General features: G+C 42.5%; 6 protein-coding genes, 4 non-coding genes and 1 pseudogene across 12 annotated transcripts; 4 read left to right on the top strand and 7 right to left on the bottom strand.

Annotated features, from left to right (window-relative positions):
• Positions 1–23,425: 23,425 nt before the first annotated feature.
• On the top strand, positions 23,426–31,959 carry PCARE (photoreceptor cilium actin regulator). Its single transcript, XM_005903866.2, is given in 4 exon segments — positions 23,426–24,134; positions 24,137–25,198; positions 25,201–27,169; positions 31,782–31,959. Coding segments are annotated over 4 exon segments (3,918 nt in total).
• Positions 31,960–45,173: 13,214 nt separating this feature from the next.
• Positions 45,174–90,350, bottom strand: TOGARAM2 (TOG array regulator of axonemal microtubules 2). The gene is given in 22 exon segments (XM_070380195.1): positions 45,174–45,574; positions 50,777–50,863; positions 59,100–59,316; positions 60,190–60,382; positions 61,892–61,986; positions 62,377–62,494; positions 66,628–66,786; positions 68,893–69,128; positions 69,897–70,002; positions 70,871–71,024; positions 72,942–73,106; positions 73,332–73,482; positions 78,467–78,588; positions 78,591–78,632; positions 80,930–80,976; positions 86,685–86,872; positions 87,573–87,726; positions 87,728–87,782; positions 88,436–88,717; positions 89,401–89,514; positions 89,691–89,844; positions 90,339–90,350. Coding segments are annotated over 22 exon segments (3,189 nt in total). The 3' UTR covers positions 45,174–45,236.
• TRNAS-GGA (transfer RNA serine (anticodon GGA)) lies at positions 54,496–54,568 on the top strand. The gene has a single exon. It is a non-coding gene; the product is annotated as a tRNA-Ser (tRNA).
• Positions 90,351–129,911: 39,561 nt separating the features above from the next.
• WDR43 (WD repeat domain 43) lies at positions 129,912–167,766 on the bottom strand. The gene is made up of 18 exons (XM_005903856.3): positions 167,503–167,766; positions 158,335–158,472; positions 155,156–155,277; positions 149,623–149,743; positions 148,702–148,841; positions 147,372–147,474; positions 146,779–146,843; positions 144,110–144,281; positions 142,460–142,546; positions 141,424–141,555; positions 139,991–140,125; positions 137,512–137,598; positions 136,895–136,926; positions 134,555–134,618; positions 132,391–132,504; positions 131,810–131,879; positions 130,433–130,482; positions 129,912–130,331 (listed from the first exon to the last, which is right to left on the bottom strand). Exons 1-18 carry the CDS (start codon positions 167,725–167,727, stop codon positions 130,140–130,142), a joined length of 2,049 nt encoding a protein of 682 aa, XP_005903918.2. The 5' UTR covers positions 167,728–167,766; the 3' UTR covers positions 129,912–130,139.
• Positions 141,152–141,227, bottom strand: LOC138990049 (small nucleolar RNA SNORD53/SNORD92). Its single transcript, XR_011466223.1, has one exon. It is a non-coding gene; the product is annotated as a small nucleolar RNA SNORD53/SNORD92 (small nucleolar RNA).
• On the bottom strand, positions 141,898–141,975 carry LOC138990048 (small nucleolar RNA SNORD53/SNORD92). Its single transcript, XR_011466222.1, has one exon. It is a non-coding gene; the product is annotated as a small nucleolar RNA SNORD53/SNORD92 (small nucleolar RNA).
• Positions 149,126–149,210, bottom strand: LOC138990050 (small nucleolar RNA SNORD53/SNORD92). Its single transcript, XR_011466224.1, has one exon. It is a non-coding gene; the product is annotated as a small nucleolar RNA SNORD53/SNORD92 (small nucleolar RNA).
• LOC138989879 (large ribosomal subunit protein uL15-like) lies at positions 150,478–151,552 on the top strand (annotated as a pseudogene).
• Positions 167,767–177,980: 10,214 nt separating the features above from the next.
• TRMT61B (tRNA methyltransferase 61B) lies at positions 177,981–193,996 on the top strand. Its single transcript, XM_005903868.3, has 7 exons — positions 177,981–178,709; positions 181,285–181,387; positions 184,720–184,910; positions 188,920–189,011; positions 189,516–189,742; positions 190,450–190,527; positions 190,612–193,996. The coding sequence occupies exons 1-7, from the start codon at positions 177,996–177,998 to the stop codon at positions 190,653–190,655; spliced, it is 1,449 nt and encodes a 482-aa protein (XP_005903930.2). The 5' UTR covers positions 177,981–177,995; the 3' UTR covers positions 190,656–193,996.
• SPDYA (speedy/RINGO cell cycle regulator family member A) lies at positions 190,912–227,394 on the bottom strand. Its single transcript, XM_070379306.1, has 7 exons — positions 225,107–227,394; positions 223,156–223,214; positions 221,036–221,121; positions 214,211–214,382; positions 205,586–205,883; positions 205,230–205,232; positions 190,912–191,000 (listed from the first exon to the last, which is right to left on the bottom strand). The coding sequence occupies exons 1-7, from the start codon at positions 225,339–225,341 to the stop codon at positions 190,912–190,914; spliced, it is 942 nt and encodes a 313-aa protein (XP_070235407.1). The 5' UTR covers positions 225,342–227,394.
• A 10,152-nt stretch (positions 227,395–237,546) lies between these two features.
• On the bottom strand, positions 237,547–273,955 carry PPP1CB (protein phosphatase 1 catalytic subunit beta). 3 transcript variants are annotated; one of them, XM_070379304.1, is made up of 9 exons: positions 273,937–273,955; positions 273,436–273,575; positions 254,579–254,710; positions 252,516–252,746; positions 250,444–250,548; positions 248,972–249,043; positions 244,202–244,353; positions 241,466–241,600; positions 237,547–239,343 (listed from the first exon to the last, which is right to left on the bottom strand). In XM_070379304.1, the coding sequence occupies exons 2-9, from the start codon at positions 273,485–273,487 to the stop codon at positions 239,239–239,241; spliced, it is 984 nt and encodes a 327-aa protein (XP_070235405.1). In that variant the 5' UTR covers positions 273,488–273,575; positions 273,937–273,955; the 3' UTR covers positions 237,547–239,238. The 3 variants fall into 3 exon arrangements, with proteins under 3 accessions (XP_070235405.1, XP_070235404.1, XP_070235403.1); XM_070379303.1 differs by lacking the exon at positions 273,937–273,955 and adding an exon at positions 273,814–273,930; XM_070379302.1 differs by lacking the exon at positions 273,937–273,955 and adding an exon at positions 273,727–273,866.
• Between the last annotated feature and the right edge of the window lie 1,781 nt (positions 273,956–275,736).

Here is a 275,736-nt window from a genome sequence, read left to right as displayed (position 1 = left end):
GCTGCTATCCATGGGACTGCAAAAGAGTCAGACACGACTGAGCAATTAAACACACACACACACACACATTTAACAAAGAGGTAGTTAAACATAGAATATCAGAACAGCATATAAAATCAACAGAATCAACTATTAGAAGTTATAGGCCAGGGTAACAAACAAGGTTGCCAAATACAAGATCAGTTTCTAAAAATCAGACGTTTCTACTTCAGCAGTAAGCACCCAGGAAATATACTAGACCATAAGAGACCATTCACAATATCAATAAAACTAAAGCATAATATTGAGAATTAACCTAGCAACTTACAAGATCTTTATGGAGAAAATTTTTAAGTTCTATTTAAGGACATAAAAGAAGATTGAATAAATGAAGACATACTAGGGATAGGATGACTTTACAGTGTAAAAAATGTCCATTTAATCTTTAAATTCAATGTTATACCAACCAATATTCCAACAGGAACTCAAATTTTAAGAAACCTCAATAAAGTTCAATAAAGAAAACTTCAATAAAGAAAAATCAAATGTTAAATAAATCAAATCAATTTTGAAATTTGAGAGAAATCCTACCCTGGCAGATAGTATGTCATTACTACATAGGGATGAAAATAGCATGCTACTTGTACAGGAACAAACTGAATAGCCACACAAAATAGAACACTCAGAAGCAGACCCTGGCACCTCAATATATGTAAATATGGGACTGCAAATTAACAAGAAAAGTTGCAAATTATTTAGAAGGTGGTTTGGGGAAAATGAGCTTAATTTAAGAAGGAAAAAATAGAGTTGAATGCCCCATGTCTACCATATTCAGAGTGAACTCCAGATTAATTAAAGATCTACATTTGAAAAGTAGGTAGAAAGTAGGAGAGATGTGGAAGAAAATCTTTATGTATGTGGGGTAGGGATTTACTTCATAAAACAAGATTGCAAAAGCACAAACCTTCAAACTAAAGACTAGGAGATTTGGCTGTATCCCCGTGGTTTTTCTTCAGTGAAGAATGCCATGGAAAAAGTTAACAGCTGACAAATTGGAAGAAAACAGATATTCAAAAGCAGCAAGGGATTCATATCTAAAATATGTAAGTAACTTTTGCAAATCAATAAAAAGACATCAAAGAACCCAACATAATAATAAAAAGGGGGTAGGAATAGGCGAAGTCACAGAAGGAGAAGCTAGAATGGCAAACATTCATAGAAGAGACGCTCAAACTCACTAGTAATGAGAGAATGGAAAGACAGATGGTGTGATATTGCTGATAGCCACTGGTTTGCTGGTATATATAGGAGTTGAAGGAGAGTCCTAATTTGTAGTGTTTGCTAATTTCCAAGGTACAAATACTCTCACCCGTGATGATTTCAAGCTTCCAAGCTTCCAGTGTGAAGCCACTGAAAAGTAATTGGGAAGAAGTGTGCTCCATCAGTTCTCATGGGTCAACTCCAACATGTCACTGCTTTACCCATCAGCCTGGCAAAATTCAAAAAGATACTCTCCAGCGCTCGCAAAGATATGGGGAAATGGGAAGCTTCAAGCACTGTTGATGGGAATTTAAACTGCTAAATACATTCTGTAGAACAATCTGGTAATATTTAGTGAAAAATTATCAGCATTCTTTATGACTCAGCAGCCACCTTTGTAGATACACCTCAGAGAAACCCTTACAAGGGTCCTGTAGGAATCTTTTTCATGTGGTTTCCATGAAGCCAATTTCTCATTTACTAGGTAATCTTATCCAGTCCATGGCTCTAAATACCGTCTCTATTTTCATGATTCCAAAACGTCTGCCTCCAGCCCTGAATTTCAGACATGTATTCAACTGCCTACTCGGCTTCTAATCTAGAATATGCTTTAGATTAATAGACATCTGTTCATTAATAGGCATCTCAAATATAACATGTTCAAAATAGAACCCTTCCCTATAACCTTCCCATGTCAGTAAATAGCAACTCTCCTCTGCTGTAGGCTCATAAAATCATCCTTCCTTCCTTCATATTTTTGGATTCTACAAAGTAAAGTCCCCCTTGTCATTCTTTAAAAAAAAGTTCATAACATAATTTATTAATGAAGAAATTCATCAACACCACTGAAATCCTTACAAATCGATAGCCACCAGAGATCCCAGGAACTTCCTACTGATGCTTCGTTTGGGCTTGCCTTTCCCTGATCTACCTCTTTTTCTTTCTCAGGACTTCAACTGGGGACTGCCTGCTGAAGATCTCATAAGCCTTATTAATCTATGGGTCTCATTCCTGGTTGCACTTTCAAATCACCTGGATATCTTTCACAAAATACATAAACACTAAAGACCCTCAGATATTCTAGTTCAACTGATCTCGTTTAGATTCAGGCTATTCTATAAGTGTTTTCTCTCTTTTGTTAGCCTGCTTTCCAAGAAGACAATATCAAATGAATTCTTCAAAACCACCTTGTTCCCGTGTGGGACACCGCTTCTGGGGCCCTCCAGTTGGTGCCACTCACAAACATCACGTGACACAACCACTTTTAAATTTTCTTTAGAGTCAAGCATAAAAAAAGAAGGGAACAAAAGGAATTTGTCATAGCATCAGGATCAAAACTGCTACAGTTGTACAAGAGCTAAGTTATTCATACTGGTCACCCAAATTTTTGGAATTTCCTGGTAGCTCAGATGGTAAAGAATCTGCCTACAATGCAGGAAATGTGAGTTCAATCCCTAGGTTAGGATGATACCCTGGAGAAGGGAATAGCAACCCACTCCAGTATTCTTGCCTGGAGAATTCCATGGACAGAGGAGCCTGGCAGGCTGCAGTCCATGGGGTTGCAGAGAGTTGGACACGACTGAGCAACTAACACACACACTCAAATTTTTGGCCACCAAGACACCTCTAGAAACATCTCTAGCACACCAAGACACCTCCAGAAACATCTCTAGCACACAAAAACAGCATCAGGCCAGTTTCAACTAGGAAGTTAGTTCCAATACGCACCCCACCCCCCCACCAAACATACACATTGAAACTGACTCTAATCAAGTTTATAGATATATCTATCATTCTATAGAAAATGTGAGGCATAAAGGAAAATCACAAACTTTGAAAGGATTCATTCAGCCAAATCCAAACTGTGGGAACTTCTCCAGGTTGAAGAACCACTTCCAAAAAATAGCTAAGAGGAATTGGTATAAATTAAAAGAGACATAAGAGCCATCTCTACAACCTAAAATATCACACCCTGTCTGGATCTGGATTCAAACAAAGAAATACAAAAAAACTCTGGAGACAAGGGAAATTTAGTTCAAATTAGATATTAAATGATATCAAGTAATTTTGCTAATTTTGTTAGGTATAATATTAACATGATTTTGTCTTTATTTAAAAAATTCTTATCTGATAGAGATTCATACTAAAGTACATTTAAGATAAAATATTTAATATCTGGGATTTGCTTTAAAATGCTTCATTTTAAAATAAAAAAGTGTATGGTGGTAGGGATAGATGAGAAGAGAATGAAAACGCATTGATAATTATTACAGCCAAATAATAGGAAAATTATTCTTTCTCCTTCTATGTAAGTTTGCAATTTTTTTCCCAATAAAAAGTTTTAAAAGAAGAAGCTTGAGGAGGGCAGAAGTTTTCGTCTATTTCTGTTACTGCTGTAGCTTCAGTACCTACAACAGTATCTGGCACATAGTAAAAATTTAATAAAATATTTGTTGATTGAATGGGCCTGGCTCTTTAAGATTTCTCAGTAAAGATAGATCATTGTATGCAAGGAATTTAGAAATCTCAGAAGTTGCCTTTGTATCACATGCATGCACATACTCTGAGCGGGGAGGCATTCATACATCAGCAAAGCTACATGAAGTTGTCTTTCCAGCGGCCATTTACAAAACCAATACAGTTTCACCCTTGTTCACTGTAAATCATCAGCTGCTTTAACAACATCTTGATTAGGGGTTGAGAATGTCAGACCCACTGGAGCTTCCTGAGTGTGGGTAGAAAGCAGCTTGCACCTTGTCAACAATGGATCGAATGACTCACCTAACAAAGAAAGCCACTGACAGGCCAATTAGCTGGTACTGAGTCATGGGGAAGTCTCCTTTGTGACAGAAACAGCACTGATAATAAAATCGGTTCTAACATTCCATATCTAACTGTATTTACAACAGCAGGGAACAGTTCAAGTAAAAATGAATGTGAACTGCTTTTTCAGATTCACACAGGGTTCAACCCAAGAGGAATAAGTTATAGTCTATCTTTTCAAAGCCCGTCAAAATTTTTCATGCAGAATCTTTATCATTATCAAGATAATCACAACCATAATGCACTACTGAATGACAGTTATAAAGGCAACCAAACTGCATATTGATTCATTAAACCACCAGAAAAGTACACTGAGTGCCTCCTACCTTAAGGGCAGCTGTGGTGTAAGATTCACTTGTTTCCTAGTAAAGGAGGGAGAGTGAGCAACCTGGGTTGGAAGCCCAGAATCATCAACCCTTACCTCTGAAACCCCAGCAAATCACTTAACTTCTCTGAGCCTTAATTTTCTCCTTTGTCAAATGACATAAAGAGGGCTTGCCTCCCTGTGATGCCTTGGGCACAAGATCAGATCAGATCAGTCACTCAGTTGTGTCCGACTCTTTGTGACGCCATGAATCGCAGCACGCCAGGCCTCCCTGTCCATCACCAACTCCTGGAGTTCACTGAGACTCACGACCATTGAGTCAGTGATGCCATCCAGCCATCTCATCCTCTGTCGTCCCCTTCTCCTCCTGCCCCCAATCCCTCTCAGCATCAGAGTCTTTTCCAATGAGTCAACTCTTCACATGAGGTGGCCAAAGTACTGGAGTTTCAGCTTTAGCATCATTCCTTCCAATGAAATCCCAGGGCTGATCTCCTTCAGAATGGACTGGTTGGATCTCCTTGCAGTCCAAGGGACTCTCAAGAGTCTTCTCCAACACCACAGTTCAAAAGCATCAATTCTTCGGCGCTCAGCCTTCTTCACAGTCCAACTCTCAACAAATAGCTGGTTGAACACCACAGTGTGTGGCTGGAGTGTGTGTGTGTGGCTATAAGACATGAGCAGGTGAAAAGAACATCAACCACCTGCCAAAGAAACAGTGTCAGTAACTAGGGATTTCCCAAGAGGAAGAGCACACTGCAGGATGAGATGATCTGGAAAAGCTTCAAGGAGGGTATTTATTTATTTTGAAGCTATATATATATATTTTTAATCTATATTTATTTATTTTGAAGTTATATATATATATATATTTATCCTTGAAGCTGTACATATATTTTTAAAATTTTTGTTGGAGTACAGTTAATTTACAATGTTGTATTAGTTTCAGGTGTTCAGCAAAGTGAATCAGTTATGTGTATACACATATCCACTCTTTTTAAGATCCTTTTACCATATAGATCATTATGGAGTATTGAGTAGAATTCCCTGGGCTGTGCAGTAGGTCCTTATTAGTTATCTATGTTATATATAGCAGTGTTATATGTCAATCCCAATCTCCTGATTTATCCCTCCTCCCACCTTACCTCCTGGTAACCATAAGTCTGTTTTCTACATCAGTGACTCTATTTCGGTATTTTGTAGATAAGTTCATTTGTACCCTTTTAAAATTTCTTTTTCCTTTTTGACCACACTTCATGGCATGAACTTCCCCAACCAGGGATTAAACCCATGCCCCTTATAGTGGAAGTGTAGAATCTTAACCGCTGGACCACCATTAAAGTCCTGTAGCCTTTTTTTTTAGATTCCACATATAAGTGGTATCATATGATATTTGTCTTTCTCTGCCTGACTTACTTTACAAGGAAGAGATATATTTTGAAGTAAGTTGAGAGAACAATGAGATCCAGCAATATAAATGAGGAACTAGCATTTACCGAGTGCTTAGTATATGCTGTGCATTGTTCTAGGCACTGACATGAATTATTGTATCCCTGAAGGAGAAATATTTTAGTTTCACTTTCTAGTTGGAGAAATCAGGGCATAGAGTAGTTAGATAACTTTCCCAAGATCGTGTAGTTAGTAGCAGAACCAGCATTTGAACCCAGAGAGTCTAGTGCAAGAGAGTAAATATCTAATGATACTTCACAAGAGAAAGACTTGGAGGCAGAAAAACTAAATTCTCGTTTGTTTGGAAGACAGTAAAGAGTCTAGGTGGAGAAGAGTCTATGGTGCCTACTGGTTGGAGATGAGCTAGAAAGGCAAGGTGGTTGTTTTTGAATGTCACACTAACAGACTGAGAGCCTATCCTGTTAGGATGAGGAAAAGACACCTGAGTTTCTGATGAGGGAAAGATGAAAGAATCTGTCAGCGCTCTTCAAAATGGAAACTGCACCTAAGCTTTATGCCCCATATCTGGTATACTCTCTTAATACAAAGCCTGAAACAAAAGTTCATTTTAAAACTCAAGCATTTTGAAGTGAAATTTAGCACCTAAAAATAGCTACCTTGAGAGTCTTAGCCTTTATCAGTTCAATTTCAAACTTTTTTTAAATAGCAAATGATTTTTATAAATTATTTCTTTACACACAGCTTAGTTTTTATATTTAACACATGCTCAATAATGATCTGCATTCAAAATGAGGTTGAGACAAGTTTTACAGATGCCCCTAGGGGATGGAAACCTACTATTTCTGCCTTTTCCATCATACCTCATAACCACTTTGCAGTATAACAAGAAGACCTGCATATCATCATTTTAACCACTTGGTTATTACATAATAATGTAATAATATATTAATCTTTTGGATATGTGCCTATTGCACAAAAGCACTATCTCAGCAAAAAAAATAAACCACCAGCCACTCGGCTTCCCTGGATGCTGTCCATCCGGCAAGGTGCTGATGTGCTTGCTCCCACCATATGGCATTTCACTCCTCTTGGCGCCTTGGTTTCTGTTTCTCCAGCCTCACCCATGTCCTAACTCAGAATCCAAATAAGGAAGTCTCTCCAAGTTCAGCTTGTCATGTGAGGCACCACACAGCTAATAAGGAGCTGCATTTTCACCAGTTTAGAGGCACTGCTGCTATTGATAGTAACAAAAGACTAGCATCTTTGCAAGCAAGGATGGACCTGCGTGCCTCTGTTGCAAAGGCTACTGGCCATGCACAAATCTCAGTGGCATCTGAGACTGAGCATCTCCAAGCACACTGCTCCAGTCTTCAGCTCCTGCCATCCAAAGAGGCCCAAGAAAAGAGATATGACAAGTGAGGGGAGCTCCTGGTTCTCCTTTGACAAGCACGTGCTAAATAATTCTAAGTATCATAAATGCCATTAGATACTACCCCGAATTAGGGACATTATAGCCTAACTTAGGCAAAAAATTAAAATTCACAAAAAAGGGCGGGGGGAAGGAGGATAGGATTCTAGGCTTTGAAGTTAGATATAGGGTTTCCCTGGAACCAAGAGGGCTCCCGGGATATGGCACTTTCTGTTTTAAAGCCAGAACAGTACCAGGGATACCAGAACAAGTTGGTCACTCCACAGACAAATGAAAGTTGAAGTTTAATTAGTTTTGGGATCTTGAACAAACAAAATAACCTCTCAAAGACTCAGCTTCCTCATTTGTAAAATGGATATCAGAGTAGTACCTACTATATCACATATTTCTTCTAAGAATTCAATAAGCTATTGTATAAAAAGAACTAAGCACAATGTCTAGTATTTAATAATTGACCAACAAGTATTAATTCTGTATATACAATCAATAATACAAGATAGCTTGTAATGAAAGGCTGAATTAGTTGTTTGTAGAACTAAAAAAAAAAAAATGAGATCTGAGATAACTGGATTGGGGAATTTCCTGGCGATTCAGTGGTTGAGATTGTCATGCTTTCACTGCCAAGGGCCTGGGTTCAATCCCTGGTCAGGGAACTAGGATCCCATAGGTCACACAGAACAGCCCCACAAAAAAGATAATTGGATCAGGTAACAAGAAGTTTCCATAGTGGTAGAGTGAGCAGATAAAAATAGGTTGCCCAATTCAATTTGAAATTCAGATTAACAAGGAATTTTTTCAGTGTAAATATGTACTATACTTTTAAAAAATTGTTTGTTATTTATCTGAAATTCAAATTTAACTGGATATCTGGATATTTTATTTGCTTGAAATGGCAACCCTAGATAGAGGAAGTAGAATTCAAATGTTCTTTAGAGGAAGAAGGAAGGGGAAATGCCAGATAGAGGGATACACATGAGTAGCAGTGGACTGAAGACAGGAGCAATGCATGGGTCTTGTAAGTTTTTGGAGAAAACACCTTGGATCCAAGTTAAAGAGCCTAGATTTGATGCAGAATATATGGGAGAGTTAGAGGTAAGGTGCTGGAGTCTGGGGATAAGGTGAGAATCAAGATGAAGAGATGCTTCAGAGAAAGAATGAATAAGACTTTATGAAGGAAAAGAATGGATTCAATATTTTGAACCTGAGTCACTATGAGAGGGACTATGCAGCCAAGGAGATGAAGTATGTGGCCACCTTTATAGTCTGGTAGGTAGTCTGAACTCACCTGGTGGTAACAGGAATAGAGGAGTGGGAAGAGTTGGATGCAGAGAGACATTATGAAGGAAGACAACATCTGTGGAGAAATTATTGACTAAAATTCTGAATGTGAATGTGTACTTTCACTGTGAAAAAAAATTTTTTAATCCCTGCAGGGTCATTATTGGTGACCTGAATAAGCGGCCTCTTGAGGTCATGTATGGAAGTGATAGTTGGACTGTGAAGAAAGCTGAGCGCCAAAGAATTGATGCTTTTGAACTGTGGTGTTGGAGAAGACTCTTGAGAGTCCCTTGGACTGCAAGGAGATCCAACCAGTCCATTCTGAAGGAGATCAGCCCTGGGATTTCATTGGAAGGAATGATGCTTAAAGCTGAAACTCCAGTACTTTGGCCACCTCATGCGAAGAGTTGACTCATTGGAAAAGACTCCGATGCTGGGATGGATTGGGGGCAGGAGGAGAAGGGGACGACAGAGAATGAGATGGCTGGATGGCATCACCGACTCGATGGATGTGAGTCTGGGTGAACTCCGGGAGTTGGTGATGGACAGGGAGACCTGGCGTGCTGCGATTCAGACACGACTGAGCAACTGAACTGAACTGAGGTAAGTTAACTCAGACCAAAGAAGAAAAAAAAAAACAACTGTATTTAATGTCCTATCTGCTCTTCTCTTAGTAGTAAGAAGAGATTAAAGCTATGGGTTTCATGCTTTTCCCTCCTGGCTTTCCCCAGTCTTCAGAGACCCCCACAGAGGTCTCTGCCTGCCAGAAATGACAGAGACCTTCAAAGAGACTGAGTTCAATGCAGCCAGACAGTGGGGCTAGGGAACTCAGGGCAACTTCCCAGGGGGCCTTGTGTCACTATTTTTGACCTCTCAAGCAAGTTACTTTCTTCCTGATGTGTGTACATGAAATTCTACTCTTGTACCAAATGAAAAAGCTGCAGACCCTTTTGGTAGCTTTTCCCCAGACAGTGTTTCTCTTTAGAAACATTCTGTGGAATGAGCCTGTAATTCTGACTCAGGAAAGCAAAGGGTTCAAAATACCTGCCCTGAGGTATATGTGAAAATCAAATCCCAATGATCCTAAAAGAACCCCTAAAACCCACAAATTCTGGCAAGACTTTGGAATATCTGGAAATCTCATTCATTTCTGGTGGGACTGAAAAATGGTACAACCACTTTGAAACACAGTTTGGTAGCTTCTTACGAAGCTAAGTATAGTGTTACCAAATGATACAGCCATCTCACTCCAAGGTACACACTCAAGTGATTTGAAAACATACATCCATACAGAACATGCACATAAATGTTTATAGCAGCTTTATTTATAAAAAATTGGAAACAACTGAGACATCCTTCAATAAGTGAATGGATAAACAAATTGTGGTACAATGGAATATTATTCAGCAATAAAATGTAGTGAGCTATCAAGCCACACAAAGACTTGGGGGAATCTTAAATATATATTGTTAACTGAAAAAAGCTAGTCTGAAAAAGTGACATATATGATTTCAACTATATGACATACTGTAAAAGGCAAAACTGGAGACAGTAAAAATATCATTGGTTGCCAGAGGCTGGGGAAGGAGGGAGGAAAGGACAAATAGATGAGGCATGGGGATTTTTAAGAGCAGTGAAATTATTTTTTATGATATTATAATGGTGAAGACACAACATTATGCATTTGTCAAAACTCATAGACTGTACAACACAAAGAATTAACTCTAATGTAAACTATGGACTTTAATTAAAAATAATACATTAATATTGGCTTGTCAGTTATAAAAAGGGAATAAAGGGTAGATTTTGAAGCTTTTTTACTACTCCTTTCAGGTTTTTAGCACTGAACTGACATTTTGACTTTTTGATGCAATTATAAAAGAGGGTGCATTTCTGTAAAACATGTCTAAATTGCCTCATAGTATATGTCCAATCACTGAAACCCCTGTTAATTTGTCTAAAATAATAGTATGCGGGGTTGCCCAGTGATTAGGACTCCACGCTTCCATTGCAGGGGGCACGGGCTCAACCCCTGCTCTGGGAATTAGGACAGAGGAATCTGTCATGCTACCATCCATGAGGTTGCAAAGAGTTGGGCTACCATCCATGAGGTCGCAAAGAGTTGGAGATGACCTAGCAACTGAACAACAAAGCCACGAGGTGTGGCCAAAAATAAATAAATTAATTTAAATTAGAAAATTAAATAACAGTGTGCTTTGTCCAGGACACTCACCTGTGCCTTACCAGAAATGAGATTTCAAGAGAGGCCCAGGTGGGCACAAGATTCATTTCATGATGAAACTTACCCAAATCATGTCACGGTCTTCTCAACATCACCCAGAAAAAAAATTTTCAATTTCTCATGGGGCTTCCTCAACAAGAGCACAAATTGTTTAGAGTGCTGGTTGGGAGTGTATGGAAATAGGTGTTTTCATAATGGGCTCCCCTGGGCCCATATGCAGATTCCAATTGGAGAAAGCCTGGGTGGTGGTGGCAGGCTTCGATTTGCCTCCCTGGGGTGGAGTCTTCCTTTGAGTACTGCCAGCCTGCTTCCCTACAGGCAGCACATACACAATAATGACATTGCCTGTGGTGCTACGGATACCAGATTTAAAGGGCCAGAGGCCATCAGCCAGGGCCCTTAACCTACCACTGAAGGTCCAGCAGCAATGGCAGAGGAGGGGGAATGGCCCGGCCCTTCACTTCATAGCAAGGAAGAGGGCTAGGAAGCAGAGGAGACTCTCCCAAAGCGAGATGGGAGAATCGATACCCTGACTCATTCTTCTCCCTCTCTCCAAGTTCCTGCCAATATCCCTCAGAAGCAGGAACCCTAAGGCCCTGTCCCACCCACCCCCAAACCCCCCAATCTGCCCTCAGCACTGAGTCTTGGCAATGGTTCTACAAGATATACTCAAGAAGATATTCACAGCAACCTGCAATTGCATACTTTCTGCTTTTAGAATCATAGGGTTATAATCTGGACTGAATCTCTTCAGAACTTCAACAAATGTACTTGTTCCACCAACAAGCATTAGCTCTGCTTTCTAATATAAAGGGAACATTTTGAACAGAAATTTGAAAGGATTTCATCATGATTTCTGATGACGAGACATTGTGTGGACCTTCTGCACTGTGGCCGCAGATGCGGTAATATCTTGGAAGTGCAGCCCATAATGATTCTGTGATCTATTCTTGAGACTTTACTGACACCTGGCTGCCTGGAATGATTGGAGCCAGTACAAATTTCACCGTCACTGACTGGAGTGTGCAAAAACGTAATTTTCTCTATTCTCCTATAATTGAGTGTAATCTCTGCCTTGAGTCTCCATTCTGCCTCAAAGCAGAGAACATTTAATCTAGTTACTCTCAGATAAATTCGTTTGAATTCAGTCATTCCGTAGTCAATTCAAGTTTATAATTCAGTCAAAATTAAGCTGAAAATGTCCTCTCTTATCCTTGCTGCCCCCTTCTCTTCCCTGATCTCAGCTCCCTTGGCACCTGCTTCTTACTCTTAGTCTGTGCTGTCTGGCTCTGGCTGCAGCAGATGACTCGAGCTCCTTTGGATAGTTTGTGGGACACCAGGGGACTCCCATTTAATCCTCTCAATTAAAAGGCTTCCCAGGTGGTGCTAGTGGTAAAGAACCTGCCTGCCAATGCAGGAGACATAAGAGAGGCAGGTTCAGTCCCTGGGTCGGGAAGATCCCCTGGAGCAGGGCATGGCAACCTACTCCAGTATTCTTGCCTGGAGAATCCCATGGACAGAGGAGCCTGGCAAGCTACAGTCCATAGGGTCGCACGGAGTCAGACACAACTGAAGTGACTTCACACGCATGCACATCAAGAGGACAGCTCTATCCTCACCTGGTTTTCATACCTCATCCTGGGCCAACCCCCTGGGCTGTCTCTTTCTCAGCTCAGTTTGCTCCACATGGAAGCCTTTGGGATATTGTGGGTGTCCTCCTTTGCCACTCTGACTTGCGGGAGATGGGAATGAGCAAGTCTCCATCCTCTTGCACCTCACATGTCTCACACCACACACCATTCCTACTCTGGCACAATGAGGTGACCTGATTTTAAGCACTTCTGTCCAAGGCTTTCTGGCTTGCTCTCTCTCCAACCTCAGTCTGTGGTTCAGGGAGGGGATGCAAGCACCTCTTCTCTCAGCACCCTCCAGATGACGCCGTGAGATGCATGGCGGAAATCTGATGAGTGTAAGGGAAGAGAAGAGCACATCCGTTGACATGCCACATTCCACTCTGCCACAGTATAGTCTGGTTTGTTTCCATTCACTATTTTATCTTGTAAGATACAACTAACAGTATTAGATTACTTTTATTTTATGATTGAAACTGTCCAAGAAGAAATTTCTAAATGAGATTGTTTTTAACATATTTTGGGGAAACAGCTGTTTGTTGAAATGCCTGTTTATGGTTACCCCAGCATCCCAGCACCCCAAGTCCCCTTCTCCTCACATCTGACTGCTTATTTAAATATGTAGATTACTGAAGCATGGTGATCAAATTAGTATCCTCGCTTAACAGTCACACTTTTTATCCTCATGAACTTCAAAGCTCGTCTTTCACTAAGTGCTCACATACACATATTCCAAGTCATCCCATTTGTTTGCCAGTTATTTGTGTAGCTCCCAAATAACTTAGTATCATACGTCAGCCAGTTCACTTCCATTTCGAGAATTCCTCAAAATATTAAAGCCAGTCCCAGAAATCTCCATGAGAGGCCATAAGTTACAGTTATCCATCTTGAAATGTGTCCACTGTTAGCTGTTTCAGAAATAAAGCTCGATCTAGTCAAGCCACATCCTCCCATTTCATGGGAACTCAACTTAAAAAAAAAAAAAATGCTTCCTAAAAAGAAAAGAATCTGCCTGCCAATGCAGGGGGCCTGAGTTTGATCCCTGATCTTGAAAGATTTCACATGTCATGGAGCAACTGAAGCCCACACGCCATAACTACTGGAGCCCACGCACTACAGCTACTGAAGCTCACCCCACAACAAGAGAAGCCGCCGCGGTGGGAAGCAGACGCTCCTCAATGCAGCCGCAGCTGGAGGAAGCCACACCCAGCAACGCAGACCTAGTGCAGCCAGCAACACGGAAACAATAATAATAAGCAACAAAAAATAAACAAGTAAAAAAATGAGCAATAATAAAAGAAAAAGAACACTATAATAATAACTCCCTGAATATAAATTTGTCCAGGTATTTTACAAAGTATAAAGTTGGCATTTCTAAACATGACAACAGAGATAGAAATTATAAAGAAAGACTGATAGAATTGATCATGTGAAATGAAAACGTCTGTGTCCCTCCAAAATACCATAAACAAAATTAAAAGGAAAAGAGAAAACTTTTTAAAAACTTACTGGCAGTGTGACAACTTATATGATCAGTCAAAATGTTAATATGGCCAACAAAATATATAATTTTTAAAATATACCAACTTTTTAATAAACTCATAAATGCAAATGAAAATGAGATGCCATTTTTCCTCTTTAAATTCAGGAGATATTTTTTTAAAGGATAATATCCAGTGTTGGAAAATTTACAGTAAAGTAGACACATAGTCACACTGCTGCCGAGAATGTTAACTGGTAAAATGTTTCTGAAGAATAACTTCACAATTTATACCAAAAACCTTAAAAATATTTATATCCACGGGGAGTGTAACTCCCTTCTCCCTAAGGGACTGCTCAGAATATTTCCAAAGAGTAGAGAGAATTTGAGGGAATAACTACAACTGAGCAACCTGATGCGCTCTGCATCGGTCAGGTCAACACCAACATCATGGTCGTCAGCATCAAGGTCAACATCAACAGCCATAAGTCATGTTGCCAGTACATATCCTTGATACGATGCAATAAAAAAGGCACATTACCTCTATGATTTTCCTTTCAAAACCCCCCAGCCCCTGTCTAACCATGAGAAAAACATTAGACAGAACTCAACTGAGGGACAGCCTACAAGGTGACCAGGACTTAACTGGCAAGATCGCTAAACACAAGGCAAGTCTGAGAAACTGTTAGAGTCAAGAGGAGCCTAAGAAGCTGTGATAACTAAATGTGATATGGTGCTCTGAATGCGGTCCTGAAAAAGGACATCAGGTAAGAACTAAGGAAATCTGAATAAAGTGTGGATTTTAGTTATAATCATGTGTCAATGTTGGTTCCTTAATTAATAACAACTGTATCACACTAATGTAAGAGACTAACAATAGGGAAAACTGAGTGCTGGGGGAGGGGCATATACAGGAACTCTCTGCTCAGTTTCCAAGTAAACTTAAAACTGTTCTAAAAACTAAAGTCAATTTTTTAAAATTTATGTTCTTTGGCTAAGCAATTCCACATTTCAGAATTTAGTCTGAGAAAATAATCACAAATGTGAGCATGGATTTATCTACAAGGACATTTCAAGAATACTTCGATAGAAATAACCTATCAATGGTAAGAGTCCGGCAAAAGAAGCTATCATTTCTCTGCTCAATGGAATATTGTGTAGCCATTAAAAGTGCTGTAAAGAATACCTGATTATATGAGTATAAATTCATGATACAGTAAGAGATAAGCTAGGTGCCAAATGGTAAGTACAGCAGAATCTGCCTTTATTGAAAAGGATAGATAGATAGATAGATAATCATTTTTATTTCCCTTTGAGCTTATCTGTATTTTCTAAATGCTTACATTTGCATATACTGCTCTTTTGTTGTGGTAAAATGCACATAAAACAACATTTGTCATTTTGACCTCTTCAGGCATTCAGTACCTTCACAATGTTAATGCAACCATCACTAAGTTCTAGTTCCAGAATCTTCTCATCACCACAAAAGGAAACCTTTTACCCCTTAAGTAGTCACTCCCATTCTCCCCTCACCCCAGCCCCTGACAACCATTAATCTGCTTTCTCTTTCTATGGATTTGCCTATTCTGGATATTTCACGTAAATGGAATCAGATATGACCTTTTGTATCTAGCTTCTTTCACATAGCATGTTTTCAAGGTTTAACATGTTACAATGTTATCAACACTTCACTCTTTCTATGACTGAATAATATTCCATTGGGTGACTATACCACATTTTGCTTATTCCTTCGTCAGTCGATGGACATTTCTATTGTCTCCACCTTTATCTATAGTGTTATAGTGAATAGTGCTGCTATGAATATTCATATACAAGTTTCTATAATAAATAAAAATATACCATTCTTAAAAAATAATATCTCTCTAGTCTCATCAGGCTGCCATATCAATATACGATAGATGGGGTGGCCTTAGTAACAAATTTATTTTCCCACAGTTCTGGAGACTAGAAGTCCAAGATCCAAAGTTTCAGCTGATTCAGTTTTTAAATATCAAGTATTTTAATTATCACCTGCGTTATTTGTTCTCCAATTATCCTTAGATAATTAACCTCCCTTAAACATTACTGTAAATACTTGGCTGTTTGGAGGGAGGCTGTTTTTGTCTTAATAATTCTAAATTTATAAAAGCAATGCATTCAAAAAGTTGTGAATGAACAGGAATGAAATTTCCCAGGTTAGGTTATATGCAGTGGCTGGCGTTTCATCCCCCAGTCAGCACAGACAAGCCATTCTTATGGATGTAAAATGTTAAAGAGAGAGAGAACTGAATCTGCTGTCTGCTCTTCAGTCCAAGGGCAATTGCTCAGAAAATATTACAGTATTTAAATATAAGGATAAATGCACAGAGTAGGCTACGATGTTACAAAAACTCTCTCTACTTGCTTTTTGAATCCTGAGAAATTGTGAGACTGGCTCCTCACCCACATTCCACCATGAATTCACGTCATCACCCAATGTCTTTCCCCAAATGTGCCAAATACACAAAACCAAAAATAACAAGAGTAAAGAGTCTATTTTGAGAAGTTTGTACAACTAGCAACCAAGATCTTTCCAAGGCCCAGGGTACATATGTTTTAAAGTAAATATACAAGTAAACAACTAGTGTCTTCAAGTCAAGAAATTAGATTCTGCTATTTCCCTACTGGGAATTAACGTGGTCCCACAGCTGATCTGCTTGTTAACACAATTTTTCTAAGGGTCCTTCTAATAACATGTGAGCAGTGATCTGACAGTTAGGAAGAATCTTGATTAATTCCTCCTCCATGTGCTGTATTCTGACTTCAAAGCCAGGAGCCCTTCCCCTGCACCATCCCTGTATTATAGGAGGAGAGACTGAGATCTGGAAGTCAAAGGCAATAAGCTAGGGATTTTTCTTGGGCTTGAGAAGTGGAAGAAAGCTCAGAAGTGAAGAAAGGAAGGGATCCATTCACCCAGTGAATCAAGGACTTTTCAGTACAGAGTATCCTTTACAACCATCTCAGGCACCAACTCCCAGAGATATTAGGCTTAATTTAATCTTTCCTCTCTTCCTGGTGTGGGGTCTTGTCTAATGATAATGCTAAACTCTATTTTGCGTATGTTCAGTTTCTCAACCTGCTCCTCCCGAAGCATGAGCTACATGTAGTATAATTAATGAAGACATGTGAAGTGTTTGCAACAGAGCCTGAAACATTCATGACAATAAATATCATCATCATCATCTCAAAGTCACTAAGATTGTTCACCTCTTAGTTTAATTTGTGTGCATGAATTGTCTTCACATTAAATAGTAAAATCTTCTGATTTAAAAAATACTATGATAACTAACTACTGCATTAAGAAGTTGGAAGAGCATGAAAGTATTGTATAATCTGATTGATGTTTGTACTATCTGAGCTGAAATCAGATCAAAAAGTCTGGACCAATTGAGGGGGCTTTTATATTACAGGGTTTAAGATTGGGAATATCCTAATGACCACTCGTAAGGAAGGGATGGCAATCAGACTTCTACATCATTGCTCTGAAGGAAAATACTTTGTTTTCTGTTAAGGCCAAACTATTACAGAACCACAGTCTTAACAACAAGGTTGTTAGAGTCAGAAGGGACCTTGGTGTTAGAGTCAGAACAGACCTTGGAAATCATCTGTGAAATGACTCAAGGATTGTGACAGCCCAGAGCTGGGCACAGGTGGCTAAGTCCCAACACATCTTTACTAAATCCCTTCACAAGGTATTTTACAGGAAAACCCATATGTTAAGCAGAGAAAAGTGGAAGTGGTCAGTTAAAGCTGAAGTGTCCCTCAGACCACTCAATGGCTCCTGAGGGCACTTTGAAAATCATCAACACACTTCCACCTGCTGATTTTGAGCTTTCACAGCAGACAGCCTGAAACAGTGGGAATACCCAGAGCCTGAGAGTCGGCCAGACCTGAGGTTGAAGTCCAGCTTCACCGCTTCATTAAGATGTTTGTCTCTGCCTCAGACACTAGCTTTTCACACAAATCCTATATATTTGGTCACTTGTTTTTTTTTTTATCCACTTATGCCATGGGGTAGGTATGTGGGGTTACATCTATATGCATTTCTATGAAGGATTTCACACTGAGAAACATCTGCCTCAGGAAAGGAAAATTAGCAAATTCATGACCTGTGCTTTCTTTTATACATATAGACTCTTGGCTATTTACCTTTTTGTTAAAGTAAGAGGTTGTTGCCTTCACTATACACATCTCTGTCTTTCCCTCAAGTGTGGTAAAACACTGCTGCTGCTGCTGCTAAGTCGCTTCAGTCGTGTCCGACTCTGTGCGACCCCATAGACGGCAGCCCACCAGGCTTCCCCATCCCTGGGATTCTCCAGGCAAGAACACTGGAGTGCGTTGCCATTTCCTTCTCCAATGCATGAAAGTGAAAAGTGAAAGTGAAAGTGAAAAGTGAAAGTGAAGTCGCTCAGTCGTGTCCGACTCTTAGCCACCCCACGGACTGCGGCCCACCAGGCTCCTCCATCCATGGGAAAACACTATAACATGGAAAATGTCTATAATATGTTTAAGTTAATGCAGATAATACAATGGCCTAATGATTAGCCCCTATGTAAAATATAAGCACAAAAAAAGAGAAGGAAATAAAAATTAAAATTAAAAGGTATGTAAAATACAAGCTTTTTGCTGAAATCAACATGTCTTACTTTAAAATATCACTGGAAACAGAAGTTTACTTTACCAGTTAGAGACTTTAATTGATAGTTAATATGAAGCCATTTGTGCTCCCTGGTGGCTCAGCAGTAAAAAATCCACCTGCAATGCAGGAGATATGAGTTCGATCCCTGGGTGGGGAAGATTCCCTGGAGGAGGGAATGGCAGCCCACTCCAGTATCCTTACCTGGAATATCCCATGGACAGAAGAGCCAGTTCAAAGAGTTGCAAAGACTTAGACACAACATGAAGCAACTTCACACACACGCGCATGAAGCCGTTTACCATATTCGGTTTCCTGGCCCCAGCCACCACTCTGGCTGGCAAGAGCCCTGGGAGGTGAGCCAGCTGAGGGCCAGAGAACCAGCCATCTGGGCTGAGTGCAGAGGTGGCAGAGCTTGGGACTTCCTGTGGGTCTAGGATTCACACTAAGGGTCATTTGAAAGTCTCTACCCGGAGACAGACTTTAAACCAGCGACCACCAGCCAAGCCGTCAATCCAAAGGGCCTTATAAGAGACAGAGACAATTTGGAAGGGCAACCTGGAGAACTTCTTTGGGCTGCAGAACAAATCCAGAGTTGCTTCTCACTACTTTGCTTAGGTTAGGGTTGTTTCTAACCCTAACCCTGTAGCCTTCCCTCTGGTGGGACCCGTCTGGTTTCTTTTCACTCAGCATACCAATTTTTAAGCTTATGTTGTTACATATTCAATAGTTTGTTCCTTTTATTGTTGGCAAGTATTCCAACGCCAAATTTATGTATTTCCCTATTAACAGACAGTTGGATAGTTTCCAATTTGAGGCTATTATGAATAAAGCTAGTAGGAATATTCTTGTACCAGTCTCTTTTGTGGACCTTGGCATTCAACACTCTTGAGTAAATCCTTAGGAATAGAAATGATGGGTCAGGAGATGGGTGTATGCTTAACTGCTTTCCAAAGAAATTGGGTCATTTTACATTCCCACTCAAAGCAATTCTTCTCCCTTTTTTTAATTTGAAGCAACACAAGTTTGAAAAGGAAGAAAAACAAAAGTGAGTCTTAATGAAAAATGAGAGGCAGTGAAGAAAGTGCTTCCTAAATTATTTGGAATAGTCAAGAAAACCTGTCTATAAGGCACAAAGCTGTTTGACAGCTGATCCTCCAGGAAAATACTTTTATTTTGATCATTGGTTTGGAAATAATTTTAGCCACTTAGATCAAAAGTTTTCACAAAGATGATTCAAGCAAAAGCCCAAGAGGAGAAGAACTTACATAAAGAACCCTTCAGATGAGCGTGGCACTGTGTTAAATGCAAGCGAGAGAACTCTTCCCACTTGGCATGCTTGTTTACTGGGCCAGCCGAGGCTCTGACAAATGAAACAACGTTTTGATGCCTAACACAGTTCGCCCCCAGGCAGTGAGTCAGCTTTGTGTTTCCCACGAGCTTTGCTTCAAATAAACAGATCGGAGAACTTTATTAATTATGCACTCTGGGGCATAGGGCTGTGATAGACACCAGGTTCTGCACACAGCCTGGTAGCCAGTCTTGAGCTTGCTCCCGGCAGAAAAGGGATCCCTAAGTCCTAAAACCTACAGTTATTTTTGTTGGTTGTACAGCACTCAGTAAGAGAAAATGAAAGCAATAAAGGCAGAATGTAACTCCATTCTCAGTAACTTTAGGAGGTGCTCCATGCAATCTTTTTTTTCTATTAGGAAAATTAAACATTGTCAATCAGCTGAATATCCCCAAATCTGAAGCCTGTCTCTCTCCTACAGTTGGTGGGAATTATTGTGCTTCCCTGGTGGCTCAGACGGTAAAGCGTCTGTCTGCAATGCAGGAGACCCGGATTTGATCCCTGGGTGGGGAAGATCCCCTGGAGAAGGAAATGGCAGCCCACTCCAGTATTCTTGCCTGAAAAATCCCGTGGATGGCGGAGCCTCATAGGCTACTGTCCATGGGGTCGCAAAGAGTCAGACACGACTGAGAGACTTCACTTACTTTCAATTGTGTGCTTAAAAACAGAAAAATGGCACAAGGAGGTCTCAGAGAAGTCCTGGGGCAGCAGTGTTGCTGCTCAGCAGTCCTGAGCAAAGGGGTTGCACAGACGCAGAGCGGCAGAAACCTGATCTGGGCCTCCAAGCCTCAGTAGGCAGTTATTTCCAGACAACTCCCGAAAGGACTGGGGCTTGGTCCTGGGCAAACTAGTGAATTTTCTCATGACTTTTATTATTATAAGTGGCTGAGATGCCGGGGGAGAGGAATAAGGAATTCTTTTCTTTTCTTTTGAGTACCTATCACTTGCAAGGCACTGTGCCAAGCACTTGCTGCTGCTGCTGCTAAGTCACTTCACTTACCTCGCATTAATTAACTTAATCCCCACAACAGCTCCAGGTGGTAGGTGCCACTATCTCCATTTCAGAGATGAGTTTTGCCCCAGGGAAGTTAAATAACTTGTGGAAATTCCCCCATCTTAAAGGAGAAGAGTCAATATTTAAACCCAAGTCTTCCTACTCCAAATGTCTGCTCTACACTTTATGGACGGCAAGTGAAGTGAAAGTCGCTCAACTCTTTCCAGCTCTTTGTGACCCCATGGACTATACAGTCCATGGAATTTTCCAGGCCAGAATACTGGAATGGGTAGGCTTTTCCTTCTCTAGGGGATCTTCCCAACCCAGGGATCAAACCCAGGTCTCCTGCATTGCAGGTGGATTCTTTACCAGCTGAGCCACAAGTGAAACCCTATGGGCAGCAAAGACAGTTTTAAAGAAGTTTTTAAATGGGCAGCTGCTACCTTAGCTATGGGCAAGAGCACCAGGTTCAGATTGAGAAGCTGGGGTTGAAAGGAAAACACATTTTTCCCTTAAGTTCTATTCATAACTGCTCTCCACTGCCCCACTTTAGCTTCTTTTCCTATCAGTTCAGCTCAGTTCAGTCTCTCAGTTGTGTCTGACTCTTTGCAACCCCATGGACTGCAGCACGCCAGGCTTCCTTGTCTATCACCAATTCCCGGAGCTTACTCAAACTCATGTCCATCAAGTCAGGGATGTCATCCAACCATCTCATCCTCTGTCATCCCCGTCTCCACTCCCCCCACCCCCACCTTCAATCTTTCCCAGCATCAGATTCTTTTCCAGTGAGTCATTTCTTCACATCTGGTGGCCAAAGTATTGGGGTTTCAGCTTTAGCATGAGTTCTTCCAATGAATATTCAGGACTGATTTCCTTTAGGATTGACTGGTTGGATCTCCTTGCAGTCCAAGGGACTCTCAAGAGTCTTCTCCAGCACCACAGTTCAAAATCACCAATTCTTTGGCACTCAGCTTTCTTTATAGTCCAACTCTCACATCCATACATGACTACTGAAAAAACCATAGCTTTGACTAGATGGACCTTTGTTGGCAAAGTAATGTCTCTGCTTTTTAATATGCTGTCTAGGTTGGTCATAGCTTTCCTTCCAAGGAGCAAGCGTCTTCTAATTTCATCTGCCATGATTTTAGAGCCCAAGAAAATGAAGTCTCTCACTGTTTGCATTGTTTCTCCATCTATTTGCCATGAAGTGATGGGACTGGATGCCATGACCTTAGTTTCTGAATGTTGAGTTTTAAGCCAACTTTTTTACTCTCCTCTTTCACATCAAGAGACTCTTTAGTTCTTCTTCACTTTCTGCCATAAGGGTGGTATCATCTGTATATCTAAGGTTATTGATATTTCTCCTGGCAATCTTGATTCCAGCTTGTGCTTCCTCCAGCCCAGCATTTCTCATGATGTTCTCTGCATATAAATTAAATAAGCATGGTGACAATATACAGCCTTGGTGTACTCCTTCCCCAATTTGGAACTAGTCTGTTGTTCCATGTACAGTTCTAACTGTTGCTTCTTGACCTGCATAGAGATTTCTCAGGAGGCAGATCAGGTGGTCTGGTATTCCCATCTCTTTAAGAATTTTCCACAGTTTGTTTGTTCTCTTTTCCTATGAGAAAGGTTTAATAAAAACTGTTTTCCTGTGAGAGCATTGCCTCCCTGAGCAGCTATAGTCCACAGTAACTGGCCTTGAGCCGGTGGTGAGTTTTTCTGCTTTCCCCTCCAGGCCTCCAAGCAATCTACCTTCCTTTTCTAGTGTAAAGGAAAGCCACCTGACCTTCTTTATTCCCCGTCTTATTTAGAGATGTTCACCAGCACTATAAAGTCGTGGTCTATTTTATAAGCCACACAAACAGCAATGCATCACTTCAGTTCCCATCTATTGTGTGTTTTGGGGTCCTCTGGGTAGTAACAGGTTGGAGCCTGCTGTGCCCTTATTAAACTGTGAAGGTCACTTCTCTTTAAGGATCTGTCATCAGTGAGCCCTTTACTTCCTCTCCACAAATGTGTCTCTTCCAGAGCCTTTTGCAATTATGGCTCGTTTCTCTAGGTTTCATATGGCAGGCATCTGAGCAGAATTCAAAGCATAAGCACGTGCAAAAATAATCCGCTTCTCAAGATAGTAAATGCTGAGAAGTTCTATATTAGAACACACTGTGAGTGCTGACTGGCTGGGGCATGATTAACCTAATAGGCTTAAAGTTCCACTTGCCATGCACATCTGTTAGGACACGAGCAACACTCAGAGGCCCATAATCCACGAGACTGAAGTCCTTTAGAATTGCCCTGTTGCTTACTAGCAGCAGAGGGCTCAAACCTTAGAACATCACCAGGAGAGCAGCATTACTACCTCTGCAAGATGGGGCCAAGGAAGTGAAGAGAGCTGGTTGCAAGTTTAGGACATTGCATCGGACTTCAAAGGGTTCTGACCTGCAGATTGCCTGGATGGACTAGTAAGACTGCCTTCTGTTTCTATTTTGAATATGATTCTCTGAAAACTGTGAGGGTTGCAGGTGGGAGATGACGACAGGCTGACATCATGGGATGCACACCTTCCCACAGTGATCTTGTTAACAGTGTTGCCAAGAGTGGCATCCAGTTTTTTAAAAAGCCCAAAGCAATTCTGCCAGCACATCAGAGGGCCAGTGAAAGAGGCTCCCTCCCTTTGCTGGTTCAAAGTTCCACCTGCTATGACCCTGGAGGGGGCTCATCACAGGGACAACGGGCAGAAGAGGAACAGCCTAGTCCCAGGTGGACCCAGACCGTGGCTGACAGTCTCTGTCAGCTCACCAGGGATCCCACTGCAGGCAAAGCAAAAGATATGGAGAGACTGATCCCAGAAACCAAAACCTCCCCATCCCAGCTGAACAAATCACAAAGCTGCATGGCTACGGACATTCCATTCAAGAGACAGAGCTCCCATGGGTCACAAGGGGCAGCCTTTTCCGGGGAAGAGAGTGAAGAAAGTATTACCCAGGAGACTTCCAAATGGGCAAAGAGACCAAAGTGTCACAGGTCAAGCAAACAGGGCCATTACCGCCAAACCATCCTTCCTGCCCACGAGTCTGAAGACAAGGTGGACTTCCCCGACCCCCTGGTGAAGGCCCACCAGCGCACTTACACCTATCTGCATGCCTGCCTCTCCAAATATGAAGCAGTTCTGAGCATCACCCATCGGGCCACCCAGACCCAGGAGCTGCTGCAGCCCATGGTCAGCTTCCTGATGCTGTGTTTTGATGAGGTCAACCAGCTCTTGGGGAGATCTCCAAGGATGGAGACAAGCTCCTCCAGGAGGTTCGGAAGGATCTGGCTTGGCCGTTGAAGAAAGGAGAGCCCCAGGAGCAGCCAGATCTCCTGCAGCAGCTTCTGCAGTACACAGTCAGCAAGCTGCAGGAGCTCAGCAGCACAGTGGCCTTGCTCACCAGCAGCCTCCTGGAGGGCTCCGGCAGCTACCTCAACGCTGCTGCAGCCCACCTGGGGAACAAGCTGAGCACAAAGAGGGGCGCGGATGAACACCTCCTCAGGGCTCTGGGGCACCTGGAGAGCTTGGCGAGCAGCCACAGCGACCCTGAAGCATGGGATCTACCCCTGTGCTCTGAGGACAGTGGCATCGGTGCAGACAATGAGTCCGTGCAGCTAGCAGACAAGCTGGGCAAGCAAGCCAGCTGGGACTTAGTGCCGGAGGCTGCAGAGTGGAGGCCAGCGATTTCACCCACAGTGGAGGCCAGGCTGTCAGGACACACCTGGCAGCAAAGTCCATTCCGGATGGGTTTAGACGGACCCCAGGACTGCCCACTCTCAAGGCCTCTCACAGCTAAGGTTCATCCAGCAGTGCAGGGTGGATCAGGGAGCCCCTGGTCCTCTGTTGCAGGCCCAGAAAATACTGCCTCCAGGCCTTGGGGGCTAGGCCAAAGTGCTCCGTGTGGTCCCCCTGGGATGGGGACTTCCGGTGAAGCACACCTTTCTAAAGGCTCCAGGTGCATGGACGCTCCATCCTTCAGTGAAGGTGAGGACAGCAGCTCAGAGGAGGAGGAGGACGAAGGGAGCTGCACGAGCCCATGCACCTGGCGGAAAAACGCTTCCCATCCAAGGCCACGGTCTTCACCTGCCAGTGCTGAAAGCCCATTTCAGCCACACCCCCGGAGACTCAGGAGCCCCCAGGCCCGGGAGATGGTTCTGAAGATGAAGGAAGCGATCAGTGAAAAGATCAAGTTTGTTCCTGTGCCCTCTGAGCACCAGGACTGGATGGAGGAAGAGGAGAGGACCACGGTGCCCCCAAGACCCAGCACGGCCAGCGGCAGCAGGAGGGCCCCTCGAGGCAGAGGAGGTCCCAGTCCGAGGGGTGTCTGAAGAGCCACACAGAAGATACCACCCTCCAGGAGCTGCGGAGGGTCCAGAGGGACCTCAGCCAGAGGCTGGAGGTGTTTTACAGCCTGGGTGCCCGATGGCAGGGGCAGAGCCAAGAGCCAGTCACGCAGCCCAGAGCTGCAACGCTGAGGCCTGACAACCGCTGCTGGGTGGTTCCAAGCAGTGCCATCAGCAAGCTAAAGTCATCCTTCACCAAGAACTTCAGCATTTTGCCAAGTCAGGACAAGAGCATCCTGCAGAAGTGCTGCTCCCGCCCTGAGGGAGAACAGCCTGGGCAGGGAAAAGCTGAGGGGCTCCCAAGCATCATCCCACCAGGCGAGAGGGCCCATGAGGCTCCAGCAGTCAGGGACCAGACCATCAGGAGCTGTCCCACCAGAACATCAGTCAAGAAACTCATTGAAACCTTCAGTCCCACCGAGAGTCTAAGGACACTGGGGGATTCCCAGGACTTGGGGCCAAGCCCCTGCCCCAAGAAGTGGGGGGTCCCCAGCATGTCTCCCAGATTCCCCATTTACAGAGGGCTGGCCCCATTGTATCCAAAGCCTCGGATTTCTCCAGCAGTGGGTGGAGAATCTCTCAGGATGGGCCCAGGCTGGAGGCCCTTAGCTCCTACCTTTCCCCCTCTGCTCACAGCTGAAGCAACCAAGAGTGAGGACCTCAACTGGGAAACAGAGGAGAACCCAGAGGATCTCCCTCCACCGCCTCTGGAAATTCTGATGGACCAATCATTCACTTCTCTGGAACCCCCAGAGAGCAACAAGCCGGCAGAGAGCCCCCTTGAAGGGACCCACGTGCCAGGGCTGGGAGGGACTGGCTCTGCCCGGAGAACGTGGGCTTCCCCAAGACTAAGGGTCTCCATGAGCCCCACTGACTTGCTGCCCAGCAAGAGCACCGCCACCCTCACCAGGGCCCGCAGCACAGAACCAGGGAACAGCAAGGGCAGCTGCAATACCGGAAAGCTCGCCTTGGACTTCAACCACCCACCAGCAGCTAGCGGAAACCCAGAGGTGCAGAGCAGCAGGGCGCAGAGTCAGGTACGGGCAGACCGGGCCTCAGGCCTCTCCAAGCCTCCCCGGAAGGTCATCCACTGGCTCCATTCCAGCCACACGTCTGGGCAGAACAGGATCTCAGAACCCAGCCTGACCAGGCCAATGCGGGGACCACATTCTCCTGAGGCCCCAAGGCAGACCCAAGGCCGAAGCCCTGTGCTAGTCAGGAAGGCCTCTCCCACAAGGGCACACTGGACGCCCAGAGTGGACAAGAGGCACTCGGGCCTGCCCTCCACTCACAGATCTGCCCAGCCAAGTGCACCCTGTGTACATGGGTCCCCTAGCCCACCCCTCAGCCCTCCAGTGAGTCCCAGGGGGCTAAGCCCCCCAACAGTGAAGAAGCGAGCTTCCCCTCCCCTCCAGCACAAGCTGCCCAGCCCTCCCTCAGCAAGCCCACTCGCTCAGCACAAGATCTCCAGTCCCCCTCCCCAGCGCACAGAAGCCGGTTCCCTGGCCTCTGGCCCCTCCCCCTCTCCCCCAGCATCTCCCAGTCAGGGGCCCAAGGAAACACAAGATTCTGAAGACAGTCGGGCAGCCACAGCATCCGGAAACACACGTTCCATTTTCTGCCCAGCCACCTCCTCTCTGTTTGAAGCTAAACTACCATTCTCAACAGTACATCCACTCACCCCATCATCACTGCCCCCTGAAGCTGGGGGGCCTCTTGAGACCCCCACAGGAGGCTGGAGGGGCAGCTCAGGGCCACGAATGAGGACGGATTCACAGCGAGGGACAACTCTGTGTGCCCTGAACCCTCAACCTTTCATCCGAAGGACAGCCTCTGACCCCCGGCCGGGCGTCCGCCTTCACCTGCCTGTCCCGGGCGCCACCAGCAGTGCTTGTGAATCCCAGCATGGCCAGAGCAGGTAAGGAGAGTCCTGTGGTTTGGGGAACAGAGCTGAGGGGCCCTTAGGATCATCTGGGTCAGTAGTTTTCAAACTGTGCTCCAAGAGAAGAACAAGATGGAAAGGGGGTATCAAGATATCTGGTCTCCCAGTGCCCCAACCTGAAGCAACAATTTTTCCTCTGTTACACGTTTCAGGTCCCCATGAAAGATTTCATTGCAAGAGGCTCTGCTGTAATACAAATAAAGTTTAAAACAACCACGTTGGTCCAGCCACATATGCCCCTCATTTCACATGTGGGGAGATTGAGATGAAGCGACTTGGCCCCCAAAGTTGAGTCCTGTTACCTGTCCGGAGCCAGCAGCTTGATTCCTGTCCTTTCTGGTTTACACCAGTAGACCAGCTTCTTAGCGGGAGGTGCTTTGGGTCCCAGGACTTTCTTTAAACTCTTTAAAACCGAGACCCTCAAGGGGCCTTTGTGCATTGCATCTATCGCTTTTTACTGCATTACAATTGAGAGATGTCTAGAGTGTTTATTAATTTTTAAAATGCCCCATTCTACGTTAACATAAATAATATAACGAAAAGTAACTATTTTTTTCGCAACAAAAAAAATTGAGTGAGCAGAGTGACACTGTCTTTAGTTTTGTAAACCTCTTTAGTGTGTGGGCTTCACAGAAAGAGAGCTGGGTTCTCAGACCTTCATCTGCAGGCAATCTGTTGTGATGTCACACATCCTGTAGTCTGGAAAACTCCACTCTGCATTCATGAAAGAATGAGTGGAAAAGGCACATAACATCTTAATATTGTTATGGACACAGTTTTGACAACTTAGACACAACACCTTCCTTGAAAAGTTCTGGGAGGCAGCCAGGGGACACACTTTAAGAACGGCTGATCCTGGAGGTATTGAGTATAAAAGTTTGGCTTCCTCTTACTCCTGAGGACGCCCAATCCTGCCTCCTTCTCTGTCTCCCCTTTCAGAGTGCGTAGAGGAAGAACAAGACTTTCCATGAGCACTGAGCTCGAGAACGCAGGCAGAAGGGCCCCCCTGCCTGCCCTGGGCTGGCTGAGTTCCGAGTTAGCATTTCTCATGAAGGGCGGCTGCTGGGCATGTCCTTGGCCCAGCCACACAGACAGGCCTGGGCAGGCGGCTGTGAGAGGACATGACTCAAAGTATAGCCACTGCCTGGCCGTTGAAAGGACTCATATGGTGATGTGGTTATTTTACAGGATATACAGGGACATGTATCTTTTCTTGAATTGTGGCATGGGGAGAAACGTGTACATCTGAGGTCAGTTAAAGAGGGACTTTTATCAATGTGTCTTGATATCAGATCAGACAAAGCTCAGCCTGCACCAGTCCTTGCTATCTTTTCAGTGCCCACAGTTGTGTAAATCAGAAGTTAATTTCTGCCAGAGTGATACGTGTTACAGACTTCACAGTCTGTCGAGGCATATATGGTAATTTTTCACAAAGTACTCGGCAGTCAATTTTAAATAAAGATATTATCTCGGGAAAGTTGTGCGTGATTATAGTTATATAAACTTTCCCAGCCACTTGAAAGAAATGAAATATTGATTATTTTTGCACGAATCTTAATCTGACGTTGCTCTTTTCTTAAATCTAAAATGAGCTTCCTACAACACAGTACCTTTCATCTGAGAACCTCTATAAATGTTAATGCATTATTCCTCACACTTGCTACTTACTCAGTGATTAGATTTCTAAAATTGTGCCCTTCAGGAGAAGAGCTTGAGAGAACAGGCACAATAAAATGGCATTAATTAAAAACACTAACATTTTAAAACAGCAGGAGCAATAATAAAGTAACATAAAATTGTTCAAGGAGAAAATACTGCCATTCTCTCAGGCTTCTCCTCAGAATAGGGCAGCCTAAAATGTTGTTTTAGGTCCTGAATTTCAATATGCGGAGAGATGGGGTGGGGTGCGGGAGTGATTGTAGCTTGAAAGAGGGAGGAAGAGGAAGATGCATAAACAGGAGCCTTCCCAAGGTCACGTGGAAGGTCACAGAGTGGCTCACACCCATTGCTGTCTCCTGGTCAGACCACACCTCCAAGCTCTTCCAACCTGTGCGACTGTGAGCATGTGATGGAAGCAGTGGGAAAACACTCCTTCCCCAGACACCCTCCACACTCCCCACCCAACCTTTGTAAAGTTGGCATCTGGGAGCAAAAGCCAACCAGCTCTAAGAGCAGGGCGTTTGCAGCTCTGTAGCAGACAAGCATTTTTTCTGCCCTCCTGTGTATGGGAAACAATGCCAGGGAACTGAGCCTGATTTCCCCAAGATCATGCAACAAGTCAGTGCCAGAAAGCCAGGAACTGCTCAGAACAGGCTGTTTCCCCAAGTGGGGACTTGCAGGAGCAGCCCCACCCATAGTATCTTGCAGCCATGGCAGGCTTGCAGGACGCACTGGCCTGCATCTGGTATTGATCTCCCATCTGTCATTCTGTGCTAGGCATGAGCCCCTTTTTTAGAAAACATGATGGTGTTGATATCTTCCCCATCTCGGGGCCCGGGGATTGGGCACAGTCCTTGGAGGCTTCCCAGGAAGCTCAGTTACTAAGCCTCAACTGTTATTTAAGTATTGAATCCTCTGGTGGAGGCAGCTGTCTCTCTCCAGGTCTCAGTGTGTCCAGACTTGCTACCCTAAATGCAAACACAGTGTTTTACTCTCTGCCAGGATAGGACTAGCCAGGCAGGGGCTCTCAGCAGCCATGTTTGCTGGATCCAGAGACCTGGGCAGCCTGCTTCCCTATCAGGTCTGGGAACAGGTGGAGCCACAGCCATACAGCAACTGAAAATATTGACCTCCTGGCCTGAACCTCATGAAGATGTAGGACCTGGCTGGGGATGGAGAAGACACAATGCTAGAACCAAATCCTGTGTCAGACCTCAGTGTCAGCATCCACGGATGCTGGGCACCACAGCCTGTCCCCTGGGCCTGCCCCTCCTGTTCCTGGTAGCCGCTCCCATCCACGGGCAGCAAAGGGTCATGCCTCCCCCCCTCCAAAGGGGCACAGGGAAGACAAACAGTAAGGTGGGAGCTGTTACCCGCACACCACTGGGTCCTGCAGGAACTCATGATGGGGCCAGAGGCTGCCATAGATAAGACTGGCTCTAAGGATCAGAGTGGGTTCCTCACTGCCTGAAAATTATGTATGTCAGCCAATGCCAGTGCCCACCCCACTCACGCCCATTCCTGCCACCCTGATCTGGTCAGGGTCCAAACTCAAACTTGTCCTCTGCTGGTTGGATATCCCACGTAAGTCTAAGGATGCAGAGCCGAGCACACTCCTAATACAGTCAGGAAGGTCCTGCTGTGGGCAGAGAGAAGGGCTTCTGGTCTGTGCACATGGAGAGCTGGGTCTCGTCCTGGCCCTGGGGTAGTGGATGGAGAGGCTCGGAGCCTCAGGTGCCATATGACAGAGTGGTCCTTCAGGTCCCTTGCGGGCGTGAATTTCTGGTCATGCTACGAAAGAGCACCAGTGACAGCTGACTACTTATTGAGTGCCTGTGGTGTGCTGGGTGGTGTGTGGAGAGTTTTCCATGCTTCATCCAATACTGAAACCTCTGAGTGTCCTGTGAGATGAGTATCATTATTACCTCGTTTTGACGAAAAAGGAAACTGAGAATCAAGGCGATTAATCAACACTCTCCAGGTCACACAGTTAGTAAGTGGAAGGGCCAGGGCGGGAACCTAAACCGACGACTCCACCTTCCATGCAGTTGTTACAGGACTAGCCTGGCTGCCCGTGGCCAGGGTGGCTCTCTGAGCTGGCTCCCCATCTGGCCTAGGCTTGCTCCATGCTTGGGACCACCCTCCATTCTGTGCTGCCAGAGCACACTGGGTGGCACTCTTTGTTCAGAGCCCCTTCACTGTGGCACTCAGCAGCTGGGAAGCTCTGTCTTATTCAAAGGCCAGGTCTGGGCCAAGCAGTTTTCATTTTATCCTGTTCAGGAAAAGGGTGGCAGCAGAGCAAAGCTGGGTTGTTTTTGCATTTGTTTTATTTTGGTTTTTGCTGTTATCGTTGGTGTTGCTTTTATTTTTAATTCAACTAGCTAAGCCTAGCCCTTTATGGAATAAGAAGTGGTGGTTCAGATGGTAGAGAATGTGCCTGTGATGTGGGAGATCTGGGTTTGATTCCTGGGTCAGGAAGATCCCCCGGAGGAGGGCATGGAAACCCACTCCAGTATTCTAAACTGGAGAATCCCATGGGCAGAGGAGCCTGGCAGGTTATAGTCTGTGGGTCGCAGAGTCAGACACGACTGAGCAACTAACACTTTAAAACAAAACAAAATAAAAGCCCGAGTTCTTGAGGGATCTGTTTTGTCCAGAGCTGCAGGATCTGATTGTGCCAGGAAAAAACAAGACTCAGCCCGTCCTCCGAAACGCCAGGAGCGTGGCTCCCATGGTGCCCCACCAGAGGAGACACCCACAAGGACAGCACCAGCAGGCAAAGCTGATACAGAAAGGCAGAGGCCTGGCACAAGGGCCCACCAGGTCTGTGGGTGACACAGACAGGAGGGTTAGAGAGAGACAGAATGGAGAGGGCGGGGCCAGAAGCAACGAGGAGGGTTTGACTGGCACCTATGCTTTCTCTCTGCAGCGGCAGCGAGGAGAGCCCCAAGGACACAGAGCCATGGAAAAGCCCCTGTGGCCTAGAACTGAAGGGCAACGGCAGGGGTGTGCCATCCCCAGAGCTCTGTGTGCTGGGCCACGGGCTGCAGCGACAGGCCAGTGTGGGCCATGCCCAGGATAAGTCCCAGCAGAAGGAAGTGACCTGACGGGCTGCCAACTGAGTGACACTGATGTCAGTCACCCCAGAAAGCAAGGGTGACAGCCAAGCGTTAGCCCCAGAGAGGGTAGGCCAACCAGACTCCTGCTGAGATGCAGGAAAGGCCTGGAAGGGGCACTGCCCGAGGGGTCTGCAAATTCTGAACAACTACTGTGCAGCCCTGGGTCCTGGTTTGCCTCGAGGGTCAAAGATCAACTATCAACATGGACTCCACAATTATACTCTTTAATTCTTCAAGTGTTGGCCTTAATTTCGCAGGAAAATGTATTTCCAGCATGCTTGATGAGCCAGGTGTCCATGAAACCATCTAATTCTCTAAACAATGAAGGGAGCAGACAGCATTCTCCTAGTTTTGCAGCAAGAAAACCAAAGTACCCCCACGCCTACTCACCCTCCAAGTGTCTTGTCTGAACTCACCCAGCTAGGAAGAGCAGGAAAAATTGCACAGGTGTGCCTGGCACTAGAATCTATTATCTTTCATTACTTTTTTTTAAACATTCCATTGCCCTTGACTATCACATCATTCCCTTTGCCTAAAGCATGCACTTACTTGTACAAACAGAAAGCTTTTTTAAGGTTAAAAAGTGGCACGGCATCCAAATATCCATTATGAGCTCTGCTGAGAAGCTGATTGCTCCAGACATAAGAAGCCTGAGGTGAGATTAAGACACACAGCTCCACCTACCCTCCTTCTTCTGCTTCCCAAGCTCAACTCCAAAGCCCTGAAAGCAAAGCATCCAGCCCATTGGTGCAGTCTTGTTGCCTTTCCAGCTAAGCGTGTCTCAGATGCTCTGTCCTACACACCCACATGCTTCTCAGACTGAGTGGGTACAACCAAGCCTCCCAAACAAGGCAGCCTTTTCTCTGTGCCCCATGAGGACTGAAGCACAGAAGGACATGTGGGTAAGGGGTGCAAATGCACACACACACACACACACAACCAATCTCCCGCAGGGGTTTCTCAGCCAACTTTATTCCCAGTCATCTGCAGACCTTCTGCTGGAGTTGAAATTAAAGTGAAGAGCCATCGTTCATGCCAAAACCCTGCTTCTGCCAATTGAGCTAGATATTTGCGGCAGCTTTTGGAATTTTTCCACTGGAGGCTGTGGCATGCTTTCTATTTAGAAAAAAAATTGCAGTAATTGGGTGATTCAGTGCCAGTGCAGTGGGTTGTCAAAAGACAAGAATTCTCACCCACAGGGTACAGCAAAGGGTCAATCCTCCACCTTTGCTGCAAAGCTGATTTTTTAAGTTTGGAAAATATTAAAGTCTTCAAGCTCTGTGTTGTTGCAGTGGATCATGACTCAAGAACGTGTTAAACTGGGTCCTGAGAATTCAGCTACCTCCCCCATGGACAGGCTGAAGCTCTAAATAAGGGAATCCCTCCTTTACCTGTTCAGATACTCAGACAGAGGTGACAGGGATCATCTCTTCCAAGGCATCCAAGAAAGTGTTGATGAGACTACCACGAGGGGCCACAACTTGCCCCTCTGTTGGGAAATGCCTGTGAACGCCCACCGTGAGATCGTGTTTGCCGTGTATCTGCTCTAATCCTCAGAGCAGAACTCAGGCCACTGTGGGGTGGAGTCACACCCCAGGCAGGAGGGTGGATCCTGGGAACTGCCTAGGCTGCAGGAAACCCTGGAAGTTTAAAGCCACCCAAGCAGGCAGGCCCTGGGTAAGTGTGTGAGAGCAGCCAGCTTCAGGGAACTTGTTTGAGGTAGGGATAAAACTTGTTCAGGACATCTCCCTGCATGGTTAGGCTGGCAGCATGCTGCCGAGGGTTGGGCCCCTATCATAGGCAAGCTTTCAGGAGGCAAGCAGTGTGGAGCCATCCAGCCTAGTGGTAAGAACTGGTCAGAAGGGGTCCTGCCCTGTCCGAGGTTTCGAGGCTGGCTTCCCGGAGGTCTAAAGAAACAACGTAGAACCCCAGCTGCCAGGAGATGAGACAGGGACCCAGCTGATGAAACTGGATACTACGTGGGGACATAAACCCAGCAATGACAAGTCTAGTGATAGGATGAGAATGGGAAGCAAGATCTGAAAGAATGGAAAGTGAGGCTGATTTCCAGCCCAGGCCCTGCCACCCTCCCCCAAAAGGCCTTATCTTAGAGATTTTTGGCTGGTTTGAGTGTGGAGGGGTGGGAGGTGGGCTGAATGTACCCAGCTGCAGTGATATGAGGAAAAAGTGGGCAGCTAGGAGCCAGGGAGCATATTGTGTAATGGAGGAGGCTCAGTATCTGATAGAATGCCCTGAAAAGGTCTGGAATGAACCACTGCTGCCTTCATGAGGGTGCCTGGCAGGTGGTTCTGTAAGAGGAGAGCCCCACCCCCATGAAAGCTAGGCTGGTAAAATAGCAGCCAACACCCACTCCTCCTGTCTGTCCTGCAGGCAGCAGTAGAGGGATCCAGGGCACCCAGGATTCCTGCCATCAGAAGTGAAGCAGCTGATGAGTTTTCCTCCCCCTACCTCCACTGAGCACCTGCTGTGCCAGGACAGGGCCAGGCTACCACCATATATTCTCATATGTCATATAATGAGAGACCCAGAAACCTCTAGGCCCAGGCAGCAGGGGCAATGAGCTAGTATAGCCATCAAGATGCCCAAGGACCCAAAGGCTTCAAGAATCCTGTCATCTTCCAGGAGAGTGGCAAAGGGGAGGGGTTGCTGAGGCCAAAGAGCTAGGGGTCAGTAAAGGTCTAAGATGAAGCAGTGCCAAGCTGGCCCAGGGGCAGATGAGCCAAAGATGTGTTTGGCTATCCCAACCCAACTATCCCAACTACGAGTTTCCCTTGTGGCTCAGAATCCTGGTAAAGAATCCTCCTACAATGTGGGAGACCCTGGTTCAACCCATGGTTAGGGAGGATCCCCTAGAGAAGGGAACAGCTACCCACTCCAGTATTCTGGCTGGAGAATTCCATGGACTGTATAGTCCATGCAGTCGCCAAGAGTCAGATACAACTGAGCGACTTTCACTTACCTTCCACTCACTCATCCCAACTACTGCATTCAGCCCAAATTACATTCTGAATTAAACTCTGTAAAAATAAATTAAATCCACCCCATTGAACCACTTGTGTGAAAATCCATTGTTTCACCTTTCTTGTGGCCAGGCCTTTCCTCAAACCTGTGTCTTTGGCTCTGCCTTGGAAAAAACTCACTGTTGGTGGCCGTGTGGGGCAAGCCCAGCTCTAGAGCTTCTCAGATGGGTCACTCTTACCCGCCTTCCCCCTGTGCCTAAGACCTGCATCCGTGTTGGGGCCAACCCACTTCCTGTGCTCTAGGGGAAGGGAGAGCAGAGATTTTTTGTTTTGTTTTGTCTTTTTTAATTAATTAAGCCAATGGACCCAACCTGTTAAAGACTTATGAGTCTGTTCTTTTTCTTCATAGTTAGAAACCAAGAAGGAATATTGAGTATAAAGGCAAAGCAAGTCCACATAGATTCATTTAAGGGGTGCATATCATACCCAGATTCTTCTTGGGGCCAACTCCTTTTCTTCTTGGAGGATGGGACGGCCATCCTCCATGCCCATGGGGACCCCAGAGCTGTGGAGAGGGAGGTGTTCAGCCCCCTCTTTATCCAACTCGTTAGTAATATAGCAAAGAGTGCTGCCCCAAGGGAGAACCACAGTTTCCTAGTTCTGCCAAAAGGATTCATGGAGTAAAAAAGGTAAATATAATATTTAAGTGGAATAGTGATAGCTTTTTGCAAATATAAAAACAATCTTCAGAATGAAATATAACTTCCTTCCATAGCTTGGGTCTGTGTGGTTCTTTACTATAAGCATGATCTATATTCCTTCCTCGCATCATATACCCAGTCCAGAACCTAAAATAACCCACGTTGATAGGAAATTCAGGGCAGACACAGACCAAAGAGACTTTACTTTCATTGTGAAGAGCTTACGTTTGACAAGACTTGCCTCATAAACCCTACAAGGTGAATGAAAGGGATTTTGAGAAATATACTCTTCTTTCCTAAAATAACCCAGTATTTTTGTATGTATCAGGGGAGCTGGTGCCACGAATTATTAACTGTCAACATGCTTGTCAATTAATCATCTGATTGACTGTATATAGGCTGCCAACACCCACTCTTATCTGCCAAAGCAAACTTATCAAAGGTAATATATTTTTAAGTAGCCCTACATCAAAGTCTGTTGAACTGCCATAAAGTAAATGTGTTTCAAGCCTATATTAACAGAACATGTTATACTGCACTATGGGTTCCTCCTTGTACTACCAGAAGTTTAAATAAAGTTCCATCAATCCATTCAGACAGTTTTATGAAATGTAATTAAAGATGCATTGCACACGCAAAGGAGCAAACAGTTAATTCACTCGGGACTCTAATTCAGTTTTATGGAGGACCCTGGATGCTGCTGGCTTGATTACACTCATGGACTTCAGAAGGTAACTTTACCATAGTCTGAGGGCCTTGCATCAGGTGACTGAAGAAGTTGACCACCCTGGTAGTCTGGGTTCCAAATGCTGTAATTTCAGACATCCTTGAAGTCTGGCACCCAAGGCAACGGTCTGACCGGAAAGCAACAATTCTAAGGACTGAGGTAATGCCCCTAGACAAACCAGACGGGCCTGAAGCGACGGACGCAGAACAGAACGGAAGCAGAAGGAGAAAGAAGGGAGGATGTGGTGAATGTGATCCTTGCCCTGGGAGCCAAACTCTCCCGCCCCTCCTGGTTGGGCTGGAGACCTGACACCTCCGTTGACTCGCCCTGTGACCTGGCTTTACAGGCTCATTTCTTCATCTACCAGGCAGTAATAACAATGCTAACCAACTAATCCTGCCATCTGTAAGACATGAGCAAACCTGCCTTTTCTAAACCATCTTTGGAGCCATCTGGGGGGACTGAAGTCATAATCCCTCTGTCATCTTTGTTTTTGGTGTTCAGTTCTGCTGTCTCCGCATGCTAAGATTCTGATTAAGAAAAGAACTCAGGACCATTTCCCCCTCCTAGATCTGTGCTTTGATCCTTAGAGAGAGATAAAAACAGCTGTCAAACTCCACTAGAATTGACTTCCTTCTTTGAAGAATTCCGTGTCTTTCAAAGTGAAAAGACTTTAAAACATTTTGCTGGCAATCGCAACTACATATGTCAAACATACCAAACAGGGGAAAAGCAAATTAAGCTTCTGAATCTTCCATTTATTCCCACATTGAGTTGTAAGTGATCTGTCAGTCAGCTGGTAGGAATGACTGGCATGTCTTCAGAATAGCAGGTTTTACTGGGATAAGACTAGAGTTAATCATAATTATTTTTTTGTAACACTCTACTTTTTCAAAATACAATTATCTACATTGTTTCATTAGATCTTTGGGGGAAAAAATCCTAGGAGATGAACAAAGTCAGTATTTTTTCACTGCCTTTTACAAATGGAGTAAAAGAGAGGCTGAGAGATGTCAGATGTTTTCCTCCAAAGACACATTGTCAGCCTGTGGCAAAGAAAGTCCCCTATTCTCTGGCCAGAGAGAATTGCAACATTGCAACAATGTTCAGATTATTCTGGGGAACAGTCTAGGAAAACCACAAACTTCTCTGGAAGAAATTCTGTTTTCTCCAACTTTTACAGAAAGGAAATTATGTTTCATATCCAGCCAAGTCTAGCTATAGCGCTAGCCATTCCTATTAAACTAACTTAGATGGAAACTCAAAATTTCCAAGAAAATTTTAAAAAATAATAATCCCCTCTACGCACCTCAACCACATAAAACTCTCCCTGGCATTAAGGGAAAAAAAGCATTTTCAAAAAATATTTGTTGCTCATTGCCATGACCCCCAGAGTGGGCTTCCAGGTGAAGCCTTCTGGCAGGAGCAGACAAAGCCTTACTCTGGAGACACCTCTTCTACTTTATTGTCAGTGTCCCAGAGCAGTAAAAAACTGCTGGATGAGACAAAAAGGAAATACAGCCCCTGAGAAACAAATTGCCTTCATGAAAATTATTTATCTGGCTTTTTTTTTTTTTTTTCTCCTTTGGAAGGGGAAAGGATTGGCTATGTTTACAAAACCTGGTGATATGTTAAAGCTTTGGTTCAGTTAACAGCTTCTGACAACAGCCCACAGAGGTGCTGAATCACTTTCTGGATGTAAAAATTCTCAAGGAGAACCCAAGGTGACGCTAATAATAGCCGTCAACCCACAGAGAGGTAATTATACAGCTGTGATTAAAGCAAAACAAAACCTTCAAATGTTATAACTTTTTTCACTGGAACACCAGGTGGTAGGATACAGAGAAACCATAATGCCCTCTGAGTAAGCCCCAGTGACGATACAGACCAAACTGGGCCCCCTGAATGGTCCCTGACTCAGAAATGCCCACCTGATGAGCGATCTGTACACACAGTGATGCTGCCCTGCCAGCCTGTGCGGGGACTCCTGAAGCCCTGCTGAGAACAGGCAGTCAGGACGCTGCTTCTGCAACCTGTCTGATCCTGGGCAGATCAGACTCCCAGGTCCCTCAATCCAGGGACAGGTCTATAGCTGAGAATAAAAATCTGATTTTTAACAAGCACCTTGCTTCCTGTCTTCCTCCCTTCTCCAGTCTCCATGCCTCTTCCCAAACAAAGGTTTCATCAACTGCATTTGAGAAATACTGACTTAGGGATGCTCATTCCCAAGTGTGGACTAGTCTGGGACCCTAACAACCACTCAGAGCACTGAAGCTGTGGCTCAGGTGCTTCAGAGTGTGTAAGGATAACCGAGGTTTCTGATTCAGTTGGCCTGGAGTATGACCCAAGGGTCCCCCCTTTAACAAGCATTAGAGATACTGCTGTTGCCAGCAGGCCATGGTCCACATGGTGTCTACACCTTCCCCAGGCCAACAGCCTCCAATAATGATGGCATACCTGAAACCTTCCCCTTTTCCCAATCTTCTGCCTGCCCTTGAACCTCTGCCAAAGCACAAGATCTTGCCAAAACACTGCCTGGCTATAGCAAGCTCTGAATAAAGAGTCTTTGTACTTCTCATTTGGTTGGTCTTCATTGATTTCCACACATCCTATCCCACACGCACAAGATTGATAAGGGAAGATCAGAGAGGTTGACAAGTGGCTCCAAGGCCACGCACCGGAAGCAACAGTGCCTGAACTTGAGTCTAGCCTGACTCCAGTACCTGGCCTCCATCAGTCTCGATCCCCAGCCAGGACACCCCAGGGCTGCCAGGTGGGGATAGCTGACAGGCCAGACGCCCACAGGGCCAAAGCCATTGCTGCTTTCTACTCCTCTGATTTTACTGTGATTTCAGAATTTGGTCACCCATTAGAATCACTTGAGAAAAGAGAAGACAGAAAAGAAATGGGAAAAGAAACTGTGAGATACACACACACACACACACACACACACACACCCCGGAATACCATTTAGTCATGAGAAAGAAGGAAACCCTGCCATCTGCAACAACTTGAATGAAACTTCAGGGCATTATGCAAAGTGAAATGTCAGATAGAGAAAGATAAATACTCCATGATTTCACTTACATGTGGAACCAAAAAAGGTGAATTCAAAAAACAGACAGTAGAATGGTGGTTACCAGGGGCTGAGGAGGTAGGGGGCAGGGGCAGGGGGCTGTGCTATGGGGAGATATTAATCAAATTGTATAAATTTCTAGTTACAAGGCTAATAAATTCTGGGAATCTAACATACAACATGGCTATTATTGCTAATTATTCTGTGTTATATAGATGACTGTTACCAAGAGAGTAAATATTAAATGTTCTCAACACACAAAAACAGTAGTGATTATGTGACCGGATGGAGGTTTTAGTTAATGCTATGGTGGTAATCATTTTGCAATATATAAATGTATCAAACAATACGTTGTGAAACCAAGACTAGTCATCAGTTAGACCCATTAAATTATAACTTGCTTAATAAATAATAACTGTAACCTGGCTTTACGGACTAAGCTCACTTCAATTGTTTTTACAAAAACTTGTGTGTCTTCCAAGCATTATGTATTATTGTTTGCCCAAGCTGTTTTTCAGGAACTTGGAGTCAGCTGTTGCCCAGCTCAAGCCAGTTAAGACTGGTTGGGACCACCCATCCTCCAAATGGGCATGTGTAAATGTCATGACCTCTTGATGTCACAGGGCCAAAAACTACACTCTCAGAACATGCTAAGGCCATCGTCTTTTGAACATGTGTCCCACTCCAGTATTCCTGCCTGGAAAATCCCATAGACGGAAGAGCCTGGTAGGCTGCAGTCCATGGGGTCGCTCAAGAGTCGGACACGACTGAGCGACTTCACTTTCATTTTTCACTTTCATGCATTGGAGAAGGAAATGGCAACCCACTCCAGTGTTCTTGCCTGGAGAATCCCAGGGGCAGGAGAGCCTGGTGGGCTGCCGTCTCAGGGGTGGCACAGAGTTGGACACGACTGAAGCGACTTAGCAGCAGCAGCAGCAGCCCATGAAGAAGCATGTAGCTTAGCTGAACCGGCACAGAGCAACAGTCTTGTATCTCCAGTCTCCAATCACCCTTCCCCACACTCCCCATGCCTCAGACCATCACCACCCCCACCACCCTCCCACCCACCCCTCTCACTTCTGTATCCTGCAAACATGTATACCTGGGGCAGATTCATTTCAATATTTGGCAAAACCAATACAATATTGTAAAGTTTAAAAATAAAATAAAATTTTAAAAAAATAAAAATTTTTAAAAATAAAAGTTCAAAAAATAAATAAATAAATAAATAAAAACAGAAAAAGCAGCTGCCTTGGCCCTACCCCATATGGATTGAATCAAAACCCCCAGGGGCGGGCCCAAACCTCAGCATTTTTTCAGATCTCACTGGATGATTCTGAAGTGTAATCAGAATGGAGAAACATTTCTTCACTCAGGAGACGAGAAATGAAGCAGGGAAGAGAGAATAAGAGAAGTGGAGCCTGTAAGAAAATGTCAAAAACTCCCAAGCAAGGAAGACAAGCCTTTGTTCCTTGATTCTGACACTGGAGAAAGAGAAAGTAAGACAGACAGAGAGAGAAAAGCTCTTCCATTGCTCAAGGCTGTGTTCCCACCCCAAGGGCATCTTGTAAGCAGAGCTCCTGGCTGCACACAACCAAGCAAAGAATGGAGTGGGCTCTGCTCAAACCCGCCGTGTTTTCAGGACAGTCTTCATTCCCAATAAGCCTCATTCTTCCAGGCACTCCTGACAGGCCCAGGTTACAAATAAACTGTCTTCCCTTTGCTTTAAAAGTAATGATTCAGGAACTTTTTTTTTTTAATTGGATTATAGTTGCTCTACCACGTTTCGCCAGCCTCCGCTGTGCAATGAAGTGAGTCAGCTGTATATGTACATAGGCCCCTCCCTCTTGGATCTCCCTCCCACCCTGCTCCATCCCATCTCACCAGGTCATCACAGAGCTGGGCTCCCTGTGCTGTCCAACAGGTTCCCACTAGCTGGGTGCTTTACACATGGCAGTACACCAATCACAATCTCCTGGCTTATTTCCACCCCACTGCCCCACCCTGTGTCCACACATCCATTCCCTACATCCGTCTCTTTATTCTTGCAAATAGGATCATCTCTACCATTTTCCTAGGTTCCACATAATTTCCTGAGGCACCCAGAAGCATCTAGCCCCTCCCCACTGATTTGTGCCAGGAGTGTCACCCGCAGAGCCCAGCTGCCCAGAGACTAGATTAAATCCTAAGATAGTGAAGGAAAAAAAAAAAACCACACATAAAGATTTATTCTTTGCTTTTCAGATGTTTTCAGTTAAACACCCAACTATGAGGATGGGTACAAAGTATAGGAGATGGAAAGCTTCCGGTTTGAAGACAGAAGGCAGAACAAGTGCAGGAAGACAGGGCAATGTTTCTGAGTTTAACTTCTGCCTTCAAAATCCCTCAGCTCCTACAGTTCTATCGGGCTTCCCAGGTGGCGCTAGTGGTAAGGAACCCACCTGCCAATGCTGGAGACTTAATAGGCTCGGGTTCCATCCCTGGGTCAGGAAGGTCTTCTTGAGGAGGGCAGGGCAACCTACTCCAGTATTCTTGCCTGGGAAATCCCATGAGCAGAGGAGCCTGGCAGGCTAGGGCTACAGTTCATGGGGTCACAAAGAGTCGGACACAACTGAAGCAACCTAGCACGCATGTTTATAGTTATAAAAAAAATCTGAAATGTTCTGACAGGCTCTAGGAACTTTTTTTTTCTTAAAAAAAATTTTAGCTCCTCAACCAGGGATTGAATCCTCACCCCGTGCATGGGAAGGTGAAGTCTTAACCACTGGATGCCAAGGAAGTCCCTAAGGCTCTAGGATCTGGACCAGCAGAAAAAGTCAGTCTCCCAACCAAACCGAAAAAGCCTACTTAGAGTCCAAGCAGACTCAATTAATTAAATTGTGTAAAATCAGCCTCTTGGGTATCTTTCATGGGTTCACCAGCTAGCAGGTCTTTAACCTCAGGCAATCAGAATCAACTGGAAAAGGCAATGGCACCCCACTCCAGTACTGTTGCCTGGAAAATCCCATGGACAGAGGAGCCTGGTAGGCTGCAGTCCATGGGGTCGCTAAGAGTCGGACATGACTGAGTGACTTCACTTTCACTTTTCACTTTCATGTATTGGAGAAGGAAATGGCAACCCACTCCAGTGTTCTTGCCTGGAGAATCCCAGGGATGGGGGAGCCTGGTGGGCTGCCATCTGTGAGGTCGCACAGAGTCGGACACGACTGAAGCGACTTAGCAGCAGCAGCAGCAGCAGTCAGAATCAACAAAGGGCGAGGTGGTGCAGGGGGAAGCCCCAGCAAAGGTCACAAGGAGGTGAGAAGCCGCTCAGGCTGGGACTGGAATTACCCACACACTTAAGCCGCCTATTAAAAGCCCAAGTCCCAGGATGACTGCACCATGGCTAGCCTCACCCCAGGGCATTTATGCCAAGGGGAGGGGAGAGCCTAGTTATGCAGTGGCAACACCACATAATGAAAAAGAGGCTTCCCCAGATGGGGGCATCCAGGGGTTTGGAAATAATTGAGTTGGTTCAAAGCTTCCCAGCCTGCTCTGGGCTATACTCTCAGGAGGGGCTCAGAACACTGAAGTGGACCTGATGCTGAACCTGGGGGTGGGTGACAGTGGAGAGGGGTCCACTGGTGGGCCTGCCAGAAAACTTGCTGGTCTGAAGCTGGGCCTCGGGGACTTGCCTTCAGATCTGCCCCAGAGGTGCTATGGCTCCTTGGTTGGCACTGGGATGTTGCCCCTTCAGCCTTCACTGTACCATGTGTTAGAGGTTATGATCTGAGCTCTAATTCTTCCTGGTCATACTGTCGTCAACCTGTCACTGGCCCTAGGCAAGACAGAGCCACGCTCACTGTGTCCAGAACCCCAGCCTGAGGCATTGTTCCCCTCTCACTGCCAGGACCCCGTCTCCCATTCTCTCATCGCTCCATCAGTGGCTCCACCTTTGTGTTCTGGGCCAGCCCACACCCAACACACCTCTCCAACTCCATGATCTGACCCAGCCAGATTAACCTGTGTGGTTTCAGAGCTCCCACAAGACATCTGCACATCTGGAGCTTTATTCTTCATCCAGTCCTTTAAGTTTCAAGGGTGAGGGCTCCTCTGGTGGCTCAGTGGTAAAGAATCTACCTGCCAATGCAGGAGACATGGATTTGATCCCTGATCCAGGAAGATCCCACATATTGAATGACAACTAAACCCGTGTGCCACCTACTGAGCCTGTGCTCTAGAGCCCAAGAGCCACAACTACTGCACCCGCGTGCCACAACTACTGAAGCCCGCGTGCCCTAGGGTCCGTACTCCACAACGGGAGAAGCCACTGCAATGAGAAGCCCCTGCAGCACAACTGGAGGGCACCCCTGCTCGCCGCAACTAGAGAAAACCCTGTGCAGCAACAAAGCCCAAGCACAGCCAAAAATAAATAAGTGAATAGAGTTTAAAAAAAGTTTCAAGTGTGAAACATAAGCTAGTCCTCTTCAGAAACTAGCCAGAAAGTCACCTTCCAGAGAAGGCTTTTAGTAATGCCAATGTCAGTATCAAACTCTCCTTGCCTTTAGATCCTTTAAAAGGTTCCCACAAATAAAATAAAATAAAATAAAAGGTTCCCACAGGACCAGCAGATGCCGCACTGAAGATATTATAAAGCAGGAGCAGGATGCTCCCAGAGATGCTTGCGTTCACCCCACATCAGGCTTATGACGCTGGATTTGAGTGACCAGCTCAGGGTCTCTGGGTGCAGCAGGGCTTCTCCAGCTTTTCACAGACAGGAGCTATGCTGCAACATGGTCTGCCACATGAGGGGTCTGTGCCACACTTTTTCTCCCTAGTTCTTTGTCTCGGTAGCATCAGCAACTGGTTTTACTATTGCCATGTTTTGTTTTCTTTCTTGGATTCTTTGTGTGTCAGTCAGTTCAGTCACTCAGTCATGTTCAACTCTTTGCGACCCCATGGACAGCAAGCACGCCAGGCTTCCCCATCCATCACCAACTCCCAGAGCTTGCTCAAAATCATGTCCATCGAGTCGGTGATGCCATCCAACCATCTCATCTTCTGTTGTCCCCTTCTCCTCCTGCCTTCAATCTTTCCCAGCATCAGGTACACATCCTTTATGTGTACAATACTATATTTTGACTTCTCTATACATTACAATGAATTTACCACCAAAGGTTTTCATCACCTTACGATTAATCCTCTTACCCCTTTTTGCCCATCCCCGCTACAACCCTTCTTCTATGGTAACTAGTACTCCGTTTTCTGTAACTATTTGCTTCTGTTTAGTTTGTTCGTTTGTTTGTTTTGCTTTTGTTCTTTCATATTCCACAGATGAGTGAAATCTTAAGGTATTTGTCTTTCTCCACTTGATTTATTTCACTTATCGTAATACCTCCAAGTTTCACCCATGTTGTTGCAGGATTTCATCTTTTTTATGGTTTAGTATTACAGTGTGTGTGTGTGTGTGTGTGTGTGTGTGTGCAGGTGCACACATATGTTACACGTGTGGGCAGCGCGTGTGCTGCATCATCTTTATCCATTCACCCAAAATTGGGCACTTAGGGTGTTTCCATATCGCGTTCTGTTTTCTTTGGCACAAACCTAACTATTGAAAAATTCTCTGAGGTAAGAAAAAAATACAAGATAATAAAACCTTAGAAAAATAAGCAATTCTTTTATTTCTACTTCAAAATATATTATATACATCTGGAACTCTAAGGGAAAATAGACCAGGAGATTATTCCATCATAAAAAATAAAATAAGATAAAAATAACAGTCGCCCATCCCAGATCCACCTTTAACCCAGAAGAAAGGGGCCTGAGCTGCCAGTTGTCCGGCTGTTGGATGCCTTCCCCCTGTCGATGACCTCGGGGCTTCCTCACAGGGATTCTGTGTCTAAGAGCTCCTGGAGCATTTTGAGGACTTGCTTTGGCTGGCCGGCAGCCAAGTCCTGCAGCCGGGAGCCCATCTGCTCCTGAAGGCTCCTGCACAGCCGGCAGACGGCCCTGCGGACATTCCCGCTGTGCCCGGGCAGGACGCCGTTCCCCATCATGCTGTTCAGGAAGTACCAGAGGACTGGAAGGACGTGGCGCTCCACAGCCTGAGGCTTTCGGGGGTAAACCGAGGCCACCATCACTGTCATACAGAAAAGAGGGACAGTTACTTGAATCAGGCACTCTCTCCCTCTCTCACCGCCTTCTCTTGGAAGGGGACACCAACTCTGTCCTCCAAAAGGCAGGCAACCCAGGGGGCCGACTGCCTGGGTCATTAGACACATGACCTAGGGCTCACAACTTGCTTTAGGACCCATGGAAATATTTTAAATTCTTTTAAAATCAGAAGGAAAAAAAAGTATGAAGTTGTCTAACCTGCTCTATATTTGAGTTCATATCAACCAATCATAAAATATAATTTTAAACTTTGGGTTTGTTGGTTTATGGAGGAGGGGGTATGCAAAGGCAAAAGTGCTCAGAGCCTGTGACAGAGTAATTGGTCCCTGAAGCCCAGGGCAAAGGGAAGACGCAGGCACATCTGGACTGCAATCCTCTCTGTTATTTACTAGCCGTGTGAGCTTGAGAAAGCCACCCAACCTGTCTGAGCCTATCCCCTAACCTGTAAAGTGAGGAAAAGAATTCTGAACCAAAGTCTTGAGATTGTTAGATAATAGATGCAGGTGAAGTGCCTGTGCGGGTATGCACATGACGGAGAAGCTAGCCCTAGAAGTGCTTTAATCTGCATTACCACCTAGGAGAACTCACACAGAGAAAACTTGTTCTAGGAAGAAAGATCAGGATTCTCTCAAATGAAGCATTCTGGAAAATAAAACTGCCAGCAGGAGATAAGACCATCATGGCCTCCCTGGTGTCTCAATGCCAAATCTCATGACAAGCCCAGTAGTAACTCAGGAGGCACAAACGTGCTTTGTAAACCATCAAGCTCTGCATGGATCCTCATTCAGAGTCGTTCATTCCAATGATGAACCCTCCAAATCTGGTTACCCCAGGCCCCCTGCCTTCTCTAAACCCTGGAAAACTCAGAGACAGGCTAAAACCTGCCAGCAAGCCCTCCATCACACAGAAAGTGCCAGGGCTGCCCCCAATGTCAAGGCCATGTCAAGGGGTACCCCACGCCGCTTCAGACAGGTTGCTAGAGCCCTCAGCTTTGGTCGCATCAACTAAAGTGCGTTCGTGCTAACAATGCTTGCTTGACAATCAGCACACTCTGCGTGTCATTCTGCCAAAGGATAAGTGTTGGTGAAGGCAAAGACTGCTGAGAGAAGCACTTGATTTATTTATGGGCAAAGAAACTGGAAGCTTTCCTGAGCTGAGACACACCCTGGAAACTAGCACTGCCTGAGCCTGAGCCCGGGGCTCAGAGGTTTCTATCGTGACTCCATTTCACTCTCACCTGAGAGGCAGGACAGTCGTCTGTTTCACAGAGAAGGAAACCAACACTCAGGGGTCAAGGAGATGGCCCAAGACCCCACAGCTAACAAGGGCAGAAGGCAGAAGCCAAGCCTGCCTTGACTCCCAAGCCCACCCTCTTCCCACTGCTCGCTGCCCCAGATTTCTAGGAGTACCACATTTCAGGGGCTGGTCTGGAGTTTTATTTTTTAGAGAGACCCCCAATTTGTCCTTCCTTCATCAACTCAACTTCATCCAATCCCCCAGGATACTTTGCAGCATGTGCCCCTGTGATTTCAGAGCCAGCCTGGGACAGTGGTGAACCAGCGAGAATGGCCTGGCCCCCCTCAGCTCAGCCTGAGGCCTTCCCTGTGCCATCTTCCATGGAATGTGTATCTTGACTTTCTGGCCATACCCTCAGGGTTCCTGTACCCCACACTGCGGGCCTCTTGGGGCATGCCCAGTAACACAGTTCAGTTCAGTCGCTCAGTCGTGTCCAATTCTTTGCGACCCCATGGACTGCAAGCACACCAGGCCTCCCTGTCCATCACCAACTCCCGGAGTTTACTCAAACTCATGCCCATTGAGTCGGTGATGCCATCCAACCATCTCATCCTCTGTCATCCCCTTCTCCTCCTCAATCTCCTCCTCCTGCCTTCAATCTTTCCCAGCATCAGGGTCTTTTCCAATGAGTCCGCTCTTCACATCAAGTGGCCAAAGTATTGGAGTTTCAGCTTCAACATCAGTCCTTCCAATGAACATTCAGGACTGATTTCCTTTAGGATTGACTGGTTGGATCTCCTTGCAGTCCAAGGGACTCTCAAGAGTCTTCTCCAACACCACAGTTCAAAAGCATCAATTCTTTGGCACTCAGCTTTCTTTATAGTCCAACTCTCACATCCATACATGACTACTGAAAAAAACATAGCCTTGACTATACGGACCTTTGTTGGCAAAGTAATGTCTGTTTTTTAATATGCTATCTAGGTTGGTCATAACTTTTCTTCCAAGGAGGAAGCATCTTTTTATTTCATGGCTGCAATCACCATCTGCAGTGATTTTGGAGCCCAAAAAAATAAAGTCTAACACTGTTTCCACTGTTTATCCAACTGTTTGCCATGAAGTGATGGGACCGGATGCCATGATCTTAGTTTTCTGAATGTTGGGCTTTAAGCCAACTTTTTCACTCTCCTCTTTCACTTTCATCAAGAGGCTCTTTAGTTCTTCGCTTTCTGCCATAAGGGTGGTGTCATCTGCATATCTGAGGTTATTGATATTTCTCCCAGCAATCTTGATTCCAGCTTGTGTTTCTTCCAGTCCAGCGTTTCTCATGATGTACTCTGCATAGAAGTTAAATAAGCACTGTGACAATATACAGCCTTAACCTACTCCTTTTCTATTTGGAACCAGTCTGTTGTTCCATGTCCAGTTCTAACTGTTGCTTCCTGACCTGTATACAGGTTTCTCAAGAAGCAGGTCAAGTGGTCTGGTATTTCCATCTCTTGAAGAATCTTCCACAGTTTATTGTGATCCACACAGTCAAAGGCTTTGGCATAGTCGATAAAACAGAAATAGATGTTTTTCTGGAACTCTCTTCCTTTTTCCATGATCCAGCGGATGTTGGCAATTTGAGCTCTACCTTTTCTAAAACCAGCTTGAACATCTGGAAGTTCATGGTTCACATATTGTTGAAGCCTGGCTTGGAGAATTTTGAGCATTACTTTGCTAGCGTGTGAGATGAGTGCAATTGTGTGGTAGTTTGAGCATTCTTTGGCATTGCCTTTCTTAGGGATTGAACGAAAACTGACTCTGGAAAATTCCAAAGTCAAAGAGGTCCTCATTCCTGGGAAGGCAGGACTGCACCAAAGGAGCCAACTCAGCCACATTGACGTCATAACATGGGAACCAAGAAGTGAGAGTTATGTTACCTGTGCTGGAAACAGGCTGAGAAGGAAGGGCACAGTTAACCATGAAGCCACCTGGTCAGGCCCAAGGGTGGTGGGAGGGTAGGAGGAGCAAAGGGAGATGCGCAGAGCAAGGGGAGGTGGGAGGAATGCAAGTGGTGGAGGAGGAACAAGGGAGGGGAGGGGCAAGGGGAGGGAAAGGGGTAAGGGACTGGGTCGGGGGGAGCAAGGGGGAGGAGTCAGGGGCAGCCAGAGGGAAGGGAAAGAAAACGAATCATCCGATTAACCCTCCATACTAGACAGCATATTAAACAACAGAGACATTGCTTTGCCAATAGAGGTCCATATAGTCAAAGCTATGGTTTTTCCAGTAGTCACATATGGATGTGAGAGTCGGACCATAAAGAAGGCTGAGTGCTGAAGAACTGATGCTTTTGAAGTGTCATGCTGGAGAAGGCTCTTGAGAGTCCCTTGGACAGCAAGAAGGTCAAACCAGTCAAGCCTAAAGGCAATCAACCCTGAATATTCATTGGAAGGACTACTGCTAAAGCTGAAGCTCCAATACTTTGGCCCCCTGATATGAAGAACTGACTCTTTGGAGAAGACCCTTATGCTGGGAAAGATTGAAGGCAGAAGGAGAAGGGAGTGACAGAGGACAAGATGGTTGGATGGCATCACTGACTCAATGAACACGAGCAAACTCCAGGAAATGGCGAAGGACAGGGAAGCCTGGCATGCTGCAGTCCATGGGGTCGCAAAGAGTCAGACCCAACTGAGCTACTGAACAACAACAAATAACTCAAAGGTTTCCTAAATCTCCACTGAATCTCTCCTGTGAACATGGAGGTGAAAACTATCCCAGGCAGCTGAGCCCAGGCTCCCTGACCCCACCAAAGGGTAAAGGGCTCACCTCCCCCTAATCTGTCACACCTCAGCCACTCCTCCCCCCAAGACGCCTCTCCCCTGGACTCTCCCCTCTGGCAGTGAGACATCTACACCCTGGCCCCAGAAAGCTCAGTTCCACTCTCAGTCCACATTCACCTGCCTGAGGGGAGCTGGGTGTCCCCCCAGCTGACAGTCCCAGCATCATGAGGAAAATGCCATTAAAGTCGAGCTTAAAAGGCAGCTAAAGTAATTAACAGAAGATTTACTCCCGTGTTAAGCTGTGCTATTATTAGTCCATGCCTTGTGACAATTGAAGTTTTCTTCCCTGTTCCTGGCTGACACAGAGTTAATAGAAGAACTACGTAGAAACTCTTGTTTTTGAGCTCAATTGGAAATAGATGGATAATATTTACAGTAAATGGATATCCACTCACCTCTGGGGCCCATAAAGTACCTATACAATCAGAGAATGCTGATTTTGAGTAACAGGAAAGGGTTCATCGTCTGATACCCAAGGTGCTACATGACCCCATTCTCACTTCAGGGCACCCCAACCTGGCCCTGAAGCTGCATCGTAGCCCCCAGCCCAATCTCACTCAGGCCATCTGTTCAGAGCAGGCCTGGCACCTGGACCGGAAGTAAGGGGCCACTCCAGGGGCCCTGGGAGGATTGAACCAGGGTGCAGAGGTAAGACCAGGAGCAAGAGATGAGGGTGGGCAGAGGAGCGGGAATGATGCCCTCAGGCAGGCAACACATACTGAGCACCTCTGGAATTATTTTTTAAGAGCAGATTATTGAAAGTCCCCTCGTGGTCCAGGAACTAAGACTCCATACTCCCAAGGCAGGGGGCCCAGGTTCAATCTCTGGTCAGGGAACTAGATCCTACATGCCACAACTATAGATCCCGCATGCAGCAACTAAAAAAGAAAAAATCCTGCCGGTCACAGGAAGATCGAAGATCCTTCATGCCGCAGCTAAGACCTAACATAGCTAAATAAATAAATAATACATTTTTTTAAACAAGCAGCTTATCACATTTTTTAAATGGTCTATAGGATTATTTGATGGTTTTTTTTGTCTAAGTGGGTGGCTCAACTACATGCCAGGAGAGAAGAAGAGAGATGGGCTGGAAGGCTGGGACTCACTGGCCAGACGTTCCGTGACATCAAGCATAGCACGGCCACTCAGGAAGCGCACCCGCCCAGCAAACACTTGTAGAAGGCCAAGGTTGTCTGGAAGAGAAGGAGAGTGTCAGCAGTCATGATGCCGTGGCCTGAGCAGAGGCACCAGTTGTTCAGGGCAAGGTACCCGCCGCACCTTCATAGGGAAGAGCCCCTTTGGGAAGCTGGATTAATTTTTTCAGGTTACAATGGTGCCTGGAAAAATAGTGAATGTACATGGAGTGTTTGAGGAACAGTGAGTGGCCTATGACAGCTAGACTGGCACCCACATTGGCCCCATTTACTCCCAGAAGATCTGGTTCATATTGTCTATATTTCTTCAAAACTGCTGTGAGCTTTAGAGAAAAATAAGTAGATAGATATAGATGACTGATGATAGATGCATGATTGGTAAATGAGAGAGAAAGCAACATAGCTAAATAATTGAGAGGTAGATCAGTATTATAGATGATAGATATAGATAATAGGTAGATGATAGACAAAGCATATGATAGATATAGATGATATTAAGAGAAAACAGATAGATGAATGATATAGAGAGAAAGATGGATGAATGGATACAGATGTGGATATAGAGATATAGTTTTAGTGGAAACTGAGGCACTGAGCCATAATCATAACTAGGATCAGAATTCAGAAAACATGTATCTCCTCAAAGCCTGAACTTGGGCTCTAACCAATAGAACATACCCACAGCTGGCTGGTCAATTATTTCCACACTGAACATTTACTGATATCCACTACGTAACAGGCATGGAGCTAAGAACTAAATGAAACCTGGTCCTCCTCCTGCTCCTCTTTTCCTTCAAGAGACTCCTTTGACAAAGAGACGGACACTCAATCATGAACTCTTACAGAGAGGGGGAGGCTCCATGCTCATGTAAGCAGGAGCCTGAGGGTTCTGGAGCTACGGTGACCAACATGTCTCCATCTGCCCAGGACCTTCCCCATTTTAGCACTGAAAGCCCTGCATCCCTGGGAAACCATGATGGTCGGTCACCCTATCTGGAGCAGAAGCCCTGGCTGGTTCTGGTAGGATCAGAGGAGGGAATGTGCAGGTTGGGGATGGTGAGGGGCACAAGTGATCTCTCGGTAGTTTATAACCTTCCTGCACCCCTATACTCAGCAGCCCAGTCTTACCCATGGGTGAAGCCTGGGGCCGGAGCTCTTCTCCCTTTTAAAGGAGTGTTTATTAGAGATGGACCACTAATGATAAAGCCCCAGAAAATGGGCTGGGGGATGTTCTGGGGATAAAGAGACTCACTGATCTTCTTTGATTGTACTTCTAAAGTAAACTCCAGCCAGATCCCACAGCTACTGATTTCAGAAGCTGCTCCCTCTTCCCCATTCTAGCTGACACCTCCTGGTTTCCCAAACTACTACACTTGAAGTCCTGTATCCTTCACCAAAGATCTGCAAGATGAAGCCAGTGGCCCTTTACCTGAGAAAGGGGTGCTAACCCAGACAATACACAAGGCAGGAATGGACTCCTTTTACTCCTGGATTGCCCCTTCAAGATCTGAGGAGGTGCCCAGCACACATAGCTCTCAGTATCTGCAATCACTGCAGGCACAGCAGAATTCCATGGGAGGTGAGCAAGGACCAAAATGCATTTTTCAGGGATGTGGCTCTGGGAGGTGAGGTGCACCCAGCAAGGGTGTCCTGTTTCAGGAGCTGACCATCTCAAGGCCAGATTTCTCTGCAGGAGACAGAGATGAGCAACCTGCCTAAGGAAGTTTTTCCAGGCGTGTTCCACCTTCTCTGAGTTCCTTCCATGCCTCAGCACCGAGCCTCAGCATCCCCAGAGATGGGCAATCAAAGCTTTGTTTTTCCCTTCAGGCAGCCATTCTAGCTAAGAGCTAACTTATGCTTCCCTTGCTTCCCTGCTGAGACCTGTAAGAAACACAGAGGGGAAAATGTATACATGTACATCCTGTGCATCTCTGCAACTTGCAAAAGTTCCAGAGTAAAATAATTTGTTCGGAAAGATAAAAGAGATACCAGGTTCTAGAATATTTCAGTTAGCAAGAAGTGGTCTCAGGGTGTCCTGGTAAAGCTATAAATGTGTAAGAATAGATTTTTATATCAACATCACCTGCATTATTGTTTCCAGGTGCTTCTGGTTGTCACCCCACCCATGGCTAATGATAGCCATGAGCTCACCTCTGTGAACAAGGACTTCTTCCCCTTGCTCTCCCCCATCAACACTCAGTTCAGAACATTCTCTGGGTGCCGCTAGACCTCCCCACCCCTGGCCACTGATATGACCTGCCAGAGCCCAAGAGAAGTGGAGATCTTGGGGAATACTTGAAAATGCACAGCCAGGGGACATCTGTGCCAGCCCATGCTCCCATGGTGCCTGACACACAACAGATGCCCAATAAATGCTTATGGACAGCAAGGCAATGCTAAAGCAGACACACTAAGTTGGCCTAAACTGGTCTATGCACCCCAGATAACACCCCAAGTAGTTGCCTTTCTGCCTCTGACTACTTCCATAGTGACAGCTCACCGTTTGTGTCACTCCTAGGTTTACTGGGAGTCAGTAAAGGACAGTGGCTAAGGGGGTACACTGGGTCCAGATCGCCTGGGTCTGAACCCTGGCCCTTCCATGTTTCACTGTGAGATGTTGGACAAGTCACCCTCTCTAAACCTCAGTTTACCCATCTATAAAATGGGGATAATATTAGTACTTTCCACATAGAGCTGCTTAGGATACTGCCTTGAGAAGACAGTTACTATGCAAATATAAGTTATTGTTGCTACTATTACTATGATTACCCTAAAATACTCTGAAAGCCCAGCAACCTTCATGAACCTCAGCAACCTTAATTGAATCCTCTTCAATTAAGAGGCTGGAATCTAACTTTCAAAAACTTAAAAATCCATGCTCAATTAGACTAACACAGAGTTTTCATAGGCTCCTTTTACATACCATAAGAAGCCACACTGGCCTTGGTGCTGTCCACACAAAAGGGAAAGCAAAGCCTTCAGTATAGAGAAGTTAGCCATGGGCTGGCAAGCCAGTCATCTCGGCCTCCCTGAGCCTACAATGAGCCTCCCCTCTCTACAGTGGGCTGAGGTCTAGCAGGCCTCACACCTGTCTCATTCAACGTGATTCCAAGGCTACCAGGCCATGTCATTCCCAGGCTACTGGGAAGCCAGAGAAGAGCTTTTAAGAAAGCATGAAAAAAAAACAAACATGGTATCATAAACAGTGGTAGCAAAGACACTGGAGTCAAACTGGGCTCCCAACAATAAGCACAAGACTCAGTAAGTTATGACTCCCAGGTGACTCAGTGGTAAAGAATCTGCCTGCCAAACAGGAGATGCGGGTTCAGTCCCTGGGTTGAGAAGATCCCCTGAGAAGGAAATGACAACCCTCTCCAGCTTTCTTGCCTGGAGAATTCCATGGACAGAGGAGCTTGGGGGGCTACAGTCCATGGACTTGCAGAGTCAGACACAATTTAGTGACTAAATCACCACCACCACCTGTAAGTTATATCACACACCTGAATTCTCTGTGGCCACCAAATCTAGGTCTGTTCATTGCAGGGAAACTGGGAATAAGCCACCAAAACAGAAAAATACAAGCTATGACATAGCATGTGATGGAGCTGTTGAAAGTGACTCAAGTGCATAATTATGTGTAAATACTCATGCTCTGCTTTTTAAAAGGGGCTTCCCTGGTGGCTCAGAGGTTAAAGCGTCTGCCTGGAATGCAGGAGACCCAGGTTCGATCCCTGGGTCAGGAAGATAACAGGATGCAAATTTCAATGTGTAATATTATCATGACACTGTACACAAATATACACAGAAAAAAATACCTAACATGAAAAATGCTGACTGTCAGCAATGGTTTCTTTAAGGAGTCCAGACTGTAAGTTATTTTCCTTCCAAATGCTTCCATTTTTCTTTTGCTCAGTAATTAATAAGTATGACTTTTACAGAGGTGGAAAGTAAACTTTATATTTTTAATAAAGCTAACTAGAAAGACTACTTAACAGCATGGGAAATTGAGTGGTGTTAAGTGAAAGGAGGAGAAGGCAATGGCACCCCACTCCAGTACTCCTGCCTAGAAAATCCCATGGACGGAGGAGCCTGGTAGGCTGCAGTCCATGGGGTCGCTGAGGGTCGGACACGACTGAGCGACTTCACTTTCACTTTTCACTTTCATGCATTGGAGAAGGAAATGGCAACCCACTCCAGTGTTCTTGCCTGGAGAATCCCAGGGACGGGGGAGCCTGGTGGGCTGCCATCTGTGGGATCACACAGAGTCGGACACGACTGAAGTGACTTAGCAGCAGCAAGTGAAAGGAGCAAAGTCAAAATTGTATTTACATTATTATTAATATTATGAAATTTGTATACATGCAGACAAAAAAACTGAAGATAAGAGAGACATTTTTAAGCAGTGGATATATCAGAGGGACACCTTGGATGAATTTTATGTTTCATTAACAATACAATGTTGGTCAGATGATTTGTATAAAGTAATGAATTTAAAGTCAGAGCAAAAGAGCAAAAGTAGATCTGATGCTGCCCATTTCTGAGCTTATCTGCTCCCTGCAGCAATAGCCAGAACTGCACTAAATAGTTTCTTTGGCGCTCAGTCTGACCAGGTGAGCTGTCAGCAGCCTAACGTTTTAATTAATGAAGTTTCTTCTGTAACTGTCCCAGTAACAGAGCCCAAAGAAAGAGCCAGCCAGTCTTTGCTCAGGAACCTCCTTGATCCCCGAAATAACTCTCCTGAAATCAGAAGGTCTTGGTGCTGAGTAGAAGAGATGACACCCCAGGCTCAGGCCCGGAGACGCCCTCAGGCAGGCAGTGACCAAGGGCAGAGGACAGGGAACAAGGCTCCCGACATGTCTCCTTTTTCACATGGGCAGAAATCCCACCTGCTGTGTCAGCCAGCACACCAGTGGCCCACTCACCCCGGGGAAAAGCGAGGGACTGGGAGAGATATGGTATCTGATTGTTCTTGCCTGGAGAATGCCAGGGACGGGGGAGCCTGGGGGCTGCCGTCTATGGGGTCGCACAGAGTCGGACACGACTGAAGCGACTTAGCAGCAGCAGCAGCAGCAGCCCAGACTATATCACCCGATTCTAGAAACAAGAGGTCACCTATAAACAAGAGGTCACCTAAAAAGACCAATCTCCCAGTTTGGCTGTGTCAACTGGACTTTATGCCAGAAGACAGCCTGCCCCGTTTGTGTTTTTGACCCCCTTGAGCCCCATTGAGTGGGAAACAAACAGTAATGTGCTGTGACTTTCCACACAATTATCTCATAGCATTTCATAGCTTCTCTCCAGCCTGGAGCCCAGAGTCCCTCATGGGGCATGAAGAGGCCAGCTTGGGAGAAAGCTCCTTCTGCTCAAAGGACCCCATGCCACTACAGGAGGGGTCTGTGAGGGCTAAGGGTCAACTAGAGCTGCCGGGCTCAGCCTGGGTGATTCGGGAAAGAGGGTGTATGCCCCTCCTCTCCTGTCACACCTGCCGCAGTCTCTACATCCACCACCCAGTCCCCCGGGACACTGGGAAGTTTTGTTTCTTGTATCCATTATTTCCTCTGCAGGGCAGGCCTAGACCATTCCAGGCAGAAGAGGACTATTCTTTGGCAAAGCTTAGCAACTGAATCCTACCAGTTCTGACCTTCATGGATTGAGAAGTAGGCTCATGACTTCACAGTTAAGAACACTTCCAAAACCAAGCATTACTGGTTAGGCTGGAAGGGCATGGCTCAAATGACCAGGAGCCAAGACCCTGGGCTTGACACTTTGGGAGCCACAGGAGCCTTGTGCCAGGCGTCAGTGGGCTCCATCCATCCCTTTGAAGCCAACTCCATTCCATTCCAGCTTAGCACCCACCTAAAGATTAGACAGGAGGACGGGGCCGCTTCCCCTGCCTCCATTCTCCTTGCACCAAATCGTCCGGCTGATGGACAGAGGGAGCACTATCAGCCATCCCCAAGGGGACCCTGTTCCAGGAGGAAAGGAGAACCTTAGACATCTTCCTAGATGCTGTAACCTGCCTCAAGGTGGGTCAGATCATGAAAGCAGGCCATCCCTAGGCTCCCTTTTCTGGGTGTCCAGCCCAGGTAGGTACAGCAGGGCCCCAGGTAGAGGAGACATGAGCCTTGTGACTGTGTGAGACATCAGATTGTGTAGCTCAAAGTTCAGGTGCTCCGGTGTGCTCAGGGAGGCCAGCTCAATTGCAGAAAAGGGGAAACTAAAATCCCTGGACTGGGAAGAGTTAAAAGCTCCTCTCCCCAGACAAGGGTGCTCAGCCTCTTCAAATAGCTAAAGCCTATTTTGCTTGGTGCTGGTTTTCCCAATAAATCTAGGGCCCACAGTGATTTACCAAGAGCCTTGGTTATTGGCAACAGCAATCTCACTTACCCAGAGCAGTGCAGAGAACAAGCTGTAATTTAGAGCTGGATTTATTTTGTTTGTTCTACAGCAACAAACTCAGCAAATCATAAATTCCCTCTGAGATGAAGAGAGGAAATTGACAATATTTATGATCTCAAGAGGCGGAGAAGGGCCTGACCAGGCCTTTAATTTGTAACTGAAACTTCTCCTGGAGGCTCCAGCCAAGGACACAGCTGGTGTCCCAGCCCCAGGGAGCTGGGCTCAGGCCAGGGTGCGGGATGGGGAGGAGGGGTGGGTGTGTCAGGCGGCGTTTCCAGCCGCACCATGGGGATGGATGCTCTGTGCATTCCAGAGGCAGGACATGGCTCTGTGCTCATCGGAACATATGGCAACAGAGCCAATAGTGGTTCTCAGATCAAACATTTCCTTACATCAAGGCAAGACTAGTTTGTGAAAGACTACTGGTCTGGACATGAGTCTATCATTTACTACGTTCTCACATACCTGAGGTTTTGAACTTGCACTTCAGTCTGTGTACTAGATACACCAGATATGACCATCTAATCATCTAGCAAAGGAATGGATAACAGAAGGTCATATACACACTGCTGTATTCAAAATGGATATCCAACAACAAAATGGATAACCGCAGGGAACTCTACTCAATGTTATGTGCCAGTGTGGATGGGAAGGAGGCTTGAGGGAGAAGGGATACACGTGTATGTATGGCTGAATCCCTTCACTGCTCACCTGAAACTACCACAACCTTGCTAATCAGCTATGCATGCGTGCTTGCTAAGTCATTTCAGTCACATCCAACTCTGTAGCTCGCCAGGCTCCTCTGTCCATGGATTCTCCAGGCAAGAATACTGGAGTGGGTTGCCATGCCCTCCTTCAGAGGATCTTCCCAACCCAGGGATCAGACCCACATCTCATGTTTCCTGCACTGGCAGGCAGGTTATTTACCACTAGCACCACCTGTGAAGCCTGGTTAATCTGCTTTATTCCAAAAAAAAAAAAAAATTAACAATATAATGTCTGAAAAAAAAAATAAATAGATGCACCAAAATTCCCACTTAATGTTCCAGAACCAAGATGTGATCCTGCAAAGCTCATAAGGGACAGAGGAGCTGCCGTCTTTCCTCATGTCTCTCCCTTGGCTTCTGCCTTTTTGTTCTTTTCATTCTTCCCCCATCCCTCACTCCACTGTCACTCTCCACTCCTCACCCCAAATCACTGCAAAGGCAATTCTCATTCATTCCATGCTCAAAAAGTCAAAGGGATCCCAACCTGACTCCTATATCAGACAGTCAAGGTGGTCACCTTTGTCCTTTCCAACAGGCTTGCCCTCCTGTCTCACCAGCATCCTGCCTGGTTCCCATACAGACCACATCCCCTACTACTATCTCTACAACTAAAAAAAACTTGACAGCTCTTCTAACTCCTTCTCAGTGATCCTGATCTGTTTTTCCATCAGTGCCCCAGTGGCTCACTTGCTTGGCACTATATGACCCAGGGCGAGTTATTTCCATCATGTGTACCACGAGGAGGCAAGACTAGGTTGTCTCCACTTCTACCAGATGGACATGACATGGAAAAGCCTACAAATAAAGAACCTGGGAGACCCTGGGCTGCCCACCCATGCCCTATGCAGCCTCAGGAAATATTGGGTTGGCCATAAAGGTAATTTGGGGTTTTCCATAAGACCCCAAATGAAACTTATGGGGTTACAGGAAATCCCAAATGAACTTTTCGGCCAGTTCAGTGTTTGACCTGAGAGCCAATCAATGCCTTTTCACTGCTCTGCTGATTCCAAAGGAGGGAAGGTGGAAATGTCCATCCTAAGCTTAACAGAGGGGCCAGGGAGGGAGCCAGCCACCTACCAGAGCCCAGCAGGGGCTCAGAGTAGGCTCACCTAGACTCTCAACCATTGCATCCAGCGCCGTCGCCGCAGCCGCGTAAATTCCTGCGTTCTTGGAGTTGAGGTTGTCTGCTACAGCAATAATGATGGAGAGCAGCATGGGCTGTAAGCTTTCTCTCAGGAGGGGGATCATCTTGGCGAGGGACTCCAGCGCCCACTGATTCACCTTCTTGTTGGAATCCTGAAGCCTCGGGGTGAAAGCATCAAAGACCTATTGAGGGAACAGAAACCAAGAGCCCATGGGAACCCAGGCTGGGCAGGAGTCCTACAGCCCAACCAGCTGCCCTCGGCAGGGATTCCTCCTCCCTGCTGGGGACCATCCAGCCTATGTCAGAGCATTCCCAGTGATGAAGAGCTCACCTCTCAAAGGGGGAGGCAACAAGAGGGGAAGGACTGTATACTGAGTACTCGTTGGGAGCAAATGGCATAGAGTATCTTGTTAGGTACTCTGCACTCGCTCATAGAGTAATCTTAATGACCCATGAAGCACAGGTTCTCATCCTCAGTTTACCATTAAAATACAAAACAAAACCTGAGGCTGAGAGAGGTTAAATGATTTGCCCAGATCACACAGCTAGTAAGAAACTTCAAGCTTATGTCTTAACTACTCTACTATGTGCCTTGAGTGTCAGCAGCCTCACTCCGGGAAGAAGCAGGCATCTACCCTCATTTCCAGACTGTGAAACCTGTGCTTTCTCTGAACCCACCCATCCAGCCATCCTGGCCCAGTTGCCTGATCAACCACATGTTCTACCCCCAAACCTCATGTGCATAGCAGGGTTGGGGCAGCCCTTAGCCATGGCAACCTCCATCTCCACCCTCCTCCCTATAAATCTGCTGGGAGGATGAAAAATAGCCAGCACGTCTCTGAGTGGTCCCAAGGTGCCCAACAGGAAGCAATGCCCTTGTCCTCTTGGCCACTTCCAGATAATCTTATGTCACCATGGAAACTGAAAAGCAAGTGTTTGTCAGGCTCCCTTTACCCTGGAGGGTCTGGCACAATGTCCAACCCTCTCCCGAGTTTTCCAGATTGAAGTTGCAGACACTGGGGGGAGAGACAGGACAGGTGTGGGGTGACACTCACCTGGACCAGGTTGGCAGTGATGAGCTCTGGCTTGGCCCTGCAGTGCTCAACGAGCTGCCCCACACCTTCCATCCGAGACTGGTACTCCTTGGCCTCCAGCAGCCGCGTCAGCTCCCGTAGCTGTTCCACCATCTCCAAGCCACCCCGCATGGAGGAGCGCAGCCCCACCAGCCGTGGGCCATTAGAGCAGAGCCTGCGTGGAACAAGCATCTGACCTGGGCAGCCCCAGGGAATGAATATACATCGTGTGCCGTGCACAGCCCCCAAAGACAGATGGGGCTGAAACCAGAGTTTGACCTGCAGCTTAGTCCACTCGAGCCTCCCCTCCACCCACTGCTTGGGGTCACAGGCCTCAGAAACTCTCGAAGTGCCTTTTCCTCAGGAGGGTGCCAATTGGGTGCCTAGGGTTCTGTCCTCTTATCAGTGGGCAGAGCTCTTTCTTCTTGCTTTTTTTTTTTCCTTCCTCTTTTCAGAAGGTAAGTTAGGAATGGGGTGAGGGAGATTGGAGTGAGGGTTGAAATCCATGGAATGACAACAGACACACTTTGTTGGGGAAGGTCTTGCCAGGAGCCTGCATCCTGACCCCTGGTTGTCTAGGCTCTGCTCATATCCTCTGGGAAGAGGGAAATGTTAAGAAGCCCTGTTGTCCTAACATTTGTCTTAACATCACAGGCCCATCATATTCCCCTGGTCTGTTCCAGCCAACAAGAGAGCTGCTTCACACAGAACTCCTATCCCCCAGCCCCAGTGCTCACCTGGGTCTCTGAGTTCTGCCCTACACCTGAGTCCCACCCAGCAGAGGCCAACATCATCCATTCTGACAGTCATCTCTAATCCCCAGGCTCCTTGCCTAACTGTGTGCCAAGAGCTCTGCTGGACACTGTGGGCGATGAGATGAGAGGTGTGGTCTTTGCCCAAGGAGCTCATGGACCAATGGGAGGTGAAGGACTGAAGGCCGGGGCAACCTGTCCACCTAGGGGACATGGGGCAGAGGGGCAGAGAGAGCTTCTGGGGGAAGGTCACGGTGGGGTCACGTCTTATAGAATAAATAGGCACGTTCCAGGTGCAGATGACACAGCATAGGCAGAGGCACAGGAAAGAGAGAACTCGGAGGGCCGGGGAGCTGCGGTCTGGCTGAGAGCAGGGAGTTAATCTAGAAGACGTGGAGGGGGCTTCCCCCAGGGGTCCAGCTAAAGAGTCCAGATGTTCTCCCACAGAAGGAGTTTAGTTTTAAGTGCAGGAGTGACTTTCAGATTCCTGTTGGGTGTCTACCTCCTCCTGATGCCCACTCTCTCACCCCTGGGCCTATTCCTTCTCACCTGCCTTGACTCTACCTCTGCCTCTAAATTAGTCCCAGGATGGCCCCTCTGATGGCAAAAGGTGCTCTAAGTGGATGGAGAAACCCTGAGTTCACATGGAGCCTGACCACATCCCCCTTAAACAGCAGCTACATGGCTGAGACTTCAGGAACCCATCTCTACCAGCAGATGCTCCCTAGCCCACAATTTGCCCTCCCTGAGATGTGGGTGGGGGAACTCTCCCCATAAACTCACCCATGAGTCCTGCCGACCAAGTAGGGCTCAGTTGCAGCCCAAATGCATACCCCTCTCCCCACCCAGGGCCACTGCAGGCCCCAGGCCAAGCAGAATGTCATGGTCAGCAGTCTTGGATGCGAGCCCCAGGGAGACAAGAGCTACTGTACCCGTCCTGGCCAGGAAGCCCATTCTCATACACCACCAGACTTCTTGACAGCTTGCGGTCTTTGGCGGATGGAAGCTCATCACCATCTTCTATTCCCTTGAGAAATACATACACACACAACATGAGCTGAAAGGGGCGGCCCTCTGGGGAACTGCCAGATGCTCCAGTCTAGACCGAAACAAGAGGAATAACCCCTTCCACCCAGGAGAGCTTGGGAGGGCCCTGGGGAGCCTTTCAGGGGTCAAGATCCCCACTTAGAAGATGAAGGCAAGAAAACCTAGGCAGGCACAAGGGACACAGGCATCGTGAAGCAGAACCAGGTTTGAGCACCGGGAAGGAAATTCTACCCATCAGGCGTCATGGATAAAATGAAAGCCTCTAGAGCACATGACCCCTCCCCTTGACCCGAGTGAGGGTTGCAGGCTGCCAGGCTCAGCCCTGATGCCCACCCCAGACCAGCTCACACCTCACCGCCTGCCAACTCACCCGCTGTTTAATAGCTGTCATGACCTTCTGCAAGTCATGCGATGGAAGGGACTGCTTCAGAAATGCATCAAACTTTGTGTTTGACATCAAGATATTCACCATCTTCCGGCCGTAAAACCTGCCATTGGAGAAAGATCAGGATGAAACAACAGCCACAGGAATGCAATACAAATTTGCTTTACAGTTCTGCATAATTTTTATAATTATAGTAAGAGAATTTTTAATACTTTTTCTATTGTGACAGTAATCCCAACTCAGAATAAACACTGACCATAATCCCACTACCAGGAGAAAACCACTATTAAATTTTTATATTATTTTATTATATATTACATATATATTTTTAGTTGATATCAGAATGTATATACAACTTTTACCCAGCTTTTTTTACTTTATCATTAGTCATCTCCCCATGTCATCCTTTTTAATGGCTAAGTAATATTCTGTTGGATGGCTACACCAAAGAGTAATAACTTTTTTTCTAGCATGAGACATTTAGAAGTCTGAGAAAGGGTGTGGTGGGGCAATCTAGGAAGGAGGGGTCAGCTCTACCTGATGAATAGTGGTGGTAGGGGGGGACCCCATAAGACAGTCTACTGGACCTGCAAGAGTGCAGTTGGAGAATAGCATGCAGAGACCAGACCCAGGAAGAGAACAGGATAGAGAAGAAGGAAGGTAAGACCCAGTTTAGGGAGATGTGAAGGAACTGGGCTTGAAGCTGAGGAATGACCAGATTTGCACTAAAATCAAAATGTTTCAGGACTTCCCTGGTGGTTCGGTGGAAAGGAAACCAGGAAAGGAAACCACCTGCCAATGCCAGGGACACGGGTTCGATCTCTGGTCCAGGAAGATCCCACAGGCCGAGGGCAACTGAGCCAGTGCACCACAACTCCTGAGCCGGCGCTGTAGGGCCTGAGAGCTGCAACTGCTAAGCTTGTGTGTCTGCTGCAACTACTGAAGCCCGTGTGCCTAGAGCCCGTGCTCCGCAACAAGAGAAGCCACTGCAGTGAGAAGCCTGCATGTCACAATGAAGAGGAAGCCTCTCTCCTTACAACTAGAGAAAGTCCACACAAAGTAACGAAGACTCAGCACAACCAAAAATAAATACATAAACAATTTTTTTTTAATGTTTCAGGCAGCAGTGTGGAGAATGGATCTTCCAGGACCAGGCTGGGGTCCAGGAGACCTATTAGGAGGCCACTATAATAATCCAGGCAAGAGATGCTAAGGCCTGACATAGGCAGGAGGGTGGGGTTAAGTAAGGATGATCAGATTCAAGAGATGCTAAAGAAGATGAAATTGAACGGTTTGGCAGCTGATTGGAGGTGGAGCCTGAAGCATCCAGAATTATCATATTCACTCAATCTAAAACTTCATTAATTGTAAAAATGCACAATTAATTTATTTCCAAAAGAAAAACAGAAAAAGAAGACACAGGCAATTTCCACTGCCTTCAGTGACACGGCCCCACATGTGAAAGCCATCCATCCTTCTACATGCTATCTCAGAAACAGAAATAACACTTCTTGTGGGGACTGCCTTCCTTCCTTAGGTCAGGTAAAGTACCTAATGGTTGCTTTGTAAGAAACTGTGGAATCTGGGTCGTTCCTTCAATGATGAATGTTTGCATTAATATCGAATTTATGCCCCAACACTCTGTTTCCATGCCTTTTCTCATATACAATAACTCTTCATTTCAATGCCAAAAACAGTGTAATATTTCTAGACATTTTAAACAACGATTCAACTCAACAATTCTCCACAGGGACTTCTTAAATAAATATAAAAGGCTAACCAGCAAACAAAGTCTCATAATGTAGTTCCTACAACACAGACAGTAATTCAAAGGTTTATATGATGAGCAACGAGCATCAAGTTTGCAATTGTGTAGATAGTAAAACCAAAGTCTTAATTGCTGCCTGGCCAACAACAACTGTGAGATGGCTAGGATTCTAAGATATTAAAATGTGGAGGGAAAAATGAAGTATAACTTCCCCATTTTTAATCTCAGATGACTCAGTAAATAATAGTGACTTTTAATAAGAGAGGGAACACAGCAAGAGAAGCAGCCTTCAGGAGAAGGCAGTGAATTCATTTAGGATGACAGTGGGACATCCCAGTGATGGGTCCTGGGGAGGCATCAGAGAGATGGACGGATGCTCAGAGAAGGAGCTGCCTGGAGGCAGACACAGGGGAGCATCAGAGTTTCACTGTGACTGGAGCCACAGGAAGTAATGGTGTCGCTCAAAGAAAGCTGCAAGGCAGGGGTGAGGACTGAAGACACTCCTGAAGCCATGGGCATCTGGGTGAGGGGGGAGATGGGGGAGAAAGACACAGAGGAAGGAGGAGAACCAGGGAGTGTGGCACCATGGAAACCAGAAGCATAGGGTTCAAAGAAAGAAAATGAAGTGCAGTCAATGCCATCCAGTGTGAGAGAGAGGTCGGCAAGGGGTTTAGATCTGGAGAGGTATTAGATCTCAACGTCCCTTCCCCCACCCATGATGAAGAACAAACCAATCAAACCTTCTATTCAATACTTCCCTGACAATATTCCTCCCTTCAGTAGATGGCCCTTTCAGTCACCCCACAGTTCATCTGAAAACCTAAGTGTCATCTCTGACTCCTTTTTGAAATCCTCACCACCAACCTGCGATCAGCTCTGCCTTCAAAATACACCCCAATCCACCCTCTCCCTCTTCTGCAGCCTCCAACATGACTTGCCCAGATTCTGGGGTAGCCATCCACCCAGCATCCCACCTGCATCCTGGCTCCTCTCCCCAACTATCAATCCTCCAGTGGTCAGAGAGACTTTTTTCAAAAAAAGTAAAAGACTAGCAAAGATATCAAAAAGCACCCAAATGCATTAGCAATCAGGGAGGAAGGAAAGAAGCAGTAGTGAGCTAGCACTTCTATCCACTAGACGGGTAAAAATGTGAAATCCAGAAATTGCAAGCTTGTGAGGATGTAGGCACCTCAGGGGCAGGGGAGGAGGGGCCTCCCTGGTAGCTCAGACAATAAAGAATCTGTCTGCCATGTAGGAGACCTGGGTTCAAACCCTGGGTTAGGAAGATTCCCTGGAGAAGGGAAGGGCAACTCACTCCAGTATTCTTGCCTGGAGAATTCCATGGACAGAGGAGCCTGGAGGGCTGCAGTGCATGGGGTTGCAGTCCTGAGGCGCAGTCCTGTGGGAGTGCATGGGGAGGGTGCATGCGTGCAATGCCGCCTTCCCGGCTACACCCTGGGACAGCCCATGTGAACGCACCACCTGGCACACAACACAGAACACAGTCTGGACTTGTCCTCTGGAGCTGAACCAGGAGTGGTGGGGGCTTCAGACATAACACGTCACGAACTGAGAAGTATGATAGATGACCCCAACTCCAGCTTTTAAAGACTTCTACCAAAACCCCAACCCCTGACCCATGAGGCCCTCCCCGGCCTGGCCTTGCTTCCTCCCCACCACTGCCCACCATTCCCCTCGTTCACTGTGCTCCACGAAGCCTCGCCTTCTCATCATTCAACACCCAGCTTAGCCCATCCCAGGGGATGTACCACCTGCCTTTGCTGGGACTCTTGCACCCCAAATCCTCAAAGAGCTGGGCCCTACTAGCCAATCAGTTCTCAACTCAAATGTCGGTCTTTAGTGAGATATCTCTTGACTCTCAACCTAAAGTAGTCCCTACCTAGTTCTCCATTACATTTTTGTTTTGCCCCTTATTTGTGTCTAAAATTGTCATAATTATTTACTTGTTTATTATGCAACTAGGAGGTAAGATCCAAGACAACGGGGGTCTAATTTTTCCTGTTCACACCTGTGCTCATAGTAATGAACAGAATGCACATCGCATATCTCTTGAAAAAAATGAATGAATGGATAGCTTTATAGGGAATGGAGCCTACTTCGTGGGCATTTACCGGGACAGAAACTAGAGCAAGACTGCAGTGGCTAGAGGGGGAGTGAAAGGTGAGGGATGGGAGGCAGATGGTAGGGTTGCAATGGCTAGAGAGGGAGTTAAAGGTGAGAGATTGGAGGTAGAGGGTAGTGGCCATTCCCTGAGCGGGCCTGGCTCTGGCTGTGGTGGTGTGGAGAGGTGGGATGACAGCTGTAAGGAAAGGACACAACTTTGTCCATCACTGTCCCTCCCCGTGGCCCTGGGGAAGCTGAGCTGCATGAGCAAGACCCTCGGGGTGGCTGACGGCCTTGTCTGCCCTGGGCTGGCCGGGTCAGCCGTCCCCGGGGCCCTGCATTACCTGGTGTCCTGGTTGGAGTCCTGGGCCAGTCTCACCAGGTTGTGCACCAGCATGTCTGTGCTGTCTCTGGTGCCTGAGAGGAGCTTCTCGGCGCCTATCTGCTCCAGGACGACCGACAGGTGCTCGGCAGTGCACTTCCGGACTAAGGGGTTTCGGTGGCTGAAAGGAAACACAGTCATGGGCAAGGGCTCAGCCAAGGAATGGGGTTTTGGGTGGCGGTCGGGGGCATCCCCAGACTGGCACACATGGACCTACAGTTGTGCCTCCATGTTTCATGCGACAGGGGGCTCCCAATTTTGTCCCTCCAGGGCTCAGGGGAATCTTCAAGGAAGAGCGGTCCCTTCCTGACAATGGAACTGAAGCCACGTGACGTCCCCAGGCCCACCGTGTGCCCACCACCCCTGTGCCCTCCTGAGCTCATGTGCTGCCCTTGCCTAAATTCACTTCTCACCTTTTCTCTACCTAGGATACCCTACTTCTGCCTTCTGAGCCCCCAGACAAAACTAGTACTTTCTGGGGGAGAAGGGCACTGTCCTTTGTCCCCTGGTAAATACAGGGGTACCCCATGGTTCCCAAGGATCAGACACTAAGTCTTCCTCTCAACTGAATCCCCTGTTCCCCTCTGGCATGGTGACCCTTCAGCACTTCGTGGGCATTTACTGTGTGTTCACTGAGCTGAATTGAAACAGGAGGTGGGATAGGAGATCGATGGGTGATTTCTAGGGGAACCTGAAATCTTACAGGAGGAACCCATTGGGATGTCACCTCTTGTGCATTCAATGTGTCCACAGTCCATTGCATTAGGTGACACTGGCCCCTTCCTCCCCACTGGGGACCATTCCAGTAGAACACAAAGGGAGACTTCCCTACTCCATGTGGCCCAGGGACCAGCGCATTAGCATACAAGTCAGAATCTGCACTTTAGCAATATCCTGCTGCTAAGTCGCTTCAGTCGTGTCTGACTCTGTGCGACCCTGTAGACGGCAGCCTACCAGGCTCCTCCACCCATGGGATTTTCCAGGCAAGAATACTGGAGTGGGTTGCCATTTCCTTCTCCAATGCATGAAAGTGAAGTCGCTCAGTCGTGTCCGACTCTTCGTGATCCCATGGACTGCAGCCTACCAGGCTCCTCTGCCCATGGGATTTTCCAGGCAAGAGTACTGGAGTGGGGTGCCATTGCCTTCTCCAAGCAATATCCTAGGGAGTTCCAATGCACAGCCTTGTTCCAGGCTCCCATGGTTCTTCCTGACAAGAACCAATTGGCTCGGTTTACCATGAGCACACCCTCCCTGACAGGCTCTGCACTAGACACCTTTGAACCAGGGTCTCCTCAACTCCACAAGCTAATTTCGTCATCATCTTGCAGGCAAGGAAGCAGAGGCATGGGGAGGAATCCAGAAAAAAAATACAATTGCTTTCTCCCTAGTTAGAAACAACCACAATCAGCACTCAATCAATGTCAGGTGAGACAGGCGCTTCCCCTACCCCTCTTTCATGAATCAATTCCTGTACTCTTCCTAACAATTTTATTATTATCCCTGGTCTCCTTTTACAGATGAGGAAATAGAAGCTTGGGGGAAGTTTAGTAACAATCCAGGCTGAGAACTTAGGTAATGTGGTTCAGGAGTCTGTGGGCAAAGGCCTTCTAGCTATGACAGCTCACCCTGGGTTCTACCCAATAGGCCACCCGGGATAACGGTCAGTGACTATCTTGTTGGGGCTGAGAGTTGTGTCACCCTGTGGGAGAAAGGGCTTGGGGGAATGCTTCTGGTTTTGCTGTTGGTGTTGGTTTTTGAAAAGAGCAGATCTGGCTGCAGAAGGGCTCTGACAGCAGCCTGTCCCCTCCTCCTCGCCAGAAGGCCAAGTGGGGCCAGCTAGAGCAGATTTTGTGCCTTGCTCTGCTCACGGCCCAGATTTCATCAGAAAGAAGTATCCCTCCCCTGGGTAGAGTGAGACTCAGGCCAAAGGCTGCCTCTGCCGTCCCATCTCTGGGGACAGTACCACGGCTACTTCAAGCTCCCCAGTGTTGAGCACAGAGTAGCACCCGTCCCTTCCCAGCTGGTGCCTGGGACAGCTACAAGCTGCCCTCATTATCCCCAGCCTGGCCCAGGAGAGGCTGGAGAGAGGTCCACCGGGGAGGAGGGGTCTTTCTCCCCAAGGGAAATGCTTGAGGCACCTGCACCATCTCCCTGCTCTGCCCCTACCCAGCGCCTCTCCCCTTTGCCTCACCTCCCCAGGCTGCCCCCCGCTCAGGTCCCCACGTACTAGATGCCCACGGAGGTGAGGGCCACCAGGGAGCGGGCAGGGGTCACGTGCTCCACCATGGCCCCCAGGGACCGGTTGGCTGCCCTTTGGATGAACCCGCTGGTGTTTGCCATCTTCTGGAGCAGGCAGCGGGTGATCTCCTCGGCCTCCTGGTCCATGTTTTTCTTCAAGGCCCGGAAGAGGTCTCCCAGCGTGCTGATGGCCAGGCGGGACACCTTGGAGCGGAGGTTGGTGACCTTGGAGAGAGATGGGCGGGGATCTGCAGGACTGCTGGGCCCTGCCAAGGGCTCCAACACATAGGAAGGAGGAACCCTGCACCAGCCCTCCTGTGGCCCACACCCTCACGCAGGCCTAGGCCTCGCCAGACTGGAAATGGAAACCCTGCAGTAGCTCTGGGCAAAGTAGTCTCATTTTTAAAAAACATCATTACTTTTGTTATCATCATAATTATCAATCCTCCTATTATCATTATCATCTGGAATTTGTACAACACTTAGTCTTGAAAGCACTTCTACAATTAATGTTTAATTTGATCTTCACAAGGCCCCCCAACGGGGACAGTCTACTCCCAAGGACAGGGGGCATTGCCTCTGCTTGTGATAAGATACATCTTATTGCCCATCTGGGCCCGCCCTTAGGGCAAGCCAGCCCTAGCCTCACAGGAGAAAGGATTTGGGAAATGTTACAACTGCTCACAAGTTGGAGATCTAGCCCAGAACACTCCATCCCTCCTCAGGTATTCTAAGTACAGAGGACAACGCAGGGCTGTGACAGATCTCAATACCCAGAGATTAGAAATAAGGAAACTCCGGGCCTCAATTTTCCAGTCTAAGAAATGGGTGTCTAGCTCCCACCTCTGTGGCTGAGAGCAGAGAAATAAGCAGGGATGCCCTGGGAGCCACGGACCCCTCTGCAGCTGCTGTGTGACCGGCACTGGCAGTAGCACCAGGGAAGGGGGACTGGCTGGGGGTCCAGCAGAGCACACGGGGCACGGGAGCCCTTACCTCCCCGGTCACGGCCAAGGACACATCATGTAGCCTCCCGGTCAGGACCTCCGAGTGACAGGCTGCCAGGCGCTGGATGCTCACCAGGCCCCTCTCCTTCATCTGCCTGAGAAGCAAGTCCAGGCCCTGTCACAGGTGACTGGGGGAGGGCACTCTACACAGGGCGCCCACACGGCCACCACCCTCGCCGCAGCAGGGAGGGATCTGATGGCATCAGCGGCAATGTCCTGGTGTCACAGCCAGGCTGAAAGGCCAACAGCCCAATACAGGCCATTTTACGGGGTCCATGACCCACCCCAACCCAGGATAGAGGCCCACCCCCACAACCCAAGCCTAGGCCACCCACAGAGCCTGTGCCTGCAAGAGAAGGCTCTTAACATGAGGACTAAAGGAGGCCTTCCCACAAATGGGACCTCAAGTCATCACTTTGCTCATGACCAAGACTGGTGGTGCTAGTGGTAAAGAACCCGCCTGCCAATGCAGGAGACATAAGAGATCCGGGTTCGATCCCTGGGTTGGGAAGGTCCCTTGGAGAAGGGCATGACAGCCCACTCCAGTATTCTTGCCTGGAAAATCCCGTGAACAGAGGAGCTTGGTGGGCTACAGTCCATAGAGTCGCACAGAGTCAGACACTACTGAATCGACTTAGCACACAGCACACAAGACTGTGTGGGGGAGGAACACCAGAGCGGGATGAACTTGACTTAGAGAAAGGAAGGACTCTAACCTTCCTCAGGTCCCCATGGAAGCGTTACAGAGTCAGATTGTACTTCCTAGGCCCGGCTCTGGGGCACCACAGAGCCGAGCACAGGACTGTTGGCAGCCCTGGACAGACACTGGCCGTGGGACTCACATGCAGTCCCCTCCCCCCATCTCCGCGGGACCAGGGTCTGCAGTGGGGGAGAGGCACGGGGCAGGAGCTCCTATGCAGCCCCACCCCACCCCATCACAGGGTACACGGGCTGTTTCCTCACCAGTCACTGCTCTTCAGGCACTGCAGGGCATCCACCAGCCCCAGCTCAGGGTTCGAGAAAGGCCTCAACTCCCTGAAAGCTCGAAGATCCGTCTCTTCCTCCTCTTCTTCCCACTCAGGAGACCCCAAAGTGAGCACCGCAGGTAAGGACTGAGCTGTAAGAAAAGGAGAGGAGCAGAGGGGTTCACCCAGAAGACCTGAGGCCTCCACAGCACGGCACTGAAGCCACCTTATTGAGAAAGGGAAGACGGGGTGGAGGGTCTGCAGGCTGAATGGACTTGTAAGGGCTAGAAGCCAGGGCCTGGGCTGCACTCCCTGGGGAACCATGGAGACCACCTAACTCCAACCTCTCGTTGACCGTTTTTATCCCTACCCATGCTATCCTGATTATGATAAACACACTGGCCTGTGATAGGCTGCTTAATGTCATGTGACCAAGCCCACCCAGCTGGTAATTCGTCCCCAATCCTGCCCTTGTCTGTGGCTAGAGGTGAGGACAGCAATTCTATGAAGGAATGACTCCCTGGCTCTAATCTTGTCTCCACCCAGGAGCCTGTGGTACAACTTCTCCTCCTCCTTCTCCCCAATTCTCCATCCTCTGGTGAAGCCAGGGTCCTCCCGACAGTCCCTTAGCTCCTTCATTAACAGAGCTAGGACCAGAATCCAGATTTCTCACTTCCCACCTAGTTCTCTGCAGAGGTTCATCTTTACGTGGCTTTCACAATGTGGTACCCAGGAAGTCCAAGGCAAGAATGAGCTGAGGGGTAATACTCTCCTTAAAGCCAAGACACAAAGACCTCATTCATTCTTGGATTCTCTTCTCAACTTTGCCAATGGATCAAGAGTCATCAGACAAAGTCTAAATCCCTATGGGCCACCATCACCTTGCGTGATCTTGGGTGACCTTGGGTGACTTTGAGTCTCTGGGTCTCAGTCTGTTGTCTATTAAAGAAGTAACTTAGATTAGAAAGATCAATGTTTCCCAAGTACCAACCATTCAGTTACCACTTCCATGGGTTTTGGGGTTTTTTTTGCTATATCTCTTAAATACTTGTACCCTTATTTACTGGGTATTTTTCCTTCAACTTCCTTTTCAAAGCCTGCTGCTGCTGCTGGAGAAGGAAATGGCAACCCCTAAATAAGTTTATTTAATGGAAATTTATATCACTACCATAATTTGTAAATGATTATTTGTCATAGTGTGTGATAAATATTTACAGTCAGAGTAAAAGAATATTATAAACTCTCGCTACAAAGTGGCAGTCAGATTCTGATGTTTCTAGCCAGGAAGATCTCTTTGTTTAGAAAGGAAACTCAAAAGTCTTAGTAAGGGGTTAAAAATTAGCACCAGATTAAGACTTTCTATTTGATGGTATCAAAAGAATAGAAAGAGAATGAAATAGAAAGGTGAGCCGGTATTATTTCTAGCACCCAAATGATGCTCTATTCTCCCACCAATGTGTTACAATATCCTATACTTAAAGAAACTCTGAACCAAGTTGGTTGTTTTCAAATGTTCTTTTGTAGCAAAATCTTTTCAAATGAAATCCCACATAGAAACCTAATATGCCAAAAGGGGAGGCAAAATAGACCCTCCTTTGGTAGAATGGGGACAGGGCCTCCCCTTGTCCCTTGGCACCTTCCTGAGTGTCCCATAGAACCTTCAGGTCCTTTCATCCCAGTCTGTAACCAGCCCTGTCCAGCCCTGACATTTTATGAGGCAACAAGCCCAAGATTTTCCCAGAAGCCTTTTCTCCTCTTCCGGGTGTTTCCAGATATTTCCACAGAGGCTGTTATTAGCATCTGTGATCCTGGTGCTCTGGTGGGTCCTCTAGGACATGTCACACAGGTTGGGCACACCTGTCCAGCCATCCACAATTCCCTTTACAACAGGGCTGGCCCATAGACACACTACTGTTCCTGTCTCTGGCAACCCCAGGCTGCCCCCTGCTCTAACAAGGGCAACAGGCAGAAGCAGAGCAGCAGAGGGCACCCTTGCCAGGCCCCTAAGCATCCAAGACAGCATACCAAGAGACAGATATGTGCCCCCCACGAGGTGGTCTGGGCCCCACCTGAAGCATGGCGGGCAAAGCTGGGTTCCTTCTTGCTGATGGGGATGCTGGGCAATGAGGCCCGGCTGGCCCGCTTCCTCAGGATGACGCCAAGGTTGTTCCTGCGGGGGCTGCTCAGCCCAGTGGGCACAGACAGGGTCCCACTGCCCCGGAGAGGAAGGAGGCCTGCGGAGGCAGAGAAAGTCCTTGGACAGAGCCAGTCCTGCCTGGCCCCAGAGCCCCCCTTTGGAAATGGGCCCATCGGTGAACTACGAGAGAGCAAAGTGACTCCCTGTCCAGTCTCAGGATGTAGACTGTGTAGATGGGAAGTGTGGAAATGTTCTCTTTTTGGCCCAGGTGTTGGTAAGAAGTGTCCCCAGCCTGAAGGTGCCTTCCCCAAACACCCAGTACCTTCCTTCATCAAGGTCCTCCGGGAGCCCAGGCTCTGGGAAGTGAGCTCTCTGTCCCTCTCCGGCTCCTTTGCCCTGCGGAATAACTCCATCTCCTTCATCTGCTTCAGCTTCATCTTCTCCTGGGCAGACCTGGCAATGGTGACCTGAATCTGGCACAAGGTCAAAGCAAATTCCATCACCTTGGGGACCCAATTGTGCTTTCTATACCTTCTTCATTCATTCAGTCATCAGGAACATGAGTGGCTCCTGGGTGCCAATAGCTGTTCTGAAAATGATCAAAAACTCAGAGGCCTTGCTCCCAAAGAACTATGTGGAGTGGTGAGATGGCAGCAAACAGACCAGCCTCTGATGTCAGGCAACCATGCACGGGAAGGAAAGTAAGGGACACAGGGTGATGGGGTTTGTTTCAGGTAGGGCAATCTCAAGGTGGTGACATTGAAGCAGAGACAGAAACAAAGTGAGGAGCAGACCGAGTCTGGGGGCTGCTGGGTGTGGCTGTGAGCCCCAAGGAGGACACTGGTTGGTGTGCCCAGAGTCAGAGGCGAGGCAGGACACAGGTCGGGAGTGGTGGGTGTAGGGCAGGAGCCACAGCACACTGGCCCGGTGGTCTCTGGTGGGGACTTGGGCTTCTCCTCTGGAGGACACAGCAAGTCACTGGAGGTTCTGAACAGAAGAATGACATGATCTGATTCCCTCTTTTTTTTTTTTTTCCTTTTTCTTTTCTTTTTTTTTTTTTTTTTTTTTTGGCTGGGTGCGGGGATTCTCTAAGTATTGTTCTTTATAACTTTTTATTTCGATAAAATTAAAGATTCACAAGAAGTTGCAAAAATAGAACCAAGAATTTCCAGGCAGGACTTGGACTAAGATAGCCGGAAAAATGAAAGAATGACCAGATTCTGGACAAGTTCAAAAGTAGAGCCCACGGCTTTGGCCGATATATGAGGTGTGGGATAAGAGAGAGACAGGAGGTGGGATGGGGCTGCGATTTGGGGTCAGAGCAGCTGGAAGTCTGGAGTTGCCTTTTACTGCCATTCACAGAGAGGACACTAGGAAAAGGAAGTTTTGGGGTCGGGTAGATGAGAATTCAACAGTTAAAATCTTGGATAAGGTAAGTTAGAAATATAACTAGAGACCTAGAGGGCTCCCAAATCTCCCTCTCCAGCCCAGACCTTCCCCTGAACTCCAGAAGCTGTTAAATTATATGACTGCATTTATATAGCACTGATACTCAACATCTGCATTTAGGTCTCTAGTTATATTTCCAACTTTTTTCTATCATTTTTCCGGCTATCTTAGTCTAAGTCCTGCCATGTGGAAATTCTGGTTCTATTTTTGCAACTTCTTGTGAATCTTTAATTGTGTCAAAATAAAAAGTTATATAGACGGGGGAGCCTGGTGGGCTGCCGTCTATGGGGTCGCACAGAGTCAGATACGACTGAAGCGACTTAGTAGCAGCAGCTGCATAGAGGTGGTACCTAATGCCATAGGTCGGGTATCAGGTTACAGCAGTCAGTGTAAATAGACAAGATGCTAGAGGTGTGAGTTCTGAGTGCCATCACATAGAGGTCGGGAAGACAAGGAGGAGCCAGCAAAGAAGGACCAGGAAGGATGTAACTGATGTAGTCAGAGAAGCAAGAAAGAAGCAGCCCTCATTTCCATTCCTTGGTGGGGAATTCAAGAAGGATGAGCCACAAAAGCTGGCAATGGGTCAAGTTGAAAGAGCACTGTGACTGATGCTCACGGGAAGGTGGATCCACCAGTGCCTCAATGGGGGTGATTTCAGTGGGGCTGTGGGGACTAAACCTACTGGCCCACACTCAGGAGAGGACTGGTAAAGAGACAAGGCAGAATTTTTGCTTCGGTTTGGTTTTCTTAAGATGAGAGAGAACTAAGATACTGGTGGGAATGATCCAGTTTCAAGGAAATTATTGCTGATGCAGGAGAAAGACAAGTGCTAGAGTTGGGATGTCAGATGGATTGAGCTCGAACACCAGGAGAAGGAAGTGAGCGAACGGGCTGCTTGAGGTTGAGATGATGGCAGGGAAGATGTTATTTGCAGTGCCAAGGTCTACGGTATGACCATGGGAGTGAGTGGCTAAGGTGGGTAGAGGATGAGATCATTTCATGGCCCTGAATTATTCCTCCTTTGCCTCATGGTCTGTCACCACCGCTGGAGAGGGAGGATGTGGTAGCTGGACCTTATCAGCATCACTGGATCCCACAGCACATGCACATAGCAGGCTTTCAAGATACGTTTATTGCACTTTTATATGTCTGTTTTAAAGGAAGATCATAACAGTGACTCTGCATGTATGTACGCATGCATCCAGATAATCACGATGGTGTGATCACTCACCTAGAGCCAGACATCCTGGAATGTGAAGTCAAATGGGCCTTAGGAAACATCACTACGAACAAAGCTAGTGGAGGTGATGGAATTCCAGTTGAGCTATTTCAAATCCTGAAAGATGATGCTGAGAAAGTGCTGCACTCAATATGTCAGCAAATTTGGAAAACTCAGCAGTGGCCACAGGACTGGAAAAGGTCAGTTTTCATTCCAATCCCAAAGAAAGGCAATGCCAAAGAATGCTCAAACTATCGCACAATTGCACTCATCTCACATGCTAGGACAGCAATGCTCAAAATTCTCCAAGCCAGGCTTCAACAGTACGTGAATCTTGAACTTCCAGATGTTCCAGCTGGATTTAGAAAAGGCAGAGAAACCAGAGATCAAATTGCCAACATCCGTTGGATCATTGAAAAAGCAAGAGAGTTCCAGAGAAACATCTATTTCTGCTTTATTGACTATGCCAAAGCCTTTGACTGTGTGGATCACAATAAACTGTGGAAAATTTTGAAAGAGATGGAAATACCAGACCACCTGACCTGCCTCTTGAGAAACCTGTATGCAGATCAGGAAGCAACAGTTAGAACTGAACATGGAACAACAGACTGGTTCCAAATAGGAAAAGGAGTACATCAAGGCTGTATATTGTCACCCTGCTTATTTAACTTATATGCAGAGTACATCATGAGAAACACTGGGCTGGAAGAAGCACAAGCTGGAATCAAGATTGCCGGGAGAAATATCGATAACCTCAGATATGCAGATGACACCACCCTTATGGCAGGAAGTGAAGAAGAACTAAAGAGCCTCTTAATGAAAGTGAAAGAGGAGAGTGAAAAAGTTGGCTTCAAGCTCAACAGTCAGAAAACTAAGATCATGGCATCCAGCCCCATCACTTCATGGCAAATAGATGGGGAAACAGTGGCTGACTTTATTTTGGGGGGCTCCAAAATCACTGCAGATGGTGATTGCAGCCATGGAATTAAAAGACGCTTACTCCTTGGAAGGAAAGTTATGACCAACCTAGACAGCATATTAAAAAGCAGAGACATTACTTTGTCAACAAAGGCCCGTCTAGTCAAGGCTATGGTTTTTCCAGTAGTCATGTATGGATATAAGAGTTGGATATAAAGAAAGCTGAGTGCCGAAGAATTAACGCCTTTGAGCTGTGGTGTTGGAGAAGACTCTTGAGAGTCCCTTGGACAGCAAGGAGATCCAACGAGTCCATCCTAAAGGAGATCAGTCCTGGGTGTTCATTGAAAGGACTGATGTTGAAACTGAAACTCCAATATTTTGGCCACCTGATGTGAAGAGCTGACTCATTGGACAGACCCTGATGCTGGGAAAGATTGAGGGCAGTTGGAGAAGGGGACAACAGAGGATGAGATGATTGGATGGCATCACCAACTCAATGGACATGTGAAGTGAAGTGAAGTCGCTCAGTCGTGTCTGACTGTGACTCCATAGAACTATAGCCTACCAGGCTCCTCCCATGGAATTTTCCAGGCAAGAATGAATACTGGAGTGTGTTGCCATTTCCTTCTCCAGAGGATCTTCCCCACCCAGCGATCGAACCCGGGTCTCCTGTATTGTAGGCAGACGCTTTACTGTCTGAGCCACCAGGGAAGTCAATGGACATCGTCGTCGTTAAGTCACTTCAGTCGTGTCCGACTCTGTGTGACCCCATGGAAAGCAGCCCACCAGGGTCCCCCATCCCTGGGATTCTCCAGGCAAGAACACTGGAGTTGGTTGCCATTTCCTTCTTCGATGTATGAAAGTGAAAAAGTGAAAGTGAAGTCGCTCAGTCATGTCCGACTCTTAGCGACCCCATGGACTGCAGCCTACCAGGCTCCTCTGCCCATGGGATTTTCCAGGCAAGAGTACCAGAGTGGGGTGCCATTACCTTATCCGAGTCAATGGACATGAGTTTGGGTAAACTCCAGGAGTTGGTAATGGACAGGGAGGCCTGGCGTGCTGCAGTTCATGGGGTTGAAAAGAGTCGGACACGACTGAGAAACTGAACTGAACTGAACGCATGCATGCTCTGTCCTGTCTGACTCTTTGTGATCCTATGGAGTGTAGCCCACCATGCTCCTCTGTCCATGGGACTCTCCAGGCAAGAATACTGAAATGGGTTGCCATTGCCTTCTTCAAGGGATCTTCCAGACCCAGGGATCAAACCAGGGTCTCCTGCAGCTCCTGCCTTGGCAGATGGATTCTTTTACCACTGGGTCATGTAGGAAGCCCAATGACTCCCCAAGTTTCACTAAATTCATCCAGACTAGGATCTGTATGAATCATCTGGATCAAGGTCACCTTAGAAGTACAAGGTATTTGTCAGCCTGTGAAACACAGCATTTGGCTGATCTGCCTCTGAGTCAGCTGCCTCCAGGTTGCTATCTTGGGTGCTGGTTCAGATTACTTGGTTTGGTTCACCTAAGCCCTTCTGCCATCTCCCCCACATCCTGCTTCCTTCTGAACCATGTGTGACCTCCTCCTGTCCTCGCCTCCTCCCTCAGCCCCACCCCTCGGGTCCCTGCTGTACTCTCCCCTTCACCTAGGCCCCCTCACCTCTGTCCTTTTCCTCCTTTCTTTCCTCTCTTTTCTGCCATAGCCTTCACCCCAACCCATCTACAGGTTCTAGCCTTAAGGACTGGAGCAGCTGCCTCGGGTTCCTCCTTGCTCTCCTCAAGCCAGGCCCACAGTTGCGTATTTCAGAAGCATGTGTGCCTTCAGCCAGTGGTGTGCTCTGACCCCAGCTTCCTCTCCCCTCGCTTTCCAGGTACCTTGGTTTCACTCTCCTTCTGGTCCTCTTCTTTTAACAAGGGGTGAGCTTCTTTGGCATGGCTGAAGGAGAAGGATGTCAGCATCGGAGCAGATTGAGATAAAGGCAGGGCAGGCTTCTCAGGGCAGCAGACCTGTCTCTGACAGGCGGGATCAAAGGTTTTGGCTCTGAAGAGTGGAGAACAAGAGTAAAACTGAGGACACCCAGCACCCGAGAGCAGCAGCCACTGGGATTAAGGCTCTACAGCCCTGGGGTTGGTATAACATGCAACTGTCTAAGCCCTCCACCCTCAGTGCTTCCCCCCTATGCTGCCTTAAAAGGGAAAGCACAGGTTAAATTCACTCTACAGAGCAGCACTGGGAGGAATAAAACAGGCTGCCTGAGGACCAACACCCTTCCCCTTTCATGCATCCATCCTGCATCCATCTATCAACAGTTACTGCACACTTTATTCTAAGACTGGGGTGGGGTGGGGTGGGGTGGGGTGGAGAGGAGCGTGGGCAGGAAATAGGGGCAGACCTGTTATCTAAGAGGTTTAAGATATTTCCTGAGAATGTAAGTCTGTCTTAACTGGGAGGTATGTGCTTCAGAAAGAGGAAAAACAAAATGAGCCCATTGATCATTATACACTACCATGCTCCTGTCTGAGACTGTAATACCACAGGAAAGAGCCAGAGGACTAAAGCCAGCCCAACGCTCTCATTTTACAGATGGGAAAGTTGAGACCCAGTGACCTTCAGATGCTCTTATGATTAATAAAATTCAAATTCATTTCCAAATGACATCAAATCCATAGCATATCTTTGTCATTCCATGTTTTCCCAATTACCAGACTTTAAGAGCATGTTTCTTGTTTTAGGGACAGTGTGGGGGTAGGTCCATTAGTTTTCCTTTAATGAAGGCAGCGTTAATCAGGTTCTCCTGCTCACAAAGTTTGGAGTTCACTGGCCTTGAGAGAACTTGCAAATCAGGGCTCCTCTGGGAAGAGGGGCCACCACCTGGGGCTGCCTGAGGCTGGAAAGGGTGTAGAGTCTGGGGATCTGGCAGGGCTCCTGGGGACCCCCAGATCTCTGTCCAGCCCCTGCCTTCTACCAAAGATCCCTCCTGGGAGAAGACTCCAGAACCAAGGGGGAGGAGGGGCGAAGCCTCTGTCTGCCGGGAAGTAAGGCAGGGCCGAGGGCATAGGCGCCCAGATGCCAGCTCACCAGAGCAGGGACTGCAGGAAAGCCCTTAGCTTCAGACACTACCATGCGAGCCCCGACTACATGCTAGACGTGGTGCCCACATTGGGCAGTGTTGTCCTCTGCCGACAGCTGGAAGGTCAGAGAGCTTCTTGAGGACTCTGCCAGTTTGTAGCCCCCTTTCACCTATGCCTCCAAGAGACTCCCTGGAAAGCTTTGTCCAAGCAGCCTGGCCCCTGCCCCACAAGGACCTGGTTCTCAAGTGACAACCTGGTGGGGCAGACAGGGGAGTAGCTCTAGGCTGGCGTCCCCTGGCCCAAAACCCCTTCCAGCGCTCTCAGGAAGCTCTCAAGGGACGCTGGGTGCCCGTGTGTGTCACACTGGACTGCCCCAGCTCACCCTGCCACAGCCTGGCCAGAGAGGGAAGACTGGCCACAGCAGAGGTTTCCATGCCAGGCCTGCCTCTCAGGCCCAGCTGGGCATCCTAACCCTGGGGCCTCATGGGCAGCAGCCTCCCCCTGACCAACTAACCTGCTGCTGAGCTGATTACAGGGTGACCTGCCCGGAAGCTGGGCAACAGTCCACCCGCTCCTGCCAGTCAGCACAGCAGCTGCCGCCAACCCCCCTAGGCCTGTGGCCCAGGGTACTCTGCCCATGTCCCCTCACTCGACCTTCCATCCTCCCCACGAATTAGGTCATAGGCTGGAGAGCCTCTCTGAGCCTCAACCACCTGCCTCACTGCCAGCCCAGCTGGCTCTCTTCCCCTGAGGCTGAAACCTCCTGGGATCAGCTGACCAAGGGATTCACGGGATGCAGTTTAATTTCTCACTCTGTCTGGAGAGGAATCCTCTATTCGCTTAGATCCATGCATCTCCTGCATTGGCAGGCGGGTTCTTTACCACACCACTAGCACCACCTGGGAAGCCCAGGGGCAGCCATAGGATGGGACAAACCCCACCTTTGGAGCCGCAAGGACCTGCGTGCTTTCTGTGCACTAAGAAGGTCCATCTTGGTGAACTTCAGTGCACCCTTCCTCCATCAGATGGGACAGCACCGTCTCTCTCAGCTGGGTGATCATGAAGCAACCTATGCTGGTGGAGGGTACCACAGAGCAGGGGCCACCCTCCCTGGGACCAGGGCGACTTCTGCTTCCCCTTCCATGAAATGAAGGCAATGAGTCTAAGAGCACCCAGATCTCCTCTAGCCCTAATTCCAATCCCATGATCCAACCCAGGAACCAGAGAGTCAAATAACAAATGGAAGGGTGCAAGACGAGTACATACCCAGAGATCTGGGGGTCTTCTCCCGAGGCCCATGCTCCCAGACCAATCTTAAAAGAATGGGGGAGAAAAAAGCACCATGAGAGATGGCAAGCAAGAGCTCCTGCTGCGCTAGCTAGCAAGCAAGAGCTAGCTCCCAGGCTAGCTCCAGGATGGGGTGACAGCTGAGAGGGGGATGAGACAGAGGGGGCCGTGGGTGCCTCTGTAAAGAGGCTCTTGGCCAGGTGTTCAAGGCAGCAGGAGATGCAGCTCCTTCTGGACTTGAGAGCAGGCTGACCGGCAGGCTTGGTCCAGACAAAACTCAGAACCCTGTTTTCTTGCTGCATAGACCATTGATTTCCCCAGGAAGCCAGCCTCCATGAGTAAACCACTCAGTCCAACAGGAAGCCCTGCCCCTGCTGTGTGCGCAGGAGATGGGGGTGAATCTCCTCCCACCTCAGGACAGACTGACTTCAATCCTCTCCCAACTCGGGAGACCCACTCCTTCTCTCCTCCAGGGTCTAGAGGGAGTGACCCCCTTTGCTGCTGATGGGAAATCACCACTGCTTTGTAGGAGACGTTCAGTTCAAACTGAGCACAGGAAGGGAAGATGAGGCATTCCTGGCACTGGTTTTAATTGCAGTTTTTAAAGTAAACAGTACTGTTTACTCATTTGTGCATGCATGTTGCTGCTTCAGCCAGGCCCAGCTCTTTGCAGCCCCATGGACTGTAGCCTGCCAGGCTCCTCTGTCTATGGGATTATCCAGGCAATAACACCGGAGTGGGTTACCATACCCTATTGAAGATGTACTATGTGCAAAGCACTGTGTAGACACTGGGAATACAGCATCACTAAGACAGGTGGTGATGCATGGATGGGCCTTACATTCCCAGGAAGACCAGATATACATTATCTAACATGGACTTTTCTCTTCTCACTGGGAAATGCATAGACAGCAGAAGGCTCTGGGGGGGTGACAGGGTGACAAGCCACGAGAACTGGGACACGACATCCTGTGCTCTGGCCTCAGAGTGTTCACTCAGCAGGGTGACCTAGGCTGGGATGGCCGGAGGACAGGCTGTAGGAGAGCCCACCTGAGTGCCTGCCCAGATATAGGGTCCCTAAAGTGGAGAGTGAAAAAGTTGGCTTAAAGCTCAACATTCAGAAAACGAAGATCATGGCATCCGGTCCCATCACTTCATGGGAAATAGATGGGGAAACAGTGGAAACAGTGTCAGACTTTATTTTTTGGGCTCCAAAATCACTGCAGATGGTGACTGCAGCCACGAAATTAAAAGACGCTTACTCCTTGGAAAGGAAAGTTATGACCAACCTGGATAGCATATTCAAAAGCAGAGACATTACTTTGCCAACAAAGGTTTGTCTAGTCAAGGCTATGGTTTTTCCTGTGGTCATGTATGGATGTGAGACTTGGACTGTCAAGAAGGCTGAGCGCCGAAGAATTGATGCTTTTGAACTGCAGTGTTGGAGAAGACTCTTGAGAGTCCCTTGGACAGCAAGGAGATCCAACCAGTCCATTCTGAAGGAGATCAGCCCTGGGATTTCTTTGGAAGGAATGATGCTAAAGCTGAAACTCCAGTACTTTGGCCACCTCATGCAAAGAGTTGACTCATTGGAAAAGATTCTGATGCTGGGAGGAGTTGGGGGCAAGAGGAGAAGGGGACAACAGAGAATGAGATGGCTGGATGGCATCACTGACTCGATGGACGTGAGTCTCAGTGAACTCCGGGTGTTGGTGATGGACAGGGAGGCCTGGCGTGCTGTGATTCATGGGGTCGCAAAGAGTCGGACACGACTGAGGGACTAATCTGATCTGACTGAGGAGACCGTGGAGGTCAGGGGACCGGAGGTCTACAGGAAGGGCCAGAGCCTGGGCCAACCAAGACTCTGAGTTGCTCCGTGGGACAGGCACAGCCTCCTAGATCAGGACCCCCAGGGAGGGCCTGTGTGGCTTGGAGACACAGGCAAACACCCCAGGGCGCCCAGCTAGGGTGCTAGGTCTTTGCCATTGGAACCCACCACTGCCCAGCTGTGCTAACAGGGCTTGGGCAGAGGTGAGCTGGGAAGTCCCTTTGGTGGTTCTGGCTAGGCACAGAGTGGGTACAGGGCACCAGTAATCATGGCACTGCTTCCTCCCTCAGACCCAGCCATCTCCGGCTCCTGGCCCACAGCCTCGCCCCTTTGACCTCGAGCTGGAGGCTGTTTTCCCTTCCCCTCTGAGCAGAGGACGTGGCCTCAGAGCACGTGGCTCAGCCTCCTTCAAGCTGTGGACCTTGGCAAACCTCTCCTTCCCTTCTCTGCTGCTGCTAAGTCATGTCAGTCGTGTCCAACTCTGTGTGACCCCATAGACGGCAGCTCACCAGTCTCCTCCATCCCTGGGATTCTCCAGGCAAGAACACTGGAGTGGGTTTCCACTGCCTTCTCCAATGCATGAAAGTGAAGTCGCTCAGTTGTGTCCGACTCTTCATGACCCCATGGACTGCAGCCCACCAGGCTCCTCTGTCCATGGGATTTTCCAGGCAAGAGTACTGGAGTGGGGTGCCATTGCCTTCTCCGCCTTTCCTTCTCTAGAGACCCATTAGCAGAAAGGACAGAGGCCAAGGTCACCCACACCCAGAGAGCCTTCACTTTTCTCCACACAGCGTTCTAGCCCCCTCTCCCTCTTCTGAACCCCCACCGTGACCTGAGGCGGTCCCACCAGGCCACACGCAAATGATGGGGACAGCAAAGCTCTACCTGCATCGACAGTCTTCTCCACGCACCTGGCCAGACATCTGAGCATCTACCAGTGTCCCCAGCAGCACAAGTTGAACCCACTCTCAAGCTGCCACCCCAAGGCTCCAAAGCCTGCCTCTCCTCCTAATTCCCTGTCCTGCTGAAGCCACCACCATCTGTCTGGCTGTTTATCCAGTAACTCTGGCATGGGCCTCAGCTCCCTACCTGTTTCATCCCACATCCAGTCACCAATCCCCTCCCCCACTTCTTCACTTTCCAAGCCCCTCTGCACACTGACCACTGCAGACCAGGGCCCCACAGCCTCTGCCCATTCAGGTGCCCACAGCTTCTCCCTGGATCCCTGAGGCAACCCCGACTGTGTGCACAGCCCATGCCACACTGCCGTGGCCAAAGTGGCCTTCCTAAATCAGATCTGACATCACTTCCACACCAAAAAGCCCCCAGTGGCACCTCACTGCTTCAGGGTAAAGCTCACGCTCCTCAGTTTAGCACACGGGCCCTTCAGCCCTGCGTACCTCACCCCCCGTCACACACAGATACAGTGCTGCTGGAAAACTAGCCATGCCCTAGATGCCTCAGTCAGTCATCCTCCCCAACTCTCCCTCTCTCCATCTCACAGACTCTGCCTCAGCCTTCAAAACTCAACTGGCCTCACCTCCTCTGAGAAGTCTTCCTGGCCTGATTGAAATAATTTTCCACAGCGCTCCTCAGAATGAGAGGCAGCCTTCTACCTTAGTGTTTACCTCACTGGGACTTTTAGTCAATGGTCTGCTGGTAAATTTCCCTTATGAGCTCCCAGAACACAGGGAATGTCTTGTTTGGCTTTGCTTTCATAGCGCCTGACACAGTGTCTGGCACAGAGTGGTTCTTAACAGTGACTCAATGGATGCACGGACACATGGACAGACAGACAGATGAAGGATGGATGAAATGGTAATGGAGTCTCCCTCCCAGCCATTAGCTAGCCTCACGGAGTCAATGGAGAGAAATCCATGTCACAACCTGACAGCAAATAGGCAGATACTTCAGATGTTATCTGCCTAATCCACGTGTGACTAATCCATGGCAGTTCACATGGGAGCTTGACACCTTGGGAGCCACAGAAGTGTCCAGATATAGCCCCTGCCTTATAGTGCTGCAAGTTCAAGAATAGAAATGAGGTTGAAATAAAAGGTGAGCAAATAAGTAGGTGGGAGGTGGCTGGACCGCACACAGGCTGGGTGCCGTGTGAACAGAGCCCTTCCCCACATCCCGAGGAGGCCAGGGAAGACCTGACAGAGAGGGTGGACGTGGAGCTGGGGCTTGAAAAATGTAGGAACTGACCAGCAGGCCAAGGGTAAGAGGCTCATGTTGGGGCTGCAGGGAGGTGCCGTCCAGGGCTGGACACAGGGGTATGGGGGTGGAGAGGGTTGCCACTCAGGCTCCCAGAGAGCAGCACAGGAGGAAGTGTGAAGTGGTGGACTGGGACACCCTGAATGTCTGGCCAAGGAGACTCCTGTTTAAGCTGCTGGCACCAGGAAGTCAATAGAAGTGAGGTGCATGGAAGGGGTGTATTTGGGGAGGAGGGGTGGATGAAAACAAAAGATCAGGATGAAGAGCTCAGGGCCACAGGAGATGGGGTAGGAGCTCCAGGGGGAGGTCAAAGGGGACCCAGCAAGTACAAACCAAGAGCAAAGGCAGGGCAAGCAGGGGTGGTAGCCTCCGTACTGTCTCTCGTTGCTTAAGAAAGCCGCATGGGATGTGGCAATCTGTTAGGAACAGGGGGCAAGAGTTGAAAATGATGCTGAAATTGGAAGATCAAAGAGCACTCCTGCACCCCAGTGGAAATTAGGGGGTCGTGGGGGAGAGACAGTTAGGGGAAACACGAAGAGCTCCATCCGTGATGCTGTGGTGGTGATATACCCTCCTTCCCTCCTTGCCTCCAACGCTGGATCTGCATCAGCCTTGAGGGCCTGGGAATGCTCAACAGGAGGAGGGAAGCCCAGGGGATGTGGAAGTCTCCCATCCCACTTGACCTTGGAAGCCACCTGCACAGATAAGCCTCCCAGGGGAGAACAAGGAGATGGAGGCGAAGAGTTCTGGAATACACTTAAGAAATAAGGAAAGAGGGGGCACACAGGAAACTGCCTGGAAGTCAGGAAGGTGAGGAAGGCAAAGAATTCAAGGACATCAACAGCTCAAGAGCAGTGGGATGGGTGGAAAGGTCACTTATCGGGGGCCAGAGAATCACGAAAGCCACCACGAACTCTCAGAGGGGAGGAAGAGGTGGATGTCTGAGCAGGAAACGAGGAGGCGGTGTCGACAGTGAGGAGGTGGAGGCCGGTAGAGGAAGAGGTCGGTGGAAAAATCGAGCAGAGAGCTTAAATCCAGGAGCAGGTCCACAGATGGGCTCCCACACTTCACCAGGGTACAGTAAGATGTGGACATGTATTGGGACAGAAGGGGAGGCGATGTGGGAGACAGAGGACCCTTGAGAGAAATGGGCACAGCAGACCCCAAAGAGAGCGCTCTCTCTACTTCCCCCTGTCTCTATCTCTCCCTCTCTCTCTATTCACTGATTCTCTATTCACTCTCCCTATTCACTGATTCCCAGTTTTTTGATTCCCTTTTTAGTCCAAAACTTTTGTAGACTACCCCCATATATAGACACAATAATGCTTGCATTTTTAACGTCCATTCATTAAGAAAATGCACCCATCACAAAGAGCTATCATGAATCCAATAGCGCTTTAAAAATATTCATATTCTATTCATCAGGGCAGCAACCACACGTATCAGGACATTGGTAGAAAACAGAGGTCAAGACATTGTTAATTAAGCCTATGCACCCCTCCTGCTGGAGTCAAGGGCCAGCTCTGTGACTGCCCCAGGTCAGAGGCTCATGGTGGAGGACCCTGCCCTCCACACATCTGGCTTCCAGAGCTCTGCCCTGGGGTGGAGACTCAGTCATAGGGAGTCCAAGCAGATCTTGGAGGGTAGAGGAGAGAGGACCACAGGTAGTTTTGATTTAGGGCTGCTTACCGTGTGGTGGGGGGCCTCAGGCCCGTGAGGATGTCCTGGCCCAGAGGCAAGAGGCTGGGAAGGGAGCCAGGTGTGCGGGAGGTCCCAGTGGGTACATTGGCCTTTGGGATGGGTGGGATCACAATGCCTCCCAGGGACTTGTGCATCTTCTCATCATTGCAGTGCAGGTACTGTTGGGAAATCTGTACCTGGGAGCAGAGGTAGGGGAGGGTCTGGTCCACGAAACAGTCCACTCTGGATGCTCAGCTCCCAGGTGCCTCGTGCAGAGTGGTCCCTTCTATCCACAGCGCTGGTAAGTATCCTGCTTCTCTTTTTAATAGCACAACCTGGGACCTCTGAGCTCATTGTTTCCTTACCATTTAAACAAAAAGGGGTCCTCTCATTCCTCCTCCAACCCCTTTAGTCATTATTATTAGTTGTTTTTCTGTTCTCATTTCAGAAAATCCTAGAACATCAGAGCTGAAAGGGATCCTCAAAAACATCAGGTCCAATTCCCTTTTCTTAGTGCAAACTGAGGCCCAGAGAGGGAAGTGACTTGCCCATGGTCACACAGCCAGTGAGGGGCAGAGTGGAAACCAGAACCTAAATCTCCTGAGTCTTAACCCAGTATTCTTTCCCCTCTGCCACAGTCCCTTGCCAAAAGTGAGGAGGGTCAGAACCATAGGAAATTCTGGAACATTTAGATCAGAGAAGGCTTGAGAACCATCACATGTAAGATGGATAATCACACAGCATCTGCTTAGAAGGAGCCAGCTCGGTACCTCTGGGGCAACTACCAGAGAAGATACTTTCAGAGATGCTCAGGGCCCAGGAACAGGGATTGGTAAAGGATCGAAAGAAAAACAGAAGGACAGGAAGGCAATACTCAGAGCAGTCCAACTGCCTTACCTCCTGGGCACCAGGTCTCAGCTCCTGGGGACCCTGACGGCTTATGGGCGGGTCCAGGCCCTTCTCCTTGGCTATGCTGGCTTCTGGGGTGGTGGGGATGCTCTGAATGGGAGGCATCGGCCTGGACACCCTCAGCAGCCTCTGAGAGGTGGCCCGGGATGGCAGTCTTCAGGGGAACTCCTTTGGGGCCTCCACCGGGATCCAGAGAGGCTGTATGTGGTAGGGATGGGGAGTAAGTGAGTCCCCAGAGTGTGGGGGGTGGAGTTAATTCAGTTGCTTGGCAACAGGGCCTTGTGTCCTGGGGAGGCTGGCATGGTAAGAGGAGGGGGCAGATGTTCCCCCAGCCCCAAGCCCACCCCTAGACTGTGCTGAGTGTCCTTTCCCACTCCTGTAAAATTTGGTAGTAAGTGTCAGTCAAAGTCACCTATTTAAAATTCAGAATAAATTGATTAAATAATTAAAATTCAGAGGCAGGTTGGGTAGAAAGGGGAACAAAATCAGTACTGAATTAGGAGAGAAAGCAGCGGGTTCTAGTCCTTGTATCCACTTGAAAGCCACTGGGTGGCTTTAGCATAGTTGGCAGGAGTGGGAGGAAGAAGGTGGTCAGATCTGTGTTCGAAAAGAATTGCTCTGCAGTGAAGACTAGAAGGAGGCGAGGGTGGGAATGGGGAGTCCGGTTGGGAAGCGCTGCAGAGGCCTAAGTGGGAGATGGCATTCCACGGAGGAGGCAGGGGCTGTAGAGAGGGTGCCCCCCGACCACCTCTGACCCCAGCTGCCAGTTGCACACCTGCTGACTCTCACAGTCCAAGTGGCCTGGGGTCCCTGACCTTAGGGCTGGGGTCTGGGCAGGGCCCAGGGCTCACCACGGGAAGATGCTGCCAAGCCCTCTGAGAGTCTCCTTTTCTTGAGCTTGTCCTTGATCTGGGTGGTGTCCCGGGCCACACTGTTGGCCTCTGACTTCAGTGAAGGGAGCGGCACCAGCGGGTGGGGAGCCAGAGACAAGGCCGCAAGGTTCCTGGGGTGGCCGTTCCTGGCCTGCCAGCCCTTCAGGGGAGCATCCAGTTTGAGGCTGCCAGGGTCCCCACGTCCACTCAAGAGCTGTGATGGCTTCTCCAGGAGGGTGCTGGGTGCTAGCTGGAGGGAGGCTGAGACAAGAACTCCTATGCTAGAGGAGCCCACTCCCCCCACTTCCCTGAGTGCTAACACCACCCAGGCCCCAGGACCTCAGCGCTGCCTTCCTGGGGCTCATGGGGCCTTCCTGCAATTCCTAGGAGAACCCCACTTATTCCCTGTTCCTGCAGGAGCCCTCCGTACACCTCCATCCTTTGAGGCAGAGAATTGAAAAGTGAGGTGAAGTGAAGTCGTTCAGTCATGCCCGACTCTTTGCGACCCCATGGACTATAGCCTACAAGGCTCCTCTGTCCATGGAATTTTCCAGCCAAGAGTACTAGAGTGGGTTGCCATTTCCTTATCCAGGGGATCTTCTCGACCCAGAAATCGAACACAGGTCTCCCACATTGCAGGCAGACACTTTACCATCTGAGCCACCAGGGAAGCCCAAGGACCCACCTAAAACCAAAGGACATGTCCAGCAGGGACCAGGGTAAAATTAACACCTGCTATGGCTTGAGGACACAGTTGGGCATCTAAACACACCCATCTCCTCCCTCCAGGATGAGGTCCAAGCTCTGCTCTGTGGTCACTGACCCTGTCTGTGTGGCTGCTAGGTGGAATGGCCCATCTCTGTTCCAAGGCCCCAGAGAGGCTGCTGGGACATTCAAAGGCCATTTGATGTGATGGAGTCACCAAGCCCATCCCTCCATCTCACCTTCTCCAAAAGTCTCCAGGCTGGAGTCACTGCTTCCACCTGGGAGTGCAAGGGGCCCAGCACTGCTCTGGGGAACGCTGCCACCGTACACGGCCACAGGAGCCGGAACTTTGGCTGGGGACAGAAAGGCAGGGAGAGCAGTGTCTTAGAGTCCACTAAGGCCGGGATAGGGGACAGATGGTCCCGGGCACTCTGTGGCCCATCCCCTAAATCAGAGCCTTGCCCTCAGGTGGGGGCTTGCCACCCCGACCCCAGCCGGCCAGGGCACCGTGCTCCTCACCAAAGCCCACCTTTCCAGCCCGCTCCGCATGACTTCTCCCAGCTTTGCTCCAAACCCTCCCCACACTGCACCTTCTCAGCCTCTTTCATGAGTTCCCGGTCCTCGGCCCTGAGCACAGTGGCCTGTTCCCTGAACTGCTCAGGCGTCCCCGGTTCTCCACACTCCTAGCAAGGAGTCTCCAGGCCCCTGCAGAGGCCCCTCCCAGGAGAAGCAGCTCCACCTCACAAGCACCCGTTCGCTCCAGGCAGGACCTCTGACTCCCTCACCCTCCAGGGGAAACAGGCTCACACAGCTGGCTCCCAGCGGCAGCACCAGGCCTGGAACACTGAAACAGTTGGCCACACTGTCTCCTGCCCTGTCAGCTGAGGAAAACGGGGCCACCCAGCTCTCCCATGGACCCACTCCTGCATCCTTGGCCCGTCTTCGTATTCCCACTACAGAACACTACCCTCAGTCAGCCCATCAGCTCAGAGAGTGGAAGCAAACCCTGGAATCTGGAGCCAGATAGGGAGCCCCCCACAGGAGGCTGAGCAGGGAGAGCCCACGGAGTCTGGCCCGGATGGAAAGCCTTGGCGGCCCAACCACATCTCCCAAGCAGAGCCCGTGGGAGTATCCAAGGAAGATCCCCACCCCCACAACCTTCCTTGGGGCCCCTTACCTGGGGATACATCGTCACGGATGCCCATGCCCTGGGTGGAGGAGGCACCTGGGGGGTTGTCCAGAGGCAGCAGCTAGTTTCTGGGCCGTGAGCACAATCCTCAAGCATCCAGAGGACCCCAACCTATAACATCCAGGGACATACAATGGAGAGAGGCAGAGAGGATCAGTACAAATCACAAACTCTTTTTAAACCACTTTGTGGGAAGCCCCCCAGGAGCTAAAGCATTCTTTCTTCTTTTTTATTTTTTTAAGAGCTTTAAAATTTTTATTTATGTTTGACTATGCCGGGTCTTTGTTGTTGTGCGGGGTTTTCTCTAGTTGCGGCAAGCAGAGACTATTATCTAGCCGTGGTGCACGGACTTCTCATTCCTTGGCTTCTTTTGCCTCAGCACAGGCTCTAGGCATTCGGGCTTCAGTAGTTGTGTCACTTGGACTTTATAGTTGCAGACGCTAGAGCACAGGCTCAATAATTGTGGCACAGGGACTTAGTTGCTCCTAGACATGTGGGATCTTCCCAGATCAGGGATTGAAACTGTGTCTCCTGCATTGACAGGTTGTTTCTTTACCACTGAGCCACCAACTGCTGCTACTGCTGCTAAGTCGCTTCAGTCGTGTCTGACTCTGTGTGACCCCATAGACGGCAGCCCACCAGGCTTCCCCATCCCTGGGATTCTCCAGGCAAGAACACTGGAGTGGGTTGCCATTTCCTTCTCCAATGCGTGAAAGTGAAAAGTGAAAGTGAAGTCGCTCAGTTGTGTCCGACTCTTCGCGACCCCATGGACAGACTCCTCCGTCCATGGGATTTTCCAGGCAAGAGTACTGGAGTGGGGTGCCATTGCCTTCTCCGCTGAGCCACCAGAGAAGCCCTTAAAGCATTCTTATAGTAAAGAAATCTGCCACTGGTTTCCCAGGTGGTGCTAGCGGTAAAGAACTCACCTGCTAGTGCAACAGATGTAAAGAGACATGGGTTTGATCCCTGGGTCAGGAAGATCCCCTGGAGGAGGGCATGGCAACCCGGTCCAGTATTCTTGCTTGGAGAATCCCATGGACAGAGGAGCCTGGTGAGCTATGGTCCATAGCGTTGCAAAGAGTCGAGTGCGATCGAAGCGACTTGGCACTTGGCATGGACTGAGGGCACTTTTAACATTCGGACTCTCTTGGACACTTTAAAGTTTCCAAGTCCCCAGGTTGCATAACTGTTCAGTTCAGTTCAGTCGCTCAGTCATGTCTGACTCTTTGCAACCCCATGAACTGCAGCACACCAAGTTTCCCTGTCCATCACCAACTCCCAGAGCTTGCTCAAACTCAGGTCTATCAAGTCAATGATGTCATCCAACCATCTCATCCTCTGTCATCCCCTTCTCCTCCTGCCTTCAATCTTTCCCAGCATCAGGGTCTTTTCCAATGGGTCAGTTCTTATCAGGTAGCCAAAGCATTGGAGTTTCAGCCTTAGCATCAGTCCTTCCAATGAATATTCAGGACTGATTTCCTTTAGGATGGACTGGTTTGATCTACTTGCAGTCCAAGGGACTCTCCAGACTGCATGACTATAGACAGTCCATTATGTAAACAGTCCATGTAGGCAGTCTGCATGACTGTAGACAGTCCATTATGAACAGTGTCAGTGAAATGCATGAACCCAATTTTGCTGGTGGCTTTGGCGTTGACACGGTCACCTCAGGGTCTTGGGAAAGATGGAGCTTATCAAGGGGGAGTCTGACACTTCCTTTCCCCACCAGTTTCTACTTTGCTCATTACTCTGGTAGCTGCCCTGGAAGCTCATGCTGAGTCAAGCTTTGCAACCCCTCTTATCACTCAAGGATGCAGCAGGGGACTCTGCAGAGACTAACTCCCTTGTTTTCTCTCAGGCACACCAGTCTTCTGCACAAAGTTCCTGGCCCTCATTCTCAATTTGTTGACCAAGCCAACCTCAGACACACCCAGCCATTTCATTGTCCTAAGCTGACCGCTTGACCCCTCCAAGCCTCTTTCCAGCCTCCCTTAACCCTCCGGGGTCAGTCGTCCATTCCTGCCCTTGACCTGACTTCATTCTTTTCTCATGTAATAAAGGTCTCACCGCAGACTCTGCAAGTTCACTCAGTTTTATAAATTCTCTGCTGATATCATAGTGACCCATTTCCACCCTGACAGGTAGGGAGGTGACCAGAAATGATCAATGATAAAATCAGGACAAAGGCCACACCTTCCATATCCCCCAGTTTCTGCCCCAGAGTAGGTCCCTTGAGATACCATCTGGGGACAGGGCAGGAGGCAATGCCAGACTCTTTTTGCTGAGCAACAAATCCTAACCCAGGAACTGAAAACTCCTGCCTTCTGTCTGGAAGCCAGCCCACCATGTCCCCACCCAGACCCCAGCAGGAAGAGCAGCTCCTAGCAACCCCTGGCCAAAGAGAGGTTCCAGCTCAGCCTCTGAGGTCCTGCTGATTACAGCCTCCAGCCACTTGGTTCTCTGAGGAGAATTTTCCTCACAATCAGAGAAGACAACTGCCTGTCACAGTAGTAACAAGCAGCCTGGAATAGCTGAGAGACATGGCCCTTCTCCAGAGTGAAGTGGAGGGAGATTTATTCCATGGGTCCCAATACCCCACCTCTCACCTCTCTGAGCAAGAGAGACTCAAGAATTTGTCAAGATGGCTGCTTCCAGCAAAACCCAGAAAGAACGTTCCTCGAGGGACAGACTGAATCAAAGTAAACAAGCTGGAGTCCAGGCTTTGGACACCACAGACTCCTGCTACCTGTATCTAACCAGGGTGTAGGCTTTCTGTGTGAATCACATGTGGAAACGTGGTGTTTGGCTATAGCCCTTGTTCTCAGTCTCAGCTGCAGATCAAAATCTCCTGGAAACTGATTAGAATGACAGATTCCGAGGTGATACCCAGATCTCCACAGAAGCAGACTCTTCCAGAGAATGGCCACAGGGCTTTGTCTGGTTATTTTTCTTCCCTTAACTCCTGAGTGACTCTGATGTTCACACAGGCTGTAGTTCAGACTCCCTGTATAAGAAGACCCTAGCCCTGACTCTGACCTTAGGCTATCAAAGTGGATATGCTGTCTCAGTCTCCCCATAGTAATCATGTCTATGAAGCTAAAAAGAAGATTTAGAGCTGCCTGAGGGCCCAGACACATAAGGTTCAACGGCACCTTCTGAGCAAGACTGCCTCCATCCCTCTCACTACTACCTCCCCGGCAGACCAGAATGGCCCATGTCCCTCCACGCCCTGAGGGACACCAACAGTATGGAAGGGAAGGCTGAGTACACTCCATGGCTTGCCCAGGCAACCCAGCAGACAGAGTCCCTTTCAGGTCTCCCCTCTCCTACATTCACACGTTTGACCCCTCAGGCCCTCAGGGTCTACATACTGGCCTCCTCAGCGTCTGCCAATGAGACAGAGTCCCTTTCAGGCCCCCGCCTCCTATGTTCACACCTTTGACCCCTCAGGCCCTCAGGGTCTACATACTGGCCTCCTCAGCACCTGCCAATGGGAGGTGCCCACACTTGTGTACGGACAACCACGTCTTCTGTCAGGACAGCGGGTGGCGCCTCCCCAAGGCCTGGTGGAAACTTAAAGATCTATGCCCAAACTATAAAACCACAATCAGATATTCCACTCGAAATGAAGACAAAGCTTTGGGGTTTGGCATGGACAGTACTTAGTGCTGACCTCTGAGGCACAATCCACTGAACCCCCGTTTGACCCATCACTGTCCTGGGCTTCAAGGAGTGACTGTCCCCTGAAGGGAAAACCAGTCCCTGACCTAAAGGGCTACAGTGAGGGGGTTCTGGGGACCGGGGTCCCCTCCTCACCCCCTGATGCTCTGGATCACCCAAGGTGGCTGGCTCCTCCACCCTCAGCCTCAGAGTCCCCACTCAGGAAACGGAGTGACCCAAAGTAACTGACTGTTGTCCATTCCTTCCACTAAAACTATGGCTAAAGAGGTTCCATGGTGACCAGCATCGCAGGAATGAAGAAAGGTGACGGAAGGGGACTCAGGTTTTAAGTAGAAAGGGAACAAACAGGTATTGTCCCAGGAAAGAATGCCTTCAGCCCCAAGGACAAAGTCCCCACGGCCCTGTGCCTCGCACAGCCCACAGGGTCCACCTTGCTCCGGAGGGAGCTGGGCAGATCCTGGTCCTCAAATGAACAGTCCTCAGGCAGGAGGGCAAGGCTCTGAGGAGGGAGGAAGGGTCAGCACAGGGGGACTGGGATGGGGTTGGTCCCCAGTCCTGGGACGTGGGTTCCAGTAAGTCAGAGAGCTCACCCACTCAGATATGTTTGATGGGAATGATGGTGCCATGTCCAGGAGAGGAGAGAGAAGAGAAGGGAAAGATGACTGAGTCACCAAACCTAGAGTTTGAACCCAAAATATATCCCTGCTGAAATACCCACTGGAGAGGGGCCTTGGGGGTAAGTAATCCTCCCACCCCACCCCCCACCCCAGGCTGCCCTGAACACCCACTCGGGACTCCTGGAACTCTGCTTTGCGGTTGACACAGGGAGGCTGGGACCCTGCCCTGGCCCTCTTGAATGAACCTGGGCAGATTATTTAATTCCTCTGAGCTTTGATTTCTTTACCTGAAAAAGTGTTCTAACAAAGGATTTTGTTAAGATTCAGTGAAGTTGTGTACAAACATAATTTAGTACCATTGCTGGTAGGTAATCACTAATGTCTAGTATTAGCTCTTCCTCTCCCTCCCCCACCCTGCATATAAACACACACGCACAAACGTGCAAACCCACGCTATCTTTAAAGTTACCAGGGCCAGCCCTCCATTCCTCCAAGACAGACCCAGGTGACACAGGCACCCCTCACGAGGAAGAGTCAGACATGTCTACAGTGTAAGAGGCTCAAACCAGATGAGTCGCCAGCTAGTTTCATGGTGATTCTATACTGCCCAGGGAATGCTTGTTGCAACACCTGGAGAATCCAGTCCTTCCTGGTCCTGGGTAGGGATGGGCACATGGGGAGAGCCTCAGTGCTATCTGACTAGGCACCCAGAGACCCTCTGTGGAAAAGCTGCATCCTCAATGGGCTGGGAAGGAAGTAGGACCTAGATAGGCAGGGAAGTAGGAAAGGCAATCCAGGCTCAGGAAACTCTGAGCAAAGGCACGGAGGACCAAATAGTTTGATGGGAGGGCCCAAGTCTAGGCAGGTAGTCGAGGGCCGGTACCTGCACAGCTCTGTCAAGTCTGGGCTTGTTCTGCAGGCAAAGGGAGCTCTAAGGATTTCTAGCTGAGAAATGACATCATCTAACCTTTTTTTTCATGCAGACCCCTCAATGGGGACCCAGGACGAACTTTCCAAGGGAAGGAAGTTTTTGACAAAATTTTAGGACCCAAGCAGAGACACTAGCTCAGCCTCTGGACTAGGTACAGAAAAGATACGTGACTTAACCAAGATTTGCCTCTAATGTCAGAGTGTAGATCTGATCCCTGCCTGTACCCCAGGTGTCCCCTGAAAATAATCACCCACCCACACCTCCACTCCCATACATACCCTGTTCCCTCCCCCCACAGGAGGTAGCCTACCCCATAGCCTTCCAGGGAAAACTCTGTTTGTTCTCAGGTGACCCCCTGGACTCTGACCTCCTGAGTTCGGCCTATCACTGAAAGTCTGAGATCTGCTCACTCATTGAGCTGTATGTGAGGAACTAAAATCCAAAGGTGAATGAGATTAAATTCCAACACCTGTGAGATGTGTGACCACAGACCTGTTGCCAAACTTCTCTGAGCCAAAGTTTCCTTAACTGCAAAAATAGAGATATTGCCTACCCTACTTCAATAATACATTCAATAAAACACAAAATTACTCAGTACTGAGCCTGGCCCCTAGTAAGCAATCAATACTCCGTGGCATCATACTGTACTGTATGTATTCTACATACATACTGTAATGTATGAACCTCATGGCAGCTGGCAGACAGATGTAAGTGGACAGGGCAGGAGGTTGTGGAAATAACTCTGGAGAGAGAAGAGAAGAGTGTGATTTTGGGCAGAGGTGGTTCAAATGGGAGAACAGGGTCAGATCTGAGAAAGAAGCAGGAGCCACATCAGCAAGACAGAGAGACTGATGAGGATAGGAGGGCTGGGAGAGTCTAGCCGAGTCTAGGGATCTGAAGAGAGAGCCAGAGCACAGGGTGCCTCTGCTGCTGAGATGGTGAACACAGTAGCAGGTGCCAACCTGGGAGAGACCCTTAGTCCTGGTTTGGACAGGTTGGTTTGTGACTTCTCCAGGGCCCCCAGGTAAAGGCATCCAGAAAGTTGGTTTGAGACTCAAGAAAGGGTGATCTGGGCTGGAGACACAGGCCAGGAAACCCCTGAGAATCAGACAGCGATTGAAGCCATGAGAGCAGATGTTGTCAGTAGGAACAAGACAGGCAAGAGTACAACCATCTTGGAATCAGGACCCGGGAACAGCCTTGGGCAAAACAAGCCCTACAAGCTAAAGAACAAATGCCTGGCATATCTAGTGGCCACAAGACAAGAAGCTCAACTGTCAATTTCAACCTTATCTGTCCCTGTGCTTTCTTGCAGAAAATTCTCATGCCAACCTTTCCCCCACAGAAACACTCCCTATTCCTGATAGCCACCCACTGCTGATCAAAGATGTTTGACTATTTCTGGAAATTACCAGTGCTCATGAGACCAGCCCTCTCTTTTTTTTTTTTTTTATAAAAGCAACTCACCCCTTGAGCTGGCCCCTTTTCCCCACCTTCTACCTTGAGCATAAACTATCTCTTTCAATGAAAAGCTTTGCTTGCCTGAGAGTCTTGTGCAGGAATTCCCTGTCTGTCCAGTGGTTAGGACTTGGTGCTTTCACTGCAGGTGGCCTGGGTTCAATCCCTGGTTGGGGAACTAAGATCCTGCCAGTTACATGGCATGGCAAAAAAAAAGGGGGGGGGGTGGATTAGAAGAAAAAAAAAGAGTCTTGTGGAAGCAATATTCATTTCTATAGTATTACCATCTAAGACTCTGGAAAGGTCCTGGAACCAGGAAGCCCTGACAATGAGAAAGGAGAGCCAGAGCGAGGACACTCAGGGAGGTAGAGAGTGGGTACCAGGAAAACCCAGAGAGCAGAGAATAAGCAGAAGTGTCCACACAGCAAAAAAGTCGGGAGGGGTAAGGAGTGAGAAAAGCCCATTGATGTGGCCCTGAGGACATCAACCAGGTTACTTATAGCAGCTTCTGTGCCTGGGGGACCTGGAGATCACAGGCAGCTGCTGTTGAGAAGTGTGTGGAATGTCAGGGAGACAATGGGTAGGGATTACTCTTCAGAGCTGCTGGAAAGAAGAGAGAGCGTGGGTGGCAGCTGGGGAGGAGCGAAGGTGGGTGAAGTTGGTGCTTGTTCTCTGTATCTCTTTTAAGGATAGGAACTACTGGAGCATGTGCATAGGAGAAGGAAAAAGAGCCAGAAGAAGGGAAAGGCTGTAGATGTGAAGGGAGGCAGGGGAACTGATGGAGCAGGATCCCAGAGCTACCTGGATGGGAGGTGAGGTGGAGGGGCGGAGGGGGGTTGGCTTAGGCATGGTCAGGTCCCTGGATGTGAAGGGAGGCAGCAGAGGGGAGTCCAGAGGGAACGGGCAAGAAGGCTTTGATATCATCCATGAAATAGGAGGTTAGACCGCAGAGCACGAGAGCAGTGAAGCCCTGGAATATGACGTATTTTGACCCCAGGAAAAAAAAAAATTTTTGTTCCTTTTCCCACCCTTGCCCCAGCCGGATGCCTCCATCTCTGTTAGCCTGAGGCAGAGCTGATTTCCTCAGTGACTCTCAACTTCCAGATAAGGACTCGGCCACTCCTGGAGCTGGGAATCCCTAGAGCCTCCTGACACCCAGAACCAGGAGATGGATACCCACACTCACCAGACCTTCTGTGAGAGGCATCTCAGGGCACCCCGCTCCCCACCACTGCCTCAAGCTATGGCTGGCACATGGGCCAGCAGGAAGGCAATGCCCAGATGAGACGGCACCCCCACCTTAACTGCTCCTTCTCTGCGCCCCTCCGCCAGCTCTGGAGCTGCACCCACTGGCTCTCCTGCTGTCATGGGATCAGGTGAGATCAAGACTCCTATATCCCTTCTGTCCTCCAGACAGTATCAGGTGTAGGCCCATGGGGATTTTCAGAAATGCAGACAAATGTCCAACCCAGTACCTGGCACATAGTAATAACTCTTTTTTGAATGTATTTATTTGGCTGTTCTCAGTCTTAGTTGCAATGCACGGGTTCTTTAGGTGTGGTATGTGAACTCTTAGCTGCGGCATGTGGGATCTAGTTCCCCAACCAGGGCTCAAACCTGGACCCCCTGCATTGGGAGTTTGGAGCCTTGGCCATTGGGCCACCAGGGACATCCCAGTAATAACTCTTAATAACTGCTTGTATCATGAATGAATGAAGAAATCAAAATTAAAGCACATCTTTACTGAGAAGTAACTAAGTGAAGGAAACTAAGATTTCTTACTTCCATGTTGATATGTGCCAAGCACTGTCCTCATTGTATAGATAAGAAGATTGAGACTTAGTTGAGTGACTATGGAGAAGGAAATGGCAATCCATGGGATTCTCCAGGCAAGAATACTGGGCTGGGTTGCCATTTTCTTCTCCATAGTCACTTCTATACAACGAGGACAATAATATCTGCCTTGTTATTGGATTTAGAAAGTGAAGTGGCATAATATTTAGCACCATGCAGCCCAGTTCTTGGCACATATCAACACGGAAGTAAGAAATCTTAGTTTCCTTCACTTGGTTACTGTAGCCTGCCAGGCTTCTCTGTCCATGGGGTCACAAAGAGTCAGACATGACTTGGTGACTAAGCATGCACACACACAATTTGGAATAGAAAAAAAAAATTCATTAAAAAAAAATGTTAGTAACTATCAAGGCCACAGAGCAACTAAGCGGAAGCAGCAGGGCTGAAGTCCTCTGCTCTTGGAGGTGGTGGTACACAGTACTCCAGAGAGGATGCTTAGGAGTCAACAGACTTGAATTAAATTCCATTTAGCTGTGTGACTTCATGTGACTAAACTTTGCTGAGCACGCACATAACTGTAATGGAAATAACACTCTCACACGGTTATTGACAGTATTCAATAAAATAGGACAAGCACGTAACACTGTGTCTGGGCCCTAGCGACTACTCAATAAACAGTGGCTATTAACATTATTGTTTGTTTAATAACAATTTTACTGCAGGCAATCAGACATTCAAGGAGCGGGAAATGCCCTTTTTGAAAGTCTTTGAGGCTAGAAGCTAAGAGCCCTGGCTGGGCTTCCCTGATGGTCCAGTGATTAGGACTCTGCCTGCCAATGCAGGGCATATGGGTTCAATCCCTGGTCCAGGAAGATTTCACAAGCTGTGGTCCAGGAAGATCCCACAAGCTGCTGAGCATCTAAGCCTGTGCTCCACAACTACTGAGCCCATACGCCAGAACCTATGCTCCGCGATAGGCAAGACACCGAAACGAGAAGCCTGCACACTGCAGTGAAGAGTTGCTGTCTGCAACTAGAGAAAGCCCGTGCCCAGCAATGAAGACCCAACACAGACAAAGATAAATTATAAGATAAATAAAAATTAAAGAGGCCTGGCTCAGGCTGGGTGGCAAAGCGGAAGCACCACTTAAAGCAACAGAATGTCCGTCTGTTGCATGAGTTCCGTGGGGTGAGCAGGAGGCAGTGGGTAGGCTGGGGTAGGACACGCCTACATCTCAGTGACCTCCTGGGACAGGGTGAATCTCATGGTCAGGAGCCCAAAGCAGTACTTCTCAACCATTTTTATGCCCCAACACAGCTGAGGATTGTGGTCTTCAACTTGTAAAGCTCAGTGTGTGTTTTGGGGGGATGAGTGAAAGAGAGGAAGAGGACAGCTGCCTGTATGTCTAGGTCTGTGACATATGAAAGAGCTCCCTACACCTTCCCCAGGAATTCTGATATAAGAATCATTGGTCTCAAAGATATGAGAAAGCCTACATATGAGAGAAAGTTTTACTTAGGCTGTATTTGAAAAATAATGAAGGTAGGAGAGAGGCAGGGCTGCCCTGTCTGATTGTTCAGGTTGGACACTGCACAAGAGCATCATAGTTAAGGGGAGACACCATTCACACTGCAGACGCTACAGATCTGCACATTTATTATAGCCTTTCTCTGATGAATAAAAGTAAAACATCTTATGTGAAAGTGAAAAGTGAATGTTAGTCACTCAGTCATGTCTGATTCTTTGTAACCTCGTGGATTATAGCCCACTGGACTCCTCTGTCCTTGGAATTCTCCAGGCAAGAATACTGGAGTGGGTCACCATTCCCTTCTCCAGGGGATCTTCCTGACCCAGGGCTTGAACCCACTTCTCCTGCATTGCAGGCAGATTCTTTACCATCTGAGCCACCAGGGAAGCTCCAAATGTCTTAAAGAGGCATCTTTTTCTAACTCATACAAAAGTACCAGAGGAACAAGTGGCAGTCCTGGGAACAATAGGTATGTAACATATCCATAAATTTATAAAATCCAGAATATTCTGAGCCTTTCCCCACTCTTGTATATAATGTTAATGGAAATGTAAATTAGAGATCAAAACCTGTCCTAGTTAATTCAATGAAGTTTCGCTGTGGGAATAGGATGTGTCTTTACTTGCTTCTCCTGCCACTAAATTTCAAGCTGCGAGGAAATCTTAGAGGTCAGCTACTCTCCTGGCTCTTAAAAGAGGGGCTCATGAAAGGCTGTATGACATATCCAGGAATGTCAAGAGCCACTGCCTACCACTGCCTACCTGCAGGCATCATTCTAGCCCCTAGCTGGCAAGGCCCTGAGCAGGGCTGGGAAGAAAGGTGCCTTTTCCAGTCTTCTACTGAGCCCTCTCAAAACGGTCACTCAGCAGTGCAAAGCCTGGTCAGAGCCATGACAGTGCCTCCCCAGGGTCTGAATTCCTTAGTGGGACTCAGTGCTACTTGAATCAAATTCTTCCTGAAATTATGCAGCTAGACCTGGAAGCCTGCAGCCCACCCTAAGAGTCCCACTTTCAGGAACGAGTCATCCGAGAGCTTGATCATAGTTCTGGAGTCTTAAATTCTGGTCTACTGTCCCCAGAACGCTTTCTGTATATGGTTTGGCTGTTCAGAGATCCCTGCCCAGTAGCTGGAGCTCCCAGCTTTAAATTGTAGTCTGCGAACACTTACAGGTACCAGAGGCTCAGAAGAGACTGGGAAGAAATAATACATCTTTTCCCATCGTAGTCTCAGCAAAGTTGGTTCTGACCATGCCCAGCATCTAAGTGTCTGTCACATTCCAGGAAAGCGCCCTTGACAACCATCTCCCTGTAAGAACCTCAGCTGACACCAGAGCACCACTCTGTCCTTCTCCCAGTGCCCCCAGGAGAAGCTCAACTCTTCTTGACCAAGAGCTAGAGTCTTCCACGTGCTTCTCCAGCGTCTAGGCCAGGTTATCCTGGGAAATCGAAACGGCTTCTTCAGAAGGTCGTTGTTTTTTCTGTCTTTGTTTAAGTGAAGGGAAATCCAAGGCCCAAGAAGGGATGTGAGTTGGACCAAGAAGCAGAGACTTAGAAGCAGAGACAAAGTGAATATCTCAGACCTCTAGACAGCTCCTCTGGAGCCCAGGTCAGCAGCTCAAAGATCAGTGATGGAGAAATAATGCACATGAGAGATTGGTTTTCCAAGAAGCAGGATGAGAAGATAGTGGGGAGAGGGGCAGGAGGACAGAGAGAAAAAGGGAAGTCAGGAACCTGAGCAGAGTGTGGAGGAGGCGGGAGCTAAGAGAGAGATCCGGGTGGATGGTAGCACCAAAAAGGAAGGAAAGTGAGGAGGAAGAAAGGCGAGGGCAGGTGTTCATTTCCTCATCATCACAGAAATGCAAATTAACGTCAGAATGAGATGCTACTACCCATCTGCAAAGGTTGCCAAAAATTAAAATTGTAGATGGTACTAAGTGTTGAAGAGACGCAGAGCATGTGTGGTGGGTGAGGCATAAATGGGTCAACCGCTAGGGAAAGGCATGCAAACCCTATGCCCAGCAATTTCATCCTAGGCGTCTACCCTAGAGCAAACCTCGCATGCGTGAACTAAGGAAGAAGGAGGAGAATGTTCACAGCAGTTCTGATGATACACACAAAATCTGGAAATCATCTCAACGCCCCACAGGAAAACAGAGACATAAGTCGTGGTGTATTTACGCCGTGGAATATTCCATGACAATGGAAATGAACAAACCGGATCTCTACTCAACACCAAGGACAACTGCACAGAGTAATGTTTAGTGAAAGAAGTCAAACACAGAAGACACAGAGAGAGCAATTCTGCGTATAGGAAGTTCAATCGAAGACAAGGTTAAATTGAGCATTTAGAAAAACATACATAGATGGGAAAACCTTATGGCAAAACAAGGGAAAATGGGGATATGACTGACCCTGTGGGGAGGGAGGCGGCTGTGACAAGGAAGACCTCCATGGGGGACGGTTCTAGGGTCCTGCCTGGATGTCCGTTTCCTGACCTGGTGGTGGTGGCTACACAGACATTCACTCTTCAAAACTGTGAGTTCTATACATTCCTCTATCAGCATACAGTAATCAACTTCTAAGTATCCACACTTGTTGAGCAGTGTCCGGGGCCTCTGCGGTGGCCCTAGGGGCACTGGGAGGCCTTCAGAGGCAAGTCTCTCCAGAGCCCAGCCTGACGTCTCGGTGTCCCTCGCTCCCACTACATGCTCTTCCTTCAAATCTGTCAGAGCAAGCCTCCAGGGGCTGAAACAGAGCCAGTCCTGGGATCCAGCAAGCCTGGGGTTGGGGAGCTGCAGGCTCCATCCTCCCAGGATGTGGTGGAGAGCAGTGCAGGCTTGGTGGGCTCAGGGCCAGCCAGATGACTTGCCCTGCCCACCCGCCTGGAGCCAGCACCCCATGCTCAGAGACCAACCTCAGTGACCCACCCACCAAGCATGGTCCTCCCCAGCCTTCCCAGTGCTCCCGAGGACATATCAGCCTCCTGAGGCCCCTGGGCCAGCATGGGCCCTTGTCCAGGAGGGCTGGCTGGCAAAACCTCAGTTTCAGGAAGCTGAAGTCTGTTCTGGTAAGGAACAGGGTCATCTCTCCAATACTAACAGCATGAAGAGAAGTGGCCTCTGTCTAGCACAGGGGCTTATGGTCTCCATGCCTCACAAGCAGTGCCAAGGGAGGTATTATTTAACCCCTACTTCACAGGTGAGGAAACTGAGGCTCAGAGAGGAAGGAGCTTAAGTCCACACAGAAGGTAAGAAGTAAAGCCAGAATTCAAATCCAGAACCCTTCCAAGACTTCCATTTCACATGAGTTCCCTGTACCCTTAACATTCTTTATAGCATGCACATCCACCCACGTCCCTCTCCCTGGAAGCCTCAGCTGAATGGGCGCCTGAACCATGCAGTGTTGACCCCCAGCTCTGGCAGAGGCTTTGGCCGGAGAGGGGACAGCCCGGGACAGCTCCTCCTTCCTGGGTCTCCACTCAGAGAGCAGGGACCCAACCTCCCCATGCAAAGTTGATGCAGCAAGGCCCAGAGAGGCGAAGGCACTCCGGCAGTGACTCAGACTCCATCACGGCTGGGTATCCCTCCTCTTACCGCACCCTTGTCCTTGCTCCAGATCAGCTCCTTGACAACCCACCAAGGACTTAAAGCACCCTGACTCACCCTCCCTTCCCATCCCCGCACCCACAGCTTGGTGGACACATCACCTGTCACCTCTTCATCCAGAGGCCAGACCCCTGCCACCAGAGGAATCCAGGTCCCACGGTCTCTCTGCAGATGATGCTGCCGTGGGTCCAGGGAGGTGAAGACAGGGCAGCCTCACACCTGGCCTGCCCTGGCCCTGGCCCAGCCTTGCAGCTCTGGGCTGCGGGCCCCTCGTCTGGGCAGGTGCTGGGGGCAGCCACTGGCCCTGCTGCTGGCACGCTCCTGCCCGTCGTCTGGCTGGCCTTGAACAAACAAGGCTGCATAGCAACCGCTGCTCCCTGTGTGGGGTAGAGGGAGCCAGGAGACATTTCCCCACAGCATTGTTTCCTCCAGGGCTTGCCCGGGTCTGGGCACTCCCAAGTGGCCAGCCTGTCCTGTGGGGCTGCCTGAGAAAGCTCGTGGTAACCCAAACAAGGGCCAGCACGGCAGGCCTGGGGTGGGGACTCCAAGGCAAATAACCCCTAGTTTGGCCTCAGTTGGCCTCTGGGCCCAATTCTGCTTCAACTGTCAAGACACTTTTAGAGGCTGCAGGGCAGGTGGTATAAACATCCAGGCCTTGGCAGCAGGCAGAGTTGAGTTTGCATCCTGATTCTGCATCTTCCAGCTGTATGACCTCTGGCCAGTACTTAACCTTTCTCACTCTCAGTTTCCTCATCTAGAAAGTGGGTATATTAACAGTATGACTTGTTAGGGTTGCTGTAAGAATTAAACAGGTGCGTGTAACACCCTGTCTGTCTAGCCCATCGTGGCCCTCCATCACTAAAATATTTGCATAGCAGGAAGCACTTATGGCCTTCTCCCAAATCAGATTCTACTGCTCCAACTTTTGGAAACATGAATCCTAGAAGCCCATGTATACATCCTCACTGAGTCCAGGCCAGTGAACAGAAATCCCGGGCTGGCATCTCCCACCTGGAAGGACAATTGCTCCTGCCCCTCATGCTACTCCCTCTTACCTTCACCATCCAAGAGGCCTCACTGACTTTACGCAGCCGTGCAAAGAGCCACTCACCCAAAGATGCTAAGAATCTTCCCAGGCAGATCCCTCGCCCGCATTCTTTACAGAAGAATCAGCAGGCATGTGAAATACAGAGCAGAGAGGGTTGGCTGGAGGCTGTTCACACATCCAGGAGGCCTGGCAATTGAATCGACATACACAAGACTTGTCACTTGCACCCACTCCCAGCCTTCCTGGCCCTTTCCAGGGCTTCTCTCCTCTTCTCACAGACATCACTGAGGTTGGGCCAGTGGGGGACTCTCCTGAGGCCCTGGGAAGAGCAGCTGGCAGTAACCAAGCTCCAGGAGGGCCAAGGAGGACCAGGCAGTGAGTACCAGGAACAAGATCCCCTGTGGCAGACACTGGCTCTAAGCCCACAGGCCTGCTGGGCCTCAGGGGGAGACCTTCACCATGGCCCCTCAGGAGGCAAGCTGGTCAATAGAACAGAACTTCTGATCTCCTTCCAGCAGAGGCCCCAGGAAGGAAGCACATCCTCAAAACCAGGACCAATGGCTGCAAGAAGTGGGGAGAGACTTAACTCCGCTTTGCACTGGATCCACGAAGAAAGGTTGGAAGGCACGAAGAAACTGGCATGAAGATGGGAAACAGATGGGGAAGCTGAGACCCAGCATGGTAAGCCCTCGCCCATGTCCCACATCTAGGAGACAAGAGGAGGCCAGCCTCTGTGCCCCTTCACTCCACCAGGGGTTGGGGGGAGGGGGTGGCTGTATTTCCTCCCAAACTCATCCTCACATCACAGTAAGAGTCAGAGGTTCTGAAATACAGGTCCGATGGTTGCTCCCCCAGCTGGACACCTCTCATGGCTCCCAGTGTCCTTGGGGTAAAGGCCACACTCAACACCACGGCCAACAAGCCCCTCCAACCTGGTCCCGGCTCTCTCCTTTCTGCTCCTCACTGACTTTCGTATCTAATTTTATCTTCTTTCTTAAAGAAGCCCCCAAGTTATTTAAGCATCAATCCCCACAGATGCAGGCAGATGCTCTAGAGAGACTTGCTAGCCAGGGCAGAGGGTCTGGAGGAATCCAAGCGGGTGGGAGCTTGCAGGGAAGGTGTGGAGGGAGGAGAGACCAGATCACAGGGCCTCCAAAGCCACCTTCAAGTGCGAGTGCTCACAGGCCCCAGATGCGTGGCTCTTAGGCCTCTTAAGTCATAGCTCTACCCCCAGCCCCACCACACACACACACACACACACACGTGTGTGTGTTTGTCTGCCTGGTGAATCCTTATCCATCTTTCAAGACACACACACACACACACACAAACACACACACACATGTACTTGTCTGCCTGGTGAATCCCTACCCATCTTTTGTCTGCTTATTGAATCCCTACCCAACTTTCAGGACACACACATACACACATACACACATACACATGTACTTGTCTGCCTGGTGAATTCCTACCCATCTTTCAAGACACAGGTTGTGATGAGTTGATCTGAATCTCCTAAAATTTCGTATGTTTTAGTACTGGCCTCCAAGAACTTAGAATGAAACTGTATTTGAGATGTAATTAACTAAATTAAGGGGTGGACCCCCGAATCAACATGACTTGTGTCCTTATAAAAAGCGGGACTTTGGACACACACACAGGGAGACTACCATGTGAAGACTAGAGTGATGCTGCCACAACCAAGCAACTACCACGAACGAACCGGGAGAGCAGCCTGGAACTTCCTTCCCAGCACCTTCAGTGGCAACGGGCCCTGCCAACAGCTGATTTTGGACTTCTAGCTTCCAGCGCTGGGGACAGGACATTACTGCTGTTCCGAAACACCCAGTGTGTGGTGCTTTGTTACGGCATGCCCAGGAGACTAACATGGAGCGCAAACATCCTCTCCAAAGGGAAGCCTCCCCTGTGCTCCCTGCAAAAGTCTGAGAGCAGCACATCTCTGCTTCCCTCCCCTCACTTTATGCTGTGCTCCCTCCCCCCAACCCTTCTCTGTGCTCCCTCCCCGCAACTCTGCTCTGTGCTCCCTCCCCTCCACCCTGCTTTGTCCTCCCTCCCCCAACCCTGCTTTGTGCCCCTTCCCCCCAACCCTGCTCTGTGCTCCTTCCCCCCACCCTGCTCTGTGCTCCCTCCCCCAACCCTGCTCTGTGCCCCTTCCCCCCAACCCTGCTCTGTGCTCCTTCCCCCCAACCCTGTTCTGTGCTCCCTCCCCCCAACTCTGCCCTGTGCTCCCTCCCCCCGCACCACCCTGCTCTGTGCTCCCCTCCCCCCAACTCTGCTCTGTGCTCCCTCCCCCCAACTCTGCTCTGTGCCCATCAGCAGATGGAGGCCCACCTCTCTGGGCTATATCAACAGGCCCTCTTGCCTTCTGGTTCCCTCGGGTTTAGCTAATGGAGGCGAGAGAAGAGGGGCCAAGGTTTGGCTTCCCCCACTTCCTCCACACAGTCCTGCTGTTCACATGAAAGTCCTGGCTCCTGCCAGGTAGCCTCTTTGTCTTGGAGGACTTACAACTATTCCTTTCATGTCCATGAGTGATGGAGGTTCCCAGTGTGACCAGCAAGCTGCTGTACCACCCTGCAGTTTTTCCATATCCTGCCTGCACCTGCATAAACCCTCTTGACACTTTGCTCCGATCACCCAACTCGAGGATGCTTCTGTCTCCAACCAGTCCCCATGTTCCTATCATCGCACTCTTTGCTGAGCTTGATGAATCCATGTCTGTGTCCCTCCACCTTCTGCAAGCTCCCTGAAAACAAAGGTTATGAGTGATTATTTACAAACACTCAGCTCAGGGCACAAGGCCCAGACTACCCAGAAAGCACTGAATAAACACTTGACATGAATGAATTAAATGGACTAACCGACCATGCAGGATCACAAGCCAGGAGAAGGGCTCTTGAAAATACCAGAGAAGTCGTCCCCACCACATCCACAGAGGACAGCCCTTGTCTACCCAGAAAGCAGCTCAAGATCGCAGAAACTTACACTCTGTAATTTCCCATGCTGATGAATTTTCTCAATGGAAGATGATTACACGTTGACCCTATTCCCTCAATAACAATGTCACTGAGGTCCTCCTGGTCCTTGTTGATTTGTAAAATAAATTAGACTGCCTCTGTCCAGCAGTGCCCAGACTATATGTTCCATTGTAAAGTATCAGATTCCCTGGTTTACATATACAAAGAGGCTTCTCTATACACAGCTGGGCTCTCAGCAGGGACTTCACTGAGGGTGCAAGTGCCCACTATCTTCCTTACTCTTGGCTTCTGCTCATGCTGTTCCCTCCACCTGGAAGGCCCTTCCCACACCTCTACATACACAGACCACCCCTGGTCACCCTTCTTTGGGGATCCCTCCCTGACTCTCCAGGGCCTCCTCTGCTTCTTTAATCATGTTGTGGCTCCACACAGCACACCGAGCTGTAATTGTCCACCTGTACCTGCCACGCGGGAGACCCAGGTTCGATCCCGGGTTGAGAAGACTCCCCTGGAGAAGAGCATGGCAACCCACTCAGTGTTCTTGCCTGGAGAATCCCATGGACAGAGGAGCCTGGTGGGCTACAGTCCATAGGGTCGCAAGAGTTGGACACAACTGAGTGACTAACACTTTCACTTTTCACTTTCCCTTTACCTGGGCGTGCACTCAGATACATACACACACACACAAACACACACTCCCACACACAGTAGGCTGTGAGCTCCTTGACAGCACAGTTCAGGTCTTAAGATTCCCTAGAAACAGCACCAGCCAGAGTGCACAGCAGACACTCAAAATACACGGTGGGAGTGACAGTGTGGAGGGGAGGGGATGGTTAGGGGGATGGAGTTCCCTTTCCCTGCAGTGTTAACAGCTTTTCCCAGGAGCAGGCATGGGGACTGTTATCTCCAGGCTACAGACCACTCTGGGCACCACATTTTGGGTGGCAGATGGGGGGAGGGGATTCTACCCCTTGGTTGGCACTGCCTTATTAAAAACTAACACTGTCCTAGCCACTCAGAAAGGTTAGGTCACATGGACCACTTGGGACAAGGCCCCCCTGGGGACCCCATGGAGGAGAATGCCTAGGCTCAATTTGCAAAATGAATTAAACTGCTTCTTTCTTTTTAAGCCTCCACCAAGCAGGGTCCAGTAGAAAATGGAACTTCCATCTCCATTCACTGGCAATGAGACAAGGCTTGGCAGTGTGAGGCGGTAACCTGCTTTTACTGGGATGGTGTGAGTGGGATCCAGTGGGAAACTGAACATCAATCCCTACTTGGGTCTGTGGGCTTCACCTAAACAGGGTAACTGCTTGCAAAGAAAGGGCAAATATGATCTAGAGTCTCCCAACATAACACTCAACACCCAATGTCCAGGATAAAACTGAAAATTACTCATCATACCTACAAGGAAAATCTCAACTTAAATGAGAAAAGACAATCAATGAAGGAACAAGATGATATGGATATTGGGATTGTCTAACAAGGATTTTTAGCAGCATCAATTGCTTTGATGAGCAATTATGAACATGCTTAAAACACATTAAAAAAATAGAAAGTCTCAGCCAAGAAATATAAGATATAAAGAAGAGCCATCTAGAAATTTAGAGCTGAAAAATACAACTGAAATAAACAACACAATGTAAATATGACTGGCAGAGGAAATAATCAGTAAAATTAAAGATAGAGTAACAGAAATTATCCAATATAAACAACAGAGAAAAAATAAACTGAAAGGAAATGAACAGAGTTTCAGGGACCTGGGGGATTACACCAAAGATGTAACATTTGTACTGTTGGCTGAAGAAGAAAAAGTGTGGGGCTGAAAGAATACTCAAAGAAATAATGGCTGAAAACTTCTCAAATTTAGTGAAAGACATTAATCTAGAGATTCAAGAAGTTGATCCAATTCCAAACAAAATAAACCCAAAAAAATCTGCTTCAAAACATACCACAGTCATGGAGTGGGTTGTCATGCCCTCCTCCAGGGGATCTTCCCCACCCCAAGCATGGAATCTACATTTCTTACATCTCCTGCATTGGCAGGTGGGTTCTTTACCACTAGTGCCACCTGGGAAGCCCCGTCATTGCCATATCCAAAAAAAAAAAAAAGAGAGAGAGAGTGAGATTATAGGTAAATATAAGAAATTAAAACTCTTGACAAGAAACAAAATGAAAGAGCATATTTGAGGCATTTTAGGCTGCTGCTGGGGCTTCCCATGTGGCGCTAGTGGTAAAGAACACACTTGCCAATGCAGGAGATTTAAGAGATGCAGGTTCGATCCCTGGGTTGGGAAGATCCCCTGGAGGAGGGCATGGCAACCCACTCCAGTATTCTTGCTTGGAGAATCCCATGGACAGAGGAGCCTGGCGGACTACAGTCCATAAGGTCGCAAAAAAGTTGGACAGTATTGAAGTGACTTAGCACACACAGGCTACAGCTAAATGCTGGCTAGTGTGCTTGTAAAGGTCTTAATTGTTTAAGGCATTTTGAGGAGAGTTTTCTATCATTTGACATGGACAGAATCCTAACTGATAAGGCAACTGGCTTACTGAGACTTCCTATCCAAAGACACTCATGCTGAGGAGAATGTAATGACTAAATAGAAAACCTCAGCCAACCCTTCTCACTGGGGCAAGACCTATTAACCCACATGAACACATATCATATTCCTATTGTGGACCTGTGTGGCATGGACAGGCTAATCAAAGGACCTTTCCCCAACACATAAGAGTTGCCACCGGACAAGAGAGGCAAGTAGGTAAGACCAGACTTGACCTTTCTGGGCCAAAGACTGGGGGCAGGTGCTGCTCTGAAGAAAATGCTCAGTCTGTGTTCAGATCTACTCCTCCTCACCACACTGTGCAAGGATATTAGCCAAGCACAGCCTATCTAGACCCACTCCTGTGTTCTTGCCTGGAGAATCCCAGGGACAGCAGAGCCTGGTGGGCTGCCATCTAATGGGGTCGCATAGAGTCGGACACGACTAAAGTGACTTAGCAGCAGCAGCAGCCTATCTAGAGGAATGAAAACATGACCGTGAGGAGCTCTAGACCACATTACATAAGCAACACAGAAGACATAGGAAAAAAGACCTCAGAGAGGAATGTGAGGGCTCCACTGAGCCACTGATGGGATGCATGTGTGTGTTAGTTGCTCAGTCGTGTCCGACTCTGTGTGACCCCATGGACTGTAGTCCACCAGCCTCCTCTGTCCATGGAATTCTCCAGGCAAGAACACTGGAGTGGGTAGACATTCCCTTCTCCAGACTGAAGGGATAACAATCCACAGTGGATTGGGCTCAGCTCCATGACTCCAGGGGCTGGGACACTACTTATGGACAGGAAGGTGAGCTTCCTAACAAGCTCACAAATGGATCCCGCAGGAGGCAGTGAAGTCTCTAACCTTAGGCCTGTGTGAGGAGAACGCAGACAGCCCTCTTCCAGGCTCTCCCAGCCAGCCTCCCATTCCCCAATCCATTAGCTGTGAGTGTAACTGAACTGACACCGTCTTGGGTCCATTCAGTTCCTCCTGTCCTTCCACTGACCCTTCCCAAGACTGCACTGAGCAGTAAATTACTTCACTGTTGGCAGAAGTTTTGTAATTAATAGATAATGTTTAATAATCATTAGAACCAGGTGGACTCTACGCTCTGTTAGTCCCTAAACAATGATGAGGAACTTTGCTGATATTTTCCCAGCACCTACGAGACTAGTTACCTGTCATAAATCTTGATTAGAAATGTATGTCCAGTTTCCAGGCACCTACCCCCTACCTTAGGTTAACTATCAAATTGTGCAGCTTCCAGATAGTTGTCTGCCCAAATCTACCCTGTCAGTAAATTACCCTGTAATAAACTAATTCATTGATTATACAGAGCTGCCTGCCTCGTTTTTCCTCAGGATACCTTCTCAGTTCAATGGGCATTTTTCATTCTTTCCAACCTCCAACAACAACCTCACTAAGAAGACTTACGGCTCCGTGATTCTGGAATGTGGGGGAAATGGGCCACACAGTCCTCTTCATCTCAGCTAGGTCTTGTTTCCTTCCAGCTGTATTCTGAAATCATGCTATTGGCAAGACCTGCATTAGGACCAGTGGGAATCTCCATTCCAGCCATTCCCCAGTTTGTTTTATGGAACAAATGTGAGTGCAAAAAAAAAAAAAATTCTGGTAAAGAATGTCTAGGAAACATGAACTTAGATAATGCTGCAATAGTTTCTTTAAATATACCACATCTCAGGGCATTTTCACATGTTCTATGAGTTGTAATGTTCCAATAAAGGGATAGAGTATGAGAAAGCCCTATATGGATTCCCGTTATGGGCTTCCCTGGTGGCTCAGACAGTGAAGAACCCACCTGCATTGCAGGAGACCCAGGTTTGATACCTGGGTCAGAAAGATCCCTTGGAGAAGGAAATGGCAAACCACTCCAGTACTCTTGCCTGGAAAATCCCATGGGTAGAGGAGGCTGGTGAGCCACAGTCCATGGAGACAAAAGAGTCAGACACCACTTAGCAACTGAACCGCCTTGGGAAATTCCTGAGGATCCAGTGGTAGAGTCAGCACTTTCACTGCTATGGCAGTCAACGTTCGATTCCAGGTCGGGGAACTAAGCTGCCTCAAGCCGAGCAGCGAGGTCAAAAAACAAAACAGAGTAGAGTATGAACCAATTTCCAAATGTATACAACCATAGACCCGTTTGTTCATGAACTACTTCTCAGGACCACAGTCTTAAGGAGCGTAAGTTACAAAACAATGCTCTGATCTGTCTCAAAGCTTCCAAAGCAACCAGCCCACAACTTAAGCCCAACTGACTAACAGATTTATAAATCAAACCATATTCTACCCCTTGGGCCCATCAAGACACATCAGATCTCAACAAAGTTGTCCAGATCGGTCAGGGTGTGGCTCTCCCCCTCCATCTAGTACCAGAACGTCCTTACTTCTCTACAGAGAAGTTTTCAGAAGCAGATGAGGATGAAAACCCCTTCCCATGCAAAAATACCTCAGAGAAGACATGCCAGCAGCCTCAGGAGTGAGGAGAGAGAGGGAGGAGGCCTTCCCATCGCCAGAAAGTTCCGTCAAGCATCTCCCCTGCGCCCTCCACCACCACCAGTCTTTGCTGGCAAAACTATCAGCTGCCACAAATGCAAGCTTTTTGAGCAATTCAGCCTTATCTGGAGTATGACGGATTCCCCAAGCCTCCCACGCAGCACCTGAGGAGCCAGGCTTCAGGGAAGTTTTCAGAGGCAGGAAGGCTGGGTCCTTGTTCTGTTGCCTTCAGGTCTGCTGATCTGCAGCCTCGAACCATAAGCCGGGGCTCCCTGGGAGGGAGAGATGAGGAAGAGACATACACATCTTCTCTGCAGAGGCAAGCTGGGGCCAGCAAGAAGGAGAGCCAGAAGGAGAGCCCGATGGTCTCTGGGCACTGGCTCTGTTTGACGAGGATGGGAAAAAAGACTCTTTTTCTCACTGTTCCCCTGGGTGACCGTTACCATGGATATAAATCAAATTTTGGTGCCTGTCATTGCCAGTTGAATATTAAGAGTGGACTCTCCCTGAGCCACCGTCACAAAAAGATACATACACATGGGAGATGGTGACTGATGGCGAGCTCAGGTCTGCTGCCTGAGTGACGCCTGCTCCAGGGAGCCCACCCTGGTTTCCAGCATAACACACATGCACTCACAGGCCCACACAGTATACCCTCCTGTCAGGGGGAAGTAACTGGACGTAGATGGATACTGATTAACTCCCTTTACCCTTCATTAGGGCTTTCCTGGTAGCTCAGCTGGTAAAGAATCTGCCTGCAATGCAGGAGACCCCAGTTCAATTCCTGGGTCGGGAAGATCCCCTGGAGAAGCGATAGGCCATCCACTCCAGTATTCTTGGACTTCCCTGGTGGCTCAGATGGTAAAGAATCTGCCTGCAATGTGGGAGACCTGGGTTCAATCCCTGGGTTGGGAAGATCCCCTGGAGGAGGGCATGGCAAATCACTCCAGTATTCTTAACCTGGAGAATTCCATGAACAGAGGAGCCTGCTGGGGTACAGTCCAGGGGGTCACAGAGAGTCAGACACAACTGAGCAACTAAGCACAGCACAACAGCATCCCTCATTAAGATTCAGGACACACAGAACTCAAAAGGACACTCTCCCAGAATGCCCCAAGAAAATATCCAAAAATAAGCCCTGAGAGAGGGCTTTGTAAGTCTCATTTAATCATCAGAGCTGCAGTTTATTATGTGCTTCCCAGGTGGCACTAGTGGTAAAGAACTCGCCTGCCAATTCAGAAGACATAAGAAACGTGGGTTCAGTCCCTAGGTCAGGAAGATCACCTGGAGAAGCGAATGGTAACCCACTCCAGTATTCTTGCCTGGAGAATCCCCATGGACAGAGGAGCCTAGTGGGCTACAGTCCATGGGGTGGCAAAGGGTCAGATTGGACCGAAGCAACTTAGCATGCACTGTTTATTATTGGCCAGTCTAAGCAGTTTATAAATATTAGCTCCTTTATCCTCACAATAACATTTGGAGGTAGACTCTCTTATTATCCTCACTTTATGGATGAGGAAACAGGCTCAGGGAGGTCACCCAGCAAACAGGGGTAGGGCCAGGATGAAAGCTCAGCTTGTCTTCTTCCATAGCAGTTCTACTGTAGCATCAATTTCTGGGGTCCAGACCCAGTCCTGTTCCTGTTATCTTATGCAAATCCCATTTTCTCATTTCTAAAATGAGAATACAAATATTCTCCCTGTTTATGACCAAAGTGAAAGTGAAGTCACTCAGTCATGTCCGACTCTTTGCCACCCCATGGACTGTAGCCTACTAGGCTCCCCCATCCATTTGATTTCCAGGCAAGAATACTGGAGTGGGTTGCCATTTCCTTCTCCAGGAGATCTTCCCAACCCAGAGATTGAACCCAGGTCTCCCACATTGTAGGCAGATCCTTTACCCTCTGAGGCACCAGGGAAGTCACTGTTTATGTCCAAGGATTGCTATAAGAACAATGTCAAAGATAATCCAAGTTTAGGAAAGAGAAAAAGAAAGGATATTAACATTCAGTGATCACCTACTATGTACAGAGCAGTTTCATTTTTTTACTTACAGTGGCTAATCTCTAGTTCTACAAGAAAGACAAGGAACCTAAGGGGAGAGCCACTGTCAAGGACCTCACAGTTGGGAAGCCCAAGAGTCTGGATTCCAACAGAGGTCGATCTGGTTCCAAAATCTTTGGTTTTTATGTTTTATTGCTTGTTTTTGTACATCGAGATGCCATGAGTACAAGAAGAACCCATTAGCACTAATAACCCAGATCTCCTTGGTATTCCAATCTTTTAATCTCTGTCTTACAGGTGTGGGCATGTCCTGCCACACTGGCCACAGAAAGGTTAAAGCCTCTGACCTCCCACCTGGGAAGGTGGTCATCATGGGCCAAGACACCCCGCCTCCAAGTCATCTGAGGTACCCCCTGACAGGCAGTGACAGACCCAATACTTTCACCTATGAATGGCACTAAACCAGAACTGAAGGTCACATGGCCAATCTCAACCCCCAGAGGCAGCCTGCAGACTTTGAGAAGTCCCGAAGCCCAGCTAGAACCCTTCTAAAACCATCTGTGCAGAGAATGTCCTGACGGTTTGTCATAAAATATAGATGGACATTTGTCATTCTTGCCTCCGATAGTGATGGCACGTTCCTCCAGTGAGATCAAGGAGCAAATATCCTGCATTCCTCTCATGTTGATATTCCTGGAGCTCTTGGGGCTGATGGAGGCAGGGTGAACCTGAGGGGAATTGAGGGGGGAGGGGGAGGGGGAAAGAGTGCCTCTGGAATGCTGACTGGACCACAGTCATGGAAGCAATGGCTCTTTAAAATTTATGTATTAATCTTTGGCTGCACTGGGTCTTCAGTGCTACGCTCAGGCTTTCTCTAGTTGCGGTGCACGCGCTTCTCTTTGTGACTGTGACTCTTGCTGCCCAGCACCTATTCTAGGTGTGCGGGCTCAGTAGTTGCGTTGTACGAGCTCGGTTGCTCCCGGTGCGTGGGATCTTCCCGGATCCCACATGTAGGTGGATCCCTAACCATTGGACCCCCAGGGATGTCCAGCAATGGCTCTTTAAGGACTAAGTGGGTGACACAGAAGAGTGTATCCCCCAGAAGCACACCCAGCACACACACTTTTCTTAGGGTATGTGGTTGGAGGAGAAGGACAAAGGTATGAAGAATCAAGATGGCCTCCCCTCCACCAAAGAGATGCACAGAGGAAAAGCGACCAACTCGGGGAGGGGAGGGAAGGGAAAGACAGAGAGACACGGAGAAAATATCCATGACAGCTGAGCACATCTGACTGTGGAAACCAAGGGGTCATGGATAGAGTTTCCAGTGTTCTGGAAAAACATAACAACTAAAGTGTCTTTAAAAAGAGAGACTTTAGCTGGAAAAATATATGAAGATAAAGGGAATAAATACACTGAGGGCTGGAGAAGGTGACTTTGTACTTGACACTCTGCTGGCTCTATGATCTGGAGCTGGTTTTGCAATACCTCTGAGGTTTTTTACTGAACACCTGTGTGGTTTTGGTCACTGGACACATTACAAATTTTATTTCATTTCGTCTTCACAGTCAGCCTCTGAGTCACACTTATCTTCATTTTGTGGATGAGGAAATTGCCAAAGTTTGCAGCTAGAGTCTGGGTTCTCACGACTCTAACCTCAAAGCTTTTGCTATGCTCACTCCCTGCTGACCGGTGGCCACTTCTGATCTGGCTAGTAGAGGGCGTTTTCTGAAAAGAGCTACAGAACTTTAATTTGTACCTTCTTCTTTTTTAGCAGGCTGGCTTATTTGGTTTATTTCTTTTTAACTTTAAAAGGTCCAAATTAATAAACAGTCCAGACTTGAACAAAATTCTTGAAATCTGACAATCCATAAAAAAAATTCGGTCTTTGCCCACTCAAACAGTGCATTTGATGACAAACCCTTTTGAGGCCTAAAAATATGATGCTAAATCTGTAATATTTTTATTTGAGGGGGGAGGTTATATAAAATTCCTTCTCTTTCAAAATTTTACATTTGCAGACTTGCAGAATTTTATATACATATACATGTACACACAGTTTTCTTTTACATGTGAAATTTCTCAAATCCAGAGTCTTACAAATGTGTCTGAAATGTAGGAGGCTCTCCTATAAAACTCATGAGTTGTCATAATATGGAAAAAAATAGTTGCCATTTCTCCTGTGTTCCTGGGGACCAGGCAGCCGTTATAAACCATCGTCACAGTGGATAGTATAGTCTTAGTTTCATACTTATAGATACATATGCACATAGAAAAGTCTGGAAAGATATATGCTAAAACATTATTTATGCTTACTTCAGGATAGAGGAGATTATGGATGATTTTTAGTTCAATGGGCATTTCAAGGATTTTCTGCTATGAACATAGATTATTTATATGCATTTTTAAATTATTATAATGAAGATTATGTAGCCACATAATAAAGATCAATAATCAAAAGTTAAATGAGACTTCTCTTTATGACGTAAGAGAATAACATAGGCCAGATTTACTCTCCCACAATAAACAATTAGAAAACCAGACAAAACAAAACATATGAAACACTTGTTCAGACAATGGACAACAGGTAGCACAGTGAGTCCTAAAGAAAGGAAACAGATGAAGTTAGGCTGGTAGGAGTCCTTACTTTCTTCCTGGAGGCACCCTCCAGACCACACAGCAGGGACAGAGAACACCAAGCCAGTGTGTCGAGGAGACAGAGATGGGGGTTCAGAGAAGCTGAGATACCTGGAAGTTTGGAAGTTGAAGGACTGAGTTCTGATGGAGAGAAGTAGGGAGAAAAACAGCTTAAAAAAAAAAAAAAACACCTTCCCAGGAGTGCCCTTGAGTCTTTACTGAATACAAGATGCTCACATGTAGAATGAAACTCCAGGTTAAAGAGCTACCAAGAAACACTGAGCTGAACTGCTCCCAGAAATTACACAGCGCTTAAGTTTTAACTAACCAGGAAGGAGAGAGTCCTTGTTGATGATAACTCAGGGCATTCACTAGGGAATTCAGTAGGACCATGTGATGAATATCTCAAACCCCAGAGCCATCACTAAAAAAATAAAACAGAGAAGTAGAGCAAATTAGCGAGTAGTGAAGATAAAGTGGAATTTTTAAAATATTCACCCAAAAGTCACAAAAAGAGGAGAAAAGAAGGAACAAAGAACAGAGGAGACAAATAGAAAACAATTAGCAAAGTGGTACACTTAATCCCAATCATACTGATGACTACATTAAATGTAAACAGTCTAAACATTCAAAAAAAGGAAAAGAGAGTCAGACTGGGTAAAAGCCAGATGTAAGTACATGCTGCTGACAAAATGAAAATGAAAGTTGCTCAGTTGTGTTTGACTCTTTGCGACCCCATGAACTATACAGTCCACAGAGTTCTCCAGACCAGAATACTAGAGTGGGTGGCCTTTCCCTTCTCCAGGGGATCTTCCCAACCCAGGGATCGAACCCAGGCCTTCCGCATTACAGGCAGATTCTTTACCAGCTGAGCCACCAGGGAAGCCCAAGAATATTGGAGTGGGTAGCCTATCCCAGAGTGGATCTTCCCGACCCAGGAATCAAACAGGGGTCTCCTGCATTGCAGGCAGATTCTTTACCAACTGAGCTACTAGGGAAGCCCATGCTGCTTACAAGAGATACACTTTAAAATTTAAAACAGAAGTTAAAAGTAAAAGGATGGAAAAAGATTTTTGTGCAAACAGTAAGCATAAAAAAACGGAAGTTGTTACATTAATATTAGATGAAGTAGACATTAGGATAAGAGCTATTACCAGGTATGAAGGACATTTCATGATGACAAAGAGGTCAATTCATCAAGAAGATACAGCAGTCTTAAATGTGTATGTAAGAAATAACAAAGCTTAATATACATACAGAGAAAAATGGAAGAATGAAGAAAAACAGACAAATCCACGTTTATAGTTAATACTGCAATAGACTTCTTTGGATAATAAGAAAGTAGACACAGAAAGTAGAAAACCTGAACAACACTATCAAACAATTTTTAAGGGGTATATACTTATTTAAATATTTATTTATTTGGCTGAACTGGGTCTTAGTTATGGCATGCTGGATCTTCACTGAGGCATGTGGGGTCTAGTTCCCTGGCCAGGGATCAAACCCAGACACCCTATATTGGGAGCGTAAAGTCTTAGCCACTGGGTCACCAGGGAAGCCCCTCAAACAATTTGACTGAATTGATATTTACAGAACAATCCAGGCTTCCCTGGTGGCTCAGTGGTAAAGAATCCACATGCAATGCAGAAGATACACATTCAATCTCAAGGTCGGGAAGATCCCCTGGAGAAGAAAATGGCAATCCACTCCGATATTCTTGTCTGGGAAATCCATGGACAGAAGAGTCTGGTGGGCTACAGTCCGTGGGGTCACAAAAGAGTAGAACACGACTCAGCAACCAAACAACAAACGCAAACGTAGAACACTCCACCCAACAAAAGCAGATACACATTCTTTTCAAGTGAATAAGAAACATTCACCAAGATAGATCATATAACTGGGCCCTAAAACAAGTCTTAAGAAGAATTTAAAAATAATTTACAGAGAGGAATTTCTCTTACCACAACAGAATTAACTTAGAAATTAACAAAAAGACCTTTGGAAAGTCCCCAAGTATTTAGAAGTTAAAGATCACACTTTAAGTAATCCCTGAGTCAAAGGAGAACTCACAAATTGAGCCAATATTTTATAATAACTTCAAATGGAGTATAGTCTATAGAAATATTGAATCACTATGTCACACACATGAAACATATAATATTGTAAATCAACTATAGGTTTTAAAAAGGAGAGCTCTTAAGAGAAAAGAGAAATCAGAGAATGTTTTGTGTTGATTGAAAATGAAAACACAGCCTATCAAAATTTGTCGGATACAGCTAAAGGAGCACTGAGAGGGAAAGTTTAGCTCTCAGTGCTAAATAGGAAACAACAAAGTCTCCATCAACAGAAGGGATAAACAAATTGTAGCATATCCATAGTGAAATACCACTTGGCAATGAAAAGAACAAACCATAGATACATGCTACAACATCAATGAATCTCAAAACATTCAGTTGAGTATATTTCCTTGGAAGCTCAGCAAAGGAGACAAAGACAAAGAGAACAGACTGTGGATACGGTAGGGGGAGGACAGAGTGGGACGAAGTGAGAGAGCAGCGTGGAAACATATATGTTACTGTATGTAAAATAGATGACCAATGGGAATTTGTTGTATGACGCAGGGAGCTCGTCCTGGGGGGCTCTGCAACAACCTAGAGGGATGGGATGGGGTGGGAAGTTCAAGAGGGAGGGGACATATGTGTACCCATGACTGATTCATGTTCAGTTCAGTTCAGTCACTCAGTCGTGTCCGACTCTTTGCGACCCCATGAACCACAGCATGCCAGGCCTCCCTGTCCATTACCTTCTCCCGGAGTTTACCCAAACTCATGTCCGTTGAGTCGGTGATGCCATCCAACCATCTCATCCTCTGTCCTCCCCTTCTCCTCCTTCCTTCAATCTTTCCCAGCATCAGGGTCTTTTCCAATGAGTCAGCTCTTTGCATCAGGAGGCCAAAGTATTGGAGCTTCAACTTCAACATCAGTCCTTTCAATGAACACCCAGGACTGATCTCCTTTAGGATGTTAGTGTACAGCAGAAACCAACACAATATTGCTGCTATATCTGCTCAGTGTTATGTGGCAGCCTGTATGGGAGGGGAGTTTGGGGGAGAATGGATACATACATGTGTATGTCTGAGTCCATAAGAGTCCATGGCTCCAATATCTTGGCCACCTGATGTGAAAGCCAACTCACTGGAAAAGACCCTGATGCTGGAAAAGATTGAAGGCAGGAGGAGAAGGGGATGACAGGATGAGATGGTTGGATGGCATCACCAACCCGATGGACATGAGTTTGAGTAAGCTTCGGGAGTTGGTGATGGACAGGGAAGCCTGACGTACTGCAGTCCATGGGGTTGAAAAGAGTCAGACATGACTGAACAACAGCAGTGGCTGGGTCACCTTGCTCTGAAACTATCACAACATTATGAATCGGCTATACTCCAATACAAAGTAAAAGTTTTAAAAAAAGAAAAGAAAAAGAGTACATTTATTGATTTTATTTATATGAAGCTCTTTGAAAGATAGCTAGCTATTCCATAGTGTCAGAAGGCATATCAATGGTTGCCCCAGACTTGTTAGGAGGGGGCACATTTGGGTCAACTGGAAATAGGCACAAAGGAACCATTTGGGGTGATAGAGGTTTCCTATATCTGGATCAAGTCATGGTTATACAGGAGTAAACATTTGCTGAAACCTATTTACCTATACACTTAGAATGCTTTCATTGACTGTAAATTAGACCTTGATAAAGTTTTTTCAAAAAACTACTCTACTCATAGCGGGACAGTGTGTTACTATCTTGCCTCCTGATGAGGTGCAATGTAAAATGCACAGCATCATCTTTGGTGTCTTCAAAACTACTAAAGCTAAATCTAATCAAGCCTTAAGATCCATGCTGTTCCATACCACAGCTACCAGCTACGTGTGGCTATTTAAATATAAATTAATGCATACAAATTAAATAAAATGTAAAATCCAGTTACTCAGCCACACCGGCAAATTTTAAGTGCTCAGTGACTACATGTGGCTAGTGACTACCATATTGGACATTGCAAAGGACATTTTCATCATCACAGAAAGTTCTGTTGGGTAATACTGAGATATAATATCCAGATTATAGAAAATACAGGGAAAGGGAAATGAATTAAACCCACAACAGTGAAACAAATCCAGCACATGTCTCATTCTATTAATACAAGACAATAAACCTGGTCTCTTCAATGTGTCACGTCAGAAAAAACTAAAGGGGGAAAGAGGAGGACTCAGTCTTAGAGTCTCAAGTAACCAAAGAAGATTTAATAGAGGATTCCCTGAAGGTCTAGTGTTAGGACTCTGCAGTTCCACTGTTGAGAGTATAGGTTCGATCCTTGGTCAGGGGACTAAGATTCCCACAAGCTAAGCAGCAAGGTCAAAAAAGAAAAGACTTAACAACCAAATCCAATGAGTGCTTTTGACTATCCTGGCTTGAGAAAAGCCGACTATAAAAGATATTTGGGCAATGATTGGGAAAAACTGAATATGAGCTTAAATATTAAAATATTTAAGTATTAAGATATTAAAGATATAAGATATTAAAAATCACTGTTTGATTCTTTTGGTGTAATATGGTATTGTGATAATGTTAGAGGTCATAATTTTTAGAAAATTTACACTAGAGTATTTAGGAGTAAAGTGTCATGACATCTCCAATTCACTTTCTAAAAGATCAGCCAAAATAAACACACACACAAATGTAGATGAAGTGAAATATTAACAACAGTTCAATCTAAGCAGTGTGCATAGAGATAATGATACTATTCTTTTAACTTCTGTGTATTGAAATTTTCATAATGTGGGAAAAGAAGTTAAGGGAAAAAAACTTTGCCTCCACACTGACATTGACAATGTAAAGTCCTGGTTTTCATGGACAAAGTCTACTGGGGAAATTAATGTAGTTGATGAACAGTATTGTGATTTTTCTCTGATTTTGCCTTATTCTTATTACTTCATTTTTGAAGGAAATGCAGGAAATATCAATTCAAACTTCCTATGCTCTGGAACCGAAGAAGGCAATGGCACCCCACTCCAGTACTTTTGCCTGGAAAATCCCATGGATGGAGGAGCCTGAAGGGCTGCAGTCCATGGGGTCCCTGAGGGTCAGACACGACTGAGTGACTTCACTTTCACTTTTCACTTTCATGCATTGGAGAAGGAAATGGCAACCCATTCCAGTACTCTTGGCTTGAGAATCCTATGGACAGAGGAATCCATGGGGTCACAAAGAGTTGGACATAACTGAGCAACTAACTTTCTATACTCATGTTCTGGGATTCAGAGACTAAGAGCTGCTGCTGCTTCCCTGTCAGCTGAGCCCATTGTCAGACTGGTGTTTGGTAGTCCAGGATGGAGGTAGACCGGTTGCCTGCTCCATGGGAGCTGCCAAATCACTGTATCTGGGGGTACTGGCCCACAGCCGAGACATTCCATCTCCTCTGAATTGAATTCACTTTTGGTCCCTCTCATGATACATGCTGCTGGGCTATAGACATTCAAGGTTCTGTTTTGGGACCAGGACACCAGAAAAGAGAGCTGGAAGCACCTCAGAGCCTTTCTGGGCCAAGACCAGAGGTGGGGTTCAGAAAACACAAGCCCCACGAGCGTCATGGGAGTTTACACAAGAAGGGAAGCTTTTCCTCAAGATGCCTGGACTGCGATAAGAAATTTGCACAAAGCCAGGCTGACACCTAGTGGTTATTTTCTGCATTGACATCCTTCTAACGAGAAAGTGCTGTGTTAAGTCACTTCAGTCCTGTCTAACTCTGTGAGGCCCTTTGGACTATAGCCTGCCAGGCTCTGTCCATGGGATTCTCCAGGCAAGAATACTAGAGTGGGTTGCCATTTCCTCCTCCAGGGGATCTTCCGACCCAGAGATGGAGCCCATATCTCTTACAACTCCTGCATTGGATATAATGTAAAAATACGTTTCTTAAGTCTCCTGCATTAATGTAATGTAAAAATACATTAAATTTAATACATTAAAAATGTTTAACACATTTTTAAATACAAATGCATTATTAAAATACATTAAACTTTTTTAATGTATTAACATACATTTAATGTATTTTTAAAATCTGTTGTTTTACAAATAATGACATTCATTGAGTAAACTTTGGAACATATCAAAAAGCATAAAGAAGGAAAATAAAACGTTAAGAGAGAGAACCATTTGTAATGTTATATTGTATCTATATCTTTTAACTATTTTTTTTTTTTTAAAATAAATATTCCTAGCATTTTACTTATTTAAGCCACTGTATGCCACACAGGATTTTAGTTTCCCGATCAGGGATCACACCTGTGCCCCCTGCACTGGCAAGCATGGAGTCTTAACCACTGGACCTCCATTTGTATTTTACAATGTATTTTAAAAATTTTAATGTATGAAATGCATTTATGTGTTTTAAAAATACATTAAAAAGGTTTAAGTTCACTTTCTTACCTGTGGAAAAGAGGAATTGTTCTTACTTTGTCTGAATTTTTTTTTAAATGCCAGAGATAGAAAGGGATTTCCCTTGGAACATGTGCCCCTCCTCCTCTTCCATAAAGGAAAATGCCCAACAATTAATTGTTCCAAAACTCAGCCCTCTGCCAGGCGCTGTGCTCCAGTGTATGTGCTCACAGCATCCTTGCAACAAACCACATTGCCCTTACTCGCCTGTCACAGGCCAAAAAAAAAGAGAGGTTTATCGTCACCATGCTGCAGTGTAGACTCATCATCGGAGTTTCTGGTCTCAAATCCAGTGTCTCCACAACAGACTGATGGATTGTATTAGTTTGCTCTTTCATTTCTGGGATTTGATCCTTCCACAAAAATCACCAATTAAGAGATTTTGCCAGTTGAACTAGCATGTAAATGTACTTAATGATACAGAACTATACACTTAAAAATGGTTAAAATGGTATGTATATTTTACCATAACAAAAGAAAAAAAGTGAGGGGGAGCACAGACTCTGACAGGTTGGGAGAACTGACTCAGTGGAAAAGACTGATGCTGGGCAAGACTGAAGGCAGGAGAAGGGGACGACAGAGGATGAGATGGTTGGATGGCATCACCGACTCAATGAACATGAGTTTGAGCAAGCTCTGGGAGTTGGTGATGGACGGGGAAGCCTGGCGTGCCGCAGTCCACAAAGTGACAGAGTCGGACACAACTGAGTGACTGAACTGACTAACAATAGTGAGCTTGTTTCTTAGTTGTAACCAGGTTTTGTGGTACTCATGGTCCCTGAACCACTAGAATGCACCCTAACAGGCAGCCCTCAGTAGGTGCCTGAGGAGACCCCAACACCAACCTTCCACCCACAGTGACAGTCCTGTTTATTACAGGAAGGACCAGAGCAACACGCAGGGAAGAATTCTGACCCTTTCAGTACAGACGACACACGGGCCACTACCCTCAGCTATTAAGACCATCCAGTTCATTTTTCCATTCCAATTCCACGCTCTGGCGCAAAGACAGTCTTCCCATTACGAAACTGGTTTTTACTGCGTGACTCTTCTGTGCAGGTCACCACCCAATATGAGCACTGCTCCACTTGAGAGATGTAGTGTATTTCTATTAATAAATACACCATTTAAATATCAATTTCTCTTGGAAGCCTGGCCAATGTTCTGACTGTATGAAATTACAACAGCTCCATGGAGGACAAAATGAAGTTTCTGAACCTGTGAGGCTGTGGCCCGGTTTCGGACCATCACATCCACACAGGGCCCGCTGAGGCGGCTGCCCAGTTGTCCCTGACCTCAGAGACTGCACTGCCAGGCAACCACGACCCTTCCCCTCTTTCAAACTAGAACAAAATATACAAGGCCAAAGGCAAGACTGTAACAAGATGTTTTCCTTCACATTTATTTCCATTAGGAAATCCCTTTTAAACTTCAGCCTCCAAGAAGTATAGTATCTCCTCGCCCTTTGAGCCATTATTACCTAGAAAGAATATGCCAGGCAATTTTCCAAGTGATGACTTTCAATTTGGGGATTTTTCATTTGACACTCCTCACCCCATAAAGTGCGATTTATAATCACCCTGGTCTTCTCAGAACTATTTTCATATTTAAAAATGACCCACACATACACATGAATATTCACTGTACTGCTGACAAGTACAATTTCACTTTCTCACACCAAGTCAGCCGCCCCGTACAGAAGAGAGGGCGCCACCCAGCCTACGCTTTCCTCCACACTGTTCCCTTTTGAATGATGCCTGCTAGTCCGTTTACAGTGCTGTGGTCTTTCCTTCTGCCTATCTTGTGATCCAGTGTACAACCTGGACACCAGGGCCGGTGCTGAGGGGCCACTGAACAACTCTGTACTAGATTAAGAGGAAAATATATTTTACGCCTGAGTTGCTTTCAAAGAAAGGGTCAACAAGCAGCCATAGGAAGGACATCCGAAAACCCTGGCAGGACCCACCAGGAATATCAATTACTGCTGAAAGAAACTATAGCTGGGGATGTCATGAATTCAAAGACAATGGAAGAGCAAGCCAATCTCGATTTCGCCCACCTCACCTTCACTCTTTGTGTCCCTTGGGGTTTCTCCTAACTATGATGCTCGGGTCCCTTCCTGTGCATTCACTCCCTGGAGAAGCTCACGTGGTCCTGTGGCTTTACTGACACTTATGAATCTGTCTCTCCACCCAAACTCATCCCCTCCTCCCCACCCCACGCCCCTTCCCACTGCCAAATCAGCTGGGAATGGATTTACATTCCCAACAGGTATCTGTAACTTAACATGTCCCAAATCCAGCTACTGATCTTCCTTCCCAAATCAACTCCACCCACAGCTTCATCCTGGTCTCCTCATAACAAGTCATACCTGACTCCTCTCTTTTCCTCACACCTCACCAAAATCCTATTAGTTCTAAACTAATCCTGAAACAACCAATCATCACCAACCCTAGCCTTAGTCCCCATCACCTCTCACTTACATTCTCCCTTTCTCATTCTTTTCCAGTCACACTGGTCTCCTCTCATGGTTTCAACACATCAGGACACATGCTGGCCTCTGCTCCTGCCATTTCCTCTGCCTTGAACACTCTTCCACTGACACCCACTTAGCTAACTTCCTCACCTCCTCCTAGTCTATGTTCAAATCTCATCTTCGCAATAAGCCCTACACTGATCATGTGTTTTAATTATGCAACTGTATTCCCCCATACCAACTCATGTCCTTACTCCTTTCCCTGGTGTCTCAGACGGTAAAGCGTCTTCCTGCAATGCGGGAGATCCAGGTTCAACCCCTAGGTCCTTACCTGGAAAATTTCATGGAATGAGGAGTCTTGTGGCTCCATGGGGTTCCACAATCCATGGGGTCACAGAGTCAGACACGACTGAGTGACTTCACTTTCACTCTTCCCCAGTCACAGTATCTTCTAATATACTGAATAGAATTACTTCCTCTGTATACCTTACACATCGTATGTTGTCTACTGCTTTTTAAAATATTTTATTTTTGGCTGCGCTTTGTTGCTGCTCGTGGGCTTTCTCTAGTTGCAGCAAGCAAGGGCTACTCTCTAGTTGCAGTGCATGGGCTTCTCATTGTAGCGGCTTCTCTTGCGGCAGAGCACAGGGTTCTAGAGCATGTAGGCTGCAGCAGTTGTGGCCCATGGGTCTAGTTGCCCCTTGACACGTGGAATCTTCCAGGAGCAGTGACTGAACCTGTGTTCGCTGCACCGGCAGGTGGATTCTTAACCACTGGACCACCAGGAAAGTCCCTGTACTTTTCTGATAGAATGTCAGCTCTGTATCATGTAACTGAATGACAATAAACAAGCAACTAAATAATCCCTGACAGAGTAGGCGATCAGTATGTTGTGATTAAATGTACATGCTGAGAATTCACTTCCACAAGAATTGTAACAGCCAGGCTTCCCTGGTGGCTCCGACAGTAAAGCTTCTGTCTACAATGCAAGACACCCAGGTTCAATCTCTGGGTTGGGAAGATCCCCTGGAGAAGGAAATGGCAGCCCACTCCAGTACTCTTGCCTGGAAAATCCCATGGACGGAGGAGCCTGGTAGGCTACTACTGTCAATGGGGTTGCAGAGTCGGACACGACTGAGCGACTTCACTTCTTCATGTGTGTAAATACATATAAAATATATACATATATATCAATGTACCCAAAATGATCTCACTACATAGATCCCATTTCCAACCCTCATAAGGGCTTCAAAAGTCCCAAACCTAGAGCCTCACATCTACTTTCATCAAATACACTCATCCATACCCAGAATTAATTTTTACAAATTAATCTCAAATATTGTCACCTATTTAGTTTTCTCACCAAAAACATTTAAACAAGAATCTAATCATAAGGACCTTCTATAAGGGCATGTAGGACATTCTATAACACAGCTTAAATTATGTGGACTTACTTAAATATCAAAATCATGAAACACACAAGGGAGGATATTCTGGACTAACAAAGCAATGACAACCAAATACAGTATGTGATCCTTGATTTGATCAAGGGCAGAGGGATAATTTTTCAAAATAAAAAAGCCAAGAAATATTAATCTCGGAAAAAAAAAAAAAAGACACCACCACATCCTCAAAACTCTTGACTGGATTAGGAGCGGAATACTCTCAAACTAGGAAACAGTCTTAGTAAGTTTGGGACTTAACTCTGGATTTGTCTAAAACAAGAAATAGTGAGCATCCACCACAGTTCTCTAGGTAGTCGGGCAGAGAGGAAATCTGACTCAGACCACTGAGCAGGGCCTGACGCATGACCACATGCACCCTTGACCATCACAGCAGCCTCTGTCTGCAGGAGCATGGCCCAGCCAGGTGGGACTGGATCAAGGAACCACCACTGGCTTCTGAAAGTTCTTGGTTTCTTCACTTTGATACAAATTCTAGATTATCCAAAAAGCCTTGAAAGCATGTGCCTATTAATGCTCGTGGAACAAGATCCTTTTTTAAAAAACCTTCACACCACAAGCCCAAACCTGTGGCTGTGTCCCCCTACATACACCACAAGACAAGCACTGGGTAAAGATGAATATTTATTCACTTTACAAAGAGAATGGTATTAAATTGCCATAAACAGCTCCATTTATAGACAAATATAACTATACATTACACCAGTAGCTGACTCTAACTTTCCCAAGATGCTTGTATGGCTCCAACTCTACTAGTTGAGCACGGAAATCTGCCACCGAAGTGAGAAGTCCCTCAGAGATAATGGTTTTATGTTTTACATATTCACAGGTGGGAAAAATAAACCCATCTCCCCAGCCCTTTCTTAAGAGCTGAGCTTCCATCTGCATGTTCCCTACAGAGCACTGAGCAAATACTGGCTCATTCTTTAAAAAAAAAAAATTACTGATAATTTGAAAAGGCTTTTGTAGCACACAAAATACTTCTTTATACATACATAAAAAATCTTGAGTCAGATTTATTTTAAGGTAAACATAGCCTAACACTGCCAAGAGTGGATGATGAAAAGGAACACATTAAATTACGGAATTATAAAAATATTTTCTTTGGAAAAAAATTCCAACAAGGTTATCATTAATATCTAAAACCAAAGAGAAAAAAATAAACAATTGTTCTTTGATCCATTAGTAGTTTAAATAAAAATGAAAACCTCTTCAAAAGCAGCTGTAACTGAATCTTTTAAAAAGTTGCGGGTAATGAGCACTTCTAAATCCATACACTGATGATTCTTTACAGGCAACCTGCAGTCAAGAAAAATCCTTAATATGGCTAATTCTTTACTTTTTAATCATCATGATTTCTGTGTATTTTAAAAAAATATTTCACATGACAGCTTGAAAAATAAGTGGTTGTTTTGGGGAAGCACTCCAAATATTCAATCTGATTCAAATCAGATTACCACAGTTGAGAAGCCAGGAAAACTGGTGATTTTATTTATTTATTTTTAATCACAATCATTTTTACTCGTTTTTAGTTTATCCCTTCATGTTTTATGAAAATGTACCAAACTGTTTCACTAGTGCTGCTTCGTATCAGGACGTGATGAAAGATACCAACCTGAGACAGGAGCTGACTCCTTCATTAAAGTCCAGTTCTTGAACCCTTACATGGGAAATGTCTTTTCATTTATGTCAATCCTTGGCATAACCAATCATACGAAGATATTATATTATAAAAATATACCATATATTGGACACTCATGTCAGTACATTGCAGAAAATGTGTCTATTTACTGTGTAAAGTTTATTAACATTTGAATGAAACTCTCTTATTTACACAGTTAGGTCTGGGGTGTTCAGGACAGCAAAGTGGCATAGGAACCACCATTAGGAATTTGGAAATGTGCAGCGGTCCTTGGCATCTGTCAGAGACAACCCTCCCCAGGAGAACTCGGCAGCAGTGGGTAAGGTGAGCCAGTTTACACAGTTCATTTGGCCTGTTCTTTTCTGTTCATTCTTCTTCACTTTCATTCTCAGGATCTAAATCAGAATCTCCATTTAATTCCTTTTCACTTGCCACATCTCTGTCCTCACCATTTTCTTCATCTTTGTCTTCATCATCCCCTTCTTCCTCTTCATTCTCTTCATCAACATCCTCATCTTTTTCACTTGCTTTCTCATCCTCATCTTCATCCCAATTATCCTGGTGGAAATAGTAAGCAAAGAAAGCATGATTGAAGGCCTCAGTCTTACAGAGTACAAGGATATAAGGCATGTTTATGTACCAGGAAACAAATTACTCACATCAGAATCCTTATCTGCTATTTCATCATCAGATTCCTCTTCAGAAGATTCTGTAAGAAGAGGGAAACCTAGTTTTAATTTTGTGATCAAAGCAAAGAGCATAGCACTGAAAGCTAATAAATGGAATCAGACTCCTGAATTTACTTTTAGAAATGTATTTAGCTGTCCTCCATCTAAGAAGGATTATGTTCTACTTCTAAAAGAAGCACAATGTTATGCCAATTATATCTCAACAAAAGGGGGGAGGAAAGGTGGGATCACAAGAAGTGTAATTAATTCAGGTACATTTTTATGTTCTTCAGTTATGTTTTATAGCTTTCTCTATAAAGGTTTTGCTTCATTTTTTAGAGGTATTTCTAGATAGTTTTGGATGCTGCTGTGAAAGGGATCTTTTTTCCTAATACATTTTCTGAATGGGACATTATGGACATACAATTACTGGGACATAATAATGCTACCAATTCCTTTTTTGCTAGATCTTGGTATCCAGTAAGCTTGCCTATTTGCGTATCTTAATAACAATGCAACTGCAGATTCTGCTGTATTTTCTATGTGGAGAAGAAAAACAACTGCAAGGTCCAATGTTCTAGAATTCATTTCTTTCATAAAGTATAAGGCAGGATATCCAGAAGTAATAAAAGGTACACTATTGTCTTGTTAATGACTTTATGGGAATGCTTCTAAACCTTATGTCTGATGTAGATTTATTAAGGAAACTCCCTTACTTAAAATCCTAGGCTGCTTAATATATAGTGCTCATGGTAATCTGTTAATGTGGTAATAACTACAGTGATAAGGTTTCTTGACGCTAAATCATGTTATAATCTTTAAATACATTCTACTTGACAATGAAACATGATTTTACTTCTATAATTAATCTGCTACTTAGGATATTTGAGGATGGCCTAAAATGCTATTTTGACTACATTTTTCTGGTTCTGATTCATAAAATGCCTGAACTGTTCATATATGACAAAAATGACTTGTTCCTTAAAAGACTAATAAAAGTCATTTATAAAACCTGTGTCTGGTACCTTGTGAGGAAAGATTTTGATTAAGTAAATTCAAAACTATTACTTCAAGGTTTCTCTAAGTCAATTTGGTCACTGAAGCTTCCCAAGAAATTACCTATACCATCCAGGTTTTCTGTATGTGCATGGCTGTTCATGGTGTTCTATTTAAATCTCTTCCATACCTGATGCTCTTTTTTGTTACTCTATTTGTGCCCTCTCTTTCATTTGATCACATTTCTGCCGGTTTCGCCAAGGGCTTGTCCGTTTTATCAGGGAAGGTGTGCCAAAGCACGATCTTACTCACAAGTCGCAGAGTTGAGCCAATGTGAAAATGAATTGTTAAGCATATACCCTAAGTCCTTACCTTCTTCATACACCAACTTTGCCTTCTGAGCAGGACAAGTCGTTTCCTTTGTTTTCTCTGACGCTGTAACCTGAAAGACAATCAAGTGCTATTGTGAAGTGGAATGTAAATTTATCTCAAGTATCACACAACCTCCCCAACAGTAAACTCACCCTCACCCTCATCCATGAAATGGATGACCTTAACATGATGCAGTTCAAATATCAGGCAAAAGGCAAGTGCATCAAATCCAAGAAAGAATTACTCTGTGTAATTACTCTGAAAATGCTTCTCAGGTTAAGATTTCCTTCTGTGACCAAAAGCTGCAGCAATACCCTGCAACTCTTGCTCACAGCACCACAACCACTCTAACTATATTAAGTTCAAACATTGATGGTGACGAGCTAAAGTTGACTCAAGTACAACAAAGCTTACTTACTATCAAATACATAGCACTGCCTAGTTAAAAATTAGGTCTTCATCTACCAGTCTTTGTTTTAACTGAAATGGGGCACTTTCAACAGCCAGGCAAACAATCCTTATTCCTCTCTCCATTACTCTCACATTCAAATGTTTGGCACAAAACAATCTGATCTACTCACTTGTGTGATTAGAAGGATAAGCTTTCCGTGAAGGTGGGAGAGCTTCTGAAAAGTTTTTACTCTGCTTTCCATTAACTGGTACAGGGTCCCCAGCTGGGGTACCAAGTCAGGCAACTACAGAAAGACGACAATAAAAAAGATACTTTGACACTATCATAACAAAACATAGATAACAAATATATAAATCATGCTCACATATGCCTGCAGATTCAGCCCCAAGCAAATGCTTGCACTTCTAGCGGCAGTGGCAGCCTGTCACATAGCCTAGCAAAATCTCAAACTTTCAGATGCCTTTACTGTACTAACGGCAAAAACAAATAATACATTTTTAAAAAAGAATGATACAAGGTCAGGAGAAACTGCAAGGCAAGACAAACTGCAGGCTGGGGCCTCTTTGTGCTGATCATATTATTTTTGAGAACATCAATATAAAGGAGACACTAAATAAAAAGTACCCTCAACCACATTTTTCTTAAAAAGGACTTCACTCTGAAACTTCCTCTCTGATGATATCACAGGATCAACCTCTACCATTAGGTCCCAGTAGCTAGAGGAAGCTTTTCAGAGCTTCCAGAGACCCACTGGACAGAGTGACAGACTACAAAGCTGACCTTAGAGTATTTCAAACATACTTCCTGTTAAACATACTTCCTCTGACTTATGCTTCAGAAATTAAAGCAGGAAATTATTTTATTCGTCCCTCCAGAGCTGTAGAAATAGGGACCCTACTCTTTGCCCTTTAACTAGCCTTTACTTGCCCTCCTATCTGACACTAAAGTAAATAAGAGTATTTCATTCAAATGTTAAATTTTTAAACAGTGAAAATGAGTGTGTGTACATTACTAAAGCCCCCATGCCTAGCAATCTTTGACTTAAGAGAAAGTGCTTAAAGATACCTGATAAGGAAGAAATTAAGGCAAGGTGGAAGAAAAGCACTGTTCTCTGAGGAAAAAGGACTGTTTTGGGCTGCAGAGCCTACCCCATACTGTACTTCCACAGTCTATTCTGCCCTGACCTACGTTACACAACTACCATTCCGTAGTTATAACTGAAGGGTTGAATCCAGAAGGGATTCACTTCAAGTCCTCCTAAGGCTCTTTTCACCTCTAAGCAATTCAACAAGGTCACAAAGTAAATGCTGTACTATGCTTGTGGTGATCTCTCCATTCCCATCACCATGCCACTCAACCACCACCCCCCAATCTCCCAAGGCTTCTGTAAGCTAGGAAAACCAATATGCATTCTGTTTCCTGTCTCTTCCCCCATTTTTACTCACTGACAGAGATAACCACAGACATACAGAGAATGAACTGCCAAACTCAAAACAGGTTATCCAGTAGCCTTTCCTATCTCAAACTCCTGAAGGAAAAGGAGCCTGAGAACAAGGGACAGTGATCAGGCAAGAATTGAGTGAAACTGTGTTAAGAAAGGAAGAGCTATAGTTTAAACAGCAATTAAGAATTTTCAACTCTCCATTAAAATCTTTCAAGAAAACCTACTGAAAGATGCTAGATAATCAAATAAAAGGAGGAAAATGCCAACTGCATGATTTTATTTCTAGTTTATTCATTTCTGAATTAATGATGTGGTAATAACACAACTTCTATTATGAGATATAGAACTATTTTTTTTTTCTGGTGCTGCTTTAAGATTTTACACTCCCTCCCTTACATCTGTACAGGTAATAAGGAGCTGACAGTAGCCCCAGCGAAACGTCAGGTATTAAATATTTATATAATTTTTATCACAAACTACCCATTTAGCCTCCTGAGGCAATGTACAACAGAAATGTTAACACGGGGGATATGAACTTTTAAAAGTTACTAAGCTTTTTAGCAGGAGGTGGAGAGATACATACAATGTAAAGATAATTTTGCTAAACAGGTTGTGTATATAAAAAAACATCTGAAGGCTCCTATGTAACTTTTCTCCTTTCTGCATTTTTCAAGCTTCTCTACAGAATATATACTACTTCTAAAACCTGGGTCAACAAAAGACCGGTTTACAAAAGTTAACAACAATGACAGTATGATACTGCACCTGGGAAAAAACAAAACCTTTAAAAGAAGCGGCTGACAGTCAAAGGGCAGATGGTTTTTGTTAAGCCATCACTTTATAATCCTTAGCAAATCCAAACTATTCAACTCCAAACGAACAGACTTACTGTGGATAAGTAGGATGCATGGACCGTTAACACACATTTTAGCCACTGAACCATTAAAATAGCACTGAAAAACAACAAACAAACAACAAATCAACTAACATTCACAAATCCAAAAGTAAATACAACAGAGTTATAAAGATCTAGAAAATGACTCTGCTAAGTCGCTTCAGTCATGTCCGACTCTGTGCGACCCCAGAGATGACAGCCCACCAGGCTCCCCCGTCCCTGGGATTCTCCAGGCAAGAACACTGGAGTGGGTTGCCATTTCCTTCTCCAATGCATGAAAGTGAAGTCGCTCAGTCGTGTCCGTTTCTTAGCGACCCCATGGACTGCAGCCTACTAGGCTCCTCCGTCCATGGGATTTTCCAGGCAAGAGTACTGGAGTGGGGTGCCATTGTCAACCACTATTGAATATGACAGTCCTTTCATCCTTTCACTGGGTCTATTTGAGGTCTGTGTAATATAGGAATCTCTTGGGGAAGGGAGAGGGGAGTAAGATGGACTAGGTAACAGGACAAAAACCCCTTCCTCTAAAAATAATTCAATTCCAGATATAAAACTAATGTTTTACTTCATAATTAGCTGATACCAAGGCACTAAACTGGGCTCAGTTGACACTGCATTTTATGCTCATGTATCTGAGCCCATCTATTCATCATAAGGTACAAACAGCAAAAGATTTCCAAACCAGCATGAAGACAAACATGGGCCACAAATGTAAGTCAGGCCCTAATTAATGAACTCTTCAACTATCCTCTGTGAGCTCCAAAGTCTAATGGAGTCTATCAGGAAAAACAACTTAGAAAAGAAAAAATATATTATAGACACTGATGATGCCATCAGATCAGATCAGTCGCTCAGTTGTGTCCGACTCTTTGCGACCCCATGAATCGCAGCACGCCAGGCCTCCCTGTCCATCACCACCTTCCGGAGTTCACGCAGACTCACGTCCATCGAGTCAGTGATGCCATCCAGCCATCTCATCCTCTGTCGTCCCCTTCTCCTCCTGCCCCCAATCCCTCCCAGCATCAGAGTCTTTTCCAATGAGTCAACTCTTCGCATGAGCTGGCCAAAGTACTGGAGTTTCAGCTTTAGCATCATTCCTTCCAAAGAAATCCCAGGGCTGATCTCCTTCAGAATGGACTGGTTGGATCTCCTTGCAGTCCAAGGGACTCTCAAGAGTCTTCTCCAACACCGCAGTTCAAAAGCATCAATTCTTCAGTGCTCAGCCTTCTTGACAGTCCAAGTCTCACATCCATACATGAGCACAGGAAAAACCATAGCCTTGACTAGACGGACCTTTGTTGGCAAAGTAATGTCTCTGTTTTTGAATATGCTATCTAGGTTGGTCATAACTTTCCTTCCAAGGAGTAAGCATCTTTTAATTTCATGGCTGCACTCACCATCTGTAGTGATTTTGGAGCCCAGAAAAATAAAGTCTGACACTGTTTCCACTGTTTCCCCACCTATTTCCCATGAAGTGGTGGGACCAGATGCCATGATCTTCGTTTTCTGAATGTTGAGCTTTAAGCCAACTTTTTCACTCTTCACTTTCACTTATCATCAAGAGGCTTTTTAGTTCCTCTTCACTTTCTGCCATAAGGATGGTGTCATCTGCATATCTGAGGTTATTGATATTTCTCCCGGCAATCTTGATTCCATAGTACAAGCTTAATATATTTGAGAAATCAACATCCCCTGCGTGTGTGCTAAGCTGTTTCAGTCGTGTCTGACTCTTTGCGACCCTATGGACTGTAGCCCGCCATGCTCCTCTGTCCATGAGATTCTCCAGGCAAGAATACTGGAGTGGGTTGCCATGCCCTCCTCCAGGGGATCTTCCTGACCCAGGGATTGAACCTGTATCTCCTACATCTACCTGCACTGGCAGGCGGGTTCTTTACCACTGGCACCACCTGAGGAAGCCCATCAACATCCTATCTAAATGTTTAATCATCAAATTAACAAAAGATGACTCGTAAGATTTAGTTATATAAAATTGTTTCCTTATAGTGTCTTTTAGCAACTACCAGAGACTGAACAAGTTCTACAAATGGCCAGTTTTACACATCATGATTAGGCCTAAATCATTAAAAATTAATCCACTAAATGGCCTGCGTTGTTTTCTAAAAGAAAGGAAAAAAACTCTAATACAATCTTGGAAATAAGAATCATTCAATTTAAAGTAAGTGCAGAGATCAATATTTCACACTTAAAAGAGTTTTATTAAAATTTCGGGCTACCTACTATGTAGTAACATGCTGTAAGACATTGCTGTTATTAAACAATCACATTTAAAATATTTATAATATCAAAGCAATTTAGGTTGCCCAAACGTCTTACCTATTAGGATGTCCTTGTAATCTCTTTGTAAGCTGAGGAAAAGAAAAACAGTATTAGTCACAGTACTTCAGAGCCAGCCAATCTCCCATCAATTCACACGAAAACACATCCAGAGAACCAAAGGAAAAGAACAGCCATATTAGGAAATCATTATTCTTGTTTCCTAACTCCTAAATGTTTTGACCAATTTAACATCATCTAGGAATACACTCCTAAAATAACAGTAATTATCTGATAAAAATCTAGGCTAGGATTTATGAATGAAATGTCCAAAACAGACACAAAGACAGAAAATAGATTAGCGGTTGCCAGACACTGGGGAGTAAGGACAAATGGGACGTGACTAATGGGTACAGGCTTTCTTTTGGTGCGGCAGTTGTACAGTCTATAATATACTATACAACACTGTACACTTTAAAGGTATGTAAATTATATCTCAATTTTTAAAATATATAGAAAAAAATCTAGGTTAGGAAACTTTTGGCTGAGGAGATCTAGTGGTCATCTATCACCCACTCTTAAGCACCCTGCTCGCTTACATACTGCAAATCCATGTCTGGATTTTCATCTTCGAGTCACAGCATTAGGACCTTAGAATGAAAAGTGTACTCAGTTACCTCTTGCAACAACGGAATAACAGCATGCAGGGGCATCCTTAATACAGTTCTCTTTATTAAGTTTAAATTCCTAGTTTGAAGTACTTTCTGTGAGGGGGGAAAAAAAATATAAATAAGCATACTCAGAAACTAAGGACACTACAGGAAATACTGTCAGTAAAAATGATCTTAAAAACCACACAATGAAGAACCAACTGAATTTTAGCAAATAAAGGTTGGGATTAAATGAAGAATGCACTATTTCTTATGGCTATCAGACAAGTATAGTCGGCAAGTTATCAGGACATTTACTCCTTGGACTCTTTACCTTCTAGCTTTCCCTTCAACCCACCTCCCTCAGGCAACTACTGAAGTATATATTTGGTTTGCATTTTCTAGAATTTTTATATAACTGAGAGCAAGCTATATGTACTTTTTTGCCTGGCTTCTTTCTCATAGCGTAAGTTTGAGATTCATCCATGTTGTTGATGAAGCAATACCCATTCCTTACACTGCTAGATAATAGTTTGTTTATCCCTTCACATGTGGAGAGTTCTTTCCAGCTTGGGGCAGGTATTCCTGTACAAGTCTTTGTATGACACTGGTTCTTGTGGTAAATACCTAAGGACAGAATGGCACATTCTTGTGGTAGATGTGTCCTTAAGAAACTGCCAAACTGTTTTCCAAAGCAGGTGTACTATTTTACCTCCCACCAGCAAGACATGAGAGTTTCAGTTACTCTGCATACTCCCCAACGGACAGTACTGCTGTTTAACTTTTAATAAATCGTAACGGACAGGTAGCTGTCATCTCATTGTGGCTTTAATTTGCATTTATGATGATTAATGATGTTTAATACCTTTATATGCACTCACTGGCCATTGGAGTATCTGTGAAATATCTGTTCACACCTTTACCAATTGGTTTTTATTTGAGTCTCACAAATAAGTTAAAAGAGTTCTATAAATTCTGGATGTAAGTTTTTTGTCTGATACATAAGTCGCTTTTTTTTGCCAACCTATGGCTTGCCTTTTCATTATCTTAACAGTGCCATTTCAAGAAAGCAGCTTTAATTTTTTATTAAATCCAAGGGACCAATATTTCCCTAAGTGTGGATTTTGTTGGAATATAGTTTTAAAGAAAGAGAAAAAATAAAAGTTTACAAGATAATCAGCCAGAGGTAAATATTAACTGGATATTTGATAATTTTAAGGAATCATCATTTCCTTTTTTTAGGTGATAACAGATTGTGGTTATGTTTTTAAAAGGAATTGCTATTGTCAGAGTTGAACAGGGGTATATTTGTGGTTGAAATAAATAATAGGTCTGAAATTTGATTCACTATAATCTGGGGAGGGGCATGGCAAACAGATAAAACAAGAACAGGTTGGTTAGTGTTGATAATTTTTGAAACTGAGTGATGGGTTCACTGTGGCCCATTGTACTATTACGAGATGTTTCTTTAAAAAAAAAAAAATGATAACTGATTCACTTGTACTACTAAGGAATTTTTCAAAGCACAATTAAGTAAGCTATGATGGCAAATAAGTTATATTTTTTTAAAACACTGTTTTCTGTAGCTTATTTTTCACCAAATCCTCACCGAGGTTTCTTCACCATGTTAGACTAAAATCGATCTCCCAAGATACATACGCTCACAAACTGTTTTGAAAGTGATTTCAGGTTTTCACATATGTCTGGTTTCCCCCCTCATTTTACAAAATCACCTTAAACATAGGACATTCCCATTTAGATCAAAATATAAAGCAGAGAAACACTATTCATGGGTTGCCTATTCAAGTCACATCTATACTAAGTGGCACCAAGAGTCACTAATAACAAATGCGCTGAGCAAATGGAAACCTGCTTTAATCTAATCAGGTAGTGCTTAAGTCCATTTTTTTTTTACACTTAAATTTTCTCTACAGACCACTTTCAAATTCTGGAATTTAAGAGGACCGAATTAAGCAACATACAAGCAGTCACCAACTTACAAACACAAAAATAGCAAATGCCTCCCTTTTATATACCCCCAACCCTCTTGAATTTTTCCCTCAAACCTCCTATCCATTGCCAAGGTTCCACCTCACCGCCCCCTCTCACGGCCAGGGGGAAATAAGTTTCTGGAATCCAGAGTAAAAACTCAGGAACGCATTTTCCTACAGAAAAAAATATAAATTGTGATCTAGAATGCTGAGTATTATAATTCAGCTACACAACGTTTATAAAGGCTTTTGTGAACTAAAGCCTAAGAACCCAGTAACAAGTCACAACAATATTTCTATGAGAAAATGCATTCCAGGTTCAAAATAACTCAATTCAATCCCTTTGTAGGTTGGTGACTGTCTGTATAGTGCCACCAAGAGACAGACATTTGACTAAACTCACAAAACAGTAAATTCAAGACAGTACATGACTATTCACTCTGTAAATGTGCTGTCAATTGCCTTCTAAGAAAAATTAACCATCTTATTCCTTTAAAAACTGCTATAATACTTACATTTAGAATTTCAAAATCATTACTTTCTAAGCCCTGTGTGAGGAGAACTGGAAAACTATTTGTCTGTGGAAGGTTGTCCTTTTCTTTTTTTTTTGAAGCTATATCCAGGGCTCCCAGGCGTTCTTCAATGCTAACCTACAGAATATAAATGACCAGTTAATGTTGCACCAGACAAGACCTAAACCAGTTTGGTCAAATTACTGTGTTTATGTCTCAGGAGACAAAAAGCTCTAACTGATTTACACCTCAACACTGAAAAACACAAACATGCTCTTTCTCATTCCAATAGAATCTCATCACCATAAAGCCAATGCGGCACACGAGTGTAACATCTACAGTCCACGTTCACAGATTTTAGGGGGGGGAGAAAAAACCTGAAAAATCACAATTTGAGAATTTAATTCATAAAAATCCCTCTGTAAGATTCAAAAAAGAGAAGGGTCTGACATCTGATTACTAGAGCCTAAGAAAAAACCTATAATTTCCCCCTTCTATAGTTTTCTATAAAAGCTTCCCCGTAGTATAACCTTCTCTTGCCATCAACCTCAAATCTCTTGCTAACAAATATTATCGAAAGAGCACAGATTCTCCCCCAAATTTATAAGATGTCTTCCTATTTTCCTTTTTATTTGCTACAGAAACTGACTTGTACTTAACCAATCCCTCTGAAAGCAAATCTAACAACTATGTTCTGCCAGCCCCTTGGTAAATGAATCAAAATACAAATGATCTATTATTACCAAAACAAACAAATATGCTTTGGTAAAGCCTCCTGTCTGGGATATGTTTTACGAAAAACAATTTTTAAAAGGTAGGATGAAATTAAAGGGTTGTATCCAGGCCAAGCTAGAGAGAGTTGGCCATTATTTTTACATACAGATACCACGTTATTGAGTAATAATTTTTATGAATAAAGCTAGACATTTAAAATCAGGTAAAGAAACATAACATTCTTTCTCTAACGATAAAACAGTTAAAATTTTAGATTATTTAGATAAGAGTGACAAGTGAATGGAAGACAAAAAAGAGGACTTTTCATTGACAAGAAGAGTAAACCATAAGAGGGTTTTAAAAGTTGCAAAAGAATGAAACTTATAAGTGCTTTAAAAGATTATAACGATGATCACTTTTAAAGACTAACTGGCCCTAAACCAGCCAGGAATGCTCAGACAGCCAAGAGAAAAGGCATCATTGGAACTCAGCAACATGCGAAACCCAATGAAAATCATCACAGCAAGTCCTGGTTTAAACCACAATTACCTTATACAGCTAAAAATTAACACATGGCCAGAAGAGCACCCTCTTTAGTTAACAGAGTTTTGTCCTCTCCATTTTCTGAAGTCTTCAGCTTTGGCTCCTTCCAATACATTCATTAGATTCTCCCAAGTCATCTTAAATTTCAAACTAAAACATGGTCAGAAGGATTGTATTACCTCCTTTTCCCCCAATTTCCTCTTGCTCTCTACTTCCTTGGTCTGTGGAGGAGGAGGCTTGACAGCTGCATGATGACCAGGTATCCCGGGCACCAGAACTTTTGCTTCAGAATTCATCACTGGTGTCCTCACCTGTTACACAGGAATAGGAAGCATGTGACAAAGGAAATTATGTCTTTAGTCCTTGTAACATTTATCCCCAGTGAGAAAACTAACAGATTTTAAAAGGTTTTTCTACTGAAAAGTTTAATACAACTAACTCAATAGGATATGAATTAAAGGTACATTTTAACTGAATATGGGCATTTAAGTACAATCTGAACATTCATGGTTTTAAAGCTTTCAACACCAGGTAAGAGAAAGAATCAAGAAAAACAAAAATCTACCTATTACCTAATGACACATTGACTTAAAAATGTTAATAGTGAAGCTGTCCCTTTTACTACTACCTTCAATAATTGATCTTTGCCAGAAATGCTCAGACAGCCAAGAGAAAGGTGTCATCTCTGAAACTCAGCCAGAAGCGAAACCGTATGGATGTCATCATAGCATATCTTGGTCATTAGACTGCCAAACACAAGTCTACATGTAGATGCCACATTATATTCAAAATAGAGCATCACAATAACGCTCTTATATATGGTATTTAATTCCAGCCCCATCACGGATTCAAGTTTTATTTCACCCTGAAATACAACAATCCTCTCAACAAAGTTATGGTGCTTTTTAAGTACAGAAACTGATAAAAATAATTTATCAACAAATCTGATATTTATTCAGTGATACTGCATGGGGGGATAGAGGAGGAAGAATTAAATCCAAGGTTTTCAACTTCTAGTCACCTATCCACTGATTCATTCAACAAATTAAGAACACAGAAATGAATAAAGTTTTACAATATTGATATCTAACACCTAATCCCACAAAGTTAAGACAAGATCACAAATAAAGATAATATTTAAAGTCTAAAATAGTATTACATAATGATTCAATTCAAATATCTTTTTTCTTAACTTCTAATATACAATGCACTCACCTTTGTTATAGCTGTTTCTACTTTTGGGGCCCAGCAGTTTGAAATATCTCTTATTAAACACATATGAGGTTCTTTGGGATTCAAAGCCTGGGGACGGGATTTTCAAGGGGGACAGAAGGTGGAAGAGGGGGGAAAAAAACTGTTAAACAGAGTAATTGGGAGTAAGAATAAAGTGAAAAAGAAATGCCTACTTGTGCATATTTATAAAAATACAAAAAGGTATAGAAGGTTTCCAGAAAAAACTCCTGGTCACTCAGACTGATCATCATTCAGACTGGGGGCATTTGAGGAAAACGGATAAACTCTGAAGATAGCAAACATAATGTCTACTTTCCTTAGTTATGAACTGCTCTAAGTTTTCATATGTGCACCTTCAAAAGATTGAGATTTTAAATCTAACAAGTTTTAAAGAAAATATTATCAGCTCATTGCCCTTGTAAAGAGTAATCTGCTAAAAAAGACTTGTCCTACTCTAAAATTTCCTACTGCTATCCTTCCACAGGCTAGTCAAAGACAAGCAGTGGCTCAAAGGTGAATTTCTATGTCCTGATACAGTAATAAACAGTTAAGTTTATGCAGCAAAACCCCTATGTATCTACAAGGCTTTAAAGTTATAGGTAATTTCCTATATCCACATTATCAATCAATATCTGAAAGACATAAAGCAAACAGGTAACAGGCTGCATCTGGAGAGTGGGATTATTAAAGGAGTCACATATGGTGAGAGACTTATGTTCACAGCTTAACACTTCTCTCCCCTTTTTTATATCATATCCATGTATTATGTTTTTTAAAAGTAAGTAAATAGTTTTAAATCGAATCAACAACAGATTGCCTGAGCAAGAAATATTCTCTCACCCATGTTGCCCACGCTCTGCAACAAGAGAAGCCACCGCCTTCTCACAGCCTCATCTACTGGATATGCTCATAATTACATACCAGAAGTCCTCAAGAAACTTTTGTAATCAAAAATTTTAAATCATTGCCCCACCAACACATTTCTACTTGGAATATTCAATGTGTGGTATTACCATGAAATCTTATTTATCTTTTGGGTAACTGGGCAACATTCACCCATACCTGTGGCTACTGAGCACTTGAAATGTGACTAGCCCAAAGTGGTATGTGCTTACAAGTGAATAATACATGCCAGACTTCAAAGACATAATACCAAGTAAAGGAAGGAGAGTAAAACATCTCAAATAATGTTTTATATTAACTCGGGATTAAAATATTATTTTGGATATACTGAGTTAAGTAAAATTACATCGGTGACCCTTGAACAATGCAGAGCCTAGGTGCGCCAACCTTCCATGCAATCGAAAATTCATCACTTATAACTTATAATGTATCCATAGTTCTGGCAACTGTGGATTCAACCACCTTGGATGGTGTAGTAGTACAGTACTTACTATTGAAAAAAGCCATGTAAAAGTGGACCCACACAGTTCAAATCTGTGTTGTTTAAGGATCAACTGTAGAACCAAAGCTCTCACAAGTTAAAATAAACCACCCACTGAAAGGTCCCTCAGTTAAAGGGAAATATATGACATCTTAAGTATTCCAATAAGCACAGTGTACCCTTTCACAATCATCATCTACAGAGATGTACTGATGTTACACTACTTTACTTCAGGAGCATGTACGTACCACTCGCTCAATGGTGGGCTGAAACCAATTGCCATATACGAGCAACAATGACATTTTGTCTGAGCAGAAACCAGCTGCTAAAATAGGGATAGGTTTTGGTGTTGATTTCTTGCCTTTCCCAGGTGTTGCTATCTGAATTGTACAGTTCGAAGTCAAAGGCTTTTTGCAGTACCTAGAAATGGAAAAACAAATAGATAAGAAAATGTGAAAAGAGGACTTCCCTGGTGACGCAGTGGGTGAGAACCTGCCTGCCAATACAGGGGACATGGATCCAATCCCTGATCTGGGAAGATCCCACATGCCAAGGAGCAACTAAGCCCATGAACCACAACTACTGAGCCTGTGCTCTAGAGCCTGGGAGCCAAAACTATTGAAGCCGGGACGCTACAGAGCCCATGCTCTGCAACGAGCAGCCACCACAATGAGAAGCCCACACACCACCACAAGACTAGCCCCCACGATGAGAAGCCCACACACCACGAGAAGAGTAGCCCCCATTTACCACAACTAGAGAAAGCCCGCACAAAGCCATGAGGACCCAGTGCAGCCCAAAAATAAATTAATTAAATATAAAAAAAGAAAATGTGAGATAGCATTTCACACTAATTCTTTGAAGCTGGTGTCAAGTAAAGAAATGGGATCCTCCACTGGCCTCCATGTCAGCACCAGGAGTGAGAGGGTCCCCAGAGCGCCACTGTTTCTGTCATCTGTCCCCACCCTGCCAACATTCAAGACCTCACCACCAAAATCTGCCATGAGGTACACCTGCTCTATCCCCACAAAAGGCCCCAAGCTTCCAAGTGCTCTCTCACCACCATGAGCTTTCAGACCCAAATGGCTCTGTCCACACCCCTACTCCCCTCAGGCCCATCTCTAAACGCTTCCAATCTCCGAACACTCATCATGACCTCTGCAACACACTTCCAGGGCAAAACAGTCAGTAAAATATAAATGAAATTAAATCCTCAACTTCAGAGCTCCCCTCACCTTGTGCCAGGACCCTTCGCCATGACTTAAGTGTGCACCTTGTTCTTCACTAACGTTCACTACAAGCAGTCTCTTCTTCCACCATCTCTAAAACCACTGAAATTGTCGTCACCAGCTAATGCTAATCCTGTGGCCTCTGGATCACTCAGCCCTTCTTTAAGATGTGAGTGGCTCACTGTCATTCTGTCCAACAATTCTGCTGAAGAATTCCCTTCCTGGTGACTTCCACCGGTGACTTCCACACATGGCGTGCAGACGGATGATCCTTCTGACACCGCCCCCCCGCCTCAGTCCTAAGCCTTTTGCCTCCAACAACCTTATCCATCCCTGTATCTCAGCCACACACACTCACACCACAGACATCTTATCACCGGTAAGTACACATCCTCCATAAATAATTCCAAGTCTAAGCATCCCACTAGCTTTCCAACTCTCTCTTCCTAGTTTCCCAACTCCACAACCATCTCCAGCCAGGATTTTTGGCCTCTGCTTTGGCCATTACCCTTCTATGGCCTATTCTCTTTGCAATGTCTTAAAATTTAGGTCAAACCCCATCAATTATCAGTTTAAAACCCTTTAATGGTAGGCTACTGCCCAAGAAGAAATGCCCAGTCCTTACTGTGGCCCTCTTCTGGGCCCTCAGTTATACGTTCCACGTACACATATGACTATGGGAACAAAGGCCTCGAGGGCTACACACCAAAAGGTTAACAGCTGCCTCTAAGGAGTGGAACTCAATGGAGCTCCAGAGACTTGGGTTTTATAACCATCCATGTGTCCTGAATGTTTTAAAATAAATGTATACTGCTCTCATACTTCCTATTGTAAAAGGAAGGGCAGTGGTGGTGGTGGTGTAGTCACTAAGCCGTGTCTGACTTGCAACACCGTGGAGTGTAGCCTGCCAGACTTCTCTGTCCATGGGACTCTCTAGGCACGAGTACTAGAGTAGGCTGCCATTTCCTTCGCCAGGGGATCTTCCTGACCCAGGAATTGAACCCGGGTCTCCTGCATTGCAGGCAGATTCCTTACTGACTGAGCTACAAGGGAAGCTGCCAACTGACAATAAAAAGTTGAAACCATTTTAAAGTTTCACATCATTATGCACACTGACTGAGTCTCAGACCATGTTCACAGCGTATGGTAAGAGCTGGCAAACTTTCTATAAAGAGCCCGATAGTAAATGTTTTTGCTTTGGTGGGGGCCACATATGGTCTCTACTGGATGCAGCCTGCAGGCCATAATTTACTGATTCCTGTTCTACGACTACTATACACAACATCAGCAACATTCCTCTCTGTCCACCAGAACACAAGCATTCACTGACCCACCACTGTGTGACAAGGGCAACACTATCAAAGTTAGAAATTAAAGCTTCACCAAAGCTCACAACAAAGTTTTCCTACTAAGCCAATTTCTTTTAAAATTTATGTTAGAACAAAATTTACTAAATACACAGCATAAAAAGCCACCCTCTTTAACCAGAAATATGAAGAAACAGGCCACAACTCCAAAACTCAAGTTTTCATGGGAATGTATGTATTCATACAGACAAAGAATTAAAGCTTTCAGAATGACATTACTGAAAAGTAACAAAGCAAAGAAGGCTGAGGTGGGAGTATAAACAAACAGTAGCAAGTCACAGAAAGAAAATAAATTTCTGACTTGAGAAATTTCTTACTTACCCATTTAGTATGTGTTCAAAAAGATGAACTTGACCATCTCTGCAAACAACAGCTAACTTGACAGGCTAAAACAAAAATGTAACATTACTCTAATAGAAAATATACTTCAGTCTACTCTAATAACTACTTATGAAAATCCAACTACCCTCTCCACCCTTCAAATAGTAACCAGAGATAAATCACAACAGTAAGGATGGACAACTTTTGAATTTAAAAATTATCACTGCCATCAAAAGAACAATTCAAATACAAGTTGTCAAGCTTATAAACAGAAGTTTAGACTATGAAGACCGTAGTCAATGACCATGCAGCCTGGAGGTTCAGAGGCACTAAGTTCCTGCCAAGTGCATTGGCTGACAACAGGGAACCGGCAGCATGCGTGTCTGGATCACTGAAAGCACCACCACGCCCTGGCCTTTCCCTTCATGAGCACTTAACACAGAACCCAATGTTCACTTCCAGCAGTCTAAGACTTTTGTTTTACTTCATTCTCTCTCTTTCCTGAACCATCACATTGTCAAAATCCCGATTTAAAAAGAGTATTTGTGAAGTCCAAAAACAAATTCACAAAAAAAAAAAAATAAGCCGCTTACCTCCTCTTTGTTTTCTGACAAAGTCAAGTCAATATAGACAGGCTCATCTGTAACTGTAAAAGACATCACTGCATTCTTCTCTTTGTTTTCTGACCGGACCTGCCTAGATAATAAAACCAAGGTTTAGACAGCAAGACACTGGGAGGGGGGAAAAAGGGGGCCAAAGAGCAGTTCATCTTTTGAAAGCTAAATAAGGTAATTAAAGGCAAAAATAAGCAAAATATTTGTGTCACTACCATGTACCATGGTTGCATGGGAAAAGAGAAAGCACTAACGTGTTTGTGGCAGACTTAAACAACGAACAACCTTCTTTTCCACAGACCATTTGTCTATCTTGATGGCAATGCCACTTTCTTGATCACTACAGCTTTGCAAGTCTTGAAGTGAGTCCTCCAACTTCTCTTTCAAAGTCATTTTGGCCACTCTAAGTGCTCTGCAGTTCCACTTGAATTTTAAAATCACATAGCTGGTATTTTGACTGGGTTCACTCAGAATTTATAGATTAATGCAAGGAGAATTAACATCATAGTAGTATTGAGAAAACAGAGTCCAGAAATAAACAGATAAATGACCTCATTGTTTGTTGATTCCTTATTTGAGAATATGCCTACTTGTTAAAATTTATTTGCAGACCCCAAAATCAGTATTTGCGGTGATTTCATGGTCTTTAACAGGTATACACAGAGCAGTGAAGACTATGAGCAGCCCAACACCCATGAGGTTAAACAAGGCGATGCTCTGCCTTTGTACTGCAGCTTTCACACTAAGGATTCTTTTCACAGCCTGCTTAGTGCCACACTTTTTGCTCCTGTGCTTTTGGTTGGTGACTTCTGTTTAAAATGGCCCCCAAGAATAATGCTGAAGTGAAGCCTAGTATCCCTAAGAGTAAAAGGGCTAAGATATTCTTATGGAGAAAGTGTCTGAGTTCGATAAACTGTTATTTAACATAAGTTCATCACCTATGTATGTGTGTATTAAACCGTCAGCAAACAGACATTACTGAACTAATCCAGTAGTCATTTCTTTCAACAAAATCAGAGATTTTCCTAAAAAAAAAAAATTTTCAAGGTTTTTAAACTGCCCAGTCACAAAAATATTCAGCCTAGTGTACCTTTAAACAAGCACAGAGGAAGTTCTATAATGCAACAGTCTTAAATTTTTCTCATAAAGATCTGATTTTTAGGCAGGCTTAACTTCTCATTGTAAGTCAATGTAAATCTAACATTAGATACAATAAAGCCAATCTCATATTCATCACTTATATTAACCATGTAAATGTGACCAATCCTTTCAAGGTAATGTTACCTCCCAAATCCAAAAGATTACATACCAGACATTAAGTAACCGGTCATGGACTGCTCCAGATAAGAAATAAAGACCTGTAATTCCATCAAAGGGTTGGCTCTCATTAGGAGGTCTGATAGTAGTGAACGTTAGTGATGAAACTGGTGTCGCATGTCCTGTGAAGTGCTAGAGAAAGTTAAATCTCATTTAGGAGAAGATGGATATAAAGCAGTAACAAAAATTAAGAGTTCACATGTACCAAACACAATATAGATAATACATATATGAAATCAGAGCTCCAGACTAATTATTTGTGCTATATTCGTCTCACTTTAAAAAATTCCATCTGAAAATATCTGAACATTAAAGATGTCCCTTCCAACTCCCATGACCCTATCCCATAATCTTTTTTCCCTCCATCTTTACCCTAAAGACTCACTTCATTCTACCCATTTTAAAGGGGTGCTTGGGTGCTCAGACACAGCCAAGGAATTGTAGGTCTTCATGTTACTCTCAGTGAGTCGAAACCACAATTTTAAGGCATCATCACAGCACCAAAAGTTCAGTAACCCAAGTACACTGAATCGTAAGTCTGTATCTCCACAGTTAAGTATTGTGTTAATTCTAAGCTTCCTTAGTTAAATACTAAAAGTGTACCAAATACTGGATGCAAGCTAGAAATTAAAAATTACTATCATTATTACACACTTATAATTATCAACAGAGATTTAATTCAAATTCTACTCATTTCTTCCATTTATATTTATTTTTGCAATGCATGTGAAACAGACGTATCTAATTTATTTTAACAGATTTGGAGGCTAAATTTTGTCTATTAAAAATCTACTATTTCATATGTTTCAAAGTAACAAATCTTATAAAACAATATTCTCTTGTTCAGATTTCTGCCTTTCTCCATACTTGCTCCAGTCCACTGTTATGCTTATGACTAATTTGATCCACTCACTCTGTAGACTTCTTTGGTCTCCAAAACCCATAGTTTGATTGTTCGACCAGCTGAAAGCAACATCTTTCCATCTGGGCTGATACACAGGGAACTGACACTGCTATTATCACCTTTCCATTTGCTGTATTGAAGAGAAATAAAAACATCTCAGTAAATGGGGAGGAAACTTTACTCAGAGCAAAAACAAAAAACAAATCAGGCCTTAAAAATGCCACTTAAGATTCTAGGCCAAATGACAATCCTCCGAATCTTGAGTCAAGTAACCAACCCTGGACAGATCTCCAAGGTCCTGCCTCCCCAACAGGACAGAGAATCTGGAGAGGTACCAGGAAATGGGTAAGAGCTATGAGAGTGTACAATGGGTAGCTGTGTATCCTGTGATCCATGAGGTGGATTTTATTAATACCCAGGAAACTGGGCATGCTGGCTGGACCCCTGCAAAGCCACTGTCCCCTCCAAAGTTCCTGCATTCTCTGAAAGGTTGAGAATGTACTTGGTAGCACAAATGATCTCTCAACCTATGGTACAAAAAGGCTATTTCTATTCCAAATGCACACAGATATGCCCCCATCTGATAGAGTAAACTAAATTAGGTATAGATGATCCCTTTCTAATATCACAAATACGATTAGCAGCAAGAGTGTCTGCAGACTGTCACACACGTTAACAAACTTTTATAAGCAACAAGGAGCTTAGCCTGGCTATTCACTTATATAATAAGAAATAACAGCAGCAATTTTCCTACCAAAAAAGGTTAATTCTAAAGTGGAAAACATATTGCTCTGCTAGTCATATTGGAACTGTCAAATAACTCATTTAGAAAAACAAAACTACTCTTTTGTCTAGGCTGCCAACATGCCATCCGAACTAAGGGAGACCCGAAACTTAGGAGCACGTGAGCCACGGCCACAGTCGCCTCCGGAAACACCAGAAGGCCAAGGCAATGCAAGTACCACCACAGAATCAACTTCAAAAACATCACCCAGGGTACTCTGGGAAAGCTGGTATGAGGCAGTACCACTTAAAGAGGAACCAGGGTTTCTGCCCAACTATCAGCCATGATAAATTATGGACCCTGGTTAGTACACAGACATGGGTACATGCTGCCAAGACCAAGACTGGAGCTGCTCCTATCACTGATGTGGTGTGACTGGGTTACTACAGAGTTCTGGGGAAGGGAAAGCTCCCAAGGCAGCCTGTCTTTGTGAAGGCCAAACTCTTCAGCAGAAGAGCTAAGGCGAAGATTAAGGCTATAGGTGCAGCTTGTGTACTGGTAGCTTGAACTGACATGCTGGGAAATTCATTGAACGATAAGTGGTTTTCAAAAAACAAGAAAACCAAAATTAGATTCTTAAAATACACATACAATGAACTTTAGAAATTAAATCGAAACTGATGAAAAATAAAAAAATGTTTATGAGAATGTTTTTATAATTCTGGGGTTAGAAAAGGCCTTCCAAAGCAATTACAAATAAGGAATCACAAAGAAAAAACAAACAAATTTAATTAAATAAAACTTCTTACCACAAAATAAGTCATAAAAATTAAAAGCAAAAGCCTGGGGGGAAAAGATACAAAAAATAAATAGGCAACCAGGGCTCTGTAACAACCTAGAGGGGTGGGACTGGGATGGAGGTTCAAGAGGGAAGGGACATATGTATACCTAGAGCTGATTCATGTTGATACTTGGCAGAAACCAACACAATTCTATAAAGCAATTATCCTTCAATTAAAAAATAAATTTAAAATTTAAAAAAAGAATTAATACTCAGAATACATAAATATCTCTTTATACTCAAGAAAGAACTCCTAGGGACTTCCCTGGTAGTCCAGTAGCTAAGATTTCATGCTCCCAATGTGGGGGGCCTGGGTTCAATCCCTGACCAGGGAACTAGATCCCACATACTGCAAATAAGACCAGGGTAGCCAAATAAACATTTTTAGAAAGACAAATAAAGAAAAAACTCCTTGATTAAAAAAAAACTCAAAATAAAAACAGACAAACAAGGGCTTCCTTGGTGGTCCAGTGGTTAAGAACACACCTCCCAATGCAGGGACATGGGTTCAATCTCTGGTCTGGGAAGATACAGGCCTTGAAGCAATAAGTCCAACAGCCCTAGAACCCGTGCTCCTCAACAAGAGAAGCCACCACAATGAGAAGTCTGTGCAAGGCAACTTGTCAGTAAAAGTGAAAAACTCAACCTCACCAATAATCAAGGAAATGCTGCAATAATGAGCAAGAACTTTTCCTTTACTCTCGTTGGTACCAAACATTCTTGACAATTTTTCACCAAATCCCACAGCTTTAGCACTCACCTATATTCCTTATTTACTATCTGGTCATTGAATTGAGAGACTTTAAAGAAAAAAAGAACATGATCACCATCCTGACAAGCTTTCTGAATCTACTTCACCACTGAGCACTGAAAACGCCAGCATAGAGCTACCACCACCAAAGCCCACCCCCCTCCCCATTAAGAGCTTTGCAACCTAACGTGTTAACCTCCCTCCATCAGCAGTACCTGGGAACTTGTGTGAATTCTGAAGCTCCAACCTAGATCCACTAAATCAGACCTGTAGACACAAGTAGCATAATGTGCACTTTAAAGATGGAAAAGCAATAGGAAATATGACTGGTTCCAGAGGAGTGACCTACAATATTAACTCTGAAGGCCTCCCAACCACTTTACAAATGAGCCCAGCAACTGAGCCACACACCCACACAGGCTTTCCAATCAGCTTTTTAATGTTTCATTTTCAAAAAACAACAGGCAGTCAAGGATCTCCAGTCACTTGAAGAATGTCTTTAACATGAAAGAAACCAAAATCAAACAAAAATCAAAACACATCCTCAAGAGGGAGATGATAAGTAAAAAAAACTTAAATCCTGCACTACTTTAGAGAATTAGAAAATATTATAGGCATGAAAGAAACATGACAGAACGAAAAAGAAATATTCAAAGAACATAAAATAGCTCCCAGAAGTTAATAATTTAGTTTGAGGAACTTAAAAATTCAATACAAGACTTAGAAGGTGAAATTGAAGCAATTTCCCAGGTAACTGAAGGAAAAGACAAAAGAGTTAAAATGAGAATACAGTAAGAAACTTAAAGGATTGGTCCAGGAGACACAATATCTAAATAACAGTATGCAGTATAAGAGAAAGGAGAAAGCGGGAATTAAATTATCAGATCTGTAGTACAAGAAGAATGAAAAACATGAATTCCCAGGCTAAATGGTCCCTCAAGGGCCAACACAATGCACTGACTGAAGAAAAAAATAAACAAAACACAGAATATTTCAGTGCATAAGAATAATTAACAATGAAAGCCAAAAAAATGAACCAATGCTTCAAAATCCTGGGGGAAATTATTTCCAACTCGAAGTCTGTATCTTCAAATTATTAATCAACTATGAGGACAGAATAAAGACACTGGAAGACATGCATGGTAAATGTATTGAGATTCTGCTTGTCTTCCAGGAAGTCACCAAAAAGAAGAAATAAACCAACGAAGAGAAGAATGGGGTCTAGGAAACAGATTGTTCCATCTGACAAGATAATTTTCAAGATAATGAAAGGAAATCTCAGGATAATCACTAGAATAGAGCAGAGAAGTTCTCCAAGAAATAAATAAAACTGGAGAAAAGCCTACAAAAATTAAATTACTGATTCATCAACTGATGTGTCTGAAAATATGTGAAATTTAAACTATTGCAGGAATGAGACTGAACTAATGACAAGTATACACAAAACTAAGCAAATGAAGCAATAATACACCCCAAAATTTTGTGCCCAAAGATAATACAAACAGTACAGTCCAAGTTTCATCTAAAACAGTATTTAGGTAGGTATAACGTGAACAATGAATATTGTTTAATCAAAGTGTGACATTACAACACTGGGGAAATGCAGATGGAAAAAGGTAGGGACTAAGAGCTAAATCCTCATCTTCCTAAAATGGAAAATAAAATCAATTAACTATAGCATAAGAATGCCAAGAATGAAACTGTAAACACAATATTGTATGAGAGAGCGTAGCTGGGTGAAAGTTTAGACTCTGATTCAACCTCTCTCTTAAGTCAAAACTGGGACAGAGACCACCTTGCAGTGTTACAAAAACAATACTGTGTATAACATGTTGAACAGTGCCTTGAACATTATCAGTCATTCCTGGAAGGACTGGCTTGGTGAACTCTCATCTAGACAGCATTTAAAAGTACAGCTGCATGGGCCCCACCCTGACCTAGTGGACAAGAATCTCCACAGGTGTCTCTTTACAACCATGAGTGTGGTTATTGGAATGCGCTAAACCTCTAGGCAGATGACTCACTGCACCACCAGCCCCAAACCTTCTGTAAAATTCTAAGCCTCTCTCACCACCCCTTCTGCTGGGTCTAGCTTCTCTGCCTCTGAACTAGCTTGTCTGTTTCTGAACTAGCTCCTTCCCATACATTTTACACAGTCCTAGCAAATTGTCTTCCTAAAACATTATTTGGGTTACTCTGCTCCCATGACATTGATCTTCAGTGTCTCCTGCTTATCAAACATCTAAAACTCTAAAAAAAAGTAGTTTTAGTACAGCAGGAAAACACTGTGCCAGAATTCAAGAGAGCAAGATTAGAACTCCCCTGCCACTTATTAGTTGTAAGACTATGAGTATCATTATCCCCCTTAGGATCCTCATCTGCCTAAGTTCAACTACATTCAACAGTCCACATTCACTAAGCATCTACTATACAGTCACTCACAGGATTAGGTGCTTGAACTAGAAGATTGTCTGAGATTTTTATCAAAAACTTACGGCCAGACTCTTATACAGATACTTTGGCTCATATCCTCTACCAGCCATTATTCCCCAGCATGGCCCTCCTCTTAAATTCTACTGCTCCATTCCAAGTAAATCTTTCACTTTTCTTTCTCCTAGCCTTTGCTCCTGCCATATCCCCATGCCACATTCCTTTCCCCACCCTCAAAAAGATTCTCCTGCCCTCTTCTATCCGTCTTACCTCTCTTAAGAAGACCAGCTGAAATTCTTCTCTTCCACCAGGCCTTCCCAACACCACCCTACTCATCTGACCAGTAATTACATGCTGCTGCTACTAAGTCGCTTCAGTCATGTCCGACTCTAGCGACTCCATGGACTGCAGCCCACCAGGCTCCTCCGTCCATGGGATTTTCCAGGCAAGAGTACTGGAGTGGGGTGCCATTGCCTTCTCCGAATTACATGCTACCTTATGGCATCTCTTATGCAGTTATTTTACTCCTGTACCGTTATTTATGTATTAAAATCCTCTTTTATGTATTATGTATTTTTATGTATCTAATACATAGACTTTTATGTATTAAAATCCTCTATGTCCAATTTGATTAAAAATTCCTTGAAAACAGTCTATAACCTTACCAATGTCTACATTCCCCATTGTATCCAATATCCAACTTTACTTATATCAAGAATACAGCCATGATTTGTCAAAACATTAATGCATTCCCAAATAGGCATCGAGCTATCCCAAAAGTATCAATGTTACTCACCACTTTACTTTGCATGTCTGTGTGTTCCATTCCACAATATGTTTATCATCTGAACAACTATACAAACAGCCATTGTCTTGATGCCACTGTATGCAATTGACTCTGTTGTCATGTCCACCATTCTGCAGATTTTTTAAAAAAAGTTTAAAAAAAAAAAAAAGCTCATCCGGTATAATGTATAATATGCACCCTAGATTCATTACTGAACACTTAACTAAAATGTTAGGCCTTAACCTAATAAAAAGGCCTACCCATTAACCTAATTAAAATGAGTATCCATTTCCAACATTAAAAATGAGATAAATCTGCTATAACTTTATCAAATATTAACTTTCTCTTCCCCTCTGCTGGAAAAACATACATCATAAGTCAAAGTCCTAAATGCCTGCTGCTTTTGATAGGAATGCCAGCACTAAGCATGATAAAATACTTCATGCATAGTGGCAATAGTCTGGGACACCTGAGTGAACTAGCAAAGTCAAATCTTAAAGGGTTTAAAGTCAGCACTTAAGGTAAAATTCACTTCTAGTTAAAACTATCCTTGAAAATCCCTTTACAAAAAAAGTACCAAACACTCTCTCAATTTTAAAAATCATTGTTTCTTCAGGGAAACATTGAATGTTTCCATGTGTCACAGCTCATACCATACAGATGTAAGTTTAAATATACTTAGCATAGCAAAATGCTGGCTTACTCAGAGGCACCGCATAGAAATGGACACATTAACTGCGGAAAGACAAGTTCAAGTCTCCCATCTAACACATTCCAGAACAAGCTCATTCAGCAGAGTAAGGTGTTAAATCTTAGGATAAAACCTACTCTCTGAGCAATTACTGTTTTTTCACTCTTTCCACCTAAATTCACATTAATTAAATATACATACAATGAATCATGACTGTATACATATCTAAGCTAAGCATAAAGGTAAACTCACTACTACTATCATACAGACTGCTCCCACCAAAAAAGAAAAATAATTTTAAATGTTAAATTCAATTACTTCCCTTCCTTCCTAACAGCTATCTACTCAAAGCCCTACTTCATAACCGCACACAAAAAACTGAACAAAGGATATGAACGGATAAATTCCACTGAAAGAACTAAGAAATTTTTTAAAAAATTTTCAGTAAGTAATCCAAGAGATACAAAGCAAAACAAAGCAACATTTTCAGTGTGTTCATCTACCTATTTTTCAGCACTGTAATATCCATCCTGGTGAGGCTACAGTGAAAACGGCACTATCGCATGTCGCTAGAGGGCCAGCATACCTTTTTGGAGAGCATCTAGCAACTGTCCACTCATTCATTCATTTACTCATTCAACAAACATTGACTCAATACCAATTACTTCTAATAAACTCATTCCTTGTCAAAGGTTTATATATAATCCTTCGAGGTATCAAAATGACCTAAAAAGGAGTTCAAGCCTCCATCAGTATCACGTCTGTAACTGACTGAAACAGTACCACCATGTACCCAATGGTAGGTCCCTGCTGATCACAGAAGACTGACCAAATCAAAAGATGGGATCCAGGGTATAGTGGGGTAAAAGCAAACATGAGGCCTACACTCAACTTGCAGAGGAAGGAGGAATGAAGGGAGTGTCCCTTTACATATACTTCTGAAAGTTTTTATTTCATTTGTATATTATTTTTACAGTATTTAATATAAAAACAAGTGATATATTTTTAAATGCAGATTTAACAATCAAATAAAAAATTTTCACCTATTAAATAAGTTTGGGTTTTTGGTTGGTCTCATTGTTGTTTTAATAGAATAATCAATGATGACAAAAACATTGCTGAAACACAGGTACCCTGCCACCACTGAGACAAGGACAAATTAGGAAAACTTTCAGAAAAAATTTATACTATGTATAAAAACACCTAACACACACCTTGGACTCATTAGTTATAGATTAGTAATTGTGGGAACCCATGTAAGAAAAAAAGTTTTATAACAAAAAAATCAGAAACTACCTCAATGGTCAGTAACACCACCAAGGGACTATCCAATTTATAGGACTTTAGGCAACTAGGTCTGAACAAATATAAAAATTACTCAAGCTGTAATATAATGGGAAGTATCAGGATACAAAATAGACTGACTAAAACTATCAACAGAGGATCTCTCATTGATAAATTTAGGTACGTGGGGTTCAGGATGGGTGACACATGAACACCCATGGCTGATTCACGTCAATGTATGGAAAAACCACTATAATACTGTAAATAATTAGCCTCCAATTAAAATAAATTAATTTTTAAAATTTAGGTATTATTTTTTTCCCTTTCTAACTTCAGGTATTCCAAATTACTATGGATAGATGTTACTTAAAAGAGAAAACAGTCTTTTACTTATAAATACAGAAAGCATTCCTATATACAGATAGAAATTAAGTAAACATCAAAAACATACTGTAATAGGTAACGGTCTGAAACAAATCATGCCAATTAAGTTACTGTCTGGCAGCACCAAGCCCACATCTCTCTGCTCTGGATGCTGGGGCTGGGGCTCTGCAAACCCCATTTCTGCTTTGCTAGTGGGATCATTAGTGGGCTCCAGACCAAGGGACTTATTACCTTCCTGTCTCCCAGTTTGCATCACCCCAGCGTTTCTTCAACCCAGCAGGAGCAATCCTTTCAGCAGCAGCTGAACTTAAGATGCAGTTTTTTCAACACTTGGAGAACCTGTCTCATCAGCTCCTTTCAAAGATACCAGCAGCCAGCTAGGGCCCACTCCCTCCTCCCAGAAGTCTGGACCTCAAGTCCATAGGGCCAATCTCCCTCGACAGACATCATCTGCACAGAGAGCAACATCTGCTTCTCAAAGGTCTGAGTTTCAGCAACAATCTCACAGCTTCCCTTGTTCCCGAGCCCTGGACATGGTGTGCTCCTTCCTTCAGCTACTGTCTGCGATACCCAGAATTCTTCTTATCCTTTCTTATTTTAAGCCTACGCAACAGTTCTTCACATTCTTCATATTCTGACCTATAATAGTGACAAGGTTACCTAGCACAGCTATTATCAAATATTACTGTTCAAAATTTTAAATATGGAAGGGGCAGAAAATGCCCTTATACTACAGATCCTATAGCATATCCTGAACTGCTTTGTTTTTCATAATCAGTTTCCCAACATCACTCTTTTACATAAAACACACATACAGATAGGTACTTACTATCAATTTACTGTGTAATTCTCCTTTTACTGTACTGTATAATAAAATACTACCAACTGCTGTACCAAGAGCCAACAAGTCAGCCTGGTTACTTGTTACTATAGCTTCTGATTTCCTTTTTTTCCTCTGTGGACCTTCCTGGGGGGGAAAAAAAGACAATTTTTTATTTTATTATTTCAAACACTGAACCATCATTAATGCATAAATGCAAATGCCCTCGAGCCCACAAATGAAATGTGCCTGCTTCTAAAAAATGTTTTTTTAAAGTGGAGATGGGATTTGCTCTCAGATGATTTCTTTTTCACTACTTAGAGTATAATCACTCCACAGGAAGAACTTCTAATACCTGTCCCTGTCTCCTACCTCTGAAATAGGAGAACTTAGAATGCTCTTGGTAGGGTTCTAAGGGCTCCAAGCAGCCTGTTTTCGACTTCTCAGAAACCAACCATTCCCAACAAGTCCAAGCGAAGTCTCCACTCCGAAGCAAAAAGATTACAGATCCATATACAAGCAGCCAATACTTTCCCCTTTACCCACAAAATCTTTCCTTGCCTTGTGGCTTCATTTCAGGAAATGGGATTCAAATATTTTTACATTTATAAACATACAATTACTTCAATTTGAGTCAAAAAATAGTTGAACTCTCAGAGAAGCGCAAAGCACACATCAGAGAAGTTGCTCCAGTGACTGATTAAGGGTCAATCTGAAAGTTCCATGCTGTGTTTGTGATTAGTGTCAAAGAGTCCAAGCCTTCTTTGACTTACTTCAAAAAATGAAACTAAAAAAAAAAAAAAAAACAGCTTCTATCTGTCCATCAAGAAGACAACCAGTGCGTACAACTTCAGAGTACTATTTTAGAGTTTATAATGCCAAATAATAATTTATAATTTTGTAACTTTTCTTCCATATATTTATAATTTTTTAAAATTAAAGCTTGTTAGCCTATGTTTTAACATAAATTCTGAGAAATCCATTCTTTTCATGTAAAACAGACCAAAACCATAAAAAAGATAACTTTTTTTTTCAATACTGCAAGATCTTTGCTCTACAGCACATAAAAAGCAGTTCACGATACATAAAATCTGCCCAACCCAAAAAACCACCAAGAAAACTGATGTTAGCAGTGCACAGACTATCAAGGAGGAGATTTATAAGGCATTTTCCTCTTTTTCTCCTCTTAGTTATCCTACAGAGATGTTACATTTGAAGAATTTGATTCACTGGACATACTAAGTCAACAAAAAATTGAAAGATTTAACAAAAAATAAGATATCTTTAAATATGGAAAAAATAATGCACATTTTACAAGTCTTGAGAAATGTATTACATTAATAAACCCAAAAGAGAAGTTAAAATTAAGAGTCAAAGTCTAAGTCTGATGGTCTCATCAGTAACATTTAATTTGACTGAACACTAAACTCAATCAAGAACTGTCCCAAGCTCCACCTTCAGTTACATCAATTTCTAAAGGCACCTCTGAATGATCCCAGAGGGCAAATGTGGCTTCTGCGTAAGGTTATGAACACAGACACCAATTTCAGGCAAGGGAAGCAGGGGAAAGTGTACCAACCTAATACTACCTCATCAGAAAACTCTTCTCTGAAAGATTCTAGAAAGTGTTTCTTCTATTCTTGGTTTTCCTCAAATCAAACTAAAATTACCTACACTGAGGTTTCTAACGTGTGGAACATGGGCTGATCCAAATATGTGTATGTTTTTCTGTAGATATGCATCTGCATTAAAAAGCACAAAGAGGGCTTCCCTGGTGGCTCAGTGGTAAAGAATCCGGCTACCAATGCAGGAGACAGACACAGGTTCAATCCCTGGCCCAGGAAGATCTCACATGCCACAGCGCAACTAAAGCCTGTGGGCCGCAAGTACTGAGCCTGTGCTCCAGAGCCCCAGAGCCCCAGCTACTGAAGTCGGCATGCCCTAGAGCCTGTGCTCCACAACAAGAGAAGTCACCCCAATGAGAAGCCCACGCACCACAACCAGAGAAAAGCCTGGGCAGTAACAAAGGCCCAGCACAGCCAAAAACAGATAAATTATTTTTTTTAAAGCACAAAGAAATTTTAGAAATTAAACATTAACATATTCAAAACCCTCATTTACCTATCAGCAAAATCTCCATTTTGGGGAGAAGCAAGCAGAGGCTAGTGGTAGGAATATTACAGAAATTATGTCCAATTTTGAGGATCATTGGTCTAAACCTAAATAATAATCCAATTAGTTAACCTCAAACAACTAACAACTCACATAAGTTTTCTCCAAGTTGGGTGATCTTTTTAAAAACTAACTTCTCATTCAATAGGATGCGTATGTCCAAACAAGTAACACATGCAACCAGATAAGTTTATATAACCAATGTGTGTTTTAGTGAAACCTAATATTTTAACGATGGTGTGATCACTCACCTAGAGCCAGACATCCTGGAATGTGAAGTCAAGTGGGCCTTAGGAAGCATCACTGGGAACAAAGCTAGTGGAGGTGATGGAATTCCAGTTGAGTTATTTCAAATCCTAAAAGATGATGCTGTCAAAGTGCTGCACTCAATATGCCAGCAAATTTGGATAACTCAGCAGTGGCCACAGGACTGGAAAAGGTCAGTTTTCACTTCAATCACAAAGAAAGGCAATGCCAAAGAATGCTCAAACTACCGCACAATTACACTCATCTCACACGCTAGTAAAGTAATGCTCAAAATTCTCCAAGCCAGGCTTCAGCAATACGTGAACCATGAACTTCCAGATGTTCAAGCTGGACTTAGAAAATGCAGAGGAACCAGAGATCAAATTGCCAACATCCGCTGGATCATCAAAAAAGCAAAAGAGTTCCAGAAAAACATCTATTTTTGCTTTATTATTGATTATGCCAAAGCCTTTGACTGTGTGGATCACAATAAACTGTAGAAAATTCTGAAAGAGATGGGAATACCAGACCACCTGACCTGCCTCTTGAGAAATCTGTATGCAGGTCAGGAAGCAACAGTTAGAACTGGACATGGAACAACAGACTGGTTCCAAATAGGAAAAGGAGTACGTCAAGGCTGTGTATTGTCACCCTGCTTATTTAACTTCTATGCAGAGTACATTATGAGAAACGCCAGGAGAAATATCATTAACCTCAGATATGCAGATGACACCACCTTTATGGCAGAAAGTGAGGAGGAACTAAAAAGCCTCTTGATGAAAGTGAAAGAGGAGAGTGAAAAAGTTGGCTTAAAGCTCAACATTCAGAAAACAAAGATCATAGTATCTGGTCCCATCACTTCATGGGAAATAGATTGGAAAACAGTGGAAACAGTGTCAGTATTCTTGGGGGTTCCAAAATCACTGCAGATGGTGATTGCAGCCATGAAATTAAAAGATGCTTACTCCTTGGAAGTTATGACCAACCTAGACAGCATATTTAAAAACAGAGACATTACTTTGCCAACAAAGGTCTGTCTAGTCAAGGCTATGGTTTTTCCAGTGGTCATGTATGGATGTGAGAGTTGGACTATGAAGAAAGCTGAGTGCTGAAAAATTGATGCGTTTGAACTGTGGTGCTGGAGAAGACTCCTGTGAGTCCCTTGGACTGCAAGGAGATCCAACAAGTCCATCTTAAAGGAGACCAGTCCTGGGTGTTCATTCGAAGGACTGATGCTGAGGCTGAAACTCCAATACTTTGGCCACACTCATTGGAAAAGACTCTGATGCTGGGAGGGATTGGGGGCAGGAGAAGGGGATGACAGAGGATGAGATGGCTGGATGGCATTACCGACTCGACAGACGTGAGTCTGAGTGAACTCCGGGAGTTGGTGATGGACAGGGAGGCCAGGCATGCTGTGATTCATGGGGTCGCAAAGAGTCGGACACGACTAAGCGACTGAACTGAAATGAATATTTTAACCCCATTACTATATACTTCTGAAATCAAGAGTGTAGTGGGACTAATGATTATAGATTATGACAGACTTCTGTTGGCATTTTCTATTAGAACCTATTATTTCTGTGATCAAAAATTTCAATGACTCCTCAGAGAAGAGTAAATCAAAAAAACAACTGTTTGGCATTCAAAAGCATCCACAATTTCCCTCCAGCCCACCTTTTCTAGTCTCATTTCCAATTCCATCCTTACATTACACTCCCTAGTCAAGAATGTGTGTTAGTTGCTCAGTCGTGTCCGACTCTTTGCAAGCCCATGACTGTAGTCTGTCAGGCTCCTCTGTCCATGGAGTTCTCTGGGCAAGAATACTTGAGTGGGTTGCCATTCCCTTCTCCAGGGGATCTTCTCAACCCAGGGATCTAACCCGGATCTGCTGCACTGCAGGCAGATTCTTTACCATCTGAGCCACCAGAGTCACGAATACACTTTCCCATTGGCTTGTCCCTCCTTTTGGAGAGAACTTTTTCTACCCATCTCAAATTTCAATTTGGTTAAAAAAAAAAAAACTTGATCCATGCTTCAGGGTCGACCTCAAATATGTTCTCTCCACAAAAATCTCCTCTTTCTGTTAAGACTCAAGTCATACTCTGCTTTGCATTACAGACACAGTATATCTGAATTGTCTTTATTTCTTCTTTAATGTCTTAGTCATACTGCTTTGTTTCATGTCATGTGCATGTTAATGACATGTGTAAATATATAAAGTAATGGAAAAGGTAGGCTAAAAATTTAGTTCATCTATCTGTAATCAGTAAATCTGAGTTTCAGGGAATTTCCTGGTGGTTCCATGGTGAGGACTCTGGCACTTTCACTGCTGGGCTCCAGTTCAATCCCTGGTCAGGGAATTAACATCCAACAAGCCACACGAAGCGTGGGGGAAAAAAAAGAGAGAGAAGAAAATCTGAGCTCCAGAAGGTACCAGGAATGAAGACCAAAAGGATAGGGTCTATTACTTAGACTACAGAGTCTTTGCCAATGTGAAAGGCTGGCTGAGGTAAGCAATAAATGCAAACAACAGTCTCAAGAAAGCCGTGTTTGATCTAGAAGGCAATCGGAAGGCTGAGTGAGAATCTGCATGTGCATGATTCATAAAAGCAAGGCATGGTACAGATGTGAAGACAGAGAGAAAAAGCACAACCAGGTGATGAGAAGTCTGATTTTGATCAATTAAGCACTGACTTTTTAGGCTGAGATCCCAGAGTAAGAAGAGTTTACATACATACACACTCATAAAAACATGTGTGTATACAGCTGAAACAAGTTTCACCAAAAAACTTAAACTTTACTATGCAAAATACACTCTACATTGTCTATGCCATTTCTGTAATGCTATCACAATCCACTAAATCTATTTCACAATCCACTAATAGTTCGAAACCTATTTTTGAGAAATACTGACCTCTAGTCACTGAAAATCATGGCAAAGTTTCAAGTTTCATTCTGCAATTGGTCTCCTATGCCACCATTTCTTGGCCTATTTTAGCTGTCCCTTACTCTGGCAAATGCTCAAATTTCATGGGTAACAACGAATAAAATGTGTGCATTTTACATGTAATTACATACAGTATGTACATCAAAAATAAATCTTAATTTATTTCTGCCAGTAAGATCTAATACGCAAACCTTACTCTTTTTAAGTCTAAACACTGGAGAGACCTTAGGACAGAGCATTATATCATAACATAAGTAAACTGTGCTTCTTCTCTAAGGGTTAGGACTGGGGTTGCTCAGGTCTTTCCCAGAAACATGTTTAATGCTACTGTGCCTGCCCTGTCCAAAGCCTGAAATGCCATGTGCTTCATTCAATAAGCACTAAGCTATGCAGGGTCATTTTAACTGCAGTGACAGCAAAGCAACATAAATGCATTTACTGTGGTAGCCAGTCCGTTTCTTCAGGACTTATCAGCAGTTAGGGAAGGAAAAACTGAAAAGTTTGGATCTTAAAGGAGCAATGAAATAGCAGGTGGCTCAGCCACTTAATGTGTGCCTCTGGCATATCACCTAACATCTCAGCCTTAAACACATAAACCTGAGACTCTAAAAACAGCGTTCACCCAGTCCATCAACCTGTCTCCTTGCATGTTCCTCATCATCATTTGCAGTCCTCTTCCTCCAGGCTCCATCACTGAAATAAAATGCTTAGCTACATAATACATACAAAAAAGTCCTAAAGACCACTGTGACAAAGATGCCAAGAATTATCATCATTTTGTGACCAAAAACAAGCAGCAGCAGTCTAATTTTTCTAAAAATTTATGAACCACTGCTTTAACTCCTGTCACCCAAGAAACCCAGCACCAAATCGTTTTTCTCCACTAATAAGTGTAATGTCACCAAACTTTGTCCTTGGGTGGCCAACTGCCAATTACTAAGCCAGAGAATACTCCTATAAAATAATATAAATCTACAATAAAAGTTTACGAAAACATGTTAGAACTCAAGTGGCAAGGATCATAACCCAGGGACCTGGGAGCAAAGGTAGAAAATGAAGATTTGCAGCAACCACTATCTTTAAAAATCACCTGACTTTACGATTTTACAAAGTACACATGCAAGTGTAATACAGGAAAATTGCTTCTCTCCCTAATTTTCAAGTGAAATTGATGCTCCAAGAGAATACAATCCCAAGATGATGAACACTGGATGTCTCTACATTGCTCCCAGTTCGCAATTCTATGACTCAAGATCTAAGGTTCAAGTAAGAGCACTGGATGAGCAGTCAATGCCCTCGACTCTAATGGCCACAACTACTTCACTGGTTATTAAGGCTTTGGTGAAGTCAGTTAAACGTTCTTAGTTCTGACTCTCAAGTTTTTAAAAATGTGACTTTAGGGCATTTCATAGAGTCAGCTGGCTAAAGTGAGAGCATATGAGTAAATGGATACTGAAGCCTGTAAGAACTTTTTTTAATGCAGCCTGACTCTTTTTCAAGGAGGCCTCCAAAAGTAAAGTGACTTGCTCAATGTGACAAAACAAGTTTGGTTCATGGGTATGAAACCAAACCCATTTTTCTACCGTATCATTGTGCTATAAACAATCCCAAACTGATTTTAACAGTAAGTTTAAGGCTAGGTAAAAGTTTTATTCTTCAGACATATGATTGCAAGGCAAGAGAAAATCAAGTGGGTGACAAATGTCTGCCAGCCTAATAGTAACGATTTGTTGCTCATAATGAAGAGCTGAGCTCTAAACACTGGTATTCTAGTCCTGGTTCTATTTTTGGTGTTTTTCAAGTTGCTTGATTTTCCAAAACCTGGTTCTTCTTCCTGAACAAAGCAAAAAGTTAGTTTTTAATCTACCGTGCAGGAGTAACCATGCAAATAAGAGACAGTAACAATTAATACTTGCGGTACTTACACACCAGGAACTACTCTAGACGTTTTAGGCATCATTAAGTAATACTAACCTTCACAACCACTCTTGAGGTGAGCACTATTACTCCTATTTTACAAATGAGGAACTAGAGGCACAAATACAAAGACACCAAGCCTGGATTCGAGGCCAGGAGTTTAGTTTGGGTCCTTGCATCTAACCATTGCTCCACATTTCCTATCACCATAGGAACTATTATCATTTACAAGACTGTTAAAAAACACAAACAAATAACCCGGTGTACGAGACAGCAAAAGAGACACTGATGTATAGAACAGTCTTATGGACTCTGTGGGAGAGGGAGAGGGTGGGAAGATTTGGGAGAATGACATTGAAACATGTAAAATATCATATAAGAAACGAGTTGCCAGTCCAGGTTCGATGCATGATACTGGATGCTTGGGGCTAGTGCACTGGGACCACCCAGAGGGATGGTATGGGGAGGGAGGAGGGTTCAGGATGGGGAACACATGTATACCTGTGGCGGATTCATTTTGATATTTGGCAAAACTAATACAATTACGTAAAGTTTAAAAATTAAATAAAATTAAAAATATACATTCAAAAAAAAAAACACAAACACAGAAATCTGAAAAGGAGAAATATGCAAAGTACTGTAATCTTGATGACAACTGTGATTTTTTTAAGTCCTAGTTTTATGCACTGATACGGCTTCTTTAATAGTCAATCGGAGTTACTTCATCTAGAAAGTATAAAAACCTAGCTTAATATCTGAAAAATATCTAAGCATACTCATGCAAAGTGTAACAAATTAGTTATATCCCGACTTTCAACCTAAAAAGTTAGAGGAAAGTTTCCTGGAATAGTCAGAGGGAGTTAAGATCTGTACCAAACAGTTGTTGTTTTTTTTTCCCCTTTTTAGTGCATTTGTGTTTAAACACTTTTTAAGGTTGAAACAGAGTGTTAGCTAAACCCCACACAGCTCAATACTGACATTTTCAAATCATACTGCACTGATCCGGGCTGGCTACCTTATAGGTGCAGTACCCACGTGCGTCTGAGTTAGTGCAGACGTAGTCGAGTGACTCAAAAGTGAATGGCATCTTACCTGAGATGGGTCCCTAAGAGTGAAAAGCTTTCCCTAACTCAGCAGTAGCCCCGTCTAAGAGAAACTTCCCTTGGACTCATGTTCGTTAAGCTACAATTTCACTTTACCTCCATGTCTTAATGCAGACTTCAGACTTGGGGAAAAGGGGATGTATCAAGGGCGAGGCGTGCAGATGTTAAAATTTTAAAAGCAAGAAGGTTCAAATGGCTAAGAATGGAACCCAGGCTGGGAAAGTTAGGACTTTCAAGAGTCTCACATCCTAGACGTGGGAGAGAACACGTGGTGAGCCGGCACCCAAGCGGGGGGGCGGGCGGTGGATGGGGGTGTCCGGAAGCAAGGAAACAGACTTGTTCATTTTAACTGCCCAAAGCAAAGTCGATGAGCTCGGTAAGGGTCGGAGAATAGTACTGCCCCAAAGCGGGGCTCTGTCAAAACCCACAGTTCTGAAGAGCGCAAGCCAAGAGAACCGGCCGGGCGGCAGGAAGCCGCCCCTGGGGGGCCTGGGGCCTCGGCGAATATGGCGGCCCCGGCGACGAGAGGCCCAGACAGCACGGAGCCCACCGGTAGGGCTCAAGTCCACTGCCCGTCGGATCTGGCCGCACCCGTTCTCTCTGCCCTCTGGACAGGCCGCGCACGGGGGTGGCGGCGTGGGCCCACCCTGCGCCGCCACTGCGCTCGGTGCCTCCTCGCTCCGGGCCTCCGAGGGCCACGCGCGATGCCAGACCGCGCGCCGCCGGGCCGGGGGGCAATAATGCCGAGCCTGGGAGAGTGCCCGCCCCGCGCCGTTCTGCTCACTTTACCTTGGCCTGCAGCCTCGCTGGCGCCCAGGCCAGGCAGGTGCAGGTACCGCTGAGGTGCGCGGAAGGCACGTACTCCTGGTGTAGCCGGTTGTTGGCTGTCTCCCACACTCGCAGGTGACCATCGGCAGACGCTAAAGCGAAATAGGCCTGGCTCTGCGGGGAGAAAGCGCAGGGGACCCCCGCGGGGGACAGGGGGTCGGCAACACCACCGCCACCCGCCGCCATTGCTGCTCTTGCTCCGCGGCAGCCACGTGTTCGGCCCTGCGCAGGCGCATCGGGGAGAGGCGGGGCCTGGAGGGAGGAAGTGGGGCGGAGGGAGTTCAGGGAGCAGAGGGAGTATCTCTTCGAGATGCGAGCGAGCGTTGGACCGCCTACCCATGGACGGTGGCCCGGTGGGCTCAGTGCTAATTTGTTCTGGAGACGAGTGAGTGGAGGAGAATGACAGGACTCTGGCCTTAAAAAAAAAAAGGAAAAGGTGTTTTTTGTTTTAATTTAAATAACATGATTGAACGAGATGTTTGAAACAAGCGTTCAGCTATAATTCCGTGATTGTGACAACACTTCCCATTTTTCCTTATCCACTTAAAATCTGTAATCCTGCTCACATTAATAATCTATTCAGTCATAATAGTATTAAAGTAAAGGGGGAGTCTTTTCAGTCTTCTTTGGTCAAGATTTATCCCATGTTACCGCACCAAATGTTCAGTTTTTAATGTCTCCATAACATTTCACCAAATTTCTGATTCAAGAAATGTCAGGTACTATTCAGCCACACAGAATTTATTGATCAGCAGGAAAAACACACACACAACAAAAGAAACCCACTGCCCTCAAGGGCTATAGGAGACTCTGAATCTTTTATAAGTAGAAAGAGTCATGGTAAAATCTGCATTTTATATTATCTGGAATGACATAAACTGATCTACATTTTAAAAGGCCTCCTGCATGTTTCATGGAGACAGTAGAGCGGCAAGAATGAAAGCAAAGAGACAAGAAAGAAGGAGGATGGTGGATTGTGGTGGTGAGAAATGGTCCAGATTCAGATATAGCCTGAAGTTGAGCCAACAAGACTTGCTAAATGGATTGATTATGAAGGATGAGGAAGAGTGAAGGATGACTCTAAGGCCTGAGAGGATAAGTGAATGGTGAATAAATAACCATTAGCTGAACTGGGGAAATGGGTCTGGATGGAGTGGAAATCAAGACTTCTGTTTTGGACAGTTAAGGCTGAGATGGCCATTAGACATCCAAATAGAGTTACTCAGTGGGGAGTCAGATATATGAGGAAATCACAGATATAAATTGTGCATGCATTAGTATTCAGATGCTATTTGAAACTGTAGGACTGGTCAGATCATCTAGAATGTAAGTATAAATAGAGAAAAAAGCTTAGCTCCAAAATGTGCTAACCTGTCAGGAACAGAAAGAGAACCCAGCGAAGGAGATTAAGAAGGGTTAACAGTGATTAAAGCCCTGGAGAATGAGATGCCCTGAAAACCAAAAATTTTATAAGGATTTCAGAAGCAAGACATAATCAAAACCATGTCAAATTCTGTAAGATGAAGACTGAGAATCAATGGCAAGATCAAGATCATTGTTGGCTTTTCAAAAGCATTTTTAGTACAGAGGTAGGGGAATAACTCATTGCGGAAAATAGAGCGGGAAATGGGAGGTGAGAAAGGGCAGAAAAGTATAGACAGCTATTTCTAGGATTTTTGTTATAAAAGAGCTTGTGCTAGTCTTCATAAAGACAGGTCTGAGCTAGAGTTACAGATTTGTTAGTCATAAATGAAAATAAAAGCTTGTTTCACACGAATTATACATCAGGCAGTCTTCTAGGTGCTCAGTGTGTATTAATTCATTTAGTCCTCACAACAGCCTTAGGATGTAGAAACTATCAACATCTACATCTTTCTGATAAGAAATTGACGTGTAGAGCTGGGCAATGGAGGAAAAGCTTGAGCAAAGACAACCAGACCCAATGAGTATGTAGGGTTTATATAGATGACCCTCTGATACCCAAGCATATCAATTCCTTGACCTCCTCCCTTTCAATGATCTCTATGCCACACCAGCCACTCACTCCCACTATCATGTCCCAGACCTTGCCATGCAATAAATGCACCTCTTTCATAATCTCAGTTTCCACACACCAGTCTATACCACCAACTCCGATCTTTTCAGCTCACTCCCTCTGACTCCCAGCATTCAGCCGGTCCTTCTACCCGACCAGACCATCAATTCATTCATCCTGAGGCAATGGCACCCCACTCCAGTACTCTTGCCTGGAAAATCCCATGGATGGAGGAGCCTGGTAGGCTGCAGTCCATGGGGTCGCTAAGAGTCGGACACGACTGAGTGACTTCACTTTCACTTTTCACTTTCATGCATTGGAGAAGGAAATGGCAACCCACTCCAGTGTTCTTGCCTAGAGAATCCCAGGGACAGGGGAGCCTGGTGGGCTGCCGTCTACGGGGTCACACAGAGTCGGACACGACTGAAGTGACGTAGCATAGCATAGCATAGCATAGTCTTTTCACCAGCCCTCATACCTCCTCCCTGATGGCTGCACTTTCCTCTTAATTTATCCTAAATTCTCTCATTACAACCCTCGACTCCCTTGCCTCTTTCCCTCATCAAAGTCTTGGTAAAATCACAAGCCTGGGAGTTCCCTGGCAGGCCAGTGGTTAGGATTCCACAATTCTACTGTTGGGGCCCTAGTTCCATGGTCAGTTCAGTTCAGTTCAGTCCCTCAGTCATGTCCAACTGTTTGCGACCCAAAGGAATGCAGCACACTAGGCATCCCTGTCCACCATCAACTCCCGGAGCTTGCTCAAACTCACGTCCATCAAGTCGGTCATGCCATCCAACCATCTCATCCTCTGTTGGCCCCTTCTCCTCCCACCTTCAGTTTTTCCCAGCATTAGAGTCTTTTCCAACAAGTCAGTGCTTCGCATCAAGTGGCCAAAGTATTGGAGATTCAGCTTCAGCATCAGTCCTTCCAGTGAATATTCAGGACTGATTTCCTTTAGGATGGACTAGTTGGATCTCCTTACTGTCCAAAGGACTCTCAAGAGTCTTCTCCATCCCCACAGTTCAGAAGCATCAATTCTTCAGCACTCAGCTTTCTTTATAGTCTAACTCTCACATCCATACATGACTACTGGAAAAACCATAGCTTTGACTAGATGGACCTTTGTCTGTAAAGAAATCTCTCTACTTTTTAATATGCTGTCTAGTTTTGGCATAGCTTTTCTTCAAAGGAGCAAACATATTTTAATCTCATGGCTGCAGTCACCATCTGCAGTGATTTTAGAGCCCAAGAAAAGAAAGTCTGTCACTATTTCCATTGTTTCCCCATCTATTTGCCATGAAGTGATGGAACCATACGTCATGATCTTAGTTTTCTGAATGTTGAGTTTTAAGTCAACTTTTTCACTCTCCTCTTTCACTTTCATCAAGAGGCTCTTTAGTTCATCTTCCTTTTCTGCCATAAGGGTGATGTTATGTGCATATCTGAAGTTACTGATATTTCTCCCTGGAATCTTGATTTCAGCTTGTGCTGCAGCCAGTTCAGCATTTCGCATGATGTACTCTGCATATAAGTTAAATAAGCAAGGTGACAACATACAGCCTTGATGTATTCCTTTCCCAATTTGGAACCAGTCCGTTGTTCCATGTTTGGTTCTAACTGTTGCTTCTTGACCTGCATAGAGATTTCTCAAGAGACAAATAAGGTGGTCTGGTATTCCCATCTCTTTAAGAATTTTCCACAATTTGTTGTGATCCACAGAGTCAAAGGCTTTAGCATAGTCAATGAAGCAGAAGTAAGATGTTTTTCTGGAACTCTCTTGCTTTTTCTATGATCCAACGGATTTGGCAATTTGATCTCTTGTTCCTCTGCCTTTACTAAATTCAGCTCAAACATCTGGAAGTTCTCAGTTCACATACTGTTGAAGCCTGGCTTGGAGAATTTTGAACATTACATTGCTACCTTGTGAGATGAGTACAAGACAGTAGTAGGGGTGAGATCACATTTAGAATCAAACCCCATACCTGCCAGACGTGCTCTGAGGGCTCAAACATACCTTGTACACACCAGGACCCAGAGACCCCACAGAGATTGAGACAGAACTGTGTTTAAGTGTCTCCTGAGGAGGTACCGGTCAGCAGTGGACTGCTGAGGGGCAGGGGCTCTGAGTGCAGTAGACCTGGGTATGGCATAAGCCCTCTTGGAGGAGGTTGCCTTTAACCCCACCATAGAGCCATCAGAACTTACACAGGATTGGGGAAACACTCTTGGAGGGCACAAACAGAAACTTGTGTGCACCAGGACCCAGGAGAAAGGAGCAATGACCCCACAAGAGACTGACTCAGACTTGCCCGTGGGTGTCCAGGAGTCTCTGGCGGAGGTGTGGGTCAGCGGTGGCCTGCTGCAGGGTTGGGGGCACTGAGTATAGCAGTGCACGCATGGGATCTTCTGAAGGAGGTCGCCATTATCTTCTTCATTACCTCCACCATAGTTTGGCCTCAGGTCTAATAACAGGGAGGAAATACAACCCTGTCCATCAACAAAAAATTGGATTAAAGATTTACTCAGCATGGCCCCGCCCATCAGAACAAGAACCAGTTTCCCCCTCAGTCAGTCTCTCCCATCAGGAAGCTTCCATAAGCCTCTTATCCTTCTCCATCAGAGGGCAGACAGGCTGAAAACCACAATCACAGAAAACTAATCAATCTCATAATATGGACCACAGTTCAGTTCAGTTCAGTCGCTCAGTCGTGTCCAACTCTTTGCGACCCCATGAATCGCAGCACGCCAAGCCTCCCTGTCCATCACTAACTCCTGGAGTTCACCCAGACCCACGTCCATCGAGTCAGTGATGCCATCCAGCCATCTCATCCTCTGTCGTCCCCTTCTCCTCCTGCCCCCAATCCCTCCCAGCATCAGAGTCCTTTCCAATGAGTCAACTCTTCACATGAGGTGGCCAAAGTACTGGAATTTCAGCTTTAGCCTCATTCCTTCCAAAGAAATCCCAGGGCTGATCTCCTTTAGAATGGACTGGTTGGATCTCCTTGCAGCCCAAGGGACATTCAAGAGTCTTCTCCAACACCACAGTTCAAAAGCATCAATTCTTCAGCGCTCAGCCTTCTAACTCAATGAAACTGTGAGCCATGCCTTGTAGGACCACCCAAGATGGACGGGTCATGGTGGAGAGTTCTGACAAAATGGGTCCACTGGAGAAGGGAATGGCAAACCACTTCAGTATTCTTGCCCTAAGAACCCCATGAACAGTATGAAAAGGCAAAAAGATAGGACACTGAAAGATGAACTTTCCAGGTTGGTAGGTCCCCAATATGCTACTGAAGATCAGTGGAGAAATAACTCCAGAAAGAATGAAGAGACGGAGCCAAAGCAAAAACAACACCTAGCTGTGGATGTGACTGGTGATGGAAGTGAAGTCCAATGTTGTAAAGAGCAATCTTGCATAGAAACCTGGAATGTTAGGTCCATGAATCAGGGTAAATTGGAAGTGGTCAAACAGGAGATGTCAAGAGTGAACACCGACATTTTAGGAATAAGCGAACTAAAATGGACCGGAATGGGTGAATTTAACTCAGATGACCATTATATCTACTACTGTGGGCAAGAATCCCTTAGAAGAAATGGAGTAGCCATCAGAGTCAACAAAAGATTTCAAAATGCAGTACTTGGATGCAATCTCAAAAACGACAGAATGATCTCTATTTGTTTCCAAGGCAAACCATTCAATATTACAGTAATCCAAGTCTATACCCTGACCAGTAATGCTGAAGAAGCTGAAGTTGAATGGTTCTGTGAAGACATACAACCTTATAGAACTAACACTGGCTGCAGCACAAGCTGGAATCAAGATTGCTGGGAGAAATATCAATAACCTCAGATATGCAGATGACACCACCCTTATGATGAAAGTGAAAGAGGAGAGTGAAAAAGTTGACTTAAAACTCAACATTCAGAAAACTAAGATCTTGGCAAATGGTCCCATCACTTCATGGCAAATAGATGGGGAAATAATGGAAACAGTGACAGACTTTCTTTTCTTGGGCTCCAAAATCATTGCAGATGGTGACTGCACGTAATTAAAAGACGCTTGCTCCTTGGAAGAAATGTTATGACCAATCTAGGCAGCATATTAAAAAGCAGAGACATTACTTTTCCAACAAAGGTCTGTCCAGTCAAAGCTATGGTTTATCCAGTAGTCATGCATGGATGTGAGAGTTGGACTATAAAGAAAGCTGAGCACTGAAGAATTGATGCTTTTGAACTGTGGTGTTGGAGAAGACTTTTGAGAGTCCTTTGGACAGCAAGGAAATCCAACCAGTCCATCCTAAAGGAAATCAGTCCTGAATATTCATTGGAAGGACTGATGCTAAAGCTGAATCTCCAATACTTTGGCCACCGGATGCGAAGAACTGACTCGTTGGAAAAGACCCTGATGCTGGGAAAGATTCAAGGTGGGAGAAGAAGGGGACGATGACAGAGGATGAGAATGTTGGATGGCATCACCGACTCAATGCACATGAGTTTGAGTAAACTCAGGAGATAGTGATGGACAGGGAGGCCTGGCGTGCTGCAGTCCACGGGGTCACAAAGAATCGGACACAACTGAGCAACTGAATTGACTGATTGACTGAGATGAGTGCAACTGTTCAGTAGTTTGAACATTATTCGGCATTGCCTCCATGGTCAGGGAACTATTAAGAAGATCCCAAAGCTGCAAGGTGGGGCCAAAACAACAACACAAGCCTGGTAAAATTGGTAAAATCTAACTCTCCACCCACAAACAACTGAAGATGACTAGAGGAAAGCCACAACCACCTTATTATGCCTCTTGCTGCTGCTAAGTCGCTTCAGTCGTGTCCGACTCTGTGCGACCCCATAGACGGCAGCCCACCAGGCTCCCCCGTCCCTGGGATTCTCCAAGCAAGAACACTGGAGTGGGTTGCCATTTCCTTCTCCAAGGCATGAAAGTGAAAAGTGAAAGCGAAGTCGCTCAGTCATGTCCGACTCTTAGCAACCCCATGGACTGCAGCCCACCAGGCTCCTCCGTCCATGGGATTTTCCAGGCAAGAGTACTGGAGTGGGGTGCCATTGCCTTCTCCATTATGACCCTTAATCTACTTTAAATTGATCACAAACCTCACATGGGAAGTCAGTGCTAACCAGTTATCAAACAGTTGGTCCCTAATTCATTCACTGTTTCACTGTTGCTGTTCAGTCACAAAGTCGTTGTCTGACTCTTTGCAAACCCCATGGACTGCAGCACACCAGGCGTCCCTCGAGTTCACTATCTCCCAGAGCTTGTTCAAACTCATGTCCATTGAGTTGGTGATGCCATCCAACCATCTCATCCTCTGTTGTCCCTTTCTCCCCTGCCCTCAATCTTTCCCAGCATCAGGATCTTTTCCAATGAGTTGGTTCTTCCCATCAGGTGGCAAAGAGTTGGAGCTTTAGCTTCAGCATCAGTTATTTCAAAGAATATTCAGGGTTGATTTCCTTTATGGGCCTTGATTCCATAATCTTCGTTTTCTGAATGTTGAGTTTTAAGCCAGCTTTTTCACTAGCATGAACCTGGGAGAGAAAATGCTGTTGCTAAGTTGCTTCAGTTGTGTCTGACTCTGTGTGACCCCAGAGACGGCAGCCTACCAGGGTGCCCCGTCCCTGGGATTCTCCAGGCAAGAACACTGGAGTGGGTTGCCATTTCCCTCTCCAATGCATGAAAGTGAAAAGTGAAAGTGAAGTTGCTCAGTCGTGCCCGACTCTTAGCGACCCCATGGACTGCAGCCTACCAGGCTCCTCCATCCATGGGATTTTCCAGGCAAGAGTACTGGAGTGGGGTGCCATTGCCTTCTCTGACTAATTGCCTTCAAATCCATTTCCCTCTTCTTCAGGATTAATGTAATTTCAGATTTTTGGTTAGGCTGATATTCAGTTGTAATAAAGACTAAATTTCTCAGCTTTCCTTGCTGCTAGATCTGGCCATGCAATTAAGTTCTGGTGAATGAAATGTATATGTGTTTTTAGCAAAGTGTTTTTAAAGAAAGAGGGCATGACCTTCTTCCCGCTTCTCCCTTCTTACTGACTAGAATTGGGATGAAACGGCTGGAGGCTGAGCAGCCATACTCAATATTGGTACTTTTAGATGTATGTAGGACAAAATATTTATATCACTGTATTTGTTATTCAAACAACAGAAAGAAAGGAATGCTATTTACTGTTCACAATTTCAGAAATTATGTATTTAAATGTAGTTCCCATATTTTGTCAATGTACCTTCTAATTCTTACTCCTTCTGAAATAACATCCAAATATCTTAAATAACATTTAAGAGATAATAAAGTAGGAATGATAAATTTTAAAACAATTGTAAGGCTTAAGATTCAGAAGGTTCCAACTCAGACCCATATTTAGCAGTGATAATAAAAAGAACTTTTCTTAAATCGAAACCAAAAGTGACACATGCAGTTGGGAACGGAAGAGCAGGGCTGTTTTGTCTTTTCATGTTTAGGATTAAAAGAGAGAAGTCTTGATGATGGAGTTTACAATGGTTGATGTTTTAGAAAGCACAGATTAAAAATGATTTATGTCTTTGAAAGTAATAACAAGACTTATTTTCTCAAATTTAAATTGAATTAGTAGCTCTCTGAACGTATTCCCATGCTAGCTCTGAATTCAGTTGTACTGTTGACTGGTCTTTGAGAAGGGGTGTTACAGTACAAAGAGCATGGACTGCTGAACCAGACTGACCTAGATAGGGAACCCTGTCATGCCACTTGTCAGCTATGGGCTATTGCCCAAATCATTTAATCTCCCTTGGTCAGTTTTCTTATGTGTAAAACTGGAATACTTATTTCTGACACAGGATTGTTATAAATTTATATGAAATAAATATCTGATGTACCTTGTAATGCCGAACCCTCAATGAACTTTTACCGACTGAATTAATATTAAGCAAACAAGTTAGTGATATTTAATGTCAAATGAGATTTTGTTTTGTTTGTCTCATAGTCTCAAATGTCTATGAGACTCCATAGATAACTTTCCCCCCGTTATTAATTTTGTTTAGTTTTTAGGGTTAAATTCATTTTTATTTAAAAATGGAGTGGGGGGGTGCCAAAACCTGGAAATAATTTTTTAAAGAGATTCAGCAAGAGAGAATTAGAAAGCACAGTCAATCTCTCTTTTTCTTTTTTCTTAAACAATTGAATTAATTTTCTCACAGTTCTGGAAGCTAGAAGTCCAACATCAAGGTGTTGGCAGGTCTGGTTTCCTCTGAGTCTTCTCTGCTTGGTTGTAGATGGCCATTTTCGGCCTATGTCTTCACATGATGTTCCATCTGGATCCTCATCTCTTCTTAGGAGGACAGCAGTCATACTGGATTAGGGCTCACTCGAATGGCATTTTAAGTTAATTACCTCTTTAAAGACCCTGTCTCCAAATACAGTCCCATTCTTAAGTACTTAAGGTTAGGACATCAGTGCATGAATTTAGCGGGCTGGGGGTGGGGGGGGGCGGTGTGGGGAATGAAATGTAGCCTGTAACACCCCTCTACTCTGCCACTCCTGTTTTAGCAAAGGTCTTTCCCTGATAGCTCAGTTGGTAAAGACTCCGCCTGCAACGCAGAAGACCCCAGTTCCATTCCTGGGTGGGGAAGATCCCCTGGAGAAGGGATAGGCTACCTACCCCAGTATTCTGGCCTGCAGAATTCCATGCAGAAGTCCATGGGGGTCACAAAGAGTCAGACCTGACTGAGTGAATTTCACTTTCATTTTCCCATTTTAAGACACTAAAATTTTGCTTAGTTTTGAGGAGGGTAAAATACTTTTAGTATTATAGTTATTGAAAACAATTGTTAAATGAGCACACGGTGGACACAATCATTGTAATCTAGGGTGGCTGTTCCCAGGGCCTGGGGAGGACATTCAAGTGGTCAGAGCCCGGTCAAAAGGGACTCTCTAAGACCAGGGGAAGAAGGAGGTGGTCAGCGGGGAAAGGAAAGACAGTCAGCAGGTGGTAGGTACAAATGCAATCTGTAAAAACACATCTCATGGCCAGTTTTACTGAGCGACGTTCCTGTTCCTGATGACTAGCGAGCTAACTCTGATACAAGACTTCAGCTTAGACAGCGCTTTGACAGCCTGTGTCTCTGTTAATCCTCTTGTCCCCGGACGAGGCTGGTGGAGATGTGTCAGCGGTCAATTGTTTAGTCTGAACACATTCCAAAGAGGAAAACGCGCCCCCGCGCAGGAAAGGGACACACTCATAGGACAGTTAGTCAGCGAGGACGGGCGGCCACCTCGCGCCCTTTGGAGACAGGCGCGGTAGCCGAGCTCTTCCCGCTCAATAGTTGTCCAGCCGCGGGAGGCTGCGTCACTGCTACGCGCAGCGAGAGGCGGAGCCTCGCCGGGCCTTCCGTCACTCGCCTGCGACTGCGCCTGCGCGGATCGTCATGCTGTCAACGAGGTGTGTGGGTCTGGTCCTACTACCGCTGCGGCTCCTCCAGAGGTTTCCAGGATTCAGGACCTGTCTCTTCCTGCGCCGCCTTGGGCGAGAGTCCTTCGAGAGAGGCCGGTTACTGTGTTTTAAGGCCTCACCTAGAGACACGGGAAATGAAGAAAGAGAGAGCGAGGCGGCACAGAGGAAAGCCCCAGGCGCAGACTCGCCTCCATCTGTCCCTTCCCGCGTCCGGGGACTTGGGACCAGATGTCTGTCGTCTCTGGAAAGCCTCGGACTCCCGACTCCGCGAGAGGAGTCACCCCCTCAAGAGAGCGAGGTCTCAAGTGGAGAACAGGGCCAGTCGGATCCTGCACACCCGGGATCCAGGAGTCCCTCAGTGCCCGCCTTGGTCCAGCCTGCCACCAAGGACGAAATCCTTCACGTCTCCTCTTCCTGGTCCGCTTCCAGAGTGGTGCCTTTTCGGGTTGGGGAGCTGATTTTAGCTGAGACTGGGAAGAGAGAAACACAATTTAAAAAATTATTTAGGTTGAGCAACGCCGGACACTTAAATAGTAATTGGGGGACAGTCCCGTTCAGCGAGATCGTGGGGAAGTTCCCCGGCCAGATTTTGAGGAGTTCCTCTGGTAAGCACTTCATGCTGAGGAGGCCGGCATTGGAGGATTATGTGTTACTGATGCAAAGAGGGCCTGCCATAACGTATCCTAAGGTAATGCCATGGGAGTTACTAAGAGCAAAACGGATGCAGTACTACAGACCTGATTAATGTACTTAAAGCACCTCTCAGAATATTTCAAGTTTCTATTCTCACTTTTTTTTTAAACCAATGGCTATAACTTTTGCATATTTTTGATTTCTAATTCTAGGAAGAAACAGCCAGATTTTAATTTTAACTTGGGAGCCTTGATTCTCTGATCTGTAAAATGACTTACTATTATGGAGTGATGTGGACTCACTAGGCATTTAATAAGAATGTACATTTATTCCCCATAATACTTAAGTTTGCAGGTTCAGCCTTCAAGAGAATGTTGAACTCTTGGGGTGATATCTCTGGTGATATTTTAAGCATCATACTTAATGAGGTAAGTTATTAGAGGTTGTTGTTCAGTCATTAAGCTGTGGCCGACTCCTTGCAACTCCACGGACTGCAGCATGCCAGGCTTCCCTGCCCTTCACTGTCTCCCTTAGTTTGCTCAAACTCATGTCCATTGATTCCGTGATGCTATCCAACCATCTCATTCTCTGTTTCCCCCTTCTCCTCCTGCCCTCAATCTTTCCCAGGATTAGGATTTTTTCCCAATGATTCCACTCTTCACATCAGGTGACCAAAATATATTTTATCAACAAAAAATGCTTTTATCATTAGGGAAAAATGTTTGTATTAAAACAGCTAAAATTAGACACTAAACATAAAAGGGATATTCTTTAAAGGAAATTACCTACCAATTCCTTGTTACAGTCTTATATCTATTGCTAGTGGATTATTTTAATCATTCATCATAGTCACTGTCCTTGAGTAGAATATTCATTTGTAATTATAGCAACTCTTCCTCCAGTCCTAGATGAAGAATCATTCATTATTTCTTCAGCAAGTAACCACCAACTTTATACATTCAGGGCACTATTTTAGGGACGTATAGTGGTGAACTATAGTCCTTGCTCTCAACATAGACCATATGTCCTAGAGCAATGGTCCCCAACCTTTTTGGCACCAGGGACCGGATTCATGGAAGGCAATTTTTCCACAGACTGGGGGCGGGGTGGGGGGCAGTGTTTTCAGGTTGGTTTAAGCACATTATGTTTATTGTGCATTTATTTCTATTATTATTACATTGTGATATATAATGAAGTGTTTCTATGTCTTATATGAAAGAGCCAAGGAAACAGAACTGCTTCTCGTGGGCATTTCATTGAAATGATTGCTGGAGCTGCCTCCTACTCCTGTGTGAAATTATTTGTGCCCCCTCCCACCTCTGCTCCCATGTGCCTGACAAATGGGAAAGGATATGTGTGTCTGAAAGACTTTGAATTTGTGACTGAAACTTTTTCAGGAGTACACCTTAAGTATTATGTGTCTATGTATCATTTGCTTCAAGTCTTAGTCCATCATTTCAGAAAATACATTTTGGCTTTCAATTGGACCACTGTACCTGTTAAATATTAATAGTTTCTTATGCAGCCAAACCCATATTTAATACACAGTTTTTTTGTGATTCAACAGAGGATCCTATTTTTTTTAGAATTTTCACTGCAGCTTTTCCCAGAGAAGAAAAAGATAGTAAAAACTTAATTGATATGTTACTTATTAGCAACTTCGAAAGGTTTGCTCTTGGGGGGAATGATGAAATAAATGCTAACATTTACATTTTTCTCTCTATAGCATTTATAACAAATAGTATAACAGTCAACTGTTATAACTGTTTGGGAGTTCAGCATCAGTGTTACTTGCCCACTTAATTCCTGGCTGTGTGACTTTGGGCAAATTACTTAACCTTTCTGATTTCTCATCCTTATAATGGCAATGGTGACCATTTTCTCATTATTATTCTGATTAAACAAGATAATATTTGAAAGCAGTTTGCGTAGTTAACAGAAGCCTGGCACCTGGTGAAGTTGCAATAAACAGCTATTACTACTATCATCCATGATATTCCTGTTAACAAAACAATTCTTTAGTTATAAAGTTTGGCAAATATGTCCTGTCTGTTCCTGGTATCCTAATTCTAAATGAGAATTCATCATTTAATGCAGATTATGTAATAACTTCCTAACTTGTCTTTCTGCCTCTAATTTTTCTCAGTTCTAGTACATCCTATATTGCCCTGACAGATTAATCTTTATAAAATGCCATTTATATTACCTCAGTGACACATCCTAGTTACTTACCATGTTAAGTTTAAATGCTTTAGCCTGGATTCAGATAAGCAAACTGTGTTTTATTCTACCTCTTTTTTGTTGAAAGCTGTCCCTACCTTGTGACTGTTTCCTTACATTTTCTATGTCTTTAAGCTAGGGTAGTCTGCTGATTTCTCTTTCTCAGAGCTCTCAATGTTACTTATTGTCTGTAATTTCAATATTATACTTAAGTCCTTCTGTATTTGCTAGTTGATTCCTCAGTCTCTCATTTTGTCAAGTAAACTATAAACTTTTGGTAGAAAGGGCCAAAGTTTAATCCTTTCTTTCCCCCTCCACTTTTCTCCAAGCCCAACATGGTATTTGAAGGAGTAGGTGCTTAGTATGTATTTATTGGCCACACAATCACCCTTGCTGTATTTCAATCATAGGATATAAATATGATACTGTCGATGATGAATATCCACCCAGGTGATACTGTTTTGGAAGCTGGCTCGGGCTCTGGTGGAATGAGCTTATTTTTATCCAAAGCAGGTAAGAGACTAGGGTAAATGAATTGAATTTAGATGACAAAGAAAACATTCAATCTGTTCATAATAACAGAAAGTTAAATAGATACAGATGTTTCAGAAAATGTTCACGTAACTTTGTGATAGAGAGCATTCTCCTTGAAATCAAATGTAAGCAATGATTTTTCTATTTTGTACATTTATTCAAGTCATTTTCTGTCTAACCCTCTCTCTGCTTTCTATTTGCCCCTTCCATGCTTTTTGTTTTTTTAACTGAAATTTTTATTAGAACATAACACAGCTGCAGAAAAGTGCACAGATCATTAGTGTATACCTCAGTGAATTTTTATGTAGTGACCACACTCATGTCTGGAGAAGGAAGTGGCAACCCACTCCAGTATTCTTGCCTGGAGAATCCCATGGACAGAGGAGTCTGGTGGGCTATAGTCCACGGGGTCGCAAAGAGTCGGACATGACTGAGTGACTTCACTCACTCACTCACACTCATGTAGTTATTACTCAGATCAAGATAGGGAATATTATTGTACTATTGAAACCTTCTCAAATCCCTCTCAGTCCTTATCCTATCCAAAGGTAGAAGGTAACCACTACTCTGACTTTAATCACCATTGATGAGTTTTGCCTGTTTTGAATCTTACATAAAAGGAATCCTTTAGTACTGTATTCTTTTGAATCAGGTTACTTTCATTCAACATTCTGTTTGTGAGGTTCAGTCACTGCATGTAGCAGTGGTTATTTCATTTTAGTTGCCATTTTATAAGTAAAGCACAGTTTATCCATTCTGCTGTTGATGGGCAGTTGAGTTGAATGTTGTAAACAGTGCTCCAGTGCTCCTCTGAACGTTCTTGTGTACATGTACACATGTACACAAACGTGTACATGTTTTTGTTGATAATAGTGCCAAATGAATACTCAGTATCAGAAACTATAGAAGGGGGAAAAGGGCTGTCAGCTGCTGGGGAAGAGTCATATACTACTAGAGGCAAAGAATTATCATTGTTCATGAATAAATTAATTAAACTATTACTAAAACTAGATCATGAAGAATTTTCCTTTCTTAGAGAAAGTCTCTAAAAATTGTCAGTTGGTTAAAGTACTGCTTGAAGGTCAAAAATCAAGAGGTATATAGTAAACATATCTGTTCATGTTACCTCCACTTGAATTCTGGTTACTGTTGTTGTAGCTGATTACTGCTCCTTCTGGCCACTGAATTCCTCTGATTGTCAAGGTTGCTTTGGCTTGTTTGACTGCCTCTGCATTGTTCCCTTTCTCACCTAATAATAGACAGCACTCTCTTTGGATAAATTTTTTTTAAAAAGATCATTCACGTTTTTATTAGTGCATTCTTTTTTAGCTAATAAACATTGTTAGAGCAGTTGTAGGTGTATGTAGATTTTATATGTATGTATGTAGGTGTATGTAGGTGTAGGGTAGATTTTATAAAGATTACAGATAGACATATACTGAATTAAACTTAAACCTTTTGTTTTTTTACCTAATGTCATCACATACAAACATAATCCAGCTTATACTGGGTGAGGAAATTCATTTTGGGCTCCTCACATCTTTTGTTGTACTCTTTTCTGTGCATAGTTAAAGGCAGCCATTTCTTCACAGTCTGTGACTGATTCCTAAATGCATTTGACAAAGTGAATTTATAAAAGTTTGTGAGATAGGAGTATCCATATTTCTAATACCTATAGTGTTGGAGGAGTGTCACTTAGCATGAATAATCCCAACCTATGAGTGATCAAGAAACCATTGCTATTTACCTTCAGGATGGATATTTTTGCTCCATAATTTTCTAAACGGTTAGCTTATGCTGCTATTAACATTAATTTGTATCCCTTGAGAACATGATGAATTACAGCTGGACTTACATTTTTAAAGACACGTGCTGGAATTTAAACTCATTTTAACTATAGACTGATTGACCTGGGACAGCCTCCAAATCAAATCACCTCATATAGAGAGGGATAGAAAATTAATTGCTGTATTTAAAATGTAGTAGTTTTCTGTGAAACTGCAGTGTTACTATGATAGTTTGAAAGTTTCTCAGACACACACAAAAATACAAGTATCTTTGAAAGTGAAGTGAAAGTGGCTCAGTCTTGTTTGACTGTTTGTGACCCTATGGACTACACAGGGAGAAGGCAATGGCACCCCACTCCAGTACCCTTGCCTGGAAAATCCCATGGACGGAGGATCCTGGTAGGCTGCAGTCCATGCTAAGGGTCGGACACGACTGAGTGACTTCACTTTCACTTTTCACTTTCATGCATTGGAGAAGAAAATGGCAACCCACTCCATTGTTCTTGCCTGGAGAATCCCAGGGATGGGGGAGCCTGGTGGGCTGCCATCCATGGGGTCACACAGAGTCGGACACGACTGAAGTGACTTAGCAGCGGGACTATACAGTCCATGGAATTCTCCAGGCCAGAATACTGGAGTGAGTAGCCTTTCCCTTCTCCATGGGATCTTCCCAACACGGGGATTGAACCCAGGGCTCCCACATTGCAGGCGGATTCTTTATCAGCCGAGCCACAAGGGAAGCCCCAAGTATTTTTAAGTATCCAAAAGGCCTAACTTCATCCTAACAAAAGACATGCAAGTTAAAACTACAGTGATAAATTGTATGCAATTTTTAGGTTGATACAAAGTTTGATAACTGTTGGAGGAAGTATGGAGAAATAGGCACTCAATACATTATTAGTCAAATGTAAATTGGTATCATCTTTTTGGAGAACAATTTGGTAATAATTTTCAAAGTAAAAAAAATTCACATATCCTTTGAGTTAGCAATTCCATTTTTAGGACTTTATCCTATATATATAAATGGCTTATGTTTACAAAGACCTAGGCAAAATAATTGTCACTGCGATATTGTTTGTAATAGCTAAGACGAGAAACAAGCTAAATGTTCTTTGGCAGGTGACTGGTTAAAAAACATAGCCATACAAGGGAACATAATAGCTCTTTTAAAAAATTCAATAGATTGTTAATCACTGAAATGCCATTGGTAAATAAGAAGAAAGGTAAGTATGTATGATGGGAAAGGACAGTATGTATGATGGGAACCTGTGTTAAAAACAGAAAAAGAGATACTTGCACACTTGTAGAGGCACCGACTATCTTGGGAAGGGTAAATAACTGTGGTGATATGGTTGCCTCTGAAGAGGGGAGACTGGGGATTTGGGATAGGATAGAGACTTTTGTAACCTTGAACCATTTGAATTATTTTTTCACATCCATGTAATATCTTTGAAAAATAAATTTTTGACATTTTTAATAAACTGACTTATACTATGTACTGTCATAATTTTTTTTTAAATTAAGTTGGATCACAAGGACAAGTCATAAGTTTTGAAATTCGAAAGGACCACCACAAACTGGCTATGAAGAATTATAGACACTGGCGTGATTCATGGAAAATAAGTCATGTAGAAGAGTGGCCAGACAATGTAGATTTTATTCATAAGGATATTTTAGGAGCAACCGAAGACATACAATCTTTAACATTTGATGCGGTAAGTTTTCTAAAGTGGGTCCTATGATATTACCTAATACTGAGTACAAAAAAAACAAAGACCACACTTCTTTTGTATGGAAAAGGATCTTCGTTATTTGTCCCATTTCCATTTCTAAGAGTGGGGGGAATATTTTCCTTTAATATCATGGTGGGATTTAGGGCAGAGATATATAGTGAATTAGGTGCCAGAGTTGTTAATAAATGTGCCTGTGGCATGAGTGCCATGCTCAGCCACTTCAGTTGTATCCGACTCTTTGCGACCCCATGGACTGTAACTTGCAAAGTTATGTGAAGCAAGAACTTCCAGAGGCACAGCTGGGTTTAGAAAAGGCAGAGGAACCAGAGATCAAATTGCCAAAATTTGCTGGATCATAGAAAAAGCAAGGGAATTCCAGAAAAACACCTACTGCTGTTTCATTGACTATGCTAAAGCCTTTGACTGTGTGGATCACAACAAACTGGAAAACTGTTAGAGAGATGGGAATACCAGACCATCTTACCTGTCTGCGGGTCAAGAAGCAACAGTAAGAATCTTATATGGAAAAACTGACTTGTTCAAAATTGAGAAAGGAGCATGACAAGGCTGTTTATTGTCACCCTGTTTAACTTATATACAGAGTCCATCATGTGAAATGCCAGGCTGAATGAGTTACAACCTGGAATCAGTATTTCCGGAGAGATATCAACAACCTCAGATATGCAGATGATACCACTTTAATGGCAGAAAATGAAGAGGAACTTCATTCTTTTGATGAGGGTGAAAGAGGAGAGTGAAAAAGGCAGCTTAAAACTCAATATTAAAAAAACTAAGATCATGGCATCCAGTGCCACCACTCCATGGCAAATAGAAGGGGAAAAGTTTGAAACAGTGATAGATTTCCTCTTCTTGGGCACTAAAATCACTGTGGATGGTGACTGCAGCCATGAAATTAGATGACTGCTTCTTGGCCAGAAAACTATGACAAACCTAGATGGTGTATTAAAAAGCAAAGAGATCACTTTGCCAACAAAAGTCCATATAATCGAGGCTATGGTCTTTCCAGTAGCCATGTATGGATGTGAGAGCTGGACAATAAAGAAGACTGAGTGACGAAGAATTGATGTCTTTGAACTGTGGTGCTGGAGAAGACAATTGAGAATCTCTTGGACAGCAAGGAGATCAAACCAGTCAATCTTAAAGGAAATCAACCCTGAATACTCATTGGAAGGACTGATGCTGAAGCTGAAGCTCCAATCCTTTGGCCACCTGATGCAAAACAAGCTGTCTCACTGGAAAAGACCCTGATGCTGGGAAAGATTGAAGGCAGAGGAAGAGTGTGAGAGAGGGTGAGATGGGGGTTGGCATCACTGATTCAGTGAATAAACTTGGGCAAACTTTGGGAGATGGTGAGAGACAGGGAAGCCTGGTGTGCTGCAGTCCATGGAGTTGCAGAGTTGGACACAACTGGGCTACTGAACAACAACAGACATTGAATATAGTTCCCTGTGTTATACAGTAGTCTAATCTGTTTGTGTCTGGCAATCCCAAACTCCTACTTCATCGCTCCCACCTGTTTCTCATTTGGTAACCATAAGTTTGGTTTCTATGCATTAGCAGTAGGATGAATTTGAGAAATACTGAGAGAGAGATTTGTAGGACTGGGTAATTTTAATCCAAACAGAAGCATCATAACCCTACAGATTCTCAAAAGAGAATTCAAGGTAAAGAAAATAATGACTCTAAATTTCTGATTTGAGTGGCTAATGAATGGTAATATTGTTGGCCGAGTATAAATAAGAGCTTTGGATTGGCAGGCTGCTTGGTAGTCTGACTTTTGGTCCTTGTCAATAATATAATAAGACTACAATCAAAGAAATCCATTTATGTCTACAGTGTTGGCCCCTTGATTAGTCATTGAGATCTTTACTTGGATATCTAATAGGCATCTTAAACTCATGTCTAAATCTGAATTTTCAAATATTTCTCCCCAAGCTTGTTCTTCCCATTGTCTTAGTCATTTTCCTCAATAGTAAATGAGGAAAATTTACTCCATTCTTTCAGTAGCTTAAGCTAAAAACATTGAATTTATCCTTACTTCTCTCATATCTCACAGCCAATCCTAATTCTAATTGGCTCTGTCTTATCACATTCAATGCTATTTGCTATTGCAAGGCTTTCCTTGCCCAAGTCAGAATATACATAAGGCCACTGAATTATACAGTTGAAATGACAAGTTTTATGGTATGTTTACCACACTCAAAAAAGTTTAAAAAGTCAGACCATGTCTAAAACTCTCCAGTGGCTTCTCTCTTCATGAATAAAGCTAAAAGTCTGTAAAATTCTGCATAATTTTTCCCTCCCCCATTTCCACCACATCCCCATCATCTGAGAACTCTTCTCTTGCCACTTTCCCACTTTTGTCCCCACTGCAGCGATAGTGGCCTTCTCAGTTCAGTTCAGTTCAGTTGCTCAGTCGTGTCCGACTCTTTGCGACCCCATGAATCGCAGCACGCCAGGCCTCCCTGTCCATCACCAACTCCCGGAGTTCACTCAAACTCACGTCCATCAAGTCGATGATGCCATCCAGCCATCTCATCCTCTGTCGTCCCCTTCTCCTCCTGCCCCCAATCCCTCCTAGCATCAGAGTCTTTTCCAATGAGTCAACTCTTCGCATGAGCTGGCCAAAGTACTGCAGTTTCAGCTTTAGCATCATTCCTTTCTAAGTGGCCTTCTCAGACTCATTAAATACGCTTCAGCCTCAGAGCAGTTGTATTTGCTCTTCTCTCCATCTGGAGTACACTCCCCCCTAAATTTCCACAGGGTGAGCTTAATCACTTTCTTCAGGTCTCTCCATGACCAGCTTATGTATAAAATAGCACTTCCTTTCCTTGCCCTGTCACTCTATCCTTCATTTCTCCTTTATAATCTTGTAGTTCATGTCACTCATTACTCTCTGAATTACATATTTATTGAATTTTTGTTTAATGCCTATCCCTTAATTAGAATATAAGTTCCTATGAAACAAAATAGAACATAAGCTCCCATTTTATTTTTACCACTTAGCGAGATACTTGGCATATGGAAGTTGCCCAATAAATATTTGGTTAATAAATTATTAATGAATGATGACCCATTATTAAAAAAAAATGTGAACAGAATACTTTCTAATTTAGTAAATTTAAGGATGTGCCAACTAGATTAGATTTCTGGAGTTATCAGTAAGTCAGTTGTTTTCTATTTTGGCTATTTATTTTCGTTTTCAATGAAATTTTTTTGAAAATTTCACTTACTCATTGTATTCATTTGACATCTTTTGAGTATATAGCCTTGTATTCTGCAATTGAATGAAGAGTAAAGAAATAAGGGACATGATTCTTATATTTTAGAATCTCTAATATTCAGAAGTTTTCTTTTGAACATAAAAATACACATTTGAGATAGTGTGAATTTCTATTGCAAAAGGCTAAAATAAAGCATTGAAATTTTATATATACAGTGGACCTTTGAACAACACAAAGTTTAGAGGCAACAATCCTGCTTGCAGTCAGAAATCTGAGTATAACTTACAGTCAGGACTGAACCTCTCCATAGTTCCATTCCAAGGGTTCTACATCTTCAGATTTAACCAACTGCAGATCGTGTAGTTCTGTAGTGTTTACTATTGAAAAAATCCTTGTGTAAGTGGACCTGCGCAGTTCAAATCCATGTTGTTCAAGGGGCAACTCTGCGTGTGTTTATGTGTATGTATAAAAGTAGCTAAAGATTCCTGTATTATCAATATTGTCAAGTACAAGACTTGGCATTACAGTTTTTATGTAGTCAAGAATTATGATAAAATGTATAATAATAAATGTGCCTTTTTGAGAGAAGTAAAATGATCATCATCAGTACTGTATTCTAAAAAGTGAAATACTTTAACTGGCTATTTTAACTGCTTTCCCAAAGTGTATCATTTCACCACAATAAGAAAAGAAAATACATGCTTTATTTAAACAAAACTCAGTCTGATTCTCTTTACCCACTATAGGTAGCTTTGGATATGTTGAATCCTCAAGTTGCTTTGCCTGTTTTATTCCCAAATCTTAAACAGGGTGGTATATGTGCTGTATATCTAGCAAAGTGAGTAATGTGACTGTTCTTTTTTGTAATGTTATTTTTTTAAATTTATTTTTAATTGGAGGATAATTGCTTTACAATATTGTGTTGGTTTCTGCCATATATCAACATAAATCAGCCACAGTTAAATGTTATTTTAAACACACTTTTGTTTTAAATATTAGGCTAAAATGTTCATTTTGTAACTGAGTTAGATATATATTTTATCTCATAAAACTGTTATGAAAGAGCATATGTCCCAAATTTAGTTATATTTCTGGTTAAATCATCCTTTACATAAACAGTGATATAAGATGGCTATTTCTTCTGACAATTTAGAAGAAAAGTTTTTAAAAGTGTAATCTATATTTTTTTATTTAGTATTCTCTTCTGTGCCCTAACTTGCATTGTTACTGTTTTCCTCCTGTCTTGATTTAAGTATAGCATTTAAATTGGGATAAGAGGTATAGTGAACTTAAAGTTATTGCTGTAGTAGAAGTTTAAAGTACTTTTTCACTTTTTTGAAAGCATCACACAGGTTATTGAACTTTTAGATGGAATTCGCATCTGTGAACTTGCCCTCTCATGTGAAAAGATAAGTGAAGTTATTGTCAGAGATTGGTTGGTTTGCCTTACAAGACAGAAAAATGGAATTTTAGCTCAAAAAGTAGAACCTAAAATCAACACAGACTTACAAGCACACTCTCAAGAAAAAATTAGAATTGAAGGTGAGATGTTTCAATATGATGACCATGGTGAGCTTCAATTCTATTTTATGCATGTGTCTGCAATAATAAATGGAGAATATATTCCTGAGTGTATGAGCAATACATTATAAAAGTATTTCTCAGGAATTTATTATTTTATCCTATGGAAATTGAAATGTATTTATTCTATTAAGTTAAAATCTCTAAGAGAAAGAATCATGACTTTTCCTGCCTTTTATGTAAAACTCTGATACCTTTGAAGAATTGAACTTCTTAAAATATTCATATTTGTGACAAGGGGGTTGGCTTATGAAATACACTAAAGAATGTTTTAAATTTAGATCAGTGATTATCACTGAAGGGAAAGAATTCAATAGGACTTGGTATGCAAATAGCTAATATTCCAAAAAGCAACTTCTAGTATGCTGCTGGAATTTTTCCAAGAACTAAATTTAGTTCCTTATTGTATGTACACATTATTTAGACTATAAACAAGTTTTCAGTCATCTATAGATTTATGATATGAGCTTATTCATTTGGTAATAAAACCATATATAAAGTTTATCATGTAATCCTCGACAAGTTGTTTCTGTAAGATAACTGTCAGAATAGCTCCAAAACAAACACTATACTAAAACAAAAAACTGAGAGAAAAAACTTACAAGAAAGGGACAGTAATTTGTTGTTTAACACTTTTGTAAACCAATTGTCAAATATTTTATGTAGCTTATAATACGTATTTTGTTCTATAACAGAAGAATCACATTCTGATTTTCCTTATGGATCATTTCCCTATATTGCTAGACCTATACACTGGCAAATTGGTCATACAGGTGAGTAATTTTTTTCAGGCTATATTATATGGTGTTTTCTTCTCATTATTGCAATCATCTTACCTTTTTTTCCCCTTAATTTAGCTTTTCTTGTCAAGTTGAGGAAGTGCAAACCACAACTTAACTGAGTACCTCAGATAACAACTGATTTGAAGACTTGAAAAGTATCAAAATAGAACTTTTTATTGAAAATCACTACTTTCATAGATTGGTATTTTTAACTATCACTATGATTTGTATAACTTTTACATGTAACTTTGAAAAGTAATAAAAGCTGGAGAAACATGTAACATTTCAAAACTGCTTAAATGTCCCATTTTGACACTTGTCTTGCAGTTTGGCATTTTGTAGTAAATGATTCCAAGTTGGTTTAGTTGAGCCATTTCATTCTTCACTTCCTGTAAACCACTCCATAGATTTGTCTTTCTTCATGAAATTAGTTTTCTTTTCTTTCTTTGATTGATGGTCATTGGCTACCAAAATAAAATATGCATTTTGAGGTAAATTTTATGTATCTGTGTATTTTAAATATATACCTTAATGGCTTGTATCTTAAAAAATAACAAGTCTAGGCTATAGTAAATAATAAAGAAAAAAACTGATAATGATATCACTATCTTTAAAATTGTAACAAAAGATGTCACAATTCTTGAATCTCTTTTGCCCTTCACAGAATTATTTTAACAGTTTGAAAGAACATCAGAATTATTCTGTTGTTATATAAGTCAAATGTTTGGGGAGTTCCCTGGTGGTCCAGTTGTTAGAGCTTGGCACTTTCACTGCCATGGCCCAGGTTTAATCCCTGGTCAGGGTACTAAAATCTTATAAGCTGCATTATGCAGCTAAAAAAAAGTTTGGAGAGATACACTTTATAAATATGAACTAATTAGGACTAGATTTTATTATTCATAGGCACCAGTCATTTAGCATTTACCATGTGCCTTACATGTCTTAAGGACTTTATAATGTCTTTCTATTTAATATGTGTTGCTCATCCTTGAGGTTATCCATATTTTACAGATAAACATAAGCTTATGGTTATTGTTTAAATATAGATTTTTATAGGTTTTGAAGTAGTAGTGCCTGTAAGGATAAATGCTACTTATCTCTTAGGCTAGAACTACTTAATATACATATCCTAAAAAACATTTTACATACTTTTCATTATGTGGAAAAATCTAGTCTAAAATCTCTGCCTTGATTTTACACCTTATCATAGAGATGGACATTAAAGAAAATCACACAAATATAAAACCAGAACTGTTATAAATGCTTCAGCAAAGTACAGGATACAATAGAGATTTTGCTCAGGTAAAGTAATTACCTGTGCAAGTGACAACTGAGCCAAGACCTGAAGGGTAATTACAGAGTTAATTACAGCAAGGGAAATGAGCACAAAAAGGGTCAGTGATATTGCAGTTGACTGAAAGAGACTGAAAAGAAGGTAGGGGTCAAGCCATGCAGGATCTTGTAAACCTGTTATGGAGTTGGTCTAACCCAAGAAAAATGAGGTGCTACTGAAGGATTTAGTGAAGTAAGGGGTAACATGCTTAGATCTGTGTTTTGAAAAAAAATCACTTTGGTTGCATTTAGAGAACTGATTAAATCACAAGCAGAGAAGTCTTCTCATACTATTTCTGTGTGGTATCTGAACACTCATATAATAATAATGGCTTTAAAGTTTTTATAACATTTCCAGGTGTATAGAAGTTCTAATATACATTTTTAAATTCCATCATGGAATACTCCCCATTCTTCTGCCCTTCTATTTAACTGCTAGTGAAATTCTGTCCTTCATTTATTGTTTTGAACGCAGGCCCTAATTGTACTTTTTGGAGAAGGGGATGACTTAAAGAAGAGAGAAAAGTTGTGCTTTCTCCTGTTTCATGTAGAATAATTGGTTTGGTACACTGCTTAGTAGACGTTGAACTGCACAAGACCTAACAGTGTCGATTCTAATAAGAGTTGAAAACAAAACTACAGAAGAAAATAAACATTTATTTGTATATTTAATCAAAGTCCAGTTTAAGCCCTTTATCCATCTCTTCATTGAATACTAAGCATCTTTATAATTCAGTTTGTAGGACAGATGCCCTCTTCTAAAGTTAGCTTTCTCGGTTCATGTCTGCCCCTCATTTTACCATAAAATACTCCTAAAGATCTGTGACTGACTCACAACTGTCTTCCTAGTAACTTCCAGAAGTCCTGACTTTTCTACCCAGTAAATGGTCAGTAAAAGTTTGCTGATGGCTTTGAAGCCTACACTGGAGCAGGTATTATTTCATCAATGTTGACTTGGTTGTTCTAGGGGGAAATGTAAGTATATAGCTCATGGACTGTGGAAAACTTTGATTTTGAACTTACTTCAGAATCAGTAGGAAAGTTAAGTTTCAGTTTCCGTGTTTATGCAAAAGCAGGTATTTTTTAAAAGTCTGTTAGCAGTGTCTAAGTATTTAAAGGAAGGAAAAACCATTAAATGGGAAATTTCATTCTAATACATAGTGTACAACTATGAGGTCATTAGAAGTAATATACAACTAGGAATGGTGGAAGAGGAGAGAATCTAAAAAATTATTGTAAAGGAAGAACCAGATAAGCTGGTGGTTCACTGGATGTAAAGGGAGAGAAGCTATATATACTCAAACTTTCATCCACTGTTCCGAAGCCCTTTCCCTTATTTCTCTGGGCTGAACAGGATTCAGTCAACACCCAGCTCATAAATTACTTCCTTGGAACAGCCTTCACTATGTCTCTTACCCTGCAGAGTTAATTTTGAAATCTTTTGTGCTTGTAAATGTTGATTATATAATTAGCATTGGTAATTTATAAGCCCTGATTATGCCTTCACTAAGGATTTTAAAATGGGATGACTAGAACAGTGGTAATGACAAAAGTAAATAAGCAAATTCAGACAATGATTTATTTTTGAGAGAAAATTATTTGCTTTTAGATTATATAGCAGTTGGAATGTCTCATGCCTGTCTACATGACCCAGGAGTAAGGTCTGGTGTATTGCTTTCTTTCCCTTGACTTCACTCTAAACTCTAGGGAGTCCTCAGATAATACATAATAATATGTACCCATGTTTCAGATAGATTAGCCTAGGTGCCATAGGCTTAAAATAGGTAATTTAGTTGGTATAAACATGTACTATCTCTTCAGATAAAACTGGGTTCCATCTTGGTGTTTTTGTTGTTGCTGTTTTACTATGCAACTGTGACTTTTCTGAGTTTGTTTATTCAGCAGTAAAATGAATATCATAGTGCCACTTCAGGATTTCTTGGTGGAGTCAAGTGTTAAATGAGAAGGATTTATTTTTGAGGAAAAATTATTTGTTTAAACCTTTATAAGGTAGCTTAGTACATGATTGGTGATTGTGATGCATGTAAATTTGTACAGAAAGCTTCATCTATCTCCCACAACCTTATCAAAATCAACTATTTTATTCTTAATAAATGTTATAAATGTTTACATAAACTTGTTTCTTGAACACGTTGTTTTGAGAAAAAAAATGTTAAGGTAGAAAAACATGATTTTAACCTGAAAAGCAAGAAGTTGCTTGTATTTGAAAGAAGGATGGAAGCAAGGATACCATCTATTGCTAGTTTTAGCATAAAAGCCCAGAGCAGAGCATCAGTTCTTTGTATCTCTCCTGGAGAATGAATTGTCTGCAACCACAAACCTTAGGTGATTCCAATAACCTTATGTGAACTGGAGGAAGAGAATTTCGCTGAATAGAGGCCACTACTGGCATCAACAACTGCTAAGGCAGTAAGAGAATGACCACTGTCTTGATAATATCATGTTATCCTTAAACCTCCCCAGCCCCAATTAGCTCACTCTCTTGTTAAACCTGAGGGAAAATGAATATAAATGTTTATTGGTCAAATGTATGTATAAACAATAATTTTTCTTTGTTTTTTTATTTTAATTTAAATTTATTTATTTTAATTGGAGGCTAATTACTTTACAATATTGTATTGGTTTTGCCATACATCAACATGAATCCGCCATGGGTGTACACGTGTTCCCCATCCTGAACCCCCCTCCCACCTCCCTCCCTGTACCATCCCTCTGGGTCATCCCAGTGTACCAGCCCCAAGCATCCTGTATCCTGCATTGAACCTAGACTGGCGATTAGTTTCTTATATGATATTATACATGTTTCAATGCCATTCTCCCAAATCATCCCACCCTCTCCCTCTCCCACAGAGTCCAAAAGACTGTTCTATACATGTGTGTCTCTTTTGCTGTCTCGTATACAGGGTTATCGTTCAGTTCAGTTCAGTTCAGTCGCTCAGTCTTGTCTGACTCTTTGCGACCCCATGAATCGCAGCACACCAGGCCTCCTTGTCCATCACCAACTCCCGGAGTTCACTCAGACTCATGTCCATCGAGTTGGTGATGCCATCCAGCCATCTCATCCTCTCTTGTCCCCTTCTCCTCCTGCCCACAATCCCTCCCAGCATCAAAGTCTTTTCCAATGAGTCAACTCTTCGTATGAGGTGGCCAAAGTACTGGAGTTTCAGCTTTAGCATCATTCCTTCCAAAGAAATCCCAGGGCTGATCTCCTTCAGAATGGACTGGTTGGATCTCCTTGCAATCCAAGGGACTCTCAAGAGTCTTCCCCAACACCGCAGTTCAAAAGCAACAATTCTTCGGTGCTCAGCCTTCTTCACAGTCCAACTCTCACATCCATACACGACCACAGGAAAAACCATAGCCTTGACTAGACAGACCTTTATTGGCAAAGTAACGTCTCTTTTGAATACGCTAGCTAGGTTGGTCATAACATTCCTTCCAAGGAGTAAGTGTCTTTTAATTTCATGGCTGCAGTCACCATCTGCAGTGATTTTGGAACCCCAAAAAATAAAGTCTGACACTGTTTCCACTGTTTCTCCATCTATTTCCCATGAAGTGATGGGACAGGATGCCATGATCTTTGTTTTCTGAATGTTGAGCTTTAAGCCAACTTTTTCACTCTTCACTTTCACCAAGAGGCTTTTTAGTTCCTCTTCACTTTCTGCCATAAGGGTGGTGTCATCTGCATATCTGAGGTTAATGATATTTCTCCCAGCAATCTTGATTCCAGCTTGTGCTTCTTCCAGTCCAGTGTTTCTCATGATGTACTCTGCATATAAGTTAAATGAGCAGGGTGACAGTGTACAGCCTTGACGTACTCCTTTTCCTATTTGGAACCAGTCTGTTGTTCCATGTCCAGTTCTAACTGTTGCTTCCTGACCTGCATACAGGTTTCTCAAGAGGCAGGTCAGGTGGTCTGGTATTCCCATCTCTTTCAGAATTTTCCACAGTTTATTGTGATCCACACAGTCAAAGGCTTTGGCATAGTCAATAAAGCAGAAATAGATGTTTTTCTGGAACTCTCTTGCTTTTTCCATGATCCAGCGGATGTTGGCAATTTGATCTCTGGTTCCTCTGCCTTTTCTAAAACCAGCTTGAACATCAGGAAGTTCATGGTTCATGTATTGCTGAAGCCTGGCTTGGAGAATTTTGAGCATTACTTTACTAGCGTGTGAGATGAGTGCAATTGTGCAGTAGTTTGAGCATTCTTTGGCATTGCCTTTCTTTGGGACTGGAATGAAAACTGACCTTTTCCAGTCCTGTGGTCACTGCTGAGTTTTCCAAATTTGCTGGCATATTGAGTGCAGCACTTTCACAGCATCATCTTCCAGGATTTGAAATAGCTCAACTGGAATTCCATCACCTCCACTAGCTTTGTTTGTAGTGATGCTTCCTAAGGCCCACTTGACTTCACATTCCAGGATGTCTGGCTCTAGATCAGTGATCACATCATCATGATTATCTTGGTCGTGAAGATCTTTTTTGTACAGTTCTTCTGTGTATTACCATCTTTCTAAATTCCATATATAGGCATTAGTGGGATCCTCTATGACCCACCTCCCAGAATATTGGAAATAAAAGCAAAAATAAACAAATGGGACCTAATTAAAATTAAAAGCTTCTGCATAACAAAGGAAACTATAGGCAAGGTGAAAAGACAGCCTTCGGAATGGGAGAAAATAATAGCAAATGAAGCAACTGACAAACAACTAATCTCAAAAATATACAAGCAACTCCTGCAGCTCAATTCCAGAAAAATAAATGACCCAATCAAAAAATGGGCCAAAGAACTAAATAGACATTTCTCCAAAGAAGACATACAGATGGCTAACAAACACATGAAAAGATGCTCAACATCACTCATTATCAGAGAAATGCAAATCAAAACCACAATGTGGTACCATTTCATGCCAGTCAGAATGGCTGCATGCCAGTCAGAATGGCTGCATGCCAGTCAAAAGTCTACAAGCAATAAATGCTGGAGAGGGTGTGGAGAAAAGGGAACCCTCTTACACTGTTGGTGGGAATGCAAACTAGTACAGCCACTGTGGAGAACAGTGTAGAGATTCCTTAAAAAACTGGAAATAGAACTGCCTTATGATCCAGCAATCCCACTGCTGGGCATACACACCGAGGAAACCAGAATTGAAAGAGATACATGTACCCCAATGTTCATCGCAGCACTGTTTATAATAGCCAGGACATGGAAGCAACCTAGATGCCCATCAGCAGATGAATGGATAAGAAAGCTGTGGTACATATACACAATGGAGTATTACTCAGCCATTAAAAAGAATACATTTCTTTTTAATAGGCTCTGGAGCCTATTATACAGAGTGAACTAAGCCAGAAAGAAAGTAATTTTTCTTTGTATTGTACCCTCTGTCATCCTGAAACAATAGGTTTTACATTAGCCTTGAGTTAATACTGAGAACAAAACAGAAATAAGAAAGTAATTGTTTCTTCCTATATAGGACTTATATATCCTAAGCCAGGTGTCAGGGTGTTCATCTATAAACAGATGAAAGCACAATTCCATTTACAATTGCCCTAAATCAAGTGCCCCCCTTTTCAACTAAAATCCTCAAAGACCTGTTTGGTTTTTTTTTTTTCCTTTCCTTGAAGCAAGCTGACTGGCAGAGCTTCTTCCTCCCTTGGTGCACTCTGATTTCCTGTTGAAATATCAACGCCTAAAACATAGATTGTGACTACTCTTGATATCTGAGGGGCTAGTTTGAATAAAATATAAGTGCTTCTGTTCCTCTTTCTTTAAATATTTGTTCAAATTGTGGTTGGAATTCTCTTCTAGTTCATACAGCCTTCCATCAGGGACTTTGTTCTGGATGCTTTCACCATCTCCTTAGTCCTTGGCAGTCAGCTAGGACTTCTGTGGTAACTTAGTTTTACCACAGAAGGCAGGATTTCATCAAAGAGGTCAGTATAGCATCATTGGAATTCAGGCTGTAGTAGATTCAGACCTGGGTTCAAGTGTCACTCTTATCACCTTGGGGAAAGTATTTAACCTCTCTAAGCTTCTGCTTCCTTATCTACAAAGTGGAAATACTAGTATTTACCTTAGGCTTGGCTGTGAGTATTAAGTGAGGTTATGAATGTAAAACGATCAGCATATTGCATGGAACATTTTAAACATCTAGTAAATCTTACCTGTTATGAGGATAAAAGAGTGTAAGCAAAAAGAGCTGGGAGAGAGGAGAGGGATACTTAGAGGCAACTCTTATTTTATAATTTAGCCTATGGTAGATACTATTTACCCTCCAATATGAGTGAATGAATAAAAATTATGCTTGAAGATGTTACAAGGGAAAAGAACTAAACAATCAGTCAAAATATTTAGTGATTACTATGGCCAGTGAAAATGAAAGTTTTAGTTGCTCAGTTGTGTCCGACTTTGTGACCCCATGGACTGTAGCCCACCAGGCTCCTCTGTCCAGGAAGGAATACTAGAGTGGGCTGCCATGCCCTTCTCCAGGAGATCTTCCCAAACCAGGGATCAAACCCAGGTCTCGCAAATTGCAGGCAGATTCTTTACCGTCTGAGCAGGGAAGGGAACAATGACAGGCATGACCCCCTACCTTCAAGAGTCTTAAAAGATTAGTTTCTCTTTTAGTAAAACTTGAGTAGCTACTGCTATAAGGATGTGGTAAAAATAAATAGGTGAAATTCTGAAATAATGAGCCATAAGAAATTGCCAGTCCTATCTTCAGATGGGTGAAAATCTGGGACAAAAGTACTATGAGTAAAAAGGATCACTGCTGCTAGAATATTGTTCTGTTTCAAATTGGGAAATGTCAGAGAAAAACAACCTTTATAAATATAATTTAAATGGAAATTAGAATGTGGTTGACTCCATGTATTTCCAGTTCATAGTTCAGTTCAGTTGCTCAGTCGTGTGCGACTCTTTGCAACCCCATGAACCGCAGCACGCCAGGCCTCCCTGTCCATCACCAACTCACGGAGCTTACCCAAACTCATGTCCATTCAGTCTGTGATGCCATCCAACCATCTCATCCTCTGTCATCCCCTTCTCCTCCTGCCCTCAATCTTTCTCAGCATCAGGGTCTTTTCAAATGAGTCAGCTCTTTGCATCAGGTGGCCAAAGTATTGGAGTTTCGGCTTCAACATCAGTCCTTCCAATGAAAACCCAGGACTGACCTCCTTTAGGATGGACTGTCTAAGGGACTCGCAAGAGTCTTCTCCAACACCACAGTTCAAAGCATCAATTCTTCTGCACTCAGCTTTCTTTATATTTCAACTCTCACATCCATACATGACTACTGGAAAAACCAGTCAAAAGCCTTGACTAGATGGACCTTTGTTGACAAAGTAATGTTTCTGCTTTTCAATATGCTGTCTAGGTTGGTTTTAACTTTCCTTCCAAGGAGCAAGTGTCTTTTAATTTCATGGCTGCAGTCACCATCTGCAGTGATTTTGGAGCCCCCAAAAATAAAGTCAGCCACTGTTTCCCCATCTATTTGCCATGAAGTGATGGGACCAGATGCCATGATCTTTGTTTTCTGAATGTTGAGCTTTAAGCCAACTTTTTCACTCTCCTCTTTCACTTTCATCAAGAATCTCTTTAGTTCTTCTTCGCTTTCTGCCATAAGGGTGGTGTCATCTGCATATCTAAGGTGATTGCTATTTCTCCCGGCAATCTTTATTCCAGCTTGTGCTTCATCCAGCACAGCATTTCTCATGATGTACTCTGCATAGAAATTAAATAAGCCGGGTGACAGTGTACAGCCTTGACGTATTCCTTTTCCTATTTGGAACCAGTCTGTTGTTCCATGTCCAGTTCTAACTGTTGCTTCCTGACCTGCATACAGGTTTCTCAAGAGGCAGGTCAGGTGGTCTGGTATTCTCATCTCTTTCAGAATTTTCCAGTTTATTGTGATCCACACAGTCAAAGGATTTGGCATAGTCAACAAAGCAGAAATAGATGTTTTTCTGGAACTCTCTTGCCTTTTTGATGATCCAGCGGATGATGGCAATTTGGTCTCTGGTTCCTCTGCCTTTCCTAAAATCAGCTTGAACAACTGGAAGTTCACGGTTCACACGGTTCAACCCAGGCTGAAGCCTGGGTTGGAGAATTTTGAGCATTACTTTACTAGCATGTGAGATGAGTGCAATTGTGTGGTAGTTTGAGCATTCTTTGGCATTGCCTTTCTTTGGGATTGGAATGAAAACTGACCTTTTCCAGTCCTATGGCCACGGCTGAGTTTTCCAAATTTGCTGGCATATTGAGTGCAGCACTTTCACAGCATCATCTTTTAGGATTTGAAATAGCTCAACTGGAATTCCATCACCTCCACTAGCTTTGCTAGTAGTGATGCTTCCTAAGGACCACTTGACTTCACATCCCAAGATGTCTGGGTCTAGGCGAGTGATCACACCATCATGGTTATCTGGGTCATGAAGATCTTTTTTGTATAGGTCTTCTGTGTATTCTTGCCACCTCTTCTTGATATCTTCTGCTTCTTTTAGGTCCAAACCATTTCTGTCCTTTATTGAGCCCATCTTTGCATGAAATCTTCCTTTGTATCTCTAATTTCCTTCAAGAGATCTCTAGTCTTTCCCATTCTGTTGTTTTCCTCTATTTCTTTGCATTGGTCACTGAAGAAAGCTTTCTTATCTCTCCTTGCTATTCTTTGGAACTCTGCATTCAAATGGGTATATCTTTCCTTTTCTCCTTTGCTCTTTGCTTCTCTTCTTTTCACAGCTATTTGTAAAGGCTCAGATAGCCATTTTGCTTTTTTTGCATTTCTTTTTCTTGGGGATGATCTTGATCCCTGTCTCCTGTACAATGTCACGAACCTTCATCCATAGTTTATCAGGCAGTCTATCAGATCTAGTCCCTTAAATCTATTTCTCACTTCCACTGTATAATCATAAGGGATTTTATTTAGGTCATACCTGAATGGTCTAGTGGTTTTTCCTACTTTCTTCAATTTAAGTTTGAATTTGGTAATAAGGAATTCATGATCTGAGGCACAGTCAGCTCCCAGTCTTATTTTTACTGACTGTATAGAGTTTCTCCACCTTTGTCTGCAAAGGATATAATCAATCTGATTTTGGTGTTGACCATCTGGTGATATCCATGTGTAGGGTCTTTTGTGTTATTGGAAGAGAGTATTTGCTATGACCACTGCATTCTCTTGGCAAAACTCTATCATGAGCTCATTCCCATGGTAGGGGTGAGTTGTCCCACCATATCAGATTCAAGAGCACTACAGGAAAAGGGGCCCAGTCAGCTAGGGGCCAGGAAGACACTGTCATTTATCTTATTACTGGAAGTTTATACTTTACACTATTTTCACCCCTTGCCCCTTTCCTCACCACCTCTGGCAACCACCACCTGATGGGGTATCTATGAGTTAGGCTTTTTTGATTCCACATATATCACATGGTATTTGCCTTTCACTATCTCATTTATTATTTTACTTAGCACAATGCCCTCAAGGTCCATCCATGTTGTCACAAATAGTAGATATCCTTCTTTTAAAGATGTGTGTGTGTAAAATATTCTCATTTTATTTTCTTTATCCATTCATCCATTGATGGACAATTAGGTTGTTTCCATTTCATTCCTTGGAATGGAATTATTATTATGTTGCAATTATTGCAATTATATATTGCAATTATTATTGCAAATAATGCTGCAATGAACATGGAGATGCAGGTATCTTTTCAAGATACTGGTTTTGTTTCCTTCAGATAATACCCAGAGGTGGAATTGCTGGATCATATGGTAGTTCTATTTTTAATTTTTTGAGAAACTTGTATACTATTTTTTGTAGTGACCGTATCCAACAGTGCACAAGGGTTCCTTTTTCTCCACATCCCTATGAAAATTTGTTTCTTGTTAACCACCATTCTAACGGGTGTGAGAGGTTAGCTCATTGTGGATTTAATTAGCATTTCCCTGCTAATTAGTGATGTTGAACACCTTTTCATGTACCTGTTGGCCATTTGTATGTCTTTGAAAAATGTCTGTTCATTTCCTCTTCCCATCTTTTGATTGGATTTTTTTTCTATTGAGTTTTATGAGTTCTTTATGTGTTTTGGATATTAACCCTTTATCAGATATAAGATTTGCAAATGTTTTCTCCAATTCTGTAGGTTGCCTTTTCATTTGTTGATCATTTCCTATACCATAGAGAGCTTTTTAGTCTGATGGAATTCCACTCTTTATTTTTGCTTTTGTTGCCTTTGCTTTTGGTATAAAATCCAAAAAGCAATTGCCAAAACCAATTTCAAGGGCCTTACCCTCTGTTTCTTCTAGGGTTTTGTGGTTTCAAGTCTTAAATCCATTTATTTTTGTGCATGGTATAAGATACTGGTCCAGTTTTAAACTCTTTTACATGTGGCTATCTAGTTTTTCCAACTCCATTTATTGATGAGACTGTCTTTTCCCAATGTGTTTTTGACTCCTTTGTCATAAATTAACCATATGTGTGGGTTTATTTCTGTGCTCTCCATTCTATTCCATTGATCTATGTGTCTGTTTTTATACAAGTATCATACTGTATTAATATTGTTTTGTAATACCAGGCCTCCCTGTCCCTCACCATCTCCTGAAGCTTGCCCAAGTTCATGTCCATTGCATTGGTGATGCCATCCACATACCATCCACATCTCATCCTTTGACACCCTCTTCTCCTTCTGCCCTCAGTCTTTCCCAGCATCAGGGACTTTTCCAGTGACATTCACATCAGCCATTCACATCAGATAACCAAAATAACTGGAGATTCAGCTTCAGCATCAGTCCTTTGAACAAGTATTCACGGTTTACTTCCCTTAAGATCGACTGGTTTGGTCTCCTTGCTAACCAAGGGACTTTCAGGAATCTTCTCTAGCACCACAGTTCGAAAGCATCAATTTTTTGGTATTCTGCCTTCTTTATGGTCCAGCTCTCACAACCATATGTGACCACTGGGAAGACCATAGCATTGACTATATACATATTTGTTGGCACTCTATGAACTGGACCATTCAGGTATGACCTAAATCAAATCCCTTACGATTATACAGTGGAAGTGAGAAATAGATTTAAGGGACTAGATCTGATAGACAGAGTGCCTGATGAACTATGGACAAAGGTTCGTGACACTGTACAGGAGACAGGGATCAAGACCATCCCCAAGAAAAAGAAATGCAAAAAAAGCAAAATGGCGGTCTGAGGAGGACTTACAAATAGGTATGAAATGAAGAGAAATGAAAAGCAAAGGAGAAAAGGAAAGATATACCCATTTGAATGCAGAGTTCCAAAGAATAGCAAGGAGAGATAAGAAAGCTTTCCTCAGTGACCAATGCAAAGAAATAGAGGAAAACAACAGAATGGGAAAGACTAGAGATCTCTTGAAGGAAATTAGAGATACAAAGGAAGATTTCATGCAAAGATGGGCTCAATAAAGGACAGAAATGGTTTGGACCTAAAAGAAGCAGAAGATATCAAGAAGAGGTGGCAAGAATACACAGAAGACCTATACAAAAAAGATCTTCATGACCCAGATAACCATGATGGTGTGATCACTCCGCCTAGACCCAGACATCTTGGGATGTGAAGTCAAGTGGTCCTTAGGAAGCATCACTACTAGCAAAGCTAGTGGAGGTGATGGAATTCCAGTTGAGCTATTTCAAATCCTAAAAGATGATGCTGTGAAAGTGCTGCACTCAATATGCCAGCAAATTTGGAAAACTCAGCCGTGGCCATAGGACTGGAAAAGGTCAGTTTTCATTCCAATCCCAAAGAAAGGCAATGCCAAAGAATGCTCAAACTACCACACAATTGCACTCATCTCACATGCTAGTAAAGTAATGCTCAAAATTCTCCAACCCAGGCTTCAGCCTGGGTTGAACCGTGTGAACCGTGAACTTCCAGTTGTTCAAGCTGATTTTAGGAAAGGCAGAGGAACCAGAGACCAAATTGCCATCATCCGCTGGATCATCAAAAAGGCAAGAGAGTTCCAGAAAAACATCTATTTCTGCTTTGTTGACTATGCCAAATCCTTTGACTGTGTGGATCACAATAAACTGGAAAATTCTGAAAGAGATGAGAATACCAGACCACCTGACCTGCCTCTTGAGAAACCTGTATGCAGGTCAGGAAGCAACAGTTAGAACTGGACATGGAACAACAGACTGGTTCCAAATTGGGAAAGGAGTACGTCAAGGCTGTATATTGTCACCCTGCTTATTTAACTTATATGCAGAGTACATTATGAGAAATGCTGCGCTGGATGAAGCACAAGCTGGAATCAAGATTGCCGGGAGAAACAGCAATAACCTCAGGTATGCAGATGATACCACCCTTATGGCAGAAAGCAAAGAACCAAAGAGCCTCTTGATGAAAGTGAAAGAGGAGAGTGAAAAAGTTGGCTTAAAGCTCAACATTCAGAAAACAAAGATCATGGCATCCGGTCCCATCACCTTATGGCAAATAGATGTGGAAACAGTGGCTGACTTTATTTTTTGGGGCTCCAAAATCACTGCAGATGGTGACTGCAGCCATGAAATTAAAAGACGCTCCTTGGAAGGAAAGCTATGACCAACCTAGACAGCATATTAAAAAGCAGAGACATTACTTTTCCAACAAAGGTCCGTCTAGTCAGTGTTTTTTCTAGTAGTCATTTATGGGTGCGAGAGTTGGGCTATGAAGAAAGCTGAACGCAGAATTGATGCTTTTGAACTGTGGTGTTGGACAAGACTCTTTGAGAGTCACTTGGATTGCAAGGAGATCCAACCAGTCCATCCTAAAGGAGATCAGTCCTGAATATTCATTGGAAGGACTGATGTTGAAGCTGAAACTCCCGTATTTTGGCCACTTGATGCAAAGAACTGACTCATTCGAAAAGACCTTGATGCTGGGAAAGATTGAGGGCAGGAGGAGAAGGGGACGACATAGGTTCAGATGGTTGGGTGGCATCACAGACTCAATGGATATGAGTTTGAGTAAGCTCTGGGAGTTGGTGATTGACAGGAAGGCCTGGCGTGCTGCAGTCCATGCGGTCGCAAAGAGTCGGACACGACTGAGTGATTGAACTGACTGATTAATAAGATAAGTAAGTTCTGGGGATATAATGTACATCACAGTGACTATAGTTGACAAAATCCCATATTTGAGAGTTGCGAAGAAAATCCTAAAATTAAAAATCACAAGAAAAAAACAAAAACAAACTATGTGTGGTGATGGATGTTAACTACAATTGTGTTAATCATTTTGCAACATCTATTAAATCATTATGTCACCCACCTAAAACTAATACAATGTTACATGTTACTTTTATTTTAGTTTTTAAAAGTGTGTAAAAGAAACCAGTTACTCACTGATAAAGCTGGATGGTAAAATTAGAAGTAAATTTATTTTCTTCTTAAAACTTGCTTTGAATAAAATAAACACTTCAAAGAAAATGGTTCAGGCTCTTAAAATACTTGGGATCCATGGTGAATTAGGTTTTAACAAAAGTCACGTTAAAAATCTTAGTTTAGGTAAACCACCACAAAACAGATACCAAAACAAAAAGTAGCAACTGAAAAGGGGAAATTTTTCAATACTAATTTAACTCATATTGTTATAGTATAAAATTATTACGTACCGCTGCCTACAAGGACTACAGGTCAATAGATAACTTCAATTCATTACTAAGGCACATAGATCTGCCATATTGCTAAATCATACCTTGAGAATAGCTATAAGCTTGAGAAGTATCAACTATTTTGTCCACTGAGAATGAGTTGTGTGATTCCTGAGAATGTTTCTCCACCACCTCTAGTGTATCACTGGATGAAGATGATGATGAAGACAATCCCAATCTAACATATCTTCCTTTTTTACCACATAGTGAACAATCTACCGGTGTGGCACTAGGTCCCCGGGGCAGTTGAACTTCATCTCTGTTGTAGTTTCTAACAGCTCCACTGTGATGCACAGAGCGTTCTCGTTGCCATATATAATGGGTTGGAGCAATGGCCATAACCTATAGTGGAAAGCTTTCTTTTAGAATTTTTAATAAGATTTTAAAATTTAGTTAAAGAACAAAAATTATAACTTAAGAACAGCTATCTCTAAAACTAGATCTAAAAAAATGTTTAAAAAAAAGCATCTCCAGATAGGGCAGTATTACCTATAAAGTGATGCATTGCTTGGATCCTTAAGATAATTGGTAGAATATTTGAATTATTTCTAACAGGAAATAGAACTGAAGCAACTTTCCAGGTTTTGCTCAGATATTCTAGGTTTGGGAAAGATAATGCCCCCCAAATAATACATCATTCTTAACTTTGGAATGTACTGGGTTGAGAATATTTTTAATTGAGGTTTCCACGTACGTATGTTTATCAGCATGTGTGCAATAACAGCAAGAGATATGGTAAATGAGAACACAGATAAGTTGCTTAACCTCTCTGTTCCTGTTTTCTTGTCTGTAGTATGGGGAGAATAATACTGTCTATTTTAGCAGGTTGTTGCAAGTAATAGATGAGGAATTATTTAGAAAGTACTGAAGATTCTGCACTACATGTCAGACATTGTTCTCTAAAGTGTGTTAGATAAGATACTGCCTTTAGAGTTGGGATAGACTTAGTTTCTTATCCTAGCTCTGCCACTTGCTAGTTGTATGATGCTAGTTACTTAACCTTTAGGAGCCTCAATTTCTTCATATCTAAAACCGGGGATACTATCTGCCTCATAGGATTGTCCTGAAGGGTAAATATGTATAAAATCCTTATCACACAGTAAACATCTGGCCAATGAAAGCAAATGATAGTCATTTAAGAAGACAAGCTAGGGAAATGTACCTACCTGCTGACCTCATGGTGTCTAAAACTTCAAAACAGAATGTTAGAATGTTACTTCTAAACAAAAAAAAAATGTTTAGTTGCAGTTATCAATGACCCAAGGTAAATTAGAATTGTAGAATTTGAGAGCTAGACAGTGCTTTTAAAAAACATTTAAGTTTCTGGACAAAACTATAATTCAAAAAGATAGACAGTGCTTTATTAATTGCCTAGTCAAGTGATTTTTCAGACTGGTTTGAGGAGCCCTTGGTTTCACAGACAATGCTGGGGATCACAGGAGGGGCTAAGGGAAGACAGAGCAGCTTGGAGAACCTCAGTTTGGGAGATCATATAAAATTGTTTTGGAAAGAAGCTTTTGTTGTTAAGAATGAAAACCTTAACTGCACCTCCCACCCCCAGTCCCGGTTAAAGCTGAATCCCTCAGAAAATAGGGTTTTTGCGGTTATTGTCTCATTCAAGGCAATGAATAAAGAATACTAGCTATGCTAACTTTATGATCGTTTCTTTTAAACTTTTTATTTTGTATTAGGGTATAGCCAGTTAACAATGTGATAGTTTTAGGTGAATAGCAAAGGGACTCAGCCATCCATATATGTGTATCCATTCTCCCCCAAACTCCCCTTCCATCCACAGTGCCATATAACTTGAGCAGAGTTCCATGTAGCTATGCTAATTTTTAAAGTGTACTTTAGGATTGGATTTATTTTATAATCTACTTGTTAAATCCTTGAAAAAAGTTTTCAACCAAAGACATGTAATTAAAGTTATATATCTTTTAAAAGGCAGAAGTAAATAAAGATGTTAACTGTAAACATATATATTTCTATGACAATGTAAAATTTGTTTAAGAAATACACAAGGTGAGGAAGTAAAATGTCAGTTTTCCTTATTCCTTATTTCCTTATTCCTTCCAAATTTATCTATAATTTTTCCTTAGTATTTCTCTATTTCCCATACCTGGAATGGCCTTTCCCTTTATTTGTCCTAGCACTGCTTTTCCTTTAATGCCTGGCATAAATCCCACCTTTCTAGAAACTCCAGGTTTCAAATTTTGTTTTATTGTTAATCCTATATTAGGACTCAGCATATAAATGTTAGTACTCAGATATATCTTTTTATGCATGTAACCCCTTCCGGACAGGAACAGCTTCTTGTACATCTCTCTCTCAAATGCCCTCTCCACAACTGTGAAAGTGAAAGTTGCTCAGTTGTGTCTGACTCTTTGTGACCCTATGGACTATACAGTCCATGGAATTCTCCAGGCCAGAATACTGGAGTGGGTAGCCAGTTCACTTCTCCACAACAGTACACAATATTTCTTAATGATAGATGAAAATAAGAAATTAAGAGGCCACTGACATTACTAGCCTTCAACAATATAACTTTTGTAGGAACCCTACAGCAAAGTCTAATGAAGAAAGCAGAGGAAACTATGAAGTAAAGGGAACTCTGAAGCAAAGGGCACAATATAGAAGATTTGATATTGTTCTTTCTGCAATAAATTAGGCATCATAGTCTCTCCACATGCTAACCCAGAGAAGTGCATGCAAGTGCACTCTTTTAAATATATATGAGGTCTACATATATTTTGCACACACACTAGAATGTTACAGTGATAACAACAGTGAGTTAAAAAGAAAACTGTACCGCAGTCAAAAAAGCAAGATTTTGGTCTTAATTCTACTTAGTTCCTATGACCTTAGGTAAATTTCATTAACTTTCTCAGCCACAGGCCTTTTATATATAAGGAAATAGATCACTTAAGAGTTATCAAATTCTACAATTCTATGAAAGTGACTTCTCTGAAGCATTGGTAGCACTTGACCTATCAGAAACATTATCCTAGTTTTTTTTACTTTATCTCACTCTTCTGTTATTTTTAGTGATTTCTTGGTGGGGGGTGGAAGTGGGCTTTGGCGTTTTTAAAATTTAATAGTTGGCTGTTTTGCTCTCTATACATTCTATTTCTCTATGATCTCAAGTGGCAGTATAATATAAGGTGTTAAAAGCAATGACTCTCGAGTTAGACTGCCTAGGTTTGAATACTGGTGTGCTGCTTTTCTAATTGTGTGAACTTGGAGAAGTCATTTAGTTAGTCTCTCTGTGCCTGTTTCCTTATCTGGATTACCTAGTTAGCTGTAAGAATTGTGAGAGTTAATACATGTGCAGTACTGAGACCAGTGCTCAGAAAGTATTAACATTACTTTCATTGTGGATCTTTTATCTACTACCAAACTTGAAACATCACTTAATGAAATGACAGATGTCAGAGAACACAGAACATTGGGAAACCATCAGATGTGAAGTCAAGCTCTGGTTCTGCCATTTAACTGTGTATCATCTTGAGTAAATTTCAACCTCCGTGGTCCTCAGTTTCATCAGTTATAAAATGAGAATGCTACAATCCTCAAAAGTACTTTTGTGAGGATAAGAAGCTAATTTATATGAAAATATAAATTTGTAAAGCACAATGCAAATGTATAGTATAATTATTGTAAGCCAGTTTGTAGCTAGTATTGTAACTTGCATTTATTTTCAGATATGTGACTAAAAAATGGGTTGGCAGTGTGCCAGTACTGGGCTCTTAATAACAAATGCATAGAACACTTAACTAAATTTCTTAGCATGTATCCCCACCCCCACCCCCCAAAAAAATTATATATCTGGATATCTGGATAAGGGTCAGTGCTAAGGCTACTCAGTAAAGAATTGTTCCAAAGTCTTGTTTATTTTTAATGTTTTTTTATTGAAGTGCAGTTGATTCACAATGTTTCAGGTGTACAGCAAAGTGATGCAGTTGTATACATTCTCAGATTATCTTCCATTGTTGATTATTACAAGATACTGAATGTAGTTTCCTTGTTATACAGTAGAAGTCCTTGTTGGTTTTCATGGATAAGAAAGTATGAAAAAGAAATGGAAGCTTTAAGTTTGATTATGTCAGTCAGTTGTATTTACTGAGTACCTACTACAAGTCAGGCACTGTTCTAGATGCTGTACAGAATAAAGACCCTCTTGGGGACTTCCCTGGCAGTCCAGTGAGTAGGACACAACACTTTCACTGCCGAGGGCTCAGGTTCAATCCCTGGTTGAGGGAACTAAGATCCTGCAACCTGCACAATGCAGCCAAAAAAAAAAAAAAGACCTTATTGGAATTTATATTCTAGTAGGAGGAATAGACATCAGCAAGATAAGTAAGTAAAATAGAGTGTTATACAATGGCTAAGTGTTGTGAGGAAAACCAGGAAAAGGAGTAGGGAGTAATAGAGGGACGTACTACTTGCTATTTTACCAGCTTTATTGAGATGTAACTCAGATATCATACAATTCACTGGTTTAAAGTACAAAATTCAATGGCTTTTGATATCTTCAGGGTAGTACAATGATTACCACAATCAATTTTAGTACATTTTCATCACTTCATAGAGAAGGCAGTCACACTCCATTCCCCCCTCCCTTCAGCCTCAGGCAACCACTTTCTCTGATTTTGTATTTATGTATTCTTCACAGTTGATGTAAATGAACTACGTGGCTCTCTGAGGACTGGCTTCTTTCACTTGCATAAGGTTTTCAGCATTCATCCACTTTGTAGCATGTATCAATACTTTATTCATTTTAATTGCCAAGTAATATATCATTGTATTGATACTTTGTCTATCATCCATTAACTGCTGGACATTTCAATTGTTTTTACAACTATTGACTATTATGAATAAAGCCGCTTGCTATAAACATTCATGTAGAAGTTTTCAAAAAATATCTATTTTTGGCTGTGCTGAGTCTTCATTGCTATACTTTCTCTAGTTGCCGTGAGCAGGAGCTACTCTCTAGTTGTGGAGCATGGGCTTCTCGTTGTGGTGGATTCTCTTGTTGCAGTGTACAGGTTCTAAGGGCACATGGGCTTCAGTAGTTGCTGCTCCTGGGCTGCAGAGTGCAAGCTCAGTAGTTGTGGCACACGAGCTTAGTTGCTCCATGGCATGTGGGATCTTCCTGGACCAGGGATCAAACTGGGATCCCTTACATTGTAAGGTAGATTCTTAACCACTGGACCACCAGGAAAGCCCCATGTACAAGTTTTTGTGTGAATATAATTTTCATTTTTTTAGAGTATAAAACTAAGAGTGGAATTGCTGGGTCATATGGTCTCTGTTTAGCTTTTTGAGGAACTGCCAGACTGTTTTCCGAAGCAACTAAATGATTTTACATTCCCACCAGAAGTGAAAGTTCCAATTTTTCCACATCCTTGTCAATATTTGTTATTATCAGTCTTTTTTTTTTTTTTTAATTATAGCCTTCCTAGTGCATGTAACACAGAAGGCAATGGCACCCCACTCCAGTACTCTTGCCTGGAAAATCCCATGGATGGAGGAGCCTGGTGGGCCGCAGTCCATGGGGTCGCTAAGAGTCGGACAAGACTCAGTGACTTCACTTTCACTTTTCACTTTCTTGCATTGGAGAAGGAAATGGCAACCCACTCTAGTGTTCTTGCCTGGAGAATCCCAGGGACAGGGGAGCCTGGTGGGCTGCCGTCTTTGGGGTCGCACAGCGTCAGACACGACTGAAGTGACTTAGCAGCAGTGCATGTAAAGAAATATCTCCTTGATTTTGATTTTACATTTTTCTGATGGCTGTTGAACATCTATTCATGTGCTTTTTTGCCCATCTGAATATCTTTTTTGAAGAAATGTGTATTTAGATCCTTTGCCCTTTAGAAAATTGGTCTGTCTCTTTATTTCTGAGTTTTAAGAGCTGTTTATATATTTTAGATACAACTACCTTATAAGACAGATGATTTGCAAAGATTTTCTTCCAGTTTCTGGGCTGTCTCTTCACTTTCTTAATGGTGCCCTTTGAAGAACGAAATTTTTAAATTTTGATGATGATAATTTTTTAATCTGTATTTTCTATTCTTGCTTGTGCTTCTGGTTATTACATCTAAGAAACCTAATCCAAGGTCATGAAGATTTAACACCTATGTTTTAAGAATTTTATAGTTTTTAGCTCTTAAATATAGGTCTTTGATCCATTTGAGTTAGTTTTTATATATAATATGAAGCAGGGGTCCAGGTGCTTTCTTTTGCATGTGGACATCCAGTTGCTTCAGCACAATTTGTTGAAAAAGATTATTCTTGCCCCACTGAGTTTTCTTGGTACCCTTGCCAAAAGTCAATTGAACATAAATTTCTGGACTCTTCAATTTTTATTCCATTGAGGGAGATACTATGCAATATAGGGGTAAGGAATGATTTCTCTGAGGTGACACTTAGAGTTCTGCATGAAGTGAGGAAGTGAAGCATACTAACTAATACCTGGGAGAAAGCATTCCAGATAATAGGAATGGCAAGTGCAAAGACTCCAAGGTGGGACGGTCCTTGATAAATCTGAGGAATAGCTAGAAGGCCAGTGTCGTTGAAGTGAAGTGAACAAATCTGGGAGATAAAGTCAATGAAATAAGGGAGGAGAGCTGGCAGACCATGTGGAGCAAGATAAGGAGGTTGACTTTTACTCTGTGAGATGAGAAACCTCTGAAGGTTTTTGAGTAGAGGAGACATGATTTGATTTCCTAAAAGATTTACTCTGGCTGCTGTGAAGAATAAACTATAGGAGAGAAAGACTGTGAGGGAGTCTATTTGGAATGTCATGGAAATAGTTGAGGCAAGAGATGACAAAGTAGGGTTTAGTGGTGGAGAAGGTGAGAAATGGTGGGATGCTGGATATTTCTTTAAGATATAGATCTGAAAAAAAAAAAAAAAAACCCTAGGGTGACAGTTTTTGGCCAACAACTAGAATGATGAAGTTACTGTTTATTGACGTGGAAGATTGTAGGAGGAGCAAGTGTGGAGGTCTGTGTGGGAGAATCAAAAACTTTTCAGCATGTTAAGTCTGAGGTATCTACTAGATAATGAAATATGAAGTAGGAAGTTAGATATGCCAATCTGGAATTAGGGGAGGACTCTGTTAGTTCTCAGTGCTGAAGCCTTGAGAGACTGAACTTTTCTGTAAATCCCACTGACATTTTCAGTGTCAATGAAATGAGTGAAAAAGTCAGTGAAAAATTAGTGAAAAAGTCATTACAACAACTGACTTTTCAGGTGTCTAAAACATTGTAGTCTTTTATAAGCCACATCATTCTCTAACAGTCTGGTGCCAGCAACCAAGGTAATTCCAGATCCAACAGAATAAAACTGTTGCAGTTAAAATGTGAGTCATTTTATTTTAGGAGTGGTGGGCAGTCTACCATGAGTAAGCATTGCCTATCCTGACCTCTTGCCTCCAGTGCCTCCTCCATGCACTTGGCTGAGTGTTCCATGGAGCTTGAAGCATTTACTTTGATAAAACCGAAGTGCTCAAATAAGGGCACCATTATACCAAGGATGGCAACAGGTACACAAATTACCCACTCCTGACCTGGGGAAGCAGTGACAAAAAATAACAAGACAGGAATTTTTCAATGCCCTGTAATTGAAATGAGCCCTTTAAATTCACTAATGAGGATCCACTAATGGAAGAGAGGTAGTCATGTACACTCATCCTTTCATGTTTTTCTACTGAATATAATCATGTGCTATACAGTCTTCTAAGTTATGTCGGAATCTTTGCATTTCTCCCAATATTCAACAATTCTAATTTAATCCAAAACCATGTATAACTTCTATAACTTCATCTCATTAATAAATATAATTAACAAGATTAGTTCTGGACAGAGTTCTGTGACACACTTCTAAAGTCTTCTCTCAGGTTAGATACTAACCCATTAATTGGCTTCTCTGGCCTAGATATGACTAGGTATGACTTCATTTAATTACGGCATTATCTGCCCAAACTTTTCTGAACTAGTTCTGGCTTATATTAATGAACTTAATTAATTACATGAACTAGTTACTGCCTTCCATTAATTTTCTACTCCAATATTTTTAGTTTGAAACATTAACTTTCTTTACTGAAAACCAGAACATCAGATAAAATAACTGATCTTTTAATTTAGTGTCCTTCTGCTTTACATTAATAGAATCTGTCATCAAGGAAACTTACTTTATGTATGCTATATGAACAGAGGTATAGTTTTTAAGCTTATTTAAATTTATTTAAATTTTAATACCACACTGTTTATATTTCAACCTTGTGAATGTGAAATTTTGATAATTTAGTGGAAATTATTATTCAGCTCCAATGTTATTACCCTGAGGTACTTTGGAATGTGCACACTATTTCTTCCTAATATATTGGTGATCCTTTAGAGAAGAGAAATACACTAAAATAAAAAATACTTTCTATGGAAGTAGTCTGTTCAGAAAAAAAGAAATGACACTTTTTAATTATTGTGCTATAAATTTAAAATATCAACATTTTAATATACAAGTTGTACTCATGGTAATCATCAAGGTTAACAGTTTACCCTTCATTTACAAAAAAAATGAAGCATTAGAAGCACATTAAAAAACAAGACAGGGAAAATTACATAAAGAGAAGACAGAGATTATATATATAAAGCATTTAAAAATCTTACCTCCTCACAGCATCGCCTGCTTACAATAGCCCTATAGTCAATTCTATCCCAGAGTTGGTCCCTTAACTTTAAGAAGTCAGGGAATAATTTTCTCCAGTTTTTCCCTAAAGCCCATGGAAAAATTTCATATTTGGATTCTTCTTCATCTTCTTCAACTGTATTAGCGAGATACCTAAAAAAGAAGACCAACAACTCAAAAAAGAAATGGGTAAAGGACAGGAAGAGAGTTTACGCACATACAAAAAACCCAGCTTGTTTATAAACACAATAACAGATGTTCAAGCCTTATGAATGATTAAAGAAATGTATATAAAAATTAGAGATACAATGAATTTTACATTGTTGAGTTCTGGATATTTTTATATTCCTATAAATTTTGAGCTTTGTTCTAGTATGCAGTTATTGAAACAGTCTGATCCTTTCAAGTCTTGATTTCATGATTTGTTAGATAGATCTGGAGCAATGTTCAGTTTGGGGCTAATTACTCCCCATTAGGGCAAGATGTTTCCAAGTACTCTACTCAGTACTGAATTATTCAGTGTGAACTGGAAGTTTTTTCAGTCTGGCTGGTGTGAACAGGCACTATTTGAGCCACGGGTGAATGTTAGGCACTGTGTTCCCTCTAACCTTTTCTTATGGTCTTTCTTTACACTCAAATACCTGAGGGGATTAGGCATGCACAGAAGTAGGAAAACAGGACAGATAAGAAGAATCATTAGCCAATCAAAACTGATATATGGTAGAAGTAATAGACAAAGACACTAAAACAGTTATAATTATTCCAGATGTTCAAAAAGACAAGTAGACACATTGAAAGTATACTTCTAGAGATGAAAACTTTGTGTACAAAGAAAATTACACTGAGTGAGGGTAACAGCAGATTAAATGTCACAGAAGAAAAGATTTGTGCACTGAAGACATAGCAATATAAACTATCCAAAATGAAACACACTGAGAAAACGAAACAAAAATAATGAACAGAGCATCAGTAAGCTGTGAGACAACTTCAAGTAGCTTAATAAAGGTGAAATTGGAATCCCTAAAGGGTGGTGGGTGGACAAAAAAAACACCTGAAGAAATAATTAATGAAAAATTTTGAAATTTGATGAAAACTATAAACCCACAAAGAAGGTGAATAAACTCTAAAGCACAAAACATATAGAAAATTACACCAAAGCATATCATAATTAATTGCTTAGGGCCAGTGATATAGAGGGGCTTCCCTGGTGGCTCAGAGGGTAAAGCGTCTGCCTGCAATGCAGGAGACCTGGGTTCGATCCCTGGGTCAGGAAGATCCCGTGGAGAAGGAAACGGCAACTCACTCCAGTACTCTTGCCTAGAAAATCCCATGGACAGAGAAGCCCGGTAGACTACAGTCCATGGGATCGCAAAGAGTTGGACACAACTGAGTGACTTCACTTCACTTCAGTGATATAGAGAAAATCTTAAAAGCAGTCAGAGAAAAAAATAAGACACATTACATTACACAGGAATAGAGATAAGGATGAAGCAGATTTCTCACTGGTAACAGTGCAAGCTCCATAGATGATTTTCTAAGGGAAAAAAAGGCAACTTGTAATAAAAAGATTTATAAAACATATAAGGAAACAAGGCAAAATGAACAGAAACAGGCTGTGAAGTGTGAAGATACTGTAATTAACAAACACCCAATAAAAGGGGGTCTTAAAGGCAAACAGAAAGGCAGGCAAATGATCCCAAGTGGAAGGTTTGAGATGCAAGAAGTAACAGTAATGAAAGATATATAAATATGTGGGCAAATCTAAACAAATGTTGAATTTATAAAACAACAATAATAATGTCTGACTTTTTAGAGAGCATCATGTAGAACTAATGGAATTGTAAGATAAGAGAACATAAGTTGGGTCTTGTAATTAAAAATAACTAGGGTAATTGCTGAAAGAATAGGTGTAGAATGTGAGATTTCCAAAGAAGTAGAGGAAAAAAGGTGTCAAAGGTAAAAATTTTTTAATCTCAATTAAAAAAAAGATAAAAGTAGGGGGGAAAGAAGAAACAGGGAAAAAAAATGGAGTATTTACAAAGTACAAAACAAGATGGTGGGAAAAAATGCAAATATATAAGAAACAAGAGTATTTTTTTCTGTAGTGAAAGTGAACTACAGCTACACATATCAACAGAAATTAGTCTCAGAATAATATCATAAAGCAAAAGAAGGAATTTACAGAAGACCGTACATATAATTTTTATTGTACAGCCCCAAAATAGGAATAACCAAATAATATATTATTTAGAGGTATATACATAGAACAAAGGAAAGCAAAAAAATGATTACTTGTGGAAGGAAGAGGCTCTAACTGGGAAACTGTGCTGTGAGCTTCTAAGATTCTGGTAATGTTCTGTTCTTAAGTCAGGGGTACATGAATGTTTGTTTTGCTTTTATTCTTTCACACACACATACATATACACTCCAGTCACTCTTCTGTAGATATTTCACGTTAAAAAATTTTAAAAGCACACACAGAAGTGTGAGTACATTTCTATTCATACACAGTATGAATACCAGTAACATACACACTGGTTCATATATAGAAAATTATTTCTAGACAGATACATATGAAACCGTTAATTATCCTTGAGGAGGGAGATCAAGATCTTGAGATACGAGAAGACCTACTTTTAATTGTATACACTCCTATGTAGTCTTTTTAACCATGCACATATTCATATTTGTGTATGTGTATGTGTGTCTCAGTTGTGTCCAACTCTTTGTGACTCCATGGACTGTAGCCCACCAGGCCCCTCTGTTCATGGGATTTTCCAGGTAAGAATACTGGAGTGGGTTGCCATGCCCTCCTCGAGGGGATCTTCTTGACCCAGGGATCGAACCCACGTCTCTTGCATCTCCTGCACTGGCAGGCAGGTTCTTTACCACTGGCGCCACCTGAAAAGTACTCATTCATATTTAGTTACATTAATATGAGTACTTATATATTTTTATTCTCCCTTAAAATAATTATATATTTTAGTATTATTTTACATTATATGTGTATTATTAATATCATAAAGCACTTCATTGTTAAACTCACTCAGTTATTTGAATCAAATTGTGTCCTTTGTGAAATTACATCAAGTAATTTCTCACTTTAGTATCCCTAATAATTGTTAGTAAACTGTAGATAGAGTTGGAAGAGGTTGGCCCCTTTCATGCTTGCTGATTATGAAAAATCTATAATGCACATATTAAGTGACACACTCAGTATGCCAGCAAATTTGGAAAACTCAGCAGTGGCCACAGGACTGGAAAAGGTCAGTTTTCATTCCAATCCCCAAAAAAGGCAATGCCAAAGAATGTTCAAACTACCACACAATTGCACTCATCTCACATGCTAGCACAGCAATGCTCAAAATTCTCCAAGCCAGGCTTCAACAGTATGTGAATCTTGAACTTGCAGATGTTAAAGCTGGATTTAGAAAAGGGAGAGGAACCAGAGATCAAATTGCCAACATCCATTGGATCATAGAAAAAGCAAGAGAGTTCCAGAAAAACATCTATACCAAAGCCTTTGACTGTGGATCACAACAAACTGTGGAAAATTCTTAAAGAGATGGGAACACCAGACCACCTTACCTGCCTCCTCAGAAATCTGTATGCAGGTCAAGAATCAACAGTTAGAACTGAACATGGGACAACGGACCGGTTCCAAACTGGGAAAGGAGTATGTCAGGCTCTATATTGTTCACCCTGCTTATTTAACTTATATGCAGTGTACATCCTGTGAAATGCCAAGCTGGATGAAAACAAGCTGGGAGAAATATCAATGACCTCACATATGCAGATGACACCACCCTTATAGCAGAAAGCAAAGAACTAAAGTTTCATAAAGAACTGATGAAAGTGAAAGAGGAGAGTGAAAAAGCTGGCTTAAAACTCAACATTCAAAAAACTAAAATCATGGCATCCATTCCCATCACTTCATGGCAAATAGATGGGGAAACAGTGGAAACAGTGACAGACTTTATTTTGGGGGGGCTCCAAAATCACTGCAGATGGTGACTGCATCCATGAGATTAAAAGATGCTTGCTCCTTGGAAGAAAAGCTATGCCAAACCTAGTAGCATATTAAAAAGCAGAGACATTTCTTTACAGACAAAGGTCCATCTAGTCAAAGCTATGGTTTTTCCAGTAGTCACATATGGATGTGAGAGTTGGACTATAACAAAAGCTGAGCACCAAAGAATTGATGCTTTTCAACTGTGGTGTTGGAGAAGACTCTTGAGAGTCCCTTGGACAGCAAGGAGATCCAACTAGTCAATCCTAAAGGAAATCAGTCCTGAATATGCACTGGAAGGACTGATGTTGAAGCTGGAACTCCAATACTTTGGTCACCTGATGCGAAGAATTGACTCACTGGAAAACACCCTGATGCTAAGAAAGATTGAGGGTAGGAGAAGGGGTTGACAGAGGATGAAATGGTTGGATGGCATCACGGACATGATTTTGAGCAAGCTCCGGGAGTTGGTGATGGACAGGGAAGCCTGGCGTGCTGAAGTCCATGGGGTTGCAAAGAGTTGGACACTTCTGAGCAACTAAACTGAACTGATAATGCACTATGTTACAGAGGACCCTGGTAGGCTACAGTCCACAGGGTCACAAAGAGCTGGACATGACTGAGCAACTTCACTTTCACTTTTCAATAGGACCACATTATGATTTCATTCTACATTAACAATTTTTCAGGCTCCACGCAATGAAATGTCTGTATCTTACACATGTAAGTTGTCTTCTAATTTGAAATAGATTTTTCTTGGAGCAGAGTCCATTTATTTTGCATAAGGTTAATTATATTTATTCAAATAAAGACTTAAGAAATTCTACATTAGCCATTGAGGTATGCAAAAAAAGTAAGGTACACATTCCTTGCCTTTAAGGAGTTTATAGTCAAGTAGAAAAGGCAACATGAAAAAAATACATAACTAAAAAAGAATATAGAAAAATAATAGTAGAAGTTCAGTGTGTTAAAAGAATACATAGAAAATAACTTGAAATAGAACCGTGGCTGAGAAAATATTTAATGAGAACTATTGAGTTGGGTGGGCTTCCCCTGTGGCTCAGATTGTAAAGAATCTGCCTGTAATGCAGGAGACACAGGTTTGATCCCTGGGTCAGGAAGATCCCCTGGAGAAGGGAATGGCAACCCACTCCAGTATTCTTGCCTGGAAAATTCCATGGATAGAGAAGCCTGGTAGGCTACAGTCCATGGGACTGCAAAGAGTCGGACACAACTGAGCGACTATCACTTTACTTCACATTAAGTGGGGTTATATCAAAAGTACAATTAGATATAAAAATGGAAATTATGATTCATGTTACTTTTAATATGAAGCTTATAATACAACATGCAATAAAACCTGACATGCTACTACACAGTGTAAGCTAACAAAGTGCTCTGCTGGTAATAATTTTACAAAGCTGGTCAAATCCAATTTTGGGCATGTGGTAACATTTAAATAAAGTTTATTTTGGCTTGTTTTCAATTTTCAGGTGAGAAAAAAACTACAAAATAGATATTGCATCAATATACAGATATAATACTAAAAGACACATTAACAGCAATACAGCTTAGTGTCAAATGGCTGGATGTGGCCATTGGCAAATCATACCTAAATCTGTGTCCCAGTTCCACTGCTTACTAACTTTTGTGATCTTGGAAAGCACTTAATCTTCCTAAGTTTTATTTTTCCTATCTGTAAAATGGAGATAATTTAAAAATATATCTCATAGGAAAATTAAATGAGTTTATAGAAAACATTTTTCTGGTGTCTCACACATGATACTTAAATTAGCAAATACTATTATGTTCCTCCAATTTAGCAATCATCATCAAATTTTATACTGAGTTCACTTTTTCCTATGCATGGGGAAATGTATCTCCTGAAAACATGCAAAGATCAATTTCTTCTAGTCCTATTTCTTGAATTGCATTCTGAATTAAGCAGACTTTAAATTCTTCATTGCTAATAGTTGCTGTGATATTTAACTTCAATATGTTTATATGTAGCTCCTTAGTTAGGTACTTAAAATTATATTCATATATTTCAAACTGTAGCATTGTATCCAGGTACTGGGCTTTTGATACTGAGATTGTCTAGAGTATTTTCCACAAACTGTTCAACTTAAAAGGGCAATAGTTATAATGATTTTTACTAAATATTAAATTTCAAAGAGGATATTCTGGCTTTTGACAAGTCTCTAAGTCCAAAAGAAGAAATTTTGGGGATAATTTATATGGAACACTATATAAAGTATGACAATGTGAAAAGTACAATACAAACTCAAGTGGAATATTAAAAAATAAATCATAGGCATAAGATCAATGAAAAGAACATAAGAAAATCCTATTAAAGTAAAAAAAAACATACAGCTTTTAAACAGGAAGGCCTATTCAAAGATATATACCAGGGTTTAAACAGCCTCTATTTTAAATAAGGTATTGTATATATTGCGCTTCCCTGATAACTCAGTTGGTAAAGAATCTGCCTGCAATGCAGGAGACCCTGGTTCAATTCCTGGGTCAGGAAGATCCTCCGGAGAAGGGAAAGGTTACCCACTCCAGTATTCTTGGGCTTCCTTGGTGGCTCAGCTGATAAGGAAACAGCCCACAATGCAGGAGACCTGGGTTCCACCCCCGGGTTGGGAATATACCTTGGAGAAGGGAAAGGCTACTCACTCCAGTATTCTGGTCTGGAGAATTCCATGGACTGTATAGACCATGGGGTCACAAAGAATCAGACACGACTTATAAATAACTACCATAAAAACTACCACTTAGTAGAAAGCATACTTACAGAGCAATAAAGAAATTTATCCTGGTATGCTCATTTACAGTAAATTTAGCTCTCTTGAAATAAACAAAGGTCATAGCCAAAAGATACTATAGAGAAAAAAGTTAAAAGTTAAAATTAATGTTTTGCTTTCATAAGTAAAACTGCTTTAAACTAGCTGTCTTTCTATGCTAAAACAATAAAGCATTATTTATCCTTATTATAGAAATACCTATTTGAGTGCTTATTTTTTGGCTTCCTTTAATCCATATGAACAGTGAGAAATAGTTCTGGATAACTTATGACTAAGTCATAATTGGAATCAACTCCTAAATTTTATTCTTGCCAATATCTTTTGAACCCCAAACGCATTTTTTTTCTATTATTCAAACATATAAAGAAGCTGAAATAATAATCAAGTGAATAACCATACATCCTTTACCAAGATTCATCAACTGTTACTCTGTTGCCACACTGGCTTGCTGTGTGTGTATATACAATTTTCCCTGCCTCAACTCTTTGAGTTAGTTGTAGACATCCATACTCAAAATAATTTAAAAAATAACTTCTAACCAAAAATTAGAATCACATGGCTCTATTTTCACTGGGAAAAGTGTTTTAAATGTATTACTAGGAAGACATGTCTAGCCTGTTATTAGGACCCATGCCAGGTTCTGCCTGTTCAAGTTAAAAACAAGTTACAATACAAATATATTAGACTCCCTTTCATAAAATAGCTAATTCATCCTACCTTCGCAGGTTTGACCACAAAGGTGATTCCAAGTTCTTCAAGGTAACTTTCAGTAGAGGACTCGATACTAGTTTGTTAAGATACACTATTCCTGGTTAGTTACTTTAGAGGCACTGCCCCCTGCTGTCCAACAACTTTAATTACCGATAAGGCACTTAAAACTAAAATTTAAACTTTAGAAGTCCACATGAACTGGAATTTGATATTAAGGCATTACTGTTAATTTTTAAAGGTATTAGTGACACTGATAATGTTTAGAAAGATCTCACTTTTTAGAAGTACATCTTTAAATATTTATGGATAAAATGTTAGGCTGTCTGGGGTTTGCTTCAAAATAATCCAGTTTTGGGGAGAGAAATGAGAAGAAACAAGAATGGCAATGAGTTAATCACTGTTTTAGCTTAGGTACACAGACGGTCTTTGTTCTATTGTCTCTATTATAATTTTAAATGTACTACCGCATGTTTGAAATTTTATAAAATTAAAATTTCTAACTTTAAAAGAAAACCTCCAATTTTATTTTTGTTATCTTAAGCTTAAAATAAGAGAGTTTACATCAATATTAAGTTAATGGGTATTTAATCATGAGGTAGTCTGTTAATTCCCTTTTCTGTTGGTTGGCACATTATCTTAAATGTGATATGAAGTCATGTCACATTTTCTGATATGACTAACTGGTCTAAGATGACATTTATAAAGCTGAAATTCTAACTGTTTGGCTAAACCTAAAGAGTACAGAGACATCACAATCCCTACTGTATAAATCAGCATCATGATGTTCTTTTATGAAACACTGATTCCTATACAAAGAATAAGATAAACTAATTTTACTCTACAAGATTATTGGGATTTGTTTCATTTAAATTATCTACAAAATATTAAAATGTATAATCAACCACTTTTATCAGATGTTATTACCTTATAGAAGGTAACAATTCTGATCAAAACATATTAAGCCTAATACAGCAAATATTTTATAACTATAAATGGAGTATAACTTTAAAAAATTGTGAATCATATTGTACACCTGTACTGTACATCAACTGAACTTCAATTAAAAAAGAATCAAAAGCAAAACCAAACCAAAAACACCCAACCAACCAAACAAAAAACATATTACATCTATATTGATTCTTGTTTTAAATCAAACAAATATGGGTTTAAGATCATATGAACCTAAATCAATAATACTTTACAATTCCTTGAGTATAGATGGAATAAATGTATGTTGTATACTAACGTATAAGGATTCCATTTTGAAGGAGCAACGTTAAGTTAGTTCTTTTCTTAACCTTAATTAATAAGATAGAAAATCATTATAAGGTTCATTAAAGTCCTGACAGTCCATTAACATAAAAATGCTAGTTAATGATTATACTGTTATCAAATTTACCTTGTCTGCAATTTTACAGCAGCAGTCCATCCACAAGAAATCCTGAATTAAATCGTCATCTACAACAAAAGAAGGCTATGACTTGTCTTTTGAAAACAGGTTTCCTTTTGAAGAATTAATTTTTACATGAGATTATAAACAATGCTTATAAATCACACAAAATGGCTGGACTGGTATTGTACAAAGTATAGTTTTTGGTTCTTTAGTGTGTTTACCACTGCAAGCACTGTACAGAAAACTACCACTTTATTTTTTGGCTTCTTCCTACCTGATTTGCTTTAATATATAGCCCAGACTAGAGGGGGAATGCCAAAAGTGTTTGATTTACTAAATATTCCAGTAGCTCTTTTAGGAATGTTTTGGGTAGCTCTAGATGGGCTCTTTGTTAATTTCCAAAACAAATCTTTAACAGGTGGAAATGGAATCTGATAAAAAATAACTCAGTCATTAAGAAATAATGACTCAATGAATACTCTGTTTTCTAAATATCTTTTTTTTTTTTTTTTTAAACCACTTTCTCCTTTTAGGTATAGGGTATTTTTAGTTTTGGGTTCTTTTTCTATCCCATATTTATCTCATCTCTGTCCAATTATCTATTATCCAAATACACATGAAAATATCTATGTAAGGAAGATTTAAAATTCATTAGTTATTTATAACATTTAATTTTGGAAAGACAGTGTTATGACAAAAAGATCAACAGAAAAAAGTACTGTTAAAAAGAATAACATCCAAAAAATAGGTAAAAAACACTCACTTCAAATAAAGACTCAAATACATAATACCAAAATATATGTGTAGCTGTCAGAAAATAATTTGGAAAAAAATCCACTTTTTTCCATTTCTCCCTTCATTTTTAGTTAAATAACTAAGTATAACTTTTTATTACATCCTAGGAATATTATCAGTGTAGTCAAATAAATGGAAAGTTCCAATATGTATCGACTTTCTGAGAATAATTAATCTCTGCCTTGTTAATTCCATTTCTATTTCTTAAATTACCTAAAATGGTAGAGCCATGTATTTTCCCTTATTTCCCACATTCAGTTATGAATAACAAAAAAGTTTCTGGGTAATCATTTTGCTCTACTCTTAATAGAGAGGGAACCCCCATCCCCCATTTTTTAAAGACTTCTGTCCTCTCAGAAGGGCAAATACTCTTGTCCCTAACTCTCTCTTCTTTTATGCATCTCTTTTCCTCTATAAGCAAGGAAGGTTGTTACCTCAATCTACCAGTCTGTGATAGCTACTTGATTCAGTCCCACAGATAAGTACCAGAATCTATCTATCCAACCTTTTATTCGGTCTACCTTACTACCTTACCTCAAAAAAAAAAAAAAAAAAAAGGTCCTCTTTCTTGGGCCAGGAGAAATACTACAAAGTTTCTTTTTGGTTATTTTTAAGATTATCAGCAAAGCAGCACTGTTTCAAGATCTGAACAAAATTCAATTTTATTATATGAACATTATGATAAAACATAGTTAATTTTTAATAATATTCCCCAGAGATTATACTGAAACTTCTCTAGGTTGACTAACCTTGCCAGTTTGCTCAGTTTTAGCACTGAGTCCTGGGAAACCCCTCCGGCTCAGTGACACGAGTCAGTTAGCTCACCTGAGACTTTCTGTGTATTTACTTTAGGTCAAACAAAACTCATGCTATGACCTTGAATTGCCCAGAATTTATATTTGACACTTGAATTAAGTAGACTAGAAGCTAGATGAGTCAGAATTTCTACTCTAAAAGTAACAAAAACAAACAAAAATCTAGCAGTGGGGGGAAAAAAAAAAACAACAGACTAAGGCAAAAACAAATTTGGTTGGAGATGGAAAATCTGACACAGAAAATAACAGCATCCTTTTTGATTATCATGAAAATGATAAAACAGAACTTACATTCTCTCATTTTTAAGTACTTTATAATTACCTCTATTACAATATTTTAAACCTACCAAATAATTTAAAGAAAGCAGTCATTTCCTGACGCTGTATAACTAGACAGGGTCCTTTGGGGCGTTTAGACTTGTTGCTATTATGTGCATTTTTTTCAGATGCTGGCCAACTATCTTTAAAAATAGGACGCTTCAGGGTAATGGGTTTTTTAGGCTGATGCAATCTATTTGACCCCGATTTTACATGTACAGTGACAGTAGGTGGTGTCTCACAACACAGCTGATTATGTCTCATTTTGGTTTCCCACGATTCCTGTAAAAATAAAACACATAGTTATTTATCACACTCTTGTTCACTTCAAGAAAAGCTATGTTTCCTTTGGGTCTGGTATGCCTCTATTCCCAAATAATAAAATACTGCATACTATTTTGCTTTGACTACTAGGGAACTAAAAACCAAATTTTAAAGTTAATTATAGAAACTGTACTGGGTTTATAATCTATTTGTGGTATTCTTTTTTCCTGATAATTTTTATTCTGCTTGTACTGACATAATTTTATATATTTACTGTCATCTCAAATTTTTTATAGAATAAGGCAAACTGCTTTGAGAACTAATTTATTATCAATATCATTATTATGTTAAAAAGCAATTCACATACACACAAACATTTTCTAACTGGTTAATTCCTGGATATGTTATAAGACTCACTGATTCAACAAGTGTTTATTGATATTTTTGAAATGTTAAAAACAATTCTAGCAAACAAATGCATGCATTGAGGGATTCTCATAAATTGATCACTTTAATTTCTAAAGTTGTGAGTGTATGACTATGCTATTTGAGAGGCTGATTACCAGTGTATATGAATGTAAACTGCTTTAGTCTAATAAAAATTGAAAGTTAATCCATCAGAATTTAATGATATGCATAATCACTACTACATTTGATGGTAATTAGTTCACATAATTACTAGTATTACTTTTATGATCAAAGTATTTATAGGGTACTAGGAAATGCAGTTATGAATAGCAAAAGCAGCAAACTACTTTAAGACCCTAATGAGAATCTCTGAATCCATAACTAACAGTGACCCAGACAGTCGTGCCTCCCTCGATGTTCAGTGAGTTAGGTACAGATTCTCCTTCCTGACCCTCAGAAACTTCCCTGCTGAAGGAAGGAATGGAAAATAAAATTGGATATATTGAGTCTAGATCAGAATTGTCCAATATAAAGTAAGCCACATACATAACTTTGTATTTCTAAAGCCACATTTAAAAAGCACAAATAAGCAAGTCATTTAATTTTACAAATATACTTTATGTAACTGAATATATCCAAAATATAATTTTGGCATGTAATCAATATAAAAACTAAGAATACATTTTACATTCTTCTTTTATACTAAGTCTTTGAAATCTGGTTTGTATTATACTTATATCTCAATTTTGAATGCTAAAATTTGCAACAGTTAGTGAAATGTAGTCTTGCCAAAACAATGATCTAGGAGGTAAGGGAAAAATATTTTATATTCCTTCAATATTTAATTGTAAAGTAAAAATTCTTCAGTTGCACCTGCCACATTTCAACTGTTTAATAAGCACATACGCCTAGTAGCTACCCATATTAGACAGCACAGGGCAGATTATGAAGAACCAGGCAGAGTAAGTTATATTCAATTACTTTTATATATAATTCCTTCTCCTCTACTTTGCTTCCCTCCTCTCCACTCCTCTTTCTTCCTAGATCCTCATCTGTATCTTTTTTTTTCCCCCCAAAGAAAGAGCAGCCTTACAATCTAGATGGAAAAAACTAGTCATGCTTCTCACATTGGGGTGTGAGGGCTAGGCTTAGGGAGTGAGGGACAGATGTGCCAGAAAACAGAATAACTGTAGCACTTCTCCCAGAATATCACTTTTACTTAATGTTAAGCAACGTAAGATGGTGTTGCTTTATTAAAACAACCTGGGATATATGATGACAGAATGCAAATTTTCTATAAAAAAAAATAATGACCACACTTTACATTATTCTGCTTCATATAAAAATTGAGAAAAGAGAAACAGAAGGAAATTCCCCAGTAGAGATTCATTGAGATTAATAAGCAAACACTGGCAAAAGAGTTATGGAGAAGGAGCTTAAGGAGAGAAGCTATTAACGATAAATTTTTGTTCAAATTCCAACCTTAGGTAACTTCAATTTTTGCTCTTCATTTAGACATACTAAGAGAATGGCAATAGTCAAATGAGAATTTTTTTTAAGACAGAGGCTAATTTTTTAATAATTCTTTTAAAAAATTTATTAATTGAAGGATAATTACAGATTTTTGTTTTCTGTCAAACCTCAATATGAATCAGCCATAGGTATACATATATCCCCTCCCTCTTGAACCTCTCTCCCATCTCCCTCCCCATCCCATCCCTCTCACCCCTCTAGGTTGATACAGAGGCCCTGTTTGAGTTTCCTGAGACATACAGCAAATTCCCTTTGGCTATTTTACATATGATAATGTAAGTTTTCATGTTACTGTCTCTATACATCTCACCCTCTCCTCTCCTCTCCTCTCCCTGTGTCCGTAAGTCTGTTCTCTATGTCTGCTTCTCCATGGCTGCCCTGCAAATAAATTCTTTGGTACCACTTTCTAGATTCCATATGTGCATTAGTATACGATATTTATCTTTCTCTTTCTGACTTACTTCATTCTTTATAATAAGGTCTAGGTTCATCCACCTCATTAGAACTGACTCAAATGTAGTCCTTTTTATGGCTGAGTAATATTCCCTTATGTATATGTACCACAACTTCTTTATCCATTCATCTGTCAATGGACATTTAGGTTGCTTCCATGTTCTAACTATTGTAAATGAACACTGGGGTACATGTGTCTTTTTCAATTTTGGTTTCCTCAGGGTATATGTCTAGGAAAGGGATTGCTGGGTCATATGGTGGTTTATTCCTAATTTTTAAAGGAATCTCCATACTATATATAAGACAGGATTTTAAAGTATGACTGAAGTCAAAGGGACAGAACTGGCTGAGAATAAATGTTAAAATACTGGACAAAAGACCTGGATTAAAACCTGATTCTCACCAGTGATATGATCTTAGGTTATTTCACTTCTGGGAGTCTCCCTTTTCTCACTTGTGATACTGAGATAATAAAAGCACTTATTTTTTTTTAGAAGCTGGTACATAGTAAGTATTCATTTAAAGTTACCTATTATCAGGTATTGTTATAATACATAATGCACAGTGCTCAATGTTTGGCAAAAACTCAACCTATGGCAGCACTATTACTGTATCGTTTTTACAGGAAGAGGTCTTTTAAGGAAAGAGTCCCAATATGACAGATAACCAAATTTCACCTCAACTAATAAACGTAATTTAAATGTTAAAATTTTATTGGTAACAGGCACCATAGGTACATTTTAATGTGCTTACGATAAAGAATAAAGTTTGTAAAGAGACAGGCTCTCAATTACTTCTAAAGTGTTTTTTTTTTTTTTTTTTTAACTGAAGCTAGCTGGCCTACAGTCTTACTGGAAATGTTAGGAAAGGACATTTGTAAATTTTGATAAATGGGCTAAGGGCATAGCCCTGAGATACAGCAACTCAGGTCTCAGGATTCTGGTGCAGATGCTCCTGGAAAAAAAAGATGCGTTTAATGGGACACAAGAGGCAGAATGAATTAAAAACACTGCTATCCCGCGCTCAGCTGTATAAAGCAGGGCGGGCTGCGGGGAGGCGCGAGCTCTTTCCTAAAGGCCTTCCTTTCCGAAGGGGGGAGCGCGCGCTGAGAGGGCACGTTGAGCCCTTGGGGACGCGTCTCCTTTGTCCTCTCCCCCGCCGACTAGTGAGCACAACCAGCTGAGCTGGTGAGCAAAGTGCGGCAAACCCCAACAAACACGGCCGAGGGGAGCGCCCTGCCTCCTCTCTCTACTGCACCGTCGTCCTCCATCCCGCTCCTCCCGGCTCTGCGCAGTCCTAGCGCTACGCCTCCGCCTCCCCACCGGCACCTGAGGAAACTCAAGGGCTGAAGTTTGAGGAAGGGGTCGAGACGCCGCCGCCGCCATAGCCTCACACATTTAGGCTGGCGCGGTTGGAGGCAAGAGGGGACGGAGGGACCAGACACAACCAAAACTGTACAGTCGCCGGTGAGGCCCGAAGCCGGAGAGCGAGCGGAGGGTACCTGCAGAAACCTGAGGCTGGTGAGCGAGGGCCGGACCGACGGCCAGCCTTTCACAGACGCCGAACGCTCCAGACGGTTACTCGCAGTTCGCTCCACCGCCGCACCGCGGGCCCCGAGACCTCCCGCCAACCCGAGCGAGGCCGAGGCAGGCCAATCAGCGCCCGGAGCCCGCCCCTTGAGGCGGGGCTAGCCCGAGGCTGCGCGCGACGCCTGCCGACCTTTTACCGTTACTTTTCCTTGCTTGACCGTGAACTTCCAGATGTTCAAGCTGGTTTTAGAAAAGGCAGAGGAACCAGAGATCAAATTGCCAACATCCGCTGGATCATGGAAAAAGCAAGAGAGTTCCAGAAAAACATCTGCTTTATTGACTATGCCAAAGCCTTTGACTGTGTGGATCACAATAAACTGTGGAAAATTCTGAAAGAGATGGGAATACCAGACCACCTGACCTGCCTTTTGAGAAACCTGTATGCAGGTCAGGAAGCAACAGTTAAAACTGGACATGGAACAACAGACTGGTTCCAAATAGGAAAAGGAGTACGTGAAGGCTGTATATTGTCACCCTGCTTATTTAACTTATATGCAGAGTATATCATGAGAAACGCTGGGCTGGAAGAAACACAAGCTGGAATCAAGATTGCCGGGAGAAATATCAATAACCTCAGATATGCAGATGACACCACCCTTATGGCAGAAAGTAAAGAGGAACTAAAAAGCCTCTTGATGATAAGTGGAAGTGGAGAGTGAAAAAGTTGGCTTAAAGCTCAACATTCAGAAAACGAAGATCATGGCATCTGGTCCCATCACTTCATGGCAAATAGATGGGGAAACAGTGGAAACAGTGTCAGACTTTATTTTGGGGGGGGCTCCAAAATCACTGCAGATGGTGATTGCAGCCATGAAATTAAGATGCTTACTCCTTGGAAGGAAAGTTATGACCAACCTAAATAGCATATTGAAAGCAGAGACATTGCTTTGCCAACAAAGGTCCGTCTAGTCAAGGCTATGGTTTTTCCAGTGGTCATGTACGGATGTGAGTTGGACTGTGAAGAAAGCTGAGCGCTGAAGAATTGATGCTTTTGAATTGTGGTGTTGGAGAAGACTCTTCAGAGTCCCTTGGCCAGCAAGGAGATCCAACCAGTCCATCCTAAAGGAGACCAGTCCTGGGTGTTCACTGGAAGGACTGATGCTAAAGCTGAAACTCCAATACTGTGGCCACCTCATGCGAAGAGTTGACTCATTGGAAAAGACTCTGATACTGGGAGGGATTGGGGGCAGGGGGTGGGGGTGGAGAAGGGGACGACAGAGAATGAGATGGCTGGATGGCATCACCGACTCGATGAACGTGAGTTTGAGTGAACTCCTGGAGTTGGTGATGGACAGGGAGGGCTGGCGTGCTGCAATTCATGGGGTCGCAGAGTCAGACACGACTGAGACTGAACTGAACTTGCTTCCCCTCCCGAAAAGGGCCTGGTAAAAAGGCGGGACCCTACCAGGCCTCTTCGTGCCTTCTAATACAACCCCTTTCCCCTGAGAACATTTCAAAGTCAGGCTTGGATTAGAGCCATTTATCTCCCCTCCAGCGAGACAGAGAGGCACCACTGGGCCGGGAATTCTGCCCCACACCAAACCTATACACTGGCAGGTACGCGAAAAATGGAGACATCAGTAGTGGGAGGACGAAGAATCAGAGAGGAACTTTGCAGCAGTAATTATAAATTGCTGCTACGTTAAATAATTACAGAAACAGAGGAAAAGGCAACTTAAACTGAAAAATGTGTGAATACTGTGGCTCACTGTGAGAAGGGGTAATGTTCTTCTATCCTGTTAAATCTATTGTTCTAACTTCTACAGGAACCTTTTTTCAGCTACCACCATTGTTGTTGTTATTCAGTCGAGAAGTCGTGTCTTGACTCATTGCAACCCCATGGACTGCAGCACGCCAGGCTTCCCTGTCCCTGTCTCCCAGAATTTGCCCAAGTTCATGTCCATTGAGTCGGGGATGCCATCCATCTCATCCTCTGTCACGCTCTTCTTCTTCAATCTCTCCCAGCATCAGGGTCTCTTCCAGTGAGTCGACTCTTTGAATCAGGTGGCCAAAGTACTGGAGTTTCAGCTTCAGCATCAGTCCTTCCAATGAACACCCAGGACTGATCTCTGCTTTTAAATATGCTGTCTAGGTTGGTCATAACTTTCCTTTCAAGGAGTAAGCATCTTTTAATTTCATGGCTGCAGCCACCATCTGCAGTGATTTTGGAGCCCCCAAAAATAAAAGTCAGCCACTGCTTCTAATTTCACGTACACTTAAAAAGAAATTTGGCCTTGCCTATTTGTGGTGTATGCAAGCTCAGTCCTGTCCAAGTTTTTGTGACCCCATGGACTGCAGCCCACCAGGCTCTTCTATCCATGGTATTCTCCATGCAAGAATACTGGAGTGGGTTGCCATTTGCTACTCCAGGGGATCTTCTGAACCCAGGGATCGAAACCGAATCTCCTGCAGGCAGATTCTTTACCACTGAGCAGCCTGGGAAGCCCCCTATTTATGGTACTTCCTAGCAAAACTGAGTACTTCCTCAGTCAGCAACTCTGAAGAACGATTTAGTTCCCTTCTTTCTTGGGCTCTCACCCTTTTAGAGGATGGCAAAAACCACCTACATGTAAGAGGATACAATCTGGGAATTCATTTTTCTTTTTAAGCATGTTGGACATTTTCTTGAATGAACCAAGAAACAAACTGTGAAAACCTTAAATACTGAGTCTCTTGAAAAAACACTGCTTGAAGCCTCATCCCGCTTTCTCCGGTGGTTCCCTTTTCCCCAAGATATCACGGTTTTCTGTGATTACTAGTTTCCAGCCTTGGGTACAGAATGTTTACTGAATACTGAATGTCTACTACAGGCATGCTGCTTTGCAGATACTATATTTTCTTTTTTACAGATTGAAGGTTTGTGACAACCCTAACAGACCTGTGCAAGTCTGTTAGCGTGGCTTTAACAGCAGCATTTTCTCACATTATGTCTCTGTCACATTTTGGTAGTTCTTGCAATATTTCAAACATTTTCATTATTATTATTATTGTTATGGTGACCCATGATCAGTGATCTTTGATGTTACTAATTATTTTGAGGTGCCACAAAGGGAGGCCATAAAAGCCCATCTATAAATGTTTTGATTGCTCCACTAACCAGCCATTCACTCATCTCACTCCCTTTCCTTGGGCCTTTTCCCTGAGACACAACAAAATTGACATCAGGCCAGTTAAGGTTTTACAGCAGCTCCACAGTGTTTAAGTGAAAGGTAGAGGTGGATGTCTCCCATTTTAAATCAAACTCCAGGCATCTTTTACATAAATGGGATTGCATATAAATTTTAAAAATGAAATATTTGATATGTACAACAATATTAGTAATATATATGCAAGCTAAGCATAAAATAAACAGTCAAGAAACCACTACCCACCAAAAAAGCATGAAACCTAAGACTCAAGGAACAGAACATAATACTGTTGAGATTCTGTATACTCCTCCTCCCTTCCCTTACTTCCTAGAAAAGGTGACTTCTGTTTTTCCCACTCCATACGCCTCCTCCTCCCAGGGGCTCTGAAAGCCTAACCACTGGACTGCCAGGGAACTCCCCCATTCCATTTTTTTTAGATTTACCATATTCCCAAACATAAATCTTGTTTGAAAACATTCTCTTTATTCTCCATACTTTTAAGACTTAGACATGCTAATGCATGACAGTGAATCATTTTCATTCTGTATAGGATTGTTCTATAAATACACCATAATGAATCAATGCCTCTGTCAAGTCATTTGGGTTATTTTTTGCTATGACTGCTCTGAGTATTCCCATACACAGACCTGGTTATCTGTTGTGCTGTCTCTGTAAGGCCACTTAAGTTATTTATAGCTTGCACAGGCTCTGATTAGTTGGTTGACTGATCAGTGCACATGTATTAACGTCAAATATTTTGAATACTACTTCTGTTTATGTATGTATGCCCCATGGGGGACACATGGAGTTTTCCTATAAATGCTTTAAAGTGAAACAGTTGGGCTTTTGGTGTATGCACATTTTCAACTAAGCAAGATTATCAATGCTAACTAAATTCATTTGCCAATGAGCTGTATGTACTAATTTTATGTAAGAGTTTCCACTTGTCAACATCTTACCAACATCAAGTTTTCAGACTTTGTGTGACAAAGATTAATCTTAAGGGCCAGCCACTGATACAAGCTGGGCAAAATTCACTTCCTGGAATTTTGTTCTATGACCAAGTATGGCTAATTGCTCTTTTATATGGTAGAGGTTAAAAACTCTTCAGAAGTATTAGCATTGAGCAGTAATCAAAAAGATAAAACCTCTCTCCAGTTTTATCCACTGTACTTCACTTTTCTGTTCAGTAATGAAAATATCTATTTTTATTTCTCCTCATTCTAACTTCTACTTATGACATAATCCTTATTTGTTAAATTGAGGCAACAGACTGTCCACTTTCAAGTTTTGATTCCTGGTTTTAAGTGTTCAGTTTTAAGTGTTCATTTACTAGGTTGACTTTTGAAAGACAAAGTGTCACACAAAACTACATCACTTTCCTAAAAATGTTTGAAGTGGCTCACAACAAAGATGATTTTAAGGTCAATAAAATAAAACCTAAATAAAATGCAGCAAAGGGGAGCCAAGAAAGTAACCATAAGGATATTGGAAAGTTTGATACTGAACAAGAGACAATCTCCCCAATGTGCCTGTCAGCAACTAGCTGAGAAATGTTCCTTCAACCAACTGAACACTGACTTCTCATTATTTACCAACGTTTTACCAAATAAGGATTATAGTTCTGACAACAAACTATTTTTGCCATACAGACCCAAATCAATTTTCTCCTGAGACTATTCCAGCATTCTTGTAAGACAGAAAAGGCATTTAGATGAGGATAAAAACTGGAACTATTTTTGACTAATTTCTCCAAAAGATCAGTGTCAAAACAGAACCAGTAAGAGTAATTTTTGAAACTCAATTGTCATTCATTAAACCAACATCTGCATCCGTACTATGTGCCAGGCACTACACAAGGAGCTGTAAACACATCAGCGAACAAGAGACAAAAATCTCTGGTCCGTATGCGTTTACATTCTAGTCACATACAATGAGACTGATCTAGACCCAAAGGCTTCTAAGGACCAAAAAGAACTTTTTGTAGGAGTGCCCAACATACTAATGGATCTGTACAGCAGATAATTTGATTTTCAGTGGCATGACCAAGCCCCAACTAAGATGGGCTACAAAACCTGAGGGCAATTATCCTGGAAGATGGGGATTTGTTTCTAAAACTTAAGGCATATACTGCGTAACAGATACACGTGCTAAGAATGGGGCCCTAGGCCTCACATTAAGTTTTTCTGAGGTATTGAGTAGTTTCCTGAGTTCTACCAGAATATGATTAAGGTGACTCCACCCCTCACACCTGCCTTTTCAGGAATCCTTATTATATTGAAAGCTATAGAGACAGAGCTCATGTTTGCACAAGAATGGTAGGATAGGTGTCAGTTTGTTAATAACCTGTTGGTGAGTGAAAGCATTTTCAAACGGTGCCGGTATCAGTTTGAGAATTACATATTGGAGGGTAGCCTGATATAAGGTTACCTTATATCAACACCACCCCAGTTTTGTTTCCTCTGCCCTTCCCCCTCCGAAGAAATATTTAAGATTATTATTTATTATTGTTACATACAACAAGTTATTCCAATTAAACTTGTTACATGTATTAAGGACTTCTCTGGACTACTTTATTGTTGCTCTATATTACGTCTTTGTGACTTTGTCAAAACTCCGTGTTTATATAAGACTATAAATTAGTATACTAAAAGACACTTTTAATAACTAGTAATAATTAGTATAATAACATAATTTCAGATGTTTAGTTGTAGTCTTACTGCTCTCTCAGGAAGATTTTTTGGCCTGTACATCCACTGAATTACTCAGATTTAGAAAGCTGCAAAAATTAATGTATATCTTACTTGGTGAGCTCAGGCCAGGCTTAAAAGAAAGCCTCTAGGGATAGATCTAGGTTCCCACCTTTTTGCACATAGTATCAAAGAAATGCTGAGTCTATGAGCTTCAGGCAGTTTATTCTCACTGTTTTACATATGTACAACACAGACCGCACAACACACTTATAACCTTCCACACTACTGATACCCCAAATAATGTGTTACAAGTAAGATTTTGTAACATTAGTTGGCAAAGATCCCTAAGAGAAAAAAAGCAAAGATTTATGGCTACTTAAGAATAAAGTAGAATAAAAAATAAATGTTTCCCTGGTGGCTCAGACAGTAAAGAATCCGACTGCAATGAAGGAGACCTGGGTTCAACCCCGGTGTGTGTGTGGGGGGGGGGGTGGGGGTGGGGGGGTGCGGGCAGAGATGCCCTGGAGAAGGAAATTGCATCCCACTCCAGTATTCTTGCCTGGAAAATCCCATGGACAGAAGAGCCTGGAGCACTAGTGTCCTTAGGGTCACAGAGAGCTGAACATGACTAAGCAACTAAACAACAATGTAAAAATAAGGTTTAATACAACACTGACCACCTGTAAAGAAAGTAACAATGAGAAATTAAAGAATGTTATGATTTAATAAGTCAACCAATGTAAGAAGAGGTGGTAGCTGAAGAAAGTAAGTTTTGACTTAAAAAAATTTTCTGATCAATGGATTTATTTAGAAATTCTGGCATTCAAATGTATAGGTAAAACTTGAACAAGAGATCAAAATTTCTACATTGCATCTAAATTTCACTTTTGTTGAAACATTATAAAGAGAATAAAGATAATAAAGCTTTAAAGTATGTACTTACATGGAATCAACTTACATCTTAACTACTGTTCACTTTGCAAGGTATGCTGTCACTTTACAGTCCTTTTAACCACTTTTTAGCTGTTTAAGGAAGTTATAAAACACTAAACTCTATTAGCAAAGAGGGACACAGTATTTCCAGGTCAGGCAACTGGTACAGTGAGGCTGTTAAGTATCTTTTCAGGCACAGTTTTTATTCATAGATGGATTTACAAGGAACAGAAGAGGTGGATTAAGTCACGGTAACAAGAGTAGAGTAAGCTTGCCTATTTTCCTTCTTATCTAAACACATTTTTAGAATGTGAAAAAAAAAATTGGGGTTTTTTTTTGGTTCAAAAGTTACAGTTGCCAAAGAGAAAAAGGAATGTATCTGAACTTATAAATGGAGATATATTTAAGTTCTTGGGCTCAATATATTAATAATATACATTTACATATTCTTAAGAGACATCTTAAGAGACATCTCATGATGCTCCCGATTTTCCCTCAGATGAATTTCTTTAAAAGGCCTATAACCTCTTATACTTCCAATTAGTCACTTTTTTTAAACTTTAAATTCTGCTTGCAGGTATTTTGACCCAACATTTTGAATAAACCAGTCTTGTTGATCATGATTAAAACTGGTCCCTAGGCAAAATTAAAATAGTGAATGCTAAAGCTTCAAATATTTGTAGTTGATTCTTTCCATTCAAGAATAGAAACTGACCAACATAATCCATGTGATCAATCACATTATCACAGTTACCTAGTGTGTTCAGTGACTATGAATGTCATGACATTTAGAATAAAGATAAATTTGAACATAGAAAATTATTAAAATTCAGAGAGGAAAAATGACATAAATTAGTGACAGGGAAGAACAATAGAAATTAGTGACACTAGAATTTTAGATACTCTTCTCCTAAAAAACAAAGTTTTATTTATTTCAAGTAACAGTGTTACCAAGCAAATAATATTTGTAATGAACACAGTATACGAAAAGAAGCTGTTAAAAGTGGTTTGAAGACTGAATAATTTTAAAATGTGATAAATTTCCATTCTTCAAATTCAATGACCAATATTAATTTGCTTAATTAATGACTATTCAGTATTAACCTGACTAAAATTATTATAAAAACTCAGTATAGAGGATTCAAATTAATGTGTTTGACTAAGATTAATAAAAGACTGCTCTGTTTCCTCCCAAAGGCTTATTTTCTAGACCCCCTTCACACTGTGACTACTAAGAGTACAGCTAAAATTCTATTAAAAATTGTTCAACTTACTCTTCAGTTGGAAAGATATTAAAATCACATTAGGTAAAAGCCTGTTTGACCTAATATATCATAAGCAGTATATGAACAATTTTTAAAAAGAACCAATTCATCATGAAAGATATTAAAAATCTATTTGAATAAAATGTTTACATGTTTTACTGTAAAGGAAAAACAAGGACTAAAATAACCAGTCAGGCTTCATATCAATTAGACAACTTTTACTAATGAGAAAACTACATTTAAAATGTGCTTTAAAACAAAATGGAATTAGAAAAAAAAAAGACATATGCATTTGATTGAACTTTGCACTGCACTGAAAATCAAATCTCCTGCAGTAATACAATACGCCAATTCTTAAGATTTAAGTTAATAGAATTCTCAATTTACATTTTCAAAGACGATATTAAGGTCAAGAATTTCACATCTATGGTAGCACTTATAGGAGGGCATTTATAAATACGATGTCCATCCCTATGAAGCTTACAAATTTGACAATGCTCAATAATAGCTTTTAGAATCACATCCAAAAGTGTTGCACCCAAAGAATTACAAATCGGTGTCCTGTAAGTTCTCCTAAATTCTTTATGTTGACTCTTCTACTCCTGTCATTTGTTAATACTACCCTTAAAAAAAAGAGAACAGGAAAAGAAAGGCTGCAATAAACCCTTGATCATGTACAGAAATTATTGCTACTATAGTTCACTACAAAGCATGTCTATACAATATCATATGAATTTCGATCATGAAAAATCAGAATAAAAATCTTTAGTGACATAAGCCTTACAATCGTATACAACATTCACATGGCAATATTAGACAGTCAAGCACCCAATATCCATGGTTGACAAATGTCCCACTGACCAGCATTCATATAAATACATCCTTCGTACAGAGGGAGAAAAAATAGTGTCAGCTTTCCAAGGCTTGTCAAAAAAGGATTCTCATGTTCTGTGGATCTAAAAACAAAAAACAAGAACAAAAAAAACCCCAAAAAACAAAACCAACGCAGGTGAGGGTGTTACCAGAAAGTTAAGCATGCCAAAAAGGTGTTTCGTGCGAATTAAAACCTAAAGCCAAGGTACCACATAATCACATTACCAACTAGTTGGGTATACTAAATGAGCCTTATCTTAAAGTTAAATGAAATGCTACTGCACAATAGAGCATCAATAAGTTAAAATTAGAGTGCACAAACTCAAATCAGTGGCAATTTCTGTATGAAGCAAAATATTCACTATCAGCTGTAACAGTTGCCCAAACTGATTAAATCACTCGATTGGACAGTTTGCATATTTTAAAAAATATCTCTAAATTCCTTTTTACTGTAATGAGGCATAAATTTTCTTAGTAAGATCAAACAGGTACATAAGTAAATAAGCAATGGAAAATTAATAGTTGATGAATGTCTTCAAAAATCTTCCCACATTGCACTTTTTAAAATGTTTGGGGAAAAAATTTAAAGAATTTGCCATTATTTCAGCAAAAACAAACAAACAAAAACAAAACAAGTCCAAAATAATTAAACAACCAAGCAACACTAAAACCACATTACACAGATGGATCATCATGCTTTCATCTGGTTTAACTATCACATCTAGTTTAACTGGGATGCTTTTCAGCTTTAAAAACTGTGATACGTGAAGATGTAACTTTAATGGGTAATTCTGAATTTGGATTTAACTTTGTTGAATATTATAACAGAGTATACTTATTACAATACAGTGTAGCACATCTTTCTATTAGAAAAAAATTTAAGATCCTTTACCCGTCTCCTTAAGTTAAAGGTGTGACATCATAAAGGGTGTCAAATGGCTGGATGGTTTTACAGTGCACACTTAAAGATTATGAAGTATGTCCTTAACAAATCTGATGGTTTCTTTACAGAGTTCCTTTCTTCACCTTTTCTTCGGTGGATTAGCTGTTCGAGGTGGAGTGACAGGACGTCCTGAATTCAGTCCACCATATTGGTACTTAGCTTTCTTTTCAGATGGTTTCAAAATCTTAAAGTAAATAATTTAATAACAACGTTACCTTTTTCAAGTACAATAAGTTTAAAGAGATTACTATTACATAGTAGGCTTCTCAATAAATGACATCAATTGTAAAATTGTAGGAAAAAAATAGCAAAGTTCTACAATCATTTCTCACATTTAAAAAGTATCAAAAATAAGTAAAAAGTACAAATGTCTGAATATCTGAATATTACTATTATTGGTCATTCCATTGACAATTTAGTGACAAAAGCTCAAGTACACAAAACCCATCAACTATTCAATCCTTAGATCTAAGTATAAAAATTTTCAAACTAGTATATATCTGTGATGAGGAAAAAACACTAAGAGTCAAAAGACCCAGGTTCTCATCATAATTCTCCTATTTCTTTAGAGGGTAATTAGTCACAAATTCTTCAGTCTTCATTTATTATGTGTATACAGACCTTTCACTTTAAAAAGCTATATATATATTACGTATCATAAAGTTCACCATTTAAAATGTAGAAAAGGCAACAATTTTTAACATATTTACAACTATGAAACCACTGGTATAATCTAACATTAGAAGATGTTTGTCACTCCAGGAAGAAACCTTGTTCCCAAAAGCACTCACTCACTCACTATTTCCATTATTGACTGCCCTAACCCCCTTCAACTCTATAAGCAATCACTACTTTACTTTCCTCTATTGAACTGTCTTTTCTGGCTATTTTAAATAAATGAAACCAGACAATTTGTGCTATTGTGACTGGCTTCTTTCATTGAGATAATGATTTTGATGTAGCACGTATGAGTACTTTATTACTTTTAATTGCCAAACAATATGCCATTTTATGGATACTCCACATTTTGTTTATTCATGCTTTAGCTGATGAACATTTGGGTTGTTTCTACCTTTGGTTATTATAAATAATGTTCCTATTAATATGTATATATACATGTACTTGAGTACTGTTTTCAATTCTTTCAGGTATATACCTAGGAGTGGAAATACTGGGTCATATAGAAACTTTTTATGTTTAACTTTTTCAAGAACTGACAAACCATTTTCGATTCCCACTATCAATATGTAAGGTTCCAACTTCTCCACATCCCCAGCAACACTTTGGTTATAGCAAAAAAAAAAAAAAAAAAAACCCACAAACAAAAAAACAAACTATTTGTTGAAGGATATGGCCTGGTTATGGTTACTACATTTAAATTCTGAATGAGAAATCAAACATTTAGCATTCAATTGTTATTAGCTGATAGTAATGGAAACCTCTCTTACATTTTTTAAGAGAAATACATTGTGTCAAGGACAAAAAGTTATTTTAGTCCATGAACAAGAATGATTAAGTAGTATGCTAAAGCTGGTCTCTCTTTTAAATGTAAATGTTTCTATATTCACAAATGGATACTTTAAGATTATTTGGAAGGTTTTTCTAGGTAAATATTCTACATTATTTTCATCAGAATTCATAAACTCTACTCAACGCCTGTCCCATCCATGCATCTTGCAAAAGAAAACACAATCTGAATTCACATTCTTTTAGTAGCGAAGCCACTACCTAAGGATTCATACAGGAATTTCCAATGTAAACACATGCCATCAAGAATGAATGACATGAATTAGGATTCCTAAAACTCTAATTACAAGATATATACCTCAAAGACTAGAGTATTTGTGAATGAAAATAGAAATCTACAGGGAGTCCAAGAGTGATAATTACTTCTGAATTAAACTGATTTCCTATACTTCCTCAAGGAAAGAAAATAAATCTGAAAGAAAATTCTTCTGACAATAGTTTTAAATTAGATTTCTAGATGTTAACTTATAGCTACCAAAGGGGAAAAAAGAGTAGGAAAGGGATAAATTAGGAGTTTGGGATACAAACCACTATATATAAATTAAATAAATAACAAGGTCTTACTATACAGCACAAGGAACTATATTCAATATACTGCAACAAATCACAATGGAAAAGAATATTAAAAAGAATAGGTATGTAACACTTTGCTGTACACCAGAAACTAATTCAATATTGTAAATCAACTATACTTCAATTAAAACAATTTTCCAGTTGTTAAAAATTTATATTTAAAAAGAGAACAAACGAGAATAAACAAAAGTATACATATAGCATACCTGAAATGAACACATCAAAGTTTCATCCACACTCATCATTCCACCAGCATTATCAAACTCGCCACAGTAATTTGGGGCTGAAAACAGGGTTACCAGTTGTCGCTTAGCAAAGAATTCATATCCATCTTCCACAACCTGGCAGAGAAAAAGTCAAAAGAAAAAACATTTATGTATCTTTTAAAATTTTCAACCATCAGGACTAATTAAGATAAATGTGACAAAGACCTGAAAAAATACAAACCCCTATTTTGTTTGGGAAGCCTGGTTTTTATTCTTAAACTTACCTGAGAAAATATTAAAATTGGCTTTCCCTTTCTATAAAGGCAAGAATTTAGCTTAAATGAAATAAACTTATGATTACGGAAGTTCAAAAATACCATTTTCAAGTGTTCTACTACCATTCTCCTAGAACAGTGTCTAAAGGGAGTTGAGACACCAAATACTTCTTAGACAATGGCATTATGATCCAAATATAAAATCCTTAATTCAATGAACAATAATCAGACAATGAAAGACAGATTATGTTATGAATATTTTTCTTCTTCTACTTTGTAATTTCCTATTAGTATTACAAACATTGAAAACTTTACTAAGCTGAGCTTAATTTACAGATGGTGCTACTACAAATTAGCTGCCGATAGATTTTTATGTGTGTAACTCTTTTCCTTAATGATTTAAAATGATTTCTAGAATCTGTTGTCAATTCCTCAGTGAATTAAACAATTTATGTTTCTCAGATCTACAACTCTGAGAGGTAGGCAATGACATGTAAACATTTTCTATTTATTTACAGAACAGGTAAAAATACATTTTGAAGTCTTTTATGTATTCTATGATTAAGCAAAATTATCCTACAATACTTGGAGAAAGCACTTCCACAACCATCCACATTTTTATATAATTCCTACCTAGATATCAGGCACATGTTCCTGCTGTTATTACTTCATGGTGAAATTTAGGTAATAAACTTTTCTGTTAAAACCTTGGCCACATTATCGACTTCAGTTCAGCATACTGCCTGGCATTCAGTACATCCTTTTACGAGTTCTTAGTTTGCTTGTTCATATGTTTATTTATTCACATATTTACCAAAAGAACAGGGTTGTTTTTTTTTTTTAAAGGAAACTTTGTGTTATTTCCCATCATAAGACTCTTAATTTTAGAGATAACAGGCTTGAAAATAAGCAGAACAGGATTTGGAGGTGTCTAGAAAATGACCATGGCATCCATCACGGCATGGGACATAGGAGGGGAAAAAGTGGAAGTAGCGACAGATTTTATTTTCTCCAAAATTACTGCAGCCATGAAGTTAAAACACACTTGCTCCTTGGAAGGAAAGTGATGACAAACCTAGACAGAATATCAGAAAGCAGAGAAGGTGGCTGCTGCTGCTGCTAAGTCGCTTCAGTGGTGTCCGACTCTGTGGGACCCCATAGATAGCAGCCCACCAGGCTCCTCCGTCCCTGGGATTCTCCAGGCAAGAATACTGGAGTGGGTTGCCAGTTCCTTCTCCAGAGAAGGCTGAGCACTGCAGAACTGATGCTTTGGAATTGTGGTACTACAGAAGACTCTCGAGAGTCCCGGAAGATTAAACCAGTCAATCCTAAAGGAATCAACCCTGAATATTCCTTGGAAGCTCCTTTATTGGAGCTTCAGCCAGCATCCAATACTTTGGGCACTGATGCAAGGAGTTGACTCATTGGAAAAGACTTATGCTGGGAAGATCGAAGGCAAAAGAAGAGAGAAGCAAAGAATGAGATGGTTAGACAGCATCACCAACTCAATGGACATAAATCTGAGCAAACTCTGGGAGACAGTGGAGGACAGAGGAGCCTGGTGTGCTGGAGTCCACTGGATCAAAGAGTTGGACACAACTCAGCGACCGAACAACACAACAAGAAATCTTATATAAACACAATGCTCACTGATTAAAAGATAACTTTGCCAAAAGCAAAGAATTTGGGGATATGACTTCATTCAACTGAACCAGAAAATTTTAACAGAAAAAAAGGGCATGTGATATACAACATGTACAGAAAATGAGAAGCCTGTCATCTGTGTTATCACATAGGATCGCATAAAGAGGTAGAAGCAGTCAAGGTTTATGGGGCACAAAGCTGCAGAAAAAAACTATGTAAGTATATACAGCATATAAATAACAATAAATTTTACCTTAATAAACAAGGAATCTTTAAATATTTACAAATTTAAAATACGTAAGAGCAGCTAAAAAGGATTTTTAAAAAATGCTTTTCAGTGTATTTTGAATCAGTTATGTTCTAGAGAGCATGAGGACTGGATATTTACTTACCACCCTGATTCAATAATTACCAAGACTTTTCTACATTTATTTCATCTATCTCCCCGCTCCTTTTTCTGATGTATTTTAAAACAAAACATCTTACCACTACATACTTGAGCATGCATTTCTGAAAAATATGGACATCGTTCTTACATAACAATACAATTCATCGCAGCTAAAACAATTAACAATGACTCCTTGGTATCTAACACACAGTCTATAATCAAATCTTCCCAATGATCTTAAAAGTGTCTTTTTAGAGTGTGGTTTGTTCTTATCAAAATCCATACAATGCATTTGATGATTTACCTCTTCTGTTTTCCTTGTAATAATTAGTTTCCTTAGATCTCGATTTTCTCAAAAAAAAAAAAAATGGCATAGACCTGGATGAAGTTAATAAATACCAAAACATCCAAAAGTTTTGTATTTCATACCTGATGAGCTCGACAAATCAAGTCTAAATCATGACGATTCAGAAATTTACTGACTACATCAGCTCCAAAAGTGAAGGAAACACCACGATCATTTTCTCCCCACCCTTGCACATCCTTATCTGGGTCAGACCACAGCAAATCACAGAGCAAACCTTTAAAGGATAAAAACACAGCAATGAAAAGACAGAATTTATAAAATAAAGTATATCTAAATCACATTTCTTCTCCTGTCCTCCTACCTTTTAATAAATACTGCCAATCATTGCCCCCTAGTATCCCGGCCTATAAAACTCAGCCATTTTTTGTTAAAGTAACCACACATATACAATGTTGCCTGGCTTAAGGTAGTACTCCCCAGCCCTTTAAACAGGTAAGAAGTATATGCACAGAATGCTCTAAACATGATATTGGAAAAGGCTCTTCATCTTTGTCTATAGTTTCTCTGTATGGATACCAACTGATTCAGCAGCATTTCCTGAATAATTTCATCCTTTCCTTACAGAGCTACCAATCCTGCTTCTGGTGCTATAATCTATTCCATTAATCTATTTTATCACTGAGACATCAACACACCAGAGCTTTTAAATAAATCTTTCCATTTAGTAGATCTATCCCCACTCATTAATTTTCTTCAGGACTGTCTTGGTTACTTTTAATCCTTTGTTCGTCTATATATAAACCTCTCAATCAGTTTGTCTAATTCTGTGAATCCAACTGAGATTTCATTGTAACTATTTCTGATCTATAGATCAATTTGAGGGAAGAAAATATTTTCTACAAAAGCCTGGAAGATTTAAATAAAGTATGGAGAAACAAAATCACATCAAATCCTTAACTTTATAGTTTTCAGGCTTAAAAAAAAAAATAGAGCTGAAAATATTTAAATATTGGTGACAGAGAATGAGACGGTTGGATGGCATCACTGACTCAATGGACACTGAGTATGAGCAAACTCCTGGAATGTGAAGTCAAGTGGGCCTTAGGAAGCATCACTATGAACAAAGCTAGTGGAGGTGATGGAATTTAGGTTGAGCACTTTCAAATCCTAAAAGATGATGCTGTCAAAATGCTGCACTCAATATGCCAGCAAATTTGGAAAACTCAGCAGTGGCCACAGGACTGGAAAAGGTCAGTTTTCATTCCAATCCCAAAAAAAGTCAATGCCAAAGAATGCCCAAACTACCGCACAATTGCACTCATCTATCACACTAGCACAGCAATGCTCAAAATTCTCCAAGCCAGGCTTCAATAGTACATGAATCTTGAACTTGCCGATGTTCAAGCTGAATTTAGAAAAGGCAGAGAAACAAGAGATCAAATTGCCAACATCCATTGGATCACTGAAAAAGCAAGAGAGTTCCAGAAAAATATTTACTTCTGCTTTATTGACTATGCCTAAGTCTTTGACTGTGTGGATCACAACAAACTCTGGAAAATTCTTAAAGACAGGGTAATACCAGACCACCTGACCTGCCTCTTGAGAAATCTGTATGCAGGTCAGGAAGCAACAGTTAGAACTCAACATGGAACAGGACTGGTTCCAGATAGGGATAGGAGTACGTCAAGGGTGTATATTGTCACCCTGATCATTTAACTGCATGAGAAACGCTGGGCTGGATGAGGATGAACACAAGCTGGAATCAAGATTGCCGGGAGAAATATCAATAACCTCAGGTATGCAGATGATACCACCTTTATGGCAGAAAGTGAAGAACTAAAGAGCCTCTTGATGAAAGTGAAAGAGGAGAGTGAAAAAGTTGGCTTAAAGCTCAACATTCAGAAAACTAAGATCATGGCATCTGGTCCCATCACTTCATGGCAAATAGATGCGGAAACAATGGAAACAGTGATAGACTATATTTTTTTAGGGCTCCAAAATCACTGCAGATGGTGACTGCAGCCATGCAATTAAAAGATGCTTGCTCCTTGGAAGAAAAGCTATGACCAATCTAGACAGCATATTAAAAAGCACAGACATTACTTTGCCAACAAAGGTCTGTCTAGTCAAAGCTATGGTTTTACCAATAGTCATGTATGGATGTCAGAGTTGGACTATAAGAAAGCTGAGTGTCAAAGAATTGATGCTTCTGAATTATTGTGTTGGAGAAGACTTGTGAGATGGACTTGGACTGCAAGGAGATCCAACCAGTCCATCCTAAAGGAGATCAGTCCTGAATATTCATTGGAAGGATTGATGCTGAAGCTGAAACTCCAATACTTTGGCCACCTGATGGAAAGAACTGACTCATTTCAAAAGACCCTGATGCTGGGAAAAACTGGAAGGTGGGAGGAAAAGGGCATGACAGAAGATGAAATGGTTGGATGGCATCACTGAGTCAATGGACATGAGTCTGAGTAAAATCCAGGAGCTGGTGATGGACAGGGAGACCTGGCGTGCTGCAGTCCATGGAGTCACAGAGTCAGACACAACTGAGCAATTGAAGTGAAACTCCAGGAGATAGTGAAGAACAGGGAAGCCTGGCATGCTGCAGTTCATTACGTCGAAAAAAAAGAGTCGGATGTGACTTAGCGACAACAACATCTCCATCATCCACTGAGACCATCTTGGGAATGTAAATTAACAAGACCAATAAATCTACTCTGAGAAATCAAATATCTAATACGCAGGCAGAGAAGGAATGAGCAATAAGTATTGGAAAGGTATTGTCAAAACAAAAGAAGAGAGAATAGCAGCTCTCCTTAAAGGGTAAGAATTAACCTGCTACTGCTACTGCTAAGTCGCTTCAGTCGTGTCCAACTCTGTGCGACCCCATAGATGGAAGCCCATCAGGCTCCCCTGTCCCTGGGATTCTCCAGGCAAAGAACACTGGAGTGGGTTGCCATTTCCTTCTCCAATGCATGAAAGTGAAAAGTGAAAGTGAAGTCGCTCAGTCGTGTCCGACTCTTAGCGACCCCATGGACTACAGCCTACCAGGTTCCTCCATTCATGGGATTTTCCAGGCAAGAGTACTGGAGTGGGGTGCCATTGCCCTTTCTCCGAAGTACGAAATGGTTAAGCTTCAAGTACAATGAATAAATGCTAAGGGAAGACTGTTTTAGAATGAGCTGGGGTCAAAGATTTTTTTTTGATAACCCATATACTAATATAGCTTATAACAAAAGGAGCGCTTCATTTTGAGTCACAATATAGCTTATCTCGGAGAAGACAATGGCACCCCACTCCAGTACTCTTGCCTGGAAAATCCCATGGACAGAGAAGCCTGGTAGGCTGTAGTCCATGGGGACGCTAAAAGTCGGACACGACTGAGCGACTTCACTTTCACTTTTCACTTTCCTGCATTGGAGAAGGAAATGGCAACCCACTCCAGTGTTCTTGCCTGGAGAATCCCAGGGACGGGGGAGCCTGGTGGGCTGGCGTCTATGGGATCACACAGAGTTGGACACGACTGAAGTGACTTAGCAGTAGCATAGCTTATCTTGGTAGGCGAAGTACCTAAAACATATTGTAGAAATGGTGGCAATGTACACTTAATTTCTATCATCATTTCCTAAGCTCCTGTCATAAGAAATCCACCAGTATAACAAATCCACTATGATGGTCTCAATTTACAAGCTCTTTCTGGTTGCTAAAGAATCAGAAGCTGATTCTTTAAATACACACACACACACACACACACAGAGCTCTATAATGCTCATAGTTTCCAGTCTGTTTCCACAAAAGCAGCAGTGAGGAGGTTAAGATACTATTCTATGGTTTTTATATGACAAAATAACTAAAATGTAGTTGGCTTTCGGGACTATCTGGAAAATGCAACCGCCTGGATGCATACAAAATAAAATAATCGTAGCAACAACAATGTGGCGTTCTTCAACCTTAATGGAATCAAGACAAGAATCCAACAGTCAAGGTTTAATGTTTATAATCCATGCCCTAATGAATAAGTATTATAATCATTAGGCTATTGTTTCTAGAAAATAAATTTCTAAATATGACGCACAATATGAAAGCTCAAAATGGCCATTTCATGGCATCTCAAAAATTCCCATTAAAATATGATGGAAAGAGAAACTTAACATGCCATCTTTGAAACTGATTTATGCCTGAACTATACCATCAACAGGAACTCTCAAGATGTAATCACCTAAAATTTGTATTGTACCTTATTTTAAATAAATACTCTATTATTACTTAAGTACTAGCTTCTATTAGGTTTAGTCAAATATATTCTAAATTACAGTCAAAATCTGGCAAAATGCATTTTAAAAAAATAATCCACACAAAAACAGTGGTACTCTGTTAGGAGACAATGTACTGCAATATGTCAGTGGCTTACTGATAAAAGAGCATCTATACAACTGTTTATATGGTTGATGTTTAGTATGAGTAGCATTCTGAGTGATATCATTATGCTCTCAGTATGCTTTAGTACACTGAGCAAAAACTGGCAAGATTTTAGGCAAAAAATAAGTTTGATAGAACCATATTACAGTTATAATAAAATCTAAAACTTCTGTACTATGGGGAATTAGTGGAGAGTGAAATATTTTGTATTATTCCAAGTAATCTGTAGTTAGCTTATTGACTACTAAAACAAAGCTCTATTTATTACACAATACAGTCCTACCTTAATTAAATATAATAAAGTTCATATATGTCAACATTTTACATTAAAAATTGATTAAGGGACTTCCCAGGTGCTCCCAATGTAGGGAGCACAGGTTTGATCCCTGGTTGGTGAACTAAGATTTTGCATGCTGCATGGTATGACCACACACACACCAAAGATTAAACTTCTCTATATACTTAACCTGTATCAGGGACATCAGTGGGTCTCATAATTCTCCGTATCTGCTCCATAGATTGCAGGTCTGGTGACAGTCCTATGAATGAAAACAGGACTCACAGTACTGACATCTAAAAAATTTTCACTCCAAATAAAAAGCATTTAATCAAAGTAGATTCCCTATGTGAAATTAAAGATACTTTCAAGCATTCCTTTCAATGTTCATTGGGTTATTAAATAGAATCCCACCTTGATATAAAAGAACATTATGATTAGGTCTTCCCTATTCTTCCCTATCAGAGAAATAAAAGTCCTTTTCATTTCAAAAGATTTTTCAAAGAAAAAATCCTACTACTTTTCTTTCTTTCCAACCACTCCTTGCTCTTCATAGGAAGGCACCTCAATTCTAGTCCTTCCTACTAAGAAGTCTGGCCACTTCTTACCACTTAATCCTAAACATTTCCTAAATGTCTAGTGTTTCCTATACAATGTTTCAACTAACATAGTAAATTATGTTCTAAGAATAAACATCTTATTACCTCAGGCTAAGACACATGCATCTATCTTTTAGCATTTTTCTACCTTAATTCTTCCTGCACACTGATGAAAAACTATTTTCATTAAATTATCTCCCTGTACAAAATGGTTATTAAACCATTCAACAAACTCCTTTGCCCAGTACTCACATCTCCAAAATCTGATCCCATTGTTCTCCAAAATGTATTTGACATCTTAGTTGGGCCAGCCCTCACATAGTCCTTCAACTAGAAAGACTCTCACGTCCTTTTCATCTCCAAAACCCAAGCTTCCGTAAATGTTTGCCCAACAATTCTCTCCTTTCCTGATTTTTCATTATAATTACTGTCAACAAGTACTCTGACAAATTCCTTTCATTACTGAATTATCTGTTTTGAAAATGTTTTATCAACAGGTTTTAAAATGCTTCAAGATAGCCAGATCATACACTACCTATATTTTTTCATGGTATCCAGCCAACTGCTAGACACATATTAGTTTTTCAAATAAACTGTCATATATTTATCATTCTATTATTACTTTTAGGACTAAAGCAGACATAGTACATAAAGCCTAGAACTCTTGGCATGTGAGAATATTAAACTCAATTATATGTGAATTCTGATGAAAGGCATTTAATAGAGACAAGAAAATAGTCATGATCCTTGCATTTTCACTGATAGTTTTCTGTCAAAACTGAGGCAAAGGAAAGACATTTTTTTCAAGCAAAACTCTGGTCATCCTCCTCATATATGAAACTCTTTAAAGACAAGTACTAAATCTACATTTTCATTATGTATAAACCACCACAAATTTCTAGTTATTAAAAGGTATTGTTGGCTATGTTTAAAACAGTTTTAATCACTTGAGTTTTCAAACAAGCACTGCTTTGTTTTCCCACAGCACCTCAATAAACATAGGCCCTTTCTAAATAAGGGAAGAAAAAAAAGAAAAGCCCATAAAGCAGATTTACTAGTCTACCTCCATGACAACAGAAGATCTTCTCATCCACAATGGCAGCTATAGGCAGACAGTTGAAACAATCAGTGAAGGTCTTCCACAACTTAATATTAAATCTTCGTTTGCCTAAAAAAAGGACAAACAAACAGAACAAATCTAAAACTGTTCTCATTAGTTATTCTAATAGCCACAGACTTATACATGATTCCAATTTTCTTTATGTTTCACCTAGCACTTGTTTTTTTCTATAATGAATGTCACTTGGTAATACATACAATAAACATTCAGCACCTTCAGTAAAATTACAAAGACTAAAAAGATTTTGCCAGGTGTTTTATGAAACAAATAAAACATTTTTGCCTTTTAAGATCACTATAATATAGCAACTCTAAACAAGCTAACAGATTATTAATTTTTTCCGTTCAACATGTTGAATACCTAGCCAAATAAGTAAGCAGAAGTGAAAAGAGTGCCTCTGGAGAGGTATGCATTGGTACAACTCTAATGCATTGGTAACATGGTATAAACTTGTTGCCAAGAAAGGAGAATTTCCAGGTGCTTAACTTTTGAGTAAATTTCTACTTGGCACCACAGCAAGGATAAATAGAGACACAAAGGCTATAATTTTCCTGTAATCTAACATCAAGAACTACAATGAAGACAGTCTTAAATGCATGTTTACCTTTTTGGAGTTACTGAGTTTTCTGAATTTGGTAGTAAGTTGCAACTAACCAAGGGGAGGAATAATAGACACAAAGCACTCATTTCCTCCGCTTTTTATGCCATAACCTTTCTCTCAATGAACAAGCATAACTGAAAGTGTTTACAAGCTGCGCTCACATACATTTCATTTGATTTCTTCTCTATCCTTAAGAGTATTCAAGTCCTTATTTTATCCTTTAATAATACACCTCTATTTCTGATATAGCTTCAGAAAAGTGGTTATAGCTTGGTGTACTACAATCCACTTCCTGTCTACTGGTCTGATTTAAACAACTGAAACCATACACTACACCTTAGAAATAAAAATGCAATATAAAATCATTCCAACTAGAATCTAAACTCCGTAAGAATAGAGATCATCTATCTCTCTTGAGCACTGCTGCATTCCTAGTATTTAGAATAGTGCCTGGCATATAATACATCCTCAAAAGTTTGTCAAATAAATGATTACATGAAACAAAGAGAGAGGGGTTCTAATAGCTCTACTGTAATTAAGCATGGAGAAAAGCAAAAATAGATTCTAATGGAGAATTCAGCACTGAAAAATAAAATTCCATTTGAAAATCATTGTTAACTGGTTCTAACTTTTAATTAATCAAACATATGTTCATCCACTCTCTTGTTAAGTTAGTTGCTCAGTCTCGTCAACTCTTTGCGACCCCATGGACTGTAGCCCACTAGGCTCCTCTATCCATGGAACTCTCCAGGCAAGAATACTTGAGCGGGATGCCATTCCCTTCTCCAGGGGATCTTCCCAACCTAGGGAAGCCCATTCACTTCCATAACCTAACAAAAAGCAAAAAGACCAAAGTGATATGTAACGGGGTCATCTGTAACCCTCGGAAATACCACCACACAACAGCAAACCAGTGACTTCTACTGATGAAAAAGAGTACAACAAAATAAGGACCAGAGTACGCAACATCCTTATTGGTACAGATTAAAATTCTAATAAACTTCAAATTTTAAATAATTTCATAGAACTTCTCAATTTTTTTTGTGACACAGGCTCAATAAGAGTTTTTATCATATCACAAGAAAACTAAAACCTTAATGGAGACTAGAAACAGGCTACTTACTATCTATAGTGACCTCTGCTCCACTTGGATATTTTTACTACATAAACTAATTATAAGAGGGCCTTTCAGCTGAGTAAGCTGCAGCCAACCTGAAACAACATGACCGAAGAGGTCCTAAGCAACCTATTTAACTAATAACATGTTTCCCAGTTTCAGGTTCCTCTTCCATGAAAGGCTCTCTTCTTGGGCTTCTGCTTGATCATATTTTTTAAACTCTTGAAAGAATTCTTCTGAAATGGAAAACTATTAGAGAATTTCCAATTAAAAAGAAATGCTTTTATTTTTACTTACATTCATCATAGAATCCATAAATGCGATTGATGCTAGCACACTCATGGTTTCCTCTTAAGAGAAAGAAGTTTTCTGGGTATTTGATTTTATAAGCCAATAGCAAGCAGATTGTTTCCAAAGACTGCTTTCCTCTGTCCACATAATCTCCTAAGAAAAGATAGTTGGCTTCTGGGGGGAAACCCCCATATTCAAATAATCGCAGTAAATCTGTATACTGTCCATGAATATCTCCTAAAAATAGAAAAAGCCAGTTTGAGAAAGTTTATGGTTACTGTGGTAAAGCAGCTTCTATGAAATGATTCTCACTGTTTATACCCTTATGTAATCCTCTCTCCTGAATGTGGGCTGTAACTAGTGACTTACTTCTAACGAAAAAGATACAGCAAAAGTGAGATGGGCTGTCACTTCGGAGACTGGGTTACAAAAGATTGTAGCTTCCCATCTTGCTTGCACTTTCTCTTGCCATCTCTCATGCTCGATGATTAAGCTGCCTTATGGAGAAGCAAACCTAATAAAGAACTAAAGGAGGCCATGGGCCAACAGCTCCTTAGGAACTGAGGTCTTCAGTCCACTGGCCCATAAGGAACTGAATCCTTTCACAATTGAGCTTTGAGATGATTACAGGCTCAAATGGCATCTTGACTGTAGTCTTGTGAGAGACTCAAAACCAGAGGATCCAACTAAGCTCTGCCTGAATTTTTACCCCACAGACACTGTGACATGATAAATTAATGTTGTTAAATAACAAAGTTTGGGGGCAATTTGTTATATACTAATACAGTTACATTCATTATCTGGTAATTTAACTTAGGTTCACTTTTTTTATGCCTAGTAGTGAGCAAACAGCAAAAACTAAATATTTAGTATAAATAACTTCTATTACTTTCAAATTATTTCTGTATGAAAGCATGTAAAGACTATCTTGTTGAGACTATTGAGTCACTTAAATTTTAAGATGATTTTTAATTTGCTTCATTTAATTCATAGAAGGGATTGATTATTTCCACACAATTTCAACTATCTCTTCAAAAGCTGATGGTTAAGTTCATTAAAGCTATGTGATAAACACTGCTGCTGCTGCCATCGCTTCAGTCGTGTCCGTCTCTGTGCGACCCCAGAGACAACAGCCCACCAGGCTTCCCCGTCCCTGGGATTCTCCAGGCAAGAACACTGGAGTGTGTTGCCATTTCCTTCTCCAATGCAGGAAAGTGAAAAGTGAAAGTGAAGTCGCTCAGTTGTTCCCGACTCTTAGCGACCCCATGGACTACAGCCTACCAGGCTCCTCTGTCCATGGATTTTCCAGGCAAGAGTACTGGAGTGGGGTGCCATTGCCTTCTCCGACTAAAAGAAAAACTGCATTATCAAACCAAAAGTCAGTACATTATACATACCACATCCTACTGTATATAAACTATAGAAAAATGCTTTTCTGTGCCAACAGTTTTTCCGACTGCAACAATGTTAACTTCAGGTTTAAGTTTTTGCCTCTGGCCAAAAGCCACTGTAAGATTTGAAAGATCAAATACAAATTGTATAGTTTTATAATCTTCAAAATAAAACAATCAAAATTAAGTTAGAAGACCATGGATACGGCCATATCGACCCCCAAAATTCTATACCTGTGTACTCGAATCCATATCCTTGATAACAATAGATAACAATTTTTGACATTTTTTCCCCCGATTTCATCAGAGTCCCAGATTTGTTTTTAAGTTGCATCTCACTGATTACAAGTGAGTCTGAGAATCTTATGTTTACTAGTCATTTGAATCTCTTCTACAATCTGCTCCCACTCAATTTTTTTAAAATTGTATTGTCTTTTTCTTATTTCTAAGAACTCTTTGTAACAGTGTGACCAGCAATCTTTTAATCTGCTGTATATATAGCAAACATTTTCTTCTCATCTCTAACTTGTCATTTTCTCAAAGTCTCAAATTCTACAATTGTATGTAATAAAACCTAGCAAACCTTTTTTTCACAAAACTTTTTAGATGTTTTCTCTAACTCATCTTCAGTGTAGTGAATTCAAAAGAGATTGTTGCCAACTTTACCCATTTACATACCACAGATTTTCAGTGGTGCTTCCAATTCCAAAAGAATAGGCTGGCTGAGAAAGATCTCCCGAGACTTGATACATAAGCCCCGAACTTCTGCTTCAGTCATCTGTACAATCTTTCCTGGACGACATCCTCGTACTGGTAAACAGTAAATAAAATGGTCAGTTTTCTAAAATTTATCCATAAAATATTAATTCTAAAAAAAGGAGTCATGCCTATATTCTGAGTATCAGAAGATTCACACAGGCAGCAAACTATCAGATACCCTGTTGTGTTCCATGGCTAACAATAGGTTATTCTATGATCTTTGGCTTATCTCTATCTTCACTGTTGGTGGTTTCCAATGCTCCTTAAGGCTGCTGCTGCTGCTAAGTCGCTTCAGTCGTGTCCAACTCTGTGCGACCCCATAGACGGCAGCCCACCAGGCTCCACCGTCCCTGGGATTCTCCAGGCAAGAACACTGGAGTGGGTTGCCATTTCCTTCTCCAGTGCATGAAAGTGAAAAGTGAAAGTGAAGTCACTTAGTCATGTCCGACTCTTCTCGACCCCATGGACTGCAGCCCACCAGGCTCCTCCGTCCATGGGATTTTCCAAACAGAAGTACTGGAGTGGGTTGCCATAAGGCTGCTACCATGGAAATGTGGTCTTCTTTGTTTTCCAGTGGTCAATTTGAGGCCTTGCAGTTCAAGTGACTAAAACTCATTAATTAATACGGTTCCCAATAACTTCTGGGATGGAGTGGGGAGGAACGGTCCATGGAGAATTCCCTTATTTGCCCTATTGAAAATGAAGTGAAAGTCACTCAGTCATCCATGGAATTCTCCAGGCCAGAATTCTGGAGTGGGTAGCCTTTCCCTTCTCCAAGGGAACTTCCCAACCCAGGGATCAAACCCAGATCTCCCACATTGCAGGTGGATTCTTTACCAGCTGAGCCACAAGGGAAGCCCTTGCCCTACTGAACTGAACTTCTAATCATTTCCTCTCATTATTACCTTCCCTACTGGCTCTTTCTCTTTAAATACACTGTGAGCTGCCAATCTTACTTTGACAGCATTTATTAAAGAAAACAGAGACTACATTTTTATATACACCCATGACTTCCCATTTACATTTTAATCCATACATTTCTTGCTAAAAATTGCGGATTCCTTTGTCAGGTTGAAAGAGGCTTAAAAAAAAAAAAAAAAGCCTCTAACCCTGCAAAAGCCTATTCATATATATAATCCATTAATATACTAATATAACAAAGAAACAATGTTGAAATGTATTTTAAGCAAATATGACAGTAAGACCATTTCTGAAATCCAAACCATGATCAGAACTGCTTTTACTATGGGAACTTAGCCTTTTAAGTACTAGTTCTCAATTACCTACTTTCTGTAAACACGTGAATTTTTTAAAGATGAAGAAACACACAACTTTTTATCTTCCTCTAAGTATTTAAATACTAGCTTAGATTCAATGCCCTGCAATAGGAACAATTATTAATCTTGGTACAAAAATGTAAATGTGGGAAATGATGATTACAAAAAAGGTTTTACAATCAGTGCATCAAATACCTATCTATTTTAGTTTTAGGAGGTAAAAAGTATTCTCCTTGAAGGATTAAAGGTTTCTGGGGGCTTTCAGATGACAAACACACACCTAAAGGTAATTATTTAGAGATAACAGCAATGGACAATACAAACAAAATACTTTGGGCTCTCAAAGAAGTTTCCACAATTTCTGCTGTGACTCTGTAGTAATAAAACACTTCTTGGTTATCAAAATTTAGTTTTAATTTGATGGCAATGATTATTAAGCAAATTAAGACTACTGTGGGTCACTTTGATGTGTTAAAGTGTCTAAATTCCAGTGGTGAATATTTTATCTCATATTTGCTTTATTTCCTCTGTAAGCTCCATCTTTAATTCTGGCCTCCCATGCAAGTAATTTAAGTTACAGTTAGGTACACTTCAACTAACATTTTTACAGGGCTAAAAATGCTTCAACTTTTAAGTCATGCTAATCCACAGAAACTAAAATTTACCAAAACTTCTTGTATTTCACTGCATGCTTTTTCCCAATTAATATCTCTAAAAGTTAGGAGATACCTTGCAATCAGTACTTTCTTAAAATTGTAATTGGTAATAGCTGCCCTACCCTCCACAGGCAAATAAAACAGCGACTTTCATAATCAATCACTTCTAAAAGTTGATGAAGTTAAAGGTTCTTCCAAGGGTTAAGCTTCTGACACGTGACCAAATTTTAGGATACATCAGCAAAATGATTGGGAGAACAGGGTAAACTGCTCAGGGCAATCCCACTGTCTTTCAATGTAAAAGTCATGCTCCCACCAGTGCAGACTCCAAGGCTTCCAAGAACACTTCAAAATTCTCAGTTATCTGATAAAAGGGAATAAATCTAGGCAATCTGTTACACGGGGGAACTAGATCACTATCACAATATTCATGAGGAATTACAGAATGTGGGTTTATGCATCTAGACCCAAGTGTCTTTAAATTATGAACATACTACATATCTGCATAATTAATTTAGTGCAAAGCAACTTCACATTGATCATCTCATTTAATCCTTTTGGTATCCCGAGAATTAAAAAGGGAAGTTACTACCTACATTCTACAATAACAGAAAGAGATTAAAATAATCTGCACAAGATTACTACAGGAGTAAAAAGCAGCAGAAAGGAATTCAGAACAAGGTCTTCAAACTCAAAAATCAATACTCTTAGTATACTAACGCATATATATGGAATTTAGAAAGATGGTTAACAATAACCCGGTGTACGAGACAGCAAAAGAGACACTGATGTATAGAACAGTCTTATGGCCTCTGTGGGAGAGGGATAGGGTGGGAAGATTTGGGAGAATGGCAATGAAACATGTAAAATATCATGTAGGAAACGAGTTGCCAGTCCAGGTTCGATGCACGATGCTGGATGCTTGGGGCTGGTGCACTGGGACGGCCCAGAGGGATGGTATGGGGAGGGAGGAGGGAGGAGGGTTCGGGATGGGGAACACATGTATACCTGTGGCGGATTCATTTTGATATTTGCAAAACTAATACAATTATGTAAAGTTAAAAAAAATAAAATAAAATTAGAAAAAAAAAAAGAAAACTACAAAAAAAAAAAAAAAAGAAAAAGCTGGCTTAAAACTCAATATTCAAAAAACCAAAAAAAAAAAAAAAAAAAATCAATACTCTTTCTAGTCCACCACATAAAAATTTTTTTAGTCAAAAATTTCCCCCCAAAAAATTTTCAGTAGGTAATAAATGCAAGCCAGGTGAAAATTCTGTTACAGCAAATATCTACTGTACTATTAATGTTTAAAAATCAATTGAGCTATTATATAAAGTACAGTTTATGTATACACCTAGGTAACCACCACCCAGATCAAGACACAGAATACTTCCAGCAGCCCAAGGCTCCCTTAAGCCCTAACCATTCAATAATAATGCCCAAGGTTACTATTCTTATTTCTTTCAGCATAGATTAGTCTAATGTTTTTGAATTTTAAATAGAAATTTATAGTATAAATTTATAAATAGTATACACTCTTGTTCACTGTCACGTGAGATTCATGCATGCTGTATTTAGCAGCCATTTGAAGTATTTTCTCATACGAATACACCAAAATATATTTATATACTCTATTTGGGTCATTTCCTGTTTGAGGCTATTATGAATGCTTTGAATATTCATGTACATTTCTCTTGGTATACATATAACAGGAGGACTACTGGGTCACAGGAAGACTTAGCTTTATTAAGAAGCAGATACCACCAGTTTCCTAGAGTGGTTAAACCAATTTACAATAGCACCAGCAATGCTGCTCTACCTCTTTGTCAACAGTTTTAGTCAATTTGTTGGGTGTAGTGATATTCAGTGAGATTTTGGTTTGCATTACCCTTTTCATATGCTTAATAGGCCACTGGGACATCCTTTTTTGTGTGTGAAGTTCATTTTAAGTCTTTTGTTCATTCTTTAAAACTGGACTTAACTGATCTGTAGGAATTCTTTACATATTCCAGATGAATTCTTTGTCAGATACATTGTAAGTATCTTCTCCCAGTTTCAGTTCAGTTGCTTAGTCCTGTCAGACTCTTGGTGACCCCATGGACTGCAGCACGCCAGGCTTCCCTGTCCACCACCAACTCCTGGAGCTTGCTCAAACTCATGTCCGTCAAGTCAGTAATGCCATCCAACCATCTCATCCTCTGTTGTCCCCTTCTTTTCCTGCCTTCAATCTTTCCCAGCATCAGGGTCTTTTCCAATGAGTCAGTTCTTCGCATCAGGTGGCCAAAGTATTGGCCAAAGTATTGAGCTTCAGCATCAGTCCTTCCAATGAATATTCAGGACTGATTTCCTTTAGGATGGACTGGTTGGATCTTCTTGCTGTCCAAGGGACTCTCAAGAGTCTTCTTCAACATCACAGTTTAAAAGCATCAATTCTTTGGCGCTCAGCTTTCTTTATGGTCCAACTCTCACATCCATACCTGACTACTGAAAAAAAACACAGCTTTAACTAGGCGGACCTTCGTTGGCAATGTCTCTGCTTTTTAATATGCTGTCCAGGTTGGTCATAGCTTTTCTTCCAAAGTGTCTTTTAATTTCATGGCTGCAGTCACTATCTGCAGTGATTCTGGGGCCCAAGAAAATTTCATTCTCTTACTGCTGCCTTTGATAAAACTGATATACTTTAATGTATTTAAATCCATCTTGAATTTTTTTTTTTTTGGTGTCTTACATCATGTTCAAGAAATGTTTGCCTTCTCCTAAGTATTTCCTTATGTTTACTTTTAAACCTTTTAGATACTTTATTGTTTAGCCTAACTCATTCAATAATCTACCTTAATTTTGTGTATGGTATAGAATAAAGGTCAAAATTCTTTTTCTCCCCCTTAAAAAAATTTTTTCCCAGTTCTATTGAGATATAATTGGCATACACTCTGAATACGTTTAAGGAGAATAACACAAAATGATTACCACAATTAAGTTTAGTGAATAGCCATCATCTCACATAGAAACAAAATAAAACAAAAAAAGCTTTTTTCTCTTGTGATAAGAACTCCCAGGTTCCACTCTTTCTCTTTTATGGCTGTGCATGTAGCTTGTGGGATCTTAGGTCCCCCATTAGGGACTGAACCGGGGCCTCTGCAGTGAAAGTGCAGAGTCCTAAGCCCTGGACTGCCAGGCAACTCCCTGGGATCCACTGTCTAAACAGTTTTCATATATAACATACAGCAGTGTTGATTATAACTATCATGTTGTATATAACATACCCAGTATGTATCTCATAACTGGAAGTTTGTACCTTCTGACTACTTTCAATCAATTCCCCTCCTCTGGTAACCACACCTCTGGTAACCACAAATCTGATCTTTGTTTCCCACAAGTTTGTTTGTTTTTGAAGTGTACTTGACCTGCAACACTGTTAGTTGCTGGTGCAACAGTGAGTGATTCGATATTTCTATACATTTCAAAATGATCACCATAAGTTTAGTTTCCATCTGTCACCATACAAAGGTACTGACTGCATTCCGCAGACTGTACATTTCACACTCCTGACTCATTTATTTTTCAACTGAGAGATTTGTACCTCTTAACCCTCCTCATCTATTTCTCTTAGCCCCCACTCCCTGGCACCATCTGTTTGTTCTATCTACGACTGTTTCTGTTTCGTTTGTTCACCTGTTTTGTTTTTTTAGCTTCCACATGCAAGTGAAATCATATAGTATTTGTCTTTGTTTGTCTGACTTATTTCACTTAGCAAAATACTGTCTAGGTCCATTCCTGTTGTCACTAATGATAAGATTTCATTCTTTTTTATGGCTAATAGTACACAATACAAACACACACACCATATCTTCTTTATCCATTCACTGGATAATGGACACTTATCCACATTTTGGCTATTGTAAATAATGCTGCAACATAAAGGTGCATCTGTCTTTCCAAATTAGTATTTTTGTTTTCTTTAGATATATACCCAGAAGTGGAATTGCTGGATCCTACAGTAGTTCTATTTTTAATATTTTGAGGAACCTCCATTCTGTTTTCTGTAGTGGCTGCATCAATTTACCCCCCACCCCCAACAGTGCACCAGCATTTCCTTTCATCCATACCCTTGCTGACACTTGTTATTTGTTCTCTTTTTGATAACAGCCATTCTGACAGGTGTAAGGTGACATGTTAAACTTTTCTATGGTCTTCTGCTGCCTTCTTTCTGTATTCCCCCTTTTTTTTTTCTCTCAGCACTGCAGAATTTCCACTCAACTATTTTCCCCTAGTTTACTACTCCTCTATTCTGCTGTTTTTAATTTGCAAGTATGTAAACACAACTACGAAATTCTTAACTTTAGTTAACATATTTTTTTGGTTATAAAGTTTCCAGGTCTCTGATGAAATTTTTCCTTTCCTCTTTACCTTGAGCATATTAAATCAGTTATCTTAAAGTCTGTGTGACATCTCTAATATATGAATTATACAAGGTGGATTTATACCTTTTTTTCTTCTTTTTTTTGGTCAATTGATCATGTTAGCATTCCTGTAGTATTTCACAGAAATATTTGATTATGGATGAATAATTGTAGTAGTTTTTTATGACATCTTCTCCACAGAGGGTTGTTTCCTTTAGCAGCAGCAAGTGTGGCAATAATGCACCCACATTTTCTTGAGGGCGGGTCTATTTCATTTTGCCCTCAATCTTGGCCATGATGGAGGTCTCAACAGAAAACTCAGGGTACAATATAGTCTCTCTTACTTTATCAAGTCTTAACGTCAAGTTTTGCCATGCAGGTACTGGACAACGCTGTAATCTCTGCTCAGATTCTTCTGCACTTCTTAGAATCTTCTCTTGCATGTGTGCATCTTAGAAGTCAATGACTTTAGGGAGAACATGAACGTGGAGTCGCTCAGTTGTGTCCGACTCTTTGTGACCCCATGGACTGTAGCCTACCAGGCTCCTCTGCCCACGGGATTTTCCAAGCAAGAATACTGGAGTGGGTTGCCATTTCCTTCTCCAGGAGATCTTCCTGACCCAGGGATTGAACCTGGGTCTCCCGCATTGTAGGCAGACGCTTTACTGTCTGAGCCACCAGGGAAGTCCTCGACTTTAGCGGGAGTCGACTACAGGTTCTGAGGTTAGAGTCTATGTGATTCTCTCCTCTTTAGGACTTAAGTTTCAACTGCTTTAGTTGCCCCAGACTTCCACCTCTCCTCTTTACTCCAGTAAGACTGCCACTTTTTATTTGGAGTCTATTCCCCTATGCCTCTAGGAGTGACTGGTGAACTCACTGGTACTTCAAGATCAAAACCCTCTGCTCAAGTGAAAATAGTAAGTACACAAAATATGATTATTGGGTATACACTAGAAATTCATATGATTTTATAAAGAATTTTGAGAAATACCTTGCCAAGGACTAGACATTAAGGGCTATAACTCCATACATTATGTGAATGAATCAGTCATGCAACATGGGTGTGAGCACCAAGGTACCTGACTCCTGATAAAGCAAGCTTTCTGCAAAATCATGTTTACAACAGAAAGGGGGGAAAACACTAAGGTCCAAGGTGAAATTTGGTCCTTTATATATTTTTAATAACAGTTGGTGGGGAGGTGGGAAAAAATAATACTTTGTGACACATAAAAGTTACATGAAATTCAAATGTTAGCATTCAAAAATGAAATTTTACTGGAACAGAACCACTCTCATTCATTTAGTTATTATCAATACCTACAGGTACTTTCACGCTACAATGGCAGAGTTGAGTAGTTGTAGCAGCGAGTACATGGGGTACCCTCATGGCTTTGCATTGTTTCCCAAGGTTCTAGAAATTGCAGAGATACAGCTATAACTCAACAATGTATTGAGTGCCATTTTATTTTAATTTTATTACTAGTGCATACTCATCATGTTAAAGGAAGAAAAGTGGAATGTGAATGTCTAAGGCACAATGGAGTGTAGATTATTTTGTTACTGGATTAGACTATCAGGCATTATATTTATGACTTTCCAGCTAAAAGAATAAAATATGTGTTAACATTAGGAAACTGAGCACTTGTCACAACATTCCCAACTCACAGGAAGTAACAAAACTTTAAAAAAAAATTTTAACAGAATCTCATCACAGCAGAATTTCTGCACAAAAATAGAAATGAGGCTGCAATGAAAGTAAGTTTCCAACTGATTCATGTATTAGCAAGTGAGGAAAGCCATTTACTAATGGTGACTTAATTAAATCATGTTTGCTTGGAAAAGCCAAAGAAATATGTCCCCAAACTATATGTATTTATTGAAGTCTTTCTGTAAAAACAGCTCTTGAAGAGTTGACAACGTTGGAAGCAACATCAATAATGAGTTAAAAAAAACGAACAATTTTGAGTGGTTTCATTGGCTCTTGATGAATGCATTCACAGATACTGCCAATACTTATTTGTTGCTCATTTGAGGAGCCAATACTGAATTTGAAATGACAGAAAAGTTAGCCTCCATGAACAGTATGAGTGGAACAACCACAGGCAAGAATATTTTCAAAGAGGGACTTCCCTGGAGGTTCAGTGGTTAATACTCCACGCTTCCATGGCAGGGAGTGGGGAGCAACATGGTTCAAACCCTGGTGGGGGAACTAAGATGCCACAGTCCACACTGTGCGGCCTAAAAAAAAAATTTTTTTCCAAAGAAGCCAAACAAACAAACCCACAACAATGATGCAGGTAAAACTATGCATGGAGCAGAAAAAGACTTAGTTGGATAATTTTAAAAAGCCTGTAAAAATTGAAGGTATTTAAAGTTTAGGGTGCAGTTACTGAGTGGAAAAAGATTCTAATCACACCGTTGAACCAGCGATACCAATGGTATACTTCATTAGTTCTCATAAACCTAACCATGGTCGGGTCCACAAATGTTTGTGAGAAACAAAAGCTGAATATCCTGACTTGCCCTAGCACAGAGCAGTTCAGTAGTGATGAAGTTTTACTGATTTTTTTTTTAAGGCTTAGGGCTGATACTGAAATTTTTCTGAATGAGAAGAGTAACCCCCAATCACTACTATCAAACAGAGAGTAGGTTTTATAAATTAGATTTTACTACAAACCTAATAATATTTCTCAGTTAAAACCTAAAATTAAAATGCAAAAAAAACCCCAAAACAAAAAACCTTGTATGTGAAACATATACTATATTAAGTCACTTTAACAACTAACGTTGCCTGGGTCACAAGCAAATGTCAGGTTGCTTTATACAGTTTCAGGGTTGTCAAAAGTTAAAACAAGTGAGATTTTTACTCCCTCATAAGTTTTGCACTGAATACTATTTTCTAAGCTCAAACCACAGTTCTAACAGCATTCATCAGATCTTAGTGCTAATGCAAAATATATCAAAATTCATTTATTTGTGCAGGTGAGAAGCTTCCACCTAACCTATTACTGGAATTGATTAATCTGTAATGTAATGACATGCTAAAAGGCAGATATCAAGAGAGGACTAATAAAATCCTATAAATATCTTCCAAGTGATGACTAAAATCACTTAACTAAAACCATATGCTTGTAGATTGATATTAGTTTTGGCAGTACCTATCTGTGTTAAGACAGCTTCCAAGATAAAATACACAAAATCTCATTATAGATCAACAATAGACAAACACTTCCATTGACTTTGATGATACAGAACACCAACTCTGAACCTCAATTAAACAAAATGTTGTCTTCTCCCCTAAAAGAAGTCCCTTCTCATGACTGCAAAAAATTATACTCAATCACTATATTTCAAATTCTTTTAAAAGTCTTTTCAATGCAGGTTTGTCTCTTAAATTACAAATGGTGCATGATATGTATGTCTGTGTTGTGTGTATGCTAAATTTTACTTTCAATAACAATATGCTATTTTTTTCCAGCAAGTTTTTTACTAATAACTGTCTTCTCTGAAACAGAAAGAATGTCAAGAGAATAATTCCATTACTATTTTTGCCCCATGAAATCTTAGTAATCTTCATTAACCTTTAATATTTTAATTTCTACAATACTAAAATGATTCAATCAAGGTTACATACTAAACAGCAAAGTTAACTTAAAAACATAAAATTTTTACAATTGGCTAGAATGTGGAATTTTGGTTTTAAATGAAAGAACTAGGCAGCTGCCATAATTTTATCTTGTTTGCCTGATAGTAATTATTAATATGATCTGAGTCTACAGATGGCCTTCAGGAGCTCTGTAATCCCCCTGTCTGTAGTACTGTGTATATAAACATGCATATTTTTCGGGGAAGGCCCAGGGCTTTCACGATTTCTCAGAGGAGTCTGTGAACCGCTTGTATCATTTCAGGTACACTAGTAAACAAACAGATAATGAAAAAAGAGTAAAGAAGAAAACTTAACAGATACAGGGGCAGGCTAGACATTTCAGGATTAGAAGGGAGTGCTGTAGGCCTGTGGGTTCTCAGAGTGTGATCCTCTTTTTTACTGCATTGACATATGCATGGTGAAAACGATGATTAAAATGCAGGCACCTGAGCAGAAACCAAGTCAGTGGCACTGAAGTGCCATGCACTTACAGTGAAACAGAAAGATCCAGTTTCAAATTAAAATGCCCTTAAGCAGTAAAAATGATGAATTTTATTAAATCTCCACCACTGAGTATACATCTTTCTAATATTCTGCATGAGGAAATGGAAAGTATCCATGAAGCTTTCCTGTTGCATATTCAAGTACAATGGCTGTCTTCAAGAAAAGCTCTAGAGTGACTGTTGAAGTACCAAAGTGATCCAGCTAATTTTTCTTTCACAGAACATCTCTTTTGCTGGAAAGCACAACTAACAAACTATAGTTACTCACTCAAGATATATAACAGATATGCTTCAAAATGAACAAAGTGAGCCTGTCATTTCAAATGAAACAATTGACAGCATTTGTTGCTAGTGAAAATTAAAATTTTGGAAACTCTGTATCCAGCACCATGAATTTGACAGCTTTTTCATATTTAAGGACTCATCTGATACCTTGTTCTAAATTAACAGATGTGATTCTTTAATGTTGTATAAAATGTGTCAACTTTTAACATCTGCATAAATCACCTTAACCAGTGATTTTAAAAGAACCAAGGCATGTTACAAAATCATTTGTAAGATCCATTTAAAATGCAAGATAGATCAATGGATTTTGATGTAAGAGAACATTTCAGATTCCACATTACAACTAACCTTTAAGAAATTACCACTTGTCAATTTCTATTATACTATTAAAGAATATCCACCATAATCTATAAATGCTTTTAAAATACTCCTTTCTTTTCTGATTTATCTGTAAAAGTACAGATTTTCTTCAGATACTTCAACCAAAACAATGTTACCAAAACAAACTGAAGGTATGAGAATTCTTCTGTCTTCTACAAAGCTAGACATTAAAGAAATGTGCTGATCCCTAATATTTTTGTTGTAGAAAGCAAACTCTACTTACATAAAATGAACAGGTTATCAAATTTTTAAATTCGTAGTTTTAATTTCTAACAGTACTGATAAACAACTCACACGAAAACTCTTGTCCTCAGTTCTTTTTATGAATATAAAGTAGTCTCAAGATTCAAAGTTTGAAATCCACTGCTCTCTAGTCCCTAATCAAAAGAAAGCATACACCAAATCTCCTTAAATCACCTTTCACCACTTTATTCTGCCTAAAAATCTCTCTCCCCCTCAGCACCAACATTAATATGTCAAACCAGATTATAAATGCCAAATAACAGTAATAGGAAAGAAATGTTTTACACACACACACAGTTCCATACGTGGCTGTATGCAACAAACAACGCACGTCTGTTAGATCCTCACTAGAAATAAACCTTCTCAAAAATTACTGTGGAGAGGGTCCAGGGCTCACCAGCATTAAGAAGCCCTCTCTTACCTTATCTTGGCTCAGGTTTACACTAAACAAGAACACTAACATTTTCGGAGCTTTTATTATGTTCAAAGTGTTTTACCGGTTTAATTGTTACAAATAGATACATTATGAAGCAGGTACCTATTATCATCCTAGAAATACAGAAGAAACTGGGAATAAGCTGAAATTGTAACACACGTAGAACCTGTATCTTTAACAAGTATCAGCATGTACCAATACTTAGATACACCTTGAGTAAACAAATGTACACCTGATTTTATTTAGGATTCACATAACAATTGCAGCTAAGGTCTGATGTTCATAAAATACCCTCCTCTCTGTCATTATGTAACTTAGATCTTTCACTTCCACTCAGAAGCCTAGTCATTTTCTTTCACTACTCTGGCTCAATTATTTGATAAATATTCAAATATCACAGAAAAACCTAAAAGTATCTATAAAGTTTTCTTCTCAGCTTTCCATTTAAAATAAAAGAGCCGTAACTGCTAAGTACAACATTAGAGAAAGCTATATTAATAGAAGTCCTTAAATTTCTTTGGACTTCCCTGGTAGCTCAGATGGTAAAAGCATTTGTTTGCCTACAATGTGAGAGACATGGGTTCAATCCATGGGTTGGTAAGATCCCCTGGAGAAGGAAATGGCAACCCACTCCAGTACTTTTGCCTTGAAAATCCCATGGACGGAGGAGCCATGGACGGAAGCTTATAGTCCATGGGGCCGCAAAGAGTCGACACGACTGAGCCACTTCACTTTCACTTTAAATTTCTTTTATGGGGAAAAGTAACTTGATTTCTTTAAATGTTGAAAATAGGTGGCAGGATTAAGGGAAAAGTTAAAATGGTGTTAGCTGCTGCTGCTGCGTCGCTTCAGTCGTGTCCGACTCTGTGCGACCCCATAGACGGCAGCCCACCAGGCTTCCCGTCCCTGGGATTCTCCAGGCAAGAACACTGGAGTGGGTTGCCATTTCCTTCTCCAATGCAGGAAAGTGAAAAGTGAAAGTGAAGTCGCTCAGTCGTGTCCGACTCTTCGAGACCCCATGGACTGCAGCCCACCAGGCTCCTCCGTCCATGGGATTTTCCAGGCAAGAGTACTGGAGTGGGGTGCCGTTGCCTTCTCCGAAAAGGCAAGCACTCAAATCAAGAAAATGTTTCTATCAATAGTTTGGTAATTGACTAAGATGGAAACTCAGGCATGGTCTAAGGAACAGCCCAAGGCTTAAACTCTTTCATGATGAAATAAACCTAGTCTTTGCACAGAAGCAGGAAAATCTGGGAAGGGAGGGCCCTGAGGTCAGTGATTATTAGGAAGGTTATGTATGTCCTCATAAATCACTCTGCTATACACAGGTGGATAGGCAGATTAAAGGACAACTGCCCCTGTCCTTTATCTATTTTCCCTATGTATGGCAAATACCCACCTAGACCAGGAACTGAATTCCTCTATCAAGCTAGTGCCTACTGGTTATTTACATATACTTAACTTCAGAATGAATTTCTGCATTTTTAGCCTCCTACCTCACTAATTGTGGAATAAGGACTTAATTTCCATTAAAGCATTTTCATGTTATCTAACAGAGAAAAATCTGAGGTGCAGTGTATTACAGAGGATGAGGTGTAAAAAAAATTGCATTTCACCTACTAATAACCAAGACTTCAAAGGTAACCATATGCAATCTTGGGGGAAGGTGGAGAGTTTACAAAAAGAAAGGAGAGTTGTAACCTCCATCTCTCTGCTTCCTGTCTTCACTGATCCTCTATTTTCCCAGAAACAGTAAGTCTTGAAATGACTACTTCTAGCCACTAGAGCAGTGATTGCTGTCCAAGGGTATAAATTTGTATAGACTCAAAATTAAATCCTAGAAGATTCAACTGTGAATCCATATCCTCCACCACCACACCACAGTAAGCCTACTGACATTTGCAAACCATTTCTTCTTGCATCCCTAGAGCCGAAGACTTCTAGGATAACCTTTGTTTCAGAAACTGAGATTTTAATTATTTCTAAATATTTTGACATTCTTAACAGCTGCATTATTTTACCTGTTAGAGTTGCTTGAGAACATAGGATATTAGAACAGATATTCTATCAAAACAATAAATGTGGATAATAAGACATCAGAGGGAAAAAAATTACTTGATAAAATTTAATATCTTCCTCACTAATCCTAAATCTTAATATAATCCTGTCTCTAGACTCAAATGTAAATAGATTTCTAAATCCCAATAAATCCTAATCTTGGATTTGAACATTTATCAGAAAAGCCCTGTATTCAAATACAATAACAACACTCCGGACTACTTCTTCAAACTGTCAAAATGTCCCTCACCTGGAACTAACAGGAAAACCATTTAAATACTCAATCTCTGAACAATGAACCATCTATATGCCTTCTCCAGCTTTTCATCTAAAAAGAGGCAAGAGGAGAGAAAGCAACCTTCAGCCTATCTCCCCTATTCCTCAACCTGCTTTTTCCAAGAGACCTGGCCTTGGGTTTACACATAACACTTGCCCTGCAGAAGCTGAGGTTGCCAAGATCAACTAGCACTTCCTTCAAAACTGCCTAACCTTTAGACTGCTGGGTCATAATTAAACAACTGAATCAGAAAAGAAGCTTTAAACAGTTTGGCAGTTCCTCCAAAGGTTAAACAGAGTTACCCATTGACAAAGGAATTCCACTCCCAGTTATATTACCCAAGGGAAATGAAAACATATGCCCACACAAACACTTGTACATAAACATCCATAGCAGTATTTTTCACAACAGCCCAAAGCAGGAAACAACTCAAATGTCCATCAAGTGACAAACGGACAAATAAAAATGTAGTACAGTCATACAATGAAATATTGTTTAGCCATAAAAGGAACGAAATACTGACACATGCTTCAATATAGATGAACTTGCAAAACATTAAAAACAAGCCAATCACAAGAGATCACATAATGCATTATTTCATTCACATGAAATGTCCAGAACAGGCAAAATCCACAGGAAGTAGATTAGGGATAACCTAGTGCTGGAGAGGAGTGAAGGGAAAAGGGACTTGTCAGCTAATGGGAACAGGGGTGTGTTTGAGAATGATGGGGAGAACTTTCTAATGTTGATGGTGGTGACTGATGGGTTGCACAACTCTGTGAATATACTACAAACCACTCAATTATACAATTCAAAAGGTGAAATTGCATGGTATGCGAACTGTATCTCAATAAAACTATTATTTAAAAAGGAGAAAGGAGAGACTTGGGAATTCCCTGGCGATCCAGTAACTGGAGGCATAGTGCTTTCACTGCAGGGGACCAGGATTCAATTCCTGGCTGGGGAACTTATATTCCACAAGCTGTGTGGTGCAGCCAAAAAAACAACAATAAAGCTTAAAAAAAGGGGTGGGGGGTGGGGCTTTAATATGGTTTCATTAATCTTCATTTTTCAAATCCATTCCTTTTCTTGACGTTCAAAAGGACACAAAAGACATAAACTTCCTATTTGCTTAGTCTTCCAGCTTAACTAAAAATAATCACAGCAGTTTCACAAATTTAGACATCTGATAGGTTGTGATTAAGTGAAAAACGGATTTATAAACAAAAATACACACATCCCAAGATTTTCATTAATACCAGGCCAAAAATACAAACACAATCATATTCTGTTAAGTTTTTGCTAACAGTCTACTAACATGATACTAACAGTCTACAATTTATCTTGTAATATTAAGTTTAGCTTTGTAGCAAAAAAAAAAAAAAAAACTGTAAGAAAACGTTTAAAAATTAACTCATAAAGCTACATACACAATATTCTAAAGATGTAAAGTATCTGAAAGAAAAATGCATCGAAATTTCAACAAGTTATCTCTGGATCATGGAATTATGGGGAGGACTCTGGTTTTAATTCTTCACTGTTTCATATAAGAAATTCTTTCCTGTAAGAATAAGAATGCTTATTTTTATCATCAGAAAAGCATATCCCAGACACTCAGTTTTAAATGTACATGATACACATACATAATCAAATATATAATGGGCACATGTTAGTTATCATCAGCTGATACAGCCCAGTTTTTAAACACTTGGATCATGTCTGTATTTGGGAACAAAGCTAGCACAATCTTAACCACCCAGAAGCAGATTCCCAAACAAGCAGATTCTACTCATCCTATTTCAACTCCTCCAAAGTAAACTCAACATTGACAGTCTGAATAAAGCTCCCCAGGTGATTTCTCTATACTCCCACTGCCATCCTAAGTCCTTTTGGAACTGCTCATCAAAGTAAAAAAGCTTTTAGTGGATTTCTCAGGATACTCACAGAAACTAGCTTCAATTTAAACAACCAGTCAAAAGCACGATGATAAACCCACAACAATGTAGTATCAGGGTCACTACAGCTGAGTGTTAGGAATCTCTGGCTTTGTAGTAAGTAAAACTGAATCAAGAAAATATATTGGAGGAATATGCACTGTCCAAACAATAAATCAGTATACTGTTTTGCATTAAATAATAACAACAAAAAAAATTAAATGTAAATGGTGCTTTGGCAATTCACATGATTTGCCCACCTAAGAAAACACAAAGCAACTCATAAAAATTTATACTAAAAGTGTTATAGCTGACTGGTAATTTGATGTAATAAAAAGAAAAAAAAATCGAGACTATGTTATGGAACTACAATCAACACTTTAAAATGAGATCAAGTATTGCTGATCAAGTTCTGTACCTTCATTTAATACTAAAGACAAACCAAAAATTTAACTACAGCTATTCTGCTAAGCAACCTCACTTGAATTTGAGTTAAATTTAATTAAAATGTAATGTCACTGAAAATCAATTAATTTTTATTTGGAAACTAAAAAAAAAATTATTTCAAGACTAAAAATAACTACTTACTAGAAAATCCAAGTCTGTTTTGGATGTCTTTGGACAGGTCTAGATTTTGCAAAGGAGAAAGGAGCCTGGAGAATTTAAGAATCCCAGGGAGGCACTGTCAAAACTAAATACACTTCCCAGGATTAAGGAGCAAGTAATGGTACCCTTTACTGACAGAGAGCAGGCTGCAAAAGCTTGAAAATCACTTGTTTAAATTGGGAATTCCCTGAATGAAGAGACAGTGTCTTGTCTTTGCACTCCTGGTGACTGGCACAAAGCAGGTCAATAAATTCTTGCTAATTTAAAAGGGGAAAATGTCTGGAAAATGATCATCAAAAACCAGAACCGAACACTGATGTAATTCAAATTCACAGAAACAATCACTTAGCCTATTCTCCCCACCGTATCTTTTTCCTAGTAACCTCGAACAATCCTAATCATAAAATCATCTGATTTAAGACGTCCCACATCAAGCATTTAAAAATACATAAGTTTATTCTGTCTTATGCCTATGAAGTATATAAATAAGTATATGGAAAATAAAAATGAACAAGTTGGATACAAGCATCAGATTTTTAAATATTTAAATTTACAAGCCAAGTTCATGGTGAGCATAAACTTCTCCCAAAGTTAACAAGATAATAAAAATTTTAAACAGCTACATTTCCCTCTCAGAACAAACAACAAATTAAAAAAAAAAAAAATTCCCCCCTAAAGCAAATGTCTCACACCCAGCAAGATGTTCACATCTGTTAAAATCCACCAAGTCTTAAACAGTGAACACTGACTGCAGGCACCAGGGGGCCTCCCAGGAATAACTTGATAGTAAAGGAAAAAGTAAGTAAGAGTTCCTGGTAAAACTTTGCTTCTTATTCAGTCTTAAAAGACATTCAGTCTCACATCTGCAGCAAATTTACTGTAGTTTGTTACACAACCGGTATACACAGAAACTGATGAGATACCGACACTTCGGCCAAAAAAAGGAACTAGCGCCCTCCCTTCCGCCCCCCAACCATACAATCTTGTATGATGCTTTTCCATCACAGTAAGTACATACTGTTTCACTGTGAAAAACAATTATCTTCAGGAAATTCGAAAGCAAGTAACAACGTCTATGTAATCCTGCCACGGTTTCCGACAGAGAGGACTCTAAATCTTTTTTTTTTAATGGGTTAATTTGTTTTCTACACACTCACAAAGCAGTTAGTGATGACGCAAATGTTGGGATAAAGGCATTCGCGGGCAGAAGACCGCGATGGACTTTGAGTAATATCCTAGCCTCTCCATCTCTTCCTTATCCCTCAATCCCCAACCCTAACATAAACCTATCCAATAAAAACAGAAGGGCCCAGAAACTTCAAAAGCTGCGAAGACTTGTAAAGACCCTTTAAACACAACAGAGGCTTTACAATCGACCTTTTCTAAGTTTGTGCAGAAATTAAACCCTGCTCAAACCTGTTAAAATTCTCAAATCCGGAAACTAATCCCCACAGCAAACGTGTGTCTACATATTTCTGGCGTGCTTCTTCGCCTCGGTCAGACCTGTTTTACTATTTTTTAAAGCTAAATTAGACATGGGAGGTACTCTCGCTAGTGTTATCTTCTCCCTGAATAGTTCGCCCTGTAGGATCATGTAAAATTTGCTGAACCGATCAGTTTTCCCACAAAGATTTAAAAAAAAATTTTGTTTCTTTTCACTCCCAGAACAAGAATCGGGAGGCAGCCAAGGGCAAGGCACAAAGAGAACAGAGGAGAAACATACAATTCGCGGGCATACAATGCATCGGAGCACGCATCCCGACCCCCTCCTTCTGGGAAGGGTCACCCCACGCCCCGGCCGCGCGCCGCCGTGCGGGTCCCCGAAGGTCCGCGGGGCACTGCCCGCCCGCGGGGACAGCACCTCTCGCCCGGCCTCTCTCCCGGAGGCCGCTCCCCTGGCCCACCAGCTTCTTCGCCCCCATCCTCGGCGGCCGCCTCGGGGCGGGAAAAGCAGGGAAGCGGGCGTCGGGGGGGTGGGGGGATTGGGGGTGTTCCCTCGGGCTCCAGCGCCTGAGGGACCAGGAGGGATAAGGGAAAGCGTCCCCTCCCCGCGGCCCGCCGGGCCCCGACTCACCCTCCAGCAGTCGGGTAATAAGACTGTCCACGTTCAGCTCTCCGTCCGCCATCTTGTCGGCACCAGACGCTCCTTCCCGGCAGCGGGAACAAGGGCTTCTCGGCGGCGGAGTCTGCGGCGACCGCTCGGCGTGCCCTCACCTACAAGTCACGCGGCGTTTCGACCCCAACTCCAACTCCCCCTTCCCCCGGGCCCTCCCCCCACCCCCTCCCCACCTAGCAGTGGAGCTCGCACACACTCGGAGGCACCCACGATAAATAAATAAATAAACAAGCGGAGCCCCCCACGAACCGGGCCGCGTCAGACCCCAGCCGCCGCCGCCGCCACCGCCTCCTCCTCCTCCTCCTCCTCGGCACCGCCCAACTCCGCAAAGCTCACCAGCGCCGCCGACGGCCCCACCCGCAGCGCCACTCACTCCACACCGCCCTGCCCCGCCACCGCGCCACGCAGCCCCCCGCGCAGGCGCATGGCGTACTCCCCGCGCGTCCCCGCCTCACCCACCCCCTGCCCTCGCGCAATCGCAGTGGACTCGGTTCTCCCGCCACCACCGCCGCCGCGCCGCACTGCCCCCTTCGCGCAGGTGCGTCGCCCTTCCTCGCCAGTTCCACTGCGCTGAATCTCAGCGGCTGCGCAAGCGCCCCAGAGGCTCCCAGGGTTTGCTGCGCTGGGGAAGCTCCCATTACGCAGAGCGCGCGTAGGCAGTGCTGACCTTCCCGCCTCCCAGCTGGCCAGGCTCCGGCGCTACGCATACGCGGTTGTGGCTGTTCCCGCCTCGCTTTTCTTTTTTTCGTTTCAGTCCCTGATTTGACAAGCAATTCCTCAGTAAGCGGGAAACGTGGACTGCTGTTACCCATGTTTGAAGCTGGATTTGTCCGTTTGGAAAACGAGAAGGGATTATTCTACTGGAAAAGTTTGACTTTGCAAATAAAGGGTTTTATAATCCAACGGTTCCACAAGGTCCGTTGCCAAGTGTCCGTGGATGAAATGAAGTGGGCCTTGGGAGGGTCAGCAATAAAAATATTTCACATGGTTCCCGCGGTCTGCTTTCTTTAGATCTCTTTCACATACCTTACGTCTTAAATTCTGTGGATACTGTTTTCCACAGTGCATTTAACAACAAAAATACCTTCACTATATTGCTTAATCATCTACCGTGTGATTTTGCATTTATCTCCTACACTCGACTGAGAGTGAGTGAAGTAGCTCAGTCGTGTCCGACTCTGCGACCCCATGGACTGTAGCCTACAAGGCTCTTCTGTCCATGGAATTTTCCAGGCAAGAGTACTGGAGTGGGTTGCCATTTCCTTCTCCAGGGCATCTTCCCGACCCAGGGATTGAACCCAAGTCTCCCACATTGCAGACAGATGCTTTATCATCTGAGCCAGCAGGGAAGTCGACTGAGAAGTTACACGGTAAACGCAGTTTATCTTTGTGCTTTCAGCTCCTGCCACATCTGGTAATGTATAAGAGAGGGACAAAGAAACACTGAGGCTCAGAAAGGTTGGTTGCCCGCCTCTTCTTTCCATCACATAATTCTGCCTCTAGAAAAGCAGGGGGAAGAGTAGCCACACAAAAGATTTAGATAAGCCAGAGTTTTTGGCCTGTTCTCAGAAGTGGTCAGTGGCAAAGTCTTTAATCATTCCTCAGGTGTTTGTCCAGAAACTTAAGATGCTGTTTCAAGCTCAGGGCAGTGCTCCCCCCACTCTCATATCACTAATAATAACTAACATTTTTGAGATCCCTGTATGTGCTCTGGGCACGGTTTTAAATGTTATACAACATGTGTTATTTAATCCTTACACCAGCCCTATGAGGTAGGTACTATTATTGTCTTTACTTTGTAGATGGGATTTATTGAAACTCAGAATGATTAACTACCTAGCCCCATTTCAGTGGCAGATCTGGGATTCAAACTCAGGCATCTAGCACCAGTGTCTGCACTGTCAACAGTTGTGATATACTCCCCCTGTGATCTGAGATGCTTAAAAATGTGTGTGCTGTATCATAAACGTTGAGAACAGAAATCATAGGTGTTTTTTTTTTTTGCGGTGGGGGGGCGGGCGGGGGGGCGGCAGGGGAGTGAAGCATTGTCCAAACAAGAATTTTATGATGGTTCAGATGACTTATAGAGATAGGATTTCCTAATCATCAACTTCCAGATGTTCAAGATGGTTTTAGAAAAGGCAGAGGAACCAGACATCAAATTGCCAACATCCGCTGGATCATGGAAAAAACAAGAGAGTTCCAGAAAAACATCTATTTCTGCTTTATTGACTATGCCAAAGCCTTTGACTGTGTGGA

This window comes from Bos mutus, chromosome 11, assembly GCF_027580195.1.
Source record: "Bos mutus isolate GX-2022 chromosome 11, NWIPB_WYAK_1.1, whole genome shotgun sequence".
Lineage (NCBI taxonomy): Eukaryota > Metazoa > Chordata > Mammalia > Artiodactyla > Bovidae > Bos > Bos mutus.
Note: the sequence above shows the minus strand (reverse complement) of the source record. Positions and strands in the feature narration are given on the sequence as shown.

Excerpts from the sequence above, each read along its gene's own strand:
- WDR43 (XM_005903856.3), bottom strand. The coding sequence starts at position 167,727 with ATGGCGGCGGGTGGCGGTGGTGTTGCCGACCCCCTGTCCCCCGCGGGG. Across the intron at positions 140,126-141,423 it reads GGAAATTGGGGGAAAAGGAG|GTTAGCATTGAAGAACGCCT; the intron begins GTAATACAATCC and ends TATATTCTGTAG. Across the intron at positions 137,599-139,990 it reads ATGATTTTGAAATTCTAAAT|AAAGTACTTCAAACTAGGAA; the intron begins GTAAGTATTATA and ends CCCCCCTCACAG.
- TRMT61B (XM_005903868.3), top strand. The coding sequence starts at position 177,996 with ATGCTGTCAACGAGGTGTGTGGGTCTGGTCCTACTACCGCTGCGGCTC. Across the intron at positions 181,388-184,719 it reads CTTATTTTTATCCAAAGCAG|TTGGATCACAAGGACAAGTC; the intron begins GTAAGAGACTAG and ends TTTTAAATTAAG. Across the intron at positions 189,012-189,515 it reads TGTGCTGTATATCTAGCAAA|CATCACACAGGTTATTGAAC; the intron begins GTGAGTAATGTG and ends CTTTTTTGAAAG.
- SPDYA (XM_070379306.1), bottom strand. The coding sequence starts at position 225,341 with ATGAGACATAATCAGCTGTGTTGTGAGACACCACCTACTGTCACTGTA. Across the intron at positions 221,122-223,155 it reads GCTGTAAAATTGCAGACAAG|TATCTTTTGGCTATGACCTT; the intron begins GTAAATTTGATA and ends TTTTCTCTATAG. Across the intron at positions 214,383-221,035 it reads ATAAATTTCTTTATTGCTCT|GTATCTCGCTAATACAGTTG; the intron begins GTAAGTATGCTT and ends CTTCTTTTTTAG.
- PPP1CB (XM_070379304.1), bottom strand. The coding sequence starts at position 273,487 with ATGGCGGACGGAGAGCTGAACGTGGACAGTCTTATTACCCGACTGCTG. Across the intron at positions 252,747-254,578 it reads AGCACCACTGAAAATCTGTG|GAGATATTCATGGACAGTAT; the intron begins GTATGTAAATGG and ends TTCTATTTTTAG. Across the intron at positions 244,354-248,971 it reads CACTGATGTCCCTGATACAG|GTTTGCTCTGTGATTTGCTG; the intron begins GTTAAGTATATA and ends TATCCTTTAAAG.